At 44.2% G+C, this 257,836-nt stretch overlaps 8 protein-coding genes across 12 annotated transcripts; 5 read left to right on the top strand and 3 right to left on the bottom strand.

Moving 5' to 3' along the window:
- Window positions 1-16,945: 16,945 nt before the first annotated feature.
- Window positions 16,946-100,136, top strand: rasgef1ba (RasGEF domain family, member 1Ba). 2 transcript variants are annotated; one of them, XM_079270190.1, is made up of 16 exons: window positions 16,946-17,137; window positions 26,474-26,521; window positions 35,641-35,694; window positions 83,436-83,618; window positions 83,982-84,104; window positions 84,251-84,388; window positions 88,315-88,530; window positions 89,610-89,684; window positions 90,492-90,587; window positions 90,759-90,861; window positions 92,946-93,025; window positions 93,314-93,409; window positions 95,666-95,761; window positions 96,589-96,712; window positions 98,055-98,127; window positions 98,712-100,136. In XM_079270190.1, the coding sequence occupies exons 1-16, from the start codon at window positions 17,069-17,071 to the stop codon at window positions 98,734-98,736; spliced, it is 1,599 nt and encodes a 532-aa protein (XP_079126316.1). In that variant the 5' UTR covers window positions 16,946-17,068; the 3' UTR covers window positions 98,737-100,136. The 2 variants fall into 2 exon arrangements, with proteins under 2 accessions (XP_079126316.1, XP_079126317.1); XM_079270191.1 differs by lacking the exons at window positions 16,946-17,137; window positions 26,474-26,521; window positions 35,641-35,694 and adding an exon at window positions 78,769-78,945.
- LOC306778602 (uncharacterized protein) lies at window positions 71,504-74,759 on the top strand. Its single transcript, XM_079270192.1, has 3 exons — window positions 71,504-71,608; window positions 72,788-73,417; window positions 74,036-74,759. The coding sequence occupies exons 1-3, from the start codon at window positions 71,560-71,562 to the stop codon at window positions 74,533-74,535; spliced, it is 1,179 nt and encodes a 392-aa protein (XP_079126318.1). The 5' UTR covers window positions 71,504-71,559; the 3' UTR covers window positions 74,536-74,759.
- Window positions 100,137-104,429: 4,293 nt separating the features above from the next.
- On the top strand, window positions 104,430-125,612 carry prkg2 (protein kinase cGMP-dependent 2). 2 transcript variants are annotated; one of them, XM_079269711.1, is made up of 19 exons: window positions 104,430-104,490; window positions 105,521-106,040; window positions 108,413-108,579; window positions 111,158-111,271; window positions 112,625-112,730; window positions 113,686-113,749; window positions 115,856-115,933; window positions 118,586-118,680; window positions 119,437-119,505; window positions 120,260-120,358; window positions 120,534-120,684; window positions 121,392-121,528; window positions 122,484-122,573; window positions 122,888-123,029; window positions 123,581-123,744; window positions 123,935-124,057; window positions 124,223-124,285; window positions 124,809-124,875; window positions 125,413-125,612. In XM_079269711.1, the coding sequence occupies exons 2-19, from the start codon at window positions 105,529-105,531 to the stop codon at window positions 125,506-125,508; spliced, it is 2,337 nt and encodes a 778-aa protein (XP_079125837.1). In that variant the 5' UTR covers window positions 104,430-104,490; window positions 105,521-105,528; the 3' UTR covers window positions 125,509-125,612. The 2 variants fall into 2 exon arrangements, with proteins under 2 accessions (XP_079125837.1, XP_079125838.1); XM_079269712.1 differs by lacking the exon at window positions 104,430-104,490 and adding an exon at window positions 105,205-105,260.
- A 3,584-nt stretch (window positions 125,613-129,196) lies between these two features.
- On the bottom strand, window positions 129,197-137,006 carry bmp3 (bone morphogenetic protein 3). Its single transcript, XM_079269654.1, has 3 exons — window positions 136,372-137,006; window positions 134,295-135,223; window positions 129,197-131,611 (listed from the first exon to the last, which is right to left on the bottom strand). The coding sequence occupies exons 1-3, from the start codon at window positions 136,646-136,648 to the stop codon at window positions 131,420-131,422; spliced, it is 1,398 nt and encodes a 465-aa protein (XP_079125780.1). The 5' UTR covers window positions 136,649-137,006; the 3' UTR covers window positions 129,197-131,419.
- Window positions 137,007-140,607: 3,601 nt separating this feature from the next.
- On the bottom strand, window positions 140,608-216,585 carry cfap299 (cilia and flagella associated protein 299; the record flags this gene model as incomplete). The annotated part of the gene is made up of 6 exons (XM_079270724.1): window positions 140,608-140,720; window positions 143,778-143,907; window positions 168,763-168,905; window positions 201,082-201,172; window positions 213,710-213,852; window positions 216,478-216,585. 6 exons carry the CDS (start codon window positions 216,583-216,585, stop codon window positions 140,628-140,630), a joined length of 708 nt encoding a protein of 235 aa, XP_079126850.1. The 3' UTR covers window positions 140,608-140,627.
- LOC306778656 (uncharacterized protein) lies at window positions 149,519-163,233 on the top strand. Of its 3 annotated transcripts, none has more exons than XR_013772066.1 (2): window positions 149,519-150,492; window positions 159,942-163,233. XR_013772066.1 is itself a non-coding variant. In XM_079270265.1 (2 exons), the coding sequence occupies exon 2, from the start codon at window positions 153,447-153,449 to the stop codon at window positions 156,045-156,047; it is 2,601 nt and encodes an 866-aa protein (XP_079126391.1). In that variant the 5' UTR covers window positions 149,519-150,277; window positions 150,393-153,446; the 3' UTR covers window positions 156,048-163,233. The 3 variants fall into 3 exon arrangements, 2 of the variants coding, with proteins under 2 accessions (XP_079126391.1, XP_079126392.1); XM_079270265.1 differs by having other exon boundaries at window positions 149,519-150,277; window positions 150,393-163,233; XM_079270266.1 differs by having other exon boundaries at window positions 153,565-163,233.
- Window positions 216,586-232,544: 15,959 nt separating the features above from the next.
- LOC306778984 (kelch-like protein 10) lies at window positions 232,545-234,233 on the bottom strand (the record flags this gene model as incomplete). Its single annotated transcript, XM_079270723.1, has 1 exon — window positions 232,545-234,233. The coding sequence occupies one exon, from the start codon at window positions 234,231-234,233 to the stop codon at window positions 232,545-232,547; it is 1,689 nt and encodes a 562-aa protein (XP_079126849.1).
- An 11,271-nt stretch (window positions 234,234-245,504) lies between these two features.
- On the top strand, window positions 245,505-253,439 carry fgf5 (fibroblast growth factor 5). The gene is made up of 3 exons (XM_079269797.1): window positions 245,505-246,072; window positions 248,522-248,625; window positions 252,722-253,439. Exons 1-3 carry the CDS (start codon window positions 245,865-245,867, stop codon window positions 253,088-253,090), a joined length of 681 nt encoding a protein of 226 aa, XP_079125923.1. The 5' UTR covers window positions 245,505-245,864; the 3' UTR covers window positions 253,091-253,439.
- The last annotated feature ends 4,397 nt before the right edge of the window (window positions 253,440-257,836 follow it).

The following is a 257,836-nucleotide window of genomic DNA, read 5'->3' as shown; positions in this document are numbered from 1 at the left end:
CCTGGTTATCCAATATGGATAATAGTTTCTTCAGTGTCCTCTCCACCACCTCTTCCAGATAGTCTTGTTAGCAGCCAATGATGGAGCCGGCCTTCTTAACCAGTTTATTAAGTCTGTTGGTGTCTCTGGCTCCAATGCTGCTCCCCCAGCAGACTACGGAGAAGTAAAGTGCACTGGCCAACCACATATCAACGCCGGCCAGCGTAATATGATTTTGGAGAAATACATTTAAAGTAACCAAAACCTCAGCTGAGAATCATAAAGGTTTGATGGGAATGAGAGTCGTCACGCCTTTTATCTTAACGGTTTCGATGTGAAGTAATGCCAACGTGGAGCAGTTAGTTTAAACGCTAGCTTTTTTTATTCTTGTAATCTACATTTACACGACAAAAGTCATAAAAGCGGAGTTCATTCGTGAAGCTTTTCTTGCTGAACAAAATGTGTAAATATCATAAACATTTATTTACTGCAATAATCCAATGGAATAATCCCACTTCCTGTGTTGGCCTACATAAATACATCATCCCTGCAGCACTATCTGCTGTTTTATCTATTTTACCGAAGGCTCCGTCGCTCAATCTCGTGCTTAGCGTCACTTCCCGAGACGATTGTGATCAGTTTACAGAAATACAAACAAGCCGGAGTGGTCTTTTTGTCTCTTGTTGCAGAATGTTGATGGGCTGAGCCAGACCTTTCTGCAGAGCTGTGGAGATACGTCTGGAGATGCTGAGATAAGTGGTTTCTGTCACTGCCCTCCGTCGGTGAAAGATTCCAGACCCCAGCCAGCATCACTAATGGCTCTACTGACACCCTGAAGTACACTTCTATGGAACTGCAGCAAAGTAAGTCGTTACACTGGATGGCAGCAAAAAACAGGATTTTCATCTGTTGTTAAGCTTTTTTAAACAACTTAAAATAAACATGAAAGTCTGCATCGGCACTCATACAAAAATGAAAGCAGGCAACCTGTTTGCCTTCCACACTCCAATAAAGTCTCCCAAAATGTGAATTTAGTCATTTTTTGTCATTTTTTATCTCTATTTTAACATTTTAAAACCATAGTTTTAAAGGGAATTAACTTACAATCTGGGATCAAGCCCAGCACCCCCACCACCAGCAGTATTACTACAAGTACTACTACTACTACTACTACTACGATACTGTAACAACTGATGTAGCTTTTCTATCGTAGTCACATTGGATGCAGAAGCCCACAGTTCTCTGCTCGTCCTGCAGCTGCAAAGACATCCTGAAAGAGAGGACGGCTCGTCTCTGCTGCTGCAGCCGTCAGACCTTTTTATTTTACAATCCGCTGAGTTTGCAGTTCGTGCCGCACCGGCCCCAAAGCAGCGATGTGTCTGTTTGCGAAAACGTGAGCCGATTTGTCGGTGGAGGTCAATTCCATTACACCTGGCCTGTGTGGTGTCAACACGCCTCAGCCGGAGGCGGACGCTCTGAGAGATCGTCTGAGATGAGAAAGGCTTTCGATCGGAGCTGCAGAGAGATTGAGCTCATCACTTTGACCCGCGTCCAGCTTCGTGGAAGAATGGCCACGACTCAGATATTAGGTTGGACTTCAGTGACACTTGTGCAGCATGCTCTCTGTCATCACCGTCCTAGTTTGCAGTCACACCAGAGAGCTGCCAGTACGAACACAGTCTTCTGTTTGCAGCCACTGTCTGTGTTTAAGTGCCTTAAAACCTGCATTCTCTCTAGTGTCCACCAGGGGGCGACTCCTCTGGTTGTATAGAAGTCTATGAGAAAATGACTCTACTTCTCTCTTGATTTATTACATCAGTAAACATTGTAAACATGAGTTTATGCTTTAGGGCGGGGCTACCTTGTGATTGGCAGGTTGCTACCGCGGCGTTGTCCAGTCAGGGAGTTGTCCGTGTTATAACTTTCACCCTTTCACCGCGTGTTTTCAGTTCATCAAAGTTAGGTGTAACCTTCCTGTCGCCTGAGAACGTCTTCTTCAACGTTCGTTCGTACTTTGCTCCACCTTCTACAAGATGACTATGGCACAAAAAGTCGAACTCGAGGCTTCAAAAATGAATTCACACAAACCAAAGGTGGTGTTTAGAAGACGGAAACACTCATTTGTATCATGGAAATCTTCTAAATGTTCCTGCATCAATAGTTAGTCTATACTGACTCACATTGGTTATTAGCAGAACTCAATCCTCCCACCAGAGAAACAAGAAAACGATGTCAGACTGCCATTGAATCTGAACAGCAGCCTATGAAAGCTCTGCTTTAGCTCTAAATTAATTCTCTTTTTTAAGCTCCAAGAATTTAAATTGACTGGTCTGATAACGAGGGAGTTCATTTTCGGTTTAATTACGTTGTCGAACCGTTTGTGCATATCATGTTGGCCTGTGCAACAGAATGCACCTCAGAGAAAAGCTTTTGTTTTAAAATGTAATTTGATCTGGTTTAAAATGCTCATGTCTTTCTCTCTTATTCTGCAGAATAAAAGCATCAAATTGGACTTCAGCTCACCTGAGGCCACACACATCTGGACCCAGTCTGCGTTTCAGAGTTACCCAGAAGGCCTGCGGTGTGTTTTAGCCGGTCAGAGGGAAATGAGGCAGGTAATGAGCCTTTACTTCAAACCCTATTACCCAGGAGTCTTTGCTGACACCCGGCACAACAATGCTTGGCCGCCGTACAGTTCGGTCAAACGGAGAATGAGAGATGGGACACTCCCCCTCCCTCCCTCCCTCCCTCCCTCCTCCATGGCTGGTTACAAACAACTCCTCTGAGAAGATGAATGTAATTAATTTGGCAAGAAACTGAAAATGAACAAAATGAGATCAAATTCACAGAATCCTGATGAGACTGTTTTGTGACCTGTGCAGGGGCAGATTTAATGGTTTTGCTCTGTGATGTGTGAGCGAAGAAAAATGCTCAACAGTCGTATTTTATTCTAGAAGGTTCATCACAGAGGATCTGTGCATGCATATGAAGGAATATTTTCTCTTTTTGTTGTTTTCTATGGTTTCCAGTCTGAAAATCGAGTGCCAGTTGTGTTGCGTCGCTGCTTCCTGTTAGTTCGCTGGCTTACTGGCTGTTTGTGTGATTGGAGCTGTGTGTGGCCTACATAGTCGGTGTTCATCCAGAGGTCCCTCTTCATACATGTGTTCTGAACTAATGCTGCACACACACGAGTAACGTACAGTCAGACCGTCCTTCGGTTGAGATCCTCGCAAAAATGTGTATTTCCTTGAGGATCAAAGAGCGCATGTAAAGCGAGCAATCTAATTTCAGTTTATTTAGTTTGAGATACTTAAAAAATCTTACATCTTTTGGGCTCCTGGAAACTCCCAAACAACACTATATAATGGCAGAAATCATGATGAAAGGCTGCTTCCTTGTCATTTACATCCCATATTGTACAGTTTGATATGAAGGGCTTTCTGCAGCACTTTAAACCTGAGCCTTCTGTAACAAATTGGTAAAAATTGCATGTTTATGTTGTTGAATTAATGAAATTAAAGCCATCCTCAATTATTATTGACACTGATTCAACCTAGTTATTTCATGTGTACCTGTGTGAAATGTCCATTTCCTTGCGCTGCTTTTTCCAATGCTCGTTTCCTCTATTCATTTCCTTTCCTCTTTTCTTCTCCTATCCTCATTTCCTCTCCTCTTTTCTTCTCCTATCCTCATTTCCTCTCCTCCTCCGCCCCCTGCCTCCTCCTCCTCTCCACCGTCACATTGACCCCGCTTCCAATCTGTCATTTGTGGAGTACAGCTTGTAATTTCTCTTTAATAGCGACGCCACTCGAGTAGCCAGTGGAGAATTAGCTGTGGACCCTGTGAGTTTTTGTGTGTAAAGTCCAAGCCATTTGAGACGCCATGAACGTAACGTAAACCCTTCCACTAGATATCCAGGCCCTTTCTCTCTCTGAGGGATAAGATGCGATCATCCGGAGGACGAGGGCCAGCCGGGGGAAGGTGCCGGGGAAAGGGCAGCGGCAGGAGGGTACGACAGGATCAGCACAGAGGGCGTTATCATTAAAGAGCATCAGGGGAAGGGTTTTAGCGTCGCACAGAGCGACTGTCTGAGTTTAGATACCTCCACTGCTGCCAGTGTGTCGCTCGGTGTGGAGGCAACGGTTTATGAATGCCATTAGCCTTTAAACGTCCAATCACACTGAGCAGCATTTCTAACAAACATCTCAAACTGCTCCACGGGGAGAAGAGGACGGAATGAGTTCACTTCAGAACGGGATAAAGGCACGAATCTAAAAACACCAGGACGATTCGGTGTTTTTACATCTGTACGTGTGTGTGTGTGTGTGTGTGTTTATCGCTTACGGTTATCGCTCGGATATAATCGATACTACTGTTATCGATACTCCTTATATCGGTTCTTTTTGATTGTTTTGTGAGAAAAAAATCGAACTCCGTATGACATCACTAATGTATGACATCACTAATGTATGACATCACTACCGTTACCTGACGGCTGCTCCGCTCCACAAACAGATGTTCTGTTCTGCTTGTTGGTCACATGTTGTGATGAACTTACTTGTGAGGGTTTTATTGTGTTTGAGACGACCAGAGTTCTACAATGTTTCCTCTCTGATCATGTTCTGAGTCTCACGCTGTACTGAGAGGAGACAAAGAGACAGAGAGACAAAGAGACAAAGAGACAGAGAGACAAAGACACAGAGAGACAAAGAGACAGAGAGACAAAGACACAGAGAGACAAAGACACAGAGAGACAAAGACACAGAGCGACAAAGACACCGAGCGACAAAGAGACAGAGAGACAAAGAGACAGAGAGACAAAGAGACAGAGATACAAAGACACAGAGAGACAAAGAGACAGAGAGACAAAGGCACAGAGAGACAAAGACACAGAGAGACAAAGCCACAGAGAGACAAAGACACAGAGAGACAAAGAGACAGAGAGACAAAAACACAGAGAGACAAAGAGACAGAGAGACAAAGAGACAGAGAGACAAAGAGACAGAGAGACAAAGATACAGAGAGACAAAGACACAGAGAGACAAAGACACAGAGAGACAAATACACAGAGAGACAAAGAGACAGAGAGACAAAGACACAGAGAGACAAAGACACAGAGAGACAAAGAGACAGAGAGACAAAGACACAGAGAGACAAAGAGACAGAGAGACAAAGAGACAGAGAGACAAAGACACAGAGAGACAAAGAGACAGAGAGACAAAGACACAGAGAGACAAAGACACAGAGAGACAAAGAGACAGAGAGACAAAGACACAGAGAGACAAAGAGACAGAGAGACAAAGACACAGAGAGACAAAGACACAGAGAGACAAAGACACAGAGAGACAAAGACACAGAGAGACAAAGAGACAGAGAGACAAAGACACAGAGAGACAAAGAGACAGAGAGACAGAGACACAGATAGAGAGAGAGAGGACGTCTCACTCTAGAACTAAAAGTACAGCAGAACCGCTAACTCCGGACCACATTGATACTCTGTGTTTAGACCGGTTGGCGTTTTGAACCTAGTTTTTGGGGCCATCCCGAGTGATGATACATCACATGATACATCACATGATACATCACATGATACATCACGGTTTGATCCCAGGTTTCCTTTACACATCCGTAGAAGTCACCTCCTCCATGTGGGACTTCTACCTTCTAGACTGTAAGCAGGACTGAACGCTCGAGTCTTAAAACATTCTCCGACGCTGACGTGGAGCTCGTTTCAAAGCGAGGGCCCCCCGTAGGAAATAAACTCCCACGGAGTTCATGAGCGCATCTGCCGTCTGATTTCTTTTATTATCTACAGGAATATAAAGAGAGAACAGCGTTTTAATAGCGGTGCCAGAGTTAATTGGCTGTTTTTCAAAGAGGACCTGACAGAACGAATGGCAAAGAGATAACAGTGATGAGAGGATGGAGGGAGAGGAAGATGTGGGCAGAGTGCACAATCCTGCGCAAAACCAAAGAGTCGCTGAGGAAAAAAACTGCTGTTGGAAAACATCAACAAATTCATTATTACAGATGGAAGCCGGCATTTAATCAGTGTCACATTTTTGTGGTTCCTGTTTGTAATTAACGGAAACAAATGATGTCACGTGGAGACAAACTCTACGAGCTTTATGTGTATTTTTTATTTTAGAGAATCTTTTTATCAATTATTGAATTAAAAGGGTGAATCAAGAGTAATGCTAAGCTAAGTTATTTGCTGGTAAAACACACTTATTGGCTACTAATAGCCAGCGTAATTTCAATACTGAATGAATGTTGATTGACAGTTGACAGCACTTTATTAATTAAACATGTTTAGCTCTTTCATTGACTTCGGGTTCCATGTTTCTCTTCTTTTTTAAGCGCTTTCGTTTTATTCAGCACCGTGCGAGACAGAAGTTTCTCGTTATGACTTTTACTGCTCACATAATAGACATTTTGGGGAGGGGCTAGACCAGCGGGCAATTAGCTTAGCTTAGCATAAAGACTGAATGCATCAGCGCTAATCCGCATGCAAACAGAAACGTAAAATGTGTATATGTATATATGTATATATGTATATATATAATGTGTATATGTATATATATATATGATTATCTCATCTAATTCACCAAGAAAATGTTCCAAAATATCAAACTATTCCTTTCAAATATTGTATATTGGAGTCTTGTGAGGTGTTTAGTTTTGATGGGCGTGTATTGATGTTGCAATTGCAAAAAATATCCAAATTAGACATTTTGCATTTATTACAATAATTATAATTTTTTTTAGCCCAGAATTAAATTTTCTCAACGCTTTTACAGTCTTTGCTTCGTCCGCTGTGTGAAAAACCACAGATGTGTCACGCCTCGTCTCGCTGAGCGGTCAAACGCTTTTGACCTCCTTCAAACAAAAAAGTCCCTCCAGGGAGGAAGAGGAGGGAGGGAACGAGATGAAGCCGTGATGGAGAGTAATTATGCACAAGACAGCTCACTGCATCTTTGTTTACCCTTTTCAATTCGATTCTGTCTCTTCCTCTCGCTCTCATTCATCCACCATCGAGGTCGTGTGTGTGTCCGTGTGTGTGTGTGTGTGTGTGTGTGTGTGTGTGTGTGTGATTGATCGTGGATGGGAAGTTGAAGGTAATGAGGCTCAGAAAGAGAGGAAGTGTAACAAATTGGTATCGATGCAAAAAAGAAGAATTAAAAAGAAAGATTTGTGATATTTTTCTGATGAGTAATTAGAGGACGCTACTTCCTCTGATTACAGTGTTGATTGTTGATTAGTGCAAAGTAAACAATTAAGAAATAGCAATGACCAGAGCTAAAATAATGCATTTATCGAGAAAACTGTTCATTTATTTTGTTTCTTTCTCTCTTTATGTTTCAGTATTTCTCACTGTATTAGATTTCCTTTAGTTTTATTGATTTTTGATGACGTGCATTTATTCAATTCTGTTTTATTCTTTTCATATTTTTCAATATTTAACACATTTATTTACAAATGTGTTTGTTTATTTGCACATTTCTCAAACCTTTCATAGGACACAAATGACGCTTTCGCAGCATATTGGCTGACGGACACTTCAGGTTTGTGTTACAGTTCATTCATGTGTGTCGACTGAAGAGTTGAGAGAAAACACACGAAGGAAAACAAGACGGAGGAACTCAGGGACGACCTCTGGATCTGACATTTTCATTTCCCTGGATTCCCTTTTTTGACACCAGATAGCTGAAAGCAGAAACCTCACATCAGACGAGTGTGTTGGTAGATAAACTGTGTGTGTGTGTGTGTGTGTGTGTGTGTGTGTGTGTGTGTGTGTGTGTGTGTGTGTGTGTGTGTGTGTGTGTGTGTGTGTGTGTGTGTGTGTGTGTGTGTGTGTGTCCAGTGGATGGAGTGGATGATCCTTCTGGTTTCAGTCGATGCATGGAATGAATCAAAATTCACATTATTACCCGAAAAAAATAAAAGTAGAGGGGCACCAAACACTGCCATTTTGAGCGTATCGGCCAACCAATGAGGTGTGGAGTACACGGTAATAGTTGAAGCTTTCATGATTTCATTTTAAATCATTAGGAAGCTCGAACTATAACCGTGTGCTTCAGACACACGTTGCACATGAGACGTCATCAAAGGGAAACTACACCCAACGCCCAAACTAAGTAATAGACCTCAGAGCAAACACAATATGTGTGTTTGTTGGAAGAATCGCCTGCATAAACACCAATAAATTAAGACGTCAAGACAAGAACGTTCATGATTTTCCTCCGAAAAAACAATCAAAATCACCGAAAGACAAAGAACTAACGACATACCTGCCTTCTGTCGCCAGTACATTATTAACAGTGAGGAGCCTCCAGCACGCTCAAATCCATCCTCATGAATGATTCAAACAGAAGCATGTTGCAGGGGAAACAGAACATAACCGCAGTTTAGTGGTTATGTTTTTGTGGTTTAATTCAAATGTGTTGTGTTCACTTCCTGGCTGAATCAGGCAAAGGTCCAACATTTTTGGAATTAATTTCAGTTCATTCAGATTAACAACACCAGTCATTTCTTGTCTTTCTCCGCTTGCTTTCATTCGAGCTGAGTTGAGCTATTTCGTCATATGCGTCGACTGCAGCGTGCGGAGCTATTTAATCTGCAACGCCTGTGTTACGTCAGTTCAATTTTCTTAACACCAGGTAATATGAGGCCACCACGTACCAACTTCCAGTGAAACCCAGAGTACACTGATCATTTCCCGCTCAGGACTGTGCAGACGGGAATTGAACCTACGAGGGTGACCTCTCAGGGAGAAGGCAGCTTCCTGAGCAGCATTGGCACTTGGCCTTGGGCTGCGAGTCAAGAACTAAAAGACGAAAGGGAGTGAGTTCTCCGCTGTCTGGGTGAATTAGGGCTCATTTGCTAATGGTGGAACCCGGTTCCCCCTCTGGCCTTTTATTTCCTGCTCTCTCATATTTCTCTCTCTCTCTCTGGAGCTGTGTAGTAGTTTATGGGGTTTGATGATGGCGCGGCAGCTTTGGCACGTGGCCTCAACGCTGTGAAGATCCATCAGAGAGGGTGATAAAAAGAGAGAGGGAAAAACAAAACCCCTCTCTCCATCACAGGCTCGGCTGTGAACGGCTGGGTCTTTGATGCAACATTAGGCAGCTGCTGCAGTGAACAGAGGGAGGGTTGTGTGAGGGATGCGACCTGGACTTTCATTAAAGCGGAAAAAACATTGTTTTTTAACGGCGTGTCTTCATACGGTGGTTTGCATATCGAAAAGTTACTCCACGTTTTTTCCTACGAAGGTCCAGCAACGCGTTTCAACTTTCGCTCGTTACGCATGCAGCCTTTTCAAAACAGCCCATCTTCACAGGAAACTACTTCTAATTTGTACAAATAGTGTTTGCTTTGTAAAAACAGGGACATCATTAGTCTGTGTTATCTTTATATTTGGTTTATTTTTTATCTCTTATGTATTTCTTAAAGCTTCATTATGTTGAGATACTACAGGCATAAACATTCTGAGAGTTTGGGCTTTTTATGTTCCATAACTTAGAATAATGGAAAGAAAACATCCACATATACAGTGTGTGTGTATGTATGTATATATATGTATATATATGTATATATATATACACATACATACTGTAATAGCACTGTCTTTGGCCTTTGAATATCAACATTAGTGTTATATTTGAGACATTTTTGTCATAAGAACTAAATCTATTTTTTTAACGGTGTGTAAAATGAACAATCTGCACTGACACAAATACAGAGATGAATGTAAGACGCATGAATAATGGAACACGCATAACTCAATAACTGTTGCTTCGGCTGTTTGGAGAACAGTTGAAGAGGGAAGAGCCTCGGTCTGCTTCATGTGTTCATCAGTCACATCAGGTTATGGTGAAGGCGAGTGAGTCTCTGTTCTCTGCTCAATGTGATCTCTCTGCAGGGCACCGCCGCTCTACACGCCACCATTCAAAATTGTCGGACAATAATTTTAGATTGAAGTCAATTATTATCAATGGAATCTCTGCAGCCGGTGGATTCTAAATAATATTGGATGAAGCTTTTGTGTAAAGCTCATCTGTTGTACTCTGTGTTGCACCGTCTCATTGTATTGTAACCGCGATCTGTACAGATCCTCAGCATTGAAACCGGCAGCAGGAGAGCTGGTATCGAACGGTTGTTCCATTGAGTTACATTACGCTGCCTTCATGCTCGTTATGACGTCATCATGATGTGTTCAGATGTAATCTTGTAAAATTAGATTTTGGCGAGAAACTTGAATAAATAGGGTTGTTTGAAGGAGATGTTTTCACAGTAATATATAATAGATAATAGAGAATTATGACCTGTTTAACTTCCCAACACTATAGCTCGCTGTTTATAATAAATCAATAAAAGAAACAATAACTCAAGGAATTTTGAATCAATGAAATACATTTCAGGATGATTAAAAAATAGTAATAGTTGCTTTACTTTGTTAATTCTGGCGTCGTGGATGCTTTAATAAGCATGCTAACATGCTCATGAGTATGTTATCATGGGAACATTTAGTAAGCAACATTAAGCATGTTAGCCAGATGTCTTTACATCTGCTCTACATCTGTATACAGCTCTGGTAGCAGCAGCGACCTGTCAATCACTGTGTAGCCCCGCCCCTAAAGCATCCCCTGCTTTATGGTCTGTGTGACTCTAAATGGACCATAATGTACTAAATGAACATCATGCTGTATTGAAGAAGACTTGAAACTAGAGATTGAGACATAAACTCATGTTTACAATGTTTACTGAGGGAATAAATCAAGAGAGAAGTAGAGTCACTTCAAAAAACGTTTGAGAAGTATGAGATCACGAAAGACGGATAAAAGAAAAGAAGAAATACTTTTCAATCTTTGGGCAATTATAAGTGCTAGAAAGATGTGTGGTAGAGGAAGGAAACTCAAAACACGTCTCAGGCACAACATTGACTGTATTCTTACAGAAGCATACACGAGCGAGTAAAAGAAAGAAATAATCTTTCTTTATGGCCAATTCAAGTGTACTTCCAGCCCACACACACACACACACACACACACACACACACACACACACACACACACACACACACACACACACACACACACACACACACACACACACACACACACACAGCCCAGCAGGGGACCCCGCTCTGAAGCTGTGTGGATCATGTCGAGTCCCTGCTGCCCCACAGCTGTAACAACATATGGAGCTGCGTTTGCCAGCCAACACGGAGCATGTCATTAAACAGCATTATTAAAATCTCATACAACAGCGGGACGTCAATGAGAGGCTCGGCTGGCGCTGGCTGATTGCTTCATTAATTATGATTCCTTTATTTTTATTTTAGTCAACAATTTGTTTGGTGGGAAGTGCATGCTGTCAGTTTGGCGTCTTTGTGATGGAGGTTAGATGATAAATACGGTTTATTCATCTCAAAATTGACTAATTAGGTTTTTTGGGGATGTGGGAGGTTTGTTTGTGTTTGTGTTCCGTGATGTGAACACAACCCGGGGCAGCAGGTGGAACAGCGGGTTGTCACATCAGTCGTTTGGTCACATGGCAAACCTGCGTGGTGCTTCAACGGTTTGAGGGACCAACGCCAACCTGAGATGTTACAGGTTTGATCCCCATAAAAGCTAAATGTCACATTCGTATTGATGGGACAAACCTGCTCAGCATGCTGATGGGGCTCATAGCCAGAGCCAGGAAGTATCCAGGACCATTCCAACAAGTATTGCCTACCCTAGACTAATCCGACCCATGGAAGGTGGAGTGTTCCTGGTGGTGGAGTTTACTGCGTTAGCCCCGAGAACTCCCACGCGAGACCCCAATGCTAACAGCGTGTTAGCCCTAAAAAGAACCATTTACTGTGAACTTTGTGTGAAAAAGACTTGTTTAGAGAGGATACAGTTTGTCCACGATAAAGTTTAAGGCTTGCTTGTGGTTGAGTGAAAGCACACAGGAGTTTATATTCATCTGGTTCCAAGAAAACAAAGCTGAGAACATCATTTACATCGGTTGGAAAAGGGTTGGAGAACGGAAAAGGAAGGGGAGGTGGAAGTGGTGGCTGTAGCTCAAGTAGCAGAGGCGATCAGCCATTTATTGTCAGGTTGTTGGTTTGATCCCCAACTCCTGTCTGTGCTTGACAGTTGGACAAAAGCATCAGTCAGTCTAATGTAACAAGTAAGTCAACACTTCAATAGTTTGGTCCTGCTTTTGACTTCTCGTCCTTTTAAACAGGACTACTGCAGTTTTATTTTACATTGTGGCACCTTTGCTTTAGTACTCAACATAAGAAAGAAACAATTTAAGGGAACCAAGGGTCCAAGAAAAGTACAGTCCATCACTCTTTGTTGAACTCTGTGGATTGAAATGAAATTCTGTTGTGTTCCAAGAAGCTTGGATGTTATTTTACCATTCTTCAGTGTAATTGTCTTCTCCGGTACCGAAAAGATATATCAGTTGCACAAGAATTCCATTGTGATGGAGTGACCCTGCGTACGTATGTGTTGAGTGGGAGGCCATGTAGAAATGTCCGCTGGAGTCATTTGGCTCAGTGTCCACAGTCCTTTAACGGGTGGAGGAGATTCCCTTTAGATAGAAGTGATAGATGGGGCCCATTACAGGCCCACCAATTACTGCAGGCTCGTGGAGACGGAAACACTTACACAATGCAGAGTAAAGACAGCGTGCACGACAAAAAACATCTTAATCACCGTCAGTGTAATTGGAATAAAACGGTTGCACCATTATTGTAATGCAATTTGTGTCGGCGTCACTGATGCAGGGAGGTTTTTGACAAGCCGGACCGTGACAGACGTGGTAGAAAGAGAACAGGACCTCATTACACCTATAAGGGGCCATTACACGAGACAAGACAAATAGACAGCAGACATCATTCTAGTGTACATCAAGTGCTCTGCAGCTGTGTGCACTGAAGATATATTTTACAATACAGAGTGTTGGTTTAGGACCAGTTGTACATGAACATATTCTAATATTTGATGCTTTGAGCCTTTGATCTCCTCTTGCTTCATTTTACCCTCTCTCATGATTAAGACCCAAGATACTTGAACTCTCTCGCTTGGGGCAGAGGCCAGGGGGCAACCTCTCGTTCTGTGAGGACTGTGAATGGAGCCGATGTGGAAGTGTCTTAAAACTGTCATTATCTCTGCTCACCACCAGGGGGCGACTCCTCTGGTTGTATAGAAGTCTATAGAAAATGACTCTACTTCTCTCTTGATTTATTACCTCAGTAAACATTGTGAACATGAGTTTATGTCTCAATCTCTAGTTTCAAGTCTTCTTCAATACAGCATGATGTTCATTTAGTACATTATGGTCCATTTAGAGTCACACAGACCATAAAGCAGGGGACGCTTTAGGGGCGGGGCTACACAGTGATTGACAGGTCTACCAGAGACGTATATGGCGTCTCTACTTCACTCCTCAGTCCAGATATGGTCACTTCCGTTCATTGTGAAAAAAACATGGCGACAGCCGTAATCCAAGATGGCGACGGCGAAATGGCCAAACTCGATGCTTCAAAACGACAGTCCTTAAATCAATGCGTGACATCATGATGACTACGTCCACTTCTTATATAAAGTCTATGGCAGTGACACACAACATGACGCGGCGCAATCCACCGTTTTCCGTCCAGAGAATATACATTATGACAAATTCCAAAAGTCTCCAAGGACACAATCTGCTGTTCATGGAGCACAATGTTGACGACACAATCTACCCCTTGTTAAAAACTCACCGTGTACGAACTCTGCCTTTCTCTCTCTCCCTCTTCAGACTTCACGATCTCTCGTCTGCCTCCTCTGTTCCTGTCAAAGCAGTTACATTCACTGTCCTTTGTGTCGCGAGAGGAGAAGAGAGGTCCCAGAGATTCATTCACTTACATCTATTTGGTTTGACAACATCGTGCGGCCCGACCTTTCGCCTCTCTCACTCTGGCAAGAGAGACGCGTATGAATCTCACATCGCAGGAGGAGACGAGCTGAAAGTCCTTGGCAGATATGAGGGCGGGAGGGAGGAGGAGAGGAAAGGCGTCTGAGAGAACAGGAGCGTACCTGGGGAGCGTGAGCCGCTTATGAACAGACGCCTGCTGCATTCGAGAGCAGCGCTACTTCAACAACGATCAGGAGCAAATTGGAGAAAGGAAGGATGTCAGAGGAGGTCACGGGGGATTTGAAAATGAGATCCATCTACAAAGAGAAGTTTGAGTTGAAATGAAGTGGGGCTGAAGGGCTGTATATCCGAGGTGACCTTTTGCATTACGATGTACGAAGCCATGTTGTTTTTTTGGCAACCAATGAACGGACGTTACCATATTTGGAATGCGGAGGAGCGACGTCGAGACGGTTGCAGCAGCGACCTGTCAATCACAGTAAGCCCCGCCCTAAAGCATCCCCTGCTTTATGGTCTGTTTGACTCTAAATGGACCATAATGTACTAAATGAACATCATGCTGTATTGAAGAAGACTTGAAACTAGAGATTGAGACATAAACTCATGTTTACAAATGTAATAAATAAAAATGCAATATAAATATTGTAATAGTTCCGTTAGCGAGTTAATGTAGTGCCGCCTTTTCAAAAATGACTGACAGGTTGCTGGAACTTAAATGTCAAATTATCACTTTGCATTTCATTTCATCAGGGAAACAGCCTGACAACATTGTGAAGTAATTTCAAAGTGTTTTCCCATTTTTCCCATTTGAATCAACATTTTGTTGTCAAGCAGGGTAAGTCTTTGAAAATGAAATGTTTAATTTATTTTAATATTGTCAGATAACGCCTCTGCTAAATTTCACATTGAATGACAATTAAAATGTCCCAATTAATGCGTATGTATAAGTGGAAAATGAAAATGCTGTTGTGAGATTCCATTTTGATTTTTATTTAATCAGCCAAATGCTTTTAGGAATCCGAAACTTTAATAGCTTTTCCCCTTAAATGTTGCATATCTTATTTTGAAATTTAAGCTCTCCATTGAACATTCAATCATCCGTTTGTCGATTGTCTTACCGAAGTGCTCCCAAACGCCTCCTGAATGCCTAAATTAAAAATGTTAAACACGAACCAAATGATTTACAGGCTTTCAGATTAATTCTTGCAAGAATCAGAGAGGCTGTAAATATTAATCCCCAAAAAAAGGATGTTTTTGCCTTTTCGTGAAGGCAAACCAAAATCAAAAAGCTGCGAATGAATCATAAGTATTTGATGAATATTTAGAAAACGACAATAATTTAACAACAGGAGACAAACGGATACATCACTGTCTCGCACGGTGATAGTCGGCTTGTGAGAAATAACGATGTAATAAGATGCAAACGTGGGACGAGAATATTAAAAGCCCCCCCCCCCCCCCCCCCCATGTGCTCACAGCTATTCCTCCTGATCCCCCTGCAGGCTTCAGATCCAGCCAGGTGTGCTGTGAGACCATGAATATTCTAACTAAACTCCCTGGTGACATTTCAATTTGCTCATTGTGCATTTATAAGTGATGAATACAGACAGATAGACGGAGTACTTTATTAATCCCATTGGGGAAATTGCAGCAAAGTGAGGTTATGATGTTATTTTGCATGAAAGCCCTGAGTTGGTAGATGAAAGACATACAAACACATTACATAAACGTTTATGGGCAGATTTCACTCCCAGTTTTCCCGCTTGATGTTCCTGATTTAATGTCAAATCTTTATTCTAACAGCCAGGAAAATAAAATGCTGTATGCAATTTGGTGAAACTATTTGTGGTCAAACTTTAAAAGGTTCTCGATATGATATTCAGGATCATTATTTTAGTTTATTTGCACGAAAGACTGTAAAACATTTAAACGAGTTTGATCATTGTGAAGGAGAGGTGAAGCCAGAAATGGCTTATGAAGATACCACCTCTGTAAGACATCAAACTAAAAAGATAAACAGAAATGATTCATTCATGGAAGATTAAGTTGAGATTCATTGCAATAAAATCCATGAAGTTTAACAAATCATTTTCAGATTTTTTTTAACCAAATAATGCTGAAAACGCACGCTGTCCCTGACGTCGTCGTCATAGAAGCGTTGCACCCCACCCTCCGGTTTCCCCCCTCATGAACACTTTTAAGGCTGTTAGTATTTTCGGAGGAGTGACGTAGAGATGGTAGCAGCAGCGAACTGTCAATCAAAGTAAGCCCCGCCCTAAAGCATCCCCTGCTTTATGGTCTGTGTGACTCTAAATGGACCATAATGTACTAAATGAACATCATGCTGTGTTGAAGAAGACTTGAAACTAGAGATTGAGACATAAACTCATGTTTACAATGTTTACTGAGGGAATAAATCAAGAGAGAAGTAGAGTCATTTTCTATAGACTTCTATACAACCAGAGGAGTCGCCCCCTGCTGGACACTAGAGAGAATGCAGGTTTTAAGACGCTTCAGCGTCAACTTCACTTGGCAGAACTGCCGGCTGTTGCAGAGAAACGATGCGTCCATTTTTTTTTCGTGTCACTCGGAACAACTTTTATTTTCAGGACGTTATGTTCAAAATTAAAGTTGGGTTTAGGCAACAAAAACTAAAACCGCGACGTCGAATCTTTTTGGATATCATAAAGTAGTCACTTGCTCTGACTTTTCCTAGTCACATGGATGCATTTAATTTGTTTGTCCACCACAAATAAGGCTCATAATTGTCTTTATATTGGCATTATTTTCGTGCTGAGAAAATCAATAGCTTGCATTTGGTGACTATTTCATGAAGACCGACTGACAACCTGTTGGTACCGCCCACCTCCCTCCCCTTCCGCCTGGCCCCACCTGCACGAGTCCACACCGGCTGCTGTCGGTAAAATCCATTCCGACACAGGGATTCATACAGGCGACACCTCCACATCCACAGGGAGGCACTTCTCTTGCCTCCTCTCCGGGTTTGTTTGTTCAATTATTTTCCAGACAGCTGGAGGAGAAGAAAGGAGGGATGCGCGCAGGGAGTCCGTGAACGCCACAAAGAAGTTCACGAGGCAGGCGGAAAGAGGACTCTCCTGTTGATTCAGCGCTGCGCACCTTTTTGGGGAATATTTCTGGAGCACATCTCTACATGGCAAAGTTCCTGGCTGAATTGCTGGGATGCACACTTCCAGACAAGGGCACTCCACCTTTGTTCGAGGTAAGGACGCTTTAAAATCCACTTCATATTTGTATTTTTGCATGAATTTATGATTTATATTCATGGTTAAAAATAAATAATGCGCATGCGGCCTGTTTCTTAACATACATTCTCTATGGCAACAGGAGGCTGAGGCTTTGTTCATCCCTATGATTGACAGTTGCTACGCTGTAAAGCACTTCATTAATAACGGGTGCAGGTTTTTAAAGCTCTCCGCGCGCTCACCGTGTCACGCGCTGACAAGGTGTTTATCCAGCGGTATTTTGCCGCGAGCTGAGGATTATAACGCGCATGTTCCTTCTTTGCGTTCACAGAAAAAAAATCACTGTAATATTCCTAAAATATCCCCTCACGCTTTTATCTCTGGCGCGCGTGAACCGTTTGTAATGACCTTGTTTTACTTTGTGGGTGTTTTGTTCTATCTCGCTGTGGTGTTGTCATGGTGGATTGTTTTTCAATGATATTTGAAGTGTATACTGCCATAAGAAAATACTCTGCTCTTATTTGGGTCAGTGTGCCACACACACACACACACACACACACACACACACACACACACACACACACACACACACACACACACACACACACACACACACACGACCTGTTCAGTACTTCCGTGTCTGTTCACATATATATTTTTTAGCTCAACATGAACTGATGGACACATGTGGTGTGAAATAACTGTCATTTCTTAAAGCATAACTGTTTCTGTATGAGAGCTGTTGTGTCATATAATTATTTACCAAAGCTAACAGAAAGGCATTACTGAGTGCATTGAGATGGAATTAATGGATGATGCTTTTGATTGTTGAGTTATTATTTCATTCATGAATCAAGTAAAGGAAACACATACTGAACAACACAGTCTGTGACGGATCTGTGAAATGAACTGAACAAAGTGATGGAATCAGTGATTCTCATCATTACACTGGAAGCCTTTAGGTTTTTGACGGTTAGGTGACTGAATGTTATGTTGTTGTTTAAATTATTCATGTATTAGCTAAATAGTCAACAGTTTAGTTGGCAATTAAATAGTCCTTAGTTGCAGCCCTGCAGGAAGTCTTGAGGGCGCAGTATGAACGTATGAATATGTTGTACTCGGAATTCAGACAATTTTTTCTATTCACTTTAGCTTTTTCCTTGTGAATCACTGTTCGAAAGATGCAGCTGAAGGGGAACTCTCAGTACAAGACAGCATGAGAGTCCCATAAATCATAAACCAAACATCGCTATATTATCAACTTATCCTCATGCAACAGTTTGTATGATATCTTACAGACAGTTAGAAAGAACAGATCAGGCCTGTTGCAGGAAGTTGTGTATTCATGATGGAAATATTATGAAGAGCAAACACAATTCATCTTTGTGTCTGTAATTTGTAATTCAGGTCTTTTTATTTTGAACGGGTCCTGACGGGCATTACACAACCAGCTCCAAATGAAAAACTGTTTGAGATTTATTCTCACACACACACACACACACCGGCCGTAATCCACAACCACTACGGGATTGTTAATCCATCGGGCATCATCTCAATCTGCCTATAACACACCGAGTATTGAAATCGTGTCTGAGAGGGTGTCTGAGAGGATGGATGGAGGATCATAGATGACCTGCTCTGTTGGGCTTCACACTGGACTCTTATATAAAGTCCTTGTGGGGAGGTGGTTGAACACACTTTGTCTTATTTGTTGTGTAACTTCTGTAGTTATTTCAACACGATCTTTTCATACACCTATAAGTAGTTTAGTTGCCTAAACATTACGGGGGCTCGTGCAGGTGCACTTATTGCTCGTGTTGCTGGGCCTTCGAAGGGAAATGCATTAAAATAATCATTTGTAGATATCGTATGAACAGTTGTAGGTAGATAAATTGCCTCCAAAGGAGTTGTGACATACATTTGAGGGGACGTCCATCATGTAAACATGAGAGGAGACAGAGGGCAGTTTGTGAGGATGTGATGTTCTTTTATGCAGATGATGTACCAGCTCAGGCTGGTCTCATCCAGCATTCATAGCTACAACAATAAAGTGCCGGAATCCTAAACTAAGTAGTTTTTGTTATCTAAACCTAACTGAGTTATTTAAGTTTATTTTGAAAAGATTGTATCCGCGTAATGAGCAGAAATTGAAAAATGGTGAGGAGCATTTCCGTAGGATCTGATACGAACCGTTGTTTGAGGATATGTCGACCTGATTTTCTTATCCCGTGTAGAAAAAAAAAGCCTCCGCTTTATTCTCCGCTGCCTTAAAGCTCTTTATTCGTGGCGGGGAGCTTGTTTTTTTTGAGTTTTTTTCTTCGGCTTTCAAACGGCAAAGGGAAAGATGAACATCACTGTACTCTCAAGGCCCGTCTGCACTTCTGAAAAAGATCTCTGCGCAAAGTCAGAGAGCTCCAAAGGAGTGGAAGAAGAGTTGGAGAAAAACACGAAGCACCAGCGAATAAGTTGCTCTGTAGGAACACGAAGAGTAAAATATGCTAAGTGTGTTGTCGTGGAAAAGCTATCGAGGACAAAAAAAGTCAAATGTACGCTTCCCCTCGTTTATTTACTCATTAGAAACTACAAAGAAACGTGCATTTGTGCTACACACACACATAAACACACAAACAACACATTCCACTTCACCAACACTCTGTGCACTTTCGTCATCCGGCATCACCAAACTGTTAAATGTAATCATAAGAAGGATGATGTGTTACATAACAGTCTGGGTCCAGAGAGGGCATTGTGTGTGTGTGTGTGTGTGTGTGTGTGATGTATTTTAAAGGACAAGGACAGCGTAACCGGGCATCATGTTCCCTGTAATTGAAATCGAATGCTTCATTTGTCGAGATTAATTTGCGTGGATTTGTTTACGTCGTTTGTGCCGATAAACACGTTTCTGTAATTACTTGCGACACATCGAGGTTGTTGACGATGCATCAAGTGGTTATGGCTTGAAAATAGGGGGACAGTTGCCAGAATATCAATTGGACATGAATTGTTTTTTTAACGCATTGGTCGGTGTGTTTCCTGCACCACCGAACAAGTGCTGTAACAGCGTGTGTAGCAGCGTTCAGGTGGATGTCAACCGCCATCTTTATGTCAAGTGCGTTGGTGGTGTTGTTGCGAGAGAGGAAAAAGTGGATAAAAGAAAGCGAAAGAATAAAGAGAGCCACGGTAATCGCAAGAATACCGTTTCTAAAGCTTCCACCGCTATGACAACCTTTGAAAGCTGTGACGGCAGCAAAGCTTCACTCAGCTGACAGCGGACGCCATCGAATTCATGTTTTCAACTTGAACCTTTCACATTGAAACCATTCAGGTTTCAGTTCTCTGTCAACTCTCAAACGGATGTCGATGTAGATGTCAGCCACACTGAGCTCCTAATGTGACGGAGATGTAGAAGTTTAATGGTGCGGGAAATTGGTCTTTCAACTCGCAACATGCTTTTCTTCACACGTGCTCATTTCTTGCTCAGACCGACAACAGTTGAAGCTAATTATCTGTACGATAAGACAGGAAATACCTCGTAGTGCAGACGGATCATTTGAAGTTGCTTTAAAGGAGCAGAAGCTGAATATCTGTCTGACATCTGTCCACTTGTGATTTACTGCAAGATTTTAAGGCGTCACAATATCACTTTTGTGGAAGTATCACATTCATTTGAACTTGTACCTTCCCAGCATCTGCATGTGAAAAGCTGTCTGCTTTTATGGTGTGGATCAGATCATCTTACGTCAGGTGTTTTTTTTTTTTGGTCCAATAAAAATCCTCAGTCCTCTCTCTGTAAATGTCTCCTCAAGGACAAAGAGTCTGTACACCAGTGCGTGTTCAGCACATATCATACTGTCTCTACTCTGGATAAACTCCAGCAGAAGAAGAACTACAATGTTAAGAACATGTAACAACGATGGCTTACAATAAAGAACTAGAAGTTGCAAAAAACAACAACCAAGAAACGAACGTTCATCTAAAATCCAGACAATGTTCTACAGCCATTGGAGAAACGTTAGAGGAAGAAGAGTTCTCTGCTATAAATCATCAACCGCATGAAGTGAAGCACAGATCAAGTTTTACTGTAGTTCCTCTTGTGTCACCGAGAGCGAGATCATCACAGGAAGTCCATCCATCACACTGATGGCGCCATATGGATGCTTTTATGTACGGAGCGTGAAGAGGAGCAGACCAGCAGACAACTACTAATAGCACAGTAGATAAGCAACAAGATGTATAAGACACAAGCGAGAGACATTCCTAAAACTTTGAAAATATCAAGTATCGCTGCATGTCGGCTCCGTCCATGGAGACAACGAGGTGTATTTACTGTATCTAGCAAGCCACACATCTGCTGGTTTTCTACAGCTGTATGAACCCAAAATAAACAGATTTCGCTGTGATTTAATCGCAGTAAACGGATAAAAAGGACGCCGAAATAACAAACGCGTGCCCATTTGTAAAAAGTCTGAATTCATGCTTCGCTAGCAAGACGACAAGCAAACAACTTTTAAAATACTTGTTTTCTCAATGGAGCTCGGATCGATCGGTGCTAGGCTTTGCTAACATTGTAGCAGCTCCATCAACACTCAAAATAATGTAAATAGGCGTAAATACGGCAGCGTCATCGCTTGTACCATGTGGTTTATACACAGTTCATCGTCCGGTCTGTGTACAAACATGCGGTATCGTAGAGCGCTGAGTGAACACCTACGGCTACTTCTGATTCAACAACGTCAAGACGACAGGAGAACCTCAACGCCGATAGGCTTTTGGGACATAGTGTCACACAAATGTCTCGCTCGAGTTTGAATATTTCAACATGCGTCCACCAGGGGGCGACTCCTCTGGTTGTATAGAAGTCTATGAGAAAATGACTCTACTTCTCTCTTGATTTATTACCTCAGTAAACATTGTAAACATGAGTTTATGGTTCAATCTCTAGTTTCAAGTCTTCTTCAATACAGCATGATGTTCATTTAGTACATTATGGTCCATTTAGAGTCACACAGACCATAAAGCAGGGGATGCTTTGTATGTAATCTCGTCGCGCTAAAATTTTCTTTGTGTTTGGTGTGAACACAGCAATACTTGATTGGTTTCATACCTCACATGGGGAGAGAAAAACTTATGACTGGAACTGTGAAAAGATGCTTCCTTGTGAGCCTGGTACCAGGCCAGTTGCAGCAGAGACTTATTCAGCCGAATTGTCCCTTTTAGAGCGAGCTGTCAGTCAAACCCAACCTTGAATCAGAGAGGGTTTTTTCCCCCCCTTTCTGGCAGAGGAACAACCGTGTTGATGAATTCCGTTATCGGAGCCTCTTTTCCCTTCACGACAAACAGCTGTGCTTCCTCTAAAACGTGCCAAAGCACAAGAGCGACCAGCTTTCCCATTATCCACAGCCGCTGGTGATCAAGTGTCAACCCCCGCCGCTGAATGGTGAAGCCCATCCTGGAAGTCCCCGAGGAGCCAGTTTCACTAAACGGCTGCTAAATACCGACTCGTAGGAAACTGTTCAGAAGTCAACCAAAGGATATCTCCAAAAAACGTTGCTTTAAAATGCTAATGTGACTTCTTATAATGTGAGTCTTAGAGGCAATTTAGAAAATGATTGTTCCATTAAGAGGATATTAAAGACCTGAAGAGAAGTATCTTTTAGGAAATGATTGACTTGATTGGCAGATCTCACTGTGGCCGACCTCCGCTTCAGAGAGGAGTCACCGGCTCTGTCAGATTTAGATTTTATGCATGAAGACGTTTGTCACAAATTGTGACATAATATCTCAACATGAAAAACAAGATACTGTGTCAAAACGAGTCGTCGGTGAGATACTTTGTCATAGACGCTCAGTCTCATAATGCTGCCTCAATAAATCACAACGGGGATAAAAACAACGGGTTTAGTTTGGAGGAAATTAGCTTCCACAGAAGTCTCATTCTATATTCTTCCGTTGGTACATGATGATGAATGAGCTCCACATTTGTTGCTGGTATTTGAGCTTAAGCTCCAGAAAATGATCTTCCTGTGGATGCACTCCTCTACATTATTCAGTCTTCATGTAGTGGAACTTGGCCTTGTCCATTTTTTACCCCTCTGGTGGTTTAGCCACAGGGGGGCGGTGTGCAACATAGAACCAGCTCACTGGTTATCTGTCAGCAGGTGGTCCAGAGAGGGAGAAGGCGATGGACTGATTTCTCCACTGACTCTCAGAGGAGCACAGTACATGCTGTTACTTACGGTCATTTCCATGTGTTGTTATTGACAAAAACAACAATTTAGGATGCTTTAAGAACATCAGCTGTTGTAGAGTCGTGCAGCAAACTGTTTCCAAGGAGATGTTGCTCTGTTGCGTTTCTTTAGTTCAGGGTTGTTGCTTTCAATGAAAATATATCACCGCTATTACATTGCTGGCTCCAAACAGGCGCTTTATAATAAGCAAAATGTTCTGATGCTGTGGAAAATCTAGCCTTTTGGCAGCTGGCCTTGCAAAACACACACACACACACACACACCCTTCTTTATCATATCAGTGTGAACATGACAGGGGATAAGGAGAGGAGGAAGGGAAGGAAGCACTGGGAGTCGGCCGTGGCGGTGTTTCTGCGTGATGGCAGATTTCACACGGCGTCGGCAGCTGTCGGTCATTGCGTGTGCCGCTGGTTCAGGCAGTGCCTTGCTCAACAGCATGAATGTTTCCTTCATTTGACCTTCCTGCAAAGGATTTGATTAGAGACTTTTTGTAAGTATCTATAACTATATATGTGCTCTATACATCTGTCTTTGTGAGGACGTTTCTTTAACTTTAAACGCGGTAAGGTGATCATATTCTCAGGCAAATCAATATTTGCTATGAACTGTACAATTCTCAATCATCAGTGAAGTGTCCTCCTCATCCAGTGATAGAACCCAATACTTGTATTTACACTACAGTCATTAAAAGAGGTCATTTTAAAAGACAATGAAGACACTTGCAGCACTTTGGTCTGGCTTTACTCTTGACTTTTACTGGTTTTACTGGCTATGCAGAACAGGAGGGGCTCATTACCATAAGGAATAAAGTCCACATGTAAAGTGGCATAAGAAGCTGCGCTTTTTTGGTTTTGGTTTTAAGCTGCATTTTTAACAAAGATCATGTAAAAAATAGAGGCAAGTATTGGCGGTTTCGTCACAGACAAGTTTATTTATATAGAACAATTCAGCATCAAAGCATCAAAAGACAAAGTGCAAAATAATGTCGCTGCAAAATGTGTGAATACAAGTCAAAACGGTCATTTAAGAGCCAAGAGAACCGAATATAAAAACAAGCTCAAATGTAATTATTCCAGTGCAGTGTGAGACGTTAATGATTGGTGGAGTTTTTAAGTGTGCTTTGATGTTTTTAAATCAGTTCTGCAGCTCAAGTTTAAAAGAGAAAAGTGAAGTTGGACACACAAAGTGCCACATGCTAAAAAAGAAACCAACCCAGGCATAGAAGGTGGGAGATAGAATGAATATATATATATATATATATATATATATATATATATATATATATATATATATATATATATTTCAGCAGTGTGAGTGGTCGCCGGGTTCGACCCCGCCCACCGGGACGAGTTGAGCAGATAGGATCGTTTGATGGACGAGCAGAGGTTAATTTTGAATCCGCTGTGGGTTCACAGTGTTTAAGTTAAATGTAATTGAACCATGTTGGAGTCTGCTGCGTGTTTACCTTTCTTTAAAGGAAACATGCTTTTCCATCCTGCTGGCTGGTTTTGGGGTTCAGAGGGTTAACGTGTTGAGCATAAGCACCTATGGGTGCGTATGAGCTCGCAGCTCGCTCGCCATCTGTGGAGGCTCACGCGATACAATGCCCCACGCAAGTAACAACAAAGATTCAGACAAAGCCACGTATCTCAGACAAATAAAAGACTCAATATCAGTTTAATCAGCGTTCGCCATGTTTAGAATATCTTCACCTCTTACCTTCTCGTCAGACAGCAGAGATAGTAGATAACTTTCTGTCTGTCTCTCTTCCTTTCTGTCTCTTTGTCTCTCTCTCTTCCTTTCTGTCTCTTTGTCTCTCTCTCTTCCTTTCTGTCTCTTTGTCTCTCTCTCTTCCTTTCTGTCTCTCTGTCTCTCTCTCTCTCTTCCTTTCTGTCTCTCTTCTTGTCTCTCTCTTTGTCTCTCTCTCTTCCTTTCTGTCTCTCTGTCTCTTTGTCTTCCTTTGTCTTTCTGTCTCTCTTCTTGTCTCTCTCTCTGTCTCTCTCTTTCTCTCTTCCTTTCTGTCTTTCAGTCTTTCTTTGGCTGTAGAAACCAATCTAGGAACTCCAGGAACGTGTTCCACCTTTTCATGAAAGACCCCCCCCCCCCCCGTCATGATAATAAAACTCACTGAGGTAGAACAGAATCTCTTTGTATCAGAAGGTAAATAGATTTTCCATCAAGCACCTCTGGGATGAAATGAATCACCTCCATCCAGCCGTCGACCCCGTCAGCCGAGCGCTGCTGCAGCAGAAATGGTGGCAGCAGATGACCACCTGCTCAACTCTCACCTTCACTGTCAGTGTCTCCATGTGGGAGTTCATTCTTCATTCATTTCTTTTCTTTGTAACAACTCCTTTGCGAGCTTCTTAAAGAGACGGCGTGATCCGTTGTTTTCTCGTCTCCTCCGTGAACGCTTTCTTTAAACTTCTTCTAATGGCTTCATTCGTCTCGTCTTAATGCTGGCGCTTTCATGCAGCACTTAGATGTTAATGCAACAAAACAACTTCAGCATGAGGCCAAATTATCTGTTGTAATGTGTGGAAATTAAAAGCCTTTGTACTCCTCGGATGTTATTTGGTTTTCTTGAAGTCTGTGACAAATTGTGTGAAGTTGCAGGGTCAATAATGTCCTACAGTAATAATAATAAAAGTAATAATAGTAATGTGTACCAGGGTCCTTGGTACATATCTTTACCACAGAGGCCCCGGTTCGAATCCAACCCGTGGCTCTTTGCTGCACATATATCCGTCCTTTCTCTAATAAAGACGAAATGGCCAAAAAATATATCTTTAGAAATAATCATGATAGTAATAATTAAGTGTATTCGTGTAATGAGATGCTGTACACAAAACAAGTCTTAAAATAAAGGCAGAAACCAGTCAAATAAGGACGCCGGCTTTATTTTAGTTGATATATTTGTATTGAACTGCTTTTTTTCATTTATTACATGTTTTAACCAACTGTCAACATCGTGTCAATGCTTAGTTCTTGAGTAGTATTTAGCCAAAAGAAGTATTGTAAATATCCGTTGACATTCATTCAATCAGGACCCTGTCCTTGGTGTTCCACCATAACAGTTCTGTCTCCTCTCTGCCCTCCTCTCAGCGCCGGAGCCAACCCCTCCTCGGGCTGAGGCCTTCCTCCAAACAGAGGGTAGGAAAACACTCCCAAACACCTTAAATGACTTCCTGTTGTTGTGTGTCTGTGTCCTCCACGCTGAAGGAAGAGGACGTACACACACAAACACATCACATGATAACTGAGATGGAGCAGACTGGAAGTATGTGTTGCTGCTGGAGATTGTAGATGTATCCGTGTTATGGTGGAGATGCACCGAATCGGTTCAAGTATGTGAAGTCAACGTATCCTCACAGCCCAAATCTGACCAAACAAGGCGGTGTTAGCAAGAGATACCTGATATGTAAGGTAGCTGTCTGTCTACCACTCTGAGGAATGAATCACAACGGTGGGGGGGGGGGGCAAGACCTCATGGGGTCAGCAGGGACAGTGGGCAGCTGCTTGACCGTCTTTGAAGATGGTATAACACACACACACACACACACACACACTTCCCGCTCAGGACCGAACACTGGAGGCCACTGCTTTGATCTCCTGTGTTTGACTGCCTTCCTCCCCCCTTTCTCGCTCTCCTCTCACCCTTTTCTTGTTCAGTGCCATCCCCTTCATCTGTAGGATCATGTAACTGGATTCAGAAGACTTTCATCAGCACAAAAAGAGGATTCTCACACTTTGAGAGCATTTCTAAAAACATCGTTTTAATTAGTCACGTGATCCGTACAGCCTGTCTTCCCCGTGCCGCTCGGCTAATCGCTGTCTGTCTGAGAATGCAGCAAAAACACACCTTTCATCTCGCACTCTCGCCTGATTCCCTCCGTCCGTCGAGTGAGCGCTCAACAAACCCGAGTGACTCTGTAGTTTCACTGTGAGGTCGCTGGGCGGTGAGGGCTTCGGAGGTGTATGTAGCTCACAGTCGCCCTCATCCAGGATCAAAGCGGAGGAAAAGACGATCATTGGAGAAGCGTGAGGTCAGAGCTGGGCTTCTCTGGTCAGGCCCGCTGGAACCACAGGAGTGCTGCTGACACGGGGAGGCAGGAGATGAGTCTTTTGAAGCAGCTTCTCCTGGGCAAAGCAAACAATATGGTTAGATGTTAGATGGTGCAGCCTGACCGCAAACATCAACTTAAGCGTCAACTGCTTAAAGGGATACTTCACCCAACAAAAATGAGCATTTGTATTTCAATTGCTCCCCCTGTGTTACCTTGAATTCTTGAAAAGAAAACTTTGTTTGTATGTCTCTGCATAAGCAACAGCTGTGGTCTTCAAATAAAACACAAACGTCCACCTGGACTCAAGGATGATGTCGTTATAAGTGTGACCTCATGTCCGGCCTTCATTCTGGTGATAATCTCAGGAACCTTGAAGGAATTTCTTCAAAGTTCGCACAGACATCCGCTTGGAATAAAGGACGCGTTGGATTGCGCCGCACTGAGCTGTGTGAGAGTCTGTAAACGGATGCTTTGATGTAGTTTCACGATTGTCAAATGCGGCCGCCATTCGCCTCAACTCATCGAGACATTTCTCTGTCCTTTGATTCTTCGTTCACCGTGGCATGAGAGGAAAAACAAAACTTTTCTTCAAGAACTCAAGGTAACACAGGGTGAGTAATTGATATACTGATGGTCCTTTTATAAGGATAAGTCCTGTGAAATTCTATATTTTTCCCCATTGTCAACAAACCCATGAAATGACGAAAGCCAAATATGAATTGAGCGTCATCGTTGTCCAAAAACGATTAAAGATGCGCTGCTAGTTTCAGGAAATTCTGTAGCCGATTTTAAAATGAATCCAAGTTTATATTTGTGACACGTTTTAAAGAGTTTCAACGTTCTTTACATAAATGACAGTGCTGGCTTTCACATTCCAGTCCCGTGGCTCGGATGTGTATGTAACTAATGGCTATTCGCACAATGAAACGCCTCGAGCTTACACGCCGTTGGGCTCAGTGTTTTCAGGTCGGTGAGATTGGACCGCCGTAACGCTTGTCAAAGACATAATGGAAGCACAGACCAGAGAAGATGGCTTTGTCCTCTCGTGTGTCATGAAATTGACTTTGCATCGCTCGGATGCGGGCGTTCGCAGCGTACGCAGGCTTTGTTACGCTGCAGGCCTCGGGTTTGATTCATAAGCCGCACAGCTGATAATTGAGCTGAAAGGAATAAGAAGTTGAAAAGAGACGAATGTGAGCTCTACAGATGATGCAAAGAAGCTGCAGTACTTCATTAAAAGGCCTCAGGCCGAAGAAGAGTGAAACAATAACATAACGGAAGACAAATCGCATTCAATTCAATCTTTCCATTTATTTATGTCAGTTCGTAACAGAAGTTATCTCGAGACACAGAGCGGGTCTGACCCGTACGTAGAATCGGCCTTTAACAGGTCGACCACACGGGGGTCTGGGTGGGTCGCCATCTGCCGCCACCGGTCGGTCTCAACGTGGAGTTTAAACACAAAGAAACCACCAAAAGGATGAATATGAAGTAAAGACAGAAAATAAAAAATGGCCCAAGAAAAGTAGACAATTGCAACTAAGAGAGAGATCGTCACGTAGATACACTACTGTTCCTGTTCCGCTCTGAAGACTGACGGCTTCACGGCTGTTGGAGAATTCTCCAGGCAGTGACTATGAACCAGCTCGTGAGGACGAACCGCTACAAACCCACAAGGCTAAAGTCGGCAGACACTGAAAACATTTGGTGGGAAAAGAACATTTTTCACACCAATGTCCTGTGTCAATATCACAAGACTCCTCTTCTGGTTCAGGCTGGAGTGTTTTCGTCAGAAAGGGACATGTGTAATATAAATCATTATCAGGACAGCTATTAGCTGTTTGTCTCGACACAAACTTATTTTTCTACAGAAATCAACCCGTTCTCACTCCCAACTCTCCAAATACCGTAGGTTGTTGGTATCGGACTCTTTAGCGTCTTTATCGGACGCACCGGGCTTTCAACTAACACCAGTGTAAACCCATGGTCAGAGCTGCTGACGTAGTTTAAATAGTAAGAAATTCCTTGTAGCGCTGGTCAAACTAACACATGACTTTCACCCAGGAGAACGTTGTTCGTGTCCCGTGTGAAGCCAAGTCAAAGTTCACTTATTTTACGGTAGTTTTGTTACGCAACAAGCGTACTTATTTTACGTAATAAACGTACTTATTTTAACCCGGACTCCTATTTTTTCCTAAACTTAACCAAGTAGGTTTGTTGCGCAAGTGAACCTACAAACTAAGTCAACCTACGATGGAAGTTTAGTTAGAAAATAAACAGTTTGATGCTGAAGGTACTGTGAGAAATGCAAAATGCAGCTCCACAGGGTGACTCCTCTTTTCCCTCAGCGTTGACGAATCTGCTTTCTGCTGAGGCCCGATTCCATTTTGATTTCCTCCCAGACCGACGGTATATGCACGCCATCTCCGCATTAAAGCCCACAGGATTATCTCTCAATTTAAACATTGTGTAGTCAGCGTTGTTTTCCTGTTTCGTAGCGCAAGGTAAACACTTTCTGTTCTGATTACGATTCGTCTGAAAGAGCTGATCCTCAGTCCGTGGTGTTGTTTCAGGCTGAGCCCGCAGAGGGCATTAAGAGCCGCAGAGAGACCAGCAGCACTTTAATAATTAGATTTGAATTAAACGTGCAAAGTTTGAGCAACATACTGTATTTCTGCCGTTGTTTTTAGCTGTTGCATCTGTTTCTGGTCATTCGGTTGTTGTTGTTTTTATGCAAACTCATCCCATTCATCTAGTTTTTCTTTTAAAGAATGACTCAAAGATTTTTGAATTGATGTTGTTTGAAGTCTATTATCGTTAATCATCTTTAGAGACCGTAACGACAGCATTACAAATGGAATTACTGCTGACATGAAATCAGTTCATTTCAATAATAGTGTTGATTTTATGAAGAGAATACCTTTATCTGCTCTTTGTTTTTAACAATCGGTTAGTAAAAAATGATGTTTTTTGTGTTTAAGTTGTGTCTATTGAGTCTTTGTTTTAATTAAACATGCCATTCTTAGCCTTTACAGAAATCACACTAAATGGCCGATGAAATGTACAGTAGTCGACCTGTGACCGATGTCAAAATAACACAACTGTCTATAAATACACGATCACTCAGCAGCCGCGTGGCCTGATTCACTCGTGACCTGGTTCATGCTGAATGACGGACCGAGTCACGTGTTCCACAAGTCTCTTCAAACTGGGGCAGGGGCAGCCGTCCAAAGATTACATCAACTTTGACCGAGTCCTGTCACGACGTCACATGACGTCCTCTCGGGGCTCAACATATTGTACAGGTAGCGCACAAGTATCGGACAGAAGACGACGACAGTCGGTCCTGACGGGTTCAGTTGTAGTTGAAGAAAATCGCGACCCAAGATCGCTTTGGGATGATCTGAAGATTTAAATTCATTCAGCGGCAGCATGAATGGAGCCTCAGAGACATGCGGTATATTTGGGGATTTTAAAATGGAGGTTTTCTCTGCGTGTACTCGTGACCTAATCCGTGCTGGCACAGGCTGCCCGTTTCTCCCCGAGATGGTCGTGGTTATGTAAGCTGAAGTTCCTTTGGATTCTTGTCTAAATCTGTGCTGAACAGCTTTGCTTCCAGACACTCTTACACAACAGATTTGTTTCTATGTATCATAAAGCTGTTGGAGCAGCTGAGGTTTAAACATTTGACTAATATTTGATAGTTTGAATGAGAATGAACAAACCGGATGTCACTCATTTTAAGAAAAAAAAAATCATATTTCATTCAAAACTCAAGGGGCTTTGAAAGGTTAGAAGACCTCTAGGCATCTATTACAACTGGGGATGCACCAACTTCTTCGGTCCCGATACCAACAGCGATACCTCGGCTTTAGATATCGGCCAATATGGAGTACTGATCCGAGACCAGGGTTTAGATTATAAGCTGCATGTCTCACTGTGTGGGATCATTCTCTTGTCTGTAAAGACATTGCTTTACCAACTCTTTAAAACAAAATGTAACAATAAATACAAAGATATAAATGGACCAGGTTGTTATTTATTAAAATAATGGTATTCGACACCAGAGCGCCCCATTGTAACGGTACCCGATCCAGCTATTTGAGTATCGGACCGATATCTGGTACCAGTATCGGTATCGGTGCATCTCTAATTAAAACTGTGCTGAATTATGTTGAATTTTAAAGTGTTTCATGTCTGGCTTATACAACCATTGTGCCAACAGCATTTAGATGATTACACATCAATATGTAGCAACTTCTGCAGAGTCTCATTGCAACAATTGTTGGCAAAAGATCTACTAAATTAATTAAAGTGGCAATAGACAACTTTTCAACCTTTCGCCCACCCAGACCGTTTCCAAGTGGTGTTAGTGTTGATATTGTATATATCAGTGAAGCTGATGCGCTGGTGTCTAAAAACCTGCATTCTCTCTAATGTCCTGCAGGGGGCGCCTCCTCTTGTCCACATCAATTACATTAGTAATTGATGTGGACAACAGGACCAATAGTTTAGGATAAAGAGGAGGGGTCAGGGGGCTCAAAGGCTACGAGTCTGCTTGGTTGTAAACGTGTAAATCCAACTTTACTGGGTCACCTCCAGTTCAGACCGTCCCTTCCATCAAGATAATAACCCGGGCTTCATCGGATGCAGTAGATCAGAGGTCTCCCGGTGGTCATCCTCTATCAGCAGCTCTGTGGCTGTAGGATGTCACAGGTCAGAGGTCACAGGTAGCAGCACCGCTCTGAGGTCCAAGTCCCCGAAGCAATTATCTTATGACTGCAGAGGAAAGTGCTGAGTGGTTCTCTGTGCTATTTTAAAAAACAAAACAAAAAACATGATTTTTTTATTGCTTCCTTCCTCGAGTCAACCTTTCTTTGTCGTTCTCCGTTTTACTGTCTGTCTCTTTAACCCTCAACCTCAGGTGGCTTTTGAACATCTGTCTGCAGTAGGATTTTCACTATCCATTAATCTGAAGCTACTCTTTCATATATATTAATTGATACTAGTTTAGTCTATGAAACGTAAAGAAAAAATGTAAATAAATACCCATCACAACTTCACCGAGCCAAACGTGATATCCTCAAAATCGTTTTTTGTTCCAAATACCAAAAAATATCTAGTTTACAATGATTTAGGACAAAGAAAAGCAGGAAATGCTCTCATTTGAGAGGCTGGAATCAGAGAATATTGGAAGTGTTTTACTATTTCTGCTTGAAAAATTACTTAAACGGTTAATGGATTATCAAAATAGTTGCTATTTGTTTCTATTTTAGGGGCTTTTATTGTACGTAAAGCGCTTTGTGAAAATATTCTTTAGAAAAGTGCTCCACAAATACAACAGTTAATGTAACTCAGCCAGTTCTCCTGTATGTGACGCCTACACTTTAACCAGCTCGACATCTTCTTTCTGCTCAAAATAGAAGGAAATATTTCATAACGATTAAACATTTGCTAATTACTGCGTGCGGCTGAATGTGAACCACATCGTAGGTGGCACAGAAACTCCACACTCGCCTCCATAACGGTGTTAATGGATTTGGTCCTCAAACAGGATTATTTGGTTTTCAGGCTGTTCATGGACTGCCAGTATAGCTGCAGTCTGAATAAAATAACCGTGTGACTTTTTCTTGCAGCGGTCCTCACAAAACAAAAAAAGGCACACTGAACTGATGACCTGCACACTCTGTTCTTTCTTTTCAATTTGTCTCTGCACTACCGCATGAATGATTCATAGAACCCAGCCTGAGCCTGTATTAATAACTAATAAGGATAAGTGATATCAGGGAACAGCATGTGCTCGGGCACGGCAGAGGGTCAGAAAGGTCCCAGATTACACCAGACGGGAACGTAGGAGGCCGTCTGAACAAGAGCCCGACTGGACCGGTCCTGCTGGTTGTTATCCGAGCGGCTTGTGAATTATATCGGTCATCTCGGGCCTTATTCATGCCGGCATGGTCTGCCACAGCTCCGCGTAACGGCTCGTGCAGTGAACTGCGTTCGGCTGTCGTGAAGTACGAGTCGGTCTCTTGATCCTGTTTAGATCATACAAACGGCTCGCAACCTCCAGCATTTAATCGTTTGAAACCCTCTTTTCCCGCTGATGTGGTTTAAGAGGATTTCCTCTCTACGTTATTATGGAATCGGGCAAGTCTTTTCCTGAGAAGAGATAAGCTCCTTTTAGTTTTTTGTACTATCTCAGCATCATATGTTTGACTCTATAACACACAAACAAATACTCACACACACCTGCACTAAACGGAACACACACACACTCGCATGCTACCTCTACCCAAAAGGGGAACGACGCAACGTCCATCGTGGCGACATCAAAGTGGCCTTTCCCATCGATTTCCCATCTCTGTGTCACAGAGAAACAGGTTGGGTAATAGGGCTGCGTTATGCGACAGCATGCAGCTGTAGGCTTTTACCCATAAATCCCTGCCAGTGCTCGACTTGAGGAGATTAAAGTTGAGCGAACGCCCACCCCGACAGCGGCACATGGAGGTGGGCACCGCGGCGTCGGTTTCAGTTGTTCGACAGGGAGGAGATTTGAAACTGTACTTTTTGTTTTATTCTCATCTCTACTCTGGGAGATACTGAGTTTACAGTTTTAAATATTAAAAAAAGGCGTAAATAACAGGACTGAGATAAGTACCTGTTTTTATTTCTCTGCAGCTCGTTCAGCGATTCATTTGTGAAACTCAAGAGTTGTGTGCGCTAATCACAAGAGCGCTGAATCAACAGTCTGTAAAATCACTTCTGTTTGGTCTCCATAATTCCGATTTGTTTATAGTCTCACCTCGTCGCCTCTGAACACTGCGACAAACACGGTTAATGACATGCTCGGCTCACAGAGCTTCGCCTTGCTTCTTTTTAATCCAGTCACCTCTCTGCATGTAGAGAATGTGTGCCAACACCCTGAGACCCGGCTTTGTTCTGCGTCGGGTCGTCGTCTGACTTGCAAAGAGAAGCACTTATTTCTGCTCCGTCGGCTCTTTCCGTATTTAGAAACGCAACTTTGATTAGCGCGCACGTGCCGCACCGGCATCCAGGTCCACATTAAAGTCACGTGGCTACGATTACTCTCGGTAAAGGCAGCTGTCCCCGCCGCAATAAATTAGGATTTTTTTTATGAGCGTCATTATTTTCTCCCCCTGTGGCCGACAGTTTGCTCTCGCCACAATGCCCACAGCTCAGCAGCTTTCTGCTCGGTCGCTGCTTCTTGCCAAAAGATTTATTTGTTCTACCTCGTTGGATCACTTGTGTCCGACAGACTCGGCTGAGACGGGAGCGACCGTTGTTCAGTAGAAGGACCGTAATATACGGCTTTGTACTGTGGAAGAGGTCGGGGCACAACAGAGACGGGTCACACTGTGTTCCCATCGGCACTCGTGGAATTATGTGTTGGCGTTTATTACATGTCTTGGATAAATTGAGTTACAGCCAAAGACCGGGTACACGGACAAACACACAGCGGCAAACTTCCAAACCACAACTCGGTAGTTTTGTTGCCAAAAGAGCTGCGTTGTTCCCGGCCAGTTAGTACACGATATTCATGGACATAATGCGCAAAATATTCAAATAGTGCGAATGTGTTTTTGTAGCATGATTACTGAAATGATCAAAAGAGCCCCGGTGATGTTTCAGCTTGCTGGATTGAGTTTTGTCTCAAGAATGTGGTCATGTTGTACAGATTACATTCACATCTGGATCACAGAAGGATCCAGATGCTTTGACGTGCAAAAAAATGAATGTTTTTGGGGTGGACACCTGTCAGTCAAGGCCTTGGACAACATTTGTGACAGGCGTCCAAGACTTTGCCTCCACCCAGCCTCAAGGCAGATTTTGTTTGTGTAATTTAAAAGAACTTAGACTTGCTGTGTTTTCCCTCTTCACCACAAAGCCTCATCACTTCTGTGGCCTATTGGGGGATTTCCCAGGATGTACAGTGAGCAGAAACCTCAGCAAGTCCCTTTAATAACCCTAATGTCTTGTATATCAGAATACTAAATCAAGCATGCTCGGTCTACTTGGAGAATCAATAACTCTGTGATTTCCCGGCCTCATTGGATAAGATGAGCAGGATATACTCGACGTATGAGAGGCTGAAAGTGTTGCTGATCAATACCAATGATTCATGATTTCCTACCATGTGTTGGTGCGTTCGTGAAAGTAACGGAAGCTTTTCTTTCCTCTCTTCAGCCAACACTCTTTGGGACATTAACCAATGAGAGAGCGCTGTTTGACAACAGACTGGTGAGTCACCTCAATATGAACTTTTATTCTGTTTTTTACTGAATGATGATGGAAACGCAAACAAGGACGTTTGGGTCTTCAGGGGCGTTTCGGGTGAAGTTGGGAATTAATTGAAAAACGGAAAGTAATGAGAATTTTAACTAACCCCACATTCCTGAGGATAAAAAATTCCCAGAAGCAGCAACCGATGTCTGTGTTACCGTGTGTGTGTGTTTTCAGAGCTGAGTTTTCCCTCCAAATATGGTGGAATCTAAGTTCATACCAATACATTTCTTTTTAAATAATGTCCACCGTTCAATCATTTCCTTGCACGACAGATGGGGGAAATCTCGTCTCTTTGTCGACGATGTCCCGTTTTTGGTGGAACACAAAGACTTCCTCGGTCTCTGTGTTGTTGTGTGACGCGAATGGCGATGACAGACTCCACAGAAAGCCAATTAACCGGCAACAAAGGAAATTATTAAGCTGCCTGGTTGTTTGCTTGGCTAGATCTACCGGAGGAGGGGAGTCTGTGGTGAGTCTGTGCCAACTGGCACTTGTCTTGTTTAATTACTTAGCCCCGCGGCACCCAATGAATCCGACAGATTTATGGATTCGTCCATTTCCCATTCATTGGAAAGCATTAAAAGCGTCCCTTTATGTCTCCAAAGCTCCGCCAGATCTTTGAGCAGGATGCTCTGTCTATAGGCCTCTGTCTTTTCTCAGTCTGGTCTCAGAAATGGACTGCAGCAGGTGGGTGGGCGGTCCAGTGTTTGATTCACAGGTACAATATATGTTTGTGAGCCTGGTCATGAAAACCCTTTTGAGAGTGTGAAGAACCAAACCTGGTCCAAAGCCAAACCGGATTACTGATGTTTGGTGTTTGTTGGAATGTGTCCACGGTTTCTTTTCAGCTGTCCTGAAGAGAAGTCTGGCACACTAAGACTTCATTAAGGTTCAGATTGTTGGTTGTGAACCCAAATCCCTCTGAAAGATACCGAAGTTCCACTACGGATTGTTTTTCAATCGATTAATTGTACGATTATTTTGTCAATCAGTTGATTAATCTTTATAGCTAACATAATGATTATTGTAAAGATACATTTTTTTATTTAAAACAATTGATTTACCCAAAATAAATATCAAAAGGTTCGATGTTGCATGGTGTGACGTTATGTTGCCATAACAGCGGCGGTGCAGAAATGACTTTTATCATTGGCCGATGAAGAAACCTTTAGAAAATCAATGTTAAGTGACGACCACCAACAGAAACACACCCGTTGATGCACCGTATGCATCATTCTTTGGTTGGGACTAAAAGTAAAAAAAACTTGCTGCCAGCTTGACAAAGCTCTCTGGGATGCTTTTTCACAAATCACAAAATATTTAGTTTGAGAACTATTTTCCATTTAAAATTTCCAGACTAGTCCCACAAAATACCTTGGAGAAAAAAAATCCCAAATATTGATTTTAATGGCTACAATAATCATCTCTGAATCCCAAATTTGTAATTTGTACACTATCGATTGCTATTTTGACCTGCATGTCAGTCATTTCATTTGGTGCCTAATCATTTGAAGGCTTTTTTTGTGTAGTAAAAGCAAATCCAGTTAAAAAAAGAGGCTAAACTAATCCTGATCCTCATCACCCCACTCTGCATATGAGCACCCATTGGGGGGTCACAAATCAGACTTTATAGGGTTCATGGGCTGAAGCTATTGAGAGCCACCATGTGAGATAATAGCAGCCGTTCTTTGTCGCTGGTTTAAGTCTTCTGTGAGGTTTTCTCCTCTGGATGTTTTTGTTTGTTTCCTGGGCCTCAAGTGTGAAGGCGGAACAACAGGTGGAACGGGTACAGGCGCTGGCCGAGGATTATGCTGACATCGTGCATACCGAACAATGGAGCTCTCAGTGGGACGCGCAGGCAGAGGAGGCAGCCGCCATGATATCACCACAGCCGGCTTAACTTCCATGCATCGGGGGGCTTTGTGGGATTAATCTAATAATAAAGCCAGAATTGCGACTAAATCAAATAGATTTTTTTTCACCCGTATGGACGTTGTACTCATCATTGTACAGCGGATAAATCCACCAATGCCGCTGCATTGGACTCTATCGATGAACTAAGAGGTTTAATTGGGATGAACACTATGTAAAGAAGAACAGGAATAAAAAGCCTTCATTTCACAAGATGTCCTCTGAGGTTCTCGATAACCGCTAAGTCTTTGCCGCAACTGTAATTAATTTCACGACTGCTGTAATTTACTGCAGTCATTTGTCGACAGTCGCGTTGCTTGTTGGTTTTAATTAAAGACGAATAAACAGATGGATAAAACGGCACCGAATGGCTTTTAATCGGGAGTCTTTGGCCGTTAATAAGGATGGGTTTCCCATGACAACGAAAGCAGGAGGCCGACCGAGGAAGCAAATACTGTGAATTTTAATGAAGCTGAGGTTTCGGTATCACATTGAGTGTCTCCCATTAAGCCTGATGGTGGCTGTGTTTACAGTCATCTGCTATTAAATTGGATAATTCATCTTTAAATAATGTGACTTCTCATGCGTACTTTAGTTCTGAAAATGCCCATAATAGCTTGTTTTGTTTTACTTAATAAAATCCAAAGATGTTTTGGTTTGCAATGATATAAAACAACAACCATCAAATCCTCACAGGAAAGAAGCATGTTGGTATTTTGGGAAATACAATTATTAGCTTTCTTTATCGGAGTAAGACGAGAATATCTATACCACTCTTGTGTCTGCGCATTGAGTATGAAGCAAGAAGCGGGAGGCAATTAGCCTAGCTTAGCATAAAGACTAGAAGTGAGTGGAAACTGCTAGCCTGGCGCTGTCCAAAGTTCAAAACAGATCTAGCAACGCTTCTGAACGTCACTAATTAACACAATTTATCTTAATCCGTACACAAATGTAGATTTGTGGTTTTAGGCAGAGTTCCGTCCGGGAACTATCTACGTATCGTCAACGCGAGGTTTGCAAATTGGAAGCACTGGTAGATTTTTATTTTTTTACCTTTTGAAAAAGACTGGCTAGCTGTTAACCCCTCCCTCTTCCAGTCTTTATGCTAAGCTAATGGCCTGCGGGCTCTAGCTCCCTACTAAACATACAGACATTAAAGTGGTGTTGGTCCTTTCATCTCACCCTCAAAAATAAAAAATAAAGCAATTATGTTTGTTTCCCAAAACGGGAATAGGAATTACTATTTATCGTGATTTCTCTTACTGAAATTCAGCCATTTAGCTGATCCTCATACTTGCAGCTGTTTACATCGGCCGGGTAGGATTCAGCATTTTGTGACGAATTCCTGTTGATAGACTCGACAAAGTCTGATTCAGGGAAGTTGGAAATTTGTGATCTTTCAATTACAGCATGTTCTGTCCGACTGTGAGGCCAAAACATGTTGTCGCTCATTTGAGCGTTTTGTTCTTTTCACCCTTTTACGAATGTCCCAGACCCGGAGCATCCGTTGCATAACGACCATGAGAGGCACGGTAAGTACGTGGCACGCGAACGATGTGTGTTTAACTCTTAAAATCCAGGCCGCTTGCATAAGCCTGGTGTGAGGGGCACTGGTTATGTAAACGTGTTTCTCAAAAGAAGGCAGACGCCAAAGTATGTTCCTTCAGAGGCCTGATCTTCCTCCAAGAACAGCAACCCACTGCTGGGGACGTGGGCCAGCACCAGAGTGCTGCATTTTTCCTCCTCGTGTGTGTGTGTGTGTGTGTGTGTGTGTTTTGTAACATAGTTGGAAGCAGAAACGAGCCAAGAGTGCTAACGGAGTGTATTGAAGTCCTGTAACTTTCAGCTACAGGGATGCAGGAAGTCATGTTTACGACACGCAAACACCCTCTGTGTTTACATGCACCCAACTAAGCTAACAATTGGTTTAATTTATGATTTTGAGTAATTCCAAATGTCATGGCCTCGGCGAGATTATTGTTATTGAACCAAAGGTTCAGTGTGTAGCATTTCGGTCGATCTATTAGCAGAAATGGACCATCATTTTCATGACTGTTTTCATTAGTGTACAATCACCTGAAACTTAGAATCGTTGAGCAGCACAGACAACGACAGCTATCTATTAAATACTTGAGAGCAAGAATGTTTTTTTGACACCCCGCTGACATTTTCGGTCCAGTTGGAGATGTAATCCTGTTGGAGCCCACATGTGATGAGTGCCATTCGGAGGACAGATTATTCCAAAGCCCCATACAGTACCACGAGTTCTCACATGGGTGGTCTCAGTGGGAATTGAACTCCCGACCCAGGCTGTGTCAGGGACAGGGCTCCACATGGCCCCGTTGAATTTATTACATTAATGGCAGATGATCAGAAATACAGCGTGATGTCATCGGGTTTGCCCCAAAGTGTACTGTGCGGACACGTCATCATCCACTCTCCTCAATTAATAGTCAATTAACATTACAGTATTTTTAGTGTTCTGTATTGCAAAAGTTCATTCAGAAGGATGACTTAATTTTTTCCCTCTTCATCCATTACTCCTCCATGACTCTGTCGTTTCAAACGTTCACTGCGTCCCTCTTTAAGATGATGAGGACAAGTACATTTCTCTTCACGACATCATCCAATAAACCTTTAAAACCACCACCTCCCTCTTTGACACACGTTAATTCTCAATTATCCCAATTCGATGCTGCATTAGTGGCTCTGACAACACCTAATACAGTAATATCACATAATATGACAGTAATATCCTGCCAGACAGTATCAGACAAATACAGGTCAAATGTTGGAGTAGAAAGTTCAACTGAAAATGCGTTTGCCTGCCTGTTGCTGAAATACAGAATGTGCTTACATCACAATGCTGGATTCAAAAATATGTTTCCTCTTGGTCTTCAAGTCCGAGCGCAGGACTTTCTGAAACCTTTTGACTTTGTGTCCCGTTTCTGTTTTCTGACAATCTGCCATCACTGAAAGTTGAGACCAAAACACAGATCGGTTGCACAACGTGTGTGTGTGTGTGTGTGTGTGTGTGTGTGTGTGTGTGTGTGTGTGTGTGTGTGTGTGTGTGTGTGTGTGTGTGTGTGTGTGTGTGTGTGTGTGTGTGTGTGTGTGTGTGTGTGTGTGTGTGAGTGTGATCTCTGTTAACCTTCCGTTGGCCAGCAGTGGGAGGATCTGTTAGACGTGTTTATAGCGGTTAGCTACTTGCTGGTCTTGTGATTATTAGTCATGGGCCAAACGTTGGCCTCAAGCTTTGCTTCTACGTGTTTATTTTCTACGTGTGTTTGTGCTGCGCTCATTTAATACCTGGTGTCCAATGCTATGCTCTATAATCCTCCACATGGCTGGGCTTTGAACTGAGGGGAGGACGTGTCTGTCCTAACTCTCTCTCACACACACACACACACACACACACACACACACACACACACACACACACACACACACACACACACACACTCTCTCTCTCTGCTTTAAGTGCTGACTGTTCCCTCTATAAAGGGAACGATGACACGCTGAGGTGGAAATAGCGCCGGCTCTTCCGGTGAAAGCCTGTTTCTTCCAGCTGAATGTGTCGAGGTCTCATTTAAAAGCGGGCTTCATTCACACTGATGATGACAGTTGTTAGCTGTCAGTTAATGAGGAAATATACAAATTTGTGCCAAAATGTGTCATAAACGGCAAACATAAAAATTATTTCTTTCCAATCCACCAAGAAAGACAAAAGACACCAAATTTTGAAATGCATTGGCGCTGTTTGTACCCAAAACAGAATATTCCCCCACATGTGCGTGTTTTCACATCTGTATTAGAAGAGGGCAGGACAATTTCAAGATGGATGTTAAATTGTACTCCCACAAACATTTGCCACCGAGCTGCGGTCCAGTCGAGTGATCTTTCTCTGTATTTGGTTGGTTGGCATCAAAAAACCTGTTCGGTGATCTAGCCAGAGTATGGATCCCTCTAATTACACAAGAACACATCCTCTAACTATGGTTGTTGGCTCTAAAGTCTGCAATATGATTCGAGACGAGTAGATTTTAAGAAACACAACAAGGTCACTTATATTCACCTCATTGAAATCTTCACTTGTAGTATTTAGGACATCCTCATAATGTTACCAACATGTTTCAGCTTGTGGCCGTCATCAGACAACACTTTATTCAGAACATTTGAATCGGCTGAAGGAATAATGTTTTTTTAAATAGTATGCGGTGCAGAGCAGACAGGACATGAGGGTAAAGAGATGGGGATGACATGCAGCAAAGCTCTTCCCAACCCAGAATGACAAAGTCAGCAACATGAAGACAGACAAACTAAAGCGACGTCCGACGACAGAGTACCCAGAACATCAGGGAGAAATCAAAGTGGTGTTGACGTGATTCAAATTGAAACGTGTTCTTGTTTATCACAATGAAACGGGTCAGAAGTATTTAGGTAGAAAGCTTTAGAATACAAATAGTTCCAATGACATCTAAGAGTACGTCTTTAGCAATTCGTGTCAGGATTACAAGAGGGCGCTGGGATTATTTTCTCCCCTTTAAGGGGTCCCCGGCCCCCCATAAAGTGTGAGAACCCCTGCTGTAGACTAAACACACTGAGGTTTTCTCCATCATTCATGCCCTGGAAAAAGAAAAAACAACACTTCCCCAACAAGCTGTTGGGCGATGTAACTAAATGCTAAGATATATTGTTGAGTTGCCTCTTGGTGCAGTTTATGTGTCTCTGGCTTTTATTGTGAAAGGGAATGAATGCGATTTCAATGCGTCCATCTCCTCCACACTTGCACTCGGAGCCATCCACCACTACCATTTACCAAGGCCAGTTGACACGCCTCCCACTCCCCACCAATAGTAATCCACCTCCTCTTGACTCTCTGTGTGACAGACGGTCCAAACGACTGCGACGGCTAATATTCTGACTTTCAGCCGCTCTCCAAATCCAGTAATCCAGGAGGAAATGAAATTGGCTGAGTGCCTTTCCGACCTGTTTGGGGAGGGAGCGCCACGCAGGACTGCAGTAAGCTGATTAGCCCCAATAAGAAGGGTTATCTTATTAAAGCGTGACTGGAGAGCCTAGAACCACGCGCTATGAATATGAAGAGTTCATTTGTGAATGTTTGCTCAAAAAAAAAACAAGGCTTATGTAACGTGATTTCAGCTCACGCCAAATTCAAGAAACATCTGATTGGATTTTATTGTTGCAACACAGTCGACATATGAACAGCTCCCTTTTATCAGTTATTGATGCGGGACAGTTGGCCAAATAGACATTCTTTGACTCATTTGTACATTATTACAGAGGAGCAGCAGCACATTTTGCAAGAAATACAAATGTCGATGCATTTTTTTGTAGAATTCACTTTTTAGTATAGATTGCAAAGTCCGCCTGAAACAGACCGCCTTCCATCTGAGATGTCATGTTTTTGCAGAAATTTTGATTTTTATCCACATAAAATTAATCCGAACGAAAAAATAATAATTAGGTCAAACTTTCTCCAGTGTTTTGCCCTGTCTGTCCAGATTTGAGTGGTCTTGCTCACGTACCTGATTTTCGGAGACGTGGTTGTTCAAATCAATGTATTTGATGCTTCAGTAGGGTGATGAACCCCACAGTCACTAGGCAACATAAGGCCGGATTCACTGCTCATGAACTTACTTGCATCTCACAAGTAGGGTTATTAAATAAATAGGACCTGCACAGCTTATGCTCAGAGGAAACACATGCTGTCATACGAACTCCGAGTTAGTCAAGAGCCATGCTACTGGTATCAGCATCACAAGTAACAAACAAAACAATACCAAGTGCAGCTAATTGGATTAATTAGGAACCAATATAAAAATCCCCATTAATGTGACATTTTAAAGTCTATCGATTTATCTTCAAACTAACAAACGGTCCACATTTATGCTCACATCGATATCATACTTGTGTACTTTGATAAGCGTTTGAAAATGATGCCAGCACGAGACGCCTCTAATTACGAGCAGTCACGGTAGAGTGGCAGCAACAGTGAGGGTAATGAGTTTAGGCAGTGATCCGTAAGCCCTCATATTAGTCATCACGGGAGGAAACGCCAAGCTCCACCTCCCGCTTTCTCTCACTGGAATAAAAAAAAACAATCGAAGCAACGCCATTAACTGTGTTTGTTCTATCTGAATCCTGACTGTATGAGATATTACTGTGTGCAAAAGAAGAACATTATTTGTCAACAGTTCTCTGGCTTTACATGTGCTGCAATAACAAACACACAGTGGACTTGCGAGGTCAGAGGACACGTTATCAAAGACTATTGCAGGGTTCTGCTGCCACCGTATCAAAACCACAGTTGAAGTTTTTGCTGCACTATACCCGTGTCAAATTGTTTCAAGATTTTCCTGTTATGCATTTCACTTGATCTGACTTGATTCATATCACAAAATGTGTTTTTATTATTACACATGTGACGGATCCCGTTTAAACAACAAACGTCCCTTTAAAGTGAAGCTAATGCTAAAACTCCTCTGGTTGTATAAAGTCTATAGAAAATGACTCTACTTCTCTCTTGATTTATTCCCTCAGTAAACATTGTAAACATGAGTTTATGGTCTCAATCTCTAGTTTCAGGTCTTCTTCAATACAACATGATGTTCATTTAGCAAATGCCGAATTAGTGGCTTCAAAACCGAAGTGCACAAACCAATGGGTGACGTCACAGTGACTAAGTCTACGTCGTATGAACAGTCTATGCTTTACAGTCACATTAACACACTATTTATTTTTCATAGTAAAACATGATTATGTTTATTTGCTGCTATAACAATGAAAATATGACAAAAAATATCATTACAACGTAAAAATATCTCGTTTTAACGTAATATGTTTTTGTAACGGGCAGGAAATGAAAGATTCAAAGGAAAGAAACGGGAAGAGTCAGAAGATGGTGCCTATAGATCAATAAAACAAGATATATTCACTAAAACAGCTCCTCTTATCATGTCCCAACACAAAGCCTCACAAAACATCCGTGTTTTAAATGTACGCATTAAAGACGCTGCAGGCTGCACTCTGCATACATCGGCCATGAACACAAATGGTATTTCAGATGAAACACTCAGCAGTTCGTCTTTGTTTGCCATTGTACTGTGAGGAGGCACACATCTTAATGTTGGGTTTTCTCTCAATATTAAAGGTTGCTTCATGTTTTATTCATGATGAATCCTGGCCTGTGGCAAGCAAAGGCTTTTTATTCCGTTAAGTGAGATTACATTTGTTAAGTCATTTGTTAAATTGTACAACAGGATAAGGCTGTTTTCAATCCGCTCGCACGGTCTGGCACAACACGGCTCGTCTGTCACTGGAGGGAAAGACGGGAACCAACCAACTGTTTAGTCCCACGAATGTCATAAGATAATTCAATATTCCTGATGTTTTAACAGATTCAAGTTCCAGTCATTTCCATGGAACCCACGGTTATATCTCTGACGTGAAGCCACCGAACCACTGCAGGAAGTGGATCTCCTACCTTCTACAAACTGTATGTGCATATATCATCACCAGACCACAATGACCTCACAGCTGCTACATTGCTTCTCCCAGAGGTGTGAACAGTTTCCTTGTTTCTTTTGGCAGCGCTGTGAAAAAATGCCAACGGAGCAGCTTTCATTGCTGTAGAAAGGTCAGGTGAGCGGTTGTTTGCAGAGGCGTAATGAGAGCGATCGTTTCTGGTCTCGGATCCAAAAGAAAGGTTTACGTGTTGTAAAGCTGCCAGATAATTAACGATGGAGTCATTAGCAGGTTAATTGTTTGTGCTCGCTCATGATGTCACTGCAGGCTGACTGGTCCTCTGTCGCTGGGCTTTTGATTGACAGGGCATTTTACAGAGGTGTGTGTGTGTGTGTGTGTGTGTGTGCACTATGTCAGACTCCACCAGTACCAATGAACACAGCTGCACAGACGAGTAATTATGACTGAATGTAAATACATTGACTGTCTGCTGACAATAAATAGAATCGGTACATAAAAATCTCGATCATTTTAATTCAGCAAATAGTGACTCTCAGCTGCAACACATCTAAATAACTGACATGTGTGTACGAGTTATTTATGAAGCCCCGCCCCAAAGACGTGTGTCGACTCTTAATAGTTTGTTGTTGAAAGGTCGAGGATCTTTGTTGTTTATATGTTGTGCCATGTTTTTAAATGTGATAATATTCATGGCATGGACATACGAAGAAAAGAAGGGTTTCAGTGTTTCCTCCAGAATTGTATTGATTCTTTTTTATGTATTTGTAATGGACCACTGGCGGAAACACTGTGGCTTTTAACACTGACAGCTAAACGTGTGATGGAACAGCCACAGCGAGCTGCATGAAGGTAAACAACTCTTTGTGTCTGACACCATCACAAATGTAGAAATAACCGCAGCACCTCCTCCTCATCGAGGATGGAGATTTGGTTTGCAAACTATGCAACCTCTCCCCCCCCCCCCCCCCCCCTGTTGCCGGTACAGTTAGAATCTGCTCCTCTCTTACTGCCGGAACGCTGCTGCTCTCATTTATTTATTTAGACCCCTTCATGGTGATCCAGATGTGTTTTTCGGCATCCGACGCCATCAATAATCATGTGACCTCCTGCTGAACTCTGCTAATGTTTGAATATTGCAGAGCACGAGAGAGAAATATTTATTTTGCGGCTTTGGAGGGAATCTGATGAGCGACACAACATTCCGGTGGTTCGACACCGGGATATTTCTTCTCACTGCGATTTACTCCGAGGAGCGTAATGTTTTGGCTGAGAGTTAGAAGAGATGAAGGCACAGCGATGAGGCGAAGTCAAACCTGTCAAAGCAGCGTGAAAATACATTAAAGACCAACTTATGAACCTTCTGCATGATTCCCGTATGAGTTTTATGATCAACCAAATCATTCATCAAAGATATTTTAAAATAAGGAAAAAAAACACGAACAGCAGATGCAAACGTTTTTAACAAGGCTCAAGACGTGAAAGTAAATTGAAAACATAAAATGACTGAGCTCCCGAGGTATAAAAAGTCTGCCCTCTATTTCAGAGAATAAGTTTATTGCAGATGAAATGTGTTTTTAGCCTTGAAATACCACTTATTCGGAATAATTGATCTTTTTTTTTGGTAGTTATCTTGTAGAAAAGTTATTTTCCTGCAGCACTCCTGTATTTACAGTGATAAAATGTAATGCATTGTGGGATTGTTAGAAGAATATAGTGTAAAATCTGGTGGATATAATCACATAAATGGAGAAATATGACTATATACTACTGTATATAGTAACACAGGATGATTTGTCCTGTAGGTTTTAACAGGCAATGTTTTCAAAAGAATAATATGGGGGAAATCATTCCGGGTACGTAGAGGGTACGTCCTTGTGAGATGTGCAGGGGCTCAGTATTAGTGTTTAAAACAAAGAACACTTACTCCATTGTAAACAAATTAAATCATGAAAATGAGTTTGTTTGACACATTCTGCTTGAACGAATCTCTTGGAAGGGATTGACATCCTCGCCATCACTGTTTCAGACACGATGTTACAGAATGCCTCTGCCGTCTCACCACACGGAGCATATTTGGCAGCAGCTGAAGCTTACGTGCCAGCGCTGCTTACATACCAGTGATAGTTGTACTCTGGCCTCAGGATTACATGAGCGTCCCTTTATGCAACGCGGCCTCAGTGAAAGTGGAGTCTGGTTGTGTACTGAATGCTGAGAAGTGTAGAATAACTGCTTCTTAACAAGACAGCTGGTCGTTTCATGTATTAAACAGACCTGGATTAATCATCTTTGTCTTAATTAGTAATTAGTTTTTTACTAGCCTTGATTTATTTGGGAATCTTCACCTGGTAAACACACTGTAATAACAGCTTGAGATTTAGATTTGAACTCGGGGCCCCTCTACAAGATGGGGCCTCAAGATGATGTAATAATGCAGGTTTCGCCTTGAATTGTTTCAGATTTTGACAGAAACGAATACGAACAATACCACCAGGGGTTTCACTGCAGCAACCCATCTTTTCACACGGCCACCACTTCGAATACATACTTGTCCACTGGAGCGGTTAGCGATGAGCTGCCTTGCACATAGGCTGCAGCGCAGGAGAGGAGACTGTTTATGATTCACGCTCTCCCTCCCCGGTCCTGAGCCGGTCGGGGATTTAAAGGGGTGACCTTCCAGCCTTCAGTCGTGACTGACGGCCTCTAAGCCCCGTGCTGACACCACTATTGTCCGACTGTGCTTTGATCCCGCCGGACCAAGAATACATTCATGAATAAAGCTAAACCTGCCTTCCAACACCAGAAGCTCTGAGGCATTTCTGCCTTTTTATTAATAGTCTGGAGCAGGTACAGTAAGTTTCCGTACTTTTTACTCTCGGTCTACTTTCTTCGTATCTTGTACCGCGGAGACATTGAGCTTGTACATTTTTTATATCACTTCCATGTTTTCTGACTGTTTAGCCCTTTAACATGGTTTACAGATGCAAACGACCACTCCCATCCGCTGAAGAAGGCGGTGGGACACCACTTAAAGCTCCAAAGATTAGAATATTTGATCACAGAGACGGTTGATTTAGTTTTTACACGACACTGAATGTATTCATTTTATGTCCTCAGTCCCTAAAGAACAAACTGCCCCAAAGCTTTCTCGAGGGATGATCTAGAAATCAGGAGTCTACTTATTTGAACCCAAAGTCTTTTCCTCAACCTAAGCAAATCGTTTTGTTGTGTAAGTAAACCTTAAAATGAAGTAACTCTATGGAGGAAGTTTATGTTGAAAAGACACCATGCATGACACATGTAGAAACTAGAGCGTCATCATTTGAAGCGTAGGGCCACTAACCGAGTGTCGGTATTTGACGAACCGTAAGTGAGAATGTGTTTGTTGGGCGCCATCTGAGCTTGACTGCCATTCTTGTTACCCGGCTAAGAAACGTATCAAAAGGGGTAAAATATACAGAATAATAATGTTTACTCGCGACTCTTTTGTGGGTCAACCAAACGGTACATCATTTGTTTGGATGCCTTTTATAAATCAAACAATCTTCAAAGCCAGAAAGTTAATTTTTTAGACGGTAAACTCACCTCACCGGATGATTGGAGGAAACATGGTGACCCTGACATACCATAGTTTGACTTAATTGGCTGTGCTTTATATCATATCAGCTACTGTTGTTATTTCACTCCAAACAGTCAGACATGTCCTCCCTCTTATTCTCTCATATATTTCCAACAGTAGAAATCATTGCACCACAGTAAAAAAACGCTTTCATAAACTGGCTTTATGTTGCATCAGTGTTTTATTCAATGGGCAATAAAAACAAGTAGCTCGTTTAATTTTAAGTAATGATCACGACTTTAAAACGGTACTCAGCCACAGACGGTTGCGTGATGGTATCTGCTTGTTCTGCAACATCCATCCTCAAATGAAATGTTTCCTGCTGCACTCACAGTACAATTACTGAAGCTGCAGCAGGCCAATAGAAGATTTAGTACCTTGCTCAAGGGCAACTTAACAGCAGTGCTGAGGGAGGAAACAGCATTTCGTAATAGTTCTCTCCCCATTTAGATTTGTACCCCGGCAGGTCCTTCCAGTCACCAGTCTGCCTGCTCTGACTTCAGGCTACCTCTGCCCCCTTCCTGCAACCCCCCCCATCATCCCGTTTTCTTTTTTTTCCGCCAGTGGGAGTACGAGTATACGTTTTGAACACAAACTCACAGCTACATATTCGTGCCTTGCTGTGCGAGCTGAAGATTGTTCGGCGTGCCCGGCCTTTGGTGCCCCGAGGCGACGGTAGCCGTTTGATCTGCAAAGGCCACGTTGTGAACCTCCTGCTGTCGGCTTTAAGCACAATCATTTCCACGATGCTGCTTTTGAAGAGCTGACCACAGCTGCTGCCCTGAGGATGAGCCTGCACCGTGTGTGGTGTTTATCATACGTAAGATTCAGTCTGGTTCAGGGAAGAGGAGGGAAACAATCATCCTGCTATGTGCTTTCTAGATGGTCTTTTAGCGAAATTTGCATTCTTAATCTCCAAATATCTATAATAGCCTCTTTAACCCTTTGAAACCCCAATCAGTTTCACAGCGTCCTCTACGCTTTTATTCACCTCGGCTGTTGGTCTGAGCTGAGTCATTCATGCTTCCTCGGTTGTGTAGAGGAGCGCCTCATTTATTGTTTTGACAGGATCTGGTTGGTGCCAATAGTTTATTTTTAGCAAAATTCCAAATGAGACATGCAAAGTGATTTTAAAGAAATATTACGATTTTAAGCCTCATTTTGGTGAATATCTGACGATAATGTCTGTTTTTACAGCTTCTGTCTGAGACATATAGTGTAATTCTGGCGTTTTTTTTAAGGAAATGTGCTTTTCAAACATTATATGTAACTTCGTTCTCTCCACATGCTGATTGATTCGGATCAGAACTACTCCATTGTAGAGATAAATATGTTATCTGCTATTGTGCAGACATAATATCAGTGAAGAACCGGACCAATAAAAAAAGATACCCGTCCGTGGTGCAGAGAGAAATGAAAGAAACTGACGCTGTGAAAAGCAACCCTGGTTTGATGGAATCTGACCTTCTTTTAGATTTAAAAAATGCAAACCTGGTTTTGAGAGGAAGAGGCAGAGCAGCATCAGTCTTCAAGGTCTTTTTAGACTGTATTTTTTTGCAGCATTTGAAATGATACGTGCCAGGAGCTCCTCTGCTGTATATTTATCTGAATATAGAAATACATGCAGTCCCTGTAACCCCATTCTGTCTGCCTGTGGAGTAGTTGTCTGATTTCAAACCTTTAGAACATTTTCACATAAAACTATAAACATGAAATGAGGAGAAATCAACGTTGGTAGTGTGTACAAGTATGTGAGCATCAAATATTTTACAGTTTGAATACACCTTGCACTGGTATTTTCATGCTGAGTTGACACCAATCGCAAATGTTGCTAAAATAATTGGGCTTGCAGTCACATATGTGTGTTCAAACAACCCCTTTTCTTTTTTGACTGAGCTGTTATATTTCATTATATTATCACTTTAAAATGCAGATGACAGCTGTGGCTGAAAACGTCATGTTTTTTCGGGTCGTCCGTCTCTGGACCGTTTTCGTGAACGCGATATCTCAGGAACGCCTCGGGGGAATTTCTGTAAATATCCGACAGACTTCCACCTGACCTCGAGGATGAACTGATCGTGTGTTGTACAAAGGCTACCTTGACAAAAAAATGTTTTGGGCCATAGCTCAAGAATTCATATGCTAATTCTGACAATTTCATCCAAATCTCTCACAGGATGAAGTGATGACATTTTGTACAACCGTGATTCTAGTTTTTTTTAGACAATGGAACTGATTTCAAAACTCCAGTTTCTCTTATTTTTTCTCCAGACCCTCCAAGAGTTATTGTACATTTTCTGATTGAAATTGTTCTTTTTAACTCCTGAAAGAAATTGCTTCAGTTCCACCAGTTCAGTGTCGCCCGATGCTTTCTACTCCCGCTCGCCGACAGAACGGCTCTACAGCAGCGTGGAGCCGTGGTTTCAGTCACATTACAACCTTCCCAGAGTCCTTTACTCCAAAGGAACTGAAGTTTAGCTGCCCAGAAAATATTTAAATTCATTGGTCTGTGAAAAAACAACTCATGAAGACAAGTTACACCACTATTTTTTGTGGATTTCTAAATATGCAAACGCTGCTCAAAGAAGAAGTTAACGTTTTTTAAACTTGAACTGCCAGCCCCGTCTCCTCTAACTTCCTGGCTACTTTTTTTTCCGCCGTCTGATTACTTCTAAGAGTTATTGGTTTTCTTTGAGGATGACATTGAGGAGGCTGGAAATCTGGGGCGCGTCGGCGTGTGACTCCCTTACAGAACGGGAGCCGAACTCTTCGTTATGCGGGCGAGGGCACGGGCGAGCTTTCTAGCAGAGGAACCCCGGTTCGGATAAAGTAGGAAGCAGCTAATTTACACACATTGCCACGGGCACGAGAGAGGGCATGAAGGAGACAGAGAACAGAGGAAGATGAGGCTAATTATTCTCCCCGCGGAGAGGCAGAAGCATCCCCCGGCTTCCTACGGGGGGCTCGTCAGGATAGGATTCCCTGGTGAGCGAAGAAGAGACGCTGAGGAGAGAGCAAAAATATGAGAAATGCAGCAGAAACTAGAATCTAAATTAAAAGGCATGTCACGGCCGCTTTGGAGACTGTATCCAATGGTTACGAGTAGCATGTGCCACTCGTTGGCGGCGTGACAGTAACAAAGGAAAGCTGTAGATTTGTTCCATCTTCTTTCCAAACCACAAATGGTGTCTCACTATTATCAAATGATGATATTTCCTTCTTTTAAAGTGTTGTACGTAGTTAGATTTTGTGCTGTGTGACCTGAGTCTTCGTGGGCAAATCAAGTCTGAAGTCGTGTCGGAGGACCAACTGTGAGCCGGCTCCGGCCCATACGAGGCCAATGTTCAGCCAGCTATGAGCCCAGACCGGTCGCTACCAGAACCGTGTACGCCGTCCCCTTTGTTCCACCTCCACAGTCCAGATATGGTCACTTCTGTTCACTGGTTGCAATAAGCCAAGATGGCGATGGCTTCAAAGCGTCAGTTCACAAACCAACAAGAGACGTCACGACGGCTACGTCCAGTTCTCGCATACAGTCTGTGGTTCCGACACATTGTTCTTCTTGAGTCTAGCATGGTTGATGTGAGCAGGATTCAGGTTGCAGTTCAGCAAATTTTAGCTTCCTGGGAAATGTTTTTGCCGTGCGTCTCCAGCGGAGTGGCGAGTTCCTCGTGATAAAGCACCTGCTGTCCGTACCTGTACCTGGCCTACATTCTGAAATGTGTATTTAAAGAAGAGCAGAGGAGATAGATTATCTCTATGAACTAATATTCCCTCAAGCTTGTTTATTGGAGCAGGCTGATAAAAGTGTTTCATCGAATCGAGCAGCATTGTCGTCCCTGTCACTTCTACAGAAACTTAAAACCTTACATGATAAGACAACAACTGACCAGTGAGGATCGCTGAGGGCAGCTTCAGTGGAGATGCTCCGTTTCAACGGTAGAGGATTATATTTCTTCTTTTTGATCCAATATCTAATGAAGAACAGGGCCGAGCTCCTGATATCAATACTGGTTTTCCACATAAGATTTGGAAATCTTTGTGATATTTATGAAAATACTACCGGTACTTGACTAATTGAGGACTTAAACACTTTTCAGTTGAGCTCACTTCTCTTTAGGAACAAAACCTTGTTCTGTTTTTAAATCCCTGCAGGGAGAGAAAGTCAACATATGACTCGGTCTTATTATATTCATTATGACACATTTAGATATCGTCTAACCACTGAACTATGATTCCAAAACAAAAGAATTCACTCATACAAGTGAGAAAAAACATCTCGGAAGTCAATTTGCTGGCATGGAGCCCTGATAATGATCGGTGAGCCCCGAGTGCTACGTTAAAACATCCAGGAAGAACCAGAACTTCCCTCTCACAATGTAAAGAAGCTTCCCTTTGCTCCCTTTCAAAATAAATGTGTTCTCTTTTCTGTAGTTGAACTATTGACTGGGCTTGCTTGATGTGATGATCAGCCTTTTGCTTGTGTGTAAATGTTAATTTCTTTAAGTTGAACCCTCGTCCAACGCCGACACAGAGTTCTTCATGTGGAGAGGCAGATTGTAGTCTTTGAGTGGAGAGTAATCCACAAGGATCATCCTCTCCGGTCTTCCTTTTTACTGGTACAAGTCTTCATTTTGATCAGCAAAAGCTAAGATGTTGCAGCTTCTTGGTTTGTCCAATTCTGCGCATCATTTGCATTCACATGAATGGGTTTTAGATTAAGTGTGCTTGTGAGGTTATGCAGACCACAGGAAGAGGGAAAGCTCTGCAGAGTGGCTGAAAGCACACGGTGCTTTATTGAGTTAGACATACATGTACTACATATATACAGTATAAATGGACTCCTAACATTTAAGTCTAAAACAATCTCTTTAGCGCCTTTCCTCTGCTCCCATCAGTTATGAAAATATGTATTCTACAACTCTAAATATGTGCTTCTCCACCAGCCTTGAAAATTATGCCATTTGCTCGTCTTTTGTACTTTTGAATTGTTTTTTTTAACCGGTGGTCGCAGCTTGCAGTTTCCTCTGCGCTAAGCCTGTTTTTTAAAGGGGGAACTTTTATGCCAGCGTTTTGCTGTTTGTTTGGACGTGTGCCAGTGTGCAGAGTGGACATGATGAATCCACCGAAAAACAAAAAAAACCAAGCCATGTTCGCCGAGGAGCGGGTTTTTGTTATAAGTGGTGAAACACTAAACGGTCAAATCTCAGCGTGCTGTTTGGCGTGAAAACATTCCTCCCTGCAAAGAGGGAAAAATAACAACTTGTTTTGCATGAAGCACGAATACTAGACGGCTGGTAGTGTTTGCAGGTTTTTGTGCGTTGATTTTCTGTCACTCATCTGTTCTTAGAGCTGCTATCAGTCAAATACTGCGGCGCTGACGCCGGCTTCTACCGGGCATCGATGAAGTCACCCGTCCTATTCCTTTGACGTGACCGGCGTCCACCTACGTGCATTTATCTGCAAGTCTTTGTCAGAAGAAGTGTGTTGAAAGAAACGCACCACCCACACTACCAGTTTGTGTGTGAAGGCAAACAAAATATGTACGCAAGAGATTGAAAATTTCGTTTAAAATGACTGTTTTAAATCTGTTCAACATGAAAGGCAGTTATCATTCTATTTCATCACACTGAGGCTTCATCTCATTGTTTTCCAACGTTTTCGCTACGGTTTGTTTGTGGGCTTTTCTAACATCTCAGCCGGAGAGTATTTGAACTACTTTACATGTTGCATGCTCATTGTAGCTCGTTTCACACATGCGTCACATATTGTGTGGATGTAAACGTTTGTGAGTATAGACCGGTTTACTGCCAGAAATATGCATGTTGGCAACGGAAGTGTTGTTTCCCCCAAACATCCAGACGAGTTCAAAGCTTTAGACATTGATTTAAAACAGTTACCGGCATCAGAATGTCTGCTTGTTTCATGTTCGGTTGTCAGTCCAACAACGGACTCAAGTTCTACAGGATCAGAACTCTTTTGAGCAACAGGTGTTTCAGTGTAACTAGTGACCGTGTTAACTGGTGACTCTCAGCCGAATGCGTCCGTGGTTGCTCGTTACTTAAATGGTTGGTCGATTATAAACAGATATTTAAAACTGATTAAAGGCTTTTAAAGCAACCACGACTCATTCTGCTGAGAGTCACCAGTTAACACGGTCACTGGTGAAACTGAAACACAGCTTCAAGCTGTTAACCGTGTTGACTACCACTGGACTGTGTTAAAGCTGAATCTAGTGGAACCTCTGAGTGTCTTCATGGTGTCTGACGTTCTGTTCATGAACTCAGAGAACAGAGTTGATCATCTCCTGATGTCTCTCTGGTGGAACGTTTCACACATACATGTTTACATCTGGACTCTAAATATATTAGGCCACTTGGTTTTCCACTCACAGATCTGGAGTCACTCTGTTTAGGTTGCATTCTCCATCTTTGGCGGTTGATGTTCTTACATAGCTTGACAAGCTGTTGCTCTCCGCCGTACTTCTGTTGCCAAACTGCGTGCGAACGTCTTCATTATTTAAAAACGGTAAATGGTTCTTATTGTTGTCAGCGGTGTTTGTAGACTACTTTTTCTGACATCGACCTACATGGGCTGGGACCACCTACATTCGGGTTTATACTACACACACACACACACTTGAACAGGGTCAAAACAGGACGCTGTGAAACAGGAGGCAGCCCATTACAGGACAGTCGGGTACATAATGCTGCAGTACAGCGTGTTCTGCTGAGGCAGGCTACACATTCCACCTTAACACCCCCAGCAGCCCCCAGTCTCAGGGCTGGAATGTGTCCTAGTTATGCCTCATCTGCCAGGAATACTATACTGAAGCTTAATAATTCATGGCTTATCCCATGTGGTCTACTTTCTGAACACCAGAATCCAGCAGCACGAGAAGTGACAGTGATGCCTTCAAGATGTGCAAAAACCTGGAGCTGCTGCATACGTTGCATTTAATAAACAACAAATGTTAGATTAAATCTCCAATCACCCTGCTTAAAAAACAACTGTCAGTCATCTTTATTCTACTGACACACAAGGATGTTGACCTCAAGCGGTGAAATCAATTTCCAAAATGTGTAAGAATTAATGTAATGAGAGAACTCGTTATTGTGCGGAGACGAGGGCAAAAGGTGACTTTCAGAGAAGATTGTACAGCATCTAAACTGTCATTTCTTTCCACTCAAGTTGGATTTCATCCTCTCCCACTTCACTTTCACCCTGTGCTGCCCTCAGGATAGACCTCCATTCCTAATTATACTGCAGAGATTACTGTGGAGAGTCCGCACTGATAGATGCTAATTGCGAGGGGAAAAGGGCTCATCTGAGAATAGACAGAGCTGCTCTGTGTTATTTCCTTGCAGGGAATGTGAAGTGATCTGTGACTGGTCATTAGGGAGCAGTGGGGTTCCCTCCTTCAGACGAATTTAGCGAAGTCACCTTTTAAACCTCGGAGGTATTTTTTTCAAAGGTTGCGCAACGACCAAACGTCAACAGTGGACAGATGTCCCTCACACAGTCTTTTCCGCTGAGTCGAAAAACCAGTCAATATTTTCTGCTGCACGCTGTTGTCGTTTGGAGTTCCTGCTGAAAGCCACGGCATCCTCCAGTTCCCCGATGCCCTGGAAACACGCGCTCGGGGGTCGCCGCGGGTCAAGTCCAGGGCTGCGATTTATTTCACTTTTTCCTGCGGGTTTTAATTTGACCGACACCGGACTCGCATGAGACTTCTCTTGTTAACAATGTGAGTGATTTTCTACAGGAGAAAATATTTTCTCAAAGGAGTAATTTTCCCTCCCTCCCTCCCTCTTGCGCTCGCTGAACGCCGCCGGCATCTCAGGTTTGAACTGCGAGCCGCTATCAGAGGTCTCTGGGTGAAATGGAAACAAGCAAAGAGAGAGTGACACTTAAATTGCCTGGAACAGTTTGCGTTCTGCCTCTTATGTAGTTGTACGTGTTTTTCACACATACAGAGATATTTTCTAATATTTAGCAGCCACCTCGTGACGCTACAGAACACTTATTTTGTTCACCTGTTCGGCAGTCTTAAGGCCTTTATAGACCCGGAACGTGACGAATAAAAGACACGAAAATGCAAAATACGAGCCTGCGACGATGATGAGTCGATGACTTTATTGTGGAAGGTAAGAACGCATCTGCATTTCTTTGAGAGCGAAACACAGGAAGTGGGCAGATGGAAAGTTGGCTTGATTGATTTGTTTATCTTGTTGCTTTTTTCCCACTTTTCCTCCAGATCTCTTCTTTTTGTCCTTTTCTCACATTGTAGGCAGGCTGCTGTCCCTCTGCCCTCCTGCCTCACAAATGTTCCACTTTATGTCTTTACTCCTCTGTCCGTCTCACTGTTTATACCCTCCATCTTTTCAAAGGCAGAGATAAAAAACCGGGAGCCTGAGTCCATCTGGACCTGTTGTGGCATGCCATTTGGTACCCCGCACGCCGGCCAGCCCCGCGCTGCCATCTGTGCCGTTCTTTGTCGCAGAGGTACCACTATGGGGCACCGCCAGTGGCACACAGCCACCCGACCATCCATCCATCTTCTCGTGAAAGGAAATAGCGAGGCAGTGGGAGAGAGAAAGGAGCTCCAAAAAAGGCCCTGTTCCAACTGACCGACTCGCCCTCGCAGTTACATAAAGCCTCCAAATTATGTAATCTTGTCCAGTCTTCCATTTTCCTTTGTGTGTGGGTGGTTCCACCTCTCCGGGCTGGATGGTGGGTTGAACGGAGGTGTGGAGAGAGTGTGTATCCTTCCAGCGCTGACTCAGGCGGATTCGTGGGCGCTTGTTTTACGGACGATATGGTGTTCCTCTGCAGCTGTAGCCGACGGTGGCAGCCTCAAGTCTTAGCTCCCCTCCTGATCAACAAACAAGTGCCAGTGAGTGATGGCGTGTTAGGTGTGTGTGTGTGTGTGTGTGTGTGTGTGAGAGAGAGAGAGAGAGAATTCATGCATGCCAGTGTGTGTGTTTGTTTGAGGCTGTGTTGGAATTGCAACCCGCTGGGCCTGAGACTCATTAGTTGTGATGCCGATACTTGCCTTCACACGCACGCACGCACACGCGCACACACACACACACACACACACAGACCAAAGACTGGCTCTTACTGGTTGCCCATTGTTTCCTTCTGTGTGCCACCAGATTGGTGATTCAAAGACCAGGGAGGTTCCACTGGGAGGTCTCTGACAGCCCTGACATGTTTTGCACTGTACATCATGTCATTCATCAGCTGGGAAGATAAAGTGTGAAGAGGTTTTTTGTTTTTTTTCTGGCCACGGAGAGCTTGATGTTCAACTTTGGGAAAAACATTGCGCTCGTCACTGTCACTTTTGACCCAGCCGTCCAATCACAGTGGAGAAGGGGGCGGGACAAATACTCCTTGAACCGGGCTCCATCCAACTTTACAACTGTTTTCAGGTTGAGGAGTGAATTAAACTTGATTTGGACATTTTCATTGATTGCCAAATCAGGTGATATGTTCCCCAAAGTTGTATAAATGCTGTACACATAGTTGAGATTCTTCTTCAAAGATTTGTGGTACATAGTCTGAAATGTGAGCCGTGATATTTTATAAATCCGATCTCAAACTCATAAACACTGATATTGTTAGACTTTATTGAACCACTCTGGAAAACGTGTCTCTTCACTCGGCGGTCGGCTTCGCGATTGAGCCTTCATGCCGTTCGTTCCATCTCACAGAACAATGCGGCCTTCAAGAAGCGTCCCGCTGATAAACTGGACGACTTCAGATTCATTTAACAAGAAAATTGGAAAACGCCATTCCTCTCATACCTGGACTGACCTTCCGCCAGCGCCGACTGAAGGTCTGGGTAATGGGACAGAAGCACTCCCGTCATTTACCAAAAACACATTCTTCAAGAAATAACTCCTGTCGCCCTCCTCCAACTGGATCACCTCCTCTCACACTTACTAGTTTGTTCCTCCAAAGCCTCTTATGTTCTCGTCTTGTGTTGCTTTGTCACCATTGAAGAGTCACTACTCTGCTCAAACATTTAAGGTGTCAGGTCGCCAACATGGTTTGGACCAACAGGCCCCAAAACACTGAAGTATTCGGCTCTAATTCTAGTTACCGATACCGGCCCAAGCACTGCTAACTAACACTTCTAACATGTTCTCATGATTTATAGTCTGGTTTGGATTTTTCAGCGACATCATTAAAGTAAAGTCATGAATATATTGACTGGATGCAGAAAAAGACTGGCAGTGCTGCTCACTGATAGAAATAATAATTTCTCTCCACATTGTAAAATCAGTCAGTCCATTCATGCGTCTCCAAAGGTTGCATATAATACATAGAACATAGTGCTTTCTCTTCCTAATACACGCCTCTCGCTGCCATGTTGGCCTCCATTGTTGTTGTACCTGCGGCCTTTTTGTAGTGCCTACATCCTGACTGATGAGTCGACAATAAAGCAATCCGGCGTTTGGCCGGCTGGCACGTGTATTGGCCAGTTGGTCCATGGGTCTGGCATTCTGAATGGCAGTGTTTTCAAATGGTAAACAGGTGATTTGATGTGTCTTTTGTAGGGAACCGTGTGCAAAACAAGTAACGTCTGACACAGATGTTCAATATGTCACTAAATCATATCAGCTGCCTGTGAACACAGATTCCACATGAGTCAGGTCTATAAATGGATCTCTCAATTATTGTGTGCATGTAAATACACAGACGGTTTCGTATAGATCCAGGGCGGAGCTTCCTCTCTCACCCTGCTGGTCTCATGGAGGGCAAAAGGGGAAGGTGGGGTGGATAGTCCGGGAGCCAAAGCCTGATTTTTTGATGAACCTTGTTTTGTCGGATAAAGTTTTTTTTTTTTCTGTTTCTTGTAGCTTAGGGGTACCTCTTCAAAATCCAGGAGGGTGCTCGGTGATATCCCTTGAGCATTTTGAGATATTAACCCTTTCATGGCCAAATCACTAAAATCACACAAAAACCAAGATTCATGACATTTCATGCAATATATTGAAGTAACAAATCAAATTAGCTTTTTCTAGTGTTTATTCATACAAAGGGTGATGTAAAAATGTCTTGCACTACAAATCTATGAATATTAACCCTTTCAGGCCATGCCAGCAAAACCGTTTTGGTAGCAGGAGTTATTTTCAACATTACACAACTTGAATGAAACTTTAGTGACTTCCTTTTTTTTTTACAATGTTTATTTTGATTTTAGAAATTTAAGACATAACAAGACAATAAGGACAAAATACAATACCAATACCAAACAGAATAACACTCAAAAACAACAGCAGTAACTTCCTGGTTAGGACACATCTTGCAGTCTGGTATTAGGATCTTGAGCATCCTACCATGAAACATGCACAGAACATTGTGCATGGCAAACCATGCTCTTTACAGCTGCATTTCTTGGAGTTGCAAGGGGTGTTACTCTTGCAGCCACATCGGATCATCTTTAGAATATAGTCTGGCACAAGTTTGGTGTCCTCTGGTAGGTGGGTTGGAATTAGTGACCTGTTGCATTTGTCTTTCTTCCATCCAAATTCCTCCGGGTTCTGTACTATTGACTGATTCATATTGAGGTTTCGCCACAGGTATGCTTGGAAGTGGGCCCTCTTAACATTTTCAACGAATGCTTCCTTTGTTGGAGGTAGAGCAGCTAGATTAGGTGCAGACATGTGGCCTTTCCCATTCTTTTTTCCCCAGACAAGTAGCCTTGTGTGCGACATGTCTGTGCTCTCTGTTACGCCATAACAGGCTGAGATAAAGGCAGTGGCTTGATTAAGGACTTGCTGGAATGGTGCATCCAAATTGCCAATGGCCGATAGGTCGTAACCAGCTTTCAGGGCTTTGATGACAGAGCCTTTCCCCACCCCGTAGTAAGACGCTACAGTGTCACATCCCGAAATGGCATGGGCTGGTAAAAGATGTTCAACAATTTGTGTCTGCTTGGCCAGTGTTGACTTGATGTCCACTATTACTCTTTCCTTTCGTGGGGATTCCATGATGAGGGGTACATCCAGCCTTGCCTCATGGTAATGGTGAAGGAGTAGGACAAACACATCTGTATCATCTGAAACCACAGTGATTTGATGGGCTTCTCCAGCACACCTCAGGACCTGTTGGACAATGATGGTGTCAGCTTCTTCTTGTTGATTTTCTAGATCATATCGGGTCAACTTTTCTTCCATGCTGATCTCGATGGGACATGGGTCCTCACCTGTCACCACCAACTTGTGTTTTTTTGTGCTCTGTAGATGGAATAGCCTGTCTTTGCTCAGTTCATCACATAGTAATCTGTTCAGCTGTTTCTTGTTTTCAATGGAGGACAGGACAACCTTCTGAGCCGGTAGCTTGGTTGTTAGGAGAAGATGATGTTTCTTGATGACCAATGTCTCCCTGACATCTCTAGTGACGGACTTGATGCTGTAGTCGTAGTATCTGTCAAAGATAAGGTAGACATCACTCTCTAGCAGGTATGAAGTTAGCCGTGCCTTGACATTCTTGATGAAATCAGCTACAGTGCCATCAGCTGGCCAGTGAATGGTCCAAAGAAGCGCTGACCCATCAATGACAGTGATGTCTGCATCACCGGCTTTCCTCTTTGAGACTTCCACCTGGAGTGACTTCTTCAATGTGGACTTGCCTTTGCAAAGTCGCATTCCTTCCTCTGTAAACATGGCAGTTGGGACTGGTGCCAGCTCGTAGGCAAGAACATCCTTCACGTCAACACTGCGGTCACTGGAGAACAGTGCGATGACCCTTGAGTAGATTACATTTATATCACACAAGTTGGAGTCTCCAACCTGGATGGATTTCTTTGTTAGTGTCATTGTTTTCACTTTCTTTGAGATGGTGGAGTAGAATCCCTCAGGCAAGGTCTTTTCAAAATGTTCTAACATGGCCTCTCCAATCTGCACGGCATTGTCTACATTGACAGGTGGTGGGGCTATCTTCCCGCTGGTGATGTTCACAATGCTGTCTGCTGGATGTTCGTAGGGTTCCAATGGATGGAGGCAGGCATCCAGTTTCTGACAAAGTCTAGCCCTGTCCTTGGCGTCTGCCATAACCCTGGCTTTACTCTCCTCTTTGTGATAGAGCTGAACTTTGTAAGTATTTGTCTCCTCTTCCATCTCCCTCATGTCTGACTCGATCTTGCAGCAGATGTGGCGGCTCAGTGCCCAGATCTTTAGTGCCTCTGGCTTCAGGGTTATCCCAATGATCCCCCCTGCACTATGGCCATACCTCATGAAGGTGGACTCTATGAACAGGTCACTCCACAGGCCATTCCATATTCCACTGAGGTGTCTTGTGACATGTTGCCCCTGGAGGAAATAGCTTTGGACACATGGAGGAAGCTTTTCCATGCAACGGAGGTAGTAGAGGCCATACCTGGCATAGTTGACATGGCCAGCTGCAAAGTAGTAGGGAAGCATCTTACGGAATGTGGTCAGATGGAGAAGCCAGTCACCCTCACGTTCGGCCCGGATGTAGGACATCATCAGCAACACTGGTTGCCTGTGACTTGAGAGTACTTGTGACAATTGAACCTATGAGCAGTGCAGGAAGGGTATTATCTAGCCTTGGGGACAACTTTGCCAACAGCATCAACAGGAAGTCACTCACTGACTCTTTGGCAATGTCCTTATTAATGCTGATGTTGTAGTGTCCCTTGTCCATGTCAATGTTTTTCACATCCTGAATGATTTGCTTGCTAGCTTGCGTTGCAATGCTTTCCAAGTCATCCTCGTCTTCATTCACAAGTCTCATAGTCTGCGAGGCACAACTACGAAAAGCAATGATATCAGCTATGCCAGGTGAGGACAGCACCAGGAGCTCACTGGCAAATGTCTGCTGGAGTTGTCGGATGAGCGTCCTCCTGGAAAGCCTATCCCCATTACGGTCTGTATAGGCTGCAAAAAGTTCAACAGAATTCCACATTCTTGACCGGTCAGCTGTCATCTTCTCTACAACTGATGCAAAGGGACTATCCTCATTATCAGTGTCATCTGTGTTTCTACAAGTAGTGGCCGGCCCTGGGAGTGACCGAAAAGAGAGAAATCTTTGTCGACAGTCAGCATGGTACCGGGCATCTGCAGCATGTAGGTCACTAATTGCCCCCTGAAGACGGTGTTGGACACTTTCCGCAACATCATCATTTCGTTTTCCACAAACTTCTAAGAGAGACTTTTTGGTTTCCACTTCTCTGAATAGGTATGCAGCCCTCCATCTGGAGGGGTTCTTCTTGTCGACATTAAGATTGCAAAACTCACCACAGAAAACACAGTGCTTTTGAAAATCAAAACATTCAGCTGACCCTCCTGACCGTGAGCGCCTGGTCACCTTGCAAGGAACATTTGATTCAGTTTCTCCGGGCCTCTGACGTTTGTGCCGTTCAATGTAAGTCTTTGAGGTGTAACTTGAAACACAACTTTTATGGCATTTCAATGTGGTTTCATTGTTGTTATCTAATGCTTCTTGAAGCTCAAAGTGTTTTTCATCCCCATATATCTTACTACACTGGATAATGTTTGTTATTCTGACTGGTCCTGAAGATATCAATGGTTCCGTCTTCGCTTGGCAGTTGAACTTCCAAGTGAAGTAACACTCCTCAGGCACTGGATCCATAACCAACTCTGTAAATAAAATGTTAAAATTTGTTAATATATAAAAAAGGGTTTATACATTTCCCTGTGTGATTTTCACTAAAATGTTGTCTCGATCAGCAGACTTACTCAATTGAACAGCTTGTTATTCTCTTCGCAGGTGAACCTCCAACAGAACACTTCTGAATCCATAACCAATCTCACTGCCAGCTTTTACAGTGTTTTTACCTTGTTTTTTGATGGCAGCTGTTGTAAGCAGTGACCAGTTGTAAACAAAAAATGGTCTTAAACGAAGCACATGGCTGTCTTGTAATTGGAAAAAAACAAAAATGTGACAATACAGGCATACACAGACACAATGCACTCACTATATGAATTAACTGAGTGTTTTTAGCTTGTAATAATCACTGTAGGCAACAAATTATATGCATTTAAATCAAGTATATTGCATGAAATATCATAAATCTAGTTTTTGCATGATTTTGGGCAAGAAGGGGTTAATATCTGAAAATGCTCAAGGGATATCACCGAGCACCCTCTTGTATTTTGAATACGTATCCCTAAGCTACAAGAAACAGCAAAGAAAAAAACTTTATCCGACAAAACAAGGTTCGACCCCACGGCTCCCGGACTAGGAGTTGGGTGCGGCGGGTTTGTCGTCACCGGTGTCTCATTGTTTCCCTGGTTCACTCCCCCCCCCCCCCCCCAAATAAACAGATCCACCAGCAGAGACTTGAGAGGGAGTCAGGCCTCCTCTGAGGTCAGCGATCCAGTCAGTGCTAACTATTTGAACTGTTGCCTCGATAGATAGAGGCTGACAGCTCATGATGGAAGTTGCTGAAAATCGCCACACTGTTCAGGCCAACACACTGAATCCCTCGGCCTGTGTGACACATTTTTGGGGGGAATTTGTCATGATAAAATGTAACTTTGAATGTTTACAGGTGTTACACATTTAGCTTCAAGAAAGATCCTTCAGATGACATTTCTGAATCCAGTTTGACTTATTTTTCGGTCGGAAAGCTTCTTTGATCCAATCGAAGGTGAATGAAACCGACTGGCTGATAATCATTTCATCAATTTATTTTAATCTTTTTCATATTCCCATTTGGAGAGACATCAAACGTTGTATAATATATTCATTTACACAACAGACGACGAATCATTTCTTATTATATTCTCATTGAATAATTCATCGCCGCCCTCTGCTCCGACATTGTGTTGCATCATTGTGTCAAACCAATAAAGCCGTCAGTGAATCAAACGGAACGCAAATGAGTTCAAATGACGATAAGGGGAGAGAACACACACACACACACACACACACACACACACACACACACACACACACACACACACCTCAGCCTCCCAGCTGCTCCTGCTAATTACGAGCGTCTCCAGACCGGTAACCCCCGGCCCTCCAGCAGAGCTCCTCTGTGTTTTTAAGCAGTTTACTGATATCAGTGTTTGGCGACTCCGCCGGGTCTTCACCGCTGCTCTTAATGCCGCTGCACCTGCCTCCTCGTGGAAAAATGAGTCTGGCAATGATTTATTGTTGGCAATCAGGAGCCGGACTCAGTACCTTTTTAATTTAAGATGCAGGAGGTGTTTGACTACAGGAAACTGCAAACCAGCCGCATAACGTCGACATGCTCAGACTCCTCCACATGTGTTTACATCATGTTTGACTGTGACGGATGGAAACGGCATTTCTTTTGCTTTATCAAATATTAAACTGTTAAAATCCAGATTTTCTTAAAAAGGGATGTTTCTTAGATTTAGAAAAAAAACCAGGCTGTGCACATGGCTGCTCAGAGTGTAAACGCAGACAGACGAGCTTGGAAACCGATTTGGTTCACAGATTGTCGCTCTTTTTAAATCACTCGGTTTCTACGTCTCTGCAGAGTGACGTGAAAATGTTCTGGAGAAGTAGAGAACTGTTCTTTCTGGTTTTACTTCATGCTTCATGTTACTTCGTGCCTTCAGTTAACTTTTACACTCTTTGATCTGCTCGACTGTCTGCTGCTTCTTCTACATTCAAAGCCATCGGACCACCACTCCCACCCGGCTTTTCCTGTTATTTAAGCGCATTCTTGGTTCAATCGGAACCAGCAGTCAATTCACGTGGTTTCGATCAGCTGTGCTCTTGAGTATTAGGTGTTGATTGACGGTAGTTTTCTTTTTGGGGGGGATGTGGGAGAGGTGGCTGTAAAGGGGCGATTGGGGGGCTCCTCTTGTGTGGTCGGGATCAGTTTACCAGAAGAAATGCGGACGCTTGTCTGCGCTGTGAAAACAGTCCGGGCGGTGAAACGCCGAGCATTCCTCGGCCACCAAATGGGGGTCGCCTCGGTAACCTAGGTGGGACGCATTCCTCGCGACCCCCAAAAGCAGAAAGCAGTGGGGAGTTTGGATGGTGGTGGTGGGGGTCTGACGCTGGGATCTGGGGCACAATTCAAGGAGTTTCAAGTTCCCAAAAAAGAAACTCTGGATTGATTCCTCAACAAGCAACTCGTTCTGTGGTTTTCAGGTCAAAGGTTTCTTGCTGTTTGAATTGAACCAAAAGTACTTAAAGTTCTGTTGCGTCACGTTAATTCAACAGATGCTTTTATCCAAAGCGACTTCAATGATACTCGGCCGCGGGTTTCCGTGAAGGTCCTCGTGTCAGAAGGACTGTGAGCTGTGACGGACGTGTGAACACGTCCGTGGATGCAGACTGTAGAATAAAGCCAGCCATGTGGGGTTCAGACGAAGAACATCTTGATAGAAGGAGACGGGGATTGAACCACCAACTCTGACCCACAGTGGATGTGCTTTCTCAGCTGCAGAGCCCCACGGCAGGTCGACAGAGTGGAGGCACGACAAGGGAATCATTCATTCAGCTGTTCACGCCATCGCTCCCCGTCGACCCTGTGATGCAACTCTCGGGCTGGTGGACGGAGAGCACCGGCCGACATTCTCCATTCATGATCGCGATCACGCCTCTCCCTTACATGAGATTGTCCTTCCTTCTTTGGTAACAAAAAACAACAACTTCGTGGAATTATCCACGACCGCAAAGTGTGCGGTATTTTTGGCGTCTTTGTTCCACTTTTAGCTCGTCGGTTCCCGTTTGAAGCGACAAACAGAGGAAGAAGGAACTCAAGGTGGAAATGCCCGTGGAGTTACACAGCCTCGCGGATGACTGTGACTCAAATGAGGCGTACAGGAAGTGTGGCTGAAGATAATTTTAGATTTACATGACGATAAACAGAAAGGTGCACTGTGACCTATACGCAGTTGCACTGGATCTGAAGACGTCGTCATCGAGTTTCTCCCGAAGCCAAATCTTTTACCACACAGATGATCTCTCGCACTTCATTAGATGTGACGTGTGTTTTTCTTCTCCTACAGGCATCTGGAGCTGGAGGAAGTGTTTTGAAGCACAGATGCTCTGCCATAAGTTTGCTGTTGGTCAAAACGTGGCCTCTGCTAAATTGGTGGCTACTATAAAAATGCAAGGAAATTATAGGGCGTCCAGGCCGGGGACCAAGACTTCTGTGAGTCATCTGAGAGGCTGGAGCGACGCTTTGAAAACAGAGGGGCTCACCACTCCACATCGCAACAGCTCCAAAGCCCGCTTTTTATGGCTGACAAATGACCTGCCGGGGTTTTTCTTTTCATTCTGTGGTTTCGGCATCCCACCGTGGTGCAGAGGCATGTGCTTTGCAGCTGCAAATCGCAGCGATAGGGGAACATTTTCCGCACGGGTTGCTGTAATATCAACAGGCCGTGATGAGCTTATGACTACCGCCAAAAGACATGAGATTCACCCGTCTTCTGTAGAAGGTATCTGCAAAATGAGGAGCGCACATATGGACTCCAGCGGTCTCATTTCTGTTTTATTTCTGCAGGGATGGAAACGGGTCTTCTGATTGCTGACCAGAAGGACTGTGATAATGAGGGATGTGCGGGTTTGCAGGATTAATAACAGCGGGCTGAGAATAGCACTGCGTTAAAGAAATGCTTGATTAGTTGCTTACGGAAGCTGGCGAGAAGATGAAACGTGATCCCCGTGTCCAGTTTGAGGAAGCGTATCACGTGTAATCCGTGTTTAGATTCTCGCTTTCTCTTTTAATTGCTGACGCAACATAGAATCTCTGTCAGCAGGGGCAGCGATTGGCTCGTCACTACACCACTGCAACAAAAACCACAAGCTGAACCCCCCCCCCCCTCCCAAAAAAAGCACAGATTCCAGGAATTGCTGCACTGCTCCCACGTCGAGTCTTTGTTAGTGTCTGGTGTGAAAGTTTGCGAACTGCTGATGTAAACAGCACGGCGGCTGCTGGTTGTCAGGAGACATGAAAGCGGAGGAGCAGCATGAAGGGAGAGGTCCTGAGCCTCCACAGTGATCCTCGGTCCTCCAGCGCTGTGAGCCGTCTGTACCTCACCGCGCCGTGTGCTCGCTGACCTGGTTCTCTGCACTACAAATCACACCGCGAGAAGATCTACAGCCTGTCTCCACCCCCCCCCCCCCCCCCTTTTGAGGACGAGAGCGAAGACGATCCAGGAGACGGTGCAGGCTCTGCTCTTGTTTATTTTATTGCGGCCATATATTATAAAAGCCTGGCTCTTTTCTTTTGGGGTCCGCAGACTCTTCCTTAAATTGTCCTTCCTCTGAAGTCCGAGAGAACAAAGCCTAATAATTACAGCGTCTCCCACACCAGAAAGATCACAGGTGTACACCGCGTAGCACCAAAGTTTTCCAGTAAAATCGATGTGTCCACCAGGAGTCCTGCCTTTATCCTTTCCCTGCTCACACTTTGTAGGTTGCTAAGGTGTCCACTAATGCTCTAAAAGTGTCCAGGTGTGTGTTGTGAGTATTTTGGAAAGTGTGTGTGTGTGGGGGGGGGGGGGGAAGCCTTCTTGTGAGAGAGGAGTATGTGAAGTTCCCCAGCGGGGCACAGCCTGGAGGCATGCTTGAGTAATGAGATGAATGTCCAGGCGACTGTCTCGGCTCCCGTCTTCCTCTGTAATTACCTGTGCTGTGGTGGACTCATCGTGTGTGTGTGTGTGTGTGTGTGTGTGTGTGTGTGTGCTCCCAAGCAGTCGGTGCTGTGCTGTGAGGAACAACCTTTATATCAGGCAGCAGTTCCAGGGCTCATAGTTATGTCAGGCCGTCGTATCGGATCAGATCGTGGTATTGTATCTTCGTGTCCGATCATTAGACCATATCCTCGTATCATATGACAAGATAACAACATGGACTTTGTAATGTTCTTTGTAATTTACTGGAAGTCAAACATGCAGAGATGGAGATGCAAACTGAAAGCACCGGAAAAGCCTCCGAATGACCAGTGTGCTGCTGGTTGTTTGTCTGGATTATTGTGTGACTGTGTTCGACCAAATAGCAATAAAAAAAGGATTCACTTGTCTTTGTTGCTCACTTTGTCACTCTTTCTATCTCACTCTTTTAGTGCAGCGGTTGGGAAGTTGTGCAATGGTGAAATGACAACAACATTGAAAGTAAATTCTTTGTTCAGATCAAGTACCGATACCACTGACAAATGTTCCTGGACCATCGGAAAGTCCCACCCCAGCACCACCAAGTTTCTGTAACTACGTCCCTAGAACCAACACTAAGACCTGGTTCCTGTGGGTGAAGGTTTCTCTACTATGGAGCCCAACTTCCAGTACGACAAGAGGACTTTTTCACGTCCTGTTGTGCCTTCCCCCTCGTCATGTGCTGATGAAGTGTACAGTACACTCAAAAATCCCCACTGCCGTTCCTATTTAAATGTCTCTTTCCTCATTGTGAGATGTATTCAGGAACATTTAACTCCCAGACCAGTGAAGAGTTCATTTCTGTTGTGTTCTCAGTTCATCTGTCATCTGACTCCTGGAAGAAATGAAAGTCCCTATTTAGGAGATTCTGTTTTTATCACTACATTTAAAAGCATGTTAAGCATAGTTAATCAATGTGGAGCCACTTTTAATTTCAGTAGTAAAGTTCTGCATCATATCATATAAACGTGTGTTTTTCATGTACAAATAAACGAGTAACTCTAAGTTTTAAATAAGTGTAGTCCAGTAAAAAGTACAGTAGTTACCTCTGCGATGTAGTGAAGTAGAAGTATAAAGTGTAAACTCTCGTAATGTACAATTACCTGAAAATTGCATTGAAGTACAATGCATGATTAAATGTACTTGCATTGCACCGCTGCATAAGGCAATACGCTGCATCACAACAAAGAGATGTAGATGGCAGAAAGCGGCCTCGGCTGTAAATTCCACCGACATTCTCTTTAAAGATTCCTGTTAAACTCATTCCAAGTCACTCTAACAGAACAAAGGCTGAAAGCTCCAAATGCAAATATCACTGCAGGAAAGCAGACTGAATCTGCATTAGCAGACTGGATCTGCATTAGCATCACTTTAGAACCCCCCCCCCCACCCCCCTCCCTCAACCTATAATTGCTGTGTTTGTGGATAAAAGACTGAGGAGATGAACCAGTTTAATGGAGAGAGGAACACCAGAAGACCTTAATGCTCTCAGCAGACATCCAGAGACGAGCCATTAGCACGTCGCAGCCTCTTTGAGGAGCCGTTTCCTCCCAATGGTGCCCTCTTATTATTCCAAACTGAGACGAATTTGCGGCCTCTGGGGACGTGTTCACACTTAACAGTTTAAAATGCATCGTGATTGCATGTGGATGGCTAAATACTAGTGCCCAAGATGCACGTCGGAAGCATCGGGATTTGAGTGCTTTATCTACATTCTGTGGTTGTCAGAGACATGTGATCATATAGCTACATATTTAGAGTTGACTTGGTCAATTGCTACTTTGTTCACTATATTCTACTTCAGTCTCACCTGGAACGATGTACAATCTGGATACAAGAAAAGGGATCTAAAAAGGACCTCATCGGCCATTTAGACCCTGAAAAAGCTTTGTGTAAAAACATTCAAGGGTCCCGCCACCTTATTTCAGAAAAAATATGTACGATAGTCAACGGGAAGAAACAAATAACTGCTTAATACTGTTTGAATTGTGCCATGAATTACACATATGATGTTTGTCAGTTTAAAAGATGCTTTTCCATGTGTTTATAAAGACTACACACCCAAAAGAGGCATACGTGACGTCTGAAGCTACGAAGCCTCTGTGTTTAGGATCAGGATGTTCTCACAACAGAGGCTCGCTCGCTCTTTTGTTTCCCGGCTGATAAAAGGACTTGCTGGATAAAACACATTGTGTAAGATAACGTTACATTTGTGACTGGCTATAGCTAAGTTAGCTAGCTAGCAAGCCAAGGTAACGGCCGTGTTGGTGACATTCATTGAAATGAGTGGCGCATTTATTCATGCATTGCTGTGCACTAACTTGTGCCTTACTTACTTGCTGTAATTGAATAATGGAATTTTATTTTACATTCAAAGTCTAATTGTTTACATTAACCTAAACTAGCATATGCATTTACATCTCTTTAATATCTGAAGGTGTCACTCTACTTCCATCGTGACTCTAGAGATACTACATGTATTATGTTGATACTTTGATTCACATTATCAACACCTGATCATAAGCTTTTAGATAAATAACTAATTTGATATGCAGGAAACGTATCCCGTTGCATCACAGCTTCATCCAAGGTTTGCACATTATATTTGCAAAAACTCACAGTGCACTTGTTTGAATAAATATTCTACAACACAGTGCGATATGAATATACTTCTTATGAAAAAGGAATGAATAATAAGATACAATAACATAAAACTGTAATGATCCCAGAGGAGGTATGAATAATTATAGGACCTGTAAAGACACAAAAAAATATAGGACAAATGGGAGCTTTGCAGATTGAGACGAAAATAATTCAAGAATATGTAACACATTGTCAGTATAATATGTAAATTCGTTTTATGGGCAAGATATTGCTTTGGTGTGCCCAATAAAAAACGGACACAGGAGAAATGTGTGCACAGTACAATGTTATTGTTTCATTAAGTAATGTGTCGTTACTGTCATCATAGTCTTTTTATTTTTATGAATTGATTTCGTATTCACACAACTCAACCACACGTGTGACGTCACGCGCTTGAAGCAACGTCACCCGGAAGAGAGCGGCGTCAACCCGGAAGTGAGCAGCGGCGCTCTGTGTGTGTGAGTGGGGGAATGTTTACATTTTCTTCAGAGCGTTAAAATGAATCCTCCGATGATCAACTCGACCAGCTCCGTTTCGACGATCAGAAGTAAGAATCCTTTAAGCCACCGACATGTTTGTATTGTTGTAAACAGGCAGCAGAGAGTCAGTTAGACAAACACAGTCGTGTAGCTATAGGTTAGCTAACTGTTAGCAGCTAGCATTAGCTGTGTTTGTGACAAGGAGCAGAGTTAGCTTCCTGGTTATTAAGCTGTTGAACCATTCGTTCGCTAAATATCCTGTTTGCACAATGACACCCTGGGTGTTTCAGTGTTATATTGTACTAGTATTGTCACTTATGTATCTGAATTAGCTTGCTGGCTAACCTTCCAACTTTTCACATGGAAGTTGTCGCACTGTAACGTTCAGTTTGAGCCAACAGCTTGTTATCTGGCTAATTAGCAAACATGAGTAACGTGAGAACATGATCTCTGCTAGAGAGGGGCATGAATACATGTTTCTGAATCCAGCCAGGGTTTATGACACTATTATAAACTGTTATGTTATTGAAGCTAGTTTATAAGTTTGAAGGTAAGTTTAGTTCCTAACTTCTGCAATTCATGCACACTGTGTTATGAATGTGAATCTATCAAGTAGCCTTTATTTCCCTGCAGAATTATGTCATGATGAGAAAACTCCATGTAAATATACTACCACACGTCTAAATTAAAGCTGCTATGGGCTGAATCCCTTTTTTTCCGAGTTCTGAATCATCGTTACCTAAAATCTGTGTAGATGTTTGGGTGAGTTGGTCACCTGCGTACTTCTGGTTTGAGATCACATAGTTAGATGTAGAGAATGATTAAGGATGTCTGCTGTGTGCATAGCTGCTACTCTGCTGTGGTTGTTACCTCTCGAACAGTTCAGACCAATGCAGTAATAGAGAGCCGATGTATCGTGGCATCACACTGGAAGGTGTTTCTAATATTTCCCACCGCTTGTATGTCAGTGAGGATGGAGTAATTATTTATAAAGTACTTTTTCGTGGAGTTTGTTTTCCAACCTTGCACCTACAGGTGTTATGTTTATTAATGCTCCGTCTTCTATTGTTGCACAAAACCTCAGAAAATCCCTTTTCAGGAAGTGATCATTTTGCTAATTCAAATCAAGTGTCAACGTTGTAGCACATGTCCATTTCATGATGTCTGTGATGAACTCATAACCCCCGACCACCAGCTCTCCTCTGTGACGCTGCAGACTGTTTTCATCTGTGTCTCTGTATGCGCAGGAAAACGAGAAGCCGAGCGCTCCGTTAACTGGACGGTGGATGAAACTCAGGTGCTGCTGTGCGCCTGGAGCGACGAGCGCATCCAGAAGAGTCTGGCAGAGAACCTGCGCAACCGGCACGTCTTCAAACACCTCTCGACCCGCATGAGTGAAATGGGCTTCTCTCGGAGTCCACACCAGTGCCGGCTTCGAGTCAAGACTCTGAAGGCCAACTATGTGAGAGCCAAACTGCAGAGGAGTGTCGACAGCTCGCAGCCTTGCACTTTCAGATATTTTGCAGAGATTGATGCGGTGTTGGGCCGCAGGTCAGCGGGAGGGCCTTATTTAGTTCCTCCAGAGCGGATGGCGACGCATCGCCCCGACTCCATTGACAGGACAGGAAGTATCCCGCCAGATTTAAACTCCAATGTCGAGATTAGTGAACACCATCTTGGTTCTTTGGAGAGGGCAGGAAGACAGTGTTTGAGCTCTTTTGAGGAGAAGGGAGGCCATCAGACGTGGCAGCTCGACGCTGAAGTCAAGTTGGAGGACAGAGAAGATTCAACGGACGAGTACGAGTTCAGCAATTCAGGATTACCACAGCGACACCACGGAATCTACCTGGAATCATCCATCCACCGTGAAATGACTGGTATGTACTGTGATTATTATATAATTCATAATACCCACCAAATATTAAATACATATAATAATTAATAAAAATGGATTTGACGCATTGTCATCTGGCTGTTTATGTCCTTATAGTTTTCGTCTTCACCAGATTATAACTAATAATACATATATAAAAAATATAATACTGTTTAGGGTCTGCATCTCTACCCAGCGCCAGAGATGGAATGTAAATTCAGCATATGATTTTAATATTACACTTATCTATATCTGCATTTTTGAACACTTGTGCAGTCGGTTCACGTGTTTCAGATCGTTTCTTGTTCGATCAGATAGCAAAACAAATAAAAAATGACATTTTAGAAGTGCAGCTGTTTTCTGTGCATATGAGAACAAAGCTTCTTCACTTTGTCAACGTAGGCGCCTTAAAGCTCACGGTGACCATCTCTAGATCGCTGTCGATAATATTAAGATATTCAGTTTACAGTCCCACTATGGTAGCTGGAACCAGAGAAAGTTTAAATCATTTCAAAGTAATTAATGTACTGTCGATGTACTAATCCATTAATTGTTTAATCTACAAAGATGATCCTGTCATCAGTAATAATCTCATTCCTGTGTCTTACATCCTGTTTCATAGGTCCACAAGTGGAGAACAGCTTGAGGACTCCTTCCCCACATGTAGTACCACCTCCACCTCCAGCTGCTCCCCCTCCCCCCCCTCTTCTCCAGTCCGCTGCCTCTCCTCTCCCCGCACCCCCAGATCCAATCCCCAACACCCTCCCCGCGTGTGCTCCTCATCACCCGGAGTCCTCCTGCCTCGAGCACCTGTCGGAGGGCTTCCAGCGGCTGGCGTCGGAGATGCGGGGCCTGCTGTCGCAGCTGGAGAGCCAGCGGCAGGAGCAGGCTCGCTGGCATCAGGATCTCCTGGCACAGTGGCTGGAGAGGGAGGAGCGCCGGCAGAGGGAGGTGGCCGAGAGGGAGGAGAGGAGGGAGAAAGCTCGCATGGAGCACGAGATCAGGGTCCTGGAGCTCCTCACCGGTCTAGCCAGAGAACAGAGGTGTAACTGTGCAGGCAGCCAGACCGTCGCAGAGGCGCCAGCTGGTCTGAATCATACCACGAACAAAGGAGGAAGCTAGGATGAACCAACACCGAGGATATATTTTAACCCAAAGTGTGGAAGAGTATTCAGGCTCAGGTGGAACCAAATTATGCAGAAACAGTGTCTTCAGGGCGGCTGGGATGAAGCCTTAATCCTGAGCAATACGGAGGGAAATTTAATCAAAACCAAATTCAGGAAAAGACTCAAAATCACAAGAGTCTGTGAGGAAGATGATCGCTCGAAGACATTACAGTTGAAGTGTGGAGAAGATTTCTTAGGTGTCCCTTGATTGCACCAAATGTAATGGAAACTGTTTCATGCACTTTTATATCAATTAAAAAGACAAGATATTTTCAACCAGTTTTTTTGCCACTGGGATTTGTTTACCAACATTGTTGCCTTTTGGCACTAATGGAAAAGTCTTTATCTCGCTGATGGTTGGCAACGTTGACACGTTGCTCAACAACCCGAGTGACGACTTCATCACTTCTGTTAGTCTGCATTCACACCGAGCCAGGCGTTGCTGCCATTAGAGCAGCATTAGAGGGTTGTTATTCGGTGTTGGGGGGGGGGGGGGGGTTCACCTAAGGGGCCCGTTTGATTTGAACGGTTACATGTTTGACCACCGCAGCACGACGTCGAATTTATGTAACAAAGCGCACACAGCACTCAGACAAATAGTTCACTGAGTAAAGCGCTACAAAGACGTCTGAGTGTTTTACAAAGACGGACAAATCGTAAATATTATTTTCCCGTCAACTCAAATTAGATATTTTATGTATTCAATTCATGACTGTTGTTCTCTACAGGGCTTGTTTAAAGGCAACAAATGTAGGCCATGAATATGCAACTGAACAATGGTGCAAGTTGACTTTTTACATTTTTAATGTAGATCATTTATCACAGGTTACGTGCAGGAAATACAAAGATGCTGACTGTACAGCAGGTGGTGATTCTGGCTGTTGTGGCTGATTATTGTCAGTCTACATTTTGGTGATTTATTGATCACATGCTCCGTGTTTCTGAAACCTTTTGTAAACTACTTGGAACTCCAACGAGACCTTTAATTACAGCTTAAGATCAGAAGTGCACAATTCAATCAACGTCTTAAACTTAAAGCTGTCGATACATTAGATCGACATAAATGATAAATGTATTTCTGTGACATAGCGAAGACATCGCACAGAGAGTTCTGACACCGATGGGGTGAAGGGAAAATATTAATCTATGATGAGTAATAGTCATCAGCCTTCATCCCGAAACAATAACATAGTCAGAGGAAAAAAGAGATATAAATATCAGAAAATTTCAATTCAATTTGAAAAAGTCAAATATATGTGAATTACACTGACGAGCTTCACTCAGGATGTTTGTCCGTGACCTGTGACCTGGCTGCTGCATCGGCGGCACCAATGGGAAACCTCTCACTGTAGATCCCCGATGCCCGTCTTCACCGCTCCGTGTTGAGGCTGTATGTGGAGCGCCGCACAGACGTCAAGTCAGTGTTTATTCATTTCCCTGCAGGAACATTTGAAATCCAGCACATCGGACTGGATATCACGCTTGCGTAAGCGACCTTTAGCACAGTTCTGGTCCTCCAGTCTGGCTCTTTGTGAACATCTCATGTCTTCAGTTCTTCTGTGGACACGTTGTACCTTTTACAGGCTGGTCAGATGTGATGTATATGTTGCTGTTAAACCCTGAGTGGCCTTTTTCTGTGATGGGGAGTCTTTTTCTTCCGTCTTCACACTCTTTAGCTGTGACACCTCCGGGCTGCTGCTGCCCCACACTGATTGTTACCTGGATAGACAAACACGGGCTGCCCTGCAGGTACAGAGTGTGAACTCGTTGGCTTGGAAAATCCCCACTTCCTTTAGCTTTTAACAATGCTAATCAACACTGGTCAGGCTCGTATTCTGTGATACGGACGTGTTTGCAACCAGACACAGGAATACTTAAAGAATACAGCTTTCTTACTATAAACAAATCCCTTTAAAAGACCAAATCCAACAAGGACTGTATCTGCTAACAGGTGTGTGTATCCTGAGCCGGATAGATCTTCTGTGCCATAGAGCTCCATTGTTCAAAATGATTAATAACACACCAGTGAGCCACACTGCTGCACTACATGAACATGAACATAAACAATCAAGTTCATTTTGACTCAATCCCACATGCACCGTACTGCTGCTCCACATTCTCACTAGAAAACCAAAAGTGGATTAATCCACCGGTGAAAGTAGTCCCCAACAAGAACAGCTGTTTGAGGAAATCACTGAGCTTTCTATAAAAATCAAACTAGATATTATATTTCAACCCAATCGCCAGACAAATGTTGTCTTTGTTTGTTTCTTCCAAACCAAGAGATGCGGTGAATGTTGACTTGTCTTGATCCAGAATAAATAAGTGTTTTAAAGGTTTAGGATGATGCAATATAACTAATTAACAATGTTAACTTTTGGTTCCACACGGGACTCGAACAGCGGCCTCCTGGGTGAAAGTCAGCTGTCCTGAAAGACCCAAACTGGAAGACATTTTGTTCAAGAACTTGTTAACCTTTTCCAAATACACAGACTTATACGGTTTCTTGACCATTGTTTATGTTGTTTGTGTCCAACGCAAAGACTGCAACCCTCATCTTTGTGGTCAAACTCTGTGCAGCCCTTTAAGCGAGAGGGGTTATATACGTCAATCTGCGCTAATATCAGATTACCAGATTAGGGATGATTTGCTGTTACACCGTGACTTATTACTCTGCTCAGTGTGGAGGAAAGTCTCTGTGTTAGTCACCTTTCGCACAATAACGAATATTTCATTGTGTTGTCGTCATATTGTCGTGATCTAGGGATGACTGTATTGACCTGTTGCTCCACCATTTTGTTCCAGACTGAATCAGATGGGTTGCCGTGACATTTGGTCCAGACATTCATGGTCCCCAGAGGATGAGTATCCTGCTGACTCAGCTGACTTTTACTCCAGTGTGCCATGGTGTTGAGTTGATGTTGAGCTATTTGGAGGATTGTTGTGATCTCAGCCAGGCGAAACCCTGGAGAGAGTTTACGTGTTTGTTTGTGAGTGACTGAGTGAGTGCTCCCCTCTGTCCACAGCTAAGGGGCACAATGTTTTGGGTGACTAGTGATGTGATGGCTACATGCTGGACTGCTGAGTAGCTCCCCGCCGTTGCTCTGCGGCTCACTTTTATTGTGTTTTTTGGACGGTGTGGTTCAGCTCATGAAACTACCAGTGCACTCGCTGCTGTGCTTCACCGCTGCTGATTGTAATGTTACCGAACAGCATGATGAGTTCACCTTTTGTGTTTTGGCACGATTGTATGAAGCGTATTATACAACAGCTTCGAGCCCGTTGCTTGTAAAATGTTATTTTTCTACTTAATGTTTCAGTTTGAATGAAGTCTGTTTGACGATGCCGGTTGTATTCATTTCATCACACAATACATCGCAGACGCACATCGCGGAGATCTGCACTTTTAGTGCAACTTAGACATGTACGTTCCCCTCAGGTATTTAACTTGGGGATCCCCTGACTTTCCAAAATGCAACATGTTTCATTTGTCCAGTAGTTTCATTTATTAACAACCTGGGACATTCCCACCAGCCCGAGCTGTACTTTCCGTTGCTAATTAGCAAATGTGAAACTAAGATGGTGAACATTGTAAACAAACCAGTCTCACAGGGCTGCTAACGTCTTCGTGTTATAATTTTAAGGCAAGACTTTTGTGTTTATATTGCACATTTTATTAAAAAAAACTATAAAAATGAAAAATACACCACTTGAAGATAAGAAACTCACATCACCACACAGACAGAAACGGATGTTAAACCTGAGAAAATAGGATCGCTGCATTGTTGTATCTGACATATTCCTGTCGGCCGAATAACATCAATCTGAATTGAGAATTGAAACATGCACGAGGAAGAGTGAGAGCGACACAGATGGAAGAAGTTTCGATGGAGAAAGGAAAAGAGAAATGAAATTGAGAACGAGAGAGGAGGGGGAGGATGAGGAGGGAGGGAGGGGGGTTCCTCTCCTCTCCTCTCCTCTGATTGGCTGCTGCCTCTCCCCTCACAATAAAGTCTTGAGGCTGCACGCGGCTCCGAAGCTCAGACTCACGAGAGAAGAGCGACGGAGCAGCAGCAGAAACACAGCCGGAGCTGTCATTCGGTTCAATGCGGATTCTTCTCTCGCCACGAACGAACCCGCGCCGCTGAAACCGACAGTTCACCTTCTGCTTTCCCGCATTTGCACCTGAACAATGCGGCAGTGAGGGAGCGGAGCACTGGAGAGGGACTGCTGGGTTTCACCGCCTCGGGTTTATTCACATGTAAAGAAAGAAAGAGGGAGAAAGTGTCGGCTGTTGGAAGGCGGTTTTGCATAATTTCTGCAAAGGATACGAGTTTTATTCGCACCTGGATCCCTGCTTGCTGAGGTGAGCTGTGCGCATTGGTTGAGCGGATATTTAAGGAGTGTTGACTGAATGGTGTTCTGTGTGCGCACCTTGGAAGCACGGCGCTTGTCCACAGTGCGCGCAGGTGGTGGGAAGAGCGCACTTAATCTCCAGCGTGTTAAAGAACTGACCGCTCAATTTAAAGCTCTTTTCCACTAAAATTACCACATCAGCTCGAGTTATTGTTTAAATGACCCTTTATTGCAGCAAGAGTGCCGGCAATGCGCCTTTATTGAATTTATCCAAATGTGTTCTCTCCATGATCAAAACAAACGTGTGTGTGTGTTTCCCCTAAGTGACCTTTTTTAAAGATCCGTGTCAATGGCTATTTTTAACCCGCACTACCTTCTGTTTAAGAGGACCCCCCCCCCCCCCCCCCCCCCGCATCTCCTCCCGCATAGACGGCGCGGGATCAGTGAAGTTAATCCCGCATCTCTCCTGACCTGCTCTCCCTCTTCTCCTTGGCTTTGCGTGCCGCCGCGCAGTAGTACGAGCGTGCGTCGGGCTTTCCTGAACGTGCTGACATGTTACATGGGTTTATTGGTGATTTGTCGGCTGGCCCGTGGCCGCTGACAGCGTGGGCACTTGAGTGAGTTATTGCTGCTGTGGATTTGCTCGATTGCTCCTGTATTCTGCTGTAGGAGCGACGGCTGTGGTGGGCTTTGTTTGTGCACATGCAGACAAATGGATGCTTTGGGGAAATGGGTTATTGAAGGTATTTGGTGCAAGTGGTGGTGTTTATCTCCGAAAACACACAATCAAAAGCAGCTGTTATTTCCTAATTACGCTCACATTTCTGTTTCCTGGAGCACTTTATTGACTAAAGTTGGTTGAGAAGTGAAAGTGTGGTTATATGCAACTGTTTCCAAATGAGTGAAGCAGGACTACATGCTGAAATAGTCTTTTAAAATGTGGTGAATCCATTTGATTCATAACAGAGATGTCTCAAAACAGACTTCCCCTTTTTAAACTAAACTAAGCCCAGGTTCAACACAGACTCTCATGGCTGTCAAGGACTGCTGACGCCAGGTGACGGAATCCTGAATGGAAGCTGCGATTTTTACCACTCGGTGCCACAGCTGCAAACATTATCCTGAGTCAACACTAGAACAACGCTCAGTAGGTGTGGAGGTAGTCAAGAAGGGCTGTGAGAGCAAAGACGCTCTGAATGTCCTCTTTATAAAGACAAGTCCCAAGATTCGGCAGGTCAAATTGCAGTTTCTTGGGTGGGAAAAGGGGCTCGACTTGACCAAGATAAAATGAAGTGGGACGGACTTGACCAAATGATTGGGACTTGCGTTACACTCGGACCACGTGTCTTGGGACTTGGTTGGGACCAAATCACTTGGGACTTCCTGTTACTTGACCAAATGGCTTTGGACTTAATTGAGACTTGAACGAACTGACTTGGTTGGAACTTGAACAAAATGACTCGACACATGTCTCGTTAACCACGGGAATGACTCTCTGTGTGTTCAGGCTTTTTCATTTACAGCCTCTCAAACTGCTGATGGGCGTTCATCAGGAGCGGCCGTTAACACTGCGGGCATGGCGGGAAGAGCTTGTGATGGCTTGTGTTTAGAGCAAGCCGGGCTCCATCATCCCCCCCCCCCCCCGCCCCGCCCAAATGTTTATGAGACACAAATGACCTGAGAGCTTGTGTCGTTGACGGCGCTGCAGCCTGAAGGTAGTTTCACCGAAATGACGGCGTTTTACTGAGGTTCGGTGCTTTTTTTTAAGCTGCTGCCCTGCTGAGAAAAAAAAAGGGGAAATATTCTGACATTTCCATAACCTTTCGGTGACGCGTGGCCTGAAACTGTTGCAACAGACGTTACAACGCATGATCACATCTTTCAGTTTAATTTCTAAGTTGCCGTGTTTGACCTCCCGGTGTAAATACAGGAGGAAGGAGAGAGAGTCCCAGCATCTCAAGACAACCACGAGAAATACCTGAATCATCCCAGAGACTCAGGGCCTTGTGATAATCAGCCGTTCAGCCAATACTAAAGTGGGAACAGTGTCTGCTTAAAAATAGGCCCGAGTATGAATATTTAAAGAACTGTGGCTAAGAAATTTATCTAGATGTCAAAAAATTCCCTTGTTTCAAGAAATGTTTACCAAAAAGCAACAAGTTGTACGTCAGTTTACAGCTTCATGCCTTTTTAGCAGAGTACAAAAACATCTTTTGAGAACAAACAGACAGAAATTTGAATATCCTCTGTTTTTAAATCCAATTTAAGTCCAAACCAGACTTCTTTCTTTTTTACACAGAGGCAGATGGCCACACACACACACACACACACACACACACACACACACACACACACACAGCCAGCAAGGCTATAATTAATACCATCTATCCAACCTAAGCCCCTCCCTCCCTTCCACCCCCGTAAGAGGGGAGGCAAGCTGTGGCATTTTATTTGTTTACATTCTGCTGCCACGTGGAAACCAACAGCAACGCGCTAAGAGTTCGCTTTAGTCAGGCCAGAAGACTTGCCTGTAAAAAGTACAGATGTACTTTCCAAGATATTTATTTTTGTGTCGGAGACATTAATCTTCAAAGAAGCCCACCTGCCCCTGGTAGCATGAGATTAATCCGGACTGTTGGCCTTTTCAAAGACATCAGAGAGGGACGGCGATGTCTCGCAGCACTGAAGAGTCAACACGACTTGTTGCGATATTAGATTTCATAAACCCACTTCTTCCACGGTGTGGGTTCTGTTGTCTGAGGTTCATATCGGTTTCACCTGTAGAGGTTGTGTGCGTCTGTGGATTTGAGTCGTTTCGGAACATGAAGGTTTGACTCGAACAGTTTAAGATTAATCCCAGTCCTACTAAACTATATATAACTGGTGCCAAATGAAGAAAAGCTGCACCTCTACTGTTATTTACTTCATTGAGTAAATCAAGAATAATTTCAATCGTAAAATGACTTGAACAATGAAGGGAGTGTTACAACTGTTGGACCAAATCAACCCCCACCGTTAATGGCATAAAGCCAGCGTGGGATCAGGGAGTTGGTGGTTTTAGATCCCAGCTGGGAACAGAGACCGCGACGCGTTCTCAGTGCTCGATCACCTGCTGCTGCTGATGTGCGCTCCATCTGAAACCCCAGTGGTTTGTCGCTGAGCTGCTGTGTGGACGGCAGATGTCTGTGGTTGGATGCTACTAAATAGGAAAGCGTAACTATACGGGTCCGTGGAACAGTGCTGCCAAGAAAAGGGCACGAAAGTTCAACCAAATACACCCTCATTGGTGTAAAGAAAGAAGCCGAAACCATTTGACTTCCAGCAGGGTGTCCCTCCATCAGACCCGGTCCGCCGGTCTCTCCCGCTCGGTGGGGGGACGCCACATGGTGCAGCAGATGCTCCGACTCCTCACGGTCACTATTCTCATGGAAATGGCCACGGCTGTCTGGCTGCATAATAGCGATGGTCCGAGCGTGTGCGTGTCTGTGCACGCGTGCATTATGCAGCGGCGCGCGTGTGTGTGTGTGTGTGTGTGTGTGTGTGTGTGTGTGAGAGAGAAAGGGTGGCTGGTTTGCCTCGTGTGGTCGGCGGCTTTAAGTGAACCTATGAATAAACTCGTTCGTCTTGTGATTTTTAAAGGTTAAGCTCAAGTCTTCGGTGTTTGAAAGTATTCTCTGTTTGTCTCTCTGGTCTGATCAGCAGATGTTGATCCCCTTTGACTCGTCTCCCACCTTACATCATGAGTTGTTCCTCCTCCTCGACTCCCACGCTCCTCCTCTCTTTGCGGTAGTGGTGGCTGTAATCGGGCAGCGTGATCGCTCCGCGGTAAAGCAAGTATCACGACGTCCTGCAGGACTTCAGTCTGACCCAGAATCTCTCACGAGCTCTCACACGTTGATGGTGTACGTTTCATTTATTTTTCGTTTGCCTGTTGGAGCACAGATCTTCCTTTTATGAGCTCTCTGTGGGTCGAAAGAGTCGCGTATCCCGTTGCAGATTTCTAGGAAAGTCTAAAAAACCTTGTTTTCTGAGAATTTGGTTATTTCCATCAATTACAAGTTGCTGCTTATGAGATGATGCACACATTTAGGCTGCAGTTATAAGAGTTCTGTAGCGCAAGGCACTAACATAGCCATGGTTAAGGGTTCAACTCCCTGTGAAGCTCAGTGGGGTCAAAACTCAGTAAAACATCTATTCTAGTGGTTTTCATTGTAATGCAGATGACTCACAAACCTTTTTTTATTACTCTCTCATGCTTTTTGTGTCTCAACCACAGTTTGCATTTCAACTTTTTCAGTCGAATGAACTAAACCCAAACCTTAAAATGGACCGCAGGGATCTAGAGGAGGACTGGGTGCTGACTGCGTCCAAACCTTCGCCCTCTGTTAGTGTCTGAGAGCTATTTTGGCTTTTTCTCTCTGCATCAGCGTCTGCGGTGAGACGTGCATCGGCGTGTTGACTGACCGCTTCCCGTGTTTTTGTCTTCTTTCGCCGCTGCAGGACAACATGCCTCAGACTCCACCGTTCACGGGTCAGCTGAACACCGGCGGCTACAACAAGAACCTGTACCAGACCAAGGAGGAAGGCTACTCCGGCCTCTATTACCATGACAACAACCTGGCGTCCGGGTCCCTGGAGGCCCTCATTCACCACTTGGTCCCAACTGTAGACTATTATCCAGATGTGAGTGTTGTTTCTAAACATTTCATCCCGAGTGGTTTCTCTTCCTTTGCATCAAAGTAAAGAGGTGACGACGTTTTACTTTTTGCTCCGTCTGAGCAGCTCTCGTGCTTTGAGACCCTCTCAGTGCCAAAGTCCTTTCCCTGTCTTCGTTTCTTCCTTCATCTTTCCTTCCCAAGTTTAGGAATGACATGTTTGATTCCCCCTTCTTCCTATTTATATATTTGACTGTTTAGGTATCTAAACACTGACTTCATTTCATGTGGCTTTAAAGCCCTTTTTCAAAGATAAAGGATCAATGTGACGCCACGAGATTACTTTTGTATTATTATCGTATTTTATACGCATTTCCTTTCTTCTCCACAGAGGACGTACATCTTCACCTTCCTGCTCAGCTCTCGTCTTTTTATCCGGCCGCACGAACTCATGTCGAAGGTGTGCCACCTCTGCATGGAGCAACAGCGACTCGGCGATCCCCAAGCGGACAAGGTAGTAATAATAATAATAATTCATTCTAGGAATCAGTGGTACGTTGTGGGCTCGTAGCTGCGAACCCGCTGCAAAATCTAGACATGTCCACATCCTAGTCGTGGTTCTGCTCACTCAGTCCTTCTGTCTTTCTGCTGCATCTTCAGATGAGAGCCAGGAAGAGCGCTCCCAAGATCCTCCAGCTGCTGACGGAGTGGACGGAAACCTTCCCGCACGACTTCAGAGACGAGCGCATGATGAGGAGCCTGAAGGAGCTGACCCACCGGCTGGCCAACGGAGACGAGGTCGGTCTTTTTTTTGTTTTCTTCACGCTTATTCACACATTATTCATAAATGAGTTAAGCGACAAAAGACTCGTCTGCTGATGAGATGATGTGTTGTGGTGTTATCACAAGCCGTGCTGTTTTGTAGACCGCATGTGCAGCAAATCTACAGACACAGGCAGATTATTTTGCAGATAGCAGTGGAGGGGGGGGGGGGGGGGGTGGTATCTCTGGTAACAAAGCAGTTTTTGAGGCTGGCTGAGTTGAGAGAAAAGCCCTATTGTTCATTGGCTAGGTGGCTCTATGTGGCTCTATGTGGCGCTCCTTCCTGGGCAGCGTTTGAATAGTTTCACTGCTGCAGAGCTGAATGCCGCTGGCTTAGCGCGCCGTCGGCTTCTGCTGCAGTTTGGATCAAAGTTGACGTCGTCGGGTAGAACTGTTTTCTTTTCTTTTTTTGTCCTGTCGCCTCTGTTGTCTTTGCTGCACATGCAGACCCTCCACTGTTGGGACATTTAGACAGACTAGTTGTTTTGACGAGCGTTGACTCGTGCTCTTGTGTGCCATGAAAGGAAATGCAAACGTGACAACCACAATGATGTCTTTAAAAATGAAGTCGCATCCGTGCACCTCAAAGGAAACGCTACATTTGTGGTGGCAGAGGATTTTGATGGGTGGTGATCAGCTTAGCAGGAAAAAACAGCTCGTCTGGATAAATAGTGGAGCAGAAACGTTTTACAGGAAGTTGTGTAGTGCAGTTATTTCTTGCCCGCTGTTTTCTCCTGCCTCCCAGGATGTTAGATGTTCAGATGTTAGATGTTTCAGATATCATCTTCCTGACCAATGCCGGTACCTAAACTCCGGTGTCGGCCGATACCAATTTCCGATCCGATACCAGTGTGTTAAAAACATTAGTTTTAATTATAAGAAGTAGTTTTCAACAGCTTTGTGCTGTGATTGCTATCGTTGTCCGGCCTGGCTCAGGTTATTAGGACCAGACAGTGATGGAGAAGCAGACGTCCGATAGCAGACGTCCCTCCTGTACTGCTCAGCACAAGAAAAACACAACCCACCCATCCCCACCTGTTTTCATGCAGGTTTCACATGACTCATCAATAGTACAAGCACGAGTATTGATCCTGATTTAATCTAGAAATCAATATGTGTCTCACATGACAACTGGACACATGACTCATTTACAGCCCCCCCATGTCTGCTCCCTTTGTGCAAACCCCCAGCGGTGTAGAGCACATGTTATCTGGCCTCCAGTAACACGCATTCCCTCAGTCGTAGGCACGGACGCTGTGTTGTGCTGGTCACACAAACGTCTTTTGATGTCGCAGTAGAGCGGCTGCAGTTGGCATTAACGCCGCCTCTCAAAAGAGACTTTTGAGGGTTGAAATCAATTCCGTCCTCGAGGCAACAGAAAGTCCCGTGGAAAAAAGAACCGCTCCATTCTTGGTACCAGCTTGGTCGAGGTTCCAAGCATTGAAGATGATCAGCAGCTCTCACTGAGGAGGAATCGTCAGCAATCAGAGAAAGAAACCCGGTACCAGGAGCGAGTCTAGTGGAGCAGAGTCCGACCATGCAGCTCTTTGGAGGCCCACCTCGCTGTTGTATTGATCTGCAGTGATGCTTAATGTGGACCAATGGATCCAAACTCTGCCAGGAAATGATTGCCCCCCCGCTTCAAAAGTCATCAGAAAGCATCTTCAGTAGTTTATTCCGGTAACGTCTTTAATCTGTTTCCCTTTTGTTTGTCATCTAACACAGCTGTTGGAAGCTAAATTGAAAGTGACGGCGCCCAAAGAGTTGCTCATGATCCCTCGTTGCATAGAAAATGTGTGTGCAAGTACAAACAAGTGCTCTGGCAGGTGACAGTTGAACCAGACAGTTGGTCGAACGGGCAGATTGCGAAATATATTCAACTTTTGCTTTCAATTTCTCTCAAAGAAAAAAAGAATCTTGTGACTTCTTGAGTTGCTCTGCTGTTGGATTCTGTTCTGGCAATTTCACAGCATCCTCACACCTCAGCAATGCATCTGGTTACGAGAATGTAATAACTCAAATACCACCAGTTTTCCTCAATGCATGGACGTTTCTTTATGATCTTGTGCAAAACAAAGGTCTGACCGTCGGCAGGTCTTGAGTACAGAGTTAAGCGTCTTCAGAGCGTCGACCGCAGCGCTCTGGGAAAGGGTTTGGAGTCCAGAATAGACGTCCCGAACATCTGGTCAAAGTAGTGTCCAGACCACACTCCAAACATTCAGGGACCTTGATCCCTGAAGGGAGACTGTCATTATGGATGTGGTTGGATATATAGGGAAGCAGCAGTCGAGAGGAAAACAGTCGCTTTGATCGTGATCTGACCTCATTTGATGGTACAGAGTTCCTGCCTTCCCTCAGAATGTGCCGTTCTTTATTTTGCGCTCCGTTCTTTTTCGTTTCTTTTTGCTTGGTTATGATAAGTTGATTTAACAGATGCCACATTATATATCCAGTTTAATGTAAGGCAGATAGTTGAAAGTGAGATTGAAATTCTCTCGATCCAATCCAAAAACAGAGGGTTTGTTATTTTGTAAAAAAGGAAACGACATTAAGGAACTTAATGCAGAGCTATTAAGCAGATACATTGGACTGATTTTGTTAACTTTAATGTACTTGAATTGTGCAACATGCTCGTTGCTTTTCATTTTTTCCTCTGACGTGTGCTCTTGCAATCACCCTTTGCTGCAACTGCAATATCCTCCACAGAGCCGCGGCTGATTGGCTGACATGCGAATGTGTCTGTTCATGTGCCATCACCAGCAGACGGATGCATTTGTCACTCCCCGAGAAGTGAATTTTCCGAAACGGTTCCCCGCCTTGTGTGATAGGAGTCCGCTCGCTTTTCCCCAAGACGAGGTCTCGTCCTCGCGCGTGATTGCTGTCTAGGCACCGGTCCTCCACGGCCATTGTAATGTTTCTTCCACACCGTGTTGGAACCAGAGTGTTTGTAGATTCTGGAGGGTTGAATTGGCAGAAAGTTCCAGGAGAAAAGGGGCCTCGGCACCCCAGATTCTTTGAGCAGCTCATACCGGTGGTGTGGAACGAGGCCACGAACAGGATCCTGCATGTCGCAAATCAAACGCTCTTGTCCTTCTCCCCTCTATAGACCCTCTCGTGAAACGTCTGCGGTAATCTGTGTCCGTGAGGGACCACTTATCTAATTGTGGCCTGTTTGGAGTCCAGGGGAAAGGTTCAAAAGAGGACGGCCTCTCGACCTCTTGAGGGTCTAGTGAGCCGAGAGTCCTCCCTCTGTCCCGGTTGAGCTGAGGCGTCTTAATGAGGCCGGCAGGAAGAGGCTTGCGTAACATTGCGAGCGACCCTTCCCGGTGCATGACCAGAGGGATACTCTTCTGCAAGATAAATACTTAAGAGGCGTCACATTTTGAGGGCCGTTCTGTGGTTTGAGGCCGAGAGCTGGCGTCAGTTTGCGAAGTTTGTTTCTGCTGACGCGGAGTCAACCTGTGCCGGTTGTAAATTCCAGTGAGGTTGTTATCGCCCTCTGCCACAGATGAGCGGCTAGGGATTAAATAAAAGTGGCTGCATGCATGCTACTGGAGATTCTGGTCCAGTTTCTATCTCACTCAGTGTCTCATCATCTGTGTGGTAGTGGTCCTTATGCGCTCGTGATGTAGCGGTGTCCTCACAGCGAGTGTCTCCATCGGGTTTTAAACCAGTGCGGAGCCGGAGAACGGGAGAACAAAAGCAAAGCTCGTGGTTATTTAGATGTCCTCGATGAGTTTGTCTGAGAAATAACTATTTCCTGAAGGTGGTTATGGAGGAATGTGTTGGAGCCCCAAGTGAATTCAATAGAACTCTTTCGAAGCTACTAAACATTGAGCTCTGACGAACACTTCTTCCTCCCCTTCCCTTTGTTCATCCTTCCTCCATCCATCATCCACCAGGTGTACAGGAAGGCGGTGGGCCAGATGAGCCAGGGTCTGATCAGGAGGTTGACGGTGCTCAGCCAGTACGAGGAGGCGCTGGTGAAGATCAACGCCACGGCGGCCGAGCGGCTCACGGCTCTTAAGGCGAAGCCCCAGGCGTCCATCCACAGAGACATGCTGTCCATCTGCAACGACCCGTACACCGTCGCCCAACAGCTCACGCACATAGAACTGGTGAGAGCAATGCAGACGTTGTGGGAATTGTCTTTTATAATTGTTTCTTTTTAGTCGTTTCTTTTGTTGAGGACCGTTCCCATTGGTCTACAGAAGCCTTTGGTTGAGCCTCTGCCCACAAGGCTAATCTTCATCGCTCTTAAAAATCAGTTTAAATCATCAATCATTTGTTGCGACAAGTCGAACCAGATTAAGATGTAAACGCTGTCTCCCACACAACAATCAGAAATGTCTCGCACTCTTATCGGCACATGAGCCAAAGAGAATAAGAGCAGATCGATGCTGGGGAGGAGAACGTGTGAGAGAGGGGAGAGATGACGCGTATGATGGATTGGAAATCGGTGCGGAGGTGGACCGAACGCCACGGCTCCGCCCACCTCCGACCCACCACAGCAGTGATTTTGTGACCGCAGCTTTATATTCATTACATGTCAGTTTGCCGTTGAAAAAAGAAATTGGTCAATCTGGAAAAGCCAGAGGCTGATCAAAGGGTTTCTTCCAGGACCCAAAAGGTAATTTACTTACAGATTTGACTACAGTAGAAGAAGGTGCACAGGGATACTCTGATATCAAAGTATTTAATGTTCTACTGCAACTGTGATCCACCAGAAACCCCCAAAAATGTAACGTACTTAACTCTAGCGTGGAATCTTTGCTGATAAAAACACCATGTGGATCAGAGGAAGTTCAGGTTTGAGACTGGAATGAAATATCACTGGTGCGTGATTAATTATGTAATCTAGTTCTACCATAGAAATGATCCATTAAGTAGCCTCAGCCCCAATCAACTCTTGAATTGATTGAAGCGCGCCTGTGTTACTGTAGTTGAGCGGCCGCAAGTGACGACTGGAGAACAGTAAATGCTGAAATGTAGTGTAACAATAGTACGAGAAAAGAAGCCAGAAAGTCAACAAAAGAACTGTCTCTGTAAAGTCAACATCAGCCACCTGACGCTTCCCTTCAGGATTCCTCAAATGCCATTTTTAAGTCAAAGGTGTCAAAGAACATTCCTCAGCATTCTTGACCGAACTAAAGATGGATGCAGGGAGTTGACGTTCCCCTTTTCCTTCCTTCCTCAGGAGAGACTGGGCTACATCGGACCTGAGGAATTCGTCCAGGCCTTCGTCCAGAAGGACCCTCTGGACAATGACAAGGTAACGTCTGCGCGCTCTTCTACGAATAAATCTGCTGATAAGGGAAGCGCATGCATAGTAGTATGCGGCCTTTCCTTGGCTGTAACCAGACGGATGTTAAGTTTACACAACACACAGACCGGCCGCTGCACCGGTCAAAGTGAGGTCAGGTGATTTCTAGACTGTAGCAGCAGACTAGATATCCACACACACACACACACACACACACACACACACACACTCACTCACTCAGAAATCTCCTAGCAACCACCGCTGCCAAGGGTTTCTTTTTTCGGAAGGGGAGTTTGTGAATGTGTGTCTCTGGCGGTGGGCTCTCTTGTCTGGCATTTGGCTGCTAGGCAACAGCCCCCCCTCCCCCCTCCCCTGTTTTATTTTTTTTGGTGAAGCGAGGTGATATTTGGGGGGGGGGGGGGCGGGGGTTTAATGCTGCCTTTGTTCCTCGGACTAACCCGCCTCGTAGTCCACCGGGCCACCTGGGAAAGACGAGAATGCATGTTTAAAATGCGGCGCGTCCGCTGGCGGAGACACTCGGCGGGGGCGAGTGGCGTGAGGCCAAAGGAATGTGTGGAATTAGATCAAGAGGACTCCACAAAGGACCAGCATGCATCATGTGAATAACATTGGCCACTATCGTGCTTGTGGAAGCAGAGTGAAGTTGAGCGTGATTGGAGTTTATTTTTTATGTTCAGTGATGCATTGACTGGGGGGGGGGGCAATATCAGCTTTATTTATCCAGTTCAGTACGATTTCTTTTCTTTTTGCTTTCAATTAGCTCACATGCTAATTGAAAGTCTGTTGTTGTTGCAGAGCTGCTTCAGTGATCACAAGAAGGCCAGCAACCTGGAAGCGTATGTGGAATGGTTCAACAGGCTGAGTTATCTGGTGGCGACAGAGATCTGCATGGTGAGTAACGCACATGGAGAAGAAGAACGCGCTGTGCAGGAGGAAGGAACTGGAGATAAAGTACAAGCAAACAGCAGCACCTTCTGCATTGTACTTTATTTCCAACAAACACATTTCCAGACAGTGCAGTCGGTCTCGGAGGCTAATGCATGTTCTTCATTGTGTTAACAGCCCGTGAAGAAGAAGCAGCGAGCTCGAGTCATGGAGTTCTTCATCGACGTGGCGCGCGAATGCTTCAACATCGGCAACTTTAACTCCCTCATGGCCATCATATGTGAGTCCTGTTCTTCTTCTCCAGCTCTCTGCGACAACACGACGGCTGAGTGCTCTCTGCACTCGATCGTCAGTCAATCAGATCAGCGTAGGAAACGCTGTTGTTGTTCAGCGAGTAAGCTGTCACCACTTTGTCCCGGTTCATTTCCAACGTGCGTGATTTCCTCGAGTCTAATGAAGTCGGTGAGGCAGCGGTTCATGCCGACGATTGTCTCGGTGGCAGCGTCTCCCCGTGGCCTTCTGGCATTTGACGACTTTGCACAATCACTCGCACAGTATCATGGATACCGCTGGAACGCCGCGTAACGGAAAACATTCCCGTTAAATGCTTGTACTGCATGCGTTGTGAGAGAGAACGTGACACTCCGGCGGCACATGTTTGCCGCTTTTCTGACGCGATTCTGTTCGTGAATATATGATCAATAAAATCAACAGATATTTGGACAATTATTATAATTCATTAACGCACAAAACATATTAACGTCTTCTCCTGAAAGACACCAGCCTCCAGTAACAGTTAGATCATCGGAACACACACCATTCAAACCCAACACAAACAAAATAAAACTCATCAGAACCGTCCGAGCGGCTCCAACAGCAGCGTTAAAGAGACGGAATGAGTCACGGATGTAAAGGAAGAGAAGAACATTTTCACTGTTTACGTTGTTTGACGTTAAAAGCGACGTACTCGTCTGTGTTCCTGCGTTTAAAGAACCCACTTATATGCACTAACCTTGGTGGGATAGAAGGGTTTTATAAAAACAGAGTTTGATCCAATCACTCATTTGACCCGCACCCAAAGCCACTAAACCCCAAACTGCTCCAGTGGAGCTTTTCAGAGGCCACAGATTAAACTCTAGTTTCACTAAGCAGCTTCCAGATGTGACCGTGTGTCAATATGCACCTTTTTAAAATAGATGCTCCACGCTAAACTAGCCCGCTTAGATAAAGATGCAAAATAATTAAGACGCATGTGGAGCCCGAACGCACCTCAGAGTTCAGAGAGCTCGCTGGAGGGTCCAGCCGCCGGCCTCCAGGAGACGTCCCAGTGTTCAGAGGACAGGGCATCTGGTCATCCTCACAGGCCTGAGGGGGGAGATGAGGGGGGGGGAGCTGTACGTCCAGGGCAGGGAGGTTGTGGGGGGAGGCAGCTGGAAGAGGACGCAGAGCAAAGCAGCCAGGCAGATGGTCAGCACTGACCAGAGAGAGCACACGAGGGAGGAGGGAGAGGATACTGGAGTGCCAGCTGTTCTCCCTCTAGAGAGAGAGAGAGAGAGAGGTGATAACAACATGCTCCGTCTGCGACATTGTGTCGGTGCAGAACAGGAGAAGACATTAAAGATATAATAATCATCATAAAAGCGGAGCGTGTGTCCCAGCGGGGCGACTACCACAGCCAACACCTGTCCTCACTCGCTCACTCACTCACTCACTCACTCACTCACTCACTCACTCACTCACTCACTCACTCACTCACTCACTCACTCACTCTGGTGTCTTTGTGAGTGGATGGAGGTCACGTGTCCGGCGTGGTCGGACTCGTGTTGGTTTCTTTCGCCCGCGGCGCTGAAGCGTCTCGTTAAACTCAAACCGTCTCCTGGCAAACGTGCAGGAAAGGGAAACGCTGGAGTTCTTATATCGCCGTGTGGATGGGACTTGCTTTTGTGTGCTCGAGGGTTGTTTTTGTTGTGTTGTCGCTCTGCTCTGACGGTGACCCCTCGGCCTCCTGAACCCCCCACACACACACACACACACACACACACACACACACACACACACACACACACACACGCAGGATTACCATATGGGAAGCAGAGCGCTGGGAGGGGAAACGAGGCGTGTGTTAACTCCATTGTTCCTGCGGCCTTTTTGCCTCGCTGCATCAGAAGAAACCACAGTGGAGAGAAAGACGAGGGGGAGGTGGAGCGATGTTAAAGGATGACTGGCATGGGAGGGAGGGCGGGGGGGGGGGGGGGGGCGTCTGTCTGGCTGAATGGGAAGACGCCATGTGTTACTGCGATCATGTTTGGGTGTTTCCGTGGATGTGTGATCTCTCTCTCATTGTCTTATTTGTTTTCCTTGCAGCTGGGATGAACATGAGTCCGGTGTCTCGGCTCAAGAAGACCTGGAATAAAGTGAAAACGGCAAAGTTTGACATCTTAGAAGTGAGTTTGCATGAAAAAGGTTGAACACAAATGTGCACGCGTTTGGTTCTGAGAGACACGGCCCTCAGGTTAAAGACTGAGATGTAATGGCTCTTCTACGGAGGAAAAGATTTTATTTTGCAATTAATTATTACGATCATTCTCGTATCAAATCCATAACTTAAATTAAACTATGAATTATGGGGAAAATGTAAAGTTTTCGGAGGGGAATTTGCTTGTTTGTGGAGCGCTGATCGGAGCGTAGCCGGTGCCAAAAAAACTGACGGCGTGTTCTTCCCTCCATTCCAGCACCAGATGGATCCTTCCAGCAATTTCTACAACTACAGAACGGCCCTGAGAGGAGCCACACAGCGGTCGATCACCGCCAACAGCAGCAGAGAGAAGGTGAGGCCTCAGCGCAGCAACACGCACCAGACGACTCTGATTATATCGTCTCAATGTTAGAATACAGTCAGACCTTCTTCCACTTGCTTCACCTGTAGTTCAGCGCTCATCTAGAGGCACTGATTCGGGCATAAATGACATTTACATGCTGACATTCAGATAAAGAACCCGTCCCCTTCATGCGGTTTACGTTTCGACACCCAGAGCCACTCGGTGAGTCATCGAGTGTTTGGTGTCTCGCAGACGAGCACTTGACGGCAGCTGGAGGAATCTAAAGTGACCTCAGAGGTTGCGTAACAGAGGGTGCAGTAATAAGCGGGTCAAGATGTGAGGAGGGTCTCGGTTTCCCTCCATCGTCAAAGCACATTGTGTTCTCCTCACCGAGGAAGAACGCACCGAGAGCCAAACCGGCACAGACCTCGGCGGTTCGTCTCCCCCTCGGCGGTTCGTCTTCGTCTCCCCCTCGGCGGTTCGTCTCCCCCTCGGCGGTTCGTCTCCCCCTCGGCGGTTCGTCTCCCCCTCGGCGGTTCGTCTCCCCCTCGGACATCGTGTGTTTTCACAGAGACGGAGTGTACTGTCAATATGTATCCGACTCCCCGAGGCATGCGAGGGACCCTTTTTTGGAGCTCAGAAATGCAAACGTACTTGGACAAGAGGTCAGGGGGTCGTGAAACGGAAAGTTCCCAAGAAGTCCGGTATGTTCCTCGCCCGTGTGAGCCCTCCTTTAAGGGAGGGGCTTGTTTATGAGCTGTGCTGTTGACTCTGAGAGGAGGATCAACAGAGCCAACGCTTGTGCTCATGCAGCCTGTTTTTGTTTTTGTTTTATTGCTGCGAGGACGGAAAGATTTCAATGCTCCCTCAGTTGTTGGCGTGTTGGTTCATCAGCTTCGAATAACATCACATCACGCAGAGTGCTGCTAATGTGCTGTAGGAGCTCTCGGTCTGATTGACACACTGGACTCTGCTTCTACCTGCTGCCTGATGTCCACATTGGTAATGATGAAGTTGAGTTATGGCACAACAGGTAAAGATTATTATCAGGTAACGAGAATAAAACTGAAACATCAGGATTAAAATATGAGTAGTGAGAATTATGACTGCAGCCAATATAATCATTTCTTCTTCTCTTATTTTCAATGAAACGTTCAGTTAATAAAATGTCAGAAAATATTGAATGATGCTTATCACAAGTTCCCGGGGCGACAGAGTTGTTGTTGCCTGTTTTGTTCTGCAAAAGGTTTCAAAAACATCCAGCGTTTTGCTTATTAACAGATAGAGTTGCAGCTGATCGATTTTCTGTCCAAACGAATGAAATAATTGTTTTATTACGTCAGCGAATGATCAACAATAAAAGACTGCAACAAGAAGGAATGCTGAAGTAAAGAAATGGACCGACAAACCCCCCAAATACGAATAAAATAAGTTGAAACATCTTTTGAACCTTCATCAAACACATGAATCCTGGTGAAGACGCCTTGTCTGCCTTTAAAGAATCCAGAACAAGCGTTTATCAAACACACACTTTGTGCATCATTTCGTCTGCTGCTCTCCGTCTGGAACACTTTTAAAAGCTCCGTCATGATTGTTTGATGACCTTTGGGCTGGAGAGGTGTTCCATTGTCGCCTCTCTCCTGACGACCCCGAGTTTTTATATTCTATAGGTCACTGTACCAGATTGCTGCAATCGGTCGACACTCTGGAACAAAAGTGGTGTTTACCCATCAGCCTTAGCGACTGACAAATGGCAGATTTAAGCAGCCAGCCCGTTTGATTTCCCAACGGTTGATTCTGTGCCAGGTAAGAAAGGAACCCCCCCCCCCCCCTCCCCCCCTCGCGTAGAATTCACCCACCTTGCGCTCCATCAACGTCAATGTTTGTGCCCAGACGAGCAGTGACCTGAATCATTGTGTGAGGCTGAGGATTCCTTGTTTAAGGGCTGTAAAGGGGAATTCTTCTTCTGTACTCCGGTCTCACCGTGTCCTGGGTGCATTGTTTTAGCTTATTGAAGGTTTTATTTGTACAGGCTGCTACAGGCCTGAGAAGCTCGTTTCTTTTGCTGAACATCTTCATGATCAGAAGAGAAGAAAGTCTCTTTCTTCCCTGGAAACGACACTGAACATTATAAGAGATCCTCTTCATCTCCATTGTAATCCTTTTTCCTTTGAACGTCGATGGAGATCACACACCCGTGAGTCACATGGAGTTCCCCCCTCGCGTCGTGAAATGTAATCCCTTTCTCTTTCTGTTGTCTTGCAGATTGTCGTCCCTTTCTTCAGCCTGCTCATCAAAGACATCTACTTCCTCAACGAGGGCTGTGCCAACAGGCTGCAGAGCGGACACGTCAACTTCGAGGTAAAGGCTTGAACTCCCCCGGAGGGAGTTTCCTCCCCCCCCCGTTACTATTTACTACACATGGCGACGGATTTGGTTTTATTTCTCTCCACTTCCCTAAAGAACGTTAGAGAATGAGGAAGTGGGACCGGAGTGTTTGAAGTTCAGCTGTGTTTCCGGGCTGACCAGTGACCGGAGACTCCCACGTGTTTCCACTGGCCTTTGGCCACAGCGACACTGAATCACGCACTATTTTAAGGTTTCATTCCATCCTGAAGCTGGTTCCTCCTCCTCTCCTTCCCTCTTATGACTTTCATGACACTACATTTGAACACATCAACACAGCTGACTATAAGCAACCGGTCGCAAAACCTCATTTTGTTGGTCGCCAAATAAATGAGCAGAAATTCTTCAATCGTCTTATTTAATATTTATATCTGCAGTACACCTTTGGGCCACATGAGGGCGCCTGTATGTTGATATTCTAAAAAGATCGTAGCCTACTTAAGAAATGAAATCTAAGATAAGAAGGCCAGCGTTAAATTTGTTTTACTGATGAGAGGAAACAAACAAAAGCGTGTTAACTCGACCTAAATCATTATTTATATTCATTTAGTCACGCGTGCGTAAATGTTTTCAATAACGCACGATAAACCAAAGTTGTGATGAACAAACTCTTCTAAATGTTTTTTTACGGTGATGTGGAAATCGTAATAAAATGGTCTGGGTCGCGATGGTCTGTCATTCTTAAAAAGTGTTCCCCTGCCCCAAAAAACAAGTTTTGGAAACACTGGTGTTTATTCCATCTGAACATTAACCCGTTGTCTCTGTTTTTGATTTTATTCCAGAAATTCTGGGAACTCGCCAAACAGGTGAGCGAGTTCATGGCCTGGAAGAAAGTGGAGTGTCCGTTTGAGAAGGATCGCAAGATCCTGCAGTACCTGCTGACGGCTCCGGTGTTCACCGAAGATGGTACGTTTACCGATCAATCAATCAATCAATCAATCAATCAATGATCCAAGACTGTTGAAATATGAATATCTTCATGTTAAACTCATATCATATGTTAAACGCTCTCCAACATAAAACAAAATGCCAAACATCACCTCTAGAGGTTACTAATTCACACGTAATATTTAGCGTGGCATGTCAAATTTATTTTTGTGTTTTTTAACGTTCACTATTGTCCCCGTGCTCCCAGTCGCTATGGCCGGCCAGGCTCATCGACTGCTAGCAGCAGCGTCATAATTTACTCGAATGTTGGATTATTTCTTTTAAATTAAGGCACTGAAGCTAAAAATAAGCTTAAAAAATGAAACATTTAGTTAAGTTACACGCTCATTAACGAGTGACTTTCTCATATCAGCAAATACTCAACTACTGATGTTTAAGAGGTTAAGACTTCTGCTTTGCCAGATGTCTGAAATCAAATTTTACCTTTTCAACCCACATGTCAGGGATCCGTTTCAGTAACCGGGATTATTATTAGTTACAATAAAAGCAGCACAGCACAGTGTTAACGAAATAACTCGCGTTACTTTACATCCTGCAAGACGATAATCAGAATACTGTCCGTGAGAGTATAGCTGTGGAATGAAACATAACCGTATTATATACATGCATCGTAGATCAGACCACAGAATGACTCTTTTCCTGCTCGGCCTCAAACACTCGTACGTTGTTCTCGCCTCTCAAACCGGAGCGGCGCTGAGTTTCTTTCTCCTTCAATCCACATCAAAGTCTCCGGCTCTTATCGCTGTCTTATCAGCGAGACGGGGAGGTCTGTAAAATCCTCCGGACACTGAAGTGAACCGACCAATCGGCCGAGAGCGCTCTGATCCGCCACAGCCGCCGCTATCGGTGAACGTCCGCCTGTCAATCAATCTGTTAACAGAGACGGTGTGTGAGAAAGTGATGCCTTTCCATTTTAAAATGGATCTTTAAACGGTCTTTTCAGGCTCCACATTAAGTTAGAATCTCGGGGAACTGCTTTTCTTTTGTTCCTGCGATGGTTTCGCTTGTTGACGCTTCAAATACTTTACCGTTTTATTGCAACGTCAAGAGAGCTTCTTTTTCATTTTCTGCAGATTTCGTTTGTGATATAACAAGATTGTCTAAAAGTGGAAAATGATTTTCGCCACTCATCCAAATTGTTTATTTTCTTTTGCGAAAACATTCCATTTATCACAGTAAAAGCATTAAATATGAAGAAAATACACAAGTAGGCTGCAGAGTCCTGAATATTACGAGCCCGAACTTCTTAAAATAAGTCATTCTGTAAAAGCTGAAGTTTCTCTGATTCCCCTCGTTGCAGCGTTGTACCTGGCATCGTACGAGAGCGAAGGTCCTGAGAACCACATGGAGAAGGACAGATGGAAGTCTCTGAGGTGTGTATCATCTCCCCCCCACCACACACACACACACACACACACACACACACACACTTTCTTTCTTTCAATCCCGCCTGTCGGCTCACATCCCGTCCTGCTTCTGGACAGGCAGACCCAGAGGGATGTAGGTCACACTGATGCTGACCTGCACGCTATTCAATACACACACACACACACACAGAGGTGCTCATCATTCGTCTTCGTCACACCATCGCTGGCAAAGACACGCGCTAAGGACATCAGTCATTTTCACACAATTGCAATTCAGTCTCCTCTAACTGGTGGAGGAAAGCCCCGGAGAGCTGACGGAGGGATATTTCCTCTCGCTTCAGCAGCTCACGCTGAACTTTTAATTCACTCAAACTGAGTCGTGGACGTTTTTTTTACTAAACGGGTTTCTCCGCCAATCGTGAGATGTGTCGGGCTGCATCGTAGTTCTTTCACTCGTCTGAGCCCAGTGTCACCGCAGCGTTACTGCTGCACTTTATACACAGGAGACAGGAAATAGAAAATACAGGAGTCAGGCATGTAAAGCCAGAACGAATGGCCGGTGATCATCTGTTTCCTTCTCGTCCTCACAGATCCGCTCTGCTGAGCAGGGTCTAACCTCAGGAGACCAGAGTGAAGACAAACCCCTGACGGGCGAGCCGGTCGACGCCGTTGTCTGAAACGAAGTATCCCCGTGTTTGAGGGGAAACGACAATCTCTACTTTGGCTGGCGAGGATCTTTTGTGCCCCAGATTTCTATTAAGCTCCTCCCCCTCTCGCTTCTTTGTGCTGTGTATTTCAGGACAGCTGTTTTTTCCTCTGTGTGACTTTGTCGTCTTTTAAGAAAAGAGAAACGCTACAAACCTTCACAGTGAAGCCGAGGCTTCCGTCTGTGAGTCGCTGGGGTTGTTTGTTCCCCCCCGCTACTTTTTGTTTTCCACTAAAGCTACAAAGTTAGCCGCTGGTTGGCTAACTCAACAGAAAACGCTACTCGCGCTGGTTCCATGAGCCAGCGTCATTTGTACGGAGAACTCATGAACTTGCCTGGAACACTGTTCATCTTCAAACCAGACGTTATTCCTAGTTTTGTCCTCGTCTCCTTTTTGTGCGACGCCCGAGTGTCTCTCGCGTCGTGTTTTTCTGAAACTTTGTGTTCGTTGTGATGTAAGAAAATGCACTGGCTGCATTTTGAAGATTAATAAGAGTTTTTGTTTTGTTTGTGTAGAGTTTTGTGGTTTTCTTGAGCAGCAAGCGACACGTTGTCGTTAACTCTGACACACTAAAAGGCTTCAGTCTTAAACCGGTTTGCTCTGGACTTGGTGTTTGGGACGCTGTTCTTTTGAAGCCGTGAGCCGTGAGCTTGAATGGAAGATGTGATGATCGTGTTTCCTGTTGTCCCTGATGGTCGGTGTTGAGATGAGCCCCACTGCTGCTGAGAATATCACCGGGCTGAAAGCCAGTGTGCTGGTGCTGCCCCCTGGTGGTTCGCTCGGATAAGTGAGTGTGCTCGAATAATGTGAACCGAGGATTTCTGTTTAAAAATGCTAAATAATATCCTTTTTTTATTTTTCATGTTATTAAAAAAAGTAGTTTTCCTCAATTTTATTTATAAATCAATTTGTGTCTCATGTCCTCATGCCAATATTTACTATTTTGTTGTTATTTAATTTGGTACGAGCTACAGAACATGTTTGAGTAGATATTGGCGTAACCATTATTTTTGTATCAGAAGTTTGTATGAAACACTTATTTGTCGAGGTACCAGCTGAGAGGATGAAGTGGAATGACGGACGTGTGCGTTGCCTCGACGGCTCCGCCCTCAGCAGCCTGCGGTTGTGGGTTATTGTGTACATGCAGTTTGTTTTCCTCCGTGTTCATTCATTTGCATTTTGACTGTTGAAATGGAAAAGAGGAACCGTTTATAAATGAATTGGTGATGAAAAGAGTTAATAAAAGGATGTTTAAAAGTATCAAGTGACTGTTGATGTCATTTTGAATATAACAATAAAAATGTTCACACGTTTTGACGCTTCATATCACATCTCAGACTTCTTAAACAAGTGTACAGTGGTTCAATAATAGAACTTTCCTTCAGCCATTTTCATGGCAGAATTGTAAACCAGTCTGCCATGAAGTCACAGTATAGTAGACGTATTCCGACATGCTGTACTGACTTTTTCATGACAAAGACTACAGTGTGGATATTTGTAGTATTACAGCAGAAAAGGGTGTAGTGCAACAGAAAACTACTCTAAGAAGTAAATCAGCTTTAGATGTAATGTAAAAAAAGATAAATAATTATAGACTGACTGGTTGAGTTCAAGTTATTGCACATATGAAATGTTATTCGATTCAACATTACACGTGAAAACATAAGTTACTGAGGTTTTGGTTTGTGTGGTTCATTGTGATCAGTGTTGATTGTAAAATGTGACTTCCAACACTACGGCTTTTTTAGGCCTCATGTGATACTTTATATGACTTCATAGATATCAACAGCATACACACTCTGCATACACACTCTGCCTTTAGTTCCATCTTCATGGCATACGATCAGATGAATGATTTTTTATAGAATACTATGACTTTTTAGACAGCGTCCCATACTATGACTTTTTCTTGATATACTTAAGATCTTTTTTATAGGACAATCCAAACCATAACTTCTTTTTTTTTTACAGACTATACATTGACTTTTTTACAACTTAATTAATTCCATTTTTACAGCCACAGTCTCGACACAGATTGGCTGGACTGACGGTCTGCATCAGCCGGGAACCGACTGATGCAAAGCAGCACAGAAGGCTGGTGAAGTGGGAGTCAACAGTCTGTCGGGGAATGAGGGATCTGGATCCGGTCTGAGCTTCAAAAGCAAAGGTTCAGCCCTTATTTCATCAGCAAATCAAACGAAATCTCTAAAAGCATAACTTAGAATTGAGCACAAAGTGTCGTGCAGTATTCATCAGGGACCTGGAAAACAAAGCCACCAAGTGAAACAGACTTCTAGAAGCTAGTTACTCATGAACATATTGTGAAGCAATGTTAAAGACACTTAGTTTCATTTTAAAATCATTTACAGAACTTTCTTCAAGAAATGAGAAACATAAGAGAGACAACATTATTAAACGCTCTGTAAGCCAAAACAAAATGTGATCAATATCTCATGACGTCAGTGAGGAGAGACTCAACAATGAGGAATCTGATCACCTTCTGTTGGAGCGCAATCTTCTGCGCAGAAGCAGGAAATAAAGAAGTGTATCTGGCGCCACCATGTGACCAGATGATGTTACTGCAGCTGAATTACACTTCCAGCGCTCAACAGTGCACAAAGATCTGAAGTAATAATGAACTGAGACAGATTTTAAAGATGATTATTTATGAAAAGAAGTACATTTTACAGCTAAACTATGATTCACATGTGCAGTCACTCGTCAGTCTCACATTCTGCTCGGTGGTTGTGGTTCGTAACCATAAGTGCTAAAAGACGCCTCCTCTGATGATGTGTGATCGTTCAGAAAGAAATAGTTTCCAACCCTTCGGCATTAAAATGATTACTGAATTGGACATCTGCTATCATGTTTAGGATTAATTATACATTTAAAAATAATCAATGGGATCCAGAACTTACTGTCCTATAATATTTTATTCTAAATAAAGTACGCGATCACACTCTGGTGTTTAAAGTGTAATGCATTGCGGTTGAAATAACATATTAGACCACATTGTTTAAATATCTGTAAAGTAACTTACAACAATAATGTTTAAATAAAACGTTGGACGCTCACAGATGTCATGCAACAGCATGAAATACATCAAATTTGACGAATCTGTGGTCTGCACAAAAATGAGCACACGGGAGAAGTTTGCCATGAGAGTCGTCTTCCAGAGAAGGTTTCATTTAACCCAAACGATGATCCATTATAAACCGAACCATGTCGGCGTGTTGTCTTAATCTGAAGGCAAACGTGTCCCATGAGCACAAAATGACAACATACACACTGACGTTTTTGCATCGTCATCCTCAAATCGAGTGGTAAAGAAAATCATCATGTAACGTGTGAAGAAAGGACCGTCAGCGAATGCGCTGGACTATAATAGGACGGTTAACATTCAGAAAAACACAGCATCATATGATATAAAAGAGACCGATACAACAATCTCTCTGTGGCATGAAAATATGACACAAACTATACCGATTGAAGCGCCAACAAACCACACGACAGCAGCGGTGCCCAACCAGGAGGCGTTGCATTGGTCATAACCCACAGACATGACAATGGATCACAAGAAGATATCGATGTGTTTCCAGAGGTAGGAGGCCAAACGGGATGAACTATGACCCTTAAATGATGCCAAGCTGTTACATTTCAGCTCCAACGTATCAATATCAATATATGTTGTCCTTCGGCAACTGGAGGTCAGAACCGATTGAGCAACAGACTGCACTGTGAACAACGTCGTGCATTTCAAAAGGCACAACCTCGTCAAATTCTCACCATAAATCAAGACTGATTTTGGGGTCTTGCAGCTGAACTCACCAGCACTGAGGGGAGGTCGCGAACACAAGAAGAGGAAACACAAGTAAACACGCGGAGAGCGTGCAAACTACACAAAACAAAGCCGGCTGCCCGGCGGGTTTGAACCCAGACGTTTGGCCAAAACTGTCAATTCTTCCAATGTGAACATGTGCTTTGCTTTGCCAGAGTGCCCTTGAGCAAGTCACTGCAGCAGAGAAGGCTTGTGAGTCAGCCTCGAGTGTGAACATGTTTGCTCATTCAGAAGATGTCCTCAGATCATTTGCCAGCCTCTCAGATTGGCTTTCAGGTTCAGTTGGGGAGCCGGTGACCTGGATTCCTTTCCCGTTGTTGTGCTTTGGCCGGCTGCCATTATTGTTCTGTGTCCGTCAATGAGAAGCTGCTGCAGGCCAGGCTGCTCAGACATGAACGCACTGGGAAAAGCAATCAATCATTCCTGGACGGGAACGACTGCAGCTTTGGGTCTAGACTTTAGCTTGTCCCGGAAAAACCGAAATGCATGAAACAAGAGATGAAGACGATCAGTTTAAAAGACTGCACTGAAATATCGGATACTAACTCTCTCCACAGCTGCTCAAATGAATGTATGACACAAGACTACATTTAGTGTCTTTCAGCTCTTTTGTTTTGGTTTTCTGACACGTTAGCGTTTTGGCTCACTCTCGCCGCTCTCTGCAACATTTTTCGGACACCTGCCCAGCACCGAACTGTAGAACGACAAAGCGGAAGTGAAGAAAGAGGAACAGCGAGCAGCGAGGAGAGATATTGTTTGTTAGGAGCTGGTGCAGAGGAAAGCGGAGCTAAAAAGAGAGCGAATATTTGGATTTCCAGGCTGCGGGGCCAGAAACACAACTCCAACATGAGTCATGATGTCGGTCCGTGTTTGCTGAATGTTTGAAGTTGTGATATGTCTGATGTGTTCTCTGGTTCTGCTTAGCTAACGTTAGCCACCATTAGCGATACGTAAAGCTGCAGCAGCAAAGCTGAAGGTGCAGACCCTCACTTCAAAGAAATCTCTCTGATGCAAGATATTGATATTGATAATCTGTTTCTTGACATTCCTATTTAGACGACAAAAGCACAGGCCAGCTATGGATCCTGCAGGTTTGTTTATGTTGAATTACCTGCTGTTTTTTCTTAAGATAAAAAACATTGTTATCGTTGTATAATTATTGTTTGGGATCCGTCCTTGCTATTTATGCTTAGCACAGACAGCTCTTGAGTTGTTTGAAGGTGGCCTTTAGGTTGCGTTAAGAATAGAATCCTTTACATTGTTGAAATTCCGATGAACGATTGTTTATTTCAGTTTAATGCTGATTTTGTGGTATATTTTTTGTGTTATCTGTTTTATGTCGTTTGTCTGTGTCTCATTGTTGTTATTACTGCCTGCCCCAGATTCATATTTTGAACAATGTATAATCTCCACCGAGGTTCTCCTGGTTGAATAAAAGGTGAATTAAAATATATATATTTGAAGTCGTTTCTTTTTTTTGGCCAAAATGTTTAAAGTTGACTTTCCATGTATTCAGTCTGATAGGCTACAATGTCGAGTTTCATAAAGACATCGTTCTTCAATGAAACGCGCGTCTCCGCCGCTCACACCTGACCTGCCCAAACAAGGCTTGGAGCGCGCACGCGAGAACCCGCACAGCCTACAGGAGGAAAGAGAGCGCGCGAGAGAAATAGAGAGAGGGAGGGGGAGGCAGAGGGGAGGAGAGGATGCGACCAGTGTTGGAGCAGATGGACCGTCTCTCTGCTGATGCTCCAATGTGCGGACACATCGCTGCTTCCTGCGCATCGTCGTCCTTTCCCGTTGGAAGCTGAGAAGTGAAAGCAGGTGAGACCTCCGACTCATTTATCTGCAGAAGAAGAACGAGGCGGCGGAAGTTGCAGGTGCACGATCCCGTCAGCAGATGTTTCAATTCGTAAACTTAACCGAATTAGTTTTTTAATGACATGCAGTGTACAATGCAACGGTTAGAATGAGGAATATTCTTATCGAGGGAAACGTCAGTAAATATCCTGGACATTTGTTTCATGTAAAGCTTTAAAACAAAACGGAACAAAATAATCAAACAAGATGAATTTCAGAAGCATTTTTCTTTTCTAAACTGACGTCAGTATAATTGTGATTGTCAGAACATTGTTTGAGAACATCATGAATGAAGTCTACTGTGTGTGTGTGTGAGTGGGCGGCAGTCACACAACAAAAACAGGATTGTTCTCGGACATTCCCCCCGATACTCTCAATATGTGGACAGAAACACGCTCAATAAGAGCCCTTTAAATGCAATTGTATCGTTCAAATTGTTATCATCATTGAGATTATTTTTCATTTGAACAGCCTCTATTTGACTGCCAGTGTGTGAGCCGATAGGGAGTGACTGTTGATGTAATGCAATACTTCCTGCCTCCTGAATAATAAATGCTGAAGACACACTTATTGACCATTCTATAGGAGTTGCTCTTTCTCCGGGTTTCTCTCCTCACAGCGTCAGCTCTTTTGTTTGAATCCCAGCTTCCTCAAACAGACCTTTCCATGCTCAATGTCACCGTTCACCTCTCTGTGGAAGCCCATTTCCTCCACTGGGAAGAAATAAAGATCCTGTAAGTCATGATCATGACTTACTATTAAATAATGATGACTTACTGTTGAATAATGATGACTTACTCTCTCATAATTATGACTTCCTGTTAAATAATGATGAGATAGTATCTCATAATGATGAGATCCTGGAAGTCATCTTGAGATCGTACCTCATTTATTACTTTCCTCACGGCGGCTGAAATGGACTTCCAGACTTTGATGCACTCTTCAATCATTTCAGCAAGTATTGACTTTGAATCTCTTCTCTTCTCCTCCTCAGGTGATAACATGGGGAACGGTTCGATGAAATCAAAGCGTTACAAACACACGGACGGCTCCGCCGCCGCCTCCAACAGCCGAGCCCACAAAGATCCCGGGTTCAAGAACCCGTCCCTGGACTCCCTGAGGGCCCGGGTGGACGAGCTGGAGCGGGAGGGCAAGCGGAGGGACGAGGAGCGTTGCGCCAAAGAGCAGCAGATCAAAGGTCTCCAGGAGCAGCTGGCCAAACAGACGCGGTCTCTGGCCGAGCTGAGCGAGGAGCTGCAGGACAAGTGCGTCCAGCTCAACGAGCTGCAGGACGTGATGAAGAGCCAGAGCGGGGCCTCGGCGTCCTCCAGGACCCCTTCCATCAAAGCCAGCAGCAAGAACAGCCCAAACCTGAGCGTTCGCATCAAGGGAAGCATCAATAGGAGGAAAGGGGCCAAATCCGGGGTGTCGGCCGAACCCACGTCCAGGACCTACGACTCCGGCGGCCTGCCGAAGTTCTCCTTCGAGAAGGCCCGGGTGTCCAAGGATGCCAGGTGAGATGTTTGAGTTCAGGAAGGGTAAAAAAAAAAAACCTGCAAAGAGGAGGATGATAACGAGGCCAGACAGACGGCGGTTTAAAAAAAACAAAAAGTGTTGATGACACCCTCAGGTCCAGTGCAGCCTGGTGGGGAGTGTTGGAAACGGAAGCAGCAGGAGTGGGAGGTAGAGGGGAGCTGGGCAACAAGCAGAGATGTCAGTGCGATGACGAGGAAGAAACCTGTTGTAAAAACAACATTCACTGTTCAGTCCAACATTTTTCAGCCGCTTTTTTCTGCTGAAGAATAAATAGAACATGATCAACTTCATGTCCAGAATGAATCTGTTCATTCACGTCATTTCAATTTGAATCATTTGCTGGTTAAAAATAAATAAATAAAAAAGGCCAAAAGTATGTTGACGGCCGTCCTTCTCTATAGTTTGGACTCTCAAGTCCCAACAAAGAGACATCTTCAGACATTGTGCTTCTCACTTTGTAGCAACAGTTTGTCTGTTTCCTGTTTTGCTGTCAATCACAGTAAGCCCCGCCCTAAAGCATCCCCTGCTTTATGGTCTGTGTGACTCTAAATGGACCATAATGTACTAAATGAACATCATGCTGTATTGAAGAAGACTTGAAACTAGAGATTGAGACATAAACTAATGTTTACAATGTTTACTGAGGTAATAAATCAAGAGAGAAGTAGAGTCATTTTCTCATAGACTTCTATACAACCAGAGGAGTCGCCCCCTGGTGGACACTAGAGAGAATGCAGGTTTTAAGACACTTCTGCATCTGCTTCCCCAGTTCTCCTCCCCTGATGAACACATCCATCTGTCCCTTTCAGTTTGCCAGACTTTCCTTGAGGCCAACTGAAAGTCCTTCTCCATCGTCTCCCCAAACTCCTCCCACACCTGTGTTTTCGCTTCGGCAACCGCACACAACAAACAACACAAAAGGTGATTTCATGAGAGCAGCAAGTCGTGTTAGAGTGTACAACATGAAATTCTAATTGCCTTTCGTCACAGCGTCCTTCATATCGAACAACATGAATACGGCGCCCTGCAGTGAATAAATGAGAGCACGCAGAGCCTCCCCGCCTCGACCCGAGCCTCATGTTTAAAGCATGCGCCGCCAATAAGCCCAGCATGCATTATACAACCAAGGCCAATGTAAAAGAGGCAGGCTGGTACCCTCATGCAGACTGGCCCTCTGAAAAACAGAAAACTCGTCTTCTGTGAGTGACAATGTAACACGCTGCAGACCCTGAGCGGAGTAATGGCACAGCTCGGTGGGAGGAGAGGATGTGGGTTGGAAAACAAAGGACCGGTTGTCATCTGCTCTGGTTTTATGAAGCCCAAAGTGATCATTTATTACACACGATAAGGCGGAGAAACAGACCACCCACCTCCTGCACCGCTCACCTCTCTGATCTACAGTTTGCATTCAGCCGTGACTCTTAACCTCTTTCGGTTTACAACTCCCCCGAAGGAAGCGATGTCTTCTTCTGGCGGCCTCTTGCCGCAGCTGTTAAAATGCACAACGGTGAACTTTGACACCTGATGATGAGTTTATGTTTTCGCTCTTTTACTTGATTCATTGTCCGAAGGAGGCTAAATAGTCATCCTTTCACAGGAGACGGAATATTTACCACGCAGACTCAACGACGTGGTGAGTGATGTGGATGTGGGCGTCCTGGTGGCTCAGTGGGCTTCAGGAACGCGGCACATAGCGGCGGGAGAACAGGAAGTGTTTCTTGATCAATTGATTGATCATGTGATCTAAAATATTATTTAAAAAAAATCGTGAAAAATGTCCATCGCAGTTCTCCAAAGTACAAGTTGATGTGTCTGTATGCTTGTTGTGGTCGAGCAGCGATCCTAAACCCAAAGATTCAACACTAGAAAACTAGAACAGGAAAAATATAAACAAGTACTTTGTTTTGGTATTTTCACATTACTGATGAGGAAAACTGTTGCTGATTGATTTTGTCATTTAACTCATCGATTAAGCGACTTTGCTTTGCCTCTAGAAGGAATGAAGTAAAGAAAGTTGATGTTAATGTTTTGTTTCTCTCATGTTGAATGCAAAACCTAAATCTGCAAAACAACAAGTAACTGCATTTGAAATGAGCTCCAGTGCCTCTAAACTGCACTTACACACAGTACGTGATCCAATAGATTCACTTACTTCCACCTCCACCTGCAACATGCTGAGTTTTAAACTGCCAAAGATCTTCATTCATTCCCTCTGTCTGTCGCGCCTCACTGACAAAATCAAACCTGAAGTACGTGACAGACAACAGGCAACATTCAGAGCAGAGCGCACGTGTCTAACGCCTCCCCCTGCTGTTGTTGTTGTTGTTGTTGTTGTTGTTGTCCCTGACAGCGTGAAGAAGCTGCTCACGGACGCCCTGAACAAGAACCAGTACCTGAAGCGGCTGGAGCTGCAGCAGATCAAAGACATGGTGGAGTGCATGTACGAGCGCACCTACCAGCAGGGAGAGCACGTCATCAAGCAGGGAGAGGCCGGGAACCATCTCTTTGTCCTGGCAGGTACTTCTTCTTCTTCTTCTTCTTCTTCTTCTTCTTCTTCTTCTTCAAGGTGTCTTCGCCTCCTCCTCCTCCTCCTCTCTGGAAAATCCACTCCCTGCAGTGGCCGAGACACACCTTCGATTACAAACATCACATGACACAGAGCGACCAATGAGAAGCAGCAGCATGTGCAAAGAGGAACCTCAGCAGGTGATCGAGCGTTAATGAGAGGGAGGAGTCTTCTCTTCCAAAGGCTCAAAGCAAGAACATCACGTAGAAACACGCTTTACAGTTTTACATTTGGCTTTTTACGTCACACAGTTTTCTTTAAGCTTTCACACAACAGACATCTTAAAAACAGACATTTTGTTCCAAACGATCCATCAAAGAAAAGAGAGAACATTCTGAATCAACCTGAGGGTTTCCGGCTCTTTTTCCATGTGTAGCCTTCCCGATCTGTGTATTGTCTTACATTTGACTACATTTCAAGTGACCAATTATTGAGTAGAAATAGTGCTGACTGCACAGTTAGAGGGTCTGAAGTTCAGGGAAACACGAGTCACCTGCCGCAGCGGTTTTTCACGTGGATTCGTGACTATTCCGGTCTTTGCATGTTCTCAAGCCTTTGCCTTCACTGGCTACCGGACAGCCTCTCTGACCACAAGCCAATCAAATCAAAGCGCAGCAGCGGCGCTGCATCGAGCTCTTTGATTGGTCTCCACTGCTCCACGCAGATGTACAGATTAAAAAAATAGCCCAATGTTATTCTTTGAAAATTACACACTATAATTATTTGGGGCTGTGAAAAGTATTCTTGGCAGATGTGTGAATTCCTCTGGTTTATCAACTCTTCGCAGGAGAGCAAAAAAAGTTCATTTTGGACACTAATGTGTTCATTTAGGCACGTATGAAGTACACGTTACTGTTTTTTTATATATTTACATGTTGTTTCTCACCTATTCATGAACTCTCTCAGCGTAACTGGACGACTCAGTGTTTCAGACGACCACATGCTCTGGAACAATGACTGCTCGTCTGCCAGTGTGGTTGGTGGTGAAATGAGCCATTCACAGAGAAAATGTCCTCGTATTTGTTCTGCTGTCTGGTGTGAAAGAGATTTCTCACCTTGCACAGGAAGAAATGCAGCAGGTCGGTCGCTGCAGTAGACGGACGATCGGATTGTTTGAACTCGATCCAAACATAATCCTTAAAAGTCATAAATCACATGCTGCTTGTTTTAAAAAAAGGAAGACTTTTCAAGACAAATAACAAAAGAGAATCTGAAACAATGCGACAACGTTCACCTCCAGAACGCAGCACAGCTTCTATGATGTGAATAATTAATAAAGTATTAAGAGGAATTATGATTATTCACTGATGACGCTGGTGAAATAATAACACATACGTCAGGAGCCGGTGATTGTAATCTCATTAATGAGGTCTTTCATTTGAGTCATAATTCATGCAGCAAATGATTTCATTTCAGGGTCACTGACGGACCAACAGCCTAGAAATATCTGTTCTGTCTCATGTTGAGCTGACAGGAGGGACGGTAGGAAGCAGGACAGGAGGGACGGTAGGAAGCGGGACAGGAGGGACGGTAGGAAGCAGGACAGGAGGGACGGTAGGAAGCAGGACAGGAGGGACGGTAAGAAGCGGGACAGGAGGGACGGTAGGAAGCGGGACAGGAGGGACGGTAAGAAGCGGGACAGGAGGGACGGTAGGAAGCGGGACAGGAGGGGCGGTAGGAAGCGGGACAGGAGGGACGGTAGGAAGCGGGACAGGAGGGACGGTAAGAAGCGGGACAGGAGGGACGGTAGGAAGCGGGACAGGAGGGGCGGTAGGAAGCGGGACAGGAGGGACGGTAGGAAGCGGGACAGGAGGGACGGTGGGAAACGGGACAGGAGGGACGGTGGGAAGCGGGACAGGAGGGACGGTGGGAAGCGGGACAGGAGGGACGGTGGGAAGCGGGACAGGAGGGACGGTGGGAAGCGGGACAGGAGGGACGGTGGGAAGCGGGACAGGAGGGACGGTGGGAAGCGGGACAGGAGGGACGGTGGGAAGCGGGACAGGAGGGACGGTGGGAAGCGGGACAGGAGGGACGGTGGGAAGCGGGACAGGAGGGACGGTGGGAAGCGGGACAGGAGGGACGGTGGGAAGCGGGACAGGAGGGACGGTAGGAAGCGGGACAAGAGGGACGGTAGGAAGCGGGACAGGAGGGACGGTAGGAAGCGGGACAGGAGGGACGGTAGGAAGCGGGACAGGAGGGACGGTGGGAAGCGGGACAGGAGGGACGGTGGGAAGCGGGACAGGAGGGACGGTAGGAAGCGGGACAGGAGGGACGGTAGGAAGCGGGACAGGAGGGACGGTAGGAAGCGGGACAGGAGGAAGGGACGAGGGTGTGTTTTGTTAACAAATTTAGTGGATGTATTCTTATTTATTTTAAAGCCAACGGCATGCATTTTGGGAAAGAAGGCCCCAAGAGGAATTATTATTATTATTATTATTATTAGATTCTGCCTGTAGCGCGTGTCTGTCTTCCTGTCTCCTGAATGTGGGTTTAAAACCACCATTGATTGTCCTTGTGTCATATCTGCAGATGGGAAGCTGGACGTGTTTCAACAGAACAAACTTCTGGCGTCGATCACGGTGTGGACCACGTTTGGAGAACTAGCCATCCTGTACAACTGCACACGGACTGCGTCAGTGCGAGGTAAAGACCGACTCCGCCTCAGGACTCCAGGTGTCCTGATCCACATCACACCTTCACATTTCATGCTCTTCAGATGAGCGCTCGGTCAGCGTGTCCGTGACGGATGACGATGGGAAGACTGACTTTGCGACAGTCGTGATCAAAAGTAACGTGCAATAAATGTTTGATTCCCCGTTATTTGGTCTGCGGTTGCCTCTCCCTTCTCGGACGGTATGTTCACATGAAGTCATAGATCTCCCAATTAAAACCTTTGCTCCACACAGGAACGTATCCTCCTAAACCTTAATCGTCGGTGGGAAGCCAGTGAGGGGTTCTCCTCCTAGTTGCTGCACTAGTGGCTTCTTTTTGAGAGAAAACAGTGAGCAAAACCTTGCAAAAGTAAATGAAAATATGGAATAAATATAATAACTTACTGGCAAAATGGAAATGGAGTAGAACAAAATGCATATCTGGGGTGATGTGGATTATTTAGATGTCTCACATGAGAAAATGTAGTTTCCCATCCTGCCTTCCAGCACCCTTTAACATGATATTCTCTTATACGCCCCCCCCCCCCCTACTCCTGATTGCAATCTGACACTTCATCTGAGCTTCATCCAAGGAATCAGCTGACAGTGAGCGCCGGAGGATCAGATCAGGTCACTACACCCAAATAAACAAGCGTTGGCATTGGGTGTGTTGACAAAGGCTTTGCGTGATATCCACAGCTTTGCATTCTGATTGCTTTTCCCCTCCTTGGAGCTTGGAACGTGCATACCATGTAGTGCCTCTTTGTCCGGGTTTGTATATTTAACCGGGTAATTGACTGGTGGCCCTTTGGGGGGAGGGACCACCGAGTTGACCTCAATATTCAGGGTGAACTGGAAAAAACGTGACAGTTTGACGAGTCTCTCTGAGTGGGTTTTGCATGAGAAGTGGATTAAGGGCAACTCTTTCTTTGCTACCAGTTCATGTCAAACGTTCACAGCTACTTCCTCCTTTGTACCAACACAAGCCTGTCTCAGAGTCTCCGTAGCTTTGACGTGACTCAACGCCGAGGTCGAGGAAAGATTACAGTGTTTTTCTCGCCTCCTTTGTCCATCTGACAAAATAAAACAAGACGTTATTTATTCGTGGTGATAGAGGGCCTCAGTTAAACAATGGGACGAAAGAGAAGGGAGAGGAAAAGCTAAATCATTTTAGTTGTGAATCATCAGTCTACAAAGTTTACAAAGCACGGTGTTATTGAGAAGAGCGGCGGCTCATTTAGCTTTTACTACTCAGGGGTCCCAGGTTAACCAGTTGTTCTTTGAGGGGTCAGAACCTGGACCACGTCCCTGCACCTTTGTGATGGACGTGATGTTGTTCTTACAGCGGTGAACAAAGTGAGGACGTGGGCTTTGGACCGGGAGGTGTTTCAGAACATCATGAGGAGGACGGCCGAGACGCGACACGAACAGTACCGCAACTTCCTGCGAAGGTTAGTCACAGTCTGTAGCCCATGAGAGCAGCGGCGCCTGACTGTTGACGCTTCTTGTAAGTGATAACGTACAAGACATGTCATGTATGATACATGATATCTCACATCTAGAAATCTAATATCTTTTCGAAGACATGACGGAAACATCTAACATCAAACTACCTGGTGGTAAGGGTACATAATGACCATCATCTAGTCGTCAAATACTACTTATGTTGGGTTCAGTTAGTCAACAAGTCACTTTGTCAGTTAATCACTGTAGAAATATATCTGATAGAACTTGTTGTTATAAGTTATAAGTCAAATTCCTGATTCCTGACAAATTAGCCCCAAAACAAACAAAAACAAAGACCTCAAGTAATCGGGTTCTGCGGCTGCTTTTGGGCAGAGTAACAAAATTAAGGAGTGTCTTTAAGTGGCTAGTTCATTTTGGACAAATATATATATATATATATATATATATATACATTATTTGTCCATTGATTCTCACCACAGCAAAAAGACACCTACATTTAAAGCAGCGTGAAGCACCTTTGGACCACTAGGGGGCAGAAATATTTGGGAAAAAACCCTTATATATAACCCCTTATATAATAACTGCGGATCCTCGATGCACCACTGGTTATCAAGTTGTTATGGTTCGTTTGTTCGCAATCAATTACATCTCGCAGAAACAGAGCAACATGGGATTGTAGTTTTGTTTGTGTCCAGCTGATGAGTCCAACATTTACTCTCCTCTTTAGTCTGGTGTAGTCAGGTTCGGATGGTCTCCACCACCTCAGACCATCAAGTCTACATCGTGTTATGTTCTTGTCCAGATGCATCACTTGATTACCGTGACACATGAAATATGGTTCCACATTCCAGCTCCCTGGCATCATGTGTACAGTCATTTATATTGTGACGTACACACAGAAATGAATGTTCATCACCTGTGTTTTGTTTCCTCTGTCAGTGTTTCACTCTTGGCTTACCTACCGGAGGACAAGCTGAGCAAAATAGTGGACTGCCTCGAGGTGGTAAGTAATTCTGTCGATCTATCTATAATTCTGCTGGTGGGGCCCCCCCCCCCCCTCTGGCAGCTCATGGGAGCCCCGGCGTTGCAGATAGCTGCTGTCAAAATATCATTACCATTTGGCCATATACCATTCCTGCCTGTCAGCGTATTCCTTCTACCTCCAGTTCACAAATGACCTTGTTGATGAACAGAGCCGATATTATTCCTGTCATCGCCGGGGCGGTGTATATTGTTACCATAATTATTTGACCAAGGCCCCAGAAAGTGTTTATTCAAAATGGGGGACGAGTGATTTCTTAAAGATGTGCGAGTGACAGGCTTTTGGTGTGAGAACATACAAAGTGTGGCAAAAGTGAATGTGTGTGTGTGTGTGTGTGTGTGTTTGAAACACGTTCTCCTCCGTAAGCGTCGTATTTCAACGGTGAAAGAGAAAACGGAGTGGAGCTTGTCAGCATCGGGTCAATAACTGCCTCTCTCTGGCAGCAGAGAGAGAGACGGTGGAATATGTGGAATATGTGCTGTGACTGTCGCCAAAAATAGGACGACTGCTGCCAAAACCCAAAGCACACACAGCTGAGCATGAGTGTGTTTGTCCAACACTCACATGAGCAAACCAAGTCCAGAGCAAGTTGATGTACGAGATTGTTTGGGGGGGGGAGGGGTACACACTGTCCAAGCTTTTTAGTGAAAATGTCCTCTTTCTTTTCCTGAAAAGGTAAATGTTTGGTTCAGGATTCAAGCTGGTAAAACAAACCCAGAGATACAATTCAAACGGTGTCGCTCCCCCTGCACAGCCGCTGTATCATCCAGACAGTCTTCATCAACAAAACCTTGGCATGTTGTCTCCGCTGTCAAGGACGGGTGTTAAACCAGTTCTCCTGAAGCGCAAAACGTGACGTAAACAAGCTGGGGATGCTCGAGGAAGAATGCCACTTGTGTCAAGAGTTTTGACAGTAAACAGGGAGGGAGGGGGGGAGGGGGGGGGGTTGCCCTGATTTGTTTGTTCACTCTTTTTTCGCCAAAGTCCTCTGTAGTTAAATGGATTACAGCTGTGGACAGTTGTCTCAGCTGGCAGAATGGCTTCAGCGCTGTGGTTGGTGTGTCAGGTTTGGGTTTTGACGGACAGCATGAAGTGGAGACAGAGAGAACACACTGTACCCCAGCGCTTGATTCAAGAACATTTCAGTGTGTGTCACTCAGTTTTACGAGGCTCGTGAGGCTGAACTAAAGATGGAGACGGACTTTGAGTGTGAGCTGCACCAACTGGAGTGTTTCTGTAAACGACTGAGTCTGAGTCTGTGAGGGACACATAACAGGGACACGGGAGCTGCTTGTGTCTGATTGGCTGACAGTTCAACCAAATATTTTTTTGGTGACCAAAATGTTACAATTAACCTTCATGAACTGAAAACACACTGCGTAAGGATTAAAGTTGTAAGACAAAAGCACACAACGCCGTGGTAGCAACCTGTCAATCACAGTAAGCCCCGCCCTAAAGCATCCCCTGCTTTATGGTCTGTGTGACTCTAAATGGACCATAATGTACTAAATGAACATCATGCTGTATTGAAGAAGACTTGACACTGGAGATTGAGACCATAAACTCATGTTACTTATATAGTAACTTATATTACTAGCACTCAATCAATTAGTGGAAAACTCAAGTAGCTAAACGATGCTGAATACACAACGAAAAATGCATCACATGATAAAGCAGGAAATAGTCTTGGCCAGGATTTAATGCATTCAATTCAATTCATTTAATACTACCACAGACCACAATGTCAAACACAAAATCCTCCTTTAGCGATGATCATGAAAGGCCCTCATGACGGACATTAACACCATCATAATCAACATACTGTATTGACCTGCGCTTCATGTTTCATTCATCCCATGAGCCTCCCAACATCCTCTCCTGATCAGCAGGCTGAGAAGTTCCGAATGACGAAGCATCATTGACGGCTGAACTCCAGCTCCGTCCCGCAGGGGACCGGTACCAGGAATCAGACCAGCCGGTTCAATGGTAAAATCAATGTAACGCTTCAACTCTGACTGTTGCCCTCCCCTCCCCCTCCCCTCCTCACCCGCCTCTCTCTCCCATTAGGAATACTATGACAAGGGAGAGCACGTCATCCGGGAGGGAGAGGAGGGCAGCACCTTCTACATCATCGCACAGGGGAAGGTAACACAGACACACACACACGCACGCACACACACACACACACACACACACGCGCACACACACACACACGCACACACACACACACACACACACACACACACACACACACGCACACACACGCACATCATGCAGCTTATCGTTTACGTCAGGACGCTCAAACTGCAACTTTCACTGTTGACTAATTTTAACTTTAAACCTAAACGCAAGGCTATAAAAATGTCCTCGCTCTTAAGTGTAAAACGTCATCTGTCTCTCAAATACACACACAAAATGACCAGGTTTGCGCGAAGAGAAAATTTCATTTAGTTTGTTATCCCAGTGGCCACTCGCGGTATTGTACAGAAAAATCCCCTTTGCAGCCCAAAGCACATTTCACCATAGACCCCAATTATAAAAGACGGGAAAACTGTTGACAGGACACGTTGAAAAGCAAACAAGGTCAGTTCTGACTTCATTTACTCACATGAACTTTTGATCCATGGAGGTTTCATTGTTGTAAAACCTTCCTCGAGCCAAAAAAAAAGCAATTACATAAATCTTCACGATGTAGTCGAGGTGGAACTCGTGCGGGAGGATCGCTACTGGGCATATTCACTGGGCCAAATGCAAAGTAAAAAAAATTGGGCACGTGGTGAAAAATTCTCAATGGACTGAGTGGGCGCCATCTTGGAATGGAATGGAAAAGAGGATTGTGTGTAAAAGCTAGAGTTTAACCAACAGTATTGGAGAAATGTATGGAAAAATAAATATGTTGAATATTAGCGAATGGAATGAGAAAATATAAATTGAAAAAAAATAAGAGTTGCCGTCGTGAGGTGTTGTATCCAGTTCTTTAAATACATCCATGGGCTGCAGTCAGGAACAACGTTGCATTGAGCTGAATGGTACCATCTTTGTTGAACATGTTAGCATGCTAACGTTTGCTTATAAGCACCAAACACAAAGCACAGCTGACGCTGATGGAAGTGTTAATAATTCATCAGATATTTGGTCACAAACCAAAGTGTTTGAGAAGTTACATCTTTGACCTGATGGTGGCGCTAGAAGGAGAAGTTAAGGGATCATCGAAGTGATTATAATTGATCCTGAAGGGAATGTGAATGTTAATTTCATGCAAACATCCAACAGCTGTGGAGGTATTTCAGTCGGACCTACATTTCCATCCCGACAGCTTTGTTTGGCTAAACAAGTATATTTGTACAATTGAGAAAATTTTAAAAAACTGCAGTCAGGACTACGTGGAGAGTCAAAAACATAACATGCAAACCGGTCAGTACTTGTTTTTGCCTGTTCCCACTGGTGATAATGACGTGTTACAGCTGGGCTGTGCTGCAGAGATTTCTGGGACGTTTTCAGACTCAACAATGAGACTCATTAGGGCCGGACACACAAGCCTTAATCCCGTCCTTACAACAATAAAATAAATCCTGCAGTGTCTCGGTTAGACAATGCTGTGTGACGTCTTTACTGCACTGATAAGGATGCGGCAGCAAAGGCTTTCTTCATCAGTCAGCATGAGTGTTGGATGGCTAAAGAAATGCCATTAGCCTCCTAACATCTTGCAGGACACTTGAGCCCGTTCTGCTCCTGCTGTCCTCTGTCCTTTCACTTTGGTGTCAAAGAGTGGAAACAAACCTGCATATGATAATGAATGCAGCTGCTAATACAATCTGTAATTCACTGGTTTAAAATCCTGCTTCAATAACTCAAGTGCTTTGGATAATTTCAGAGTTTTTTTAAGAAGATGTGTGTCAGACTTTAATGGACGTTGTTGTATAACTGACTCCATGTCTGAAATGAAGGCCAAAAGACAAGTTCAAATGCACACAAAATAATAAATCTGGCGAATACTCCAACGACATAATATGTCGGTCAAAGTGGGTGTGAGTCAGGGGTATGACTCACCCGCCCGTCTGTCTGATAAGTGGGCAACCTGACACCGGGGCAGCGAGGGGAGATGGAGAGGGGCCAGAGACGTCCACAGGGGACTTTCAAAATGCCATTATGAGCCGAGACAGCAGCTCCTCAGCGCTAAGCTAACCAAACCAGAGAGGAACACATGTTGTTTGGGAGAAAAGGGGGCTAATACAGGAAATGGCTCTCGTACCCCCCCCCCCCCTCCTCCTTGTACCCCCTGACCAGGGAGGGAATAAACTCTGAGAGCGCCTGCCACCAGGAAAAACAGGGTCACTGAGGTCAGACGGGATACTTAGCTAAAACACATCCCGGCCGTTACGGCAGGATGGTGCCACGAGTGGGATGTTTGACCTCGACCGGGGTGGGCCACTGGTTTTGAAAGCCTCACAAATTAAGGAGAAGTTTTTAACGTCCAGGCTGCCGGAGTACTTTGGTTGCAAACCGCTGCAGAAAAACACAGCAGAACAAACAGAAGGCAGCTGATTTAAAAGCCTCTCACAATAAATATAGTACATCTACGCCACTCTACCACTCATAGCCATCATGTTCCAATTACTATAATTTAATATGTCAATTCTTCTAATTTCTTAGGATTCTTCTTTTTTTTTTCCAATGCATGCAAAGATATTTGGAGAATAATTGAAAGCACCTGTAAAAGCTGTCGGGGTGAACCGGAGACGTCGGTGTGAAGCAGTGAAATGTGCTTTTAAAGATCCAGCTGACTGTGTTGTGCAGGTGAAGGTGACCCAGACCACCGAGGCCCACAAGCTGCCGCAGACCATCAACACGCTGCAGAAGGGAGACTACTTTGGAGAGAAAGCCCTTATAAGGTAACAACAGACCGTTTTTAATCTGCTACTGTCTCCCGATTCTGGGGTGGAAACACAGTTTTAATAGCCGAGGCATGTTAAGCCATGTTTATTTATACTGCCCATAAAAATAACAAAATACAACTGAAGACACCTTCTATCCTCAGGCACTTTATTCAGATCCCCAAGAACAACAATTGTACCTGCTTTCCACATTGAGCATAATGAGATGTAGCAGCAGGGCCTGTGGTGAACAAGCAGCCTTTCAAAAATATGCAAAACAAGGCATTGTGCTCCAACTGTATAAAAGGGGACATATCATAAAAAAACCTCACTTTTTCAGTGCTTGTGCTCAGACATTTGGGCAACCAACCAGGAGGAAACCTCCGATTATGAAAAGGAAAGCCAATCCGGAAGTGTCTTAAAACCTGCATTCTCTCTAATGGCCATCAGGGGGCGACTCCTTACAAAAAGAAGTCTGATTATATCGAAGTCGATGAGAAAATGCCCCTAGTATGAACCCAAAATACAAGTATGAAGAGCATGATATGTCCCCTTTAACATAATGTGATCGCATTACGTTTAAATGTGTTATAATGCTGCCAACCTGTCAATCATTACTGTTGAATTCTGTTGAATTTATGGATCTAATTGAAAACAAAATGTTTAAAATATTCCCAGCTGTGACTGTCTTGCTCAAAACATTAAAAACGGTTTGCGCTCTGAATCCTAAATTCCTCATCAGAACAGTGAGACATGTTGGCGTCTCTCTTTCAGTGATGATGTCAGGTCAGCGAACATCATGGCCGATGAGAACGGGGTGGAGTGCCTCGTCATCGACAGAGAGTGAGTATTCTGTGTAACAGGTAAAAAACATGATTCAAATTGTTTTGCTACATTGTTACATCTTTTGATCATCTGGGAGAACAGGTGGTAAAAACAAGTTTTGGCAGATGACTCTATTTGCTTGGATCATTTTACGTGTTACTGTTTGTTGTTGTAATACACATTCTGACCACAAGAGGCTAAAGTGCACCACTACCCCATGTTGTAAATAGGACCTACAGCATGTACCTTGTGTTTAGCGTGCATGGAGAAATGAATAGACATGAATACATTTATTCCTATTCAGAACATGTGATGGAGGTTCACTTCAGCGTCGTGTGGCAAAAATGAGTATCACAACAAACACCTTTTTTCCACGTGTTCTTCAGTCACAAGAGAAAACAATTTAGATGAGATTTAGTAAATAATGGATCACCAGATGCTCAGGGAGTGTGACGAAACAAACACACAGGAGACCCGTGATCATGTCCCAAAGTGCTGTTGAGTTTTCCTGAAGTTGCATGTGTTCCGTACTTTTGATTTGTTGTTTACTTAGTTTAAGTTTAAGCCCGACCGTGATGTTTTTCCTAGACCTAACTAAGCGGTTTTGTTGCCTGAACCTAAACAAGTGTTTCGACTGTGAGGGCCAGGCAACTTTATGTTATGTTTTTTTATTTTTTTTAAGGATTATCACAGAAAGTTTTGTTGGTATCTATCAGCTGCTGATTTCCTCTCATTCCAGTGTTTGCACTGTTGACGTGTGTCGTTGTTTTAGGACATTTAATCAGACAGTGGGCACCTTCAGCGAGCTGCAGAAGTACCTCCAAGGCTACGTGGCAACGCTCGATCGTGACGACAAGAAGAGACATGCCAGGTGGGTGCGGCGCCGTGTTGCTCAGGCCGGAATAGTGAATGAAAAGAAGCGCAAAAAAACATCAAAATAAACTGTTAAATGAGAGTAAAACTTTAAGCACAACATACCTGGGTTCTCATCTTTGGAGATCCATACTTATGTTTGGTTGGTTAAAATGAGGTCCGTCTTCTTCCAGGAGGTCGGTGTCGCGTCACCAGAGCCAGCCGCTGTCGCCGGACGTGGTCCAGCTGAAGGACATGGTGTCGGCCTTTCCTCCGGCCCGGCCCTTCGACCACCTGCAGGTCGTCGCTACTCTCGGGGTCGGCGGCTTCGGACGGGTAGAACTGGTGAGTCCTGAATCTACCAGTTCTCATTGATTGTTCATTTCATCTGTGAATCAAATTTGAAAAACAATGACCAAAAACAATATCCTGGTAATCAATTAAAATAATGAAAAAATTTAAATACTTACTTTTTTTTGTGAGTTTTGCTTTAAAGATAACTTCTGTAAAAAAAAAAAAAACACAAAAATAGCGAGGCAAAATGTAGTTTCGGTCGTTATTTTAAGACTAAACCCAACTTAGTGGTTTCGTCGCTTAAACCTGAGCGTTTAGACAAAGTGTTTTTATTGAGTTCACAAACTTCACCACACGTTTACTGCGACCGTAGTGGAGCGTCTCCCTCACCTCTCAGGGCTTCTGTCGAAGTTTCTTAAACAGATTAGATTTACAGTTGTTAGTACAACCAGAGCTCTTAAGTCCCTCTTTAGTTCTTTTTCTATCTTCACCTTGCCTGCTCACCTCATGTTGTAACGGAAACCTGACAACAGCGAGTGTCTAAAGAATAAAACTCGTTCCAAAACACGAGTGAGTCTGAGGTTGGCTCCGGCGCTGCGGTCATGTGGTTTGGGCTTTTGGTGTTGCTGAGCCAAAGGAGGACGAGCCAACTTTGCCATTGCAAAGCTATCTTTTCATGTTATTAATTACAACTGTGACAAGATCAAAAAAGAAAGGTCTGTCTTGTGACCTCCCGCCCCTGTTCTGTCCGTCTGCAGGTGAAGCTGCAGGGCGAGGACGTCACCTTCGCCCTAAAGGTCATCAAGAAGAAGCACGTGGTGGACAACAGGCAGGAGGAGCACATCCACTCGGAGAGGAAGATCCTCGCCGAGGCTCGCTCGCCGTTCGTGGTCAAGTCGGTCCTCGCTGCTCGGCCTCCAAAACCCATTTCCAATGTTTTGTCCTGCGTGATGCAGCTCTGCTCCATTAGTCTGGGAGAACAGTGCGCCGCTTATTCGTTTTTGACGAGATCACAGTTGAGGCCTCGAGCAGATCACATCTCGACGGGGTGGAATGGCAAGATATATCAAGATGTCCGCTGTCAAAATGTAGTTATTTGCTGTGAGGTATTGCAGCAGCAGCTTTTCTTTGCCTTTTGTGAGATTACGAGGATCGGATTTGAGCGTACGCAGTGGAACAGACCCAGATATTAAAGCCATTCGTCACCTCCTTTTGGCCCATCTCTTCACACACTCCACGCATTTATTCAACCTATTATCTCTTCATATTTCACAGTATTGTTCTGTGATGTAAGATTTAAGACTACGTAGAGTAACATCTGCTCTGCTGATATTGAACCTGTAGATGCTCCCGGGTTGCTGTTGGTGCTTTTCTCTGAAAACATCACCCCGAGGGTTCAGTTAAAATCACATGAGTACACAAATGAAGCTATAACTTGAGCAGTAATGTCTTTCAATGCATTGCAATAATGACCACTGGGGCTGCATTGATTAATGTAAGCAACCTGCTTCCTGTTTATGGTCTGTTTTGCATAATTACTTATCTTCCTGCTGTAGTTATCAGTTTAATAGTAAGAAATCAAGCATTTTTAACCAAATGAAAGCTTATTTGAACTATTTAGGCAAGTGATTATTCAATGTAAAAGCTCTCCACTAATTAAACTAAAACGAGATTAGAGAAAAATCCTGCACCCTAAATGTTTTACAAGCAGGAAAACAGTATTATGTTGTAATATTACGATAGTAACAGGACATGTTGATCCTAACTGACAGAACAGCGTGGCCATTGGTGTGTTTGCATGAAACCTTTATCTTTGAAGCTGAACTTTGTCTGTGCTTCTTTGACTCCAGGCTGTATCGCACGTTTAAGGACAACAAGTATGTGTACATGCTGCTGGAGGCCTGTCTGGGTGGAGAGATCTGGAGTCTGCTCAGAGACAGGTAGGAGAGACCGAACGCTGACTTTTGCAAAAAACGAACAAAACTTGCCGTCTCTAAAGCACCATCCATTTTCCCCACCGCGTTGTCACGTTATTTCTGGCTCGCTGCGGAAAAGTAATTGTATTACTGTTAGGTTACCATCTAATGAGGGACTTCTCCTGGCATCGCGGTCATAAATCACAGGAAAAGGGCGGCCTGTAACTGTGTTCAGGTGCATTTGTGTAATGAGAACACTTCTCCTGGCTCCTCCACAGCGTAGGGTCTGACCCCGTTTTGTGAGCACCAAGTTTAAATTTGTCTTCCTCGTCTTTAAGGGGGAGTTTTGATGAGCCCACCGCCAAATTCTGCGTTGGTTGCGTCACGGAGGCTTTCGATTACCTCCATCGCAAAGGTGTCCTCTACAGAGACTTAAAGCCTGAGAATCTCATGCTGGATGCTGAGGGATACATCAAACTGGTGAGCGACTGGACGTATTAAAAAGATGAAATAACTGTCGCCACAGATGATTCCCCAGTGATGACTAGTGTGTTTCTGGTAGCAGAACGTGTTCTTTGTGATTTAAAATGAGGGATTTATTCAGATTTGGCACAAACGTCCAGCTGGACACCGTGAACTCACGCCCACCCCACTCTCTTAATATCTCGGGAACGCCTTCAGCAGATTTCTTTAAATTTGGCACAAACTTCCACCTAGAATCAAGGATTAAATGATTCGATTTTGGTGTTTAAAGACCAAGGTCACTGTGAGCACACGTACATCCCATTCTCATGTCTCAGGAACACGAATATGTATTTCACTGCCTGTCTTTGTAACTGTAGTACTTATTGTACTAAACTGAAGGAGTTAAAGCAATGTATCAGAGGGTTTTGTGAGATCTAAAGAAAGTCAATAAGCATCACAGTGCTACTCAGTAAAAATACAGGCCTCAAAGGTTCCTTTAAGGTATTTTTCTGGGTAATACCTAAAAGTTCCCCAATGGACTTAACTGATCAACCCTGCCCTCCCAGGTTGACTTTGGTTTTGCCAAGAAGATCCGATGCGGCCAAAAGACCTGGACCTTCTGCGGGACCCCGGAGTACGTGGCCCCTGAGATCATCCTCAACAAAGGCCACAACTTCAGTGTGGACTTCTGGTCTCTGGGCATCCTGGTGTTTGAGCTCCTTACCGGCAGGTCAGTCATCTGTCGGAGTAATGCACCGTATAATCACCCGTCCTCTGATTATCGCTTCAATCTCCTTCCTGATTTGCAGTAATTGTTGTTTGCTGACTTGAACAGAGTGCTGCTGAAAAGCTTCTCTCCGACAGACCAACAGCTAAATCAAAATAATTCAGTCTTCTTTCATTTTTACTCCACTCCACAGTCCTCCGTTCTCAGGGAGTGACCAGATGATGACGTACACTTTCATCTTGAAAGGAATCGAGAAAATGGACTTTCCCAAGAAGGTCACTAAGAGACCCGAGGACCTCATACGCAAGCTGTGCAGGTACGAAATCACACAGGCAGACCGACGTTCAAAGATGAAGCTCGTGAATCCTACAATCCGATATATAATTACGAATTATTACCTGTTAAAGTAGTCAGCAACCTAATACAAGTATCGCAATATTAAAGTATAAAGTATTATTTTGGTCCCCGTTCCACTTTACAGGCGAAATCCCGCAGAGCGACTGGGGAACCTCAAAAACGGAATAACTGATATCAAGAAGCACAGGTAAGAAGGGACCGACTCACTTTGTTGCTGATGTCAGTGGAAAGATTAGCCGAGCTATTAGCACTGATTGAACATTATGAATGCGGGCCAGCGGTTTACGACCTCAGCAATTAGATAATCACTGAACACACTGTACAAGAGCAGTGGGATGCAAGACATATTCAAAAGGCTTATTACATTATTAGGCTTAATGCAGTCTTTCTTTACATCACTTGTTTTTTGAGAGAATATGAAGGCTAAGAAAGAGATGTAGGAGGACATACAGTGGGGTCATGAATTACAGCTCGCAGCGGTTAAAGTGTTATTCTTTTGGGAAATATTGCTCAGGCTTGGCCTCCCTTCAGCCAAGTAGGCTGTATCCCCCCAGGAATAAGGGGTCAAGCCCCAGACAGATGTTCATAAAGGCTCCTCAGTATCACTGTAGCATCAGAGGGGCAAATTGATCAGGGGAAGTAGTTAAGCTTTGATTTCTGTTTGTCTCTCAACTGATTGTGTCTTTATTTGCTCCATAACGTGTCTGAAGGTGGTTTAACGGCTTCAACTGGGACGGGCTGAAGGCGATGACTTTACCATCTCCTCTGAAAAGAGAAGTAAGTGTAGATATGTATCCCGACATGTTAAACTAGGAGTTCCAACACAAAGCAAATATAATGACAGATTGAGATGTAACTTTCATTGTTAGCTATGATGTCAATGTGAATTTTAACCATTCAAATCTAAAGCTATAAAGTGCTACAGGGATGACACATGTTTATCGGCCAACCCGGAAGATATCATGGCGCTGGTTCTCTCGACAAAAAGCCAATGGGATTTTTCCATTGGATATTAGATTATTGCATAAAATAAGCTCTGTTGCAAACAAAAGTTAATGCTGCATACTGTTGATACTTGCATGTTTTGTTTGCACGAAGTTTGAATGCAATCAGCATGTGTAAACAGCTAACGTTAGGCTATAAAGGAACCACACCACGGTTACATGAGCGTGAGTTCACACAACAAGGCTGTAAAGGTGGACTAGTGTTCGGCGTAATGCCGTTTAGTCGTATCCTTTAGCCACTACTGTTGGATTCAATAACTGTTAGAAATCAGTATCTCACCCTTTCCTCCTTTGTCGTCTTCTCTTCCAGCTTACAGGACCGTCAGATCACAGCTATTTTGACAGCTACCCTCCAGATGAGGACAGTCCTCCTGATGAGCTGTCTGGTTGGGACATGGACTTCTGAGACCTTCTGCTCCATCTTTCCATTATTGTCCTTCTTGTGCACGCCCTAACAACCAAAACTTAATGGGCAAAATGGGTGTTCAGGGGACCTTACACCGGACAGCCATGGGGGAGGTCCTCAGGTCCTCAGTAGCTGCAATTAGCGGGTTACTTTATGAGCTCATGATTGGCCTTCTCAACACAAATGAACAGATATAGGAGAATTCGCCCTTTGACTGTCAAGTTGAACAACTTGTTACGTTACCATTACTATTCTTTTGGCTAATATATCTGACAGGCACAGGTACAATGTAGTGCTCTGGTGGTACAGTAGTAGTAGCGTGTTAGCATTAAAGCTAGAATCCGTAACACTGAAAAGCTGCTGAGGTTCTCCACAATCTGCTGCTGAGAAATGTTGCACCTGTGTGTTACAATCAGGCGGCAACCTCGGGTTCTGCCGAGTAAAGCCGATGCAGAAGTGTCTTAAAACCTGCATTCTCTCTAATGACCAGCAGGGGGCGACTCCTCTGGTTGTATAGAAGTCAATGAGAAAGTGACTCTACTTCTCTCTTGATTTATTACCTCAGTAAACATTGTAGACATGAGTTTATGGTCTCAATCTCTAGTTTCAAGTCTTCTTCAATACAGCATGATGTTCATTTAGTACATTATGGTCCATTTAGAGTCACACAGACCATAAAGCAGGGGATGCTTTAGGGCGGGGCTACTGTGATTGATAGGTCGCTGCCGTATCCGGCGTCACTACGTCACTCCTTCGCATTCCAAATTTGTTAACTTCCGTTCGTCGGTTCCAAAAATAACATCATGGCAACGGTCGTAATCCAAGATGGCGACGAGAAAATCGCCGAACTCGAGGCATCGAAACGGCAGTCCACAAACCAATGGGTGACGCCACAATGACTACGTCCATTTCTTATAGTCTATGGTGGCAATGGATCAACCCTCACCCAAATGGAACACAGCTGGCAGGGTTTGGTTTGTGGGAAGCCAGTGAGGGATCAAGTCCTTGGATGTCTGTTGCACTTGTGCAAAGTAGTCCTGAATAAAAAACACATGTATGCGTTATCCTTCAGCATCAGAATGAGACACTCAAGGATTTAAAACGAACACCAATGTAAACCCATCAGCGTCATTATTAGACGGACATGTCATTTAAGAGCGAGAAGGCAAAGAATGAGTAGAACGAGTCGGTGGATGCGTCAAACAAACAGGACTTTTACTCAGAGGGCCGACGTTTGTTTTTTGTTTGAAACCAAAAGTTGAGAGATAATTACTGACGGCTTTATGTCACGTGACTTTATGTTGTTTTGTTGGAATGTTAACCACACGCAAACCTACAGCCTTAAGGTACTACGTCTACATTATAGTGACGCTGGAGGCTTCTCCTCAAGTGGCAAAATATGACGAGTAGGGATGACATCAAGTTGGGTAACGAGAACGCTCTGCAATGTCATTTTCAAAATTTTAACAACCGAGAATTTCTGCAATTCTGATTCCCTAAGATAACTTTTAAATTTCAAACTTTTGACCTAATGTGCTTGAGTCTACAGTTCCAGTTATTTATGCGTTAAAGCTCTGGGTTTACAAAATGTCGGACTGGAGCTAGCGCTCAGAAGTGTTGCACAAAAGACAACAGTGAGAACAAGTCAAAAGGCCAATGTTGTCCTATTCGATCACGGATATCTTCACCACATACTGTGCCACTGACAGAGGGAAGCGACTTCAAAAACTCAACATTTGATGCTTTGTTATCTTTGCTGTAGTTCCAAAGTTCGTAGAGTTATTGATTACAGCTTTAGCTTTGCTAAGCTAGCCTGCAGGCTAAGTCACGCAGGCTTCATCGCATAACAGTTTGGCGGGAGTAAGTCTAGAAACAGATCCGTGTTCTGTGTCACAGTATTATGTTTTCACATTCCTTAATCGATCTACGCACTTTTAATAATCTTTTACAGATAATTCTAAAATATTATTTGCAGGGCCCTCATGATGGCTCCAGATGTGGTTGGTGGGGAAATTGGTGATGCAGCTGCAAAGTCTCTATTTTCTAACAGCTGAGGGAATTTGGGATTACATGTGCAGCGTGTTTACGTCTGTTGACGAATGGAGGTGTGTGTGTGTGGAGGAGATATGTGTGCAGATGACATTGCAAATAAGGAAAGCAACTTGAGAACAAACAGATTCCAGAGAGGAGATTAAACTTTTCCACTTTCGCACCAGTGTCCCACACATGAAACATCTGAGCTGAGAAGCATCCAGAGCTCCTTTCGCCGACAGCGTTATCCTCACAGCCCAAACTAGACACCCGAAAAAAACATGAACACCTTCCCCTCTTAGTGTGAGTTATAGGTTGTGAGCATCCAGCGGCACGGTGAAGAAATAGTTACCTTTTGGAAGCCGAGTCAGTTATGATTCCCGGCTTCACAAGCAGAAGGGAAGTGATGTGAGGAGAAGCAGCGAAGAGGCCAAACTGAGCAGAAGATCTTCAGGGTTTACCACGAGGGGAGCTTATATATGTATTTTCCATTTTTAAACATTTGAGGTTTACAGTGAATTGACTGTGTCTATGTATATACTGTATACTGTAAAGCACAAGCATCAAAAATACACAATTTATACAAGCTAAGCTCCATGTTCCTTCATGTAAACTTTAAAAACTGGGGTGAGTGTATTTTGTAAATCACACACAGTATATATATATATATATCTACGTATATATATGTACATATATATATGTATATATATACACTGAGTGGTGAATGTGTGTACAGTATGTGCAGTACAGTGTGTGATAACGTCTGTGTGTGGAAGCACCTGGAGTTCTTGGAGAAGCTGTGGCCTTAAGATGATGACTACTGAATTCAGGATACAGCTGTTTGTTCATATTTTCAGATGGAGTTTCTGCTTTTTTATTTTGTAATTGAATCAAATCGTTTTCTTGGATAGGTCTGTTTCATTTTTTTATTTTATGTGACAATAGATTATTATTATTTATTTTATTTTCTTACCAATATTTGCAGACCTTTTCTCCTTGTGGACATCTTGACTTGGCAAACAGTTATGTAATGTAATGCCGTTAAAATAGCTGCAATTCAACTTCATACATTTAACCTGACTTCATGTTGTTTGGCAGAAGGTTATGTTTTGTTTTTTCGTAACCAAACGGTAGCGAGTGATGCAACAGATTTCACAAAAAGGTATAAAGAAATATGCCAATTAGACCTTAAGACATTGCTTAAAACAACCTGTATAGCTGCATCTTATTTATGCTTTACGTTGTTTTTGTTTCCATTTCTGCTGCTATTTTTTCATGAATGTAGCTAGCTAGCTTGCTAGCTGCAAACAAAGACGACATGAACATGTTCAACCTCGCCTACGAAGCTTTGATTGTTCAAATACCAGGGAAACAGCAGCCAATGAGCAAATGGTTGTCCTACTTGAACAACTGAAGAAGTCCGAGAGGTGGGCAGACATTCTGAGGTCCACAGCGTCCGTTATAGAACACGCTGCTTTACAGGACCCCCAAATAAAAACATCCATCAAGAATGTGATCTTCACGTTTTGTGATCGATTGCATTCACGCTTCTGATGTCGGAAATGTGAAGATTGTTAATTTGTGTCGATTATCTTGCAGACCAAAAACTTCAAAGCCTTCAGGCCCCCCCCCCCCCACAAAACAACCGAGCTAGATCTGAGTCTTGCATACTTTTATTCATTTCTTTGAATGCTTTGTAAGGATGGTCAGAGCACAGAGAGGGGGAGGGACCTTTAAGCAAATGTCCATCACAGATATAAAGACCTTCCACATGTCAGAGCTCTGGTCCCCCTTTCACCAGACCACACCTGTACAAGATATGCAACATACAGAAAAATAAATAGATGCATGTTAAAGGGTCATTTCCATATACAAATATATTTTATGAAGCTTATTGTACAAGCATTCTCTGTTGTGTTTACATTTACAAGATAGGGTTGAACAGTAAACTGCTGATACACTGTACTGTGTATGAATGTGTCCGATCTCTCCGAAAGACACCGGTGACGTTTGGAAACGGGTTTGAGTTTGTATCGCACCAAAAGAAGAAGAAAAGGCCACAAAAACGACTCGTCGGCCGTCGTCGTCGTCTGCAGCGTTGCACTGGCACAACCAGAGGACGCCGCTTCATTCTACAGCGCGCGCTGACAGAATCTGTATTGGCACGAGACGAGGAAGCACAGACTGGAAAAGAAAAGTGTCAGTACAAAACATATAAAGTTAGAAAATCTGCCCTTCACACAAAGTAAATGTCTCTGAGATATCAAAATACTTTGAGAGTAAATTCCACTGCCGATCATACGTCTCAAAAGAATCTGCACGATGTTCTCTCATTGTAGGAACGGTTTTCCCAACTGCTTGCTTTGACTTCAACTTCATTGAAAACTGAGTTCAGTTCTCCGAACAGGCGACGAATCAAATCAGACTGTTTGGAAATCAGAAATGCACCCATTCAAGAGGCACTTCCATCTCAAAGAGACATCACACCGTCATCAACATATCGTGAGCTATGTACAAAAACAATATACAAGTCTATGGAAAAAACCGGTTCGCTGCTATATTTCAGACTATTTGCTCTGAATAAATATTTGGTTTCATGAACTCTGACATCAACGCACAACTCAAGGCAACACGACGACGTGTTCACTGCTCGTCCTGGTTGTTCGACGTTGACCTGACGTGATCGAATAACCGTCATGATTGATGTAGAAAACTGATCAGCTCTCCCAGATCATTTATGATATTCCATGTATTGCTCAACTTTTTTTTTTATTGGAATCTGATGAGAAAATCCGAGTGAAAACTGGGTCTTAAAATCCCAGAGGCACCGCTCTTAGCTATTTTCAACCGATCTCAAGTTATTTTTTGTTATTTTAGTTGATAAAAACAGATTTCTGGAAGTGTTTCTTCATGAAAGTCATTCTATGCTGTAAATACATACATTTAAACAGGAAGTCACGGCAACATGTTCTGACCTTCAACAATGGCAAAAACAAATAGTTTCAGCCTGATATCCGGCTCATTGGAACCACGAGTATGAACCCTTTATGCCCGCCAAGTCCCACCACTTATTCGATTTCTTTCTGAGCTCATCTTTCAAAATCACATCTGAAGTTTGCTTGGAGAACATCTTGGTGTAAAATAAATGGTGTAATGGGTCTCCTCCAAAAACTCCGCATATAATAAACTCTTAAAATGTGGGTTCTGTACAACAACGGAGCAGTGATGTAAAACACAAATACGTACGGCTGTCTACTGTACCGTCACAATGTCTGGCTGTGGAATCTAATATATCTCTCTATAGCAGCCAAGCCAATAATTATACAATAACTTCTCATATAGTGAATAACACAGTGATAGTACAGACATAAATACATACAAAGAGTAACAAAAAACCATGCAAGTGCGAGCATAGGTGACTTGGCGGCGACGACCAAAGGACAACTTCAAAGCTGTGAAGGAGAGAAAGACGAGGCGTTCGTTCAAACATCCCTTCAGTTCTCGTCTCTCTTGCGCCTCGATCGGTGTTTGTATATCGTGATAGCGAGTTTATGATTCAGTCGCCCAAACGGATAAGCGAGCAGCGGAGACGTGACGATAAAACCGCGGCGTCGCTGGTGAAGTCGGAGCGTGGAGTGTTTCCTCTACGGGAGGATGACTCACGCGACTCCATTCCTTCCCGCGAACAGACGAGCCTCCTCTTCACCTGGAACAACAGGCAGCAGCTCTCCTCCAGCGCGAAGGGGAAGCTGTAAGTGAACGAGTGTCCGAGGAAAGGATCGGGAGGAGAGGGTGTCGTTTGGGGCTGCGTGTGTCGATATATATTTTTTTTCTTTTCTGTGAACAGGCATTCAATGACATAAAAAATAAAATAAAAAAGCTATCTACAGGCGCATGAATCTACAGTCATGTTGGGGTAGACTTTCAGCACCACGTTCTTGTCCTCGTCGAAGAAGAGGATGCTGAGGGAAGACATCTTCTCCGGGACGCAGCACGGCTCGGGGATGCCGGACACGACGCCCACCGCCCGCACTATGCTCTGGATGGTGGCGTGGTTCGAGGGCTTCAGAGCCTGAAGGGACAACAAGGATGCAAAAGGATTGAATGTGGTCAGGAAAGAGACACATCCTTTACAGCCTAACGTCAGCTGTTTACAATGCCCATTGCATTCAAACTCCGTGCAAACAAAACATGCAAGTATCAACAGTATGCAGCATTAGCTTTTGTTTGCAACAGAGACATTTTGTATTGCAGACGTCCATAATCAAAACCAATCACTTGTAGAAGCAAAAGTTCCATTGATGCACTTTGATTCCTGGTCGTTTTGTAGCAGAATGTGTTTGTTTCGCACCTTGTGACAGAACTTTCTTTTTAGACGCACGCAAAGAGAAGATTTCTAACACGTGGGTCTTATCTCTACTGTTTTGTTCCTGAATTGCCAAGACCACAGAGAGCGATGTCACTAAAAAGAAGTCTGACAGGACGAAAAACAGAGAGCGGCCAGACGTTCAGGTTCTTTAAAACCCCCATTTAATGGTATAAATATCAGCCAAAATGTCCATTGGTAAGATCTGATACAGTTCACAGACCGAGTTCCGGGTTCAGTTATGAACTACTGTGCTAACGGGAGTGGAACGAGGGAAATGTGTTGGGAGCTTACGTTCGGTTTCACTTCCAATTAAAGAGGTTTATTTTCACCAGCATCATAAAACTGAACTGGGTTGAGTCTTAACGTTCCACGAGGAAGTTGTTTAATTTTTGTTTGAAATGTAATCTTTCTTAATTTGAAGATAGTTTTAAAGTTCGCTGCAACATGATTTAAAGTTGAGCCATGAATTAATCGGGTTTAAAAATCAATCCTTGTCGGTGCAACCTAGCCTCTGTGTTTTACAGCATCTCTCCTTTAGATCATGTTGCAGCCAGCGTTCATAGCTTTCAATTGCATTTTGATCAGGAACTTATTTTCTCCCCACTTCCGTTTGTTTTAGGAACCGTAGTCCGGGTCGGGTGGATGTTTGGCTCAAGCAAACACAGAACTTTCACCCAGAAGACCGCTGTCTGTGTCCCGTGTGAAACCAAAGCTCAAACTCATTTTAACTGACGTCCGGAACTTCAACAACGTAACGAAGAACTTACTTTAAGTCGAGCTGTGATGTTTTTAACGAAACATAACCAAGTAGTTTTGTTGCGTTTTGTTTTGTTTGTTTCACGTCAATCACGTGTTTAAAACTGCGTAATCTGGGAGAAATATCTGTTTCTCTGAAAACATAACTGAGGATGCTATTTAGTTCTATGGAAACGCAATTTAGTAAGAGACGGGTTTGATGTAGCACACAATAAACAGAATGTCCAACAAGCAGCTCCAGCGAGATCAAAAGCTGACTGCCGCCTCCGTCCCCAGCAGTTCACACACCTGATCAGCTGCTGCATGTCTTAGCAGGGTCCAATCAGTGACCGGGCACCTTTTAATCGCAGCTATTAACAGCTTCTAACACTTTAGGCTGTCAGCGGAGAAACAACATCACAGGATCACAGGCAGAACAGGGGGGGGGGGGGGGGGGGGGGGGGTCGCCTCAGGCCCCACTTCTGGGACTAATTACGTCCGACTACAAAGGCCGGCGACTCCGAGGTAATGAATTAAGTGGATGGATCTCGTGCATTCCGGCCATGTTTAAAATACCTGTGATGTTATCTTGACACGGGTGGGCCGCAAGCTCCGAGGGGAGCTGATGTTGAACAGGTTTCTTTACTTCTCTCACTTCTTTGTAAGTTCTTTCGAATGTGTGAATGTTTCCTGAAGAGAAACTTTAAGGAATGAACTGAAAGCGAGTTGCTTCCTCAAAGGTGCTCGTCCGTTTTCCACCAGCACGGTGATGAAGTTGTATTGATTTTTAAATGTTCAGGTCAGCCACCTGCCCCCTCAGGACGTTGTTCATCTGAGCCGGTCTATTTGGCACTTTTTGCTGTAGTTTGATCACTTTTACTGTATGTTTGGTAAAGTTGGACTTCACTTTGGACGAACCTATTTCTTTGTATTCTATAAATTGAGTTCTGATGCGTATCTTTAAAGATTTAATGACCGTAAGATAAACTGTAGAAGATAAAAGCATCAGCTACCACTCTATCCTGGAAGTTGAAGATAAAAGCAGATGGCACACATTGATCTCGGTTTCTTTGTCATTATCATCTATAATAGAAGACAGATCGGCTTCGGGGACTTCTGATATTAATGTTATCCAAGTGAAGCTGCTCTGTTTACATCATGTATGCCATGCTGGCTGAAGAAAAGCCCAGTCGTATGTACTGCATGTTGACTTCTGGCGTCATATCATGTGTGTTGTTGATGTGTATCTGAACCAGAGCATCTCAAGCACATTTATATAAATATTCTTGTTGACAAAACAGATTAAGAAGCTGGCAAAAGAACTGAAGGTTTTAAATCTGAGGTTCAAATAGAAAGAAAAACGAATGAATCTATTGGCAGAGAAGAAACAAAACCCAGTCGAGCAATGGTTCAAACCCTTTTGACTTGTGACCCCGAAAAAACCAAAGCAATGTCTTATTGGAACCCATTGACACAAGTTGCATTTGTCTGTGGTTTTGAGTCAATTCTAAAGGCCTAAAACAGTCAAATAAACCAGTTATTGCAAGAAAAACCCCAATTTTGGTGGAACATCTGGAGAACTTTGCCTGCTTTCCCCTTACTGACCCCTCCGGTTGGCAACCATTGCAGAAGTGCTTCACAAGAGTCTCACCTTTGGCATGGGGAACTGGCAGGACCCCGAGCAGTAGTAGGCATCGAACGACTTGGGTGATATAATCCATTCACTCCATCCGATGTCGGCGAAGTCCACTTTCAGGTATCTCCGAGCGCAGTTCCTGGGCTCGTTCCACTGCTTCTTTCGCGCCTTTTTAATCGTTTGCTCGTCGAACTGCAGCAGAGGCATCTTGTGCCGCTGATTCTTGCGCGTTTTTTTGCGCGGCCGACGGGCCTGCTTGTTTTCGAAAGGCTCGTACGGGCTCGCCTCGTCCCACCCGGGCGTCTCGTACGGATACTCAGGCCCGGGGAGTTCGTTGTTTTGCAGCGGGAGCAGGACGTTCACCGAGCGCTTGCCTCTGGGCGACGGCTGCTGCTCTTGTTCCGTGTCGTTTCGCTCACGCAGTCCCAGTTTTTGAAAGCCGTGCGAGACGGAGGCCTCCCCTCCCACCGGGTGGTGTCTCTGGAGGGTGGCTACCACGCTCTCCGGTTCTGAAATGGCCGAGTCGTTGGCGTAGACCAGGATGTAGGGCGAGCGGTCGGACAGGAGCTTCTTCCACGGCTGGGGCCCTTGTGAAGCCACGTCGATCCCAATGAGCAGCTCGCCGTGCTGTTTGGCCTGGTCGACCACGCGGGTTACGTCCTTCCACTGCCAAGATATGAAGTCCCTGTAGAGGGTGGACACGTTGATCCGAAAGTGTCCGAGAGTCCTTATCTTGTTATCCACAGAGGCGAAGCTCCAGATGACCATGTGGATGTGGTTGTGCCTCCGGGGGCCGTGGCGAGCACAGCTTTTGGACCGGGAGCAGCCAGTGGTGCTGTTGTGAAGGTCTCCGATGTAATAATGAAGAGTGGCGGACAGAACGTCCTCCGACTTGGTGAGGGAGGTGAGGTTGAAAATCTGCAGCTGCTTCTTGTTTATCGTACCTGTGTATATGATGAACAGTATAATTTACACAGCTGTACAAGACATCAGTATATGTTTTTACTTTTTCCTGATCCAACATCTCAGTCACACAGATATTGTTGGTTTTATTTGCCTCTTATCTGTCTCCATCTCAACACTCTAGGCTACACTTTTAAAAGGCAGCTTTTCTGTGGACCATCCAGAGGACCCAGGACAGAGCCTCTGGAAAGATCTGTTTCTGTTTACTTCATAAATACATGAAACATTTAAATTATTTAAACTACACAACTGAAATGCCACTCATCTCCATTGTTGAGGGATGGAAGCAGAAATCTCAAATATCTCACAATGTTGGCCATTAAGTGTCTGCGTGGCTAGATACCACTGAGGGTGAGAACATGTGTTTGTGATCTGTGAACTGACCCTTTATGTGCTTATGACATACAGCCACCAGGCGACAGGAGGCAGTATACTCTCACAAACTCTGACCCGATGTGGAAACGTCTTTAATGCTGCACACGTCCAAGTGATAATAACACAGCGTGGCCTGAAAGCAATTTAGAGCTTATAAGAGATAAATTATTGGTAAAAGTTCCTGATAAAAATCATCTTAAATGCAGAAGCTCTCTGCGGTGAAACACTCTCCAGTTCTGCCGCAGTACGGGCAGGCTGGGCAGCTGCCGGATGTTGGCTCGGGCAGAAAAGAAAAAGCGGGTCCAGATTATCGGACACTGAAATCTTGAGGTGAGAAAACAAAAATATGTCGGGAAAACACGATTTTGCATGCAGAGCTCTGATGCGGAATCTCTGCTGCTGGCTCAGGGAGGGAACGGGTAACAGGTTGATCACACTCCCATGACTGGATCAACAGGTGTCTCTCGGTGTCAGCACGTGAATGTGAACGGCACCAGTTTTCACGTTTAAAAATAAATCGATTTTAAAACTTAAATCAGGATAATAAACATGTTTCTTCCTACATGCAAAAAATCTTTTTTTATGTGCATGAATTGCGCACAATGTATGTGGCCACGCAGCTGGGTGCACTTGTAAAGGGCGGATTATTTCACTTGAAGGCAGAAGACGTTGTCAAATCCAGTTTATATAAACTAAAATGGTAAACTCTCTCCAATTCAGTGTTGTTAACATGCGTAAAACTTTGGACACCTACCCCAGTGCGCTTTGAAGCTGCGGACAGTGTTGCCGTCCTTGAAGGGAAACCCAGCCCGGTTGTACTTCGCGTAAAGCATCTGCATGTGTTCCGTCATTGTATCCTGTAATAGCAGTTCCCGGTCGTCTTTCGCGGCCTGCTTATCATCCTCCGAACGCGTAAAATCCACCTTCCGACTGACGGGGAAACTGTCCGCTTTCAGCATCGCGCAGTATCCAACGCACAGATAACTCCATCCGTACAGCAGCACGACCACAAACCGAGAGGGGAGAGCCATGCTCGAGCCAAAAGTGAAGGTAACAGCAGAAAAAAGTCACAGTTGTGGGAAAACCTAGGACGTTTCCAAAAGTGGCATCTATCTCCAAAAAGACATATCATCACCTCAGGGGTCCCCTCTTAGAAAGTGATACATCACCTTTTCACACCAGCCACAGCAAGAGAGGAAGGTGGGCAAGAAAAAAAACAACAGTTATCCAAGTTGTCTTTTTTTGTATTTTGGAAAGTTGCAGGTCTCAACGTTCCGGCGCACAGAAGAAGGTGTAACGGAACAGATGCGGCAGAACTAAGCCGCTAAAACAGCGACGCTCTTGGTTTTGTGTCCGAACTCTGAGTTGATTTCAGGACCAGCAGCCAACCGTCCCCCCCGTCTCAGCTTTCATTGAAGGTAAAGCATGTTGTGCTTGGTATTATAGGACTTGTGGGACCAGCTGGGTATTCCTCACACACACACACACACACACACACACACACACGCTCGCGCGCGCCCGCACACACGCGCACACACACCCAGAGAGAGAGAGAGAGAGAGAGAGAGAGAGAGAGAGAGAGAGAGAGAGAGAGAGAGAGAGAGAGAGAGAGAGAGAGAGAGAGAGAGAGAGAGAGAGAGAGAGTTTCCTGTTCAAGATACTTTTACGCACATTCAGCCTGGGGACAAATTATCTTAAGTTATCTTGAGCTGAAGGAGGCTGTTTTGTCAGTTGATTCGAGACGGATCTTTAAAAAAACGTTTCATTGAAAGGACATTCCGCCGATTTATTCAAGGGATTTTCTTTGTTGTTGAATATCTAAACTGCTGCCACAGAGCAGCCCCTCCGTGCGTAATTTCTACTCCGCAGAGAGCTGTGCGTCTGGGCCGCGCTGCTGCTGAATGCAGCGGGCTTATTGTCGGCATTAAAGGCTCTCTCCCCTATTTAGTTTAGTTCAATGGAGTTAAGCACACACATCCTGTACCATCACGGTCCGATCCGGATGCTGTACTGTGCCCCCCTCCCCACCGTCCCCTCAAAAACAGCCCATCCAGGCGGGGTTTAAACGCCCAGCCGCCCTCCAACCCTCCACCCCCACCCCGCCACTGGGCTTCTCTTTCAGGGGCACTCGGGAGGAAATGATTAGGGCATTTCCCCGCCCTTGGACATCTGATGGCAATAATATTAGCATGCCATGTCCCTAGCAGTCAACACACTGAGCGGGTTTAACCCCTTCAACCGGGAGGAGATGGGCAGCAGAGTGAAGTAACAAGAACCTGACCTGAATAATCAATCAATGAATCAGAGCTCTTTTCCCCCAGACATAAAGGAGATAAACAAGATACAAGATCCATCACCACAACTTTGGAAGACACCAACTTCGTTTGTCTCGTACTGCAGAAGCCTCGTATTAACTTCAAATAAACTTTGTAATGAATTTATTTTACACAGAACAAGGAGCGTGGATTTGGTGCCCCATCTCTTAAACAGGAATCATCACAGCAAGAAAGAACTGTTCCAATGTACACATGTGCATCGGACTGTTGTTTCAAGTCTCATGTTTTAATCCAATCTAACCCTAACCCGAAGAACAAGGTTTTCGTAAAGAACAAGACAACACGTGGTGAGGAATCAATACACAAACTGTCATGTTGTGGGAGAAGTATTCCTCTGAGCTCGTTTTATAGAGAAGACTAAATAGTGCCTTTAATATCTCGGTCCAGTTATCCACCTCTTTACCTCATGTTGTGGATATTAGCTGCAAATCTGGCCTCAAACTAATAAACCACGCTTCAGTTAAAGAGCCGACAGCTTAAAAGCCCCATAAAAGAAATGAAGAGGGAAATAACCATTTCAATGAGACTTTATTGTGAAATCATCACTATTTACAGACACACCATCCGTCTGGCTGAGTTCCAGCAACTCGTTCTGTCTTTGGTCTTCCACAGAGGTAATTAAAGCCGGTAAAGAAGTAGCGTTTCATGAGAGACACTTGCTTGTTCGTCAGTCCATCTGCATTTTAAAAGTGCCTATTTTGTTCATGCGCACATCTGCTGTTTTGATTGGTAGGTGTTTCGGAGCGACTGATGCCACGTTCGGGGGAGGGGGAGAGAGCGCAGAGCGGGCCGTTTCATCACCGTCACCGGAACACACGAATGAGCCCGTAAACCTTAAACAGCTGTAGATGACGGGGAAATGTTCATTTGCCACCCGGCTGGTTTGTAGTTCTGACTACCAGCACATGAGAACACAAAGCAGGGCAGATAGAGAGATAGTCAGCCCTCGCCCCGAGGTTTAGTCTGGCCTTTAGAGCAAAGGACATTCCCCACACAATCATTCGGCCTCATTTGAATGTGCTTCTCATCCTTCTTCCTCCAGTTAGTTTTGTTGTGAGCGCAGCAAAGACGAACCCGTTTTTAGTTTTACAGCCGTTTTGACATGGACAGCTCAAAATAGATGTAAAAAATGTATTTTCAAAGACATTCAACAATGAAAACACACAGACGGAGAACATCAAATCAAACAGCCAGTTAATCACCATGTGTCTTATAACTCCTGAAGACTTTCACAAACTTTTATCTTCATCACCCCCGAACAGGCCCACAATTCACTTTAGAAAAACACCACTGACTAAGAAAAGCCCAAACCAGGCCCCCATTCCCCAAACCCCAGCCTTTACAGAACCAGAACCCACATCCCTGTGTCACCGCACATATTGTTTCAATGAGGCCAACCGGCTCTGATTCAGTCACAACAGGCAAACAGATGCAGACTGCAGAGCGCGGCTGAGGGGTATTAGAGGTTTTGTGTTGGAATTCACAAATTTGTGTTAAACCTCGTAACTTTCAGCGATACATTGCAGCTGAATGGATGCGGGCGAATAAGAACAAAGGCACGTTCCGCTTTGTCGGTTTAAAGGAATAGTTCAACACGTTGGAGCATTTTGATTTATTGCAGAGAGTTAGATGAAAAAAGCATTCTTCTGTCTTTGCATTTTTATTAAACTACAGTCAGGAGACCGTTATCTTGACGTGATGGGAAGACAGGAAGCAAGGGGGAAACAGCCTGGCTGTCCAAAACTAAAAAAAAAAAAAATGATGTTGTGTCTTGGCCTGGAGAGGAAGAGCTTATAACTGTACATCCGTGCAGGACTTTGTTTTGGGGAAGCAATTAAAAGGATGGGGAAAGTGCATTGCTGTATGTATAGAAGTGGACCCTGTGCTCATTGGTTAGAACTGTACACAGATGCCCCTGTATTTGTTATCTCATAGACAGACAGAACATTACTTGAGGTGGGGCTGATGTTTACCATGAGCTTCAATAACATAAAACATGTAAATCCAGAAATGAAAAGGCAGAAAAGTTGCTCAAAGTCTTCTGCACCTCCTAAATAACTCCTGAAGCAGGTTGCTTGCAGAGTTGTCTTCCATCAAAAGAAAATGCCATATAGCGAATGACTAATCTGTAAATGACAGAGCACTTTGATGTCCTGTAAGGTGTGTCTTACATCTGGGAACATGCGGAATGCTTTAAGCCCATTACCCATTCTTCCAGTTGGAGCTACCGCAGCCTGGGGGAGGACATAAAAGCAACCCCCGTCATCTTTCAAAGCTCTTTCGCCTTTAATTTGTTTAGACAAACAGCCAGAAACAAGCCAGGCCAAACGATGGGACGACCCCGAGCAGGTTACCAGTCCTTCAGGCAGCGCCAAAGAAACAGAGCCCAACTGGGTCTTCACTATATGGAACACAGAAGAATTTAAGGCCCAAAAAAAAACTAGCATGAAATTTCGGGTTATTTGCAAAGTTGTCCTACTAGTCCATCCACTTGTTCCCTTGGGAACTCTCAATTTAAATCCACTGCATCACCTCCACCCAGATGGCATGCATGATATGAGGGCAACAGATTGCAAATGACGGTGCAACTACAGCAGCTCGGTCAAATTAGAGGGTTCCAGAGCTCTCCAATATGTGCCATATGTACGAATGTGTCGGCAGCGGCCTCTGAAGCTTAGACAGTCCTGACGTTGTGGTCGTAGATGACGGCATGGATGTAGAGGTCCGACTGTAGGAAGGTCCTGCTGGAGTCCTCACCCGGACCAGACTGGAACCCAGCACAGAGAGGTAGAGCAGTTAGAGGAGGGCTTGTTTGGACAGCGTTATCTACAGTCTATAAAGTGAATTCCCACCTTGTTTCATTCACATAAAGCAGTGATTTTGCCGTCTGTGTTTAGTGTGCCTGAATGTGTGTTTGGACTTATCTCAAAATCGAACAACAAGTCAAGTCCGTTCTCTTCAGTTTCTTTAATGGAACACTTTTGCTGTGGACGCAGCTATTCCCAGCACCTCTTGTGCCTTTCCATTGACTTTATATACATCTGTACCCTCTTCTAAAATTTGCTTCACTGTCAGTCTAAACACACAGTGACATGTGAGGTTTTTAAACCAGCATTGGGCTATTTTGGACTTCTTGGGGGCAGAGACTCTGCCGAATATACCGCTGGCTTTTCAACATGTTAGCAGATACTCTACTTTAAGCTGAAACATGCTTCTCTGGGCCGCACGGAGATGAACGTCACAGAGGGTGGTCCGGAGACATTTAACATTTCCAATCAGCTCGCTTGAGGCAAAGGTCCGCACAATGTGTTGTTGAGATTTGAGAGTTGTGCACGTCGACTCCTCTGCAACCTGCCGTTACCCACAACACCCTTCTCGACAATTGTTTTCAAATCTTCCGAAATGCATTACTCCACTTTTAGTTGCTCGATATTTCACTTCTAAACAAGCTAGTTGCTAACGTTTTCTGTGTGCCAGTTAGTGCCGAGCAGGTAGTCTGAATCTGAGCTTGTTTCCTGAAAATAGCCATATGTCGTCCTGTATTTGTTTGACTGATCCACCAATGGTCTCTCCTACTTTCTCGCTCTTATTACTACACGTCAGTTTCTTTGACAGTCTAAATAATGGCGCAGACGGATTTACGTTGGAGTTAGTTGAAAGATTAGTGTGTCTCACACAAAGGGTGCCTTGTGCGTCGGTATCACGACGCCAAGCGCCATTGCCAAGTGTTGGTTTGGCGCCCTGAGAGTGAGAACAAGCTGCAATTTTAATATAAAAAAATATCTGTTAATGACGGTTTGAAATGTGAAAGCTGCCATCGATAAAGTCGTTAGTTATTAAACAAAACTTCAGATATCCAGAACACATCTCTTTAGAAATATATTAAACGGGGAGGCCAAGTGCAACATTATTTGACAGTGACTGTAATTGTTCATTTTCCAAGATGTTTTGTGTTACTCGGGATGTCAAATGTGACACGGCCCCACCGCTAAGATGTGAAGCCACTACCAGCTGGGAACATTTATTCAAGGCTAAGTGTGTCAAAAGCTTCTAGTGGGAGCGGATCCATAGCCAACCATTACACTCAATTTACACTTTTACCTCAAACACACTTGTGGGTGTCCTAATAAGTGAGGCGGTCTTCCTTCGCGAGTTCAAAAGAGCATCAATTAAAAAATAGGCCAATAAAAAAACTACTTCATAGACACATGAGGGGACATGCTGGTTAAACTAAATGACAAGCAAACTATTTTTACAGAAACTAAAACGTGTCATTAACACTCTCGCCATCCAAGCCACTTAAAAACTAGATTGAATCAAGCCATGGTCATAACAGAAATATGACAACCCCTCCAACCCCCAACCCACTCTCTGGCTGGGACAGAAGAAGCGGTCATGGTATGACAATGGCAGAAAAACAAACAAACCACCCAAAAGAAGTTGATGCGAGCCTTGATTTTGGAAGGTTCCGCTGCGGATCTGTGGCCACATGAGCAGCTAGTGAGCTCATGGTGGGTTTGAAAGCCGGATGGTTCTGTGCTGCTCCATGCCGAGCCCAATCTGGGCTGATCTGAGCAGGGTTCTGGGCACACGGGTGGTTTGCTGTGTCTGGCTTCCTATGCCTTCTCTTGTGTTTTTAATAGACAGCCTGGTCGGGGCGGTGCTCGACCGCAGCTAGAACACTGTGCTGCCATTTTGGCGCTTGGCCTCAAAAACGCAGTCCCCACAGCTCTGTCTGCAATTTCAAAATAGTTCAGCCCCACACCAACTACTTCCCCCCCCCCCCAGCAAAGAGGGGGTGGGAAATAAAAACCAGTCTGTCAGTCGTTATTCTTCCAGGGCTCCTGTCAGACTGTTGAGTGTGGAGGAAGCACCTGTCTCGACCCCTTGATCCTCCGTTCTTTGTGCAGGTGCAAAGCAAATATCTTTCCCTCCCACTGATTTCTTTCCTTCTCTCAGTTTCTCCGACTGATTCTCTTATACACTATCAGAAATAAGGGTTCCAAACGGGTTCTTCCTGAAGGGCTGAAGTCCTACCCAGAACCTTTTTCTTCTGAGGTACGTTTTTGTTTTAAGAAGGGTTTTTGAAGGGCTCTTTGTTTGACTAAAAGTTCAATTAAGAACCATTTCTATCTCAAGAACCCTTTTTGGAAGATACAGTTCTCCGAGGATTGTTGTAAAGATGGGTCTTAAAAGAGAACGCCAACACAAACCCCACAACTGTGATTGTGAACCATGGTTGTTGTGGGCTGGCCCTGTAGGGTCCGGGATGAAACTCTTGGAATTTAAAAGAGTTCTCGGTAGAAATGCCCCGGGTGGGTTCTAGGTGAATGAACTCAATATATAAAATACAAAAGGGTTCTTGTTAGCACTCTCAGAAGGTGTAAAGATCCTGGAGAAAACCACCATAGAAGGGTTCCCTGAAGAATCTCCTAGGGGGATCTGGGTGGAACCTTTCACATATGGTTCTAGGTAGAATTAATGTTGGGTTTTAGGTGGAACCCTCTGAAAGGGTTCCAGGTGGAAACTTTTCAAAAGGTTACCAAAAAGGGTTCTCCTATGACGACAAGACAAACAACCCTCTATGGTTCTAGTTAGCGCCTTTATTTCTCAGAGTTTGGGTTCCCTCAGTCTGATATCTGAGGTTAATTAAGACTCGCTGGTGCCAACAAAAAGGCTTTGAACAGAGTTTTAAGCCCCATAGCCTTGTGTCTGTCCTGGGACATTTTTACAGCCGTGGAACGGGTGATCTGGTCTAATTAGCAATGCCATTTGTCTCCCTGGGGCTTAAAAACAAAGCAGGACAACAACAACAACAACCTACCAACGGGTCCACATTCAGGATCTTTTTGTCCCTCTTGTTCTTGAAGAGAAGGCCGTTAGGGTCGTCGTAAATCACCTCAAAGTTTGGGCTCGAGTTGGATGTGGACACCTGTGTCCTCCAGTTGTAGTAGCTGCGTAGAAAAGGTAACAGTGCATGTTAGATGACTGAGTTGAAGCCATTTGTGATGCATACATGTGGTTTCAAACAGTGAGCGGGTTACTCAATGCAGTGGGACAGTGGAGGCCATCCCTCTCTCTCACTTTTGGGAGCAAAGTTGCTTAGAAAGATTACATTTTGCCGTTTCTAAAACTGCTGCAAGTATAGAAAGGTAACTACATGACACACAGCAGTTTTGTGGTTTGTTTTTGCTTTTGTGGGCACGTTGCTTCACAGGAACACATTTTAAAAACCCATGTATTTCAATGAAAGGAGGCCTGCCACCAACAGCATCCAGGCAGGGTGGTGACATGCTTATACTTTTTGTTGAAAAGTTTAAAACATGTCAACTTTGAAAGAGACAACTGTGAACCAGGAACACAAATCTGTATTCCCGCTTATTTTGCACTCTGTTTATCCCCAGTAACAGCTGCCAGGTTGTCATTGGCAATAATTTCGAGAAATTGACAGAAAAATTGAGAAAAGCATGAAGAGCTTTCTTTTAGGCTGGTCTGAGATCGGCCTGTCCCATCGCTGCAACAGAAGACAGAGTGAAACGATGGTTGTCGATGGTTGACGCTCGGTCAGCGAGGTTTCATCTCAAGATGTTTTGAATGTGATCTCTCTTCTCAAGTTCAAAGAAGACTTTTAAACTTGGTAGTAATACATCTGTTTTGCATGAAGAAGAAAAGACAGATGCTCAGTGGTAGTGGTGCATGCTACCTGAACGTTTGGCATTCTGCTTTTCCGTAACATTTTCCTTTATAGGCTCCGACAGCAGGAGGCTTTACAACACGTGAGCACCACACTGAGGTCACGACTTTGCATGTTTCACAGAAGAAAGAAAACTTCACGGATTACAGAGCATTACACAGCCATTGTTATCATATCAATATTCAACAGCAGGTCATGAAAGATCTTTGCTTCGTGGAAAAGAAAGGAAAAGCAACCGGCCGAGTCAAGTATCTTTTGTGAGAGAGGCCGAAGGTAGAAGTCTGTTTCCAATTTGATTGTGAGAGCGCCGTGTTGGAAAAGGCCAAGCATTAAAGCAAAGCTGTGGCTAATAAGCAATTGAAACCAAAGAAAGGGTTGAATTCCAAAATAAATGTCCGATTAATTTACAGCATCCGATTGGAGCACGCTCTGCTTTTATAGAGTTTCTGTTATTTTTGATACATCAGAGCAATAGTGTGACAGAGCAAAAAGGGACCAAAACTATTGGACCTTCAGGTTACATTCATACATTTAACATGTGCATCAATTTGAGGATGTGATTCATTAACATGTGCTATATTACTCAATTAGGGAGCACTTATCTCTGTCACGGCATTGATCAAGTAAAGCGTCTCCAGCAGTTTGGTGTTTGTTGAAGACAAGAAAAACATCCAGAGCAGCTTGATTTATTTCTAGCCACTAAATTGGCAGACCTTCTCCCATTGTTGATGTGAACTGTGAGGTAGTGTTGAATACTATATTGCTCCCATGGTAAGTTTGGATTCAGCACAACCTTTCATCTGGGCGGAACCAGGCATGGAAACCAAGGACACAAGTCTTTGGTTAAACTTTGTTGAAAAATGCAAAATCTATTTTAAACTAGAGACCATCCTGCGATGGGGTCAAATCAGCACCAAATCAGGCTATAGACGTAAAGTAGGGTGGTCAATGGGTTCTTATTGTCTTCTTACGCCCTTGTTCAGACCTCAAGCATGTTGGAACTGGGCCTGCATTTTGATCTCAACAACACACCTGTAAAGTCTCGTGACTGCATTTTGTGACACTATCGCGGCGACAAAATCTGTCCCGAGAGACATATAGAGAACAGAGAGAAATATAATTATAACCATCTGGCTAAGTACTGGAAACCGCCTCTGTGGTAGTTCCTGCTACAGTCAGTGTCTGCACGACCACATTTTGCTATGATGACACACACCAAGACTCACAAGGTGAAAACAATAAGACGGCATTGAGCTTTAGTGCCCCATCTGTTTCTAATTCATCAGATCCATTCTGCATGTGTCAAACCACTTTTTATTTGTATTGTCCACATTGTTATTGTTCTGCTATTGTTCTGGAATGTTATTTTTTTTGGTGAGGCACTACGATCGTCGTAACACAACTCCACATGTCACACTCTGAGGTGCTGAAGGTTGCTCTGGCGGGCCTCGGCTGTTCCCCAGTAGCAGTTTGTGGTCCAAGAACAAAGTTGGACCTCAGGGAGGAAGCTCAGTGTAAATCTGGGAAGAGGAACGCTATGTTGGGGAGCTGAGAGGGCCAAAGCTGCAACAGCAAGTTGTAAATATGGGACCATAACATAATGGAGAGTTGCCAGCATGCTGCAGGTTATGTTTCCCTTGCTGTGATGCTCTACTGGAGCCAATGCATGATGAACAGCAGGTATAAAGTATTAATGACCCACACGATGTAAAATACAACTCAAAATGTTTTCATTTACAACGAGGGACCTCTGCGATCTTTGAAATATTTTGGTTGTTTGGACGGTGTCGAGATGTTTTCTGATCTCTGGTGGCACATAAAATCCAGGTTTGCAAACAACCATTTGCATTTGAGCCATAAAAATATGTTCGGACTGCAACATAATAAGCATGCTCGCTACAAATGATGAGCAAACATATAGTACGAGCAATATAAAACCTTACCCATGTGGCCTTCCCAAAACCCACAAACCCCCGATGCAATTTTGGGAAATGTAAATACATATATTTCAGCTTTTTTGAATAGCTATGAATACGGCCAGCTATTCCAGCCAATAGCAAGAGCGACTGACTTCACTGCTGGTATTGTAATATAGTTTTTCTGGATCGGTCACTTTTCATGCTCCCTAAGACAGTTATGTTGTCCACATCGCCCCGTGCCCAAGGCAGGTTTGTCCTCGCCATCGCCATCGATCACTAAGGTCTCGCCCCCTTCTTGCCACTTTTAGCTCCAGATAAAGCCAGCGGGACTGCGGGAGAGTCACGACACTCTGGTGTACTGCAAAATACAGAGGCTTTTCCCTGGCGGCGGTAGACTTAATCAGCATTGTGTGAGCTTAAAATGTAACGCACGTTCATTCATATGCAAAAGTTACGCACTGCAGCTTTAAGGCTCGAAATACTTGACACCTTCTCCGAAACACTTGAGAATTGACTTTAACTTCACACTAAATTAGGAATTGTCTCAAATGACTTGAGACTTGACTTGAACTTGTGTCGACTGGCGTGACTTAAGACTTGGTTTGGTCTTGATGGACTTTAACTTGGGACTTGGACTTGGCTCAATTGACTACTTGAGACGACGTAGAATCGTCTTGATTGACTTTGACTTCTCTTGGACTTGAGACTTGATTTGGACTTGGCTCAAATGACTTGAACTTGGCTGACATCACAATATCTAACGACAGTGTGGTAGAGACAAACATTGACTGTGTTCGTAGATCTTATCAGTATATTGTCCACTTCTAGTATACTCTACTTTTCTCAATACTACTACAAGATAAAGTAAATCTCAAACGAGACGCCCGACACCATCTGATGTCTCAGACGTCAACCATCTCCTGCCAGCTTTGGAAGTTATCTGCCCCTCCAGTAAAGCACTGGAACACTGGAGGCCCTGAACATTCCAAACTATGTGGGGAAATACACTGATGCATAAAATTATAAGGTATGATCGGACGAGAGGTCTGCCATTTGTTTTCAAGATGCCAACAGAGCTGCGTAAAGCAGGGTCAGAATAGACTGCTGCAATGCCCCAATCATGAAATACAAATTGAGGTTTTTCCCTTAAAATTACATTGTCTGAGACTTCCCTTCAGACACATGCAGACTTCTTCTCTTTGTAAATTAGACCCGACAGCGTTTCAGTGCCTATTTATACCGAATCGCCAACAATTAACATTTCTTTGGTCGACCACTTTTACTCCACGGTGAACCGCTTACTTTTGCAAGAGAAATGGGACAGATGTGAGATATTTTAACACTGAACATGAAAAAGACTGACGCAAGTGTAAGAAAAAAGAAAAGTTTTGAAGCAATGCCGAGAATTTCGTTCATACGTTACTTGGATGTGTTTATTGGACCCGCCTCCCTCGCCGTCCCATATGAACTGTCACCGGGGCAACTAACTGCACGGTCGTTGCACACTTGGTCACAAAGAGCGCTCCAGCAGCTGGATGGCACCACACCCAGACACATGGACCAGTAAAAGTGTGAGAACCTGGATTTGGTGGAAACAATGACGGTGCTCTCCGCACCGGTTCCTGGTTCCCTATGCATTCACCACGGCTGTTTGACACGTGCACCGTGTCCTTCCACTTTCCATAGTTACCGCGCTTAGCTCTATTGTTATCTCCAGGCGGTCATTTTCCAGGGAAATGTCAACAGTCTCATTATAGGGCTCAGAGGAGCTGGACTCTCCGCGCTGGATGATATATATCATAAAAGAGCAAATACCTTGCATGTGCATTCGTTCAGCTGAAGTGGCTGAAGAACACACGTCCAGTAACTGTTTCTGAACTTAATGTTTCCGATGTAAATCACAAAAAAGGCCTCTGCAGTGTTGAGAGGCAGGAGTGAAACAAGATGAATTTACTGTTACGCCTCAGAGTCATGGGTCTGATCCAGCGACAAATCACGGATGGCCCTTGTCCAGTTGGCAACACCATCAACTAATTTATATCCAACACACCTTTGTTCTCTCATTATTTTTGGTTTCATGGTTTCTAGGAATTTGATACATTTTATTTTAAACATTCAAATCCAAGTGAAGTGCGTCCGTCTGTATGGTTATGAAAATGGTGCGATTTGGTGCTAATGAGCTTGTGTTCTTATGTTGTCGTCCTCTTCGTTGTTGAAAAGATTAAACGATCAGAGGAAATCAGATTCAGGTAGGAAATGATAGAAATGTTTTACTGAATATCAAATATAAATGAATGAATAATGCAAAGATCAGACTGGAAAAATAACATTTGTAGTGCAAACACTTGCGTATTTACTTTTACTTACAATATTTTACAATCAATTAATCGTTGAACTGGTTTACTCACACAAAATACCAAACAGTCTGTGGTTCCAGTTCTTTAATGTGAGGATTTGCTGCTTCTATTTACTTCCAATCATTGTAAAGTGAATACCTTTGGATTGTAGACTGTTGGTCAGACAAAAGAACATTTGAAGTTGTCACCTTGGCCTCCAGGAACTCGTTATGAACATTCTTCACTGTCGTTTAGATTTCTCATAGACTAATCACGCAATCAAAAGAATAACAAAAAGATTTTCCACATTATGAACTGGGTATTTTTGGGAGAGACATTGGGTACAAACCAAAAATGCATAATATAGACCTTCACCCTATTACCATGCTGCATATTGTGTATAATTATACATTTGGGCCAATGCAGGTTAGGGTTTCATTTCTACGTTAACGATCCTAAAATATACATAAGCTGCTTATTTTGAGTGAAGTAGACCGTACGCTCACATCATATTGTAAGATGTTTCAGTTGGCCATTGGGTCTTTTATCAGATCCGCACACACGCACACACACACACACGCACACACACACACACACACACACACGCGGGTGTTGATAAAATTAGCATATATACAGTTTTAATCAGCAATTAGCTCATATACAGCTTAATCAACAGCTAGTTTATATGCAGCTTTAAGTAGCAACTAGCTTATATACAGTTTATTCAACAGCTAGCTTATATACAGCTTAATCAGCAACTAGCTTATATATACAGTTTAATTAATCACTAGTATATTTGTAGTTTTAATAACCATTATCTTATGCAGCACTATTAACCACTTATACAGTGCTCACAACACAGCAAGGCCAGAGAGAAGCAGGTGAGAGGTTACTTATTTAACTGCGTCACATAAGAACAGGCAGCCATCTTTAGAGAAGATAAGGAAGACACAATAGACAGTGAGATTCAAGCGAGGGCCAACGCCCAGCTGAGCCCGGCTTTCTCCACACACTCTTTCCCAGGTCCTCTCGCCTCAAACTCTCACTCACACTGACGGAAACCAACGCCTATTGGGAGGGGCCAAAGGTGAATGGACATTCACGGCCTCCACCCAGGTGTCATAACGTACAAACGTGCCACGCCTGCATCTTTGACTTTGGCCAATGTGTAGCAAGGGGCGGACCCCATATATTAAGGATGATGCTGATGTGTTTAAGCGTGTCTTATGGTGGACCTCTGAGAGGGAAATCATTAGAGCCCATGCATGTTTAATTGTGTTGGCTGAATAACTTTGTTCGATAAATAAACCTATTGCTTTTGATTTAAACTATACGCCTCTGAGAGCTTCTGTTTCATTCTTAAACCTGCTCTAAAGTGTGAAAAACAGCTACAGCACATTTTTTCACAACAAAGTGGTGACCCCGACGTGATCTGATACGATACAGAGCTTCAGGTTAGAATGTTAACAGGCCTCTCCTTTTGATTCCAGATAACGGCGTAACACTCCCTTCGAGGCTGGGAACCCGATAATTGCCATCGGAGCGAAATTGCAGTCGGGGGGTCTGAGACGCACCGGTGCACATCTCAAGGTATGCAGAGACCTATTTAACTGAATTCTGCAACATTGTATTCATAGAAATATTCTAAAATGTGCTCAGACTGTCCGAACTGTAAGTATTTGCTTAGTATAGAATATGGTAAAGATTAAACACACAGCAACAGAGTTGTTATACAGCCATTTGGGGGTTTGTGAATATGTATGAATGTGCCCATCAGAAAACGTCAAATAACGGCGAGAAATGACGCATTTGTGATAGCGTAGATGTGAGGTGCTGTGAGCCGTGTAACGCATTTGCTCGCAGACACGCGCTCCACGCTGAACACTCAAATTCATGTTGCAAAAGGCGTGATTTCTAACGTACTTATGGGATGTTTTGGGCTACGAAGAAATTGCATAACATGACGGGGATATATGTATATGTCATTGATGTCATTGATAAACTGTATGGAGAAAACTGACTGCGGGATTCCCGTATTAAGAGCATCGAGTCTTCGGACATCAACTCGTGTGTAGCGATTCAGTAAAAAATAGTGTTACTCTGATTAGAGTTTCCTCGACGGAGTTTCTGGACGAGAGCACAGAAGTTGATTATATCGGTGTGTTGTTAATAACGGACGAGATTAATGAAAATGGCCAGAACGTGTACAGGTCCAGAGATGACCTAGGATAAAAAAGCAGTTAAATTGTATTATTTACGTTCTACCCTGATGGAGTAGTGGTTAAAATATCAGTCTTCGACGCGGTAGGTCCGGGATCAGCTCCCGGCTGTAACATTGTTTTTGACAAAAAGCAGCGGCCGTTGTGATGTATTAAAGAAGCAGAGCTCTTTGATATGTGTGTAAGATAGGGACAGAAATTATTATAATCTGACTGATTGTTTGCTGAAAAAGCATTTGTTTTTCATTTGTATCGTGGTCGAGAGATCAGCGGTACACAGTCTGTTTGATGAGATCGAGATAAAAGACAAATTGCTGTTACAATGCGTTTCTGATAAATGTGTGTCTAAAAAAAAAAAAAAAGAGTCAGTTCATCCGAAGGCCGTGCTTCTGACTGATTTACATTTAAAGAGACAGCCGTGTATGTTCTAATGTGTGTTCATTGTTTCACTGCATTTGTAAAAGTATTACTTACGTGCTAGACCGTATTTGTGAATTGTGCGCATTTCAAATTTGGTTTTAATTGGTGTTTACTGTGTTTGTTTGCTGAGAAGCAGTTGTCATTTGCGCAGGCGTCCAAGAGGTGTCTGTTTGTTTAGTTTGATAAAGTGGATTAGCTGTCACGGAATAGGGAAAGAATCCTTTATAATCTGACTGTTTTTTGGTTGCTAAAAAGCTGTTTGTCATTTGCGTTGTGATCGAACGATCAGTAGCGCTCCAGTCTGTTTGATGAGGTTGAGAAAAAAGCTTGCTGATGGAATGTGATGAGTGTGTAAAAAGAGCTGTACATCTCTTCTACAACTCCGTGTTTGTGACTGATTTATGCTTAAAGAGACGGCAGCGTGTGTTTTGATTATCTAGTAGGAATGCGGGTGACTCCGTGCTTGTGACTGATTTATGCTTATAGACACGGCAGCGTGTGTTTTGATTATCTAGTATGAATGCGGGTGACTATTTGCTGAGCTGTACGTTTTAACTTTTGTTTATTTGTTTGACTGTGTTTCTAAAGATATTCCTTTACCGCATTGGTGATCTCTGCGCATTTAAAAATGGCAGTGTGTTGCAATTTTGTTTGAATGAAAGTGCATGTTTGAAGCGTACATAACCACGGCTGTGTATGGATTCGATTTCGTTTAAATGAGTGCGATTATTAGGAGCATATATGTAAGCGCTGAGACCTGGTTCAGAGTTTATGCTGTTTCTGAGTTTCTTTGTGCGTTAGAGACAGCCAGCTGAGGCCGTGCTTGGTGTTTGAAAATGTTGGTGTGTTGTTTCAAAGGTTGGTGTCCAGAGTAGGGAAAACACACATTATACACGACTGTTACATTCACACACACACATAAATCACTAGAATATGCTGAGAGACAGCTGAGGGCTAATATAAGTGTCAGTTTTACTGGCATAGTTAAATTTATTGGAAAATTGTGTTCCTTAGGGATCGTTAGCAAAGTGTAATGCGGAAACACAGCAGTCCAGGAATGCTACCAGGAAGAAAAAAAAAAAAAAAAAAAGTTTTAAAAGCTAATACACAGCTTCTATTGTTCCAGCCAGACAGTCGCTAAAAGTATGAATATACAAGGTTAACAGCTGCTACAAATCTTCTATTCATTTAGTCAAGACTGGCGGTGGGAATATTAGGGAGGATTTGACTACTCCTGATAAAAAATACAGACGCGGCCTTGATTTGTGTCTACTTACAAAGACAGTTACAAAGACAGTTAGCGGAAGATATTTAAAAAGGTGGGGGCAAGGTTAACACTCTCTCTCTGCCTTATAAAATATTTAGTTACAAGCCATTGCTTGAGTAATTAAAACATAGCATTTCACACCTAGCAGGGGTATATAGGCAGATTTGTAAATAATATATATTCATACACTGTTAAATAATATGCGTAATACTTGTAATGCTTATATGCGGAGTTGTGAGGTCACTGTATGAAGGTTTAAAACGCCGAGAGAAGCACTCCGTCATTCTCTCGTACAACAGAATAAAGATCAGTGACCTCTGCACGGTAATGCTTGCTAAAACCATAAGATTATGGCTGAAAATTGCCACATTAGTATAATGGACGAGCTTTTGTGTCCATTCACACAGAGACTTCGAAATAACTCTATAACTGTACTGTTTTCGTCCTCTTCACCATAAAGTGTTAATAATAAAATAGATCATCATTTCACACACACACATATTACAGAGAAAAGCAGGTTTTAAGACATGCAGCAGTGTGAATGACATTGATTTGAGTTCAACCAGACACCAGGAAACTTGGGAGGAGCGTTGGCTCCCTCTGCTGGTGCTTTTGAAAAAAAAAAACATTTGTCCTGCATGTTGGCTTTTCTGTGGCCTATTCAAGAACTGCAACAGGAACAATGGACAGGAGTTTTTGGCTCCATCGTGTGGACATTTGGGAATACTGATTTCAGACTCTCATTGCATGTTACAGAAACACCCATCATGGCGGAGAAATTCTCCTCTTATCTGAGCATCTTGGAGAATGCTGTCCAGGAACAGAGCAGGATTAATGGACGAAGCAAACTTTGGCCAGTGGAACAACACGCCTACCAACGATTGATAAAAAGATGGAAAGATAAAGCCATTTGGGATGGAGAACGGCTGAATTGTTCCCCTTCAGAAGAGATGGTACAACAGATGAACAGGGAAGTGATGAGACACTGTGAAGAGAAGAAGAACGAATGGCAGGACAGAAATCCAAGATATCTAAACATGGGAAAAAGAACAGCAAGAAACAACGCAGCTGCAGAAAAAGGCGTCTGGCCTTATCTTAAACGGTGCTTCGATTTTGATAACAACAGGATGGGCAGCAAGCTGATTCTCACTGGAATCGAGAAGAGATGGATGGAGCGGGTTGGCAAAGAGCCATGGAACGCAATGGAGCTGGATGCTGAAGCAGCACGTTCACCACTAGAGGCCGCCAAACACAGCGGAGGCATGTTTCCGGCCCTAACACCCTCATCCACTGCCCCTCCCTCATATGCCGACAACCCATTCACCCCTATCGACAATGACAAGCCCAAGCATGAACAAAGCAACCTGTATCCTGACCTGCCACCGCAACACAAAGACATGCATGAACATGAACAAAGCCAACTGCACCCGGATCTCCCACCTCCCCCTCCCGATTATGTGCCCACAAATAACCCTTTCATTCAGGCTCCAGTAAGACCAGTATCAAAGGGGTTCCTGAAAGGCATCTTCGCAGTAGATGAAGGAGAGCTGCAGATACCTGTCTCAGTAGAGGAAAAAGAGAGAAGAAAAAGAGCGAAGCAAGTTGAGAAGACTGTGGGATACCTGATGACTCAACTGAGCGCCCTAGGGCTGCGAAACACACCCGGACCTGAAACTACACCTACACTAATTGTCGACGCACACAATGAGCCACGCTTCGATGCTTTCGAATCGACTGCCCCACTCGAAACTCGGCACAGAGTGAGCAACTCAATCAGAGACCGTTACCAACACAGACAAGAAGACGAAACACAAGAGGATATTCAAATCCTGGAACAACAACTGGAGGAGCTCGAACAGCTGGAAAAAGCCCATGCAGCAACAGGCTATACGCCTTACATGGAGGCTAGTGGATATGCTATACCACAAGCGGACCTGTGGGTTCCTGGTACAGAGGAAGAGAAGGAGCTGATCGAACTAGCTGCACAGCCAGCCAACGAACACAAATGGCCACAAACACATGAAGTACAGAGGCTAACGCTAAATGGAAATTTCACCGGATATGCCACAGCCCCATCAACAACGCGCAGTGGACAACAATATGGGCCTAACTCACGTCAGATGCCACTCAGACCAGCTCCAACAGCTGCAGCCCCTCACCAGATGGCATTTATTCCCTTCTCTTTCATGGACATGTCAACACTGCTGACTGCCCTTCCTTCACTGTCCTCAGGAGCAGAGCCATGGCTAGAAGAGCTAGATAAATATACAAAGTCCCACAAACTGGCACTTGGTGACTACAGAGGCCTGCTGGCCAGAGCATCTGACCCACACACACTGAAAAAGCTTGAAGCCGTAGCAGGAACCACAAACGCGCCTGACCCCACGCCCATAGGCGGTGTCAGGCTGTTACTACATCAGGCCTTAAGAAGAGAGTACCCCACCCCAACAGACCACAGCCAAATGTCAACCTTCATGGCCAAGCCTGGGGAGCCTGCTGCAGATCTCCTAGCTCGCGCTGAGCAAGTATGGAGAACAACATTTAGAGAATCCCCAGATGCATCTCAGACATCAATGGCACTCTGGAGAAGCATGGTGACCAAAGGATTGCCTGCAAAGGTAAGAGAGGCGATTGAAAACACTGTGGCCATCGCCTCCTTCACTCAATCTGCATGGAGAGAACATGTACTGCATCACTATGATAAACACAGAACAGCTGCAGAAGCATCAGATGTGGAGCTCAAGGCACTGCAAGTGGCACTGATGAAGAGACAGCTGTCTGACCTGGACACGGCCCAAAAGATTGCAAAGGACAAAAAGAAGCAGATGGCTCAACTGGAACCACTAGCAGCACAAGTGGTCCCTGTAATGGTGCAGCAACCATGGCAACAAAACCAAAGAGGAGGACAAAGAGGAGGTGATCAAGGGGGTGGCCAAGGAGGCACTTTCTACTGCTACACCTGTGGAAAACCAGGCCACTACTCACGTAACTGTCACACACGTGACCTGTCACATCAACAAGGCCCAACACGTGGAAGAGGAAGAGGACCCAGAGGAAGAGGAAATTATCAGAGAGGAAGAGGAGGCTTTCAGGATCCACGAAACCAGAATCAAGCTGGACAGCCATACCAGGCGCCACTAGGAGGCACTGAGCAATGGCCGCAAAATGATCCTAGCTCCGGAGAAAATGTCAACCAGGCACTACAAGCTCAGTGGGCGAATAACTATTATCCCTACTAGGACACCCCACAACCACCTGGCACCGGCATCATGAAATTTGGACTAGCAAGTGAGCCAACTCTCACTTGCACAATAAACGGACAGGCACACACATTTTTGGTGGACACAGGGGCAACATATTCCAGCCTCACGTCTCCACAGGTCCTGTCATCTAAATATGTGTCAGTGGTTGGGGTCTCAGGCGCGCCAGAACGCCAGTGGTGCACTAAACCTTTAAATGTCCAAATTGGAAGTCAACAATGGTCACACAGCTTCCTATCAGCGCCAAACTGCCCAGTAAACCTACTGGGCCGCGATCTGATGACTAAATTCGGTCTAACAATATGGCTAAACAACGAAGGGGTCCAAGTCTCACTGGACCCTCCCCCTGCAAGCACACTATCAATGCCTGTGCGAATACTATCTATGCCACAAACGTCCATTAATGTGGAATCATTGGATGAAGAAGTGTACTGGCTGAGATGTCTAGCCACAGGACCAAGCACACCAACAATTCAATTCTGGTTCAACATACACAGAGAACAGATCCAAAGACTGCATCCATATAAAACTCCTCTACCATATGTGCACTGCACTATGAATGTCACGGACGATCCAGACTGCCCATATGCTGAAGATTGGGACATCAATATGGCACACCTAACTCCACAAATAATATGTCATGATGTGTATTGTGGAAAAGAAGGCGTGGCAGCAGCAGTGATATTGGATGATTATCAGACCAAGTGGTATGGTCTCAGCAAAGAATCTGCTCCACACGTCACCCTAGCGGTTGGATTTGGACAAGAGGCCAGAGGACTCGGCCCCATGATTAAAAGAGCACATACTCTGTCATGGACACACACAGATACAGCAGGACTGCTGAAGGCAACAGAAGAAGATATGTGGCGATGGATCATCTCTACCAAAGAACACACACTACCTGAACATTTACCACTGCCACGCCATCATGGTAAACCATGCACTGACCATCCTGCAACTCAAGCTCTATTGGACGGCGTGCCTGCGACACTATGGACGACTGGCCCTTATGATGTGGGAAAATTGGCAACGGTCAAACCTGTGAAGGTGACGCTGTTGGATCCATTTGCACCTCCTATCTGGCATCCACAGTACAAACTAAAGCCAGAACAAATCGCAGGCATCGCCCCGACCATTGCAGGTCTGTTACAAGCTGGAGTGTTGGTGAAAACTCGATCACCATACAATACAGCGATATTGCCAGTGCAGAAGGCCGGAAACAACACAGGCTGGCGGATGGTACAAGATTTTCGACCAATCAATGATGCCACACAACCGGCGTCATATCCAGTTCCAGATCCACATATTGCCTTAACAAATCTCAGCCCACAGCACTCATATTTCACAGTAATTGACCTCGCTAACGCCTTCTTCAGCATCCCTCTGGACAAAGACTCACAGACACTGTTTGCTTTCACATTCAACGACCAGCAATACACCTACTCTCGCCTGCCACAAGGCTTTCGTTGTTCTCCAGGTTTGTTCAACCATCATCTCAGACTACACTTGTCTGATATAGAGGTGCCGGATGGTGTCGTCCTCATACAATATGTGGATGACCTCCTGATTGCTGCCCCATCTTCTGCCACCTGCCTGGAGGCCACTGAGACTCTGCTGCTGCTGTTAGCCTCAAAAGGCTACAAAGTTAAGAAGACCAAGGTCCAAACATGTAGGAGACAAGTCACATTCCTGGGTCGCACTCTCTCATCTAGCGGCCTGGCTGTAAGCACAGCCCACAGAGACAGCATTCTCCATCATGACAGACCTATCACCGTGGGACATATGCTGTCATTCCTGGGTCTAACAGGCTACTCTCGTAGTCACATTCCAGACTACACTGACCTCACCACCTGTCTCAGAAGCCTGCTCAAGGAACCAGGAACTAGAAACACCTCTGCCCCACTGGTGTGGACACAAGACGCTGAAGACGCGTTCACCAAACTCAAACAGACTTTGTCACATGCCTCGGCTCTTCAAGCTCCAGACTATTTACTCCCTTTTCACCTAGATGTTTCTGAACAAAAAGGAGGGATGGTAAATGCAGTTTTGTATCAGAAAAAAGGGGGAGAAAGAGTGGTACTCATGTATCACTCATCAAAACTGGACCCAGTTGAAGTTGGCCAATCCACCTGTACAAGACACATGGCGGCAATTGCAAAGGCGATCGAGAAAACATCCCACATTGTCATGTGCCACCCTCTGAAAATCCACACACATCATGGTGTGGCTGCATTCCTCCTCAGCAAAGAATTCACGTTCGGAGCTGCAAGAAAATCGAAAATTCAAAGAGAATGCACAAGAGCACATATTGTCTATGAAACAGGAGGAATCAATATGGCGACATCACTACAACAAGGACAAGGAGATCAACCACACAGCTGCGAAGCAAGAGCAATCATTGAAAACAAACTAAGGCCAGACCTGGGAAATACACCAATCCCAGGAGCAGAAATGTGGTTATACACGGATGGATGTTGCTACAAAGGAAATGACGGAAACACAGCATCCTATGCTGTGGTGAGACAATTCGAAGACATGGAACACACAATAGTAGCATCAGGTATCCTACCTCAACCAGCATCAGCACAACTGGCAGAAGTCGAAGCGCTCATACAAGCCTTGAAAATAGCAGAAGGAAAATCTGCAAACATCGTCACAGATTCTGCTTACGCACATGGAGCAGCTCACGTTGATGGGCCCATGTGGCGAAGAAGAGGATACACAACATCAATGGACGCACCCATCAAACACAAGAAGGAAATCATGGCACTGGTGGAAGCTATGAAGCTACCAAAAAGAGTGGCAATCATGAAATGCAAAGGACATGATGGCAAGGCAAAGACCAGAATAAGTGTGGGAAACGACAAGGCAGATGAAGCTGCTAAAGAAGTAGGAGGATACAGACCAAAACAGATGGTTCTGAAAATAGCCATACAAGAACCCGAAATCACTGAAGAAACACTGATTGAGATACAGAAGAAGGCTGGACCATACGAATGGTCTGAATGGCAAAGGAAAGGAGCAACAAAAGGAGAAAGTGGACTTTGGAGATCCCATGATGGCAGAGTGGTATCACCAGCAGAATTATGTGTCTCACTGATACCAGAGGCACATGGACCAACGCACGAAGGAAAGAAAGGAACATTACAAAGGGTGGAAGCACTGTGGTGGCACCCACGCATGGAAAGCATGGTGTCCCTCTTCTGCGACGAATGCACCACCTGTGGGGATCACAATGTGAAGAAACCGTACAAGACACCTATGGGCTCTTATCCTGTACCATCAGCCTGCTTCCAAGACATCAGCATAGACTTTACTGACATGGGACATGATAACAGAGTACAAGGAAAAAGATACATTTTGGTAATGGTTGACAGATTCTCAAAGTGGGTAGAGGCAATCCCAACTAAAAAAGAAGACGCACAGACAGTAATAAAGTGGCTGCAAACAGAACTAATACCTCGCTATGGTGTTCCTAGATGCATAAGGTCCGATAATGGTTCACATTTCAGTAATAAGCATTTGCAGGAAGTGGAAGCCAGACTAGGAATCAGACATAGATATGGATCAGTGTATCATCCACAGTCACAAGGACTGGTAGAGAGGGCAAATCAGACGCTAAAATCAAAAATAGCAAAGACATGTGCGGCATCAAAGCTGACATGGGTTGAAGCCTTACCATTAGCTCTAATGGCAATGAGGAGCGCACAAGGAAATGAGACGCATCTTTCACCACATGAGTTAATGACAGGGAGGCAAATGCCTGGTCCTCCAAGAGACAGTAGTCATATTCCTGCTTTAGATGTGCAGCAAGTTGAAATGAAGGCATATATGACTGCGTTAATCACTCTCACGGAGGCTCTCTCCAAACAGGTCCTGCGGACCAGTGCAGCTGACCAGGAGGAAGTGAAAAATCTCATCCGAGTGGGTGACTGGGTCAGGGTCAAAGTTCACAAGAGAAAGTGGACTGACCCCAGGTGGACAGGGCCGTACGAAGTGAAGGAGGTTACTTCACACTCGGTCCAGGTCATAGGTAAATCAGGAGCACCTTGGCACCACCTGTCACATTGTGCCCCAGCATCTGAGCGTTCCAGACCCTTAGCAGAGGTCCGAGGTGATCTGGCGCAAAATGGAGTGTGAGTGTAATCTGTTGGGGGAAACAGACATCCAGCCACAGGGGATTCATCCCACTCCAGGTACCTGGAAAGACATGGGGATAGGTAAAAGAACTGGGTGGGTCCTATTGGGTTTGGGTGTGGCATTTGTGATATTCTTGACTTTGGGATTGAAAATGGGGGACAAAACAGTGAACAAACCGACTAGCGGAAACTATGGCTGTCTGCCAGAGGCAGTGCAAAATCTGACAGGGTTTGAGAGTCATCCAAGCTGCAATCTGACAACAAGTGGCAAGGATGTGAACATGCAAAATCTGACAAGGTTTGAGAGTCATCCAAGCTTCAATCTGACAACAAGCGGCGAGGATGTGAACAAAACTCAAAACGACCTCGAGAGAGGGAAGGTTAGGCAAAAAAGAGATGCCTCAGAACCGGCATACAAGCCACCACCAAAAGCGTGTCGTGCATATCTGACCTTAAACTATACCAAGGGGAGCAAAACCGTTTTTACTTTTGATTTGTGTGATGTGATTAACTGTGGAAGAAGTCCAAGAGCATGGAGAGGTCGTGCTGTGTATTTGTGTGCTGACAATGCCATAGTCAACAGATGTGAGAATTACGTGAACGTCCCGTCCATAGCGTTTTGTCATTCCTGGGGGGCGGTAACTAAGCACACAGGGCGGTGGAAGCCAACAATGCGAGGGGAAAGTCCGAGAAGGACCTTATGGGACAAAATAGACTTCCAACGAGACTTTTCAGCAACAGCCAATCCCTTATCTCTGTCCCTGAACAACGTCACCAAAAGCAGCACAGGAAAAAACATAATATGGTTCGCCCTATTAGTGGACGTCCCAGGCAAAGACCCGAGAGTAGGAATTCAAATAAACATAATTCCGCACAGACAACCGCTACCACCAGACCCACCTACTGTCTTATCAGAAGACTTTTCTAAATGGACTCCCCAACAGGTGATCCAATTAGCTACAGGACAAGGAAGCGACAATGTATGGTTAAATTGGATTGTTGATAATGCTATAAAAAACAAAATGAGTGGCTGTGTAGCTTGTGCTGCAGCTAGACCAGCTATGTTCACCGAACCAGCACCACTATATCCTGAATCTGACCCAACAGGATACGCGTGCATGACAAAAATGACTAAAATGGCTACTCCACCACATTGCACTACTCTGGCATCCATATTCCCACCGATAGACAACCAAACTGCAGTAGGTTATTTCAAAGCTTACAAAGGACTAGGATCCAGATATGTCTGTTACCATTTCACCAACGATAGAGCTCAAATCCACCTAGGTAGTGTGCCAGAAGACTGGTGCAACATGACACGACCAGGCTCAGAGATAGGTTCTTGGGCTAGGGGAGGGCTATTCTACTACTGTGGGGGTCTGCGCTTATTCACTAACATACCACCATCTACAATAGGAGTCTGTGCTATGGTGAGGCTGGCAATGCCACTTACCTTAGTGGGAGACAAAATAATACAGGACCAAAACAAAGTACAAAGCCTGACCCAACGCAGACGCAGACATATCTTAGCTAAAAGAGCAGCTGAAGCTGAGTTCAGCCTGGACAGAGGTCCAACTTACATAGATGCTATCGGAGTGCCCAGAGGAGTGCCTAATGAATACAAATTGGTAGACCAAATTGCAGCAGGTTTTGAGAGTGTCGCAAGTATTATTCCATGGATAACTGTGAATAAAAATGTTGATCGTATCAATTATGTGCATTACAATGTTCTTCGTTTGGCTAATCATACTAGGGATGCAATAGAGGGTCTGGCTGAGCAGCTGGCCCCTACTTCTTTGATTACTGTACAAAACAGAATGGCTTTGGACATGTTGCTTGCTGAAAAAGGAGGTGTTTGCTCAATGTTTGGAGACCTGTGTTGCACTGTTATCCCCAACAATACTGCGCCGGACGGTTCAGTCACAAAAGCACTGAATAGTCTGAGGGCACTGTCAAACGAAATGCAGGAAGCATCAGGTGTGAACAATCCATTTGGAGATTGGATGGAAAACATGTTTGGAAAATGGAAGCACCTGATCTTGTCAATAGCAGTGTCAGTGGGTGTGTTCATTGCAATATTGGTCTCATGTGGATGTTGTATAATACCCTGTATTCGTTCTTTGGTTGGCCGTCTCATCACCACTGCCCTCTCCAAGGAACCATTACCACCCCCTCCTTATGGCGCTTACCCAGTATGGGAAGAGCAGAACAGCCTGGTAGGGTCAGGAGAGGCAGAGGAAGACACCAGCGTGTGAACAGGGTAGGAAAGTAAAGAAAGTGACGTCCTTCAGACGTCAAGAGAGGGATTTGTTGATAAAATTAGCATATATACAGTTTTAATCAGCAATTAGCTCATATACAGCTTAATCAACAGCTAGTTTATATGCAGCTTTAAGTAGCAACTAGCTTATATACAGTTTATTCAACAGCTAGCTTATATACAGCTTAATCAGCAACTAGCTTATATATACAGTTTAATTAATCACTAGTATATTTGTAGTTTTAATAACCATTATCTTATGCAGCACTATTAACCACTTATACAGTGCTCACAACACAGCAAGGCCAGAGAGAAGCAGGTGAGAGGTTACTTATTTAACTGCGTCACATAAGAACAGGCAGCCATCTTTAGAGAAGATAAGGAAGACACAATAGACAGTGAGATTCAAGCGAGGGCCAACGCCCAGCTGAGCCCGGCTTTCTCCACACACTCTTTCCCAGGTCCTCTCGCCTCAAACTCTCACTCACACTGACGGAAACCAACGCCTATTGGGAGGGGCCAAAGGTGAATGGACATTCACGGCCTCCACCCAGGTGTCATAACGTACAAACGTGCCACGCCTGCATCTTTGACTTTGGCCAATGTGTAGCAAGGGGCGGACCCCATATATTAAGGATGATGCTGATGTGTTTAAGCGTGTCTTATGGTGGACCTCTGAGAGGGAAATCATTAGAGCCCATGCATGTTTAATTGTGTTGGCTGAATAACTTTGTTCGATAAATAAACCTATTGCTTTTGATTTAAACTATACGCCTCTGAGAGCTTCTGTTTCATTCTTAAACCTGCTCTAAAGTGTGAAAAACAGCTACAGCACATTTTTTCACAACACGGGCCAGAGCCATTACATAATATATATAACCCCATATTCCATTTGACTGGAGCTCAATAGGGAGGTGAGGGGTCAACCTCTGTTTGTAAAATCTAAATAAAATGGTCCAATACCTTCACTCATCTTCATTCATTTCACCGTTCTTCTTTAAATAGGTGACATGCAGACTTTATTTCACAAGATAAATTGATGAATTGCTCAGCCAACGTGGACAGAGAAGCCCGTCACACTTGGCAGGAGGTCTGTGATGATCAGATACTGCTGGTGGAACATCGAGTTTTAATCCATCAAACACAGTCCAAACAGCATCAGCACTGAGAACAAACAGCCTGACTGGATTCAACCCCGAGATTTCCAGCCAACCAAGTATGTGTGCGCCATGTGCGAAGATACGACACGGAATGTTCCGGCCTACCAGCAAATATTTACCGAGCTGGCAAACTCCACTACGATGGAAGATCACCATTAAAGCCCGGACACAATGCCTCAGGCCGAGCCGCCGAATCACCTTTTTTTCGGATCTGGAAGAGCTTCTCTTTTGTATTAAAAGTTAATAAAATAGGACAGCAGTGCAAATATTTTCGCAGCGGAGAAATGAATCCAGACACACAGGTGCATTGCAGAAGCCGAGCGTGGAGGCAATATGGCTTTGGCTTCGGAGGAGGCGTGCGCTGTGTTGCAAGCAAGCGGATCCTTCAAGTTCAACCTTTCAGCCCGTCGCCAAATGCACGCAGGGCAGAGGGAGTGTGCAGGGAAGCTTCATATGATCCAGCGTTTCAAAAAGTTGTTTAAAGGAGAACACTCCCTTGAATAATACATGTTTTTGATTGCTCAGAGGACCGACTGTATGTATTTGTATAACGTAGTTAAGAGGACACAGAAAACTCAATGAGACTAAACAATTCAAAGAGGAACAGAATCAATTAGGACTTCCATGTATGTCAGATGTTGCCCAGCCTCTTAAAAAAAAAAAAACTCTGCTAAACCGAGAGACTGCAGAGGGAGAGAGATAGAGAGGAAGGAGGGGAACAGCCAGAGTGCATAAACAGATGGTCACTTTGCTGGGGGAACATTAAATAGACATCAGAGATGCTGTAGGCACATCTGGAGTGGCAGGAAGCTGGTGAACGGAGCTGCAGATCTGTGGGATAATTAGATGAGGGTTAGGACTTTAGTGTGTGCATGTGTGTGAGTGTGTGCATATGTGTGTGTGTGTTGGAAGCTCAGTAAAATGTCATGGAGACAAAAACGTAATAAAGATTTAACCTTTAAACACTTGATATGTTATAATTGAAGCAGTTTATTTACCCTAAATGTCATATTGGTTAAAGTTGAATTAAAGGCGTCACTCAGTTTGCCCTGAAGGTGAAGTTGCTAAATGCAATATTCATAACAATAACAAAGCAGCAAACAACGATCGTCGATGTAAGATATCGTGGAGTATTTCGTACCTCAGCAGAGGATGAAGACACTCTACCTCTGTGTGTGTTGTAATCCGAGCTTCTCTGTGCTTTGTTTACATAGCCGGGCCGCGCGCGCATGTTAGTAGTGCATGTGAGCCGGCGTGCCCGACTGGCTAGCTCACGGTCGCTGCTCGGTACTGTTCTCATACAGCGGTTACAGCTGATAAAGGCGCCCCGATCTACAGCTCCGTTGCAGAAGATGTTTAAATTACACCCGACTAAAACTTTGACAGACCAGATTCACATGTGCATCTGCAAGTTATTGTCTTTCAGCGGCAGTCACATAAAGTCTTATGAAGCTACAGTCGTTCATATCTTTGACATCAATTATCTCCACGTATCAGTATTTACAAAATATTGTCATGAAAAGCTAAGTTCTAGTCCTTTTATTACCAATTATTGCTTCTTTTGTGGTGTGGTTTTGTGTTATTAGCGGCTTCTTTGATGTAAACTTTCTACAGATGCAACAAGGAAAACGCTTTCCTGAAACCAGGTTTCCCACGAGGTCAGAGGCTTAAAACATATGCTTTTACAAATGATGTTGATATGTCCCACCCACCCGGCGGGCCTGCTAGAATAAATCAAGCCCAGCGGTCCACTGAGTTTTGCTCCCATAGAGTCAATGCAAAGATCCTGGAGGTGACTGAGAACGTGATGTAAAAACTGAAATATGTAAAAAATCTAAATATAGAAGTCAGTGCAACTGTCTCAGACTCAACCTGGTTCAACGACACAAACACAGAAGTCCATTAAGGACAAACGTCCACACAAAGCTGCAGTTCCTATTTTTGCAACCGACGTAAAATCGCAACAAATTGAATTTTGATATGAAAAAGTACACATGTATTTTTAAGTTGGAGTCAGATTAAGGTAGAAAATAATGGAGGGAAAATGATCAAAAACATCTTCTGCACATTATCCTGTCCTGAACTTAAGAAGGGAATAAATTAGAACGTTAATCAGTCAAAGAGAGTTGGAAAGTAAAGATTGGTTTTCCTCACCATAACGCTGGAGCAGAGGCATGTTTTACATTTTACATGATCAACATTTCCCTCCGAACTAAGTTTTACCTCTTGTCTTACCATTTACATAATTTGCTCCGGGGGGATACTTTGCTCTCCTGCTCTTTTTGTTCTCCTACCCCCCCCCCCCCTTGAGACATTGCAGACTGTGGACGTGAACCTATCCACCCTTCCTCGCTGGAGGTGGGAGGTGGAGGCCGGAGCTGGCGCTGGTGTCGCTGCTCTGTGTTCTTTGTGGCCGTGGAGGAGGAGGAGGGACAGGATTCAGAGTCCTGCGGTGGGAGGTTTAGTGCACTGAGTGGGCAGCAGCTCCAGCATCTGCTCCCTCTTAGCAGCAACCACACTGGGTGTTATTGTTCCCGACAGAGATGAAAAAAGAGAGAGAGAGAGGGGGGGGGGGTTGAGAAGGGGAGCGGTAGCAAAGCATGGAAGGTTAGAAAAGTTGAAAACGAAGACGGAGAGATGCGCAAATCCCGGCAGAGTTTAGTGAGTGAATAAAGAGACAGAGAGTCAGATGGAGGGAGACCCGTGTGGGGGGGAGCCTCATAAAAGCATCATTAGGGAGTCGGCTGTACCTCCAGACATGCTCGTCCAATGACTCGCACCGACGGCCGGTCAGGGCTTCCACTCGGCGGAGAGGAGGCCGAGTTCAAGGCCGCGAGCGGGGTTTGTGTGCGTCAGGACACGTGGTTGAGAAATGGATAAATAAAACAACAACGCTTTGCATGTCTGACACTTTGGTTGCAAAGAAAGGGAAAACCACTTCCACAAATAAGAACTGTTGTCCCGCTAATGCTGAAGTGAAACAAGCTGGTCTCATCCAGCATCCGGAGATATACCTACGAACACTAGCGGGCCGTGTGTTTTCCAAAGCACAACTCAGTACTTTTGTTGCCTAAACCCAACTGAGCGGTTTTCTGTGAAGACGGAAAATGTATTTTGAAAAGACTGCATGCATGGAAAGAGCAGAGACTGACACGCGTTTCTGGCGTGTAACTTTTCATACGAACGGTTGAGGATACGTTGCAGTAGCTGCAGGTATGCTCTGTATCAATGAGATATTATGCTCTCGCTGTGGATTTGTGTACAACCTATTGTAACGTTCGCCCCAATGGCCTCTGTTGTAAAGCGTGATTTACGCTGGAGAGTAAAAGCTGAAGTCCTCCCAAACAGGAATGATGGTGGAGGAAAAACAAAAGACTTGAGAAGAAGGACACGAGGGAGCATGTTCTGCCCAGCGTCAGTCAGCGAGGTTATACAGGGTGCGTGTCATTTGGCTGAACCCTGAAAACAACCATGAATTACTCGCTCTCATCACTCCTCTCGTCCAGTCGTGTTGGTCTTCATGGGATTTTTCGCACGTATCTGAAATGTTGATAATATGTTACTATGCACGAGCATGTGGAATGTGGGAATGGTTTTGGCTCCGGTAATCTGCCGACGGCTCTCTACGTACAGGCGCAGCTCTCCGGATAGACAGTGAATTAGAAAGCGGGACTGGAGTTTTAGCTTACACCTGTAAGGTCAGCAGTTCACTTGGGGCTCGGCCTGGAGTTGTGCGACTGGCACCGATGCGTGTAGTTGTTGAACATACAGTACGGGATGTATCTTGGCTGAATGTGCCCGGTTTAAAGCAGCTGAAAGCTTCTTTTTTTATTTGCTGAAAGCAGTCATGTGTAGATTTATTTATGGGATGATTATTTTAATTTATTCCATGAGTAGAAGTGTCTTTTTAGACACTGCGACTTTCAAGAATATTCGAATGGCCTTCTCCACCGAGTCCTAACGGCAAGTGAGTTTATACTTTTTAACAGAAAACACATTTTATATTTTGTGATATTTAGGCTACTATAGGAAGCTTTCAGCTCGATGGCCATCTCCATCCAGTCAGCTGCCACCTTAATTAGGTTTTTCTAATGAAATGAGGCGTTATGGTAAATATAACTCTTATATGTAACTTTAAGAATCAGCCATTTCCTGTCCACAGCGGTGCTTTCAAAGTCAGCGACAGGAAAAAGTTAAAATATGGCGTCTGACGAAAGTTCCAGCTCAAATCGCGGCGCTGCTCAAAACAAGCAAACAAAGGGATTTGGTCGCTGCCGCTCACTTGTGTCGCATTCATTTGGGACATGTTTTAAAGTGTCAGTGGATTTCACACTGGCGTCTTCTGGCAAACCAACTGTCATTCTAACTCTGCATGGAAACATGGAAACGCCCGTCAAGTGCTGCAACTAATAACCAGTTTCATTACCGACGCATCTTCCTCGATCGACCCTTCGGCCTGCAAAGTGTCAGAGAGCAGCGGAACATTTCCCTGAGTCCCAGGTGACATTTTAAAAGTTATTGTTTGTCAAACAATCCAAAATCACAAAGCTGTTAAATTGAAAAATGACGTGAAACATTACACAGTCAGCGAGAAGACGGACAAAAACCAATCACCAGGGTGACAGTGTGCTCGTATAGGAACGCCACATCACAAGTCAATGAAGTCAATACGTATTGAGGGCCTCTAAAAGTAAATGTCTCAATTATTGAATCTATTTATCTGTCAATGTGTCGAATCCTCATGGCCATACGCTATATTACATTAATCTGTGATGACAAACTAACTGCACAGTGAAAGGCGAGGACAATCTCACGGTTGAAGCCGGCCTGGGTCCTGATTCTGATTCATGTCCGTCTTGTCCAGACAGGTTCAGCACTTTGGCAGCTCAGCTCGGCTTTACTTCAGAAGTGTACATTTATTCCACATATGCTGAGGCCACGGAGGGCTGGCGCTGTACTTTTAACTACACCGGCCCTTTGCTCAGCTCCTTCCAAGCCTACGTTGGTCTCTCACGTCAACCTGAGGCTTTAATCCTGCATAATAAGATTTCCTTACCCTTCAAACCTTGTCAAAACCCACTCAAGTCCCGGCCGCCCCAATCGATGTGGACATGTTACAATGGAAGGAGACTTACCATAAATCCGAGCGTCCTGGCATGAGCTTCTTCTTTCCGCGGAAATATGGTTGAAAATCTTGGGTCTGGAGTCTGTGGGCGTAGTCTATATAGCCAGATACTTCCTGTCCAAGAGGATTATGATCCCTTATGAAAATGACCGACTGTAAAAGAGAAAAGAGAGAGAAAAAGAAGGAAACCCTCTGTGTAAATAATCATGGCCATCAAGCTCCTCCTGAGTACAAGCCAGGAAGGCCAATGTCACTTGTTGGAAGTGGACAGATAGAGCGGATCGGTTACAAATCATCCCACTTTGAGATACAAAAGCTTGTGTTATACGCTTCAAATCAGAAACGGATCCAACTAATGTCGTCCTGCGACGGGCCCGGTGCTCGCCGAGGTGGGCGGTCTACAGAATATCCTGCTGCGATCAGTGCGTGGGACTCGGAGCTGAATCCTTCGACTTACAGTAACCAGAGTCTCAGTTCCGTTCCAGCACACCTACAGTCCGGCCAAGAGTGTAGCTTGGAATGACATGAACTGTGGAGTTAAAACGTTATAAGTTGTGTGAATAGTTAAGAACCTTTGTGGGGTTAAAACAAATAAGGGGGGAAACTCAAGTAAAGACCAAAAGAGGGCCCCAAAGAGGATGTATGTGAATAAAGTTAACTTGATTAGTCAGTCGGAAAAAAGACAAAAACACTAAAATGTTGATGTACACATACAAATGTTGACATGAAAAGTATTTTCAAGTGCAAGGTTCAGAAATGTTGAGATTTAACTCATCTGTGGTTTGCAGAAACGTACAAGGCCAACATTACCAATTCTCCCTTTTAACAGTAAAACCACCCAAAAACCAGTGCCTTGATGTTGAGGACTTGGAACCAGATCTGAAACTGACCCATATCCAAAACCCAGCATGAATAGAGAAACGTTTCATTTTAAAGAAAATCTGGTCAAAAGTAGACCCGAGGACAATGAGACCCGATCCAAAATGCGGCCAACCTGAACCGACGCTCGCAGAGATAAAACGCCAGCAGCATTCTGTTCACCAATAGCACTTGAAAGTTCACACCTTTTTATCTTGCAATGACTTTGATGTAGTATATGATCAGACTGGTTGGGTATGAGCCTGCTGACACTCAGACCCAAGCTCTTGTTGAATGCACAGACTGTATAAGAAGTGGAAGTAGTCATCGTGACGTCACCCATTATTTTGTGGACTGATGTTTTGAAGCCTCGAGTTCAGCTATTTTGCCGTCGCCATCTTGGATTACGTCTGTCACCATGTTTCTTTTGCAACTAATGAACAGAAGTGACCATATTTGGAATGAGGAGGAGTGACGTAGAGACGCCGTATACGTCTCTGGTAGAGACCTGTCAATCACCGTGTAGCCCCGCCCTAAAGCATCCCCTGCTTTATGGTCTGTGTGACTCTAAATGGACCATAATGTACTAAATGAACATCATGCTGTATTGAAGAAGACTTGAAACTAGAGATTGAGACATAAACTCATGTTTACAATGTTTACTGAGGTAATAAATCAAGAGAGAAGTAGAGTCATTTTCTCATAGACAGTTCCGCATTGGCTTCACTCGGCAGAACCGGACGTTGCCACCTGGTTGAATGCCAAATATTTTTCAATTTTATCGACAAGAAGGCACAGAGTATGAACACAACAGCCGCGAAAAGGAAACCTCTGGATGTGAGGGCGACAGGTTGGCTCTCTGTCATCCAAACACTGATTTCTGATTAGAACTCTATGAGTAAGAAGAAAACAGTCCTTGGATACTCCAACCACATCAATCTGAAGACTTTTTCCCGTCTGCTCGTCGGGTCTTTGAAGTGAGGCCAAACCAGACATAACCTGGAAAAAACCAACAAGAAAAGGATGACAAATGGTTTTGTCACCGGATTCAGACAAAGCAAATGAAAGGCAAGTTCTCCAAATCCCCTCGGGTGACAGCAGAACATGAAATGATCTTTTCATGTTGATTCTGATGGTTCAGATAACGCGTGATGACAATGGATGGGAAGAACTCCCAAACAGAGGACACACTCAGGTGTGAAGGGGTTGTTTTGTCTGCCTTCACAAAGATAAAAAAGAAGCCTTTCTGCCTCGCCTTGAGAAAAGCAGGACTCTTTTTGTCTCCGACTTGTCTTGTTTACTCTGAGCGTGAATGAGTCCCACTTGTGGGCCTACAGTAACACAGTAAGAGGAGCCAAGAGGAATACCTCGGCTCGCGGCATCACATTTGTACAACTGTCAGGACGCGGGCCATCTGTGGATCCCTTTACTAAAAAGACGTGCGATAACTAGCGCTCCAGAGCTCAGAAGAAAAGAGGACTCCTTTCTCTCCGTCTCTCAAACGTTTAAAACAGATGCTATCAGGTTCACAGCTGGCTGCAGGCCTGGGCCAGATACCCTATCTACTGGCTGCTGTCCTCCTGCAGCCAGCCTTGAAAAGACATCATCAGGTGGACAGAGTTAAGGAGGCGAGTAACATTTGGGTAGTCGCGATAAAAAATATCTGTTAAAATCATCCATGGAGGATATTTAAATCCTAAAGGTCTGTTTGCAAAATGAGCCAGTACAAACAGCAACATCTTACTTCAATACTTTTCCAAAGATGGGCCAATTATATAAAGATTGAAGCTGTACGAGGAACTTTCATGTTGATAGTGGCGCTCCCTGTGGACTAAAGTGGTAGTGTTTCAGAGCACCACAGTCCCTTCAGAAAACCTCTCAATTTACTGCAGCAGGGTCTGACAGTCTGCTCCTCTCAGTCCTAGTCCTGGTTCTCCCGTGCCCCCCTTCCCTCCAGCGGGTCCAGCAACACCTCCTGGGTCTCCAGCAGTGTGGTGTCGGTGTTGACTCCCAGAGAGGAGAAGCTCTGCTCCTGGAGGAGGAGGAGACGCTGCTGCTGCTGCCGGGAGCTGAGCTCTCCTCCTCCTTCCGGAGCTCCGACTCGATCTGGGTCCGTCTGTCCACGGTGGACCAGTCTCTGCTGGAGGATCTGGGTCTGTCCACGGTGGACCAGTCTCTGTTTGAGGATCTGGGTCTGTCCACGGTGGACCGGTCTCTGCTGGAGGATCTGGGTCTGTCCACGGTGGACCGGTCTCTGCTGGAGGATCTGGGTCTGTCCATGTTGGACCGGTCTCTGCTGGAGGATCTGGGTCTGTCCACGGTGGACGGGTCTCTGCTGGAGGATCTGGGTCTGTCCACGGTGGACCGGTCTATGCTGGAGGATCTGGATCTGTCCACGGTGGACCGGTCTCTGCTGGAGGATCTGGGTCTGTCCACGGTGGACCGGTCTCTGCTGGAGGATCTGGGTCTGTCCACGGTGGACCGCTCTCTGCTGGAGGATCTGGGTCTGTCCACGGTGGACCGGTCTCTGCTGGAGGATCTGGGTCTGTCCACGGTGGACCGGTCTCTGCTGGAGGATCTGGGTCTGTCCACGGTGGACCGGTCTCTGCTGGAGGATCTGGGTCTGTCCACGGTGGACCGCTCTCTGCTGGAGGATCTGGGTCTGTCCACGGTGGACCGGTCTCTGCTGGAGGATCTGGGTCTGTCCACGGTGGACCGGTCTCTGCTGGAGGATCTGGGTCTGTCCACGGTGGACGGGTCTCTGCTGGAGGATCTGGGTCTGTCCACGGTGGACCGGTCTATGCTGGAGGATCTGGATCTGTCCACGGTGGACCGGTCTCTGCTGGAGGATCTGGGTCTGTCTACAGTGGACCGGTCTCTGCTGGAGGATCTGGGTCTGTCCACGGTGGACCGGTCTCTGCTGGAGGATCTGGGTCTGTCCACGGTGGACCGGTCTCTGCTGGAGGATCTGGGTCTGTCCACGGTGGTCCGGTCTCTGCTGGAGGATCTGGGTCTGTCCACGGTGGACCGGTCTCTGCTGGAGGATCTGGGTCTGTCCACGGTGGACCGGTCTCTGCTGGAGGATCTGGGTCTGTCCACGGTGGACCAGTCTCTGCTGGAGGATCTGGGTCTGTCCACGGTGGACCGGTCTCTGCTGGAGGATCTGGGTCTGTCCACGGTGGACCGGTCTCTGCTGGAGGATCTGGGTCTGTCCACGGTGGGCCGGTCTCTGCTGGAGTCTGAGCTGAAGGAGGTTCTGGTGAACCTACATGAGTTCATCTGGTTTCACCAGAATCCGACCCGGTGGCTCCGATGACGAGCATCAAGAACAACTCTATAGAAACAGACCATCTTCTCTCTGATGGTCTCGTTAACTGAAACAAATCGAATGTTTCCATGAAGCAGTCTAAAATGAAAACACAACCAAGGTGCACTAAACTAAAAGTGATGGGTGAACAATGCTGTTAATAGTTTTCTTCATTTTCTTTTCAGTCTCTGGAAGAGTTTCCGGAGCTGCGTTAGCAAGGAAACAAAAAACAGGGTAAAAAACATCTTAAAAATACAAGATGACTTTGTAGTTTCACTAAATGGCCTCTGACAGGTGAGCCAAAGTTCATTTCTCTCTCAGGGAACTGGAGGGGGGGGGGGGCCTCCACCTTGCACCATGGAAAACAAGCGGAGGCCTTACGTCACCTGCCAGCAATTACCAAGAACAGGTGCTGTGACCTCACAGGGCAGCGAGCGAGCGAGGCCCCCCCCCGCTTCATGGCAAACATCAGTGTGGTTGGTTCCTGAGAAGCTGAGCAGGTAGAGATTCTGGTTCTTTGTGACGCTCAATATTCACTTTGCTCCTCTTTCAAACTCTTGAAATTTCAGCTGGCTGGAAGGAAAACACCAGTGACCTTAAGATGAAGGCCACACAGACCGGTTCAGAAGCAGCAGACAAATCCACAATCCGTCCAGTTCATAAACACAACAAAGCATCTCAAACCCCCGCGGGGGGGAAAACTATGAAGATGTTTGTGTGCTCAGAAAACAAGCGGTGAAAGTGGAACAGTGTTGACGACGGTAACGATTGTGGCCTGTGAAAGCTGCGATGGTGTCCGCTGCCTCTTGACAAGAAGTGAAAGCCACACAGATGTGAATTACTCCACAAACCTTCGGCTAATCTTTCAAAGCCCCCGCGGCTGAAAGAGAGGGATTTACAAATTCAAGTCAAACAGAAGCTGACAGCAGGCCGACACGTACTGTGGCCCTCCTTTGTGCTTTGACAATGTCCTACAGGTGGGGACACAATGGCTGGACCACCTGACATCCTGTGGCATGAGGAGGGGATGTCTGAATACGTGTGTGTGTGTGTGTGTGTGTGTGTGTGAGACTGTAGGTGTTTATTTGTGACACAGAAAGAGTGTGAAATGACTAAAGAGAGTGAACTGGAGCCAACTTCCAACAAGGGCTGAAGTGAAAGTTTTAAAAGCCAGTGATGGTCCAGCAACTCAACTCAGTTCATAGCAGAGCTTTTTTGGGAGAGAAATGAAGTAATGGGTGAGACATGGTTTAATATGATATTTTACAAAAAGGTATTTGTTATTTTTTCCGGCAACACAAGCAATCGCATCGTTTAGACTGCAAAACTTCTCGGTTAGGTTTACTTAAGTACAGAAGTTACGTTACAAATAGTAAACGTTCGCGTTACAATGACGACAGAAGTGGCCGGAATTACTGCTCAAGTTTCTTGTCAAATGTCAAGTTTCAAAAGCGAGGATGAAATGATTCTTCCATCTAATCGTCCTGAAATCAAATGTTTGAATCGTTTATATTCTCTTGCAGCTGCTAGAGGTTAGAAAATGTTTAAAATGTTAAAACTCTGGTGTCTTTTGTTTTAAACGAGCTGTGTAGAACCCCCCTACACACACACACACACACACACACACACCACCAACCTGTCCGTCGGCCCCCCCCCCGGGAACAATCCTGCCGTGTCAGCGAGCTGTGCAGGTGTCTTGCGGTGTCAGCTGCCATACTGTTTATTATTGGTGGGCAGCGCTTTAGGAGGAATCCCGGGCCATCACTAACAACTGTGTCAATTTGTTGGGGTAAGGAAAACACGGCCCTGGACTCCAGGAATGTGTTTAGGTGGGAGCCCCTCTTTTACTCAAGTCCCCTCTCTGGACATGGAGTGTGTCTGTTTGTTAGTTTACTCAGAGACCCATTAGCTCCTGAAAAAACATCAGCAGGGATCCACGTAATGTTTTTACAATACTCCCACGGAAAAAAACTGTTTTATTGTTTTATTGAAGTCCCAGTGAAATGGAAGTGAGAGCGTCTTTAGCTTCTGTACTGCGACGTATTTCACAGCGAAACCACAGACTGTGAGAAGCGGACGTGGTCATTGTGACGTCGTTATTTTGTGGACTGATTTTGAAGCCTCGAGTTCGAGTTTTTTGTCACATTTCAAACGGTGTGTTCTGCATGTTTTTAAATCATGCTCAGTGTGTGTTTATGTGTGTGTGTGTGTGTGTGTGTGTGCGTGTGTGTGTGTGTATTTCAGAGAGTTTGGGGGTTTCAGGAGTGTTTGACTTGGAAGTGACTTCACACAGCCCGGCTTGTCTAATAGATGCAACGGTAGAAAACGTGTTGATGGGCTTATGCGTCCGTGGGGGATCTATCCGAATTACACATCCTGCAGGAAGTGTGAACCAGAGCCGGCGCTTACTCACTGAAGAGTTTGTAGGCAACAGACCAGGTCATCGCCGGCATTTGGTTTAAAACAACTACAGGAGTGGAGTTACTTAAGTACATAAGTTACGTGACGAATAAGCCAACGTTTGGATTAAAATAACTACAGAAGTGACTTTACTTGAGGACGTAAGTCAACAGTGACTTCTGGTTTCACATAAGACACGAACAGCGGCCTCCTGGGTGCAGGTTCCTCCACCTCCTCCCTATCCACACTCTGGCACTCTTTATGATACGTCATCTGTCCTGGCAAACGATTGCGTGGATTACGTACAGATTGATTTCGTGGATTATATACAAATCCTAGCGCATTACTTCACCATCATGATACTGAGATGCCTCACCATCGTGCCAAAGGAAAGACAATGTCCAAAGCTTTTGGTTGTTACGTGCTGTAACCGGCCTTATTGGGTGTGCATGCAATAAGGATGGAAATAATCAAAAGACATTTCTTTTCCTTGCGTTTATAATTACAGGGTGTGTCGCTGGACAGATGTCTTGGCACCGGGCACAAAAAATGCAGAAGTTAACTGTTAAAAGGACTTCTGGCCCTACATGGTGCTTTAATGTTATATCTGTATTCTCTTAAAGCCCCGCACAAAGGCCGGCCAGGCCACACAAAACGGTGTCAAGAAACATTTGCTTATTCTACACAATGTATTATTGCATGAGAGGACTTTCTCTTTCAGTGAAATGTTTCTTTTGTAGCTCACCTCTGATTGTTCCTTATTCAATATTTGACATTATTCTGTTTTATTTATTACAATAAATACATTCAACAGCAAATGTCCAGCAGCTTGATGTTGTTTCCTTTCTTCCTTGAGAACTGGGTTGTAACTGTGTGTCGGAGTGCGTGTGGTTCTGCACATATAAATTGTGTTGCGTACGACGTCAGAGGTTTGTTTTGAGCTCATTTGTTTGTCATTTTTATGTCCAGGAAGACCACAAGGATTTGTGAAATTGTGGGAAGTTTAACTATGCAAAGGACACAATGCCAGATTGTGCTCGGAGGACATGTGACTTAAATCCCAGATCAGCTAATAATGCAACATACAGTGCGTTTGACTAAATTGCTGAATTTGGGGTGATGCACGGCCAATACTGATGCTGGATGTTTGGTTGTTGTTTAGACGTCAGTTTAGGAAAAAGGCAGATTTGTGCATTTGTTTAGCCCAAGTGCTCTCCATCTGCATCCATAAACAGACTGCATGGGTGTTTGTGCAAGAGACGGAATATATAAATCCAGAAGCAGGTGTCCTCCCATTGGGCTTTCTAAACACCCAATGGTGGACAGCTACGCCCAGTGAGGTTAGCCATGAGGGCAGAACAACTGTGGCCAGATACCAAAGGGGAAGCAGCTCGCTCAACCCTTCGGCTGCGTTTGTCCTCCGTCTTTTTTGGAGAACTCGCCAGTAAAGCCGTCACCACAAAATAAGTGGCTTGAACCCACACACTTCAAATTACAGGGCAGGGGCAATCAGAAAATGCTATCCTGCTTCTCGCAATTGGTGTTTTAGGAATTCTATTAAAACCTCCTTTAGTTCGGCCCACGGTGCAGCTTCGTTGTTTTTCTCCCGACTGCATCGGTTTCATATCGTGCTTTGCTTGGAGGACTCCTTGCAGACGGTGCATTGCGACAGCAGGCCAACACGCTGTCGGGTAGACATGGCTGCAGAAGAAGAAAAAGCAGAGGAGTGGTTTCTGATCTGGGCGTCATGGTTGTCTTTGGAAGACATGCTGGACGTGCCCATTAAACTCTAGAGCTCACTGGGAAAGAGTTACATATTCACACCGTGCTCTTACTGTGGCGGTGCCAAAGCAACTTCCTGCTGCAGCATAAAGCAGTGATGGGAACATGAAAACATGACCTGGACCGGTTTCCTAAAATCAACACTTGGGGCAGCTGAACAGCAACTCAATCTTTGTACAATTTGAATGTTGATTTTTGTCACAAGGAGTCTGAACGAAAGTCAAACAGTCCTTCGTATCATTTGTACTTCTAGTAATACTTCAACTATGGTAAAGTATTACTCAGAATGCAAACCTAACGCACTGAAAAGCAAAAGAGAGAGTCTGTGCAATGAATGCAGAGCTGTGAGGACAGAACCGGCACAGCGCTTTGAGATGTGCATCGGTGGACCATCTGCTGTGCAGTTTATAACGCGAAGGAGTTCCTTTTCTGTAAGTTGTCCACAAGTCACCGCTCAAAACGGGACAAAAACAAGACAAAGTGAACCGCAGACGAATGGGATCACTCTTCGTTTAAAGGTTTGAAGTCCTAGGCAGGTGGCAAACATTTCCCTGCTCCGTATGACTGCAGCTGATAAAGGCCTTCTCCACATGGAGAGTAAGCTGTCAGCCTGACAGGTGGCATCACTTACAGCACTTGGTTCAGAGCCCTGTAGCAGAAAAAGGGGTAAAGTTTCTGCTCCCTGGAAGAGAGAAAACGTGTTTTTTTTGCCCCTACAGTAAATTAGTCGCATGCCTGAATTGGAGGAGGAACTACGGGTTGAGAATAGCAGGCGGGTCTGGCACATGTGGTCAAAACACAAATCAGTCAAACGCCATCTCAGCTACGGATTTCAGACACCAAAGTGAGCAAGCGAGGCATATCTTTTCCCTCCCCTTCACTCAATCATTTCCCACATTCCACTGGCTTTTAAATTACCAGTGGAAAGAAGATCACAAGTACAGCCCAAAAATACATGTGAAAGCAGCAGAACGGAGTTGCTTGTCCGCTGGCGAGTTTTGCGAAAGCTTGTCTACAAAAACAAATTGAGAAAAGGAATTGGATTACGGTGTCATTAACTCTGTGGGCACTTTAATCCTTTCTGTTGCATTTCCTGTCCTGTTTATGGACCGAGTCCTTTATTTGAAGGTGCACGTCTGAGGGCTGGCACGCTGCAGCAGCTGTCCACATGTGGCACACCGGCTCTTTGGAAAAATCACAAAAACAACGGCAAGATGAAGAAACTATTCTTTATAGGTTTCTGAGTTCAAATAGCATCAGAGTCAGATAGAGGTCCTGCAGCTCAGTCGCATTAGTGCACACGAGTTCTGCTTCAAAATATATTACAGTGCAGAATCTAACAGAATGCTGCACAACAACAACAACAACAACAACAACAACAACAACCCATATCTTTATCCAAACCAGCAGTTGACACTCCAGGGTAAAACCGGATGTCTAAATCGAGAGTAAAACCTCTGCTGACTTTGATTTTGCTTCTAAATAATTACTGGGACCGTGAGGAGTAGTCTTAGAGACAAAGGACGACAATCTGCTTGAGACATGATTCCTTACACAAACTATTCATAGAAGGTGTAACTGTGCAGAACGATGCACATTTAACTGCATTATTAGAGGAAGCTCCCATCTACGATCCAATATGAATTAAATATTGGATCGTAAATGGAAACAACAATGGTGACAAAGTCTTCCAACCAGCATCGATACCTCTCTCTCCTTCACTTTAACCACTGTCAGCAAATAGGTGAAGAGCCCGAGAAAACCAAGGAACCAATCTTAATAAAGACGAACATTCAAAGTTGTTCAGCCTTATTTAGCACTAAAGCTAAATGTTGTGACGCTAACTCTTAATCCATGACTTCCATCTTTCATAATTGATTTTAAATCTCTTCTTCTCTTTCATACGATTGGACAGATGGAGCTGTGAATGTATTTTCTTGACTCGTACCTCGAAGTACAAAAGAGGACCACATGGCCAAACACTAAAGTGCTTGCACACAGAAACTGGTGCCGGTTTGTGTGATTTGTAAAGCATGCCTTTATCAGGACCTGAATGCCTGACACAAGAGTCTTGAGGTTTTTCTCGTCTTTGTTTTTCAGCAGGGAGCTGGTCAGAAGCTAAGCTGCCGTGTTTTCTTGGGGGAACAAAGGCGAGACCTCGAGGTAATCGTAGCTGCGTTGAGGATTTTATTCCTCATGCATCTGTGTGACCAGGAGGGCATGCAAACAATGTCACGTTGTGTGGACAATACAGACTCAAAATCACAGCGACAGTATGCATTTGGTTTGGAGCTTCAGTGGCTGCATCTGTACAACTGATTTAACTCAGAGATGCCACATCTGATGCTGAACTGCACGTTACAAACATCCTGCGAGTCATTCGACTGGAAACAGAAACTAATTCATCTTGGTGGGTCCTGAATACTTGACGTTGTCACCTTGGAGACAAATCATTATGAAGTGGTTCAAATTACCCTACAGAGTCACCCCGCAGTGCAGCTCTGCAGGGATTACACAGTACCAAAGTGGGCACGAACAAGGCGGCCACAAACAGCTTTATTTTGGAGTGCACTCCCTTCCTGTTATTTGAGGCGGATGTTTTAACAGATTTTTTTTCGAGTTGAGGCAAATAACTTTAACTTTATCTGATGTAACAGCACCTACTCTGTTCTCTTAGCTTATATATAAATTATGTTATCTCTCTGTGTGTATGATTTGGTTGCAAATTTTTCAGCTCACCAGAATCAGTAACAGTTTTATTGCCAAGTAAGTTCCACATACAAGGAATTCGGCTTGGTGGCACCACGGTTTTGCACTCTGCTGCTCGCGTCACCGCAGTTTCACAAGCGTGTCGGAGAACTACGGTGGTCTTCAGGTAACGCAAAAAAAAATGTGAAAGGCTCTCTCTAGAGCCAGTGTTTGGTTGAATCGTACTTTCAGGAAGATGTCAACTTTGAGAAGGTAGCTTACGTTACATGCTCTGAGAACATTTGAGGAAGTGAGAACTCTATGAACCCAGTCGAGCAACATGTCACAACATGCAGTCTGCAATGAGTTAACGATTTAATTACATTAGCGATTCATTCACTGACAGTTTCAAAGACGCCCTGATAATATTACCAAGCGCTGTACAGGTGTGAGACCTGTCCGACGGCCCTTTTCCTGGTCCTGAAACTCAAACCTGCTCGAGCTTCACAAATTAAAAGCGAAGTCCTCCAATACTAAACAAACATGCTTCTTTGATCTGTCGCGCTGAAACCACACAGATGCCTCGACATGCTTGCCAGTTTCTCTGATCCCGTCTGTGCAGGAGGGAATGTCCGCTTACAGTTTGTAGCCTCCGACGTCCAAAGAAAAGCTTTTGTCAAAGCGGCTTTCATATGAGAGATATTCAATGAATGTACTTAAGCAGGAAATCCAAGTGGCCGTGATGTGCTCAGTCAGAAGCCAACACAGGTGGAAACCTTCACTGCAGCTCAGGTGTGGAAACAAGAACAAACGAAATAACGAGGATGTTGAGAGGGAGTTTACCTCTGTGAAAACACACTCGCCAGAAAGCCTCAGAGACATTGTTTTTCTTCCTTCTTTGTCTTGGAAAAAGTTTGGTTGAGTTCTTTTGTCAGCTGAAGTGAGACTAAGGGCTTTAGCGTCTTTATTTCCCACGTTTTTTACTGACTACATGTCTGCGTCGGGATCCAACTGGGGCATAGCGGCTTCACTGCCTCTCTGCGGTGTGAGTACAGAGTAAAGGTACGTGGGTTGGGTTGTAGAAGTGGACACAATGAATGAAACACCGATCTGGTTATTCTAATATCTTGAAACTATTTAGCTACCAGGTGTTTCCTGATTCCGTTTAGTAGCTAAAAGGAGAGAACAAAAGGAATAAACAATAGCAGTTGAAGATCAAAAATAAACACCAACGGATTGAAGTGTGTATTTTCTGCCAGACTTTGCGCTCTTCAGTCCGAATGTTGCTGGTGCAGGATGTCAAAAAGGCCGCAACACAAACGTCCATGACCAACCACGTGAAGCTGGTAAAAATGACTGAATCTCAAAGTCATTTCCTCAACATCTTGCATCCTCTGATACAGGAAGCCACACAGTAAACGCTAAGGAAGGTCCGACGTGATTCTGTTTGCCACAATCCAAACACCTTCAGATTCAGAATGACGTGTGAGGCCGTGATTCTGTGGGAAGAATCCAATATTTGAGGAAAAAGACAGATGGACGACCCCGCTTTCTCCAGGTCGAGAGAGGGAGGCAACGGTAACGAGGAGGCTACTCCCCCGATCGTTTACCAAACTTAATCAAGTTGTTTTGGTGCCCAAACCTAACTGAACTGCAACCCGCAGATGGACCTACTTGGCCACAAAAGACACTTTGAAATCTGATTAGAGGGGCCAGGGAATCTGGACTGAGACACATCTGTAGGAATTTGCTTTGCATCCAAATTTGCTTTTCTTGCTGTCAAGAGCTTCAAACATAAATCTGGACACAATGTGGATATGCCAAGCAATGGATTCGGACGGGCAGTCTGAACAATGTACAATGAAAGCTGGAAGAAACTAAGTTCTCAAACCAAATAATGGCTTTGCTTAGAAATAGAGAAATTAGATTTCGATGTGTATTTGAGTTTGTGAATACAAATCTAATACACATGTTAAAAATGTCAAAGCTCCATAATCCTGATCTAGAAACAGAGGTAGTGTATTTTACTACACTCAATGCTTTTGAAGCTATAGTACTTGTACAGTAATATGCCAAGACATACAAATCATGCAAACCATGTAAGAATTGACTCGAGTCAAACTCTTTGGTCTAGTTTACACCTGGCATTAACGTGGGTGATCCAATCACAGGAGGACAGTTCTAAGTGTTCCAAGTGTTCCAAGTGTGCGCAAACAAACACGTATATCGTGGTAGTCTGACGGAAATTAAAAGCAAAAGAAGAAATCAAAACAATACAGACCCAGTCTCATTATTTCCAACTGGAAATCAGAAAAAGTAGGAGGAACAAAAGGGTACATATACATATGTTCCCTGTTGCATCCTTGCATTAGGACTCAAATGCGTCCCAGACCACCTCGGCAACAGGTTCGAGTGATCGGGTCACAATGCGTCTTGGTGGTCCTCTACACTTGTATTTAAGCGCCATCATCTTGTGATCCAATCGCCCAAGACGCTTTTAAAACAAGTATAAAGGTATTAGATCAAAAAAACAACAAGCAATCAGTAGCAGTGTTTGTGCACGAACACCAATCTAACGATAGAATGACTATGAATCCACTTTAGAAGTAGACGACTTTGCTCCAGCACTCACATTCTCCCTCCATGAACTTACTCCTTGCTCCCACTTCTCATGTTTTAGAGTAAACTGTCAACCCTTTGAAAAAAAACAGACTTCAAAGTCACTGGGTGGGGCACAGTTTCCTCCCCAAAATGTTGGGAGCTTAGTCTGATCTTAGCAAATCTACCAAAACGTAATTTGCAGACATAATACAATTACCATCCTGTTCAAAGCAAGTATGCCATGCATTATTACAAAATCGTCTTCTGAGACATTTCAACATTTCTCGTCTCCAGGAACTCCATTTCGAGAATGTTAACATTTGAGCGGTGCGCGCCTCTCTTTGGGGGTTTGAAGTGAACAAGCACTTTTCTAATTGTCAGCTCCCACTGCACATTAATCTGGCCAACGCAGCCAGGGATTAGCTCCAAACAGAGGGGAAGTCCCTGCCCAGTTGATCTCACGTGAACCACAAATACACACACAAGTGAATGTGCCTGTGCATGTAAACAAGAAGGCATACAGTATATGCGAGTGTGAGTACAAACACACACACACACACACCATATTGATTCCAGTCCATGAGTAAATGAGAACCAGCCTTTCTAACCACTCACTGCATGTGACATGATGGAGTTCCACTGTATTAAGTCTGTTAACATTTACGAATATAACTGAGTCAAGCCAGGAACCACCGGTGTGCTGAAGGCGGCCGGGTGGCCTCGTGGTTACAGCAACCACCTTGTAACTAAAAAGGTCACAGGCGTGAGCCCTGCAATGGTCCACATGTCCATCAAATTAAATTGAAGCCAAACCCTTTCATTCACAGTAACAGGCTCTAAATGGCAGCTGAACGCCAAATGTGCAAATGATACGCTTCGGGACTTGGCTACGGCTTTAGAATACATATAAAGCTTTAAAATTCAGCGATCAGCACTTCTGTTCTTCACTAAATTGCATATGAATTTGATTGTGAGTGAAGCTGGTTTTATTTTACAACGTTTCCTTTCAGAAGTCTGCAACACAGCATTGCATGCCTTCTGCGTTGTCAGGTCGGGTTTTGGGCCTGAACCATAAATTTCACAACTTGGCACTAAAGCTGCTATATTCAATATTTCTACATTGAGAGAGGGCGTTTTTCGTAGCAGAGGAACCTTTTCACTTTGTGAGTGTACGGTGATTGGAAGAACAAATGAGCCAATCCAGCAACCCCCATTTTAAAAAGCGGGTGAACAAAACAGAGAACACAAAACAGAAACATTAGCTTGCAACAACTAACATGGAAGAAAACACGGATATATGGACCGACAGAATCCAGAATTGAACTTGTTTATAAATGCACAACCACTGAGCCAGAGGACGAGTGAGAGATGCTGCTAAGCAAGCTTACCTAGTAGCACTAAAGCTAACCCAATAGTACAAAGGCTAACCCAATAGTACAAACGCGAACGCAAAGGCTAACCAAGTAGCACAAAGGCTAACCTAGTAGCACAAAAGCTAACCCAACAGTACAAAGGCTAACCCAATAGTACAAACGCGAACCCAAAGGCTAGCCAAGTAGCACAAAGGCTAACCTAGTAGCACAAAAGCTAACCCAATAGCACAAAGACTAACCTAAAGGTTAACCCAGTAGCACAAAGGCTAACCAAATAGCATAAGGGCAAACTCATTCAACCTGAAAAAACATTCCTTGAAGGTATGTCTTGAGGGAGCTCCCCAGTTGGGCAGTTCCTCTCAGGGAACCACCAGAACTGTATGGTCCAAAAACACCGAACGTATTGCACAACTTCTTGTGTGTGAACCCACAATGACTTATCACCGGAATCGGCAGTTTCCCTCTGCTCTACGGAACTTTATAGGGTCCATCTACTCATTGCTTTGGTATCCTGGCCCGCAACTTGACGGTTTGGTTTTCTTGAATCGATTTCATCAGCATTGTTTTTCGGCAACAGCAGGTAGACATTGTCTGCGAGGCAACAGGCTGAATCTGTTGCATAAGATAGTGGGAATAGGACTGCTGGAGCCCTGAGCTGTGACTTTGCATGATTACACAGGTGTATTTTAACATATAAATGCACAGAGGAAAGCTGATTAAGAACAAACTTTGCTCTCTGCCCCTCTTTATAAAAGATCACTATATTTTTGGTCTGTTTTGAAAGCTGTACGAATGCTTTTCACCACTTTATACACTCATTAATATGAGAAACCTACCTCGTCCAACTTCAAATACAAACAGTTTTTTTGAGCTTTTGCAGCTGTATAAAGAGTTTTGTGCCTTTCAACTGAAACTAAGCACTCTAATGGCCCTGCTCATGGCATAATGATGAGTTGTTCCGTGATTATTGTTTACCCTGCTTAAAATAACTTATTACACAGGTGCAGCGTTATCAGAGCCTTATATTTGTGGCCACATTCCCAGGCAGACAAAGCCACAGGTGTAAGGGCTTTGAAAGGGAAAGTGTACACAGCACAATCAGTTCTTAAGACGGACAAATGACTGCTGGGGCACGGGCTGGGCAGAGCTTAAGGGAACTGTTTGCACTAAATTCAATTACTTTTGTTCATGCAGTCGATATTGAAAGTGTTTGTTAAAGGCAGATTCCTGCGGAGCATTACTAAGTTGACTATTGGAGCAATGCACATTCACTGAGTAGCAACACTTGAAGGTCTGGGTCATTTTTTCCTATTCTGCAACATTTGCAAACTTCAAATGAGAAGATTTGCAGACATACCTTGTAATTAAGTCTCATTTATTTTTAGACAAACTATTTGAAGAAGCAAATGAGGTGACAGTATGACCAAACCTGCTACAGACATGAACATGTTCTTATAATACCGCTTTCTGGACAGTGGAGACAACTCGTCCCCCAATTATATCTGCATCCATGTTCCCTCTGAAAAATGTGGTTGGATTTTATTGGTGGCTAAATGCAGATAATGATTTAGATGGTCAAACACTAACAAATGAAAGACCTGCAGGAGATTGATTTCCACTTTGGTAATTACAGGTTGAGCAGACAGAAATAAACACAGCAGAGGAAGGTTATGATTAGGTCTTTGAAGATGCAGATAGGCTTCAGGATAAAGAAAACTATGTTTGGAAAGCTGCATGTGGTAATAGAAGAGGTATGCCTATAGAGAACTCAAATACTGCACATCAAAGTCCAGACCTCGGTACAATTTGAGTGAGTGAGGTGCTCACATAGTCCTCTCAAGTGCTGTAATCGTTTAAGGATGTTCAAGATGGCATGGCAGATGCACAGAGGATTCAAAAGCAAAGACCAAATGTAGCCGAGAAGTCCTTCAAACTGTCCCACATTGGCCTTTTCTCATCAAAACCCATTGTAAATGGCCATTATAAAAATGAATTATGTGACCGTGTCCTGACCGGCTGTCTTTATGGTGAGTGTATGGTCAGGGTAAGGTTATGGAAGGATCATAGTTTGGGTTACAAAGAAGTACTTGGTTGGTGGTTGGGGAACAATCCTCAACGTCATTGATTTTGTCATGGTTAAAAGAAGAGCGTCTCAGGGACAGGGAAAGAACCCCGACATGGGTAAAAGAAACCAGCATTGGAAGGAGATGGAATGCAAACAGCTCCTCCCCAGAGGGTTTCGTGGTTCGATAATGTCACGCTGCTTCCGCCACCAGAGGTCCTTGTCAAGTGAACGTAAATATATGTCTTTTTGGTTAATTTAAAACAACCCAATGCCAAAACGTCACAAGCGTTAAACGCGCCAGTTTGTGGCATTTTTCAGCCACAAATGTCGGAAGAGAGTTGGAGTAGTTGCTTCGGAGTAGAAAATGTGTGACTTCAGACCACATTTTGTGTCGCGTCGTCAACCAACAGTCAACATTTTTTCTTTCATTTACCGAGAAGTTGCAGCCCGCGTCCAAATGTCATTACTTCATCATTTTATCCTATTAGACATTTGTGTGAAATTGTTGTAGTTAGCATGAGAGTTCTTGAGTTATGACCAAAAACATGTTTTGTGAAGTCACAGTGACATGAAAACATGATGCCTTCGGCCACTGCTGTCGTCTAAAAGTGGGTTTAGTTGCCGAAAGTTATTCAAACTTTAACCATAAAGGTGTCGGACCCATGAGTCTACTCTCGAGTCATTTTTGGAGGGCACTGACAAAAAACCTTTTTGTTGTTTAGGTGTGAGGACCTTTGAATTTTCACTTTCTAACCTTCTTTTAAGGAAGATGTGCTCCATCACTTCTCATTCTTCCTTACAGGAGGAACTTCCTCATTATTTGTATTGCCATTTCCTTAAACAGTAAATCTAAATGACAATACAAACAAATTTCAGCATGTATAATAAAGCATAAAAGTGTATTTAAAAACATGAGCTCATGCTTTTGAAATATCCCAAAAGGCATTTCAGTGGCCTGTCCCTTTAAACAAGCAATGTTAAGCCAGCGAGTAACGCCACTAAGCTAACATGGCAAACGTGTCCTGGTATTGAAGCCACAATACCCCAAAGCCTCGGTTCCAGCTAATCTGAAAGTATGCCGAGTGTCCTTATGTGGGGAACAATGAGGGCGTGTGGTGGGAAGAGGAGGACATTTTACACATACCAAAGCAGGCCGCGCAAAATTAACTGAAGTGTGTTTTTAAGAGTGGGAGGGACCGAAAGTAAATCTTGAAAGACCTGACTATCATGCTCCTTGTCTGACTCTTATCCAACTTTAGCCACGCACACAACTGGAGGTTAATTCTTTTGACCCGAGACAAACTCTTTCCACGTTATTAGACATTTCTGCCGTTGACAGAAGCTTTCAAAGCCTGTTCGTTACAGACCAAACATGTCGGAGAAAGTACCAAGAATGCCAACCATCTCAATGAGGCAGCGGCCTCCTGTTTGGTGGTCGAGATGAGTGAGCTGTTCACAGGACTGTGAGTAACAGTCAGAGGATAGAGATCGGTTTATTTGAACTTGTGCTGTATAGCGTTACAATTATCCAACCACACTGGTACAGTTCCAATGCAAAACATAGAAATTCAACATCAATATTGAGCAGAATGCATCAATATATTTTATTAATCTAGTTAACTCCTTGCTTCATGCTCGGGATTGGCAACAGTGAGGAGGAAGATACTTTTAACCAAAATGAAATAAACCATTGAGGCAACTATGGAGGTCAATTTATAGTTGTGCAATTTCAAAACCCTTATTTTCAGTGTATGTATCCAAATTGAGCCAAATGAATTTTAGCAATTTCAATACTTTTTTAAATATTGGGTATTTGAATGTTCTATCTGAATCAGAACCCTACAAAGTATGTGTACTGGAAATTTAAAAAAATAATAATTAGTTGGTCAACTTGACATTAAGTGCAAAACCTTCAAAGAGGAAAATTTAGATCACATGAATTCAGACAGATGGTCAAGTAAAATATTTCAGTGCTGTAAATTCAGTTTGCTTTTTAACATAAAGTACTCGGCCATTCAAGTTCCTATTCAGTTGCTAGATTCACATATTTATGGCAATTATTTGCTTCCAACATTTAATGCAAGTTCGAACTTTAAAAGCGGTGAGAAAATGTTGACAGTTGTTTCCGATAAAGAATTATCAACAGAGAAGTTAACTACGACAAAAATAATTTTCCTCCTGTGGGAAATGCCGTTATAACGTATCAATAATTTGGATCTGACTATTGATGCTTTCAGAAGATCTTAACATGCATGGAAATTGGACAATCTTTTTGAAAAATACTCTTTATGACAAAACTTCATCCAATATGCTGCAGCTCGATTTCTTGTCCATTTACTTCCATTCATTTTTTTTTAACTCAAAGTCATCTGCTGCCACTGAAAGCCGCCCAGTACAGACCAGTCACCCACTGCTGGGCACTGGGATCCACTGGAGCAGCTGGGGTTAAGCACGTTGCTCAAGGGAACCTCGATGCTAATTAAAAGGTGCCCTTGAGCATCGGCCATTCACTTCCCCACACGGATCTTTTCCAGGGTTTTAAAACCGTTGATCCCCTGGTCACAGGTGCTCAGCTAACCTTTCGGCTTCTTATTCCTCAGCACCTTTCATGCGAGGGTCTGTGTTTATTTAGAGAAGCGGTTATTAGTCGTGTTTACTCCGGGCGAAGGTTAAAACGTTACATGCCTGGATGAACTCACTCTTAACACGGGCTTAAGTTCCAGCGAAAACATCTCCGCAACATTGTCAGGCCCTCAGAACCGAAACCAATCAGTGTTTAGAAATCCAGCTGACTTGTTTATCTGATGGACGGTAAACACGGAGGTGAAAGCTGTAAATCTAAACATTCAATGCACATGAATGCTGAACACATTCCATGCTGAAGCTTAAAAAACAAGGGGCCACAAATGTTCACAAATATGTTTCAATTTAAAAACAGAAGAAGAAGAAAATATGCGGTAGCTGAATGGAGAACAAAAAAAAAACATCACAAAGACATTTAGAAGCAATTACAGGTGGAATTCCTTCAGATTTGAGTGACAAATTGCAACGAACAGCAGTCGTAAATAAATCCAGCGCGGTCGGGTGTGTTGAGCTGGCACGGCTAACGTTGGCTGATAACGGGGTCAAGTGGCACAGAGCTCTTTAGCAAACAGCTCCCACCTGTGTTCCCTCAAAGATGGCTGACAACAACACCGTGACACAAAGCAGAGCGCCTCCACGCCATGTCATTTGAAAGTCATTTCACAAACCATTGTCGTAAATTTCTCCTTGCGAGCTCCTTCTTTAGTATCAGTTTATGATCTGTCAGTTGGCCCTGAGGGGAAAAGAAGGAGGGGGGGGGGGGGGGTTCTGAACTTGGTCTGTGTGGCGGCTAAGTGGCAGCTCAATGTGTCATGGGAAAGAAAACATGCCCCCCGTGGCTGGCCTGTTTAAGGTACCCTTTCAAAGGTTATCGTCTCTCTTTAATGCCAACATCACAGGCTGGCCGGGCCCCGAGCTCGTCGCAAACAGGAAGTCTCTGCTAATCCTGGTCTTCCCTAATGACGCAGAGGAATTCTCAATATTCCCATTGTCTTCCTGGCTGCACTTCCTCCGAGTCTTCTGCTGCATTGTTTGGCTCGGATTCTTTTCAAGAACGATGAGCCGGGGCAGTTGGGATGTCTTGTGTTTATTTTCAATGCTACGGGTGATGACTCTTCAATCCGATTGTGTCACTTTGCTCCACTAAAGGTGGTCGTTGCTGTGGTGTGCAGCTTGAAATCACCATGCAGTGAAATCAGAAAATTGCAGTTTTGGCATTTGATTTTCCACAAATGAAGGATATTTTTTCAGCTGTTCAGCCGTTGTGGTTTTATCTGCTGATGCTCAGTCGTCAGTTCTTCTGTTTATTATTCCAAACAAACCGCTTCTGCTGTCACGTTAACACGAGGACCGCCAAGACGCTCTGACAGACCTTTTGGGTTTTTATAAAGCAAATAACTGTTTATATAAAAAACTACAAGCCTTTCAGCACACGACTTTTACTAAATCTGTGTTTTTGATGATTTCCAAAGCCTAGAAGGTAATTCAATAAATCACACAGACCTCTGAGATTGGTGCTGCCACTCAGTCAGAAGCACAGCCTCTGATTGGTCGACAAGTCACAAACAAAGGCATGAGGACTTCGTAGTGGAAGGCTAACAACACAATAACTGTTTTCAACATGGAAAATGGATCAATTAAAACAGAACAATCAGTGTTGGATTTTTCAGCTGGACGCGAAAGTCAGCGTTGATGGTTTTGTGACGTCACTTGTGTAATTCAGTAACATCACATTCGTGGTTATTTTAATCCAAATCTTTTTCCAAACCTTACGAAGCGGTTTTGTTGCCTAAACCTAACTGAGTTGTTTGCTGATGGAAGTTTATTTTAAAAGACTGTCTGCATGTAATAAGCGTAACTGCTTTTCGTAGGAAAATGCACGAAAAATGAGGAGTAACGTTTCATAAGATATACAAACCGTTGGGATTCGTTCGGCAGCGATATCAGGTGCTAGAATCCTGGAGGTCCTGTTGATGAGGATCACTTCCAGTACACGACACGATTATCATCAGACACTCGATCTTAGAGCAGCAACTGTCAACTTTCAGCCGGTAGGTACAGCTTGGAATGCCATTGTTTCAAATCAATCGGCCTGCTTATTGACGGTAATGTGCCTGTATGCAGAAGACGTGTTGTGCTCTGAACGTTGATGCACAGATTAAAGCCGAGCCCGTCACGGGTACGGTCCGGCCCGGCTCGGCTCCTATCAGCATTATTCCAAAGCACTCAGGCACGACATCTGCCAAGAGGCCTGCGGCACGGTTTGGCCTCATCGCCAGGAACGCGTCCAAGTCAAATATTGTTGCCCTCGCACATTGTGGGGCAGCACCCTGTCACAGCTCCTCTTTAACCGGGAGGTGATGTTTATGACAGCGCTCGGAAAATGAATGGCGCCGTTTCCATACAGGATGAAGAGAGACAAAAAAACAAAAAACCGTGGGAGGTACAACATACCACACAAAGTCATGGGGGGGGGGGGGGGGGCTTTTTCTCTTGTTCTCTCTCTACATCACAACTTGACCAGCGTGTTATCGGCAGCAGAGATACGTCCGACACCATGCTCCATAAAAAGTAGGATCAAAAGTGGATGACATAAGCCAGCGCTGCCCTCAGAGGAATAAGATAAATGTACCGAGCGGAGTGTCTATCAAAGGCTCGCCTGTTTTAAGATCCTGATTAAAGCCCCCCCCCCCCCAGTGGAAATAGGTGTTCAAACATGACTCTCTTTTAGTTGGCCTGCAGCTCTGCTGAGAAGCCCCCCCCCTTTGGACTTGCCATGAGACTCCTGCAATCGGCCGGCTGTCACACTGCAGCACAAGGAATTCACAGTGTTTTTCAAAGCATGAAATGCACTTCAGTTCAGCGCTGCAAGAGGAAAAGAATAATAGAGACCGTGATTCCGTTTCATCTCTGCTTTCCGTGGCTCTGAAATAACTCCCCCCCCCAAATAAAGTGGGGCTTGTGGTTTAAGACAACACTGACATTGTCCAGCGCAACAAGAGCAACTAGTCTGGTTGTGCAAACATGTTTATCTTTTTCACCCTTTTCCTGGTCTCTGCTGGCTGATATCAGACTTCTCTCTGCAAAGACAAGATGAGGAGATTTTTTGTTTTTTTGTCGTGGGGGATAAGATAAACGAGGGGGGATATCCATATGACAACCAGCCCACCACCGAGATATCAGCCGGGCCAGATGGTGGCTGGAAATACGTAGCTGATAAATAAAGTCAAGCTGGAAGTACTGTAAAAAGACCAAGAGAGCAGGATGGGAAGTCAAAACCAGCCCTCAGCTCAATGCTGGGGAATTCTGGCTGTGGTTTGGAGGTTTTATCTACTGTACCAGCCACTTTGGTAGGTAACTAAAGTCAACAGGTCGAGCAGCAGGTGACTTCTGGCCAGCCACTGTGGTAGCTGTGGCCAAATGTTAGTTTGGATATGTGTGTGTGATTTGGAGTGCAGACAAAAAAATGTGCTGTAGTAAGCTCCGGTAACAAACATAAATCATTGAGCCATTTGTGAGACCAGTGGTTTCTGTGCTGGGTGCAACAGAGATTTCAAAATAAAAGTAGGGCAGTGGTGTGATGCATTCTTCCTTTTTTTATAATGAGCGTGAGTTTCTTGTCTTTTTTTTGTTCAGTTCTACTTTTATTTATTTCAACCGAACCAACAGCAGGAAAACTTTGCATTTCCTGTTTGAGGATTCTCCCCAGGAATGATCTTCCTCACAGTGTTTGGAACAACATGTAAACAACATGTAAAAGCGTTATTGACACAGCTTACTAAATAGAATGGGAGTGAAAAGTGACATCAGATAAGAGTTCAGGAACGAGGCTGTTTCCTGAGTGAGACGCAGGACACAGAGTTCTCCACAAGACCCGACACCAGCCTGCACCCGCGTCTTTAAAGGTGCAACGGGTAAGATCTGGACAAAGTTTTAGTTCAGAATATGAAAGTGAATTATTGAATTAATTCATTAACATTAAACAGAAAAACTCTGCCTGGATATCCCTCAACATGAACTCATAAATAACCACCCTGAAGCATTCGATATACGTCGCAAACAAGTCTTCAGAGCTCACTATCTGACAGAAGATAAATAGGTTACATATTGCTTTTCTGACAAATATGGGCGTGCACATTTCCACTCTTGTTGGCCCTTCAACAAAGCTCATTAAAGCCAAATCCTCTATCAGTTTCAACAGCTATATGTCAGCTTAACGTCAGATAAGTTCTCAACATGATATATAGGTTTGGATTCATTTTCAATGAGTTGCACACATTTGTATTCTTTCTCATTTGACTCCATCTCCGTGTGAAGCTCTGTGTAGATAATGTGTCTGACCTTTAGTTTATTGTCTTCTTCCTACATTATTAAAACAAAGCTGCAATATTTTATTACTTGTTTTTCTTTGCTTTTTATGAAACCATATTAATAATCTCGAGGTTTTAAGTGTCTAATAAAGGTTAAATGCTTAGATGACCCACATGAATATGTTTTCTCAATGACAAAAGAGAATGGATATCCTTTGTTTAATAGCAGTTTATTCAAATGTGACTGATTCAAAATCCCCTTGTATTTGTTAATAGACTCAACCCATCTGCAATTGTCTCTGGCAAGGACCTCATACACGTGTTAATAAGCATTACAATGACGTGGAAATATGCAGAGAATGTGGCCTGTGTAGATTTTAGAAGCCTGAAAGTTAAACCATGAGCTCAAATCTTTGGCATATTTTAGCGGGACATCGAGTACGAAACTGGGGAGACACACTAACACTGACCTGATGAGAAAGTGTCCATCAATAGCAGCTGGTCTCTCAGGACATGAATCAAAAGCACAAAGTCCTGGACTCTCTCTCGCTCATGGAAGGGAGGTGACGGGACTGTTATTGGGCCAAAGAGAAGGCGAGAAGGTGCAGGGGCTGCAGCCTGGACGCCTCTGGAGGACATGTGCGCCGCCCTAAGCAGGAGAGATGCCGTCCAGTATTTACTCAGGTGGAATAATACACAGCCGAAGCAGTCCAGTGTGGAGCGATAAAACAAAGGAGATTCTGAAGAATGTGCTCCATATGTTGCTGGGAACGGATAAGCATTAGCTGAATTCCCAGATTGGGTATCAATGTTTTGACCATAAATGGATTCCTTCACCGCTCACGAGGCTACACCTTGTTAGCCAAAATGATTAACCTTGGTAGCGCTTGAAGAATAAACCAAAGCTTCTGCATAAGTGGAAAGACTGAGTCTTTCATCCTCGGAGAAGAAAGGAAGCGAGCATTTCACAGGCTGATAACTGGAGCTGCAGAAAAGATTAAAGCTCTACTTTAGGAGGATGGAGGGCCAGTTTGATGCGTTCCTAGGCTGGAAACTCCCTTTCCTGTGATCCAGTTGATCAAAGTCAAGGGCCTTTAATTGAGTCGTACAGGATGCGATCATATACAGTACATATACCGTACATAAGAAGTGGACGTGGTCACCGTGATGTCACCCATTGGATTTTAAAGCCACGAGTTCAGCTCTTTGGCCGTCGCCATCTTGTTTGTTTGCAACCAGAAGAGGCACGGGAGGGTGGAGCTAAGTGCAACCAAACGCTGAAGAAGGCACCTTTAGGTTACCAAAAAGAAACTGAACTTTCATTAAGTGAAAACACCCTTTACATTTCTGAGACAAACCAATGACAGCACCCAACCCAGACAACACCATGGTAACAACCTGTCAATCACAGTAAGCCCCGCCCTAAAGCATCCCCTGCTTTATGGTCTGTGTGACTCTAAATGGACCATAATGTACTAAATGAACATCATGCTGTGTTGAATAAGACTTGAAACTAGAGATTGAGACATAAACTCATGTTTACAATGTTTACTGAGGTAATAAATCAAGAAAGAAATTGAGTAATTTTTCAGAGCGTGGCAGGTTTAATACAGGACCTGCTGCACAAAGTGTGTTGAGCCAAAGGAGTATCCAAAAAAACTTTGTTGTCTTGACCTGAAACCGTTTACTTCAATCGGCTACCAAACACCACAAAGACATAACGTACAGCCAGTCCTCATTTGCTTTTATAATGGTGAATATCCAAATGTTTTTAGAATACATTGATAAATCAAAGTTCTTTAAACGCCCCAGGTTACAGGCTGTTAATGTGCTGCAGTGCAAAAGGGCGACGAGGTTCCTGTATCGATAGTCTTTGTTGCCTCTGGTGTAGATTTAGATGGAGGAGGAGATAGGAGACTGGTTTAAATACCAAAAGAAAATAAAGTAATCCCTTCAATAATCTGCTTCCCAATAAATCTTCAGCTGTGTCAAAAGTGAGAGGACGGGTGACAAAGACGATAGTTTATCCAGACGGCCTCTACTTAATGCAAGACTTCCTCTGATACCACGTTGACAGCTTTACTACGGTTCCCCATCTTCACAGCGGCAAATCAAGCTGACAGATGTTTTGATGGTGATGTGTTCCCGACATTTTTCAAAAATCCACTAAACGCATTGAGTTAAAAAAGAAAGAAGGAGGGATTAGATTAAGTGTATCCGTTTTCATTCGCTCTGAAATTGGTCCAGGGGGCCACATTTTTGGGGCGACGTCTCTGGACAATAGCAGCTGTTCACAGGAGGGAGGAGGGCGCAGAAGAAATCATTACAGCGGATCATCCAGGCTTTCAGTGGCAAAACAGGGAGTCGAGTAGTGCCGCTTGCATTCTGGGGATATGTGCCGTTTGATTTCGTGGATAAACAAAACCTCTCATCCGCCCTGTGACGGCATGCAAAGGGCCCTCGGCGTGTTCTCACTGGATTTGGCTTTTGTGACTCAACCAACTAATTATGCTCTCAATCAAGAAAATGTTGCACGTTAAAAAAGCTCTAGCAGCTGCATCTCTCAGAGGAAACCCTGTCGAAATAATTCAAATACGCACGAATCAAATGAATCTACGATTGTCTTTCAATTGGCATCAATCAAAAAAGCTCTAGAAGACGATTGTATGACATGTGGGCAGTTCAGTTTTCCTCATTCCTTTCCAAATCCCTCTGTGGCAGATTGGGCACATTGAGAGACGGGGCACGGCTGCCATGTTGGCTGTGTGGACTAACACAACACATCATGCTTCGGCTGTCCATTCTCTTTTTATAGACTAAGACACTGGCCGTGAAATCCACGTCTTGTTAGCAGCCAAAAGTAATATTTCACAGTTACATGTTAGACCTGCAACTGTGAGAAAGTGCAGCCGAAGTAAAAAAAAAGGGAGTTGGGGGGGGGGGGGGTCACATGAATCAAGAGCCAATACAACAGTCAGACCAGGTTGGTCATTTTAGGGTATATGCCGTGTAGGTTTGTGTGTATCAGGTGGAATCAAGTCTTAAGAAGAAAATAGATGCCAATCAGGTGATCTCAAATATCACAATGGTCGCTTCTCCACACAAAGAAAGTCCTCTTTTTTTTTTGTCCACTTGATAGATGGTTGCAAACTGTTGGGGCCTCATCCCCACAACTCGGTGACACCATTCAAGTCAAGTTCATACGATAGCCCTGCAGGACTCTTTCCTTTCTAAAGGCCGTCCACCTTGGCCCTGCTGCTTTGAAATCAAACTTGCCATTGTTATTTTTACTGCCCATGACCGGGACAAAGGGGACCGGGCAGCGGGGACACACACACGGCCTGTAACGCAATAGGGCTGGGAATTCCTCTTTAATTTCAATGCTATACTTGATCTCTGGGCTGCATGACTGACCACCTTATTATCTATAGCGACAGGAGCTTATCAATACAGAACTGGCTGGGTCCACAGACCAAAGACAAACACTTCCTTTATGCAGGACGTCCCCTCTGGGCATGAGACATGCAGCGCAGGCCAGCCAGCTAAATTCCACAACCCAAAGGGTGGGAGACTGAAAACCATTTCTAAACCGACAAAATTAGTTTCACAAAATAGCTGAAAGGAGGAAAATATCTGGAGAACTTTTCTTAATGTCTTCATTTCAAAGAATTCTGCATTCATATTGAATAAAATGACAGTAAGAGGAGTTGAATATCTGCTAATGTAAAACCATTGTTGTCACCTTTTCCAAAATAATATATATATATATATATTATACATACATTTATCTTTAAAATGTCCACACTGGTCTGTGGACGTTGCCCTCCGGTGAACTGCATAAGTTTGGATTAATGCGTTGTTAACCATTTGTTGCCCTTGTTGAAGACATGTGACGGGTTGAATGTGACTCCCATCAGTTCGCTCTTTTTTCCCACTGACACAACAAACCGACTTCTGTGACAGTGCTGCTGTTTGGGAACGAGCCGGGAGCAAACAGTCCCTCTTCATTGTTTTATCGACGTTCCCTCTCGCTGCCGAATGAGTGATCGGCTTCACCGACACAATAAGAAACATATTTAATATATATTTAAGGGCCGTGAATATTTACTTTCAGGGTACATTGTGTTCTTTGGTCAACAGCATTTGATGAAGGTGAAAGGCATCATCATCAGTCATCATGTCGGTCATGTAATGCACCATGGGTAACCACATGTTGTTCACTGTTAATGAAATTACCTCATCCTATCAGTCTGATATAATTCATACGTTGAGTGAATGTGATTTGGTTGACATGAGACTTTTTCAAATCGTGTAAGGTAACGTTCTCCCTTCTGTCATACTCTGGTAGTTTTGGTCATCATGCCGAACGACATGATGTCACAGAAGCAGCACGCACCAAGGCCGGGTCCTTGTGACAGATTCATCTTTTATTAAAATAACTTTAAAACTAAACTCAATTCATAGAGATTCACCAGTAATGTTTATTTTAATAGCAAAGCATTCTGACACCACTGATTATTAGCGCCACCAATAGGTTTATGCTTTATATCCCATTACTATAAATAACTAACAACTGTTAGTTAGCTCAAAACAGGCTCACACATTTCAATGAAATTCGGTGGAAGGTTAGGTTAGTAATACGTTTTTGGTGCAGATTTGGCAACAAGCTATTTCTAACATGATATCTTAACATTGCAGGACGGGGCATTTCTGAGCATGTCTGCTACTTCCCTTATGAACGACTGCACTCACTGGAGTTTGGCACACGGCTTTCATTTATCTCATTTATTTCAATCCTTTTTAGAGTCGTTATAAATCTCAGTGTTTCAGCTTTGACTGAAGAACCCTATAAATGTCAGTGCATTAGTGCTTCATGCATAGCTGCTGCACAACTGTGCACGTTCATTAGTTCAACATTAACTTCCACACTGATAGCATCAGAGCCTCTCAACAAACTGAGAACAAACAGGCAGCAGAGTGGGTGGAGGCAGCACACCTTTCAGTTTCAGATGGGAACTCCCAACAATGGACACCCCTCAGGCATCCTGCGCAGGTGTGACCTGGGTTTGATAAAAAACGTAGCTTCTTCCCCAGTGCAAAGAGAGCCAAAGCTGCCCAGGTGCAGCTTTTGTTTGTGTGTGACTTTTGGCAGCGGGGCAGCTTTACGCAACAGGGCCGGGGAAGTGGAAGCACAATGAAGGCAAAGCTTCACGAGTTCAGCGGAGGGCTCCTTCTACAGACCAATAACTAAACGGGGAAATGTTTTAAAGTCAGTACTTTGAATGCAAAATAGGATCCGCTCCATAGTATTCTTTTGCCTTAAACACAAAGGGGAAGAGGAGCTCTGTTCAGCAAGGCCGTTCGGGCCGGGACAGAAGAGACGGATGCACCTGACGAGTGTATTAAGTGACAGGTGTAATTTCAACCTGACATGAAAGGCTGAGCAGGACATGAAAGGACAGACAAAGGAGCTCTGATAAATGAGACGGAAGACGACAATGAATGTGTCATCCATTTAAATGGGAGCCAATAACTCAGCTTGAAGTATTTTTCTTTCCCTCGTCCCGAAAAATGGACGATTCTCTGTGTCCGAAGAGTCCTTTTCTCCACAGTGATGAAACCTTATTTTGATGAATGAAGTGGGCGATACTTGAGACGGCATCGGCAAACACCGGGTGAGCTCACGACAAAGACAGTGGAAGTTTAAAGGCAAATAAATTGATTTGGATTTTAAATGCATTAAAAAGAAAATGTTGAATTCAACAAGAAGGAAGACGGGATTATTATGTTTTGATGAAGTTGATGGGTCTTTTAAAACATGCACGATTGACTTAAATGCTTCTTAAAGGGAGACGCCAGAGGCAAACACATTTTTCAATACATTTTTCATTCACTGGTCAATTTTGACATTTTGGCCATTTTGCCCTCAAAACATGCTTCTAGTGGAAAGAAACCCAAATAAACATTTCAGTGTTTATTTCACTCCCTAAAAAAATATAAAATACATTTTTCATTTTAAATAAATGTCTTGTTATGTCACTATCTATCGCCGAAGGAGGTGACACAATGGCGATTGAGCCGATGACCCACTGATGAAAGTAATTTCAGGATTTATATATTTGCAGTATTACAAACGGGTCGTCTGTGGACTCCACGGATAAAGTTCTGTGTTACAGTTGATCTACATTGTGAACACGCACAAATTGGAATGACGCACACAACTTGGAAAACAACAATGAGTTTGATTGTAAATCAACCAGGACTTCGGTTTTAAGGATTGCCTCTTTAATACATATTGTTTAAGTTTCCTCAAACAATTGTCTCAGACTCTGAGCCTGACATCTCCACTTCAGGAGCACTTATATACAAATATATTCTTCTTTATTTTTAAGGTTTTTACATATCATTCATAGCCTGATTAATACAACATTATAATTCTAAAAACATTACAAAACAATGTCATTATTTATGGCATTGGTTATTATTTATTATTTTCTGATTCATGTGATAAAAAAGAGATGATGAAAATTCCCTTAAACCTTTGATACTATGTCAACACAATGAAACTAGAAACCTGGCTTTATCCAATAAAGCTTTTTATGTATGCATTATTATTTACCCCCTGGGGTGTCAAAAATGACAATGTGCAAACATAAAAAATATAATGGGAAAAAAGTGGAAAAACGCGTGTAGGACAGGGACTGCTTTGCATTAAAGACGAGTGGATATGACGAGATGAAGAGATGAAGAGCTGCAACGCGTTAGTGGGACCGATCCTCGGGTTTTTTGGAGTCATGCGTTTCAAAAGGCCGTCAGAAAGCTCTCGTGAACAGCGTGAAAGATACCTCACAACGCTGGGTGGTCTTATTATTGAACCCTATTGAAGATTACCGTGGGTAACGTGACACTTTTTAGAAAGAGGATCGTGGTGCAACGGAGAGCAGAGGGAAGAAATCCAGAGCGTCAATTGTAAACAGAGTGGGGCTCTCAAAGGAAAATAAACATCTTCCGAATCCTATTTTTTCGGCAAAGGAAGCTCTTAAGAGACGAAAAGAATAAGGAGAGGTGGGAAAACATCGCGCCAGCAAAAGCAGTGTTGGTGAGACACAACAGGATATTTAGCTCGTTTTATTTTGTCTCTGTTCTTCATCGTACACCGGAGGTTTGTAAGAGAGGGGAAAAAAGACGTATCTCTCAAATGGTTTAAGTTATGAAGGCCTGAAAGAGAAAGTTCTGTTTACACAGTGAAACATCAGCGGGAAAACTTCTGGTGTTACTGCCTCTGCTCCCCTCCGTGCACTCCATGTGATCTCATAATTACAAAGCCCACAGGGGCCGGTAAGTGGAGGTCAAACAAAACTCCTTTATTTTTGTACTCCAGCATCTTGGAAGTGAATCATTTTTACAGGCTATCAACACTTGTAATCCCTGCAGAACAAAGCTGAACCCAACGGTACAGAAGCCATTCATCATGCACTGTTAGTAGAGACAGATAATTGAGTTAAAAGTATTGTTTATAGTAACAACCATCTCGCCCTGGTGCATCGAAGTTGAATGAAGCATGCAGACTCAGGACAGATGTGCCACCACGATGCCAACACGCTTTCCTGATCTTACCGTCACTCTTAAACGAGACCTAAAGACAAGCGCTCCTTCTTTTATTGGGGCAGCAACTCACTCCCGACCCAGAGGAGGCATTCTCAGCACCTCGCACTCGGCGCTGTGGACTTTCGTTTCCGGCCGCTTCACACCCTGTTGCAAGCTGCCCCCAGAGTGTGCTGGAGGTCACGGCCCGATGGAGCCGACCGCACACGGTCGCCACTCATCGGCTGCACCTGGAGATTCTGCCCGTGGAAATCACAGACAGAACTCGGGAGACGAGGCCCATGAGGAGCTCAACTGCAACTGCAGATAAACTAGGACCGGACAGCTATGGCCTTAATGGACCCAGCGCCCTATTTTCCCACCGAAACACCCGGCCACCTTTCTCTGTGAAGCTTTAAGACGACCATGTGCCAGAAACCTCAGCACTCAGCCGGGCATCTCCTCTGCACCTCTCACACTTGGCGCCTTGGTAAAACCCCTTCAGGCTTCTCCTCAGGTGAGGCCCCTGAATAAGAAATCATGGCGGCGATTCAATCTAAAAGGCACACCTCGGACCAGGTGGAGAGTTTGGTAAATGGGGTTTTATGGATGGGAGAGGGGCGGGCAGCTGGCTCGCGAGGTATTTGGGGAGGGGGGGGGGGGCATTTCCACTCAACTTGACACAGTATGGATTCTGTTCCCATCCTAATGGAATTGCAGAAATATTTGAGGGGAATCCCATTACGTAGCAATTGGAGTGGTGTAATAACGTACTCACAGTCATTTTCCCACTGCGGTTGGCCTCCTCTCGCTCTGCCAGGGCTTTCAGGAAGTTATCTTTGAGCTCTTTTCCTGCACTTGCCAGCGTCCTGGAAAAGACAACATTTAAACGGTTTGAAATGTTTCTCTTAACCTGGAAAAAAAGAAGAAGTCACATGAAGCCTTAAAGGATCTTTATGGAACCCGTTAACACTTCGCAGTGGCCCATCTCTGCTAAACTAAGCTCCTCATTGAAATGGAAAAAGAGTCAAAACTTTGTAGAAGAGAGATATTTCCTTTCCATGTATTCAGGACTTTCCTATAGCGCAATACAACACATACAAGAGCTTAACATGTATGATTAGTGACACATTTAAATAGGTTTAAGCTATGAATTACTATGCAGGATGCAACATGACATGCAATCAAAGTCATGAGACAGACTCAAGCTGCAGTCTAGTGAAAACTGCCAAGCTCCCAAATACTCAAAACACCATTTTAGAACAGATATAATCATGAATATTGTTGATAAGTGAATGTTTATTATTCTGAAAGAAAAATCTGAAAACTACAAAGATCATGAAGAATGTCACAATGCTGCCTTTCTTGATGTCAGTATGAGGAGCAGGACTACATCTCAGTCTAATGACTCCATATGATACCGAGGCAGCATTTTACACGTTTGGTCTGGCCACGGCTTCCATGGAAACGTGGGGTTTTTTGGCGGCACACTAATGTGTCCACACCTGAAAAAACACTGGCACTAATATTTGAACAGTTTACACTGCAGCACGAGCAACAGGAGTCTGGCCTGCGTCCAGGATTTGACTGTGCGAAACCTTCACGGGATCCACAGCGAGCTAACGTGTCGGAGGCAGTAAACAGGTCGTTGGGAGCCGCTCAGTTGTGGTTAAGAATGCAGAAGAAGAAAGACAGCAGGGGCCCGCTCATTAAATCAAAGTTACAGCGCAGTGGGGAAAAACACAGAAGGCCATTACTTCTATTGATGATCTAAACCGATAAGCTGCATTGGATACGTTTGATTACATATTGATGTTTTCCATGTGTGTGAAATCATGTGTATTTTAACCATGAATCAGAGCTGAACAATGACTTCATTTTCATCTCATTTAAATCACCAAGAATCTAATTTATAGTCACTTAGTTTCATCCATTTTTTTTATCTGATGAAGACCAAGCCTTTCCTTACACTACAAGTGCATTGTGGGAAAAACTGACCTACTTGCTTGGATTTAGCCAGACCTGGTAGTATCCAGGGTCAGGTCTAAATGCACCGACGTTAACCCGAGGAAGGAGGCCCGTCAGCGGATACAATACCTCCGCAACGGCCCGCCCTTCTCCCGGGCTTTGATGAGATTTACGTGCCTTGCTCAAGAATACTTCAACTAAGAAAACACAGGGGTAGTGCAGGGTATCGCGTGCAATGCTTCGATAACATACCTGAGTTTCAGTACCAATAACAAAGCAGTACTTCTTTGGATAAGCTTACTTTCAGAAATATGAAACAAATTAAACCCTTTCTTTGTTTACCAAAAGAAGCCAAAATGTACTAGAACGCTGCACAGCTGCACAGGAACTCTGAAATGAGCAAAATTATGATTTGAATCAGGACATTAAACAAACATTAAAAAAAAGAGAACTGTCAGCTTTGGGTACTTGTTGCTACGGACACAGAAATAGTGCTGAGGTTCAATACTGAAGCAATGACCCCAAACTTGTCTGACGGACACCTGTTGGTTTGAACCTGCAACCCCCCTCGTCATGAATCTGTTTCTTTCGTGCTGAATATTCAAAACTGCTGAATCCAGTTGGGTCTGCTTCACCGTCCAAAGAAAGTTTGCTTATATTCTACATTAACGGCTCCTCAAATCCACTTTCCATCCCCAAAGCACATTTTAAAAAGGCCTCAACAGCCACAACAAGAAGGAACAAACGCCAAAGCCAACGTCTGTTATTAGCTTAGCTTAACATTACAGTAAAAGAGAACAGGATCCGAATGTTTAAATTGACTAGAATTTGGGAAAGGATTGTAATTTATACTCCTCGTTTGGCCCGTGCCCCCATAATGGAAGTCTTGGAGGAATCACACAGTGGTAAAAGTGCACGGACAGCACATATTTGGAGGCTGGAACCTCACTCCATCTTCTGAGTGAGTGAAGGATTGCTGCTGGGTCATGGGGGCCGAAGGCCCCAAAGTAAACACAGGTGTTGAGGAGGCAAGTGACTGGGGTTACCCCATCCAGTAGCTAAAGCAACACACACAGTCACGGAGAGTGAATAATACTTCAGCAAAACACATGGACCGCTGCAAGTTTGAGTTTCCCGTCAATTAACGAATTTCTTATCAAGCCTCATTTTGGAGGGATAACAAGAATTCTGCTGTTAAATGATGGTTATTAGTGGCTAATGACGAGGTATTAAGCTAACTGGGATCTAGCCGTGTGTTTTAAGTGTCTTGTTTTTGGATTGTGGTCAATGCAGGTGGGCTCTGGCATTAGTAGAAAAGAAGCCAGGAAGGGACGTGAACGCTCGACATCTGGCTTGTTGAAATACAAAAAAGTACATCTTACGAAGAGCATCTGTCCTACAGATATGAAATTACTTTGACAAAGTATTTGTGTTGTTGTGCCAGTTTAAGATCGGAAACACCACAGAAAAACGAAATCTGACTGTAGAAGCTCTGTCAGTGTCAAAGCTTCTTGGATATTTAAAGGGGCAGTGTGTAGGATTTGGTGGCATCTAGTGGTGTGGTTGGAGATTGCAACCGGCTGAATACGCCTCCGCTCACCCTTCCCTTTCAAAGACTGCGTTGCACTGCAGTCAGTCCAGGTGAGAGACACCTGCCATCAACATAGTGTTTCCAGTCCGAATATCACAAATTATATAACTGTTGCATGAAAATGTCACAAAACCAGTAACTGAATTAAAAATCAATCAATGTGCTTGTTGGTTGTCAGGAACCTGTTCACTGTGTTATAATCAGGAGTTTATAGAGCGCTTTGTCCACCTCTGTTGGGGGTGAACAGCTGTTACTGCACAGCAACTATCCTCCAAGTGTGTTTACACACGTATTTAAACAGATCTACAGTGAGATGCGCTCCGCCGGTCCGAAACCCAGGGGCCCTCTTCCTGGATCACGAGCCTCCGAAACTATTCATTCTCAGTACAACACTTTCCAACATGTTCCGGATTTTGTGTTTTTGTATTTCTCATATCTTTTAGCTTTGATGATTCTATTGTGCAGATGTATGAATGTACTGAAATAAATTCCTCGAGTTACTGCTTCACTTGAAATCGTAAAACCTCACAGAATAATGACCTGTCATTTCAACAAGCCACCCGCTCTTTTTTATTTTTTCTCTCCTTCATTTGGACATTTTGTATATAGACGATGGTAAATTATGGCGGTCAGAGGCTCCACAACGTGCTGCGTTCGTCAGGCAACAGAATATTGATTTGCTGTGATTGCGCGAAAAATAACTTTGCATTTCAGTTTGTAGCAACTTTGCTGAAAAACTGCATTGCGAGGTACAATCTCTGTTTTATTTTGTCAAAAAAACGTTGTTAACATTTCAAAATTGCAAGTAACCAGGTACAATATTGTGTTGTTCCAAGCGTTGCTATTTCCTACTGATGAGGATACCGGAAATGCAATTTCTCGACGACTGATTTATTTATTTAAAATTCTTTGAATCGGTTTTGGATACCTAATCTGAATACCAACGTTTTTAATTTGTAGAAGTGGTATGTCCACGTCATGGTTTTTGATGCTGTACTCCCTTTTAATTTTGTGGTGAAGGAATGTAATATTTACATGCCATCGTTGTGGAAGTAATCTAAAGGTTGACAAAGTCCACACGACTGTGTAACACTTGATCTGTGTTCCCTCTTGCTTGCACTTTGATGCTTTTATAAGTGCTTGTTGTACATGTGTTTCCTGCTGCATGTGTTCACATCTCTCACCTTTGACACCGCCTAGGTGTCATTGACCTACAACCATGAGCCATCTCTTTGCTGGACTCAAAGACTAATCCGTTATCTGTTTGCACAGCTGAAAGGAGGAGCTGAGAGGAGGAACTCTTCTTATTACAGGGAATAGTAAAGAAATTCAAGATACTGTAGCACGTTTGCCCCCGAGCCCCAACTTCTGTGCAATTTCGTCAGCCTTGCCAAACAAACTTGATCTGTATCGGGTTGTGTCCTCTTTCACACGTGAGTAGATCCCAGCATAATTAATGGCATGTCATTGAAAAGTTATTTGGGGTAAGAGGGGGGGCTAGCATTCCTTCGTAATTCGTAACCTTCGTTTTGCAAATAAATATTCAGCAAACGGACAAATTGTGTTTTCCGAGAGATTTTCATTTCATGACGCGTAACAGATGTCGCGCTTTGAAATCATTGCTTCTTTTATTCTGGAGACCGATTGAAGCTTTCATTAGCCTGCAGCTTTCGACAGCATGGCAGATGGGAACTTTCAATAATACAATGATTTCTTGAGGAACAACACATACTGCACCAGAACATTTTTCCTCAGAGTGCTTGGGAAAAATAATCTGATGGAAAATATTATTTTGGGCTGGTGGACGCCGAGGGAAATTCCACACAGCATGACAATTTACTTTATTTTGGGCTTTTTCTAAAATCCTCTGTCACCTCTGATTACAATGAGCTGAATGTATCAGTTACACATGTGCTACGCATGATATTCTACCTGAAGCTTTCTTTGTGTATTGTGGCCACCTTGGCTTTTGGGGGCTGGGGGGAGGTCACACGTTCGCGCTTTGCCTGCCTGCGAAGTGCTCGTGTGTTTGAAGGGGGATCAAAGGAATCACTGTCATCTTTTTCATACCGAGCTCTTATTGAAGCTAAATTCGATGTATTACATTTGGGGGTGCATGCAGCGACGGATACGCCGGTTCAAACACGGGGGAGTCAGAAGTGAAATCTGATGCGCAGATTTGGATAGAGCTCGAGGAAAGAATATCCACTGCGATGCGAGTCCTAAAATGAAGGAACGAGCTCACGTCCCTGCCTGTCTTGCACATGTTGAAAGTGTGGTTTCTTCCTCATCAGTTTATTAGCTTACAATGTGATGCAAAGCAACACACATGAAACCATTTAAAAGTTATTTTCAACTCATTTCAGCTGCTGATTAGCGAAGAATTTCCTCAGCAATTAAATTGAGACAGATCTATTTCTTGTTTCTGGTCACAAGCGGCTGGTCCTCAATTTCCTCGTCGATAACTACAAAGTCATGCTTACACTCCAAAATCTATGAAAACAAGGTGATGAAAAACCTTGAGATTACACATCAGCAGGGCTCGACAATTAAGGGTTGCCAGGTTGCTAATGGCAGCCATTTTAAGAAATTAACAACCAATTATTGTCCTTTAATTTGCTTCGCCATTGTCTCTAAACACATGCCGGTGTGCGCGCAAGTAAAAACACCAAAGGATGTGCAGCATTGTTTGGATTTAGTTATGACTGTCACAGCTACATTTAAATAAAAAAATTTACAAATTCATTTCTGGGTGCACATTTTGCTATTTGCTGCCCCTATCTTTTATGATTAACTTCTTTGACGGTGATGTTTTGTTGACTAAAAACGAGGAACATATTTTCAGTTTTGGCAACTACAAACGGATGCCTGGTTGCCAAACTGGCAACCGCTTTAAGAAGTTATCTTAGAGAACCTGTCCTCCAGACTTTGCCTAACAGACCACGTGATCCATCATTCACATCCTCCATCTAGAAGTACAAAGGAAAAGATGACAGTTTGGCCTTTAGTCTGATTAGAAGAGCTCTGTGATGTGGAAGCCACTTCCTCCCCTTCATCAGGGGCACTAAGCTGTAGTGCTCTAGGTTTAGGTCAAAGCAAGGCGGTTTCTATCAAATATGATCAAACATCAGGGACCGCCTGAGTGTGAGGGTGCACGATGTGAGAAGCAAATCACCCTGTGCAACAGTGCAAAGCCACTAGAACTAAAGGATGTAAAGAGGAGACAATGACTCATGGACCAGTTGGGTTTAAGGATGACAATGATGATGGTGGGAGGAATCAACACTGTATAATAATGTATGTAGTTGATGTAGTATTTGGGCCTCCCTTGGCTCTTGCTGCACATTGTAGGGGAAACGGGATGTAAACTGGGTAACGAGGTTCCAAACGACTTATTTTCCTCACCGTAAAATGGAAGTTTAAACTTAGAATAATCGACGAGTTCAAAAGTAAGAAAACACTCAGGAAACAGTCAAAACTCAGCACAATTTAATCTATAAAGCGAAATGTTTGAATAATGAGTATGTCATAAGAGCCATTTGAAACCGCACTTTTCAATAACCAAATCTTATGCCACTCAAATCAATGTCCCCAGGGTCCGCTCGGGTTCGGATTGCGCCTCATGAACCCGGTGTGTGGTTTCATATTTGATGAAACGCCAGCGGGGGGCCGTCTAAGAAGAGTCATTGTTTGGCATCACTTAGTAGAAGCATAAGTCTTTTACCATTCATATCTGCAAGTTTGATCCACTGAGCTAGCTGGCGTTCGCCTACTGCAGTCATTTCTAGCACGCTAGGTCGCTAGCTTTTGTCCGTAGCATACGTGCTAGCTAGCTTGCTAGGTAGCTAGTGAGCTTGTTTCAGCGTGCTGCTGGCCATCCAGTCAAACCGGAGAGACCCTGACTAACTGCTGAACCCAGACGCTTTTGTTATGTTCTTCTTTTGTAAATGTTTCAAATCTGTAACCCGTTCTTCTTGCATGCTACTTGGCAAATTAGATTTTTCCTTGAATGTATCAGTAACAAAGGGTTTGTCTGGGTTAGTAGATTAAAAGATTAAAAATTCAAGTTTGACTTAGATCCCATTTACAACTGGTATTACCATGCAATATGTACTGTATGTAGATGAGGTTTATTTTGGTGTCTTACATCGAGCCAGTGAGTGAGGGCAGACGTTTCATGAATCAAGTCATTAATATTAAATATGGAATGACTTCTAAACTGTGGACAAACACCCAAGTCAAAAGACAGCTTGCTATTTATTAGCCGCTGCACCAGCTGGTCCTGGACTGGTGTACGTGTTGATCTATGTGCTGCGTGGTGGGATGTGGTGGCGAGCTTAAGCCTGGCAGGAAGTGTGTCTCTGGACAGAGTTAGCAGGGGAGAGCTCCAAAGTTACACACCCCAGTCCCAAAATCACAAAGAGCAAGGGAGGCAATTGGCTTGACAGCACATGTAATAGAGACGGCGAAACCTCGTCGCCCGAGGGCCCTCGGCCAGCGCTGCAGTCGTGGAGAGCGGCGGGGGTTCGGCTCGCTAACAAAATGAGCCCGGGATCGACTTCGTGAGGCTTCTCGTGTCAGTCACATCCACAATCTTATTTTTCGCTAAGCATCTGGAGGTTGGATCCGCGGTGAAATCTAGTCACTGTGCGTGTTCGTGCCACTGGTTTTACTTGGCACAGCAAGTAGATAGCTCGCTTTTAATATAGAGTAGAGAGAGAGCGGAGAATTCTTGAGGTGGACTGTATGAAAAAAAAACACACACGCAGCAGCACAATGGACAATGAGCGTGGCTGTGGTTTGGACTGTGGGGAGATCGCGGGGAGCCTGATGGAAACCTCGCAGGACTGCCGTGAGCACGCGAGGTCAGGACATATGCTGACACGGACTTCTGGGCCCGAGCCGGAGCAGAGAGGAAACGGAGGCCTCACGTCTGCTCAGCAGCGCTCCTCTTGTTTGTCTCCGACGTCATATCAAATGTTATTCTCGCACGAGATTGAAACACAATGCTATCAGGACGTCTAATATGGATGTCTTTTGTTTGAGAAGTGTGGTTTGGAATATATGTATGTTCTGCTGACAACAAAGTCCTGATGTCCTGAATTTCTCTCACTTCTGGAACACAAGAATGATGTCCTGAATTTCTCTCACTTCTGGAACACAAGAATAAACACAAAACCCTTTTTTTGTGTGCAAGGTTTGTGTTTGATGGCATTTGATCAAATCTGAATCCAGTAGTCAGATGCAAATCAGTTCCTCAACAGATCAATAAAGGTATCAATAAAGATCAGCTTTTAACATTCGTATATTAAGGTCCTTGTAATAAGGGTTACCGGTAATTAATAGATAATAAGGCCCTGATAAGGCCTTATTATATGCATATTAACATAAGTTAATAAGAATATACAAGTGTTAAAATAGCATTATAAACATGTTTGTTGTATGTTATTTGACATTATAAATGCTTAACAAACGTTAATAAAAGCCTAATGATTTTCTTAGAATTGTTTATAATAGCTTTACAAACACACAAAAATGTTACATACATCACTTTTTGCCAAAAAGAGAGAAGATAAATGATCGGATCAGACACAACTTCACAAATCCAGGTATATTACCAAAATTGAAGGCTCCCGTCACAACCCAACCCTGTTCTATTGCTGTTTGTTGATCCTGACTACCCGTTCAGCTTCCCCCTGACCAAACAACTGCACAACTGACTAAGCATCCCATTCATTCAAGTATTGTATTTCACTTATGTCTGATGAGAGCACCAGGTCTTTTGTTTGGTCTTTTTTGTGATGTGCTAGCAAAGCACTCCCCCCCTCCACCCTCTTTCATAGCCAAGCTGTCAGGAGGAGCGTGTTGTCCTTAAGAATGAGACAGGGCAACAACAGGGCAACGTCTGATTAGCATTCACGGCACTATCTCCACTCCCTTGGTATTTTATTACCACAGGTGCAGGGGCATTCATTGATCAGATGCAGGCGAGGTTAGCCCTTAATTGAAAACAGCTCTATTTATACACCTGCAGGCACTAAAGGTCTCCAAGAGAGCACAGGGAGGTTGAAAAGAAGAGAAAGGAAGGGGGGGGGGGGGGGGGGGGGGCACAGAGCATTGACAGAGCGGTGAAAAAAGACATGCCTTTGGGAGACATAGTTTAAGGCCTACAGGGAAGACAAAATGCATTCCCAAAACAGCGTGGCTACCCAGTGCCATGAGAGGATAAGTATGCAGGTGCAAAGGTCTTAAATCAATGCAAATCCAAGTGCATGACTTTATTTGTATCTTTCCTAGCCGAAACAACAACTACATTGAGTTTGTTTACCGCACAGCTGCCAGTTTCTGTGGCCACACTGTTTTTTTCAGAACACTGTACCGATTGTGCTCGGCCACTTTGCAGGTGGTACGTTGCATCCTGGGACTCGTGTTTTTCACAATGTGACCACAGCAGGAGGTCAGGGGGTCACGTTGTGTGGAAGTCCAATCAAAAACACAAAACCACAGAGGAAAGAGCAATGTGCATTTAGACAGAGAGGGGGGGGGGGGCACAGTTAAAACTTGCCATTTTTGATGGAAAAGGTCTGCAAATGCTGTTTTTTTCCCCTGTTTTGTTGAAGTCTTTTGACAGGATGTCACATTTCAAAGTGTGGGAAAGCTGTTCATTAAATATTTATTTTAGTTCCCTGCAGTTTGTTGGCCATAGAAGTGGATCGGATATTGAAATGTCTTCTGTGGTCATTTGACGATTGCAAAAGAAAATGGCGATTGTTGTTAGTTGCTATGGTCACAACGCACGCCAGTGGGACTTTAGCTAGCTGGGAAGAGATCAGACGCAGCTCCGGAGACGGATGCCTGGCTGGTTAGCTAGGTAGCATAGCAGCGGCCACATGCCCGCATGGTGGAATTTGCACGCAAGCTAGCTAGCTAACAATAGCTGACAGCTAGTTCGTGAGCTAGCTTGATAAATCCGCCATGCTAATGTTACACTGGTGACAGAAACAGTGCCGAACAAAGAACAACCAACAGTTCCAACCAGAACCAACCACTGGTTGTTTCCCGTGTGAAACAAGAAGTCAACGTTGATTTATTTTTCACGTAACTTGTGTACTACAGTAACAGCACTTCCACGGTTATTTTAACCCAAACAACGACAACCTTTTCCTAAACCTGACTAAGTACTTTTGTTGCCTAAACCTAACTGAGTTGTTTCCTGTGAAAAGACTGTATGCATGCAACGAGTTGAAATTGACTCGCTGGCTTTTGGAGGAAATCGCAAGAAAAATGAGAAGTAACTTTTCATAAGATAACAAAGCGTTGTACGAGGATAAATTGTGTTTTGCAACGTTAATAACGAACTCCCCTGCTTGTTTTATTTGTTACCGCATCACCTCAGTCCGTGACTTGCCACAAGTCGGTTTACTTTATACGGTAGTTCGCCAACTACAATGGTCTCAATGGCGGTACACATAAAAATGGCCACCGCTCTGGCCATCCTGCCACGTCATTTTGAATGGGAACGTCCGTTCTACTCCTATTTTATTTCTATGTTGTTAGCGTTTAAGCAATAAACCAAACAGTGGGAGAAATGTATTTCTTTATCTACACTTCTACCCAGAAAACCTCAAAGACAGTAGAATAATCTGATTATTATTTAAGGGATGAATTTAATATAGAAAAATGACAATTTGTTATAAGCTATATTTTACCCAGTACAGGATCACATTTACACATAATATAAACGCTGCTGGTTAATATCTTTGGAGGTGATTCAAAAACCACGTGCTGCTGTCCGGCCAGCTCAGAACAGACTGTAAAACTGTTATGAGTGATGTCTTTTACAGCAATGACCGATTATTTACGGAGCATTTTTATCCGTCTGCTGAATAACAACTACTCTATAACTGATAAATGGCAAAGGTCCCATACAAGTGAGCCAGGAGGGGCTATTTTGAGACTGTTTCACAGTGATTAACAATGACCTGGGCAGATGGGACATGTTTTAAACCTGGCACAAAACTTCTACTCTCATTGTTTCATGGAAATGTCTTTTGATACATGGTTTCTGTCAAATTCGATATAAGAAGGCGAAATGTAAGAGACTCTGCTCCCTTATTATACTTGTGGTTAAGACAAAGTTACATTGGTTTTGCGTTTGCAGTCTAAATGGGGTTTTGTTATGGTTGGTTAAAAATTGTAAAAGGAACATTCCAGTGAATCTCATCTTTTGAGTATCAAATATTCATCTGAATGGTTGAAAGATACAATCCCTCATTGTTGCTACCAGCACAAATACAACACTTATTTTGATACAACACTTATTTTGATACCACACTTGGAGAAATAAGATCATGTTCTACAATAAAGCATGCTGTTGTTTTTCCTTTTAACAACAGGAGCCAAAGTGCTCTTTCGTCAAATGTTGTCAAAGCAGTAATACAAGACAAATACAATCATTTAAAGGCGTAAGATCCAAGACTGGCAGCATTTTGATTTGCCTCTCAACGGCTCGACAGTGAGCCGAAAGGCTCAGAGCTAATGATGCTAACAGAGCTAACGGAGTTTACTTGAGGGTGGACCGGTAGGTTGGCGCTACGCTTCCACAACAACACACCGGCAGCCGCGAGGCCAACCAGTGGGGCATGCACACGTGCACTAACATGCACTAAAATCACGCATGGCCGGCGCGGCTATGTCAACAAAGCAAGGAGAAGCTCTGAGAGGGCGAGCGGCTTCATTCCTAGCTCAGCAAGACATTACTCCACGATATCTTTACACAGATAATATGTGTTTGCTGCAATATTAATGTCCAGGATGTTACATACAGCTCCTTTAAAATGTTGAAGATGCTTTAATTTGATGTGACTCTGGTAACTGTAACCGTTTGTGAATCCATACTTCATACTGAATAGATAAGATTTTCCGTGGATTATTCCTTTAAAATCAATCTGACTGGATGTTTCTGAAGTCTCTGATCCTGTATTGAGGACACAGTTAGGACCCTTACTGACAGCCTTGGAAAAAGTCCCTCCATGGATGTAGATCTCAGGAGACGGCACAGACTACTGTGTATATAAAAAAACATCCCGGTGTTCCCGTACAACATTTCCCTCGATCCTGTTGGGACAAGATAAAAGGCTTTGTGGCCCTAATATCACTGTAACTGCAGGTGTGGAGGCTCCCATTTCACCAGTGTCACTGATGTTCACAGACGTTTGGACGAGGGAGGACAAGCGGCGAGACATCTGCTTAAGTTTGGATCAGCATCTGAGGGTTCAATCAGATTCAACACCTAGCAGGGAAATGTTTGGATACCTCCGCCACCCTGTGTGTGTGTGTGTGTGTGTGTGTGTTGAATGGTCTTATTTGGAGTCTGTTCTGGCTTGTCATCAAAGGAGGGAAACCACAACCACATGGCTTTATCAAGGATGAGAACAATATCTGTGTGATCATTTTTCCCTCAGGAGGGGCAGTTTATGCAGGACTCCAGTTTGTACTTTTGTCATTCAGCCTGTTTATGTGAAGCATTTTGATTTGAATTCAGACAGACGGGGGGAGAGAGGGAGGCCTCGTTCAAAGAAGAAAGCCCTCGTTTTCGTGTAGGACATGGGCTTTGATGAATTACCTCCCATTTATTCTGTCTTTTGTAAAAACGCAATCATAAAAGGATTATGCAACTTTATGACCTGTCATGCCTTGATTAGCAGAGCAGAGCTTCAGCCGAAAAAAAGTGTTTTACATGTTTCTCTATGTTGATCCACCGACCACATTCAGACTCAGAGTACAACAGAGTCTCCCGAGTCGTGTGAACGCGTCCACCGGTGGGTCGGGTGAGGACTGAACTCACGTCGGCCGGCTCCTGCCGTAGAGAGTGTCGCTCTTTGCAGCCTCGGCAGCCTGTTCAGCTGCTTTCGTCTCCTCAAATTCCTTCCTGCTCAGGACGGTGCCGTTGTGGCCGCGCTCCACCAGCCTACGGGCCAACGCCGGGCTCTGTGGGAGACAAGAGGAGTCAGTGGAGGATATGGGGGGGGGGGGGGGGGGGGATACGGCCTGCAGTCAGGGATGGAGACTGTTGGATCTTTAAAATAATGTTGGCACGAGAGTGCTATTTTATTTTATGACTATTAAATGTCAGAAAGTAGGCAAAAGTGTCTACAACAATTTCCTTGAGCTCAAAGTGACGTCCTTTCTGCGCGTTCCGTCTGCCAAACAGCCCGGAAACCTTTCAGATGTTCACTTTACAGCGATCTGCAGCGTCTCCACACCTTTAGAAGCTGGAACCCGAGAACGTTTGCCACAAGTTTGCTCGACAGTTGATTAAAACAATTAGTTTTGTTCTGTTGATCCACTCACTGAATCACTGGCTGTTACAAAGAAGCATTCATATCCAGTTTTTAGAGACAACCTGGATCAATCTTTACGTTTCCATACAACTTAACTTATTACATTTCTAGGGACACGTGGTTTTTCACGGATTACGGTCGTAGTTTTTAACAACGTGAAACACGTTCAACAAAACAACAAAAAAGGCTTAAAAACGACTTTGCTTGGTTCGGTTTGCTAGGTTTTGGCAACCAAAGCAGTTGGTTCGACATGAACAGCGGTCTTCTGGGTGAGTGTTTTTACTTCCACGCGCTCATTTGAAATATTTATTCCGTCAAAAGCAAACTGTATGCACGAAAAGTAATTTGGAATGCAGTTTTGTTGTACGGGAATGTAACGGCCCGCCTCAGCTGACTCATTCTTGTCAGCTGGTAAGATTTAGGATCTCCTCACTATTCTGGCCTTTCGTTTAAAGTTGTTATTTCACTTCCCTCCCCAAAATATGGAAGTGATATAGTTTAGTTTTATGGGTTTAGTGTGATTTCATGCCCACGCACGGGTCCAGTTCTCTTCTAAGTGTGTGTGTGTGTGCGTGTGCGTGTGTGTGTGTGTGTGCGTCTACAGGGACTGTGAGCTACATTATATTCCAATCGCCGTTCACAGACCCGCCATCATTAAAGCCGAGCCATAAAGTCATCATCTAAAAACCAAATCTTGCTGTCAAATCCTGCGGCTTGTCAGATCAAAGCTTCGGCCACATGTCCTCCTACCCAAAATCCCCAGCGGCCGGGGCCTGCGTCCGCGCCCGAGAGGAAAAGTTATATTTTCCTTCACCTTTGATGTGGCTCACCAGAAATGAGTCTCAGACATTTGCCGGTCCCTAAAATTGGCCTGAAAAGAATTGTCTTCGTTTTCAGGGCTCATTGAATAAGTCTGTTTGAATGAGTTGCTTCTTGTCCAGAACCTGGACACTCACCAAACATTGTAAAACCTCTTTAAAGAGCTGTTCCGAGTTCATTATCACAGTCCTGAATAACAGCAAACGTACGTTTATAATCAGTTCATTCATCAGAACACAGGCCTTCATCAGCAGCAGGTGACCTGGGCTGAATGGAGCGTCACAACACGGGGTTGATTGAGTTTGTCGTGATTGACTGCAGCTGATGATCAGCTCAGATATGAGTCGTTCCCCTCCTCTGTGTGGACACAGGTGTTCAAACAAAGCGGCCCACTGCAGCAGCATGTCGTCAGCAAGCGCGCCATCTGCTGGACAAAAGCAGGATTGCCCAATATTCAAATTCAAGCCTCTTGTAGTTTTCTATTTGTGTACCTGTTGGAATCTGTTTCAGACCAAAAACCAGAAGAGAGCAACACCAGAGAATACAGATGTGATTCAAAACTCCTCTGTTGACATGAAGCTGTAACTTCTTTTTGGTGAAACAAAAAAACACTATTTCCATTTGATAGATTCATTACACTCAGGCCTTTGTCAATTACATCTTCCCTAAAGACAAAACATCACGTCTAACAACATGTTTGTTGTTTCTACTGCTTTGGAATTTGAGTTAACCTGTGTGTGACTGCCACCTAGCGTGCGACCACGAACACTACACCAACACAACTTCTCTCCATGGCAAAGCCTGCATTTAATGAGCCACAGCTGCTTTAACGCTGCAACAGTAAATGCGTGCTAACAACAACTGTCTAAAAACTATACAACGTATATATATATATATATAGTAATATATAGTTAAAATGCTTACTGTTGCCCACTTTAACTGCATTTACGTTTTGGTAAAGTTGCCACTAAATGCGTCATTTTGAGTAGAAAGAGAAACCATACGCCAGATTCCATGCAAAGTGCAGGAGAATGACACCTCCCAACACGTCCATTAAATCAATTTAACAATCATAAAGATACAACATTCAACATGCATATGCTTAGCTGAGGTAAAAGCAAATAAATGCAACAAGTCAACATGTCAGATCGTGTTTCTTGCTCCATAATCAACAGTTCCCGTGCAGCTTGTGCTGCGTTTTTGAAAGCAACATATCTGAACCAATGTCGTGTTGTTTTACCAGGTTGGGGGATTTGCTAGATGCCGAATTAAAGAAGGAGACGAGGTGATTTTGTAAAGTTGAAAGTTGTGATTTTTGTAACTTCTACTCTTACATAATCACAAAGATGACCTTGAACTGAGAGTTTAGTGAATGCTTCGTGGTGTAGAAGGCAGAACGGGGTGACACAGGGAAACATGGCTACAATCAATAGTTCTTCGTAATGTGACTCACTTTCAAGTAAAATAAATCCACTGGCGTGACTTTGGAGTCGAGATAATCTTCGTAGACCTTAAACGGTGTCACAGTCCTGTGGGCACGTGCGGCTGTGCTGTACTCCATCTTCGGGCTCGCTGTGTGTTGTCAAAGGCTGCTATAGCAACCACACGTCAGCTTGAGACGGCTCTTATTTCTGATGGCAGCGGCGAACATGATTGGTTGACGTGGGGCAGGAACGCCCACTAACGACTGACTTTTATTTTATTGTTTTTGCCCAGAAACTTCATTGCCCTGTTCATGTCAATCAAATCAGTGGCTACGAATTCGGGTTTAAATACGTTTTAACTCGTGCTGGGCAACGATTACAATTTTAATCGTGATTCATCGCATGATTCTTTTGCGATTAATCACATTGTTATGCGCAAAATTCAATAATGAATTCAAAAGTAGTGTATTGCACACTTTTATTTGAAGTACTGCTATATGAAGAAAAGTGCAATAACATTTGGTTTGCAAACACTTTGAACAAATCAGGTGCTTTTTAACAGCAGTATTCCGTTTACACAGCAGCAGTTCAAATACTCTGAGACCGGGACTGAGAGACAGATGACAAATAAGTAGAAAACAAAAGAATGCATACTTGATTGTTTTGTGTTCATTATCTGCAAATACCAGCTTCAAAAGGTGTAAATGATAAATTGTCTGAATTCCATTAAAGGGTACTTCACTATTTTTTCAACCTGGACCCTATTTTTTCAGTGTTTTTGTGTCGAACTGACTAATAAGAACATCAATTTCTGAAACTGGTCCAATATTTTTCTGCAAACTTTGCAGACAGCAGCCGCTAAACAGGCCGGATCAGCTTGAGATCAGGGATCAGCTTCAGTGTTTCACACAGAATGTGAATATCATTTTAGAAGTTTTAGACTATTGACATGAACACAGGTTCCCCAGTGAGGGAGAGGTCTGCTTATAGTTGAACAGAAATAACGGCGAACAGAAATAACAAAAACAAAATGATTTCCCAGAAACAAAAGCGAAATAAATAGAAAGTGATGGCCACAACATGAACATAGAGGCACGTTTTATATTTATATGTCGATTAAAATAAAACTCTGAAATGGAAATTGAATGGGGTAAAACGCTTATTGAAACCTGCTACTCTCTTAAGTTGGCAGCGGAAATCTTAAAGACAAATATCAGATATCAGAGATCAGGAGATTTAAAAAACAACAATACATAAAGAGGTCGAGTATATGTTGCATGATAATAAATTACAGAACTCGTGCACACGTCCAAACCTCACCATGTGATCGAGCGGTGAGGTAGTCGTTGATATTTAGGGGCCCTCATGCTTCGCTGCTTGTGTCATCGTCCCTTTTGTGCCCCCCCCCCCCCCCCCCCTGAGACATTTGTCACCGCATCACTCAGCGCCCGAGTGGCGGTGGGACAGTTTATATCTCTGCTAAGCCGGCACTTCCAGTTGGCTGTGGGATGAGGATACCGCCGTCGCATCATTATGTCCCGAAGACCTAAATATAAAGAAACAGCATCGTCCTCTGTGCACTTGCACTATTTCTGACCCACAATGCACTCGATCTGCAGGTCCGCTGACAGGGACACATTTACACGTCATGCTCTCTCCGGACTGGCCCACGGGCCCGGGACTCTACCTGTCTTCAGGGCACGTCCGGGTCCTGGATTCTTCACATCGTGGAGATGGCGAGGACTCCGGAGGTTGGATATTTAGGCTACACCTGTTTCCCGGCTTCAGAAGGCCTCTCTGAGTTCTGCAGAGGAGCGTGGATGTGAGAACGTAGTCATTTCAGTTCCAGTATCAATCTCTGGTTGTAAGATTTAGTCTCATTCAGCTTCTGTTGCCAAATTCTCCCCAGTGTTTTGTTGCCTCTATTTTTCTATATATATATTTTCCTCCATATATATATTTATAAATAAATATAGTTGCCAGTTTATTAGGGACGGCTAATACACCAATAAACCAAACCTTGAAGGACGTTTAATGAGGGTTGATGTCATTTATATCAACAAGGACAGACTAAATGTACTTATATCACAATCCAGAAGTGAGCATAGAGTTCAATCAGCACTTCTCTTCAACAGGTTCAACTGAAGCGGAGTGTGTTTGACGCACGCACACATTCAATTTGAGTTTCTTTCTTCCAAGTTACAGCCTGAAAGTATAAAATTCTATATCTGTTCTAAAATAAGCACCGATTGAATATGTTGACACTCCATATGTTTATATAGTGTGATTCTGTGTTATTACTGTTATATCTAATGCATAGCACATATATGGAGGGTTGAAATTAGGAATTGCTGCAACAAATTTAACAAAAACTAATTTAATTTATCTTTTCAAACATTAGCTTTGAGGTTTTAATCAATGTTTTATAATAAATAAATAAATAAATACACTTTAAAGCCCATTATTTTCATACATCATCAGTTGTTAGTTGGTTCACTTCTATTGTGTTGGATGGTGTGTTTGGCTAACCGCTAACCGCTAACAGCTAACCGCTAACAGCTAACGTAACTACCGGTATGCACACTGCTGAGTACATCTCCTAAACTCCTAAATCGGCTCTTGTTTTTAAGTTTGATTGAAGTGTGTTTTACGACGGCTTGCAGCTCATTTGTGTCGAGGCGACGGGTTAATTAACTAATCGTGGTTTACATTCATGCAACACAGCAGTGGTCGTCGCAGTCGCAGCTAGCGGAGATCTGCACACAATTTCCACAAATATTTGGAATATTTTGTACAGTCATCTCAGTGATGAGACAGAATTCATGTCAATGCAATTCAGCTGCATGTATTTGATTCAGAGAGTTAAATATAAACAGTGCTTTAAAGTTCAACGCTCATCGTTCAGCTCATTCCCATGACGTCGTGGCTGCACCAGCTAATGACTCTCTGTGGTCGCATTACTTTGTTACACATTCCACTGCTGCTTTTGAAGTACTTCTCCATAACAGCCGTGGTATACGGTTTTCTTGAAGGCTGGGTAGGCATGTTGCCCCCCCCCCCCCCCCTTCATGTCATGAAAGTCAACCCAACTTCATCACTCAGTAATGACCGCAGCGCAGCGCAGGGCTCGGGTTGAGAGTTGGCCCGTCGTGTTTCTGTCTCTCCGGAGCGACAGCAGAGGACTTCTTACTTATTTACAACCGGCAGCCGTCCACTTTCAGCTCACCACACACACACACACACACACACACACACACTGTAGAAGAAATGCATGGTGAAACTAGATGGAACTGATATGTATACATCATATCTGATTTAGTTGGACTCCTGTTTAGAAAGACAGAGGCGGTGATAAGAAGTACTGAGATCAAAGAGTATTTCTTCTGCTCGAATCAAGATGAAATAAAGTGAAAGGCTGCATAAGGACACATGTTAATCTTAGACTGGTGTGTGTGTTGCAAGCATGCATGGGGGGGGGGGGGTCAAGTGTGTAATCAGGCCGAGTAAAAGGTCCAAATGAAGACGTATGGTGGCCCAGGGGTCGGCCAGATGCAGAGGTGGATAATAGATGAGTGAAGATCAGTGCGGCTGTTTCCTGTGAGGAAAAGCAGAGCAGATCTATCTTCCATCCTCCGTCCCCACGGCCACCCAGGGACCACTCAAAGGAACAAGATCTGAGTCTGATGTGTAAATATCTTCAGAAGGGATTTTTCTGAGAGGAAAAAAAAACATGGATGAACCGTCACGGGTCGACCAGAAGAAAGAGAAGAGCGGTCTTTGTAAAGCGCTGACCTGCAGATCTGTTCAAAAAAGGTTTAGCAAAATAAAAAGCCACACAGAAGTTGTTGCAGGACTCCTGTTACATGTTGGCTCCAGTTTGTGAAAGTCTCAAAGTCAACCTTTAGGTGACGGGAATGTTCTGGAAACAAGTCGGCTCAGAGACGCTGCAGCTTTGTTCTCCTAATTTGTTTCCAGCTTGATGCTCCGCTGCAGCGTCAGCAGATTTAGATCTTAAATGTACTTTTATTGCAATCTCTGGAAGTGCTGAACAAAAGCACGCACGCATGTATATATTCTGAAATAGGTTTACTTAAGTATTTTAAAATGTAGAAAATCAATCCTGATGGAGACATCTTGAAGTTTATCAAATGAGAATCTAAAAGGCCAAAAATGAGACACTCTTCAGCCTCATCTATACTTCTGTAGAAAAGCTTCCTCAGAGCGTTGGAAATGTTTGCAGCGCTCACAGAGAACATGTGACTCGGGGCCATGCACCTGCAGACATGCCAGAAATGTTATTGGACATCAGAGCCGGGAGGCGGGACTCCTGCCTCACTAAGGATTTCAAAACAGTGAGTCAAAATAAAAAATAAAAAATGAATGCCATGCTACGTGCGATCTGTTGCCCTCCCTTGAGAGGCGCACGTACAGGCTTCTAATCCACTTCTGTTGTAACGCATCACTGAAAAACTGCAATCAAGATAAGCTTCATAGATACGAAGTTGGTCAAGATTTTTAAGTGTTTTTTTATGTTTATGTTTCAACCAGCGAAGCACGGTATGTGAAGAATGTGTTCAGCAGCGCGAATGTCACAAAGTCAAATTGCAGCAGAAGCACAGAAACGAGCGGCGGGCAACAAGCTGCAGCTCCATTCCTCTCTGCTGGATGAGCTCCAAGGTTAGGGTTGCGATCAGCTGCTCTCAGCTGCTCTCAGCTGCTCTCAGCAGGGAGCTGCAGACCTCCAATGAAGCCTCCGCAGGGAACATTTCATCAGCTGAAGTCCAGAAGCGGGTCGATTGCTGCTGCTGCTGCTGTCGCTTGGCTGTGTGAGTGATGCACTGCTTCCTGCTTGTGACTGATTCTCGCTTAGATTTATCATTGTAATGATTCTGAAAGCAAGAGACTCAGAGCAGCTGAAAGCAATCACTCATTTACTTGTCAGAGTTGAAAGCAGTAATTGGCAACAGGTAATCAATCAGCGAGGGCAAAGACGGGGCAGTACATACAGGCAGTGAGTGGAGAGAGAGGGGGCTGGCATCTATAAAGCATGGGCAGATGATGAGGAAACGGACAACAGGTGTGCTGGTGAGAGACGCGATCAGGTGACTGGGATTGGGCAACTACGGGCAGGTGGATGCAGCCCAGTGTCACAGCGGTTGGTGAATTAGTTGAGGAACGCAATCCACTGGTTTTGTGTACATGGACATGAGTTGTCTGTTTTTTTTTTGTGACAAAAATAATGCCAATGGAAAGTCAATTAGGAGCCTTATTCATGGCGGACACGCGGGGGCAAGCCGTGTATAGTTGGCGCGGACGCAAAGGAAGGGTGTCAATTGCTGCTCTCTTCGCCCCTTTATTTACTGCTCCACATTTGGCCAAGGTACTTTTCTATTCAAAGGATTCCTTTTTTTAATAGCGTATGTAGGGGGGCCTCAAACATCTCATCGTGAGAAACTCCACTGTTGATCACTCTGCAGATTATAAAGTCAGGGTATATGTAAAAAAAAAAGTCATACCAAAGTACTGTCAAAAAATGTCATGAAAAGTCACAATATAGTAGTTTAGTATGTCAAAAAAGAGCCGTAAAAAAGAGGAAATTATATCATGAGCCATGACATCGTGATCTGGGGGTGATGGAGGGGGGGGGGGAGTTGGGGTGCTGGCTGGAAAATGTACAGATGGCAGGTCGTAATGGTGGTGTGCTGATAGCCTGTTTGCAGATCAGCCATCGTCTTCCCTCAGTCACACAAAGTATGTTCCACCATTACAGGGTGTAGAGGAGCCGGTCTGCAGCGGGCCATCTCCTGTTCTGTTTCTAAGGAGCTGGTCAATTAATCATGTGTCGGCTGTTTGAAAAGCGCTCCGGGCAGACTGTCAGCACCCATGTTGTTTGTGTGGACACTTGGACTGTGCATGCTGTCAACCGATTATTTAGGTTTCACTCTCTGCTTGTGATGAGTCACGTCTTTTAAATGGTCAGGAAATGGTAACAGCCACCCAGCTTTAGACTGGACAGAGAACTAAAACTAAGACTAAAACAAGTCCTTCTCACTTTTCAATCTGGTAAGAATTAAGAAGAGCACTCAGCGATCGAAATTTGCAAATATGGTTTTGATCATTTGGAACAAAAGAAAAACTAAATCAATGCAGTAAAACCAGAGATATGCTCAGTTTTACTTCCATTATTTATCTTTCTCTGAAAAACCCTGGCTACTACACTACGCATGATTCTGATTCTTAGCGTCTTTCTTCTTAAGCCCTCCCTAATTGGCTCTTATAGCTGCTCACATGCAGCTATAATTTGTTATAGCACAATTTTAGAAACTTAGTCTTTTGCTTTTGTAACAATGTTTGAGGTTTGTTTCCACAAGGAACATGCAGCACCACAAACCGTATGAACATTACTTCACATGATGTCTAAATGGCTGTTTCTTATTCTGAAATGTCACTAATACGGGAGGAGAAAGGTGGTCTTTTTAGGAACGTTTGCCAACATCACTAACGCTTCCTCTCTACTTTGACCTTTGATCCCTCTGCAGATCAGACCAGGCTGAGGAGGAACGCCCACCGAGCCACAGTTTGTCCAACTCTAAGCTAGGGCTCCGGGGGCTACAACACTTTATGTTTATCTTAATTATGCATTCCCAAAACCCTTATGATTATGACTAATTATGAATTCTTAATTATGAATTATTAAACACTTTTATTATATCTACTAACCACCCCGGTTTTTGCTCAAATTTCTTACAATTCCCCCCTAACCCACAGTTCACTGTGAGTTAGTTACTCAAATGTAGTTAGTTACTCAAATGTCCCTGGAGACCTCCCCCCTACTGTGCATGCAGTCCTGATATGGCGTCCCTGGTGAAGTTTACAAAACGCTGTTGGTTATAGTAAATGTAGTTGATCCAATCGACATTTTTATTAATCGTTACCCACCAGAATAATGCAGATTCAAAACCGGCAGCTATTTGATTTCTGGCTTTGAATTCATTCGGCACCCCCCTTGGCACTCCTATGCCATCTATGTACACTTGGTCATCAAAGGCTCCCTTCGGGCCACCGGCATCTCTTTTGGATCTTCTGTTAGCATGTGGGCGTGGAGAGATGAGTTCTCTATAAGTTGCGTCATTGACAGGCAAGATATAGAATGGTAATATAAGTTGCACCAACGCACATCTACCTGTCCAATCTTTAGGCAGGATTGGATAGATGATTCTTCCTCCACACAACCACCATAAATCAGCTCTGGGTGTTGTCTGTCGTAACACACTGTTATATAGATAGTCGCTAGCATTGTGACTGTTGCTACAATTTGCTTCAATAATACTGCCTACATTGGGCCCCATAGCTGTATCTGAGACTATACAATCAAATGGACCCTCTGAAACCTTGAACAGAGGTGGGGTATTATATTCTACAGGTGGGTAATCCCAGTGCAGCCCCTGACAAGTGTGATGGAGGGGCAAAGTGTCATCAGTAAACAGAGTTAAAATACAACTAAATTCAGGGCTTAGGGGTCTAAATCGTGAAGGAACTGGTGTTGCTAGGGGTCTAGGTCCTGAACACACAATACAATCTGTACTTCTCTGACTTGAAGCCGTATATTGTACCCACCGGAGCCATAAATTCCCATCTGCCATTCCAGTTTCCACCCCCGGTACCTCATTCTCTGCGTCAGTCGTATGTCGAACCTGGTCATCCATGATCTTTTTGGCAGGCTTAACAATAATCCTAATAAGCCCTTGTGGAGCAGGACTATCAGTAGTTGCCTTTCCCTGTACTACGTAAAGTCCTCCGTCAGTCAATTTTGGGTCTGTTAAGGTAAGTCTTAAAGGATTACATCTACCCACCCCCTTTCTACACATGTGATAAGAAGATGGGGCATTTAACATCTTTAGTCGGTCTTTAAGGCCTGGGTTGGGGTCTTTTCCTAAACCCTCGCCACCTGTGTTCAGCGTTGCCCATCCCCAGTCTTCACAATCACAGACATAATATGATAACAGCTTACCATACTTATTTGTGGCGGGCCCACACTGGTCAGTTATGATGCACAAGGTTTTGGTCATCCACCCGTAGGTGTGTTCATACTTGGGACAGGAAACTACTCCACAGAAGTCGAACTGGACCGTTGATGTTGTACCTTCTTTGAACGTAAGAGTGAGAGTTACATTTTCATAGGTGAGTGTCATCAGAGAAGCCTCTCTACGTGGTCTGAGATCGGTTTGATTAGTTACTGAGGCTAAATTTCGAATCTTGATGTAGTCATGCATGTGTTCTGGTTCCTGTCTGTGGTTAATTCCCCATACTAAGAGGGAAACTACTGAAATCAGGAAGAAAATAATTACAGACTTCCATAACCTACTGAACCTAGAGTCTCCCAATGGAAGGCCTCGCTTAAACTGTGGGGGAAACGTCATTGTCAGTACTGTCTAAACCCTCTTTTGAGGTGTCTTTAGCTTCAAATTTTGCCTGTCTGATGTTCAATCCTGTCTCTGCGAGTGTCTCACTCATTACCTTCGCTGCTGCACAGTGAGTGAGGTGGTGCCAAGTAGCTCCAGTTTTACCTTTTACCTTTACTGCATGTGAGGTTGCCAATACTACCTCCCATGGACCCGTCCACCTTGGTTCACTCCACTTGCGCTTGTGGACTTTTATCCACACCAGACTGCCTGGTGACACGACAGGAGGCGGCTTCCTTTCGTCAGCTGCTGCTTCTGCATTTGTCACCTGAGAAAACAAAACTCGGCTCATGTTAGTTAGCGCTCTTGTGTATTCCTCAATTTCTAGAGTTAGCAAGTCTAGGCTAGGACCATGACTGCTGGTCCGTGGTGGGCCAGACATAGGTCTTCCTGTGAGTAGCTCATGTGGTGTTAAGTGTGTGCTATTGTGTTCTGTATTTCTCATGGACATTAGTGCCAAAGGCAAGGCGTCTGGCCATTTGATAGATGTGGTGTGACAGATTTTAGCAATTTTCCTTTTTAAAGTTTGATTAGCTCTCTCCACTATTCCCTGAGATACTGGATGATAAACTGATCCAAACCTATGTTGGATTCCTAGACACTTTTCTACCGCTGCTAAGTGTACATTAGCAAAATGAGAGCCATTGTCTGAATGTATAACTCTCGGGAGACCATATCTCGAAACAAGTTCATTCCTGAGCCACTTTACCACTGTTGCACCATCTTCATTTCGGCAGGGTATTGCTTCAACCCATCGGGAAAACCGATCTACCATTACCAACATGTATCGCAACCCTCTCACTCTGTTGTCTGCACCCATGTCTGTATAATCAATACAAATTTCCTGGAAAGGAGCTTGTGGTACAGGATAGCTCCCCATTGGGCACTTATACACTGGTTTGTTATTATACCCATTACAAGTTGCACAGTTTGTTACAAAGTTTTCTACCATCTCTTTAGAATATGGATGCCACCAATGTTTCTCCAACGCTGCACATGTTCGCTTTTTCGACTCGTGAGATGGACCATGTGCTTCAATCATTAGTAAGTGTACCAGCTCGGCAGGAGCTACCATTCGTCCATCATGGGACCTCCACAATCCTTCCCTGCAGGTTGCTCCATGAGCTAACCACTGGGAATGCTCGTAAGCACCAGCTTTTTTCTGCAACAAAACAAGGTCACCTTCATACGGGGCTTGCTGTGGCTCGTTTACACTTATTACCAACATTTGTGTTTCATTACCAATGTACCCTCCAGCTCTCTTAGCTGTAAGGTCAGCTGCGTCGTTACCCCTTGCTTCTTGATCATCCTCCCTCGAGTGACCCCTGCACTTTATCACAGAAATTTGTGTTGGCAGCATTACAGCATCCAACAGATTCTTCAGCGCCTCATGGTGTTTGACTGGGGCTCCTGAACTCGTCAAAAACCCTCTTCTCAGCCATTGCGGTCCATCCAAGTGTACTGCACCATGAGCGTATGCCGAATCCGTGTAGATGTTTACTCTTCTGTCCTTGGCCAAAGTAAGGGCTCGAGTTAGCCCTATCACTTCTGCCAGTTGAGCTGAAGCAGGTTGAGGAATGATGGGTGCTTCTGCCTCCACCAATGTCCCATCAGGTAGTTGCTCCACTACCACGTATGAAGCCACATTACCTGTTGGTCCTCGATAACAACAGCCGTCACAAAAGAGTGTCATCTCTGCATCTGGATCTTTTTCTCCTTCCAAGTCTGATCTTAACTTGGTCACCTTTCCGGCCATTTCTGCACAGTCGTGGGTGCCTTCATCATTTGGCAATCCAGTTGCCATATTTACTCCCTGTGAGGTGACGGATAAGTGGGGCTGTGTCAATGTGTCTGATACCCTAGCTCCTCTTGTAGCTGTTAGAGTGAAGGCTTGAGTCTCTAGATAGGCGACTACACCATGCTGTGTGTGCATTTTCAATGGGTGGCACATAACTATATATGCTGTCTTTTGGACAGCCCTGACTATTGCTGCCAAATGTCTGGTGCAACCTACCTGTCCTAGCTCTATGGGGTCTAGTTTAGAACTATGGTAAGTCAAAACTGCTCTTCCCTCTCTCCTCATCTGATATAAGACTGCGTTTACTACCCCCTGCTTTTCCCCTACATCTAAATGGAAGTCAGATCCATAATCTGGGGCTGCTAATGCAGCTGCCTGAGTCAGACACTGCTTGGTCTTGATGAATGCTTCCTCTCCTTCAATTGTCCAGATCAATTCTGCCTTCAGATTTCGGTTACCCACTTTAGTCAGCATGTCGCGCAGAGGCTGAGTGAGGTTGACATAGTCTGGCACGTAGCTTCGGCTGTAACCAGTCAATCCCAGAAATCCGAGCATTTCTTGGACAATTTTGGGTTTGGGGTAGGTCAATGCCGCTGATTTCTGTTCAGGTGAAATCTTTTTCTTGTTTCCTGAGAGTACTCTTCCCAGGAATGTCACCTGTCTTCTCCCAATTTGAGTCTTCTGTTTTTTGATCTTGTAGCCACACTCTGCTACTCTCCTTAGCACAGCTCCAGTTGCTGCCAGGCAACTTTCTGCTGACGGAGCTGCCAACAGTAGATCATCAACATACTGTATTAGGGTCACTCCTTCTGGCAGTTTCAAATTCTTCAAATCGTCTTTCAATGCTGCATTGAATATGCCGGGGCTGTCTTTGAACCCTTGAGGCATTCGGTTGTAAGTATATCTTTGACCCTGAAATGTGAATGCAAACATCTCTTGACTAGCAGGATCAAGTGGCAGACAAAAGAATGCGTTTGCCAGATCCAGTACTGTCAAATACTGGTGTTGTGGGCTTATGTTCTGTAGTGCCACATATGGGTTGGGCACTGCAATTCCTTTCGTCTTTGTGGCTTGATTTACTTCTCTTAAATCATGTCCCATCCTCCAACCTTTTCCTCCAGCTTTGGGAACTGGCAATATGGGCGTGTTCCAATGAGATTCTGCTAATCTCAACACTCCTGCTTCAAGCAGGCCATGAATGGTGGCTGTTATCCCTTCCACAGCATCTTTGCTAAGACGATATTGTGGTTTCCACACCGATGGCTGTCCAGATTTCTTTTCTATGGTTACCAAATGGTGTGGAGTGCAGCCGACATCATAGTCGCCTTTTGCCCACAGATGTTCTGGCATTTCATTCAACAAGTCTTCTGCTGCTGGGTGGTCAGTCAACTCACGGCCGTCATGTCTTTCCAATTCCTGCCTCTCGATACTCCATTCTCCCTGCTGCAATGTGCTATTTTCCAGATTGTCTTGTCTGGACTGTGATGAAGTAGCGGTGAGGCAGTGGAACACCAGTCTGTTATTTCCTGGGCTCTCTTCATCATAGGTCCTAGTGAGCGGGCCTCCTGCCCTGCTGCTATGGCTAACGTGACATGGGGTTCACTCTCATGGTGTAGTTCATACCATTGTGCTTGAGTTTCAGTGAGTTCACAGTGTGCTGCAACTCCTTCTGCACCCACAAAGATGTCTGTGATCCTGATCATCTCTTGCACTCCTTCTCGTTCTTCCTCCCATGCGTCAGCATATTCTTCGTCAGGTGCCCTCAAGTAATTATAGGTGCAATGGAATGGGTCAATAGGGGAACCATATGCTCCCTGGCTGTTGATCCATGGCTTCCAGTCTTGGTATGTTTTTGTTTTTGTTGACAGAGATGTAAGCGACCGATGCCGTCCCGCATGCGTGTCTCGTCCCGCAAGGAATCCTGCCGCTGTCGTCCAAATTTGTGGAGGGAAAAACTCCTCACGATGAGAGTGTAGCAGGCCAGCACACGCGGACTGATAGCTTTTCAGTCACACGGCGCTAAAAACGTTACAGAAACTGGTTTACCGTCAGAAAGGATTTTAATCCTGCTGTTGCAATTACAGTTATGCAATGGTGTACATTAATCTCATGGAATATTACACTATTAACCCACTTTGGAAAAAACTCTCCCCAGTCCCAGGAGAACACGTCTTCCCCCGGACCCTAACTAACAGGAGAGAAAAACGCTTGGCTATATCCCGCCCTCATATTCGTTCGCGACTCCTCCCCTTCCGTCTATCTCAATTTATATTGGCTACCTACTCTCACACCTCAGTAAACGCCTGTCTTCACATCTCGCTCTCCCTGAGCAACTAACACATTCAAATCCTGTCAGTTATGACTTACTCCCTTCTATAATCCTACAACACTTTATGTTTATCTTAATTATGCATTCCCAAAACCCTTATGATTATGACTAATTATGAATTCTTAATTATGAATTATTAAACACTTTTATTATATCTACTAACCACCCCGGTTTTTGCTCAAATTTCTTACACTCATAGTCAGGTGGATTATTCCATTTCATCCTCCTCTACATCAGGCAATGGCAGGGTACCACGAGGGGCAGAGTACTCGGCCAAGTTAGGGAGTCCGTACACCACGCAACAGCTCAGGGCGCTGCGGGACTTCTCCATGCTCCTGACATCAGACCACTCGCATGTTTCGGCATCAAAACACTCTACCTCACAGATGGTGGTGGAGCCGCCGTAGCCCCCCACAACAAAGAGACGGTCATCGATCACTGCGATGCCGAAGTTACTGCGGGAGTTCAGCATGGAGGGCACAGCGTGCCAGGTGTTGGTGTGGGGTCGTAAAGTGGGTCGTAAAGTACAAGCACAAATAACCAGTGAAAATCTAGGTTTTGGTCAGTTATAAGCAATAAAGTACGGCTGTTAACATAAACGTGTACTCTACTGTTTATTGACCTCACATTCCCGATATGCTGAGCTGTCAGCAGCCTTTAAAAGCAGCTTTTAAGAAGACTAAAGGTCGATTTTATCTTTTTTAACTGAACCAGGAAGTGTGAGTAATACATTTTTTGTCATAGGGCGAGTCTGACAACGTATTTATTAATAGTGACGCGCTAACAACAAATAGTATTTTATTGAATTACTCGAGTGTGGAAATGTTTAAATGTGGCAAGTCTTTAAAAGTCAAACGATAAGTGCACATTACAGTTTGGCTTCTTTGTATTTATCACATCAGTTGACAGCAGTGTAATAATGATGCTGAGTGACTGCCGAATAGCATTACTTCCACTGCTGGATATACAATTTATTGAAGTGATACACACAAGTCATATACAGTACGTATTGTTGAACACGGTGGAGGTTTTGCAAAATCGTGATGTCTCTACCGGCAAAGCCGTGGTTAAATCAGGCATATGACTCTGAGGCTCTTATAAGATTGCACCGGTTAGACAGACAGGCTTCTGTTGTCCAAAACCCCCTGTTGCACTGACGTGTACGGTTGGGCACACACATACACACACACACACACCCCCAGGCGTGCTTCTCGGTTCATGAGAAGGGCAAGGGGAAGCCCGAAGTTCAAGCAGAGGGCGAAGACTGAGGCGCCACCATGTCGGCCGGAAAGAAAGAGGCCCTTGAACAGGTGCCGGACAGGAGGGCGTTAAGGTCATTAGTTAGGCCCCGGGGTACATATAAATAAACATACCCTTGACAGTAAGGTCACTGAAAATGCTGACGGGTACTTATATCAAAGCATACCCAGGTTTATGGTCACGTGGGAGAAAGGGGGAATTTATGTGTCATCAATCAAGTTATGTGTGAAGTGCTAGGGGCCCCCAGCCCCAGAAGAGTATAAATAGTGACAGTTTTAAACCAAGAGGGGTTCGGAGGAGCTGTGCGGAGTGGTGCGGAGTCGTGTGAGCGGTCGTGTGAGGAGTCTCGAACCCCGTGCGGGCTTCTGCCTGCACGGAGGTAAACTTTAACTTTTTGCAGATCTCCGGACTTTGAGAGTCAGAGTTTTTAAGAATACTTAGAAGATTTTTTGAAGTCGAGTCAGGGGAGAAGCTCACTCTGTCCATTCCTGCGCTGGGTGAATCATTAACTTTTTCCTCCATAGACTACACAGCCAGCCAGTCTGCTGACTGAGTCAGGGCTTTTAAAGATCCTTTGTCTGTAAACTGCTCTGAAGAGGAGTGGTGAGGAGCTGTGCGGAGTGGTGCGGAGTCGTGTGAGCAGTCTCGAACCCCGTGCGGGCTTCTGCCTGCACGGAGGTAAACTTTAACTTTTTGCAGATCTCCGGACTTTGAGAGTCAGAGTTTTTAAGAATACTTAGAAGATTTTTTGAAGTCGAGTCAGGGGAGAAGCTCACTCTGTCCATTCCTGCGCTGGGTGAATCATTAACTTTTTCCTCCATAGACTACACAGCCAGCCAGTCTGCTGACTGAGTCAGGGCTTTTAAAGATCATTTGTCTGTAAACTGCTCTGAAGAGATTATACTTTGATTAACGATTTTTTTCTCTGTATTTTGGACCAAGAGATTACACTTTGATTTCAATGCAAATAAATAATTAACGAATTAGTTTCTTCGACCAAATCCTTTTCTTCATATTTTCTTGAGAAGCCAGCCCAGAGAGGGGTTACGCCTCAGCAGATCCCCTTCAGCCCCTGAGGTAAGTTGTGTTTGATCCAGCTCGGCACACTACTGATTGCATTCTTTACATGCACAAACATACTGATACTTATTCGAATTAGTTTCGCTCTAGTTTAAGAGAGGACACCAGGAGAGACCCACTTGCGTTTGAAAGAGCTTTATATCTGTTTGGGCTCTCAAGCAGGATCTTATCAATTATCAAAGGATTAAGAAAAATCTAAACAAAATTAAATAAAAGAGACAAGTAAATACTGGACTCTTATAAAACCAAATGATAGTCGGAGCGACCGACTACACTGTCCATGTAAGTTACTGCGGATCGATTCAGATAAGACAGTAAGCCAGCCTTCGACCGGGCTGGTGGTCGGCAATTAAAGAATATTCGGTACAATATTAGAGCCCGGTAAAGGTCAATCTTAGAGTAGAGCAGTGCGCGAGGCAAAACAGGGAGAAGAATTCGGGAACCCTTTTTCCCCAATATCTCCCGCAAGGTCAGGTGTGAAAATCATATAGGGAACGGATTAAAACGTATCCCCTCCTTCTAGCCAACTCTTACGGCAACAGGAGAACACACAGGGAGAGGCCAGCTCCGCCGGGCACGGGTCACGTGGAGTCTGGGTCCCTCTGGTGTATCACAAGCGTTGATACACCGCCAGCAGAAACTTCTGTCATTCTGTGCATCAATGATTGACACGGAGCACCCTCTGCTCAAACTTTTGTGGGTTTCACACGAAAGGCCTCCTATTTGCTTATTACTAATTATTTCCAGATGAATTGAAAACATTTACATCAGGAATCTAGTTTTAATAACCCAAATAGAAATAATAATAATAAAAAAAAGAATTCATTAATTCATTTTTCAAATTTTTTTTATTATCGAATTAAAAATCGTGAGGGGTCACCCCCCAGATTCACGTAACAGTATACACAAGAGTGAGACTCATCACAAGGTAATGTAAAACAAACACAAAACAGGTTGTACAATATCACATAAAACAAACTGCATCATGTGCTGCATGAAAATACACAAAATTGAGTATATGTTTTTGAAGACTCGTTACACTATTAACCCACTTTGGAAAAAACTCTCCCCAGTCCCAGGAGAACACGTCTTCCCCCGGACCCTAACTAACAGGAGAGAAAAACGCTTGGCTATATCCCGCCCTCATATTCGTTCGCGACAGGTGGATTATTCCATTTCATCCTCCTCTACATCGGGCAATGGCAGGGTACCACGAGGGGCAGAGTACTCGGCCAAGTTAGGGAGTCCGTACACCACGCAACAGCTCAGGGTGATGCGGGACTTCTCCATGCTCCTGACATCAGACCACTCGCATGTTTCGGCATCAAAACACTCTACCTCACAGATGGTGGTGGAGCCGTCATAGCCCCCCACAACAAATAGACGGTCATCGATCACTTCGATGCCGAAGTTACTGCGGGAGTTCAGCATGGAGGGCACAGCGTGCCAGGTGTTGGTGTGGGGGTCGTAGGCCTCGGCAGTGTCCAGACGGCTGGTTCCATTGAAACCGCCAACTGCAAAGACAAGGTCTGCAAAGACAATGACCCCAAGTCCACTGCGCCTGTTGCTCATGGGGGCAATCAGTGTCCACTGGTTAGTCTCTGGGTCGTAACATTCCGCCGTTGACAGGTATCCACTCTCATTGTAGCCACCGCAAATGTATACCTTCCCATTGATGGTTGTGCAGTTGGCGTCACTCCTCCGCTCATGCATTGGAGCAATTACATTCCACTGGTTGATTCTGGGCTGATAGCGCTCAGCACTTCTGAGTCGTTCATGTCCATCATGACCTCCCATGGCATATATGCACCCGTCCATCACAGTTGTGCTGACATAGCAGCGGCTCGAATGCATTTGTGTCACCTCCTGCCAGGTGTGCGTGCCCAGGTCAAACCGGTGCACAGACCTGAACTGCTCAGCACTGTTGAAGCCACCGACACAGTAAACTGATCCATCGAGGAAAACTGCGCCATGGTAGGCCTGGGGAGTGTTCTCCTCATTGTTTGGTACATTGACCCAGCGATCAGCACGGATATCGTACGCCTCGATGATATTTGTGGATCTGCGAGCGCTCCAGCCTCCAACAGCCAACAGGATGGCAGGGGGCAGTCGTGGGCGGGAGTCAGAGAAGATATTTGTGTGGAGGTCAAGCAGGGCCCTGGTGAGAATCGGTCGACACTCTTCACTTCCCCGCACCAGTTCGTTGTTGCTCACGCTCTCTGCGATGTATTCCACACTAGTAACAGCCAGTCTGACGTTGGACAAAAGCAGAGAGATGTATTCTCTGCGTTCCTCAATTGCACAGGCAATCCAGCGAAGGATGGCCCTGAACACCACCTTCTCGTGCTTGACATTGAGTTGGTCATTCTCAATGATTTTAACCAGTTCCTGCACGGAGAGCAGCAGGAACTCTTCTGACGTTAAAGCAATCTCCTCAAAGTGATTCATCATGTAAAGGAAGGCCTTGTGGTTCAGTTTGGGGTAGACGTCCATCAACCTCCAAATGTTGATGCAGTTATCCGGGGCCAGGTGCTCCTCCAGGAAGTGGCAGATGGGTTGAATCATGCCCTCTACATTGAACTGGTCTGCTGCCACAAAAAGCTCTTGTACATTTCCTTGTGTCAGCGGAACAAATTCAGTGTAGGCAAACTCAATGATGAGCTTCATGATGTCAGGCGACACATTGGGAATGTAAAAGACCCGACTGTCGGGCGTTGACCAGCGGGTGAAGAGAGCTATGAAGTATGGGCTGCAGTTGCAGAGGATGATCTTGTGCACAGGAAATTCAAAGTTGTCCACTCTGATCACCGCGTCACAAAGCTGTTGTTCCAAACGGAGCTCATTATACACCGACATCTTTGCTTGCAGTATGAGGACTTGTGCAGGTTTCTCTCCTAACTTTCAACAACTGTCTCTAGTTATAAGTGACCCTTCTGCCACACAGTACATGACAGGATTCTAGAATTCTCTGATGTCACTATTGTGACATCAGAGAATTCTAGAATCCTGTCATGTACTGTCACTATTGTGACATCAGAGAATGATGTCACTATTGTGACATCAGAGAATGATGTCACTATTGTGACATCAGAGAATTCTAGAATCCTGTCATGTACTGTCACTATTGTGACATCAGAGAATGATGAGCAGCCACCATTCCAATGACAAGTTCTGGAAAAAAAAGAATTCTATGATGACAGCTTTTTGAATCAAATTTTACTGTAGTGGGTAAGGGAATCCCCTAAACACAAGCCAGGTGTGGCAATGTTTGGTATAGCTGCTAATTTACAGACATACAATGTTGCTCTGAAACACTAAAGAAACCTAAAACACATGCATAAAATGAATGTTATGAGTTTGCCAGAAGCTGTCCGCGTGCGGCACCCGGGTGGCGTGAAATTTTTTTTTTATTTACTTTGGAAAAAAAAAATTTTTTTAGTTACTTTGGAAAAAAAAATATTTTTTTAGTTACTTTGGAAAAAAAATATTTTTTTAGTTACTTTGGAAAAAAAAATATTTTTTTAGTTACTTTGGAAAAAAAGTTACTTTTTTAGTTACGGCGTGTGAAAGATTTTCTCCGGTGTTTGTCAGTCAGTCGGAGCCTGGAAAGAGCATCGACAGCCCGCATTTTCCGGATCTATTCGCTGGGTGGACACTACGTTGAACGGTAAGTCATTAAGATGAATAACAATGAATTAAAATGTCATGACAATTAGTCTGGGCTGTCTGACATTCACTTGAAAGCTTCAAAGATAAAGTTAGTTGTGTTTTTTTTGTGTTATATTGTGTCGAAGTCGGACTTCTGTATGAGTTCGTTACCTTACAACGTAACGTAATCTGGAGCCGTTAACGGTTCATATCGGTTAATTCATGTCCGACTTTGATGCGTTTTTGTGACCAAAAGTATCACAAGTTAACACGAACGTGCATTCAAATAAAATGAGTTGGCGTTTACTACGTATGTCAGTGAATATAGAGGCTGAGCAGCGGCCGGTTGAGGTTATGGTGAACGTAAGATATACTCTGTTACTTTACGGACACGTAACAAAAGAACAACAAGCTGTGACCGGACCCGGTGGTTCATGTCAATCACGTTAACGTTAAATAAACACGCACGTCTCCGTTGTATCACGTCACGTATCGTCATTAATGCATGTAGTTCATAGTTATGTACATTAACTGCTCCACGTGTGTTTGACAGCATTAGTTACTAACGTTAGTTACTTGGCAGATTCAGGATATCAGACAAAATATACTCAACTAATAAATGATGTGTTATTACAGATTAAACTACCAGCAGTATATAAAGTCATTAAAGTGATGAACACATGCTTTTTTGTACTTTTACTTAAGTCAGACTTTGAGTAAGTAAGATTTGAATGCAGGACTTTCACTTAAAGAGTATTTACACCATGTGGTGGTATTAATACCTATTTTTTTACTGAAGTACAAGATGTGTAGACTTTCTCCATCACTGTTAAAATAATGTTTATGTACAAGAAGTGCAAGAAGATATTAATTTAATGACGTTCTAATTCTCGTCTGTTTGCATCTCAGTGATGGATGAAGATGAAGAGCTGGAGAGAGGGATGCTGAGTATCTCCTTCAAAGCAACATGTGCAGAGCTGAGAGTAAACATTTGATGTCTTTCATTTCTACCACCTGAAGATTTAAAATCAGTTACAGTTCAGCCGGTTTGCTGAACGGTTAATCGTGTGTTCTATTCAGTGTATATGATATGTTTTTGTTTGTTTACCAGCTGTTTCTGCATTGATGACAGCCAGACAACAACAGGCTCCGGGAACAGAAAGAGGTTTTTCACCAAAAACGTTCTGCCATCAACAGACAAGCATGGGACCATGACTTCTTATCCCACGTGAAGCATTGAACCGTTCTGTCTCATGTTGTGGTGTTCTGCTTGTTGTCCTCGTGACTATGAATTGATACCAGTCATGATGAGGGTACGTAGCACTCTTTGTTTTCTTATATGGATAAAAAGAAACAATATGCATGTCTGAAACTGCTGTGTTACTAACACCTGAATGCATGTGTTTGAAGTGTGCCATGTTGCTTCACCTGCCTAGGTTACATCACAATGACTGGCCACTGAATATTAACCCATTGAAAGTTCAAAGTTCAAAGTTCAAAGTTCAAAGTTCACTTTATTGTCAAAGTTTCCACATGTGTTATGCATACAGAAAATTCGAAATGCCGTTTCTCGCAGTCCCACAGTGTAATATAGACATGAACATATAACATATAATAGAATAAAATAGAATAAAGTTAAGAACATAAGGGCCTAGATAAAGGATTAAACAAGTAGCAGCAGAGAATAAAAAGTGACTGGTGCTGATAAAAAGTGACTGGTGCTGATAAAAAGTGACTGGTGCTGGATGAGGGAAGGGTGTGTGAGGGGGGTTTATGTTCGTAGCAGCAGAGAATAAAAAAATTAAAATAAATAAATAGAAAAAGTGACTGGTGCTGGATGAGGGAAGGGGTGTGAGGGGGAGTAGATGTCCTGGTATGTTCCATTTGAGGCAGTGGGGAAAGGTGGGTGAGGGGGAGGGTAGAGAGGTCAGGGGAGAGATGGCAGGGGGGGAGAGAGGGGGAGCGAGAGGAGAGAGGGAGGGAGAGAGTTCAGCATCCTGACCGCCTGGTGGAAGAAGCTGTTCCTCAGCCGGGTAGAGCTCGAACGGAGACTGCGGAACCTTCTCCCTGAAGGCAGGAGGCTGAAGAGGCTGTTGGAGGGGTGGGTGGGGTCACCCGCAATGCCGAGTGCTTTGCGGGTGAGGCGGGTGTTGTAAATGTCCTGTAGTGTAGGGAGTGAGACTCCGATGATCCTCTGGGCAGAGTTCACAATGCGCTGCAGGCTCTTGCGGTTGGAGGCGGTGCAGCTTCCGAACCACAGCGTGATGCAGCTGCTGAGGATGCTCTCAGTGGCGCCTCGGTAGAATGAGAGCATGATGGGGGGGGGGGCTCCTGCTCGCTTGAGCTTCCTGATGAAGTACAGGCGTTGCTGGGCCTTCTTTGCCAGTGCAGTGGTGTTGCTGTTCCAGGTGAGGTCATCTGTGATTGTCACACCCAGGAATTTGGTGCTGCTCACCTGTTCCACAGCAGCACCATTGATGGTCAGAGGGAGGGGGGGTTGGGAGTGGGTTCTCCTGAAGTCAACAACAATCTCCTTTGTTTTCCCCACATTGAGGAAGAGATTGTTATTTTGGCACCAACGGACCAGCTGGTTCACTTCCTTCCTGTAGTTAGTCTCATCGTTGTGGCTGATGAGACCTACCACGGTAGTGTCGTCAGCGAACTTCACGATGTGGTTGGAGCTGTAGTTGGGTTTACAGTCATGGGTCAGCAGGGTGAAGAGAAGGGGGCTGAGCACACAACCTTGGGGGGCCCCCGTACTCAGTGTTAGTGTGTTCGAAGTGTTGTTGTTGACCCGAACAGCTTGTGGTCTCTCTGTGAGGAAGTCCAACAACCAGTTGCAGAGAGAGGGGCTGAGGCCCAGGTCTGTAAGTTTACACACAAGCTGCTGGGGGATGATTGTATTGAATGCTGAGCTGAAATCTATGAACAGCATTCTGACGTAGGAGTTCTTAGTGTCCAGGTGTGTGAGGGCTGGGTGTAGAGCGGAGGAGATTGCATCCTCTGTGGACCGTTTAGTTCGGTAAGCAAACTGAAACGGGTCCAGGGAGGGAGGAAGGGTGGATTTGATCTGCTTCATGACCAGCCTTTCGAAACACTTCATGATGGTAGAAGTCAATGCGACGGGGCGGTAGTCGTTGAAGCAGGCTGGAGATGACTTCTTCGGCACAGGAATGATGGTGGTTTCCTTGAAGCACGTGGGAACAACAGCCTGGCTCAGGGAGGTGTTAAAGATGTCGGTGAGGACATCCGTGAGCTCCTCTGCGCAGTCCCTCAGCACACGACCAGGAATGTTGTCAGGTCCCGCAGCCTTGCGGGTATTAATCCTCAGCAGTGTGCTCCTCACACTGGCTGGGGACAGGCACAGAGCCTGGTCGTCGGTGGGGGGGGTGGTTTTCTGCGCAGGTGTGTTGTTCTGTGCTTCGAAGCGTGCAAAGAAGCCATTGAGGTTGTTAAGCAGGGAGGTGTGACTGTCACAGGTCTGTGGCGGTAGTTTGTAGTCCGTTATGGTCCTAATGCCCTGCCACAGGCTCCGTGAGTCCCTGCTGTCTTTGAAATGTCCTGTGATTTTCCTGGTGTACAGTCGTTTAGCTTTCCTGATGCCACGGCACAGGTCAGCCCTGGCTGCTCCCAGCCCAGCTGGGTCTCCAGCTCTGAAGGCGGTGTCGCGAGCCTTGAGCAGTGTGCGGACCTCCCCTGTCAGCCATGGCTTCTGGTTGGCTCGGATGGTGATGGCTCTGGTGGTAGTTACATCATCAATGCACTTGGTGATGTAACCTGTGACTGTCTCTGTGTATTCTTGAATGTTAATGTGATGGTTGTAGGTGGCTGCCTGCTTGAACATGTCCCAGTCTGTAGTACCAAAGCAGTCCTGAAGTGCAGCAGTACTGTCCTCTGGCCACACCCGTACCTGTTTTGAAACCGGTTTGGTAACCTTTACCCTTGCTCTGTAGGCCGGTTTCAGCAAGACAGTGAGGTGGTCGGAGAGGCCAATGTGGGGGAGGGGGGACGCCTTGTACGCTCCCTTGATCGATGTGTAGACTAGGTCTAATTTGTTGTTTTCCCTGGTTGGAAAATCAACATGCTGGTATATTTTAGGCAGAACAGTTTTTAGGTTAGCATGGTTGAAGTCTCCAGCAACGATGAGAATGCCGTCTGGGTGTGCTGTCTGTTGCTCACTGATGGCTCTGTAAAGTTCACTGAGTGCCTCCTCTCTGTCCTTGTTGTTGGGGCTCGGAGGTATATAAACAGCCACCAGTAGAATGGCTGAAAACTCCCTCGGCAGGTAAAAAGGACGGCACTTTAAAACCATAAACTCCACCAGCGGGGAACAGTGTTGGTTAACAACAATAGCGTCTCGACACCAAGCATCACTGATGTAAACACACACACCGCCGCCGCGGGACTTTCCCACGCTAACTATGTCTCTGTCTGCTCGGTAGCATGTTAGCTTGTCCAGTTGAATAGCGGAGTCCGGGATGTTGTGGTGGAGCCATGTTTCCGTGAACACGTAAACACAGCAGTCCCTCACCTCACGCTTGGTTCTGAGTAGCCGTATATTGTCCATCTTGTTGTCCAGTGAACGGACATTTGCCATGAGTAATGTTGGAATTGCCGGCTTGTGTGGGCTAGCCGCTAGCCTAGCCCGGATACCTCCACGCTTTCCCCGCTTTTGCTTCCTCTCGCACCGCTTGCGCTGTCTCCTTACCGGGTGGGGGTTGACACAATGGGGGGAGCAGAGAAGTCCCAGGCTGCTAAGATCCACGGAGAGTTTGGCTTCCAAGTTGAAGAAAGTTGTACTTTTTCCAAGAAGAAACTCACGGCTGTATTGTTGTGTTTTGCGATATAAGTCCGTCGGGCATGACGAACACAGCGGCAGACTAGACAAACTAGACGAAAAAGACGAAAAAGACGAAAACACTGTTTTTCCGGGACCGCGAGGGGCCGCTGCGACTGCTCGCGCCGCCAACATGAGACCAACATGCTGCCTAGACAAACACACGTGTATGAATGAAGTATATTCTTTATATATTAATGTGAGAAACAGTCTGTCATTGGATACGGCTGAGAAAGGTGACGTAACGATACTAACAGTTGTGTTTCTTTGTCAAAATATAAATTACTGACAAGGTGTTTTCCATTGTAGAACCATCTGCTACACTGGCTGCACCAACTCATCTGAAGGGTTCACAAGTAGATGGTAAATACATCCAACATGTAAACACATCTGTCATATTCACTGTGCTCATATCTGTTATAAACCGTTGATTGTGTTTTGTGATCCTTCTCTCCTTGCAGCCGCCGCTGTAACTGTAAGGAGACCAGTGCCTGTTCCTCAGGAGCTCACGTGTCTGCTGCCAGAAGGAGCGGGTCGTCCAGCAACAGAGGCGACTGTCACAGTCCCTGGTGTGTGTTATTTGACCTGTATTTGCATCTTAAAAATATACTATATGTAGTGTCCATCAAAACTGTTGTTAATTCTATACAGTTACTGCTGCACTGTATTCAGACAATAGGTAGGCAGCACTCCAGTGTCCAGCTTGCTGAGTTTCACAGACTACAGTGTAGCTGTCATGTTACATCCTTGCTTCATCTTACTGTCAATAATAATGACAACATGTTTAATATTCTCTATAGTGTCAGAGGCCCCCCTGATTTCTCCTGAGACGTCTGCAGAGCCCGCTCAACTGTCACCTGCACAGAGAGATCAACGTTAGTGTTAGAAGGTTTTTCATGTCAAAAGATTAAATCAAGACGCACCCAGATTCGTACTAATTTGCTCCGTTTATTCTTGTCTGACTAGGTGAGCAATCACCCAGGCCGTTAGCTGTCCCCACCCGTCCTCCTCCACAGCTCCCTGGCTACGACCATGAAGTCAGCCAGTGGACCTGTTCACAGCAGCAGAGGATCTGGATGAAGACAGAGCTGGAATCCATGGGTCTCTGGCCAGGCTGCTTTCCTGTGCGCAACCTTATGAAGATGGTGTCATTGTGGCATCTCCCTCCCCAGCCAGAATGAATCCACAGCATCTCTGATCTTCCTCCTCCAAAGTTCTTTCAGCTGGAACTGGATGCTACAAGGAAAAGGGTGGAGGACAGAGGACAGCAGAAGAGGAAGAGGACTGAATCCCAGCCCACAGGTCGCAAGTGTCAATTCTGTCAGATGGATCTGAAGCAGGATCCAAACAGTCCTCACATTCACACGGGGTTCCCTGGACTAACAGGGAAGTACATTTACTGCCCTGGTAAAGTCTTTTCCTTTTACAAAGACCAGGGCATGGAGAAGCAGACGACCTGCTTTTTATGAGACAGAAAAAAAGAGATGGGAGGTTGAAAAGGGAAAGTAAGAGAAAACGGGAGTGTTTTGTCATTATTATATTTGTTTAACATATTTGTGTTGTGTATTTGTGACCTTGCATTATTGGCTCTGTGTTCAATATTCACTGTCCCTGTTGTGTTTAATAAATATATTTCATTTACTAATGTTCACATGTCTCATTAATACGTGAATCATTATAGTCAACAGTAAAAACTACAATATAATAGGTTTATAGCCAAAAATAAGTCAAGTACTTGATAATCTATCTGCCACTACAATCTAGTGATAATCAGTAAAAGGTAAAGCTGGATAAACATTTCTTGATTTATGAATAGCTCTTTGTCATTGATGAGTGGCTTAGCCCCAGTTAGACTCGAATCTGCGTCCAGGAGCTGAAACCAGCGATATGAAATGCTGCAATTTCATTGGCTGTCAGCGTATGCCAACTATACACGGCTTGCCCGCGTGGGCAAGCCGTGTATAGTTGGCATACGCTGTCACTAAGCAACAGTCAGAGCAAGTGACGTGCTTTATATTATCCAAAAAGACGACTGTTGGTGGCAGGGAAGGGAGGTGGACGGGTCCAACAAACAGGACTTTACGGCAGAAGAAGTTGTGGTTTTAGTTGGTTTTGCTGCCTGAATATAAACCTAACGGTACGTAGATGGTTTTCCTTAATCTAGCTAAGTGGTTTTGTTGCCTTAACCCAGTGGCGGGCCGTGCGTTTTATACCCGGGCCTTCTGTGCTGTCCTACTACACTTGAGCCACAATAAGCTCATTATGACGCCACAGCTGTGGTTGTTTGTTGCTAGCGGTGTAATAATACACGTATTCGTATTAAACCGTTCGGTACGAGGCTTACGAAGCGAACAATATGTCCACAAACCAATGGGTGACATCACGACGAGGACGGCCACTTCTTATATAGAGGGTATGGTTGTAACTTTAAAAAGGTCTCTTGCTGATGGTGGGAAGCGCTGATGGGAACGTATCTGTTTGTGGATTCAGTGACATTTCTTTCGTCGATCAGCTGGCAGTAATTTGTTTGCGTTGATGAAAACGGCCTCTTCACACTGCAGGGCACGTCTCCGTTCTCGTACAATAAACACTGTAAATCATATACGGACAGGGCCGGTGAATATGAAAGGAACTTGGCTGACCTCTTTAGCCGCAGTAGAAGTCTGACGATCTTAAAAAATTGGGTGGCCAAAGAACATGTACACACAAACTAAGCGTGCTCGAGACATTCGACTCCCACAAAAGGGCTCAGAGAGCAAAATAATATACAAAGATCTGAGGCACGGCTCATTAGTCCTGAGCCCATACATGCAGGACAAGCAAACGCTGAAACGAAATCATTTGTCCACATCAGTGCAAGTATGAAAACCTGCTCACTGTCAAAGAGCTTTGTTTCTGCCATTTACAACCTTACAAGTATCCGAGGAGCTCAGCAAGAAGCACAGACTCTTTATAAGAAGGGGACGGAGTCGTCATGACGTTGGTTTGTGGACAGATTGTTTGAAGCCTCCAGTTTGGCGATTTCGCCGTCACCATCTTGGATTACGGCTTTGGCCATGTTGCTGCTTTTTGCAGCCGATAAACCTCGTGACCATATTTGGAATTTGGAGGAGTGAGGTAGTGATGTCGTGGTCATTTCACATATGTCTGTGAGATCAGGGTGCCAGAGTATATGATCCAAAGCTGAATTGAGACGTATGTTGGTGTTAGACAGCCCAAAGGACTTTATTCTGTAAAATGATGACTCTGCAGACTATTTAACACCACAGGACATCAGAGGAGTTTCGTCATTATGTTGATGATGGAGGCCTTGGCCGGTCACGGGTTCCCACACGGCGCCCTCGACCCTCAGATTGATCACCGTCTCCGGGCTCAGACGGTTCAGCGCCGCAGCAGAACCTTCTGTCTGCCGTTTGCTTAGACTAAAACGCTGCTGAAAGCTGGGATCAATGGGGCGGGGGAATCAATCAGGATCATCCGTGTTTACACGACTCAGGAGGATTACCTCACTGTTACTGGAGTGGCCTCGCAGGAATGACTGGCCATTAGAACAGTGGGACTAAACACGGCCCTGCTGTTTACATAGAAGGTAACGCGGGCCCGGCCCCGACTCTGTGTGCCAGAGACAATTAGGCCCCCGATGCCGACCGGAATCCACCGCCGGGCGCGACGGTAATCAAATTCAAACATAGCTGGGCCCCGAAAACAATGAGGCACGGGATTACAGCCAATGCATGTGGTAGAAAATGAATAAAGCTTAACAGCGAGCATGTGTTACAGTGAACAAGACTCAACGTATACAGCATCAGATAGAGGTCTACTTTTAAAACAGTATGTTCTTTCTGTCAAGAAGTACAACTGGGAATTGAAACAAGTATGCAGGTATGTTATATGTTTATTTTGCGTTATTTTATTTTTAGAATCTTAATCACTCCAATTTAGCACCTGTATCGTGTTTCACGAGGCAAACGCCAGCTCACAGTAGAAGATAAAGGGTCAGCGTTTATCAATCTGAGAAATGAAAGATTGTACTTTGTCTTACAGAAAAGCAACCAAAATGTATATTAAAGGACAAGTTCATGTGTTTCCAGGACTTTCTTGTAACAATAAAAAATGTTGGAGTTTGTATGTTTCTACAAACCCCAGATACGTTGAATATCGACGTTTTTGCGTTTGGTCGAAGCAAGTGACGTCGGATATCCAACGACCGTTATTGAAAGTCACGTGGTTTAACAACGAGAATAACAAGCATGACATCTGTTGCACTTCTGCCCATCGTGGGCGAGGGGTCGCTGCTACGTCTTAAAGAGTTGTTTTGGGGAGTTTTTCCTGTTCCGATGCAAGCGTCCAAAGAACGGAAGATGTTGTGTACTGTACAGATTGTAAAGCCCTCATACAACTGAATACATTTCAACATATCCTGTTTGCAGGAACATACGATGACAATTTTTCTTTTTTTCTGGCGACTGGATTGGCAAAAAAGTGGCCATGCTGAGATCCCTTCTCGTGCGACTCTTCTGTAAGTGACGGGTGTACTCAAGTGTCCCGGTGAGCCTTGAGGGTGCGACAGTGAGCTGACATGAACAACACCAGGACCCTGAAACTGAAGCAATTATTGCTGACTGAACGTATTTACACCACTTCTCCTTCAAAGTGTGTTTAGTTTCAGATAAAATGCTGAACTTTAGGGGATCGAAAACGTCTCTAACTCTCAGGGCTCCATTGTGTCTCTGCAGGTTTTGGTTTATATGTTTAACTATAACAACAACGCTGACTGGATCGGACACAGTAAAGACTCGAACCTGTGACCCTCCATTGCCTTGCTGCTATGATGAAAGAATCTCAAAAGATTCTTTACTCTGAACCAGAAAAGTCACCTATTACAGTAAAGTGTTTTATTTGAATATGTCTGTAAATGAATGAACAGGATGATTATATGACAACAACCTAGACAAAAAAAACGTTTTATTTGTTAGGCATTTCCATATATGTGTGTGGTTTGTGTTCGTTCGGCATCGTAACCAAGCCAGAGATGATTCTTCTTATAACAATGATAATGTGGAATGACATGAACCAGTGGAGAAATCAGTTTAAATCACATTGTTGAGTTGGGGGAAACTCTTTCAGTGTTTTCTGGAGGACACTTCTACAGGTCACGTGACTGTCGATGGGACACCGACTGCAAAAAGTGACGTCCAAAATAGTTACTCAGAGGCTTTTGAGAAGTAGGAGAATGAAGGCCGAATCTTTTGGGAGAAAGAAAATAAAACAGATAAAGTGACAAAAAAAGAAGAATTGTATGTTTACAAAATCATCGCAATGCCTCCTCTGCCACTGCAGCTGCTCAGAATACATCACGCGTGCACAGAACAGCATGTGGACGTATCAGATGATAAGGTGGACGAAAGCCTATAAATACGGCTGCCTGAGTCTCTCGGTGAGCCAGTGTTTAAACTCCACCTGATGATCTCTGCATGCCGTCCGGACCCCTCCGTCCTTCTCTCCTGTTTAACGGTTCATTATTTCGGTTCAACTCTTCTTATATGGAAACAACCGTCGTCAGAAGCGTCGGGGTTTTTTTCTCCTCATGTGTGAGTTCATCACGTCCTCGATCTATTAAAGAAAAATAAGAAAAACCGATGTCTCCCTGTGCGTAAAATGCCGCGCTCAGTGCGTCCTGGCGCGGACGACTCCTTGGAAAATGTGCGGTGTCAGTCGCGTTTCCTTCACGCCCCGCTGCTGCGGGCCGGTGCTGAGCAGGAGTGGCATCTCGGCGACAAAATCCGGACGAAAGAGCGTCCTTTAGAGCTTAGGCATGCATCGAGCAGTGAGATCATTGGCGTTATAAATATCCCCGTGCCAGCAGAACTGCTCCAGCTCCTGCAGCCGGGGTAATGCCCAGGAGCGCTGCACGCGTGTGTGTGCGTGCACAATGTTTGGTGGCGCCCCGGACCAAAGAAAAATGCTAGAAGTGGCCTAGCGAGTGTCTCCTTTTTGGAAGAATGAATGTTCCTCTTTACCTTCTGACCGTCGCTCACTTGATTTGCGCCGCCGGAGCAGAGCGCGTCCCTCTGGAGCGCCAACTTCTGGAGGAGGGGATCCGTTCGGGGCGCAGGACGTGCAGGCTCTACTGCAGGGTTGGCATCGGCTTCCATCTCCAGATTCATCCCGACGGCAGAGTCAACGGCAGCCATGAGCCCAACCAGCTGAGTAAGTCTCACGGCGTAACATAGCACAGAACTCCGAAATTATACACGTACTCTGACGCGCAGATGAATCCGGCGCGTCTCGCCGAGAACGCGCACTTTGAGCTGCGTTCGCTCTTAATTGATCCTCTCTGTGTTTAGCAGTTGCAGCTATTTTCAAGTTTTAACTGCACTGATTTACACAGGAGGAGCGTTGAGGACCGCGCGCCTAAACTTAGTCTGCCTGACCCCGGTGAGGTATCTGGTCCACGGGCCTTGTTTGTGTCGGCAGGTAGACTATTTGTGGAAGTGACAGGTGCAGCAGTGAGACAGGATGTGTTCACGATCAGCACCACTGTCATCACAGCGCTGCAAAAAATAGCCACCTTACAAACCAAGCTATTATCTACTAGTGTCTATTATTTAATCTTACCTTCAAAACTAGTAAAACATGTAGTTTGTTTTTCATGCAAATTCAATGATTTTACCTTTTTTTTTTATGGAAAGAAATCACAAATAAAAGGCAATAATAAGTTGTTCTACAAGTACAATATTGTGCTCTGTGTGCATATCTTTCCAGCTCATATAAGATGAATACATTGATGCACTTCGGCTGAAGGCTGTGAGGTTATAGTGTCCAGTGATTTGATGTGTATCAGGGTCCATTCATTAAGCAGCAACAACGGAAGGTTTTGGGGATTTTTTAGGCTGTTACTGAACGATATAGACATCATTTTATCATATCTTTTGTTTATATATTATTCTATTTGGATGATTATCACGATATATATTTAATAATAATAATAATAATAATGTTAAATTTACTGGTGTTTTTCGTGACCAACTCTTTATTGGGTTTTCCCCCTTTTCCATTCATTGCGGAGGTTTGAAATCAAGTAACTAAAATATTGCCTCGACATAACACATCTACATCTCTTCTATTATATGTATTATAAAAGAACATTCACATCGTGATATGAAACACACAAACACATGTTGTTTACAGTTTTAAGAGGTTTCTCCTCAAGACAGAACCCTGAAGAAACTCCAAATGTAATCATGATGTATTATAACAATTATATATTTTGAGGGTCAATCATATGTCCAGTAAATACGACACTTTCTGTTGTGCGTCTACTTTGTAGCATGCGCAACAGAGACGACTGGCAGCAAAGTTGCTTCACTCCCGGTTAGCCTTCTATGCTAACTTGAATCAAGATACATCAATTGTTCGGCTCTTCTAGAGTTTACAAATGTTATCAGAACCGGATCAAATTCTGACGGAGGAACGAGTCATTTCGTGGGACTCAGAACAACACAACACTGTGGCGGCGGCTTGTAGAGGAAAACAGATTCAAAAATAACTCTTATCATGGAAATATGTTTTATCGACCAGCTTTAGTCTGATAGCGGTGTTCATGATCAAAAGTTCAAGATCAAACTTTTCCATAAACTCAGATGTCAACATCATTCCACAAACATTCCCGTTGGGCTGCATCCATAAGACATGTTATGAGCACCAGTTGTGGCTGGAAACGTTGATTTAAAACTTATATATTCAAACCCCAAAGCTTTGACCGTCCCGTGCGTGAGTCCTGTGTCCTTTAGGCCGGAAGTCATGAATCAGATTCTCAGTTGTTCGTCTGCACCATCAGATCCCTCGTCGCTCCTCCTCCGCCTGTACAGCAGGTCGACGGATTTAAAAGTTTGACAATATCGTGTCAATAATCCAGACTGTGTTGTGGTCGTTGCTTTGAACCAGTGCATTGATATCATGCAAAACAACAACAACAACAACAGACTACGCTCGTCAATAGTCTGCTTTAAGTGGACAGGTTGACCCAAATGCCCAAATGTTGGAAAAAGAACCGACCGTTGTGCATTCTTTGGGATCCTAACTCGCTTTACAATTTCAAGAATTATGTGAATAGAAAAAGTAAAAAGAAAAGAGAAAAAGTACTGATGCCCAGATTATATTTGTATTATTACGAAAGACAAAATGTTTGTACTGGACACATGATAAAAACAAAAAACAACACAAAACTACTTGGTTAGGTTTATAGTAAAAGACTAAATCACGGTTTGGCTTAAAATCAACACAGAATTGAAAGAAAACAAAACTGCAGAAGTACTTTGCTTCACGCGGGACGTGAACAGCGTTCTCCTGTGTTTTTCCAGGAATTTGTCAAATGTCAGAAGTAAATGTTGGCCACCACAAAAAAAGCATTCACCCCGAAGCGTAATTCACAATGCAGTTTCGTTGTGTGGGAACATCATCTGTAGACCAGGCTGGCGATCCTGCCTCTGTGAACTCCAGACCGCCGCTGCTGCGTCGGTCCACCCCGATAACTGTTTGTGCCAGAGAAGCTCGACGTTCCTCCTCGAAGAGCGACGAGATGTAGCAAAACGACAAGAGGAGTAACAATGCGCCCTGTCGTCCGTCACTCATCGGAGCGTGTTGTTTGTCCTCCCAGGTGTCCTGGAGCTCTTTGCCATTTCTCAGGGGGTCATCGGCATCAAAGGGGTCTACAGCAACAGATTCCTGGCCATGAATAGAAGAGGACGGCTCTACGCAACCGTGAGTATCCCGCATGCCTCGCAAACTCTGAAGCCCACCCGCAGCACATTCATACTGCTGACTGTGCAGGTCTGCTGCAAGCCATTTTGAAAGGACACTTATTTGCACTGAACAAGTGTTGATTGCAAATGTTGTTGTCCAATCAAACAGAAGAAGTAGACCTTCAGTTGTTAGATAATGGGTTTCAAGATCCACTATTTGGTGGTTTGTCCAGACCTCTATCAGACTCATCCTGACCTCTTACCTCCTACATACAAATATATGTTTAGCTGCTAAATGCTCCAACGAACGAAGTGTATTTAAGTTCCTGTGAGGAGCTTTTATCTGGTTCTGAACCAGTCTCAGTCTAGTCCTGATCCTCTATCAGACCTCCATCAGTAATGAGACCATCAGAGAGAAGACGGTCTGTTTCTATAGAGTTATTCTTGATGCTCGTCATCGGAGCCACCGGGTCGGATTCTGGTGAAACCAGATGAACTCATGCAGGTTCACCAGAACCTCCTTCAGCTCAGACTCCAGCAGAGACCGGTCCACTGTGGACAGACCCTGATCCTCCAGCAGAGACCGGTCCACCGTGGACAGACCCAGATCCTCCAGCAGAGACCGGTCCACCGTGGACAGAGCCAGATCCTCCAGCAGAGACCGGTCCACCGTGGACAGACCCAGATCCTCCAGCAGAGACCGGTCCACCGTGGACAGAGCCAGATCCTCCAGCAGAGACCGGTCCACTGTGGACAGACCCAGATCCTCCAGCAGAGACCGGTCCACCGTGGACAGACCCAGATCCTCCAGCAGAGACCGGTCCACAGTGGACAGACCCAGATCCTCCAGCAGAGACCGGTCCACAGTGGACAGACCCAGATCCGACTTCACCTGCAGCCTTGGACCTGCAGTCGGAGCTCCGGAGGGAGGAGGAGAGCTCAGCTCCCGGCAGCAGCGTCTCCTCCTCTCCTCTCCCTCCTCTCCTCCTCCTCCTCCTCCAGGAGCAGAGCTTCTCCTCTCTGGGAGCCAACACACGACTTTATTGGCTTTTCTGAGCTTCCAGCTGCTTCTCCTGGTCAGATCATTTTTGTTACACGCTGCTCTCAGAGATCACAAATGGATCTTGCTCAAAGTATATTGTCCTTGTGTCTAATCAGACCTGCTGCCAGAGTCCACACCTGGATCTGCATCTCATTTGCAGATGACATGATGCTCTTCTCTGCTGCAGCCCAACTTCTTTTGGACTCTATTTCTCCATCAAAACGTTGCAGCTAAATTTGTCTTATTTATTAGCTTGTGCAGCTTTGCATCTGTGCTGTGAAACAAAAATCCACCAAATCTGACATCAGCATGTCACGGGCATACTGCTGTAATCTTTAGCCACAGTTTCCGAAGACTTTCAAATCCCCCCAAACACACAGTAAGCCCAAATCTGCCCACAGCAGCTTGGCCTCGCCCCGCGGGCCAGGGGCCAGCCAGCCGGCAGCCCGCCGCTCCGACGAGTCGTCTGCGGGAGCCTCGGCAGGCGAACAGATAGAAGCGGCTCTCCATCAGCATGTGTTAATAGGAAGAGCAGATTAAGTCCTGTCTGGGACGGCTGATAATATACAGACTAGTGAGCCACAAAGTGGAGATCAATATGTTGAGTAAACAATCAGCCCGGGCGAGCAGCAGAGCCGGAGAGTCTGTGAGCTGAGCAACAGGGATGTTCTTGCCTCCCTGAGCTCCCCTCAGCCCCCCTCAGCTCCCCTCAGCCCCCCTCAGCTCCCCTCAGCCCCCCTCAGCCCCCCTCAGCTCCCCGGCATTGTTTCATGAAACCCTGTCAGCGGGGAGCGATCTGGCGTCTCTCAGCCACAGCTTTCTGGAACCGCGCTAATGCGACTGCGAGTCGTCCAGCAGCAGATGCAGTTGTCGCTCCAGCTTATATAAAGGAGGGAATTACAAAGTGTCTCGGGGTCAGAGCACAAACAAGATCTAAATATGAACTGAAACTGGGCAGACTGCAGGGGGGGGATTGCCTCAAACTAAAACCTGATCATGGTTTTGGTTCCGCTGGACTCATTATTTATCCTCGCGAGCGATCAACAAGATCAGCCCTGGTGGAGCTGCCTTGCTCAAGGGCACGTCAGCACGGATGGGTCGAGGCTCCTTTGTTTGCGTGTTGAGTCGTCTCTGGTCTGTGATTACTGGATCTTTCTTTGTCGAAGGAGTTTTTCTCCGTGAGAACTAAAACCCTGTTTGCTGAGGATCACTGGTCTAAAGCTCGGCATTAAGTTTGCGAGTACATTTTGTATTTCTTTAAATGGATGTTGATTGTTCCATTGAACACAAACTCTAAACGCTGATAGCAGACTTTCAGACATTTTAAAACTATTATATAAATGTTTCATGTGCAGTAAATGAAAGTGTGATGTTTGAATCAGGGCTCTTCTTCTTTGCAGCTTTGATGCTTACTGTAGAAAGCTCGCGCTCTGAGAGGCTCTCTGGCTCCAAACCGTCGCAGTCGGAGCTTATTTTGTGCCTCCGGAGCAGCTCTGCCTCGGGGATTGGGGTTGTACAACTAAAACTCCAATCTGTGTCTACAGCTGCACTGTGCTATTTAACCGCCGTGATGATTCGGGGTGGATGTAAACCTCGGGGGGGCCGCGGTCGGGCTCCGGGCCTCACGTCTGGGGTGTCAGGTGACACCCTGACCCTTAACTTGTTGCATCGTCCGTCATATCTAATATTCCGATGTTTTCACAGTGCCAAGTTATTGGCTGAGTAACGGGCGAGGAGACAGATGCACGTTGCTCTGCACGACCTGCTCAGCGGGCCATCGCAAACATAACCTTCAGAAAGGGGAAAGGGTCACCTGCATTTATTGAGCAAACAAAGAGTGAAAGACAGAAACGCAACCACTTGACTGAACTTGTGCTTTTTGATTTATTTATTTATTTTTGAGTCTCAGCTACAGTTTCTCTTGCACCTGTGATGTATTTTAACCCACTTTCTTAAAAAGTGTTTCCAGTATAAAGGTCCTAGACTTTAGCATTAGTCTGTTTACCGTTAGCATTGTGGGGTTTTGAGTTGCACATTTCAACACACATTTGATCGATTGCCATTAAAGCGGACATTCATGGTCTCCACAGGATGAATCCTGACTCTCGTGCCACCAGCAGGTCTAACTCGACACTCATCTTAAAATCGACTCGCTGCATTGCCACACGATTTGGCGCTTTTTCTCTGGTGCCAGCAGGTGAAATGTCTCCACAACTAATGTATGGATTGCATCAAAAGTTGCTTCAGACATTCATGAAATGAATTATGATCACCTGACGAGCACCACCATCAGTCAACATTTAATTTGTCAAATATTTTGGTGTCTGACCAAATATCAGCAAATCTCTTTTTTATCGTAAATTCATTTATTTATTTTTTTTACATACAGTTGCTCTAAGACAGCCACGTTTGTGCTTATCAGAGTAAAATTAAAGTGGCTTTAGTTCAGTCTTATATTTTAGGGGAACTGAAAATAATAAAGAACCACATCTGTGTGCACAGTGAGAATAAAAAGGACACGTTGGTGAAGTTATATTATTTGGGTAGAGGAAATATGTAACTTTCCACCACTGCCCCAAGCACAGCTTACCCGAGGATCATGGGAAAGGTCCCTTTAAAAGAGTGTGACCAATCCAGCAGGGCAAGAGCAGGTTAAACAGCTGTCCAAGCATTATGATGTTAACAATCAGATCTCTGGAATCTGGCCGCAGCCATTAAATCCTATGAAACCCAGCAGGAGCAAAGCTTTCCCCTGGAATGTGTGTGTTTGTGTGTGAGAGTACATTCATTCATGCTCCAGTGGATCTGTTTCCAGATGTGTGATTCCCTGACTGGTACCAGAGCCGGTATGTTGCTCAAATGTAGCGTTCTGTTCAATCACTGCAATCCACCCGTAGCAGTTAATAATAGTTTTTCTATTGTTCATATATGTTTATATTTTATTCTGTTGTTTTTTGCTATTCTTCAGTCGTAATCTTTAATGAGAGTCTGGCACAAGAGTTCCCTTCGGTGTTCATGAAGTTCTATTTGATCTTATTCGATTAAACACCCGTATATTTCCTTTCTCTTGCAGGAATGGTTCACAGACGACTGTGAGTTCAGGGAACGTTTCCAGGAGAACAGCTACAACACGTACGCCTCGGTGATCCACAGGAACCACAGGACCGGTCGCGACTGGTTCGTGGCCCTCAACAAGAGAGGGAAGGCCAAGATGGGCTCCAGCCCGCGGGTCAAACCCCAGCACGTCTCCACTCACTTCCTGCCCAGGGTCGGCCTGCGCGACAGGAGCGAGCGAGGCTTCACCATCACAGACAGGAGCACAGAGAGGAGGAGAGCCCCGCCCCCGCCGCCTCTGCCGGCCAATCCTCCTCTGGCGAAGGCCGTCCAAACGGGGCCGAGACGAACGCAGGTCAAGTACTGGCCCAAGTACCGGTTCGGATAGATGTCAAAAGGATGGGGCACAGAGTTCATAGACGCTGGACATACAAGTGATGGACGTGCCCCAAAACACTGTTCGCGTATGACATTCAAAGCATTCCGAGTATCTATGTGTGAAAAACCTGAAAGGGCTGCCAGGTTCAGCCATTGAGCTCCTCTCTGCTGAAGCTGTGGGCGTAGTTGGGAGTTTCCACCCGAGTGGAGGATGCTCTGTCCTGTTTTATGCCATCTTGAACAGTTTCTTTAAAATCAGCTAAAGCTGAAATCCATAACTTTGTTTGCGTATTTTAGGTGAGAAATTCTTGAAATACTTTCTGAATGATACATCAACGAGGGAACAGTCGTCCACGTTCTTTTTCTATCTTGTTTTCTACTGAGAATCTCCTCAACTGACTTTGTAGCGTCCGCCGTTGGTTCGGGACTGTACACACATTGTTTTGAGGTAAACGCCGACTAGAACATATACGCCAGAAGCGTATATGGGATGAATGGAAAGAGTCTTTTTTTCCACCCCGAGATTTATACTTTAATTCAATTGTTTTCTGATATCTATTTATTTCTTAAATATCAAAACAATAATCATAATAAATGTGTATTTTTGCAATAAGCAGAAGACAACAATGACGTCTTTGCATCAGGGATGTATTTTCCTCAGTACAATCAATCAGCAGCTGACTCAGACACAACTTTCCTCGCTACCTCAGGAGACGTATAGAAGGTATTGATATTGCTGGAGATGCGTTCCCATTATTAGAAAGTGGAAAAACAAATGGTAGAGTGCCTGAAAGATCGGAATGATGCACCACGGTAGAATAGGATGACTCCGAGTTATGTTGTGTGCATCAGCTCTGGTTTGAACGGATTTATTAATTCACTTTGTTTTATATAAGAAAAGTAGCTCCGTCTGTCATATTAGACGATTTAAATAAGAGCTGAAACGTTTAAATACACCTAAAATTAGGAGAATTGTTAATTTGCAGAACTTCATTGGTATTGTCATCCAGAAAGCTATCAAGTCACATTTCCAAGCGATGGCAGCACATTCTGTCGACACTGAGTCCAACAATCTCTGAACATCTGACAGCAATCCACTAAGACGATGGCAAAAATATGATTCGTTCAACAAAAAATAGGTTATGGATTTCAGCCTTAAACACTGAACGATAATTAAATTCAGACGTGAAAAGCTCTCACACCTGGCTTAGAAAGTGCTTCAAACAATGTCTCCTGCCTGAACACACACGCCGACCAACTGTCCCTCTGCTCACACCAGACTTGTGATCATCAACGTGAAAACAAGGACCCCCCCCCCCCCCCTCCTGGACAACTGTCAGGGATCAAGCAGAACCATCAAAACTATCATTTCAGCAACCGGCTGTCCCCCCCGAAGAATCCAGAGTCATGACCTCACGGCAAAGACGGCGAGAAGGAGCGGCCATTTGTTTTGGGGAAAGGTTGCAGCAGAAGGTGTATCAGATGGCAAACAGCCGTGGAGGAACATGCGGACATCTCTGGGGAGGAAGAGGCAGAGTTTGGCCTCCTCAAGGGCCTGAACCATCAATTCAACTCTTTTATTTCATTGTTTTGTTGCATTAACTTGTGCTCTCTTTGATCATGTTCTTAAGCTGTGGGAGAACCTTCCAAGATGCAATCTCACAGCGTATGTCACATTAGACAGCTGAGATACAATCTCACATCTCTGCATAATGTCTAATAAGCCTGTCCAACAAAGAGTGAACACATATAGAGTTCATGTTTAGATACACTTTGTATTTACGCTGCAATCACCACAACTGTGAGCACTAAAAGGCTTGTTTGGGATTATGAATTTGGAGCATTTTCTCATGTCTTCACTCATTATTATGGTGCATTTTTGAATTCAAACCTTTGTAACCCGGAGTGTTTACATGTCGGGTTCAGACTGAGCTAATAATCTGCTCCCACGTGTGCCGTGTGTTGCGAGTAGATATGCAACGGCCATTGTGTGTCCAACGCGCCGCTTAACAGAACGTGTTGTTCATCCGCATCTTCAACCACATGAGCCAGATAATATGCAAACAGACAGACAATCACGTGACAGACTTATCCCAGTTATTAAGAAACGATGGAAAACAACTATCCACCGTATCAGACTAGACATTATTTATATGACAAGGCAAGGCAAGTTTATTTGTACAGCACATTTCAACAACAAGGTAATTCAAAGTGCTTCACATAAAACCATTAAAAGCATCAAAACATAAGGCAAAAGAAAAGGAGATTTCAAAAACAATTAAAGAAACAGTGTAAGAAATAAAATGCAGTAGTAAAATGCAGAAATGCAGGAAATTGATTAATATATTAATTGAACGTGGTTCAATTAAAGGCAGCAGTTTTACATAAGATGAAAAACAAAAGCTTGTGAGTGAAGATTACAATGAAATACCTCAAGGGGTCAAATTCTTCTATCATAAGGTTAAGACACAGGTTAATATATGGAGAACAAGTATATATATATGTATATATACATATATATATATATATATATATATATATATATATATATATATATATATATATATATATATATATATATATATATATATATATATATATATATATATATATATATATATATATATATAAAAATATATAATAATAATAATATTTCTACTTCGTTACTATACACCACTGATAAACTGTAAATTCTACACTAAGAATATTTCAGAATTATTCCACCACAACATTTTCACAACATGAGAACACCAGGGTAGGGAGTGAGGGATGAGGAGGTAAGGAAACATGAGAACACCAGGGTAGGGAGTGAGGGATGAGGAGGTAAGGAAACATGAGAACACCAGGGTAGGGAGTGAGGGATGAGGAGGTAAGGAAACATGAGAACACCAGGACACACATGGAACTCTGTCAAGCTACATATTAGACAAAGTGAACATCTTTTCTTCTACACAGCTGTCCTCAGTCTCATCTGCTTAACTTGGTCATGTAGACATCAACATGTAATAGAGATGTTAAATTAACAGTGAAAACTCATCATAGCTTAATTTAACATCAGTATTCATAATTACACTTCATGTTTACTTCTCCTGATCTTTACCTCCTACAACAAGGTCCATAGGGGCATCTCAATCAATAAACATGTTACATTATATTATATAAGTGTTATTTACTGATTGTTTTCGTGTTGGAATACATGTTAAATATTTAACTGCCAAGTAATAATGCGTGTTTGATACTTACATTTTTTTTGCATTAAATCATTCTGGGATGTTTGCTGACATTGATTGGCTGTGGAACAGCCCGACCTAGAACATGTTCCACCAACCGCCACAGCTTTTGAACAATAACTTACATACAAATAAAGTGTGATTGATCGATTGATCGATTGATCGACTACTGAAATGTTGTATCATACAAACAATAAAACCTTTTTTTTCATTAAACAGTCAAATCTCTCCGTGTAGTTTACATGTTGACCACTTGGTGGCGATGTTGAACTATTTTCTACATTTCACTTTTGGTCTCTCCTGAAACGTTCTCCACGCGCTGCTATTGATTCTTCTTCTTTAATCATTACATTATCAGCAATACACGGTTTGAATATTAATCCAGACACTTTTAATATCTGTGTTGTTTATAGAACATTATTGTTCTCTCTCTCGTGATTTAATGTGAAAGATTTTACAAATACAGGTCACAGAAGGCTGATGGATTATTTTTATATATATTCATATTTATCACAGCTCAGAACGGGTCAGAGAGCTCTGTCCTCGCTACAGGTGAGAGGAGACTTATTATTTTAACGTTTTAGAAATTAAACAATATTCATTGTTTGATTTGTCTCGTGTTTGTTTTGGTGTAAATGCTCATAAAGCGCCTGTGTGCAATTCTCCTTTTCTACGAAGGAAAATTAACCAAATATATCACTTATAAATGAATCCAGAATGCAGCCGTGTGTTTTATTCTGTAAATAAATCTGGAGCATCATATTTCCTTTTCTGACATCCGACAGTCGTTTCTGTATTTCCTGTTTTTGCCACAGAAACAAAAAATCTGAGCGAAAATCATTCTCGCGTCAATTTAAAGCTTTTATTCTGAAAGGCGTTCGTATTCGCGTGTATTTAAAAGTGAAACCGGATGAAATAATAAAGATATTGGTGTCGGAATGTTATGTTTTCCTCACACTCTGATTGAAGCGACGTCTCGGGGAAAAACTTCAACATCATAGAGATCAATGCGATCGATCTGAATGGAGACGTACGTCAGGAATGATAATAATACGATTCATATATAACAATAAATAATCCTATTAATAAAGATGAACAGTAAGCGTCGGCATCCAGTGTCTGTGCTCTTATTTTCAATAGGAAATTAACATATTAGGAAACATGAACCATAAATTCACTTTATATTATGTTACGTTTTGTTGCATTTCATTTTATTTGGACTGTACATACAATGTGGTTATCGTATTTTATAAATATTGAATGTTGGCACAATATGAAATGTATTTTTTGAGCATGAAAAAATCTAACAGAATTAGGTTTTGATAAAATCAGATGTTTGGGTTTTATGCACATTTCATATGAATAAAAATGTGATGTTGGTCTTGTTTTATAAATGCAAATTGAAGACAGACGTCACCATTAATCAAGAAATCATATATTTCAGTTGCAGTTTGAAATAAACACAATCCAGGAAGGCCACAGTTGAAAATAAAGCTATTTTATTGTCAATGCATTCAACGTGATTA

The sequence above is a fragment of the Melanostigma gelatinosum genome (assembly GCF_949748355.1).
Source record: "Melanostigma gelatinosum genome assembly, chromosome: 6".
Classification (NCBI taxonomy): Eukaryota; Metazoa; Chordata; class Actinopteri; order Perciformes; family Zoarcidae; genus Melanostigma; species Melanostigma gelatinosum.
Note: the sequence above shows the minus strand (reverse complement) of the source record. Positions and strands in the feature narration are given on the sequence as shown.

What these genes read in the sequence shown, in the direction of transcription:
- rasgef1ba (XM_079270190.1), top strand. Translation starts at nt 17,069, where the DNA reads ATGGCAAAGTTCCTGGCTGAATTGCTGGGATGCACACTTCCAGACAAG. An exon ending in GCGATCCCCAAGCGGACAAG is followed by an intron (nt 84,105 to 84,250) that starts GTAGTAATAATA and finishes CTGCATCTTCAG; the next exon opens with ATGAGAGCCAGGAAGAGCGC. An exon ending in CCAACAGCAGCAGAGAGAAG is followed by an intron (nt 93,410 to 95,665) that starts GTGAGGCCTCAG and finishes GTTGTCTTGCAG; the next exon opens with ATTGTCGTCCCTTTCTTCAG.
- LOC306778602 (XM_079270192.1), top strand. Translation starts at nt 71,560, where the DNA reads ATGAATCCTCCGATGATCAACTCGACCAGCTCCGTTTCGACGATCAGA. An exon ending in CTCCGTTTCGACGATCAGAA is followed by an intron (nt 71,609 to 72,787) that starts GTAAGAATCCTT and finishes CTGTATGCGCAG; the next exon opens with GAAAACGAGAAGCCGAGCGC. An exon ending in CATCCACCGTGAAATGACTG is followed by an intron (nt 73,418 to 74,035) that starts GTATGTACTGTG and finishes CCTGTTTCATAG; the next exon opens with GTCCACAAGTGGAGAACAGC.
- prkg2 (XM_079269711.1), top strand. Translation starts at nt 105,529, where the DNA reads ATGGGGAACGGTTCGATGAAATCAAAGCGTTACAAACACACGGACGGC. An exon ending in CGCTCGCCGTTCGTGGTCAA is followed by an intron (nt 121,529 to 122,483) that starts GTCGGTCCTCGC and finishes CTTTGACTCCAG; the next exon opens with GCTGTATCGCACGTTTAAGG. An exon ending in TTTGAGCTCCTTACCGGCAG is followed by an intron (nt 123,745 to 123,934) that starts GTCAGTCATCTG and finishes TCCACTCCACAG; the next exon opens with TCCTCCGTTCTCAGGGAGTG.
- bmp3 (XM_079269654.1), bottom strand. Translation starts at nt 136,648, where the DNA reads ATGGCTCTCCCCTCTCGGTTTGTGGTCGTGCTGCTGTACGGATGGAGT. An exon ending in CAGCTTCAAAGCGCACTGGG is followed by an intron (nt 135,224 to 136,371) that starts GTAGGTGTCCAA and finishes TCATATACACAG; the next exon opens with GTACGATAAACAAGAAGCAG. An exon ending in GCCAGTTCCCCATGCCAAAG is followed by an intron (nt 131,612 to 134,294) that starts GTGAGACTCTTG and finishes TTGTCCCTTCAG; the next exon opens with GCTCTGAAGCCCTCGAACCA.
- LOC306778656 (XM_079270265.1), top strand. Translation starts at nt 153,447, where the DNA reads ATGTTGGCTTTTCTGTGGCCTATTCAAGAACTGCAACAGGAACAATGG.
- fgf5 (XM_079269797.1), top strand. Translation starts at nt 245,865, where the DNA reads ATGAATGTTCCTCTTTACCTTCTGACCGTCGCTCACTTGATTTGCGCC. An exon ending in CCATGAGCCCAACCAGCTGA is followed by an intron (nt 246,073 to 248,521) that starts GTAAGTCTCACG and finishes TTGTCCTCCCAG; the next exon opens with GTGTCCTGGAGCTCTTTGCC. An exon ending in GAGGACGGCTCTACGCAACC is followed by an intron (nt 248,626 to 252,721) that starts GTGAGTATCCCG and finishes TTTCTCTTGCAG; the next exon opens with GAATGGTTCACAGACGACTG.